This window comes from Indicator indicator, chromosome 27, assembly GCF_027791375.1.
Source record: "Indicator indicator isolate 239-I01 chromosome 27, UM_Iind_1.1, whole genome shotgun sequence".
Lineage (NCBI taxonomy): Eukaryota > Metazoa > Chordata > Aves > Piciformes > Indicatoridae > Indicator > Indicator indicator.
Genome location: NC_072036.1, coordinates 12,954,651 through 13,243,008, shown reverse-complemented (window position 1 = coordinate 13,243,008; position 288,358 = coordinate 12,954,651). Strand labels below are relative to the sequence as shown.

The 288,358-nt window shown below is 43.4% G+C and overlaps 2 protein-coding genes across 2 annotated transcripts; both read right to left on the bottom strand.

Annotated features, from left to right (window-relative positions):
* Window positions 1-23,245: 23,245 nt before the first annotated feature.
* On the bottom strand, window positions 23,246-66,123 carry SIM1 (SIM bHLH transcription factor 1). Its single transcript, XM_054393108.1, has 11 exons — window positions 65,949-66,123; window positions 54,774-54,856; window positions 53,693-53,782; window positions 53,460-53,568; window positions 53,254-53,339; window positions 51,924-52,123; window positions 51,706-51,812; window positions 50,671-50,818; window positions 32,755-32,920; window positions 24,765-25,170; window positions 23,246-23,976 (listed from the first exon to the last, which is right to left on the bottom strand). The coding sequence occupies exons 1-11, from the start codon at window positions 66,121-66,123 to the stop codon at window positions 23,246-23,248; spliced, it is 2,301 nt and encodes a 766-aa protein (XP_054249083.1).
* A 17,332-nt stretch (window positions 66,124-83,455) lies between these two features.
* Window positions 83,456-223,365, bottom strand: ASCC3 (activating signal cointegrator 1 complex subunit 3). Its single transcript, XM_054393057.1, has 42 exons — window positions 223,276-223,365; window positions 222,378-222,528; window positions 221,026-221,609; window positions 211,241-211,361; window positions 210,331-210,538; window positions 209,425-209,566; window positions 208,923-209,048; window positions 201,652-201,852; window positions 201,039-201,179; window positions 188,515-188,679; window positions 178,602-178,778; window positions 176,646-176,717; window positions 173,066-173,200; window positions 162,287-162,478; window positions 161,734-161,958; window positions 158,264-158,383; window positions 156,885-157,049; window positions 155,939-156,025; window positions 152,669-152,845; window positions 149,388-149,613; window positions 146,111-146,265; window positions 144,355-144,453; window positions 143,705-143,873; window positions 141,256-141,476; window positions 140,235-140,320; window positions 139,837-140,003; window positions 139,563-139,708; window positions 139,336-139,456; window positions 136,976-137,118; window positions 126,948-127,085; window positions 126,729-126,849; window positions 123,421-123,553; window positions 121,503-121,628; window positions 115,901-116,012; window positions 115,475-115,609; window positions 100,205-100,429; window positions 91,997-92,148; window positions 91,241-91,391; window positions 85,525-85,722; window positions 85,256-85,258; window positions 83,738-83,913; window positions 83,456-83,638 (listed from the first exon to the last, which is right to left on the bottom strand). The coding sequence occupies exons 1-42, from the start codon at window positions 223,363-223,365 to the stop codon at window positions 83,491-83,493; spliced, it is 6,630 nt and encodes a 2,209-aa protein (XP_054249032.1). The 3' UTR covers window positions 83,456-83,490.
* Between the last annotated feature and the right edge of the window lie 64,993 nt (window positions 223,366-288,358).

The following is a 288,358-nucleotide window of genomic DNA, read 5'->3' as shown; positions in this document are numbered from 1 at the left end:
GATGCCTCCTCCCAGGGGGTGTTTAAGGCCAGGTCAGATGAGGCCTTGAGCAGCTGAGTCTAGCTGAGAAGTGGGAGGTTGGAGAAGATCTCTTCCAACCTAAGCCATTCCAGGATCCATTCCTAAAGCCAATCCTGTGGTTATTTTTAACCCTTCTGCCACAACATAACCTCCATACCCAGCCCCAGACAGTGACTGACATCTCTGAGCTCAGTTTGTGCAGGTGTTTAATACTTTGTCACTTACTCAGGTCTATGGATTTTCTTTTCTTTTCTTTTTTTTTTTTTTTTATTCTCTACCCTATCTGCTGTTGGCTTCTTAATGCTACTCTTGTTCAGAATGTTTTGACAGATGGCAAGCCTGGGGCATATTCCCCTTTCTTCACAAAATTCAGGGAAGGGGAAAAAAAAAAGGGCAAAGAAAACCCCAAGTTGTCAATGGTTTGGATAGTCTTCCTGAACAAACAGACTCACCTCAACTCACCAGAAAAAAGGAGGAAGAGGACTGTGACAGGAAATGAAAGTCAAGTATTTGAAGTTTGTTTTCCAACTGGCAGTTTGGCTCTGAACCTGTTGCCAGAATCCGGTGTAGAAGCAGGAGGAGGAGGAGGAGGAAGGAGGCTGGAGGGAGAAAAGGTGAGTTGCCTGTCCCCATTTTTTGGTACCATTCTGTTAAGATGGGAAATTTCTCATGAACCAAAATGTTTGAAGACCTGTTCATGCAAGGGACTTACTTAAAGCTTTTGCAAGATGTGTTCCACAGCTCAGGGGTTCTTTGTAGGATAAAGAAATGAGCGGAAATATAGTTCTGGAAATACATGAGTAGGGTTGGCTTAAAACTACAAGTTTGCCAAAATGGAAAGATAAAGATTTCAGCAGCACTCAATTTGAAGCAAGAAATCTAAGCTTTTAACTTCAGACAGTCCCCATTTCTGATTAAATTCTTTATCACTCTGATTTCCTTTCCCAGAATATGAAATCAGATCACAGAAAAGGGGGGAAGAAAAGAGAGATCCCAGAGAGAGGCCATTACTGATGGAAGCCATGTGTCATTAATTCAGTTATAAATTATTAGCTGAAAGCAGCCTCTCAGCATTTGTATTTGATGAACAAAAATTGATTGCTTCAAGGGCATTTCAATCCTTTTGATGTTACCATCTTTAGCCCCCCACAAATCTGAATCCTTAACAGAATGATTATAGCATTATCGTAATCCTAAGAGCCAATACTAAAGGATTTGGGAGAGCAACAGAGATCAATAGTTTGAAAAAGAAAAACAAAACCAAAACCAAAATAAACCAAATCATGTCTTTGGGAGTTGACAGAGCTGTCTAGGCTGGGAGTGAACCTGAAAAAAATAAACCATAAATGGGGACTAAATAAACAAGCAATGGTGCAGGCTGATGAGCCATTTGCTCAACTGGTGAATACACCAGGAAGCTCCAAATATTTCCACAGGATTTAAGGAGAACTAAGGGCAACCAAGGGATATTTTGCCCACTATAAAAAAAAAAAAAAAAAGAGAGAGAGAGAAGTTTTCAGAAATATGTTTGTGTTTTCAGAGCTCTGTCAACTCTTCTGGAGGTTGGGATGTCCTGTGAGGTCAACATTTGTGTTTGGCATAGACTTGGAGATTATTTGAACTGGGATTTAAGGGGAACGTCATCTTGATGATTGTCTTCCTCTGGGTTGCTTTGAAATCCAGAATCTGGGCCATATTCCAATAGAGAGATGAAAGTTCAGCCCTCTCAGCAATTGGATTGTGAGAGGTACAGTAGACAGAAGGGTCATGCATCCTTGTTGTGTCATCTCCTCCAAACAATAACCAAATAAACAGTGAAACCAAGGAAGCAATAGGTAATGTTTGTGCAAAGCCCAGTTTGTGAGTAACAAAGTTTCTCTAGCACAACAAAGCAGAAAATGAGCTGAAAGCTAATGCTCTCTTCAACAGCCCAAGGATTAGCATAAAATTATACTTTGAAGGAGGAAAAAGGACAGCATTGCAACAGTGGGGTATTGTTAAAGATCACTGGGGAGAGGGAAGAAAGAAAAGGGGGGAAAAAATCCTTACAGCAGAACACTGCAAAGTGGTAAAATGTTTAGCAGGTATGGAAGGATTCTTTTGGTGTGCTAAACAACAGATTAACTTCATGGCACTGGAGTGAAATTCAGATGCAACACATCTGGAGAGCATCCCCTGGCAAATGGTGAATGGCTAAGTAATCCATTTCCCTAGCAGGACGTGTAGTGATAATTTATAGTTGGTAACAGGGGCTGTGAGCTCCCTCAGTAATTCTAATGCAAAAACTTCCCCAATTATTCCAAGGATAAATGCAGGGCATCCGAGGATCACACTTTAGTGAGACATAGGTCACTGCTACATACCATTATTAAAGATAAAGTCATAAAAGGCATTTGGAGAAGGGGGTGTTGTTCAGCTCAGTTCTGTCTGGGCCTGCACATGAAGGCTAACAAAAAAGGCAAACAAAGAAGTGCAGCCATGCACCTTTCAGGCTACTGCAGATGATTTTCTTTATGGGCCGTAGCTTTTTTAGCTTGGTTCATGTTTTCACATTTCTTCCATCTGAAAGAGTGGCACAAATTAAATGCACATTAAAGCCATGATTTGGAAACATTGTGTGGAGGCAGGTTTAACCCATTACTCTGAAGCTGTGCATGATAACATCTGATCTTTAAGCTTAACCTTTATCTCAAGCTGTTTAAAATGTTTTGTAGCTGTTCTTGTCTAAACGAATCAAGAGGATGATAAGCAGGGACTGGCATAAATAATAGCTGCTTTAAAATGGGCAGAGAAATTGATAGCTCTACAAATGGTAGCCACCTGTATCAGGGTACTAAAGAAAGAGTGAGTGTGCAGTGGGGAATGGCTGGAGACCTGACAGCAGAGGATAGAAATGGCCAAGGGAGAGAGGGCTTCTTGAAATTTTCTCTCCTCCAATCATCTGGTGCCAACTTCAAGCCATGAAGATAGGTTATGACATCACTGGTGGCTTGCTGGCCCTATCCAGTCACTCCTAACTTGGAATCATAGAATTAAACCATCATGGAGTTCAACCTTAGCCGTGTCCCCAAGGGCCATGGCCACACAATTCTTGAACACCTCCAGGGACGGGGACTCCACCACCTCCCTGGGCAGCCTGTTCCAATCCCTGACCACTCTTACAGCAAAGAAATTTTTCCTTATCTCCAACCTAATTCTCTCCTGCTACAACTTGAGGCTATGAATGACTTCCCTCATGGATAATTAGCAAAGTACAGCTGGTTGAGAAAAGGACAGAAGCCATGAGTGACAGCAGATGAGCAGAGGAAAGGAGACCTAAGTGCTGTAAATCACAGGATGCTGTGACATGCTGGGCATAAAAAGGGTGAATCTCTGAGTCCTGAACCAGCACTTCCAATAGTGGCAGACAAACAGACCAAGCTGTATTTTGCATCATGTTGTAGTTCCTGGAAGACCTACTTGCAAATCTGAGCCCTTGAATATCATTGGATCTTTTTCCTTCTGTGACCCACATTCACACAAACTTCTACCACAGGACAGGAGCTTCAGCCACAGTATCTCTGCATGGCATACACCCCAGGCTCTCTGCTCAGGCAGGAAATAAATTCAACTCCCTCAGCAAAGATTTTCTTTGTCTTGCCTAATACAGTTCTCTGCTTTTCTACAACTTCAGAAGAGCAGCACTTCTTCAAACATGAAGCTGCTGCAGAACTCCTTCTACATCTTTTTCCTTGTTCTGTGCACAAGAAATTTAGCTTCTGTGGGCAGCTCCAAGAGGAAGCTGGGGGCACTGGGGAGTGAATCCCAGACAGAAGAAAAAAGGTTTGGGTTTTCCCTGAGATTTCCTCTCAGTTCACTTTGTCCTGTTTCCCAGAACCTGACTTCAAGTTTCCACTGGATAACAGAGTGCTCAGGGGTTAGATGCAGCTGTACTGAAGTGGAAGGTCCCATGGGGCTCTATTTCCTACCATTTAATTTTTTTTCCTTTTTAAGCACAGAACATCAGTTCATTCCAATGTGAAAGGAGCAGAAATGTGGATTTACTTGTCCAAAATGCACTCTGATTTACACAGAGCTGTGAGTTATGCAGGAATTTGCAGCCAGCCTGATCTTGCTTTACTTTTTAAGTGGTAAAATCTGCAGGTTCCCAATTGCAACAAATCACACTCTTGTGAGGACTAAGTTAAGAGGACCTGCCAACAGCTTAGAAGGACAGAACAATGTGGTCAAGTGTTCCCAGAGGGAGTACAGGAAAGCTGTGGGATATATGCAGGCATCATATATCCCTGCAGCTACTCAGCAGCTGGGTGCTGACACCTCTGCACACACAATCTGGCTTTGCAGACACCATAACAACTTCCCAGAATTTATCCTTAAAGGAACTGGAGTGCCCAGAAATTGACTGTGAAAAAAAAAAAAAAACACAACCCTGATTTGATACTGCACCAAGCGTTCCCTCTTCATGTCTAACCTGAAACTCATTCTTCACCTTACTACACAACTCAGTGGTTAGCTCACAGAACTAAAAGGTGAAAGAAAGGGCAATCTGGCTTTCCTCAAACCTACTAAAATGACCATTTCAGCTACAGATATAAAAATCCTCGATGCTGAACATAAAAGATTAAAATAATAAAAAAAAAAGAACCCAACCTGCTTTGATGTCAAGAAGTTTTGATAAGCGTGCAAAGTTAAATGCTTGGGAAATCATTTAGATACAATAAAATCATCCAGAAGTCATCTAGATCCACTAAAAACCTCTAAGATGTCTTTTAGACAACGATCAGAGTTGTCACTGTCGTTCTAGCTGTGCTCAATTTGAACTACATCATCTCAAGGCACCTTTCAGAGAAACCATTAATGATGTTATGATTCAACCAGAAACTATCCCTTAGTACTAACAGACTTTCAGGAGGTTTACCACAGGAAAGAACTTCATTTTTTTTCATCAGCTCTTGCTGGATGGAAACTATTTTACTTCATCAAACCATCTTTACAATTCCTTCAAAGGAATTATCCAGACAAGAAATCCATGGAAATCAAAGGCTTTGCCAGCTGAGCTGTGAGCTCATCCCAAACTCATTCTCCCTACAAATAACTCTTCTTCTGTCTCCCACAAAATCTAGAAGCCCCTGCAGGAATCACAGCGTTGGTGCAAGGGTGGGTGTCAGTTTGTGGCTGCATGAAGAGATTTCCTCCTGAAGCTGTGATTCATGAAGTGGCTCCTACAGGACCAAACTCTTCCTGAGCAGTGTTGCTCCTCTCAAAGCACTGCTACCGGTGACAACCACTGTCCAAGGTGCTTGCTCCTTGCACCACCCTCCTCTCTCCCCTCCAGCAGACCAGCCCAAGGAGCTGACCCAGCAGAAATGCAGCTTTCTCAGGTAATGTTTCCAGCCATCTCACAGCTCTGATTTGGTTCTCTCCATGGTTATCAGGCAGAAGGGTATCTATCAAAGGCTGACAGCTGCTTAAACTGGTTTAAGAATTGCTAATCAGGTGAGAAGTCAGCTCCACCTTCAACCGTCCCAAAGGGATGGTCTCTGTCACCTTCTGAGCACAGATCTCTGTGCTGTTAGGTTGTCTTGGCTCTAGGTTGTCTCTCAGTTACTGAAATTTCTTTTTCCACAGAGGCAGGAGTGGAAGCTGCTCCTGAAAGAGGAGTTAGTGCATTTCCTTGCCAAAGAAATGCAGATGCTTGCAGCGTCATTTGGAAGTGTGTGATGGTTATCTGGCAAATCTACTCATATATTTCATCATGGTTTAATAGGAAAGCCATGGGGGAAGTTCTTCAAGTCAAAGGTAATTAATTTAGGAGCATGAACAAAGCACTGTAAGGCAAGGCAGTCTGCAAGCTCAGATTGCTCTCAACCTACAGAGAGAGCTCAAAAGCTTATTCACAGCAGCTCAGCCACTGCTGACCTCAAGCTAAGACCATTTGCACAGAGAGTAAGCCCTGAGTCACTTAGCACAGGTTAGCTAAGCCATGCAGCTGATTCAAGGATCCATTCTCATGAGGACCCCTGTACAACTACAAGAGTTTATCACAGCCAAGGGTCAGTCTTTGAGCTCTGTTGGGGTGGTTCTTCCTTTGGAAGAAAGGGAAAACCAAGTCTTGCACTCTGTAGATGGAGAAGAGGCAATGCTCAGAGATCCTTGAAGAGAGAACCTTGTGCTTTAAAGGATGAAGAAAGAACATGAGTTCAGAACCTGGAAATGTACACTTTGTTCTAGGCTTGAGCATGAGGTCCAGAGGAACAAAGTGCTAAGAACACGTTACTCTAAGAGCTGTCAAGGCAGTGTGCTCCAGTTTCCAGACAGCTCTGGGGGAAACTTACACCAGGACTGCCCTGCAGTTTCCTTACACAGCTTTAAAAAGGCTCTTCCTTCCTCCTGCTTTTAGCCTGTGAGAAATTTCTTTTTCTTAAGGGACATGAGGTCTGTTAGTGGGGAGAATCAGTTTGAGGAGTGAGAATGCTGCAGTTGCCAGCAGTCCATGGTGCTGATGGAGAGATTTATACTGGAATATGGTCAGTGTCCTTAGCCTGCAGCTGGAACGGATTATTCCCAACATTTTTTGAAAGGTCAGTTGGTGTGTTTCTGTGTCAGCATTGTCCGGGATTTATGGACAGCAAGAAAAGGTCAATAATGCACACAAAATGGCCTGCCAAGATGAGTTGTGATCTACTAGTGGGTTGTTGCCCTACAGAGGTCCACTAAACTGGAGACAACACACAGAAAAGCCACTTGTTAGTTTACCATCCCCTTTGGCCATTGCTCAGCACAGCTCAGGTCTCCTGCTGAGCTGTGAAAGAAAAAAGTGGTACTAAAAGTCACAATAGGAAAAAAATTCATATATATCATCCTCATGGTCCATTTTTCTTTCATGTGCTTCCCCATAATAATGTAGTGTTCACTGGGCTTTCATGGGTGTCCAGGGTCTGCATGTTAAAGAGAGCTGATCTTGCTCCGAGATGGATTTGCTGCTTTACGTGATTGCACTATGGAATCCTTAACTGTGCAATATTTTCCCTCAGAAGATGCTGCTGCCTAGCTCGTGTGAGATTAAGGAAGGGAGAAGTGTGGCAGGTTGATATTAGGAGATTATTCTTTTTAATGACTAATGGCAAAGGCTGGACTGTGTTGTCACATTTTACAGCAGTAACTGACGATGGCTGCACGTGAGGAGCAGAGCCCAGAGATAAACTCCCTCCTACCCCAGCATCCAGATTGCATCCAGACCATCACATGTACTAGTAACTGTCTGACCTAGCCTTCATCCGTTTGGACCCATTTAGCTTTTGGCTCCTAGTCAAATTCTCTAGCTCTAGCAAATACAGCAGAGGAGGACTGTCTGAGTTGCCTGTCAACACCCACAGCAATCCAGCTCCAACCCAGCACGGCAGCCTCCGTCACGCAGTGCTCCTGCTGCCCTTCTGCTGGTAGCACCACCCTCACAAGGGCTGTTCCAAGCCATCAGTCTCCAAAGCAGAGATGTGCCATGAGCACTGAGCTACTCCCAGGACAGGGGCTCGCTTAGGCTCAGCACAATTAGCTGCTCTCAAGTTGCCACTTCCCCTTGTGCAGAGAGACAAAACCCAGGCTCCTCCTCTGTAACCCAGCCAAACGATCCAGCAGCAAACAACAGAGCATTGTTCCTCCTAAAATCCTTTGCTGTTTCCTTAAGCATTTGATTGTCTTCACCTTCAGCCTTTCCCTGTCTCTTTCTGAGCCACCCAAAAGGGCACCCTGCTCTGACAACTGCTTGTAGCCTTGGCTGAGCAGCTGCTTCTGCAGGGTGACCTGGTCACAGCTGCAAAAAGACACAGGCTTGGACGAGACTCTGACACGTTTTTCTGAGGGTGATGGACCCCTGGAGCAGGCTGCCCACAGAAGCTGTGATGTCTCCTACTCTGGAGACTCTCAAAACTTGCCTGGGTGTGATCCTGTGTAACCTGCTCTAGGTGACCCTGCTCTGGCAGGGGGGGGTCAGACTCAATGATCTCCAGAGGTCCCTTCCAGCCCCTGCCTAAGATTCTGTGGTGTTCTCACCATGGGATCACGTCAGGCAGCAGTGAAATGGAGAGAATAAACATGGAGAGAAGCTACTTTCAAATCTCAAAACAGGATTTCATTTTGAGTTTTGTTCATCACTGGGCTTGGTTCCAGATTCAATGCAAGAGAATTTCTTGCTCATATTTCCACATTACGTTTCTATCTTTCATTAAAGTAGAGCCAGAAAAGCACTTAAGCACATGCTTAAAACTTCAAAATGCATTCTGAACCTATTGCCTAATTCCTGTGATATTTCTGTTCACTGGGGGTCTTCACAAGTTCAGCCTAATACTAGAAATTGGCTTTGATTTAGATAAAAGCATTCTTGTCCTAAATGAGGTCAAATCCAACAAGGCCAAAACCTGAAACCTTCACATGTGCTGGGGGAGACAGACACTATCATTCTTCCCTACACTCATGAAGATAAAACACTGGCCAGTTAGACAGAATATGAAGAGAAAGAAAGAACTCCTGGGGCTTCCTTGCTGCAGATAGCTGGCCCACTTGGTAGCCCATGGGCTAGGCTGGCTCAGGCAGTAGCACCAAGAGCAGTGACTACTTCCTGTAGGTGATTTGCTGTCCAAAATGAGCTTTAAAGGCTCTGAAAGAGGCATCCTAGCTGTTCTCCTGCCCAGTTTTTCAGGACAGCCCTGAGTCTTTGTTGTTATTATTGGTTTCCCTTTGCCAAAGAAAGGACAATTTGTACTGCAGGATGTTCTCTCAGTCACTTTCCCCTTTAGGGACACCAGGTCCTCACAGGAAAGTGCAGGATTTCATGGAATCACAGAATGGTTGGGTGGGAAGGGACCTTAAATATTATCCAGTTCTAACCCCCCTGCCATGGGCAGGGACACCTCCCACCAGCCCAGGTTGCTCAAGGTCTCATCCAGCCTGGCCTTGAACACCTCCAGGGAGGGGACATCCACAGCCTCCCTGGGCAACTTCTTCAGTATCTCACCACCCTCACTGTCAAGAATGTCTTCCTAATAGTCAGCCTAAATCTGCCCTCTTCCAGCTCAGTGTCATTGCCCTCATTCTATCCCTACAAGACCTTTCAAGAAGTCCCTCCCCAACTCTTCTGTAGCCCCCTTCACGTACTGAAAGCTGCTCTGAGGTCTCCTCAGAGCCTTCTCCAGGCTGAAAAGCCCCAACTCTCTCAGCCTGTCCCCACAGGGGAGGTTCTCCAGCCCTCTGACCATCTTTGTGATCTCCTCTTGACCCACTCCAGCAGTTACATGCCCTTCTTATTTCCTAAGAAAATGGCTCATGAACAACAGGCCAAATTCTAAATCCAATTTCAAGCCAGGACTTCCTTCAGTAGTCTTCATGAGGAAGGTTCAGCTCCCAGAAAGCAGGAGCAGCTTATTAAAACACAAAGGAACTCAGATCCCTAAAGGGATTCAAGCTGCTCTTTATGTCTTCCAGAAAGCCTTGCTCCCTACCTCAAGCCCCCAGCGTCTGCTGCCTATTCTCACCTATTCTCCTTCTCTCACCTGGGCAGTTAGGTAATGTCTGGCCCAACTACAATAATGCCCCCACCCCCTTTACAGGCCTCCTCATTCTAGAACAACATTGTTTATGGATTCCATATGGTCTAGCATCAGTGTTACCCTTGGTTCTCTGTCTCTCACTTTCCTCTCGTGCAATAAAAGAGATGAAGTAACACATTGTAAAAGAATGTGTTTGCAAGGCAGAATAGACATCTGCCCCTCTCCTCTGGAGGCTGCTGGGAGGATACACTTGCTACCTATTTTGCCAATTTGACCCCAACATGTCTAGTGCCTCTGGGAGCAATTGTGTGTGAACACAGCAATCTGTGCCTGAGCCGCAGCTCTGGGGCTGAGCTGCTCAATCCCTTTCAGGGCTTGTGGTTTTTTTTTGCACTGCTGCTAGCACATCCTGTCCAAAACCTGTTCCTGTGTGACCCTTTTTAGGTGAACCTGCCTTGGCAGGGGGGTTGGACTCAGTCATCTCCAGAGATCCCTTCCAGCCCCTACCATTCTGTGGTAGGAGTTATTGTTGGTACTGTTACAAAAGATGTTAAAGTTCTTTTAGGGAAGCTTCCTCTAACCTAAAAAGAGATTCAGAGAACTTTCTGGCAACTAGGCTTCTTTTGTTTCCTTGTCTTGGTTGATTGGTTATCATTTGCATGAGAAAAATAATTGTGTCAGTGTCACAAGTATGGCCAGCTCTGCACTCCTCACTCCAAAACCAGTCCACCAGCTCCAGCAACAGCTCTTCCCTGTGGAGCACCAGTGAAGGGGGAAGAAAAGAGTCAGTGTTTTAAAAATAGTCTTTGCCTCCTGTCTGGGAAGTGCCACAAGGAGACCTGCCTTCCAGGCTGATTCCTTGGGAACCTCAGAGCATCTCAGGTGCTTGGTAGTATTTTCTTATTATTACTTCAGACTGACAGTAAAAGTGAATTGGAAGAGTGTGTTTGAAACCTCTTAGCTACAATGCACTTACACCAAAAAGTAGTTGAACCTCTGGTGCTTGTAGAGGTCTGCTCATCATCAGTCAGGGACTGGGCTTTGGACCCTGCTTTTTACACTGCTCCATTTGCACGAGACATGGATAAAGTCTTCTCTGCAGCAGACTCAGGCCACTTTAATATATGGTGTCACACAGATGCTAGATCATTTAAATTTCCCTTCTGCTGCACATAATTTAGGCTGTATGTGGCAAATAAAAAGATAAGTGCAATCCATATTGCAAATGCATGGTAACATGGTGGATTTGCGTGCTCTCTCCTCACTCTTCTTCACCTGGGGGGATTTATGTGGTCACTGGAGCAACATCTGATGTCACAGGGAGTGTCCTCTTATCAGTTATGCTCAGATTTTAAACCTGGGTGTTCCTGTCTACATCATCAGATGTAGGTCAGGCTTCACTACACCTTAAATAATCCCCAAGCTATAGTAAAAAAAAAAATTAAAATCTGTTGAACTGAAATATTACAGCAAGAGTCAGGGTGCTGCTTGAAAACACATATGTAGTGTTTTCTCTTATTTCATTTCTACTTGAGCAAGAAGTCCTAAATCAGATGATTTCTTTAAAAAAATTAAATCACTTCACAGATTTAAATCCCCTGGTGTTGGAGCATCTTTTATCTCAGTGACACTTTTATGTGGACCATGCAGCTCTCTTTTGAAATACCATTCACTTGAGCAGCCATGTTTCACCATATCAGTGGACATTTCCCTGGTGCTGGAGACCATCTAACCCCTTCAGGGTCCAGACACATAAAGTAGATATTCCAGCTGGATTTGAGTAGATAGGACCAAAGTAACAATAAAATACACAGCTTTGTGAGAAGACAACCCCCTGAGCCTCAGTCCTCTGGTGTCTCCTGTCTGAGTTTCCATGTTCTGGTGTTGTCTAAGAGGAAATCTCATGTTTCACTTTGTTGAAGTGCAGCAGAAAAGGTCTCCTGCACCCTATTTTTACAAAAATTTTGGGATTTTAGACTGGCATCTCCTCTGAAAACTTAGGGTGGCAAAGATACTGAGGATGAAGTGACTGACAGGTGGAGAAGACGACAATGTGGCTGGCATGAACTGCACTCTTTTGGCAAGGGGTGATGGGTACAAGTCACTCCTGGGGAGATTCCAATTGGACTCCAGAATAAAAGTTGTCATCATGAGACCAGTCAGAAATTGGAAACATCTCCCAAGGGAAGCAATAGATTCCCCTCCACTGGGCAGCTGGAAGCCTCAGCTTGGTAGGGTGCTGGGCCAGCTCCTTCCAACTGCACCATCACCTGGAAAGGTTGGAGCAGGTGATCCCTGAGGTCCCTTCCAACCTGGCATTCTATGATTCTGTGACTCAGATGAAACCATGACAACTAGAAAGTGAGATCTGGAGATCTGCAGCTGGAACAAGCTTGTTCAGCTGCACTTAGCTCAGTGAGCTGGAGTGACCTGTTGAGAATCCTAGCTCTAAAACCAGAAAGTGATTAAAACGGAAACCCAGGACTGGGCAAACTCTGTCTGGGTGCTCTCTCTCCTCTGCACCTCCTTGTAACAACAAACACAACACAAGTGAATTTGAATGAATTCTTCACACGTTCACAAAGCAGCAAGTTTTGAAGTGAGCCTCAAAGGCAGCCCTTTAAAACAGCTGTAGCACAAGTACCCTGCAACCCAAACACACTGCCCCTGGGAGGCGCTGCTCTGGGAGGGAGTTGTTAAAAGTACAGAAGTCTTTCAAAACTTCTCTTCCCCTAGCAGGGCCACCTCAGGTGGGATGTTAAATGTGTGCTCAGCCCCTGGCTGCAAGAAGTCACTTAAGCAAACACCGAAGCACCTTGCTGAAGGCAATTGCAGCTTCAGAGCTTTCAGCTGCCACCTCGGCTCAGAGACCCTCTCAGGTCTTGCAAATGGCCTTTTCAAATTCTGGGGCTTGCTGTTATTGATTTCAATCAGCAGTTCCTCCTAAGAGCCCCATTTTGAAACAGCCCTGCCAGAATCTCTGCTCCCTAGCCCAAGCTTTCTCCCAAGGTTTTTATTCACGTTTGACACTGTTCAGCTAAACGACAAGAGAGGATTTGATCTGTCTCTCCCTACCCACATTTTTTTTTCCTAAATTGCTGTTTTCCTCAAGCAGAAGTAAACTTCTCTGTTTACCCACGCTTTTCAGGAATCACACTGAGCTGCCTCAAGTGTGGTTTCCAAAATTATTTGACATTTTTTGGCCATGCTTTAATGGAACCAAAGTATTCTGTGAACAACTTCATTAACACCAGGACTTCACCCTTGACTTTTCAGACTGGAGACACCCCCCAAGATGCTCTCACACCGCTCAGATCCCCATGCTTCCCACTTATCCTTCCCCAAGTAACAGAGTCTTTTACAGGCCGCTTACCCCCATGGCACAGTCTGGTGAAGGACCAAGGCAGCTTCTGCTCCGTGCCAGGGTGCAGGAACTGGGGCAAAAAGGTGAGGAGTGAGCAGCTTCTGTGCCCCCATCACATCTCTCCCTCCTTAGAGGTTACACCCACTGCAGTGCATCACCTGAGGCACACAGCAAAGCAAGCCAGGGAGGGGCAAAGACCTTTAAATTGTGTTTGCACCTCCTAATTCCTATAGCTCTTGGCATAAATTAAAGCAGCCTAAAGGGATTTTTGATGGCTAAGGTTCAGGAACTGGGGAGGGGGGAAGTATTTCAGACAGTAAAGTTTCAAAGTTTTTCTCTTTTTCTGCTGTGTTCTTTTAGTTGTTGTTGGGTTTTGTTCTGGTTTGGGTTTTGTGTTGGTTTGTATTTTGAGGTGCTTTGTTTTGTTGGCTTTTGTGTGTGTGTGTTTTTGTTCTGGTTTGGGGGTTTTGGTTTTGTTTTGTTGTTGTTTCTTTCTCTAAATGAAGAAAGCTATCAGGAAATCCTCAGCAGAAACTGAGAATGGGTTCCTGATGGCTGGCTGGGTTTTGCCAAGATCCATTTGAAGGTTTATTTTGAGTAAGCTCAAATCAGGTTGCCATATGGAATTACTCCGTGCAGCAGTCTGACCTAGAGCAAAACTGAACAAAGCTGAGATTATTTACTAAAGTCCTAAACCACTGCCTGCTTTGCATCTCTCCCACACTGGATCTAATCCCTTCAGCAAATAAGCACATATTAAGTTGAAAACCCAAGTTAATGAATAGGCCAAATAGTTGGACACAAGGTAGGCTATTTGATGACACACAAAGCACAACCGTGGGTTAATGTTCATGCCTCCAACTGTCTCAAAGCTTGCTGGCACCTGCAGCTTAGCATATTTACTGCTGTAGCCAAGAAGATTGATCACAGGAAGCCAAAGCTGTTCAGTTAGAGAAGAAGAAAAAAAAAATAAGAATCAGCTGTTTTCTATGAGCAGTCTGTCAGATAAGCAGCCTCCTGGAACTGTGGGCATTGCTCTGGAGCTCCATGCTGCAGAGGAGGCTCTGGAGCCATTCTAATACTTTGCAGTTGTTTGGGAGGTTCACTGGAAAGAGGCAGAGAAGAAAGGCTCTGCCTGTGTGATTAAAGGCAAGGCAGCAACACAACATCAAAATGCACAGTTGTGCCCTCCACTGAAACAGACCTAACACCACCGCAGCGTTTTTCACCTCGCTGATGCTCTCCAAATTGAAAACACAAAGGAGGACTTTCACTGCTCCTCTTCTTGAAAAAAAATAAAAACACAGAGACACAACTGTCCCACAGAGCAACCAGGCAGACAAAACACAGCTCTGCTTTCTGAAAGATAATTCATACCCTGATGAAATGTCTGGTGTCAGAATCAAACCCAAGCAGCTTCAGATGAAAAATAGATCTGACTTCTGTTGGAACTGCTGTGCAGCCTCCACTCTCCCCATCCTGGGCTTCAGATGGAAGCAGAGGTAAAAGGAGAGCAGCAAAAGGCTCAGCAGGCAGTGGGCTCTTGTCACCAATGTGGAAAATTGATGCTGTTGGCTTTTGGCTGGCTTGGACACACAAAGGTGGTTTCAGCAGGCAGCCACTGGTGGTGCAGGAGGACATTCCCACAGTGGCTGCACACAGGCAGGACTCAGCCAGGCAAGGAAGGTCTTCTGGGTGTCCATTCAGCTTTGCTGGACACTGTGGGAGGAAAAGCAGAGCTTCACCTCTCTGGTACCTTCTTCCTTTCATTTCTTACCACTTGTGAAGCTAAACCAGTGGAGATTCTGCTCTGCTGTGTGAAAGCTTGGAATATTCTGATACTTTAAGTTTTTTTTTTTTCCCAGGCCTTAGTTTATGCTTTGAATTTTATATTTCCTTGATTATAGAATATTTAATTTATTGATTACAAGGAGTACAGATAACAGGTGGCTAATACAGATACCATGACCAAAAGGACAAAGCTGAGGACAGCTTGCTGTAAGATTAACCAATTAATGATAATGGTGACCTGAGCAATAATAATAACCATAAATAATGATGTGCATGTAAGTTAATACATGCTTAAAGACCAATTTTTAGTTTCCTTCTCAGGTGCATCTGAGAGTAGCTTTTTGTTGTTATTTTCCAGCACAGGAATGTCCTCTGCTCTCAGCTTTCATCTTTATGTTCTGTTTGCAGGCCAGGAGTGCTGGTGTTGTGCAATGCAGCTGAAGTAGTCCCTGTAGTTGGTATGCTGAGGGCATCTATCATCTTTTGTTGAGCTTTTCTGAGAAGTTCATCACCTCCATTCCCTCAGCCAATAGCTTTCTTGTAGCAGAACTAATGCCTGTGAGAAAAAAAAAAAAAAAAAAAGATTGCAGAGTCCTTGGGCTGGCATTTACACCAGCTGTACAAAGAAGAGAAACTGAAAGGAGAGTGCAAGGGATGGAAGCTGTAGCCAGAAAGGCATTTCCCTCAGGAAGAGGAAACCATGAGGGTCAGGATCAAGAGAGGACACTTGCTGGGCAAGCCAGGTGACAGGGTTGGTGAAATCACAGGCAAGAGCTTGGGGCAGAAAGGAGGAAAGGGAAATGGAAGGGATACCAGCTGAAGGAGCCAAAAATGGATTGACTGAAGGAGGGAGGCAGTGATGGCCTGTGGGCAGGGAGGGATGGCTGTGAGGAGGAGCAGGCTTGCTGATAGCTAGCACCAGCTGTTGCCGGGTACACAGAGCCTTGAGCTCTGGACCACAGTCTTTAGGGAGACTCCTTCAACATCCATAAAGAAACCATGTAGCCTGTCAAGCTGTGGTGGAGAGTCCCTCTGATTCACACAGGCACAGCAGTAGCAGGCTATTTCTGACCTCCTGACAGAGGAGAAGCTGCACCAAATGAAATTCCTGATGGTCACCATATGGGGATAGAGGAAGTTCCTGATGGTATTGCACACTTCCAGTGGCCATGGCAGCAGTTTTCCTCAGTGCAGAGCAATTTGCCAAGGAGCAGATTCCCCATCTCTGCTGCTTACATGTTTTACTCTGAATCCTGTGAATGGAAAATCCATGAGCAGCCACTTTCATTCCTGAGAAAGGTGCTTTCTCCCTCAGCCACAGCATCAGGCTTCCACTGCTCTCTGACACCATCAGTCTCACATTAGTTCACCTGCAGGGAAGAACCTCAATGAAAACAATTGAGCTGATGGAGTTTGATGGCTCAGAAACCAGTCTAGGAAGTGAGAGCTGTGACCCTGAACCCCTGAGCTCAGAAGGACCTAAAACCCAGACCAGACAGGGGTTGCAGTGGCCAAACTGCTGCAGAGTGGCTGGGGAGAAACTGTTCACAAAGGCATGCAGCAATGGTTTGAAACTAGAGCAGGGTAGATTTAGGTTGGACACCAAGAAGAATTTCTTTGCTATGAGGGTGGTAGAAGATTGGAGCAGGTTGCCTGGGGAGGTAGTAGAAGCTCCATCCCTGGAGACGTTCAAGGTCAGGCTTGATGGGACTCTGAGCAACCTGATCCAGTTGGGGATGTCTCTGCTGACTGCAGGAAAGTTGGTCTGGATGTCCTTTAAAGGTCCTTTCCAGCCCCATGCATTCTATGGCTCTATGCCAACTGAGCTATGGAACCACACAAGCCCAGGTACCAGCAGCTCTCAGCTCTCAATGCACTTCAGAACTTCTCACCTCCTCCTTTGTCCTAACATTGCTTTTGGTTTGAGGAGGGCATTTTAAGCTCCTAAAGGGCATCATGCTCCAAGGCCCCAGGCTGGTTTAGCTGAGGCTCAGGAGCAGATGGCTTTGAGAAACATGGAAGGTTATTCATGGAGTGGACAACTGATCCTGATTAAGCCTCTGTGAGTTGGCTATTCCCAACAGGGTAGTAGCTGGGCAGACTCAGACACCATTCTTAGGTGGGCTAGCAGCATATTGTCAGTGTCCTTTCCTATTTCGATAGATTCATTCGAGATTCAGAGAGCATTTAGAACTCACAGGAATTAAAATTAATTATTTTACCATGCCTCCTCCCAACCCCAAGAAATATATTAACTCAAAGGAATTCCTGAAAATAGATCCTCTGTAGGACAAGCCTTTAAAATGCAGAAAACCAGACCAAAAAAGGGGGGAAAAATTGCATATTGGTAGCTATATTTTAAACCAAAAAGAGAAAATCTTCACATAATAAATACATCTTATGCACATTAACTTCAAATTTACTTCAGAAAGCTATTTACAATATAAATAATTATAAATGGTGAACACTTTGCAAGATATTGTTGACAGAGCTAAATTGCCTCTCCTACATGACCATTCCAAAGGAAAACAAAAGAAAAAAAACAAACAAAAAAACCCCCCAAAAAAAAAACCCCAAAACTTCAACTTACAGAAGTTTAATGCTACAATGTCACTAGACCCTACACATTGCAAGGCATGGGATTTGAAATGCTGGCAATCATCTGTGCCTCTTTTTTTCCTCTTTTCCATAAATACAACCTGCTGGTTTAAAGCAAACATGAAATACTTCATTATGCCTCAAGTGCTTCTATTTATTTATTTTATTATTCTTCTTCCTTTTCTGGTTAGATTTATTGTCCTTTATTTATTGAAATATTTACCTTGAGGGAGAAAAGAAAAATACAAAGTTACAGTGCCTTAAAAAGTCCTTTTCCTAATAGATATTTCCTTAGAAATGGGAAAGGTGCCAATGTTTTATAGGGTGTGAGCAAGATGATTTCTTGCATTTCTAAACTTCCCACTGTATTGGTAGCTGAAAAGGAGGAAAAAAAGGAGGAAAAAAAATGTGTATATATATATATATATATATATTTATATAAATGCATGCAGCCCAAACTGCAATAAATAAAACTATTTTTTTCAATTGTATTTTGAATCCTTAGAACAACAGGAAATCTTGAGCACTCTGTGTGAGAGAGGGGAGTTAAAGAGTGAACACAAGCAGACAATAAAAGCTTTGTTTCTTCCTGTATTTGATCTTCTCCTTTCAAACAGAGCTTCAGAGATGGAGCCATAAATTACCCCTTTTCAGAAAGGGATGTGCTCCTGGAAGCATAGAGCCAGATTTAGCCACACAACCCTTGTCCACACCAGCTGAATGCCACACTCAAGTTTAACCTCACATCATTTATTATTGTTTGTTTCATTAATAAAGGCTCTGAGGAAATGGAGTCTCAGACCACTGCTCTTACCACTCAGACCACCACTTCAGTGTTTGGTCTTAATGACAGCTAACCCCTTGGCTAGAACTCTAGCAGGCTTTACCCACACCAGGCTTACAGAAAAGCTTTTGGGTTTCCTGTTGTTGGGTTTGGAGCTGTTTTGGTGAGGGTTCTTTTTTTTTTAGCCTCTCAGTACATACAACCAAAATATTTAACCATCCATCCTAACTGCAGATGAAACAAAACAGGTTGTCCTCTGCACCAGGGCACCTACAGGAGAGCATCTTCATCCACCACTGTTCCTGATACCAGAGGCTGCATTGCCTTCTGCTTAAGTGTTTTAAGTAAACTTGCAGCTCATGGAGAGACCAGAGCCTGAATCCATTTGCTGGCAAGCATTAACTATAGCCACCCTAAAAGAGACATAGCTAGGTCTAATCCTGGACCTGGGTGCTCTAATCGCCTTTGTACACAGCTCTGTCTGCAGAAGGTCTGAAACCAATGCGTCTGCCACAGCTTTGTCCCCTGACTGAAAGGTTAACTGACCTCTGGAGCAGCCAGGCTGATTGTCTGGGGTGGCTGCCCCCTTTTCCAGAAACACTATGCAACCTCTGCTTTTTCTTTTCTCCCAACTCAGGATGTTCACATAAATGAACATATGGTAGTTAACATACTTGGGGACACCAATGAATAAATGCTGCACGGCCAGAGACAAAAATGACATTCGGGTAAGAGTGATTAGAGAGCAGAATTTCACTGTGGACACATCAACAAAAGCCATTTAAAGCTTAAGAAATACTTCTGAGGCTCTTCAGTGCACTCTTTTTTTTCTTTTTCAAAGCATGTATAGATAACCTCTACTACAGAAACACAGCCACCACAGCTATTACCTTCTTTAGCTTCCATGCTCACATCTTGGGATAAAAATAAAACAGAATTGCAGACAAACCCCAAGCTTATTGCCACTTCTCAAGGCAGCTTTTGTTTTTTACCCTTACCCATACCACGCTTTTGTTTTTCACCCTTACGCATATCAAGCACTACTTTACACCACAAATATTCCCATTTGAGTCAAAGGGACAAATTGCTGAGTAAGGTTCTCCTTCTAATTTAATTGACTTTTTTTCTTTTTTTTTTTCTTTTTTTTTTTTTTTTCAATTTAAGAAATTGCTTTGAAAATTTGTCCAGAATTACAAACTCCATGGCCCTGAGATGTCCTTTGGTAAAAAAGAAGAGAGGGGGTTGGTCTTCTTTTAAAAAGTAAAAAAAAAAAAAAAAGCCCAAATCATGATGCAGTAAAATCATGGTGCACAACAATCACCATGCACCAAAATTATGGTGCACAAAGATCATGGTGCACAACAATCACCATGCACCAAAATCATGGTACACAACAATCATGGTGCACAACAACCACAATGCACCATCCACTGACCTCAATAAAAAGAGCTTTGCCTAGAGTACCTCCCAAACCTTCCTTTGGTGTTAACAGCAGGACACTTGTCTTAGAGAAATGATGCAACACATCAATCCATATTGTGTCTGTACCAAAGCACACCTTGTATACTTTAGTGAAGTGACAGCTTTTAGGGATACATTTGAGAACTATTTGGCACAGCTGCTTTTTTTCCTGTTTGGAAAAATATCTCACCTGATTTTACAAAAGGAAGGCCAAAAAAAACCACAACAAGAAGAAGAAATGATGGCCTTGAAGGATACTAAATGAAAATTTGAATTTAAAAAAAAAAATGTGTAATGGGGAAAAAAAAAAACAAGTTTTCTATCATATTGACAAGTACAGGTAATAGGCAGTAATATAATTAAGATTGCAAACTTTCTCCTATACAGAATCTAGGTTCACAACACCCAAACCTTTCTGTCAAGTAGAAAATCCTGCCTGTCTAAAGAAGCAGGATGGCAAATAAGTTGACAAAAGGCATCCATCTCTAGCAGACTGAAGTGCCAAGAAGTGCCAGCTGCTGGAATTCCATGACGGAAGAGAGCAATCAGCCTTTGCTTGTGCATGCCCAGACCTCTCTGCTGCTGAATTCTGTTCCTTACAGTGTGTTTTGCTGGCTTTTTGTCATCATAGTGGACTGGAACTATTGACTATAGGATAAATAACTGCAGTGTGGGAAGTTTTGTTTTGGGATAGTAGTGAATAAGGATGGGGAACTTTTGTTGCATAGCACACCGGCTTTTTTCCTAGGTGGAATCATCCGGAGTACAAGCATCCTGCATTATGCCTGTTGGGTTTATAAACCAGAAGATTTTCAAAAGTGCCTGGCAGAATGCAAGCACAACAGTGCCCAAACTGTCATTTCCTGACTACTTGTGGCCATTAGAGCACAACCAGGGAACTACAGCTGGTCTGCAGAACTCTTGTTGCCTTCTGATTAAAAGCTTGATAAGGAGAGCGCATGGTGATCCCAAGAAAAAAAATCCTATTGATCCAAAGAGTTAAGGAAATGCTTCTGTAATACAAAATACTATTGACACTCAGACTTCTTTTTATCTGTACTAGTAGGGATAACATCATGCCAGGTACCTCTACTCTAATTTCCTTTGCAAAGTGTGGTTTAATACTATACAATGAGACTCCAAACACAGCTTTCTTCATATTATTCATAGGAATAAATGAAATAAATATACATCCAGAACTAGATTTATCAAAAATACTTTCTCCTTCCTATGTTTTAGGAATATATACAATGTCTGGGCTGGAAGCAGTCATTTTTTGGTCCATTCTTTCCTCTGAATTAACAGCTGTCAATGTTTTTCTTCCCCTTATTTATCTCTCTGTCATTTTTTTTTTTTTCATCTCTTCAAACAAACAAAACTAACTGCTCCTCTTTATGACCTTTGTTATTCATTTGGCAGTTAGTCAAATAAACTTCTGGCCAAATAAATTTGTTCTCATTCTGCCTTGGCTAACACTCACTGCCCTGTCTCTCATTTCTGGTGCTAGTTCAAACAGTTTTAGACTCTTATTTCTCTCTGCTCTGGGCAGAGCTTGGTGCACACCAGTGACACTCCCCCCTGTTCTCTTCCCTTACAAAGATGACAGACCCAGTTTATTTTAGGTTTTTATTAGAGCTTTCAGTCTCTTTATCTTTTTGCTGAGCTCTGTTCCACCTTTGCTATTCTGAGGTTTGGATAATGAAGACCAGACTGCATTGCTCTCCCTTGTGTTCAATGTTCATTTCACCAGGAGTGATCAACAAAGGTTGCTCATGGAGTAAGGTACTGCTCAGTTCAAGATTCACAATCTGCCTTGGAGGGAGCAGGACTAGGCACAAGATTCCAAGTTCAGAGAGGTAATTTCCTCTGCTTTCAAGTACATCTCTACTTACGTGGCCTATAATGTTATTGTTTAGCTTTTGCTTCTGATTAGTTTTATTTGAAAATAGATATTTTTAACCCACTCATAGCATGCTGGTTTAGATTTAGTCCCATTGATGATCCAGTCCCATATGTCGAGCTCCCTAATGGTACAAATGAAGCTACATTTAATGCTCAGCTCATTGCAGTAACCACCTCAAGCCCTACCACCTCCACACTGATATAATAGGGTGAAGTGGTCCTGCTCCTCTTGCGGTCAACTTGAACGCTTCATCTAAACACCAAAAGAAGAAGGGCAGGCCTAGCAATGATGCCTCCAACTGCCCTAGCTGGCTTCTTTTTTTAGCATCTGGTTCTTGTTTACTCTTTTCCAATCAATTAGTGTCTCTGTTTGTGAGATTACTGGAAATTGCAAATCATTTCTCTGCCTCTTTTGACTGTAGGACAGGCCCTGAGACTGTCAGCATTTTTAACACAACTGAATTTCTTGCAACCCTGATTTCCCTCAGTATTTCATGTGTGCACTTAGGATGGATTTTGGTATCCCTAGTATCTTCTGATACTTATCCAGTTTTCTGCTGCAAGTAAGAAAGGAATGCATAGCTCTTTCTCAAAGTCACACCTATTGTTTTCCTGTAGCTCAGACAGAGAAGCTACCATTTTCTACACTTCCATAATTTACTTTATCAGAAGCAGGATAAACCATGAGGGAGTTTGTGCCTGTTCTCACCTCTCCTCTTTTTACACTCATGCAATTTTCTTTGCGTTTTACAGCAACATTTCTATTGAGTTCCTTCTGGGTTTCAAGTTTGTCCTTAACTCTCTGGCCGCTTAGAGCAACTTGTCCTTATTTTATAATGATTACTAGAGGACATCCATAGCCATGGGGTTAAATGTGCTTATCTTGGACCACTCCTAATTCCAGCCTGTTCTCCCTGTTTCTCCTGACATTTTTTCCCCATTTCACTCTATTACCCACCCTGAACATCCATTCAGAAACATGAGGACAATCTCCCATCCCTACATCAAGACAGCCAAGCCCTAGGTATTTCTCAAAACCCTGCTGAGAAAGGCTCTCTTTCTTCCAAATCCAGCACAAATAAATATTTGATGCTACTAATTATAAGGATACTGCTCATGGGACTCCTTTCAGATCAAGCATCTGCAAGCAGCCATGCATGTGAGTACACAAGGAGATAACAACAGGAGTAGCTCTCTCTTCATTCTTCCCTTTTCTGCTTTTGCATTGGTTCGCCATGGATGCTTTACATCATGGAGCAGCATGACACACCTGGCCATTAGGGAATCACCATATCCCCAGGAGTGCACATTTTGATGTGTGTTTTGAAGGAACACATCCCAGCTTTCTGCCTAAAAAGAGTGCATAGCAGTTTGGTTGGCTGGCATCTGTGGGGCACACACAGTTCAGGTCTGCCCTTGGCAGCATTTCCAAACAACCACCTCTTACACAGTGTGCACAAATTGCTCTGTCAGCCTGCTCCAAGCATTCCCTGCCTCAACCTCTTCCATCCTTCTCCCCTTGCATGGCACCAGCTTGGCATTCAGCTCTGTTCACTCTCACCCTGCATGCCAGGGCATTTCTATTTTTTAACACTAATGTGCATTAACAAACTTACTCCCCCCCAAAACCTTACATTATCCTTTCTAGTGCACTGTGGTTTATCAAATGCTGGTAATGACAAGGGCATGAAAACATAGAATATCTTCCAATTAGATCTCAAAGGTGTGGTTTGTTTTTTTTTTTAAGGACAAAAGTTTTTAGAAAACAACAACAAAAAAGTGTCAGCTTCCATTGGTGATTATAACAGATGTGCCCTTGTGTCCTTGTGCAGGGTCTTGCTGCATCCTTAAGTGAGCAGTCACATCAAAGTGTGATCCATTGCAGCCTAGTGAATAGTTCCTAATAGTTTCAGTGTCATATAGATGCTCCAGGGCATAGCCAGTCAAGGTGTAAGCGTGCTTGTCAAAGTACTGCCTGTGGGAGCTGTAATAATTTGGAGAGACTGCTGGGTGGTCCCCTGGGTTTTGATGAGGGGACAGGTCTGAGTGCAGGTAGTCTTTAGCCAGTACCAAACTAGACTTGGATATTCGGTCAGAGCTGGGACTGCTCATCCTAGAGAGCGTCGTGGGGCTGTTGTCATAGTCATTGTCATGGGGGCTCATGATCTTTCCATCTCGTTGCTGGATGTGCTCACACGGAGGAGTGTTGGCCACGGTGGGGACACGGCATACGTCCCCTGCCAACTGCTGCTGGGGGTAGCTTGCAAAACACAGAGCATGCTTCTTCCCCGTGCCGTTAATGGACACCAGCGGGTCAGGGGTGGTTTTCCGCAGCTGGAGTCTGTTCTCTTCCTCTTTAATCATTTGCTGGGTGGCTCGGATCAGAGTCTCGATTTTGCTGGGCTCGTGTGGGCTGCTCTGGTATTGCTCAGGACGGTATCGGTCGCCCGACTCGCTGGCAGAGCCAGGATCAGGGGAGCTAACGACACTGTCCTCGTCCCAGTGTCCTCTCCCTAGGAAAGAGAGAAAGGGGACAAGCGTTGAGGCTGAAGGAGACAAGCAATCCTGAAGAGCAAGACAATCTTCAAAGTTCCTTCCAACCTAAACCATCCTATGATTCCATCGAGTACTCTGAACTCTGTTTTACAGACAGAAAGCAGAGGCAAGTGGCTTGCAACAGAGTCACCAAGAATGGCCATGGCAGACCCCTTGCTTTTCAACGACAACTCCTAGTTCCCAGTGCCTGCACACTCAACAAGTAACACAGCTGAGAATACACAAGGAGGAGCTGTAAGCACCTCAACACAGACATCCAGTGCTACCCAAGATGCTTTAGAGTAGCCAAGCATCCACACAGGCCCAGCAGCTATGGAAGAAAATATTTTCCACCCAGAGAAAGTGCTCTGACCGCAAGGTTCACATAGTGCTGTCAAAAAGGTTCATTTGTAAAAGGCCAGGCTTTGAAACTGCCTAAATCTAAATGAGAACAGCACAAGGGAAGCTAAAGTGTTCCCCTCCTTAGCAAAGACCAGCTCAGGTCTACTTCCAAAGTAGGTCTACTTCACTGCAGACTGAAAGCCTAAGACTTGATACAATCAAGAAAACAACTGGAGTTACAGAAAAAGCAAGCACCAAACTCAAATGACATCATCCATTTGCATTCATCATTCCTTCAGAGAGGGATGGAACAAGCAGTTAACAATTCTGGCTTTGTATCTCCTTGTCTATCTCTCACACAAACCGCTGCAAGTTTGCTTTCTCTGGGATGGTGCCCCTCCTGCAAATCCTCCTTATCTCTTACCGTGGATCCTGTGTGCTGATGTGATGTGGGGCATGCTGTTCTCATAGGCTTCTCTGCTCTCAGGGGATGACTTAGTCAGGGGCAGTGCTGCACGGGAACCCCACCAGCTCTCCCGTCCCGGCTGCGGCGTGCCAAGGAAATAGCGACCAGCTTCACACCTGCCTCCTTCACAGGCCTGAGTGTGGAAATGTCTGTCCTCAGCCAGCCTGGAGTGGTCCAGGGCAAAACCATAGCAGAGAGCACTGCGGTCTGAGTACTGTCTGTAGGCACAGGAGACGTCGTGGTGCTGGGAGCTTGGTCTGTCTGTGGGCTCCAGGAGCTGGGGAGAAGCTGTGTCGGTCAGGGGGCTCCCACCCCACTGGCTTTCGTGGTCAGACTCAGATCTCTCTGTGTGAAATCCAGAATACTACAAAAGAGGAGAAGCAGTGGGGAAGTTACCATGCTTGCGTGAAATCTGCAGCTGCATGCAGTCAAAAGACAGAGGAGGGGTTTGTGAGCATGCCCACACCTGCACCTTCTGATTGGACTCCCAGTCCTTTTCTGTACAACACTCCACAAGGAGCTCACAGATTCATAGATGCATGGTTTGGACTGGAAGGGACATTAAAGGTCATCCAGTTCCAGCCCCCCTGCCATGGACAGGGACACCTCCAACCAGCCCAGTTTGCTCAAGGCCCCAGTCCAACCTGATCTTGAACACCTTCAGAGAGGGGGCATCCACAACCTTCCTGGGCAATCTGTTCCAGTATTTCACCACTCTCATTGTGAAGAACTTCCTCCTGATGTCCAGCCTAGATCTATCCTGCTCCAGTTTCAAACCCTTGCCCCTAAAAGTCCTGGGACTAGCAGCACTACAACAGAGCAAAGTTCTGAAGTGATGGCAGAGTGGTAGGAAGCTAAACAGCACAGCTCTGCTGCAGTGTGGGAACAAGGAAAATCCAGGAGCTCTTTCTCAGGAGAGGTGAGTGCTGGCCAAAGCAGGCAGGGTGGGCATCTGGAACTCTCTCTTGAGCAGGGTCCTCCCAAGACATAAAAAAGTAACCAGCAGGCAATTTGGAGGGCAGAGAGAATGGGAGCATGGACATTTCTTTAGAGAGAAGCAGGGGTTCAGTTAAATGTCACAGGTTTCTAGATATTCATAAAAATGTTTCAAACTTTTAGGTACTTCTGGGGAAAGACAGAAAGTAAGAAAAAAAAAGAGCAAGAGAGGGAGAATGCTTATTAAACCTCCTAGGATTTAGCTCTCTCATTTTTAAATCTTTTTATTTATTGGAACTGTCAAATTTCATGGAACATCTCTAAATCAATTTCACCCATGATTACAGATGGGGATGAGACCAAAGCTGTGCTTGCTTCCCTCCTCAGCACTGCACACTGGTGTCACAAATCAATGCATTACAGCATGAAACCTTGGAATTCTCCCATTCCATCACTCACCATCCAGATGCCCACTCTGCCTGTGCTTTTAGCAGGCACCAGAGCTGACTTCTGAGAACACAAGCTTACCTGCCTTCTCATTACATGGAGTTGCTATGGAACTCCTCATTATCAGCCAGCATCAAGGTTTTATGAACTTAACCAACTGAAAAGTCCTGCCCAGATGTTTGACTTGCAGAAACTTAAACCATCTGTGCACCATCAGTAGTCGCTCTGGCATTTAATTGGGAGTTGCTTTAGTGTTCCAGTTTCTATTTGGGAGCAGTGGTTGTTAACACCACAGGTTCTTTAAGGGAAAGAAAGCAAGGGTCGTGGCTCTGAAGAGCTCAGCTGTATTTGGTTGTTAGTTGTCAGAAGAACACCCTCAGGCTAAAATGTAGATACAGAGGAGGTCAGCGAGTGAGTGGCACCATGCTCATGGCAAGGTTTTAGACAGCACAGAATGGATCAGGCTGCAAAGGACCTCAGAGCTCATCTACTCCAACCTCCCCACCATGGGCAGGGACACCTCTCTACTAGATTCAACTGCTCAAGGCCTCATCCAGCCTGGCCTTGAACATCCCCAAGGAGGAGGCAGACACAGCCTCCCTGGGCAACCTGTTTCAGTGTCTCACCACCCTCCTACTGAAGAACTTCTTCCTCAGCTCCAGTCTAACCCTGCTCTCCTCAGCTTCAAACCCCCCTTGTCCTGTCTCTAGACACCCTCAGGAAAAGTCTCTCTGCAGCCTTCCTGCAGGATCCTTCCTTTAGGTATTGGCAGGCAGCTCTAAGGTCCCCCTGGAGCCTTCTCTTCTCCAGGCTGCACACCCCCAGCTCCCTCAGCCTGTGGTCACAGCAGAGCTGCTCCAGCCCTTGGATCACCTTTGTGGCCTCCTCTGGACTCACTCCAGCAGCTCTGTGTCCTCCTTCTGCTGGGGACACCAGAACTGGAGGTGAGGTCTCAGCAGAGCAGAGTAAGAGGCAGAATCACCTCTCTTGACCTGCTGGCCACACTCCCCTGGCTGCACAGAGGGAAGATGGTTACAGAGCCACAAGAAGGTTCTTCTAAATGCCAGTAACTTGGCATACATTAACTAGAACCTTCGCTGAGCCAACACAGTGTTACATGACCAGCTGACATGTCTAACTCTGCTACCAGCAGATCTAATGTCTTCAGACTGCTCGGTCACTAAGATATCTTCATAAACACTGAATTATTGTAGCCTTGAGGACAAAATTTTACAGGTGAAATTCAGTTACCAATAAAAAAATTGTTAACAAGGCTTTGACTGTGCAAGCTGAGTTAAAATGAGAATTTTCAGAAGGAAAACTACTTCTGTAGGGGTCTGGGGTTTTTTGTTTGTTTTTTTTCCTGTTTGTTTGGGGGGTTTTCTTTGTTTGTTTTACTTTACTAGTCTTCATTTTAGTAATATTTTTAGGACTCTCTTTGATTTAGCTTTTATAACCCAGGGGTTTTTTTAATTAAAAAAAAAAAAGTGAAGATTAATTGTAGGATGATATAAGCATATATGTGAGGCATAAATAATTAGAAGTTCATTTCTGATTAAAACCCAAACTCATAGTTATGTATTGCTCTCATGAGGACAAGCAAAATTAATGTCCAATAATACTATAATGAGATTTCTTTTTTTTTTTTTTGGCTGCCAGAGATCCCTTCAAACTGAAAAGTCTTCATTCATTTTGCTTTAACAGACATTCTTCCATGAATTCTCTGTTTCTAAAGACACCTCAGGGTGCAAGATAGCTTCTCTGGAAGGGAATTTCTCCATATCACTGAAAAAATTGCTCAATTTTAAAAGTTTTTTTTCTTAAATCATGAGCCCAACCACAAAGGATTCAGCTGCACAGACCCTCATGCACTTAAAGACAAGGGAAACCATTTCAAAGGGCATGTGCTCATTAGCAGAGGTGCACCATGTAATGCCACATAATCATGTCATCAAGACCAACAATACTTCATGCCCACTCTTTGTACTTGATGTAAATGATGATTATTTGAGATCTGACCTGTAGCAGCTGCTGGGCTGGGGCCAGAAGAGAATTAACAGAGTCAATTGCCTCTGACCCACATTGTCTACCAAGGTTTACTATGGCTGCTTGATCTCAAGGTACAACACAAGCAGAAAACATCTCTAATTGCCTTTAAAGCCAATCACATCCCTATTTGGCATGGTGAGGCTGCATCTCCCACCACAGCCCCACCACTGCCTTTCTGGGAATCTGATGTTGACAGGTGGAGACTCCAAATGCAGGCATGTGTGACATGTTGATGAGGGGAGAAATGAAAGGGTGATCAGAGATGCTACTGTGCTGAAATGGGAGTGGAAATTCTATCTCCCAAGTCAGAATTAGATTCCCATACATCAAGTGATGAAAGACCATAAAAAATGAAATCAGATTTAATGAAAATTATGGCAAATCAAAATTAGTGAAGTTTTTTTTTTTTTTCCCCATCAATTCTAGTTCTGCCTCACCAGAAAGGTTTTTCTTTCTGCTAATTTTCGCTTGCTGACTCCTAGCAGGCAGAGTTTGGGGGTTTTGACAAAGCTGAACCAGCAGACACAAGTCAAATGTGATAAAAGATCTTCAGACAGGCAACATGGAAAATCCCTCCAGGTGATTCCTGAATTGTCTTCTGGCATAAACCACGATGACAATAACAATAAATAAATCAAATGATCCTCCAGCTGCCACCTGGAAGTTAAATCATCACCTCTGGATATTAGGAATGCCTCCAGAGTGCTAATCCAGTGCACCACCACAGTGAGAGCACCCCAGTGGGATTAGCACTGCCATAGGAAGGGGCTGTAGCCCATCACTGGTGCTATCTTATCAGGTTTCCCAGCTTATCTCAGTTCTTATGTACATGTTAATATCTCTGCACAGAGGAGTCATGCCTGACAATTAACTTTCTTCTATCCTTGGGCTCAGCAGCAGGGGTAGGCTTGTGAGCTCTAGGTGAGTGGTTGGACTGGATGATCTCAAAAGGTCTCTTCCAGCCTTCACAATTCTATAAGTTTATGATATTTGCACTCCAAGACAAACTTTGGGAGGGCTGAAGGGACAAGGAAATAGGAAATGGTAACATTCCATGTCTAAGGAAACCTTAATTTTTGAGAGCCCAATGAAGCATGGCAGGCTAGTAGGCAACTTTCAAGACCTGTCTGGATGCATTCCTGTGTGACCTGCCTTTGGCTGGGGGTTTGGGCTGGGTGAACTTCAGAGGTCCCTTCCAACCCCTCCACTCTCTGATTCTATGAATTTAATTTCTTTAGGTGATTTTCTTTTGCCTGACCTTCCCTTTCTACAGGTGTCTCAGTGCCCTGAGTGCTGTCAGACACAGCAACATCAGCCTGCTGCATGGAGCATGCCAGATGTTCCAACAATAGCTGTTAGGGAGATGGAGTTTTCTGGCAGCCTACTCAGGTTTTTATCATTAGAAACATTAAATATATAGTGAAACCCTCTCAGAGTCCTCTCTGCCATGAAAAACTTTCACTACACCACCATTAGCAGCTTTCCTCTTGATTTGTGTCCTAAGCAGGAGGGGAAAAAAAAAAAACAACATCACAGATGCGAGCTGCATTGTGCTGAGAACATATGCATGCTTTTAAATCACTTTTATCTTACTTTTTTACTAATGTAATCCTGAAATGTAAAATATGTTCTCTTTGCATTCACTGTTATAGGCAGAACAGATGGTGAAAGGCTTACATTAAAGTAATACAGCATGTCCATTAAAATAATCCCCACTGCTGGTGACTCCTCACCAGATCAGGCGTTATGCTTTAACTATTGAAAAAAAAAAAAGAGGAGTTTGCTTTGCTTTTGAATATGCTGGAAATTGGCAAAGCTTGGGGCCATAGGATGAAATGGGAAAAAAAAAAAAAAAGAAACCAAACCAAACCAAAACCACAAAGAAACAAACAAACCAACAAACACCACCAAAAAAAAAAAAACATCACAAACAAATGAACAAACAAACAAACACCACAAAACCTCTCGACCAACCAAACCAAACCACTAAGAATAGGCTACCCATAATCCAGCCTAATTCTTTTAGCTTTACCTCATCAGGAAGTAAAAAGAGAGCCCAGAGAGAGGTGGGTTGCCAAATCAATACAGATTATCTGTTTAAAAGAGCTAAAAGAAATCAGTTTACCTCCAAAAATCAGGTATATTGATTAATATACACCTGTAAGGGAAGGGAGAGGGGAAGGACAAAAGGACAAGAAGTGTGTGCATTTAAACTCCCCTAGGTGCCCTTACCTCCCAGAGGTACTTCGTCCACTGCCATTATTTTACTAATAACCTTCCTGCTCCCTTGTTCCACCCAAACCCAGGCTCCTGTGTAAATGAAACCCCACGACCTCCCTTTTCAGCCCTGACTTCTTGAGTCACTGACTGGCAAGTTCCCTGGGCTGGGGACTGAGGGACGTGGGCCACAGCACCTGCTGCATGCTCTTCACAGCAGCTTTTCTGAGGCTTTCAACAGTTTGTTCAGTGGTGGAGAAGGATGAGAGGGATGCAAAGCCAGGCTGCCAGCCTTGCCTGTGGTGATGTGCTACAATGAATGGCACGACCATTTCTCAAGATATTGGCAAGTGGCACAGCTACTTCTCTTTGAATGATGGTAGTGAGGATGTCAGATGAAACTGGAGACTAAACATCCTAAGCTTTCCACAGTCCCTGATAAACCACCACTGCTCCTTCAGGATTTCTTCTGATGGCAAAGAAAAGCAGGAGGTCCTGGTGAGATCACACCTTCAGAAAGCACACTGATGTGGGAAGATAACTGCTCTACAGCTGGGATTCTCCTGCTGGCAAAGAAGGACTCTGACAGGATTGAGTATGGGAGGACAAAGGATAACTTCAGTAAATCAAAGACAGTAATCCTCAAAATCTAATTTAGTATTATTGCAGGCATCTTTCCCAAGTCTTTAAAGTAGTTTGATTATAATTGTTTGGTGTAGCACATTCAAGAGAAAGTCTTCTTTAAGAGCCCACAGAAATGCATGTGAACAAGGATTAAACCACAAGGGCCGTGGCAATCTCTGGAAAAATCAGATTCCTAGACCTGAGGATCTGAGTTCATATCTAGGAGCTTGGTTAAACACCCCCTGTGCCAAAAGCAGATGTCAGTTGACTGAAATTCCTACCCTTGGTACTTCTGAGGAGAAAAAGAAGGAAAACAAGGAAGTGATTTAGACACTTGGGCTCACCCTGAGAGGTCAGTTGAGAAAGCATTGTGCCTGCAGAGAAACTGTAGTCAGGAAGGTCATTGGCAGTTAAATATTGACCTGGACTGCTTCAGACTGCACAACTCTTCAAAGTGAAATCATTTCTGTCCCCTGTGTCCTGGCATAAGGGCAGTGAGAGTTGCATCATGTTTAGTAGATGACATGGTTATTTCAGCAGGCAGATGTCTTTGAGCTGAGGTGTTGACAATGTAAGCATGCAATGGCTGTGGCATTGTCTGCAGAAATGTGTTAGGTAAGCTCCAGTTCAGAGACCAAATCAAGTCTAGTCCATTCTCCAGGCAGGGACAGGTTCCTTCCACATTAGACCTGAGAAGGAAATCTAGGGAATTAAACTCTGCTGACACCAATGACCACCTCCTGCTGCTTTCTCCCTTCCAGAGCTCTGTACATCAAGACTCACAGAATGTTAGGGGTTGGAGGGGAACTCCACAGATCATTGAGCCCAACTCCCCTGCCAAAGCAGGGTCACCTAGGACAGGTCACATGGGAACTCATCCAGGTGGGTTTTGAAAGTCTCCAGAGGAGACTCCATGACCCCTCTGAGCAGCCTGTTCAAGTGCTCCATCACCCTCACCATAAACGTCTCCTTGGGTTGAGGTGGAACCTCCCATGTTCCAGCTTGTACCCATGGTTCCTTGTCCTCTCACTGGGCACCACTGAACAGAGCCTGGCACCTTCATCTTGACACCCACCCCTCAGATATTTATAGACATGGATCAGATCCCCTCTCAGCCTTATCCAGATTAAACAAGAGAAGCTGTCTTGGTCCAGTTCAGCAAGTTAGCTTGTGGCTTTCTTTCCTGAAAACTCATTCCTCCTAGCTAAGACTTCAGTACTAAACTGCTGACAATCATTTGACAACTTTCCAGATAAGCTGGAATTATTAAAGAGCAGATAAGCAGCAGCAAGCTTTCTCCAATGACAACACTCACAACTCCCTCAAATCAAGTGTTTCAGACCCAACATTTCTGCTCATCTTCCTGTCCACTCCTCAAGAACTCTGAGCTCTGTTATTCATGATGATGCTAATTAATTATTCATGCAGAAAACATAAACATTTCTGGCTTTTTAGAAGCAGTTTAGAGAAGCAATATTCCAGTCCCAACCTCCTGTCACCTGCTGTCCTTTATGAGTATTATTACACTCAACGTAACTCCTTCACCCTTTGCTTGGGTGAACTAGCAGTCAAAAAAAATTATCAAGGTATTCATAAAGATTTCAGTTTGGAGGTTGGGTTTGGTTGTTTTTTAGTTTGTTTTTTTGGGTTTTTTTGTTTTTTTTAAAAAAGCTACCTGTGGGTATGGTGACGTCCTGGATTTTGACTTAGTGCTTGAGAGGCGAGATTTGCTTCCTTTTCTGCTGTCTGTTATGGTTGGAGTTGAATTCGTGTAGGAGAACGTTGGCTTGGTGGCAGCGACCTGATCCAGGGAGAGCTGCAGTCCTTTGTACTCAGTATCCCTATAGAAAAGGCAAAAGCAGGACAAACAAACTCACTTCATGTCTTAATGAGAAACATTCCTGCTTTCCTAGTGGTGGGTGGGAAGGAAAGGTATTTTTAAAGGCAAATATATATCCACCCACCCAGGGCAAAGCAGTATATCCCCCTTAATGCACCGAGAGCCAGCAGAGCTCCCTGAACAACTGAAAGTATGATTGCTTTTTGCATCCAGCTGTTAGCATCCTGATTTCCTTTCTTCCCTAATAAAACACAACAAGATGGAAATTTCTGACATTTCTCTTCCAGTTCTGTATTGCTAAGGAGTAGATAGGACACACTGCCCTCAAAACTCTTTTAGCTCTACCACTGCAAATTTACCAGGGGTGTGTGTGCATGTGGGTGTGTTCAGGCAAGTAACAGCCTACAGAGCTGACTAAATAAACTGGGGAGAAAAAATAATGGACAACACTTCATCTTTAAGGTCTTTAATTATTTTGCAAAGTTTCAGGCAATTGGTGAAAATTTTTGGTTGCTTTGTTTTTGTTATTTTTCTTCTGTGAGTCTTGTGCTCATTCCTCTGTTTGAAGTTTCTTTTACTGAATGAGTTTATCAGTCAAACAACTAAAGAAATAGAAAACTGGTGACTTAAATGGCCTCATTTAAGGTATTGGTCTCATCTAAATTGATTGGTCTCATTTAAGGTCATTCTCACAGAGGTTTTCCGTGGGGAGCAGTTTGTGAAGATTAGTGTTGGCTCCTTTCAACTTTCTAATGGACACCCAAGAGCAAGGAAAACAGGCAGCATTCCCAAGGTCCTACTAAGCACAATGAGGGCATATGCATTGGACTGCACCCCCCTGCACACATCTGCATGTCTGCTGATACCCAGGAGAGTCAGAAATGATCTCTCCAGCTTTCATGTAGTCATACGGAACCTATTCTGACAACGATTTATTACAAGAGAGCAAAGCAAGAGCTTCTTCCTACCTACCTGGAGCAAAAGAGGAAGGATTCCTTTGAGTTAGTCAGCAGAGAAGTCGGAGAGCAAGGGAAGCAAAATGTTTTTCTTATGCAGGCAAGGAGGCAATGGATTCGTTCACACATTACCCCACACTCCACCTAAACCTAAAGACTAATCCTTAATAAGCCATGTCAATAACAAATTGTTCACCCAGCTTCAGCAACAAAAAGCTGCTCTAGAAGCACACACAGATTGGTGTAAGCCACACCAGTCCCATGTGTTTTCAGGAAGGAGCTGCACCACAACCTGAGCACATCACAGCTCAGTCCACTGAAACTCTTTCAGAGGAAAGTCAGGGGCAGAAGGCTAAATGTGATGAAGCACTGAAATCAGTGAAACAATGAATCTTGGAACAGCCACAAACAAACCTGCAGGACAGACTAATAGATACATGCAGGTTTTACATCAAAGATTTTTTTGCAACCTCTGTTTGAAGAGGTTTGAGGCTTTTGCAGTGCAGACAGTATGTTTGTACACACATACAGAGAACATGTGAAAACTGACCTCATAGCTGTGCTGACTACACTGCTCCCAGTCCATGGCAGACAGAGATTGGCCAACTAGAATTAATGTTTTGAAATACAAAATTACCTCCTAATGAGGTCATTTCTTCCTTCTTTTGCTATAGTGTATTTGCATGTTTCAAATGTCCTGCCTGCAGTGAAAGCATGTGAACACAGGGATTTGCTTTGGCCTATTTTGACAAATAAGTCTCACCCACGTATCTTGAAAGCATTCAAATTTCCCTCAGAATTTCCACCCAGGCACCTTGACATGAGATGCAAACCAGCTGTGCCCATGACCAAGTCCTACCAGACTGCCTTTGTGTGACATGAAACACCAGAAGCAAAGGCTGACAACGAATCTCCACATTTAGCTACTAGAGCAGATATTATCAACACTCCTGCCAAAACCCTGTCAGTCTCCCCCTGATAAACATGTTTCTCTCTTTGATTATAAGACAAGGAAGAGAGGTGTGGGCTGTCAGATGCAGAAGGTATTTTCTCTGGAAATTAATGTTAGTCAAAACTTAATAGAGGAGTTGTTCACAGCCTTAGGGATATGAGAAGGTTCATTTTTTAATCTGCCAACCCCCTGCCTCCCTTTTTGCTGGAGAACCCATAGCTCTGCACCCTTGACATCACCTTCCCATCCCTGGTGCATGCCACCCTGTGGCACTCTGCTGTTTTCCCATGTCAGAGGAAGAGTCTTAACAAAGGAGGCTAAATACCACCCCTGTGTTCAGACCACAGACTGTCACTCCAGCACTACTGTAACCAGCTGGGTGAGGACCAAGCATTCAAATCCTCAAGACTACACTGTACAATGTTTCCAGGTCATGGGATTCTAAAATACCCAAACAAAGCAGGCTGTCCAAAGCTCTGCATGCCTTTATGTGTTACTTCTCTCAGTGCTTGGTATGGTTGTGGTGAGGAGTCAGCCTCCCAGAACTCCAAGCATTAGAATGAACACCACAAGCTGCTATTTGCAGCCAGTGCTTAGATGGTGACATCAAAGGAGAAGAAAACCGTCTGAGGCTCTTGCTGCTGAATGCAAAGTTTCCCCTTAGAAAACAAACAAAACAAAAAAGAACACATCTGTGCTCTCCTTGCAGATCAAACACCTGGACTTTTCTGCATCACCAAGGCATGATTCAATACAATCTCCACTTTGTTCTAGCACAGCCACCCTTCAGAAGAGCCAAGATAGACACCAATTACAGCAGGCCAAGATAAATACCAGAAGGTGGGTATATAACATATATATATTGAGAGAGAGAAAGAGAGAGAGAGAGAGAGAGAGAGAGAGAGTGGGTCCTGTGGTCTGTGTCAGATGGTGGGTCCTGTGGTCTGTGTCAGATGCAGGAGATGTTCCACCAAGACATGAAAACATTTGAGTACAACCATATGCACTGAGAGGCAAAAGACTAGGAAGCTCCTAGTGGTACACAAACTACAGATGGAAATTCTGACAACTTCCTGGAGGAATTTATAAAGCTTCCACCAGCCATAGAATTCTAATCTCCAGGTTCCTGTTCCCAGACACATGAATCCTCTAGCACACAGTCCCACCAAGGCAGTAGTGCTGCACTTGTGTTCTCCATCTAACTCAAGAAGAAGTGGTGGGTGTGAGCCTCTTCCTCCAAGGTCCTCACCTTCAGGATCCCAGAGGGATCCATACAATCTATATCTATCTACATGAGACTGCTGAGAGAGAGAGTGATATGGCATGTGTTCAATTGCTAACAGTATGTTGCTGACAATCTACTATTTATCTCATTTTCTGATGCAACTATCATCACCATAAAACATCAGAATAACTACAGGAAATTAGCTCTTAAATGAAGAGCAGATGGATCAAACCGAATCCAGACAAGACCAAAGTAATGCTTCTTTGCAAAGGGAAACACATTGAAGACCTCCACCTTTTCATGATGGGAAACAGCCATTCTGCCCACAGTTGGATGGAAATTCTAGGTCCTCTTTGACTCCTCACAAAACTCGAGTGCACATGCTTTATATGCTTCCAAAAAAATGTGTTATTTCTCCTCTATCTTGTCCTCCCCCAAAGATGAGAATCTGTCCAGTATGGTCACGTATCAGGCACCTACAGACAATTATCATGCTTCACTGGAAGCAAAAACAACTCAGAATACAAAGCATAAAACCCTCTTGCTACAGTATGCTGCTTTCTCATTTCTCAGATCTAACTTCCAGAAGCATTTCCACTCTGTACCATGTCTCAAGCTCTTCCAATGCCCATTTTAAAGCTTGAGCTCAGTTTTTGAAAGCACTTACTGGTGACTGAAAAGCCAAGGACTGGTGGCTGTAGCAACTGCACTTCTCTGCACTAAAGACCTGAAAGTTGAGTACAAACTTTCTTTACTACAGGGATCTAGCTATTGCAAACTGCATAGATGGTGTAGGACAGAGGTTGAAGCAAGAAAGCACAGAATCACAGCAACCAGAGGATTTCATAGATTTTTTTGATTGGAAAAGACCTCTAGGATTTGGGAGAGGAAGCCAAGTCTGCCTGCACATGACTTGGATGGCAGCTGGATCTGCAGCACTGGTATGAAGAGTTCTCACAATTCATCTCCAGAAGACACTTTCTGCCTACTGCCATTGCCAAAATGTACAATGTGAGACATGGTGGCATCAGCCTGTCTAGGGAAAGTTTGAGGAAAAGACAGTGACTCATAATTAGACAGACCCAAAAAAAGGACAGGGAGGGAGTAACAGAGCATCACAAAAAAAAAAAAAAAAAAAAAAAAAAAAAAAAAAAAAAAGATTCTTGTCAAACAGCTTACACAAATATGGCAGCTGGGGGTGTGAGGAGAACTCACCATGAAACTGAAAAAAAAATAATCTTTTTATATAGCTTTTTTGTAGGGAAAAAATGAGGAAAGGATGAGTCAATGTTGAGAGGACTGGAATTAGTGACAGAGGTCTAGTAGACACAGTGTGGCCCAAGACAAACTAAAAATGTACAGGCAAGCCAGGCTCTTTTGCAGTGAACTCTGGGATTACTTTAACCAAAACCTAAAAACCAAAGTAAGACTAAATGTTACCATTAGAGAGCTAAGGGCACTTCTAAAGGTATTCAGATTCCCTACTTCAAGACAATGGTGGCTATGGAACAGAAGAGAGCTTAAACCCTGAGAAATGCTTTCAAACAGAAAAAGCAGCTCATCAGGATGTATCCAGAGGAAAGAGCAAAATAATGACATCCATTAATGAAGAATAAATATCCAGATACCACCAAAAGCACAACCAGACTTAAGGTCAGAGATCTGATGTATCTTATATCTGCAGTCACAAGCAGCATAAGCTTCAAAATTAAAAGAAAATCTTCAAAAAATGCTAAATATACAAAAATGTACAACAATTGCTCAGTTCATGGCAAATTCTGCCATAAGAAAGAACATCTTTTCACATCAGTGCCACAACATGCCAGAAAGGAAGGAGAAGCTGTACATGCAGTGGCTGAGAAGACACAGATAACCAAGGAAGAGGCAGACATTTACAGTGCCTTTAATGCCATCAAAAGATGCTAAATTTAGATGTCTTAAAGGAGATTCACAGAAATACAGTTTTCATAAGCAGAGTGAAGGCATTGGATGGAAAATGAATTCTAGCTCATCTTCTCCAGCAGCAATCAAGATATCAATTTACAACAGGGAACAGATCTTGCTTTTAGGGATCTGTCAACTGATAGCCTGAACAATATGCAATGGTCATAATGTCACTGGAAATCACAGCAAATAGAGAATAAAAATGACCACCTCAGCCTGACCAACAGTGGGCACCATACCTCATGTCAACCCTTACACATACTAATGAAACAGGATGATCTTAAAGGTCTTTTCCAACCAAAACTATGATTCTATGATTCTTGATTCTATGCTAGAAGCAATAGATGATCTTACTGCAGCAGGTTCCTACATAGCATCATAGAATACACTGGGTTGGAAAGGACCTTGAAAGGGCATGCAGTCAGCAGGGACATCAACTAGATCAAGTTGCTGAGACCACTATCAAGCCTGACCTTGAATATCTCCAGGGGTGGGACCTCCACCACTTTCCTGGGCAACCAGTTCCAGTTTTCCACCACCCTCATTCCAAAGAGCTCCTTCCTAGTGTCCAGTCTGAACCTACCCTTCTCTAGTTTCAAACCCCTGGCCCTTGTGGAAGTCATTGTTTGTGCCAAAGAAAACAATGTGCTCCTTGAAAGAGCTGCAGCATTATTTCTCTTGACTATCTATTGTCTCTGGTTTTACCTGAAGTCTCTCTGCACTCTGTATTTCTTCTGGTTAAAAATAAAAATCAGGAAAATTCTCTGTGCCAGATTTTCTGCCAGTCTACCACAACACAGAACAGAAATTGGGAGATCAGCCTGAAGGTGCTAATTCATTAGTGCTCAGTTTGTTTTGCTCAGTTGTTGCAACTCAGTGAAAAATCAGCCATGAAGGTGGTAAAAGCCTGGCACTTCCTCCTGCATGTCTGGCCACAGCCCTGCAATGTATCAGTCTGCTGCTTCTAACATTTCCACACTCCAGCTCGTGCAATGCCAACAGAGCACCATTCAACAGATGAGTGAAAAGAGAGCAGATTCTGGCTGTTTGTCATCTCCATGGCTTTCAAAGTCAGCAGATGGTACAACAAAACAGACAATTTCCTCATCTGCTGTGTCTTCTGTTTATGTACAATGTGTCTCAGAAATGTTTACAAAGGCCTCAGCCTGCTCAGAGCCTTGTCAGGAGGAGTGTATGTGATCCCTTTAGCATCTTCCAGAACCAGGCAGAATCAGGAGGTTTCGTTTAGCTGACACAAGAAGCCAAATTTCAGGACAAAAAAACCTGCTGAACCTCACTGCTTGTTAGGAAACTGCACTGACACTCAGCTGGGCAACCTCAGAGATACTCCCTGCCCCACGTTTTCCAACAGTGATCGAAATGTTAGCAACCACTGAATCACAGAATCATAGAATGGTTTGGACTGGAAGGACCATAAAGATCATTGAACTGTTGGAGCAGATCCAGAGGAGGGCACAAAGATGATCAGAGGGCTGGAGAGCCTCTCATACAGCAACAGGCTGACGGCAGTTGAAGCTGTTCAGCCTAGAGAAGAGAAGGCTCCAGGGAGACCTTAGAGCAGTCCTCCAGTACCTGAAGGGGGCTACAGAAGACCTAGGGAGGGACTTTTGACAAGGACTTGGAGTGATAGGACTAGGTAGAATGGATTGAAGCTGGAAGAGGGCAGATTTAGAATGGAGATCAAGAAGAAATTCTTGACAGTGAGGGTGGGGAGACACTGGAACAGGTTGCCCTCTCCCTGAAGGTGTTCATGGCCAGGCTGGATGAGACCTTGAGCAACCTGGGCTAGTGGGAGGTGTCCCTGCCCACATCAGGGGATTGGAACTATATGATCCTTAAGGTGCCTTCCAACCCAAACCATTCTATGAAGCTATGAATCATCTAGATCAGTTCCAAAACTTCTCAAGGGACAAGTCCCATATAGACCTGACCTACTGCTCACCAAACAGGAAAGACCCTCCAGAAATCTTTCCAGTGGTTGCTTACCATTAGTACTCTTAGGCAAAGCACCTACTTGGAGAGGTGTGAGATCTGCATACTGGATCCTTTCAGTAACTTCCATGCAGCCCTTTATAAATAGCAGGAGCAATGGTAGCTGCTTACATCTTGTGGAGTCAACATTTACAGCTTCTCCAGCCATGAGGCTCAGACACATGAGATCATGTTTCTGTACTTGCTTTTAAAGGCAGAGCAACCTAAATCAAGAAGTTTAATTAAATAATTTGAGGCATGCAGGAAAACTGAAGCCCAAAGTTTCCTCTCTGGATCAGTTAACAGCAGTGTCTGAGGATGTCCTCTAGAAAACCACTGTCAGGAACTATGTATGCTCCTTGACTGGCTTCTCATCTCAGCATGCAGTCGTTTAACAGTCAATTGGAGCTAAACAAAACATCCTGGCCTTTAGATGATCATGGTATGGTGGAGTTCTCAGCACTCTGGAGGCAGAGTTTGTCATTCCCAACCACACAATTAGCCTTCTCTGGCTCCAAAAGGAGCCCTTTTTACACCATATTTACCTTTATTTGCCAGATCAAAATATGCACCAGGGATTTGTGTTTGTGGATAAAATGCCCAGCATACTCTAGGCTAACTGTACATAATTACCATTTTTAATGACAGAGAGCACTATAAAATGCTTTCAACTAATAAAATATTGCAGTCTCAGTTTAATTCTCTACTATTTATTTATACTGGGAGTTCTTGAGAGCAACCTAGCAGCACAACTGACTACAAGTTATGTTCAAGGTATGTTCAGTGCTTGCCAACTTAAATGTTTAGAGTTCAGAAGTGTTTGCATATAATAGAATCTGCCTGATAATGAGAAATTTGGATTAGAGGGACACAGCAATAGTAGGCTTGATGGCCAGAGAGTTAAGAACACCTCCTCTGGAGACAGGTTAACCTCCAGCTCCATCAGCCTTTATTAAATGATTGTGGTGAGTTCTCTGTAATCATTTGGGGTCTCCCAGGGCTTTAAATTCATCTGCACTTCCAAAATAATATTTCTGAACAAACCAAAGACCTGTTAAGGAGACTTCAAACAATCTATTTTTTTTCTCTTCCAGTTAGTCCTTCCCAAGCACTCCATGAAAAGCAGAATCACCTCAGTGCAATGGGAGTTGAATGTATGCAGCACTAATGCCACATCAGCTTAAGTTCTCACATATCCCTGCAAGATGGTTTCTTTTTGCAGGAAGCCAGACTGACAACAGTGCAACAGAAGCTGTTATTTGGGGGAGATTTTCCCATCTCAGCCTTCTTAACATTTTTATGTGTTAAAAGATAGACCTTGAATACCACTGACACCTTTAAACAATGATCTTGTAATCAAGTGGTCTGGATTGATTTCTCAACCCTCCCACAGGCTGCTGGTGCCATTCCACAAATTGTTATCACAGGATTTGAGCAAGCCCTTGGCACTTGGCTGAGCTTACCCTCAAGGTGGTCAGTGGGACTTTTAGCTGTCGCAGGGTCACGTTTAGCCTAGCACCCACCACTTCTGGGAATCCCTCCCTTAACCTTGCTGGATAGTAGCTCTGAAAGGGAGGATAATGACATGTTCTTGCAGAAGATACTTCTTTGGTGAAAGATATTTGCCTGCCTCACCTCTTAAACTTGAGCTGGGTGTTGGGAAGAGCAATCTCCTCTCTCAGTGCACGGTAGCTCTCAGCTGCACATCTACCACAGATCACAAAAAATACATTTCCTGAGACCAGTTCCCATGACACTGCTGATGCAGAGCATGTTTTTATACTTTCAGAATCTCCATGTATTCAACACAAATGTTTTTAACCCTTTCCTATGCCATTTATCCTTGATTAAATCTCTTCTGGATAGTTAATCATTAATGATTTCTTTACAGTTGCAGTGCAAACAGCCCATTCATGCCTGCGACACATCACATTTCACAGACGTGTCCTTTAATTGGATTCATTTATTTCCAATCTGCTTAAGCCCTCACTACTGTAATGCTTGACTAAATATACATTAAACTCACTTATTTGAACTGCTAAAATAAATCCAAGATGTTTTCTATGAATAAAAATACTTGATTGAATACATGTAATACCGTTGTTATTGTGTACCTAACTGAGCAGAAGTCATTGGCAATAAGCTCTCCAGATAGCTGTGCTTGGACAAAAGGATTTGAGAGGATGCTGATGACTTTTTGGCAGAGATGATGAATTCATAAGTTTCCAAATGCTAAAGATTCCCACACTCTTGAAAGTGTGTAATAAGGAGAAGCAAAGCTCCTCATGGTTTTCAGGGAGGATGTTGGGGGCTTTCATTTCAGCATCTATGCACTTTATTTTTCTTTTTAGAGGTAGGAGCCTCATATCAGTTCTACCCTCCCATGGCAAGCAAAAGGGCTAAAATAGCCAAGATACTTTCAAGATTTGACTCCTCTATATTTTATAAGTAACAGTAACTGAAAAGCCTGCCCAAAATTGTATAAAAGTCCTGTTTCTGGGTGTTCAGAAGCCATAAAAGACAATTATGTAGCTGTGGACTCTGAGTTCTTAGGTCATACACAACACCCTCCTCTGTGGAGCTTAAGAAGGGTCTTTACAACTTAGTTCTCCAGACCCTTCATCATATGAAACAACTCCAGTGCAAATGCTGTTCTGTACCTTCTCTCCTGTTGCTTTCTTGATCACAGAAGCATGTTCTCGTGTTAAGTCACACAGATACACAGTTTTCTTTGGACTAAAACCACATTCCCACCCCTGTTGCTGGTTTTCACAGACTAGAAAGCACTAAGGAGTGCTGATCATCTTCCAGAAGATGACACTTCAGCTTTGCTGGGCCATCTCCCTTAATCTCCACTATCACCTAGAAAGGTTGGACCAGATGATCCTTGGGGTCCCTTCCAGCCTGGCATTCTGGGGTTCTGTGAACTTGCCTACACACAGCTTAAGATCACCAGACTTACCCTGGGGGACTCTTTTGAGCCGTTTGGCTGCAGAGGGGATGGTGATACCAGGCTATTTCATCCCCAGATCTAGTCTTTATTTCAGCAAACATTCCACTGGGACATGCTTGGTGAAACAATCAATACAGATTATGATTTTCTTCTGTGTACAAAACAATCTTTGGAAACAGCAAAACAGCATGCAATGCCTTTGGGTGGATTTCAGTTAACCAGAGCCTAAGTCAGAGGGAGAGAGCTTTGTACAGCAACAGCCCAGGCTAGCAGCTGCCAAACTCAGTACAGAGATGATGGAAAGCCACAGGCTACTTAGGAACAGGCTGCCCTCAGGGCAGAGCGTGCGTGTTCACTCCCCAACCCACAGCACAGATGTAAGAACCTTGAAGGTTGGATGAGTTTAAAGATCTCCACTCTAGGTTATGTCAAAACAGCCACACAATGCTAGGGATGCAGCCAAGCTGGAGGCAGGCAGGCATTAGTTTCCATGGCTGCCCTGGAACTCCAGCAGATAATAGCTGTTGTTTTCAGCGTTGCTGCTCCCCGCGATTTACACCAGCGGTTTGCAGCTGAACAACCGCGGCTGGTCCTAATTAGGTCCCAATTCCACACAGTAACAAATGCGTCCTTCAAGCCATCTCTCTTTGGCAAAGTGAGAGAATATTCTTATTCCTAAGTGTGTGCCTAAGGGTTGGTTGTTGGTTGCTTTGGGTTTGTTTTATTTTTTCTGTTTCAGATCTGAATTTTCACTAGGATCCAATCATGGACTGAAAGTGATGGCTAAGCACTTCTGGAGCCTGCCATGCACTCCAGTGCTTTACTAAATCAGGACTTCTCTGATTTAGTTGCACTAAGTGGATGATAACAAAAGACAACAAGAGAGGAACAAATCGTCTGGCTGTGTTAAAGATCAGATTGACTCCAGACTTCAGCCATCCCCAGCCCTCCAAAGGGTCAGATGCTGTACCCTTGTTCACACAGAGCAATGCCTGCCTCCATAAATAGTGTCATCAAAGTGAAAGGGGCTGCTCTGAAGTAACCTACTGAGTACCAACATGTGTGCTGGAGCCTGGCCCATGCTGTAAAGTACAAAAGAGAAGTGAGGGAAAGGAGAATTAGATTTTAAACAGATACCTGCCACTGTTGAATGGAGAAAGGAGATTTATTCATTAACACTTAATTTATCCCATGTCAGAACAACACCTTTGTGTGTGCACCAATCAAAACTAGCAGGAGCACCACAGTGTGCAGGGAAGAGCTCAGCTCAGAAGCTGCTTAGTAACTTGTTACACTTGTTGCATCTCGTGATAATTGCAGGCAAACAACACAGGAACTGCAGCAGCACTGGGGTGCAGCCCAAAGCAAACATACAACAGATGAAGGAAGCAGAGGTAGTAAAATTGTAAACCTGCTTAAGAAAGACCCTGTTGCTGCCAGAAGAGCAGGAGCCAGCTCTGCATTCAGTCTTGCGCAGAGCACTGAGAGACATGGTGTGGAAGGAATCCTCTGGTAGCAGCCCAACCCCTCTGCAAGAGCAGAATCACCTAAAGCAGAGCACAGAGATACACATCCAGGTGGGCCTCGAAAGTCTCCAGAGATGGAGACTCCACCACCTTTGCATGGCAGCACTGGACTGGAGGCTGTAGCCCAGCAGTTCCTGCTAGAGACATTGTTCACGCTTAATCCTCTCCCTGCGCTTCCATACTCTGAATGGCAAACACCAGGCTTGTGAACACCATTCCAGCAGATGAGTGCTTCAGTCCCTTCAGGAACCAGCCCTGGTGCTCCTCCTACATGTTGAACCTGCCTTGGCATGGGGGGTGGACTCAATGATCCTCAGAGGTCCCTTCCAACCCCTACTATTCTGTGAAAGTAAGACCTGGGGCAGTTTACCTGAAACCATAAACTGGGACATTTTAGGGGTGAGAGTCCCTGGCACAGGCCCTGCAGCTTTCTTCAGTGGAACAAGGCAGACATCTGGAGAGAAGAACTGCTTGAGCCATGGCCTCTGCTGGATGTGTCTCAATCCAGGACAAGCATTTTACAAGATCCACAACCCAGTGTTTGGGAGCAGGGAGTTTCCAAAGCCCTGGAACAGGCAGCACTCCGAATGGAAGAAGGATGAAGTGGAAAGCATTTGAAGCCACTTTTCTTTCTTGGAATACAGACAGTTATGTGCAATTTTGAATTTCATGCAGTATGAGACTATCAGCATGCAAGCATTTAAACTAATGACTGCCTTTTTTTTTTCCCCCTGTGGAGCTGAGCTGCAGTCCTTTAATCCTTACCCTGGCAAATAAAACTTGCTTGCTACAAGCAGTGACTGTAGGCTCTGGCCCACAGTTTTAGTGACTTGGCCATTACAGTCACCTGGTTTAAATACAAGCATAGAAATTTGGAGTGAATTAAACAAATGGTAGCTAGGGAAAGCCCCTACATGAACAAAGAAGAACTGCAGAAACGTATTGTGGACACCTGGAAAAGCCTGTCTCCTATTTGCAGGAAACATATAAACAATGTTCCAGTGAGACAAGTCTGTAATAAAAACTAATGGTGAACAAACAGAATACTGCCCGGAGCCGGGCAAGAGGAATCCTTTTATACTTCTTTTTTTTTCTTTTTTGCTTTGAGACATGTGCTTCCCAAAGCATTTTGATTTATTAAAACAATTCCTCCAGATATTTACATTGCTAATCAAATCATGTGAACGATGGGAGGCTTTCCAGTCTTGGGAAAAGCACTGTGCAGATTGAACAGATAAACCAGGACCAGGTTCTGTGCACAATTAGGCAAATGGCAAAGTTCACATTAATACACAGACATATTTTTTCCCTACTGTTTATGAAATTTGTCTCTACTGTTCACAACTATTTAAGAAAATACACATCATCCTGTTAAAGTCACTAAGCCTCCTCTCCAGTATCAAAGTTGGAAGACTAAGCTTACTCAATGAGTTGCACTGATGATATGAGCAAGGGTGTGCAGGATTCCTTCTGCAAATAGTAGCTCCCCAATGCAATCACTGTTTTGCGCACTCCAACACACACCTGAGCAACAAGAGAGCACATATCTGCCTGTGACTGAGGAGACAACTCTGTGGCAATTCCAAATAGCCCAGCTTGAGAGAAGCAATCAAGAAAGGTAAGCCTGGAGCTGTGGAAATACTGTTTGTGGAGCTTCCTGTTGACTAGGAAGAGAAGGAAGTGCAAGTTGATGGCCCAGAGAACAGGCCAAAAAGAAGATTTCTATAGAAAGCTGTGAAAATATTTCACTGGAATTATCAAAAAAATATGGAGGGAGCTTTTTTTTCCTCCCCACCTGAAACACAAATTTCCCTGAAGTCTGCTTAATGTGCCAAGAAGGAGTGTTTCAAAGTCTGAGCCATCACACGCAGCGATAGTACATTGCTTGTACAATCATTTTAAACCTAATAGTAGTAAACAAACCTATACATGGCAAGAATAACGTAAAGATGAAGTGTGTGTAGGTACAATTAATGGCTAATTGATTCTAAATTGCATTTACCACTAGGTCATTAAGTAAAACATTTGTGAAGGTGGAAAAGGCTCTTTGCAAAATCATCTTTCCAACAACTGGCATTCCCTTTCTGCCAGCTACACACTGCAACCTGAAGGGGTCAGCTGCAACTCCCTCCTATAAGTACTGCATCCCCAGCACAGAGATTAGCCACAATTAGGCACCTAATCCATTTCATCCGTACCTGCCAGCGCTGTTGCTATTCTTTTAAATGCTGAAGGACAACGAAATGGATCTAGGCAAGCTCCCTCAACTTTCTCTGGGGGCAAAATATTATAATATTTGCTGGTGCTCAAAAAGTCAAAGGATTTGCACTTCATGTTACCCACTCGTTTAAAGGCAGGTTGCTGTTTGTGATCTAAATATAAACTTCACTGCAGTGGCTGCCCCTGTATTAATTGACTCATCCTTGAGTTCCTCTGTGTGATAAACATGCACAGCTAACAATCAATGGTATGGCAACTGTGTGTACAGAACAAATAAAGACAGAAACAAATATTCTGTGTCTGTACTCACATATGCCAAGCAGAATACAAAGGAGAGCAAATATGTCTGCTTGAAAGCTGGAGTCCTTAAAGGTCATTTATATTAATTTTTGACATGCTGCTCTTACACACAAAAAATAACCTTTCCTCCTGTTGCCAAAATGCCATTGCCAGCCTACCTGTTTAGTTCAGCAGATGTGCTTATGACAAACATTTGTTCTCAAGCCTAAAATTCACTTTCTCCAAGGCTGGGATTTATGGAAGATGGAAAGGACACCTTTTTGATTTCCTTAGCTGGGGCAGGGGTTCCTTCTGCATAACCCTTTCTCATTTTTTCTGTTTTCATTATCTGTATCACCAAGGGGAGTTGTTAAGCTACAATATCCTCTTGCTCTTGTTGCCCAGCCTGCAGTGAAACTGAGGCTCCAGACCATTTTGGCATTTATGCCACTCAGTACCTGCTCCTTCACAAAACATCAGAGCACTCAGGTTCTTCTCAACAGCAACAAGAAGCTTCCTATCCCACAAACAAACCGAAAAAAACTCCTGAGGCTTTCCCTGAGTGAAGAAGTCCTGTGTGAGAGGACCAGAGATCCAGAAGGTCAAAAAACTGCACCATATCTTCCCAAGCTTTTGATCCCTTTTGTTATTGCCACCCCACTTCAGTGGAAAACCCTCAACGTTTCCTGCTTCCAAAGGAATCTTTGGCAAGAGGCATCCCACCTTTCAAGCTCCACCCTGCAATCCCAAACACAACCCTGTTGTTTCGGAACACAAATCCCCTAGCTTGCACCTCTTTTGCTTTCTCCTCAGCTTCCATACCCAAGAGGCAGTAGCAAATGTTTGAGTTTCTCTTTCAGAAGCACTTTTTCTCCTTGCTGGGTTTACAATACGAGGAGGCTGCAGTAAGGAAGCCTGCAGCTCTGCCAGGAACCACATCTGCACAGGCGGCTCTGCCATGCACCCGCTGCTGGGTGGGTGAAGTGTGGGAGGAACCCTCCATGCACACACACACACACACTCACTCACACATATCTTGGCTGCTCCTGGCTTCCTGGAATAACCCAGCAATAGATTTATATTGGAATGAAATATATTAAACACTTGCAAATTTTGAGCGCTACAGGACACTTACTTGGCCCTCCTGGAGTGGAGCTTACCTCATATCAGAGGAAACCTTGAGTGCTGGGTTCAGTTTTGGGGCACCCCACTCTGAGAAAGACATTGAGGCACTGGAGCAGGTCAAGAAAAGGGCAACAAACTGGTGAAGGGTCTGGAGAACAGGGCTGGTGAGTAGCAGCTGAGGAAACTGGGGTAATTTAGTCTGCAGAAGCAGAGGCTGAGAGGAAACCACCTGGCTCTCTACATCTCCCTCAAAGGAAGCTGTAGCCAGGTGGGTGTTGGTCTCTTCTCCTAAGTAACAAGCAATAACATAAGAGAGAGTGGCCTCAAGTTGTATCAGGTGGGGAGTTAGTTTGAATATTAGAAGATACCTCTTCCCTGAAAGAGTTTTCAAAGCTTGGAACAGGCTCCCCAGGGAGGTGGTTGAATCTCCATCCCTAGAGGTGTTTCAGGGAGGCAGAGATGTGGTACTGAAGGACATGGTTTAGCCCCAACCTTGGTAGAGTTAGGTAGTGGTTAAACTTGATAGTCTTAAAGGTCTTTTCCAAACAAAACCATTCTATGATCCTACTCTGGCTCCTTCCCTGCCCTCTTGTCCTCCTCTGCACTTAAGGTAATTACACAAAGAGCACAAGTTTGCTTTACACCAAGGTGTAAAAAAAGTCATGCTGTGGTGTAACACCATTCTCCAAGAGAAATGCTGAAGAGTAGTTCCAGTCCTCCTACACATCAGCCTGGTTCAAAACAGGTTGAAACACAACCTTGTCCCTAAAATCCATGGACACAAAGCCACAAAGAGGTTGCTCCCAGCAGCAAACCAGCCAAGAAGGAAGAATCACACTGGTTTGGTACTGCTCGTGGAGGGGGAGCTATCTGCCCTGCAATGCCAGTTTGGGGATGCACAGTGAGACACAAAAACAGAGAGGATAGGGCATGCAGGGGTCAAGGGGACATGGGAACAGGGATTTCATGGAGCCAAAGGGACACATGGGCATAGGAGAACAAGAGAACACAGAGGACATAGGAGGCCCAGGGGGAACATGGGGCCTCGCGGGGCACGAAGTGGGGGCATTTACAAAGGGACTTCTGCCTTTGCAGTTCACCTAAAGCAAGTGCTTGGCCTTGACCGAGAAGTGTAAACCGTGAAACATACCGAGAGGGGCTGGGGCAGGGGAAGCGGCCACAGGGCTGCACGGAGCAGCTGCGGCAGCGCTGCTGATGCCTCTGCGGGTCCGTGCCCTTGCTGGGTGACCGCCAGAAGCTGACGCCGCCGCGCTCCGCATCCTCTTTTAAAGCAAATAAAAGGGATTTTCATCCCTTTGCTCCCTACGCTCTCCCAAGTATGTGCCTTGCCCCGCAGGCGCGATAGGCCCCCGCGTTATCACCCTGCGTACCTAAGTGATTACGCCCTGGCAACACCGGCGCCGAGCCCCCGCAGCCCCTTCCCCACGCCACCAGCCGCTCCTGCACACACCAGCAGAGCCCTTGGCTCCGACCCCAGCCGCTTCGTTCTGAGGAACACCTCCTAAACTTGGCCACCAAGTCACTTGTCGCATGCGAGTGCACCAAACCCGCAGCGGCGAGGTCGCGACGCTGCCATCGCCGCGGCTTTAGGAACGGGGAGGGTTGTGCCTCTCCGACATCTCCAACACCTACATTTTCCTCCAGGATAAAACATAAGCAGCGGAACAGAGAAATATTCAGTCCCAGCACCAAGGATATTCAGTCCTAAGATGAAGAAGGTGCCGCCGACCTGACTGGTACACTGATCATAATGAAGCATCAGTGTTTCAGCCAGCGGCGCCTGCCGTGTCCAGGAGAAAATGCTGACAAAAGCAGTGACAAACAGGACAAAACCAGTGGTAAACACCTCAAAACAGTCCGAGCGAGCTTCCCCACCCTCACTGGGTCTCTGTGCTTCCGTTTAAGCAGCACAGGTAGAGCACAGCCTGGCAATCCCCATGTACAGGAGATACCCGACGTATCTCCGCTGTCACTCTGATTTATTTTTAAAAATATATTAATTTTTATTTTATTTTAATTTTTTTTTTTAAGTTTCACTGACCCTTCTGGTCACCAACATTCTTTTGTGGTTCACTGTAAGGATCTCTCTCTCTCCAAGAACAAAAAAGAAATCTCGGAGCTTTGATAGAGACTCTGGATGAAATTAAGAACTTCAAACCCCAGATTTTTGAAAAGAAAAACAGATGTCCTGTTTGTTGAATATAAATAACTCCGTACGTGGAGACTTTTTTCCTTTTTTTTTTTTTTTTTTACGCTGCATTAGCTTTTTATTTATTTATTTTAGTTTCATTTCATAATAATTAAAAAAAAAAAAAAGTGGGGGCAAGAGAAGCAGCAAAATATGTGGGTGACAACCCCCTAAATCTTTTCCCCTCTCCAAAAAGAAAGAAGAAGCAGGCAGACGAGAAACCCTTCATCTAGATGAAAGTGTGTTTCCTGGCAGTCCTGGCTGGGCACTGTGGCACCGAGGGAGCTCAGCATCTCTTATGGGGGAAGGAGCTCGTCGGGCTTGGCTTGGCACGGCTCGGAACGGCTCCGTGCAACCTGGTCTGACTTACGTGAGGACGTAGTTGACGCTGACGATGCAGTGCGGGCGGGAGGAGCGGCTGTTGTGCACGATGGTGGCGTAGCTCTGCACCCAGACCCAGCCGCCGTGCTTGGCCAGGAAGCGATAGTACTTGGTGGTCACTTGCCCTTTCACCAGCACTGCGGGAACAAAGCAGGGACAACCTCAGCGTCGCTCCCACCAACCTTTTGATCGGCCATGGAAAGGGCAGGATGCACCACTACCACCCGACTTGATCCCCCAGCCCCGTGGCTGGGAACCCCCTCAGCATCACACGGGGAAGCGGCGTGGACTCCCCCTCCAGGGGCATCCCCAACCCAGAGCTGATCTCCACTGCTCGTTAGCAAAAGCTGTTCGGGGAGATTGATTAGTACACTATGGGGGAGTCGAGTCCCCACCACCACCCCTATCCCCACACATCCTCGTCAAGATTTAATTCTATAAATCTGGCTTCGGGTTTTATCTCTGTTAAGGAAACTTACCGGAAATTAATATCCTTTTTATTCATCTATCCATGTATTAATGTCATCATGACATCAAAATAGAATAAAGAACAGCTCTCCGAATCGGGCTCACTACTGCAGTCAAAATTAGATACACATATAAGACTTTGTGAGACTTGGTGCAAGTGGAATAAAAGTATTTGAATTTCACTGGCATGGCTTATTTTTTTTTTTTTCTCTTCTCTTTTCTTTGGAGCAAGAAAATAGGGGTTTCCTTAACCGGAGCTGGAAGTGAACTGAGAGCCTGAGATTTGTGCAGGGGAATTCTTGTCCTACAACCGGGATCTGAGGAGGGGGAAAAAAAAGCTTTCCACTGCCTCCCCATCTCTCTCCTGCCCCCAGCTCGAAGCTGGGTCTCTAACGGCATGTTTCACTAAAATTTGCTACAGATTTTGCTTTTCTCTCCTCTCCTGTGAGCTGACTTCTCCCCTTCCGACCTAAAGGTCAATACTGAGAAACCCAAAGTCCATCTGCAGAGGGAGAAGGTGAGGGCTGAGGAGAGAAAAACAACAGCATCTCCTTACACAAGTGATGTGCACATCGCAGGTGGAAGGTGTCACAGCCATGGACATGGTGGTAAAGGGTCTTCTCTATCAAGTCCTGGGGCTCGTAACCTGTTAACTCAGCTACCCTGCAAGAGACACAAGCAGCAGATATCAGTGAGTGAGAAGACACCAGTGGAAGCCTGAGGAAGAAGATGGGAGAGGCTAGGGAGCAGCTTTGGAAATAACCCCAGCTCTACCTGGAATCTAAGAATATGAGCTTCATGTCTAGGCTGGCCCGAAACATGAACATATTGCTGTGGAGCTTGATCTCCGTCACGGCGCTGGGTGGCAGCGAGTGGCCCACGGCGACCAAGCCAACGTTTTGGTAGCAGCCATCAAAGGGGGACATGTCCAGGCTGTACTGGCGGATCTTCAGGTACCCGCTGCAGTGAATGACCTGCCGGAGACAGGAAAGCTCATGGGGGCTGCCTAGCGGGTGGGCGGAGTGGGCTGTGAGAGGTGAGGGGACCCGGGCAGACCCTTATGCCCTCCCCATCGACGCCGATGTGGCCCCGTCGGGTGCCCCGGAGCCGCTGTGTCTCACCACCCCCTCTGGCAAAGCGGCAGTGCCGGGCTCAAGCTCCTCTCTTTGGGGTTGATTTTTTTTCCCATATGAGAGCTCAGCACTGATCTAAGCCCCATTAAAGTCAGCGAGTTTTGGGGGATTTTTTCCACTGACTTAAGTGTTTTTTGGACCACCTCCTACTAACGACGCTTTTATTATTCCTCTAAAAGGCAGGACGCGGCAGTGCCAAGCCAGTTCCAGCTTTGTAATGAGGGGTGAATGAGTGTGAAAGAGTTTACATGTGTGCATACGTCGCATGAGTGAGCTATGTCTATTGTACAGACGGAGCGACGAGATCCATAGCCAGAACCTATCTTTTTGGACGTAGTTTTAGGTACGTCTCCTAAACGTGTCCTTGCAGATGACTGCTTTGTGCTTCCACCCTCACTTCTCTATTATTAGGGTGTTTCTTCCTTGTTCTACAGCACGTTCAGGTACAACACCTGAGAAGATGCCACAAATTCCCACCGCTCTCTAGCTTTGTGCAGATGGCACAAAAGCGGGGAGCAGATAGGAGAGCAGGAGGTGTCCCCATGGAGAATCTCTGAGATGAAGTATGGGAAGCCCCAGAGCAAAACACCCTTGGCTTGGAGAGCTGCCTCTGAAGCTGAGGTACCCAATAAAGAAACAAATTAACCGAAGGCTGCAATTGTGTCACCTTGACAGCTTCCACAAACACCACGGGACCGTCAGCGGTCAGTTTAAAAGTCAAAATTTAAATAAATAAAAATATCCAACCAAACCGCGGGAGCTCGATGGCTTGGTTTTGTGGTTTGATCTCTTTAACCTGAAATTCCGAGAGAATTTCTGTCTCTGAACCACATGAAAGGGCGCCAGGCTGGGGCAGAGGGTTCGATCATCCCCAGCCCTGTCTGCGTTGTCACCGCGCTGCTGGAGCATGCTGCGGGAGGGATGGGAACGGGGTTAGGGGCGCGGAGGTTGCCCCGGCCGTTGGCACGCACCTTGTAGCCCCCGCAGGTCAGCCCCGCGTTCCTCTTGGCCAGGACACACTTCATCCTCAGGAAAAAAGATCTCTCGATCTCGTACTCTGGGAAGGGGGGAGAGGCACAGGGGTGAGCCGCGGGCTCCGCTGCCCCTGCGTGTTGCCCTGCACGGTGCCCTCCGCGGCTGCGCAGGCCAGGCGAGGGCGGAGGGCTGGGGATTTTACCCTGTACGAAATGTGAGTGGTAGGGCTGGTGGGCTGTGAGCACTGCGGTCATCTCGTCGTGGTCGGCGGGGTGGATGTACTCGTAAATGCTGTTGCCGGTCAGCTCTACCTGTGAGAGAGGAGGAAGCGGGGGAGGAAGGGCTTCATCGCCAACATCGCTCCCTGCACGCCCTTCCCTTGCCAGCCGGGGTGGGGTGCAGGCAGGCATGGGGGTAGCTGGACCTCCAGCGTACCTGCGACAAGCCCAAGTGCACCGAGGCGGTCTCCGAGATGTACATGATCTTGCCATCCGGAGCCACGACAAATATGAAACCGTCCAAGGTCTGCAGAAAGTGATCGAGGAGTGGGAAGTGTAAATATATCAATAGACAGGCAGATAGAACCACCCCTGAAAGCTGAGAGATCCATCAAGTAAGCTCTTGTCCCTCTGAGTTACTTAGCAGACAGACGTTCCTGTCCCGGCTGTCATTATTCAGAACGCTGGAAGGAAATGAGCAAGTCCTGGGGAGGAATCCCTGTAAAGCTCCTGGACCCTAATACTGTATTCCAATACAACCCACTTCTCAGAGGAGCCGAGCTCAAAAGCAATGCAAAGTGCTTGAGAAGTGTCCCAGAAATCCCGAATACTTCTATCCCATTCCAGATGTCACTGGGGAGTTTAGCGCGGGCATGTTTGCTAAGGAGACCTGAAGTGGGCGAGAAGGATCTAAAACTTTCGACACTAAATAAATAAGGGACCAGACAACTTGTCAGGCATGTTTCAGCAGACAGAGATGGGACTCCTGGATGCGCCGCGGGCAGAATCACCTAACATCCCAAAAAATGTGTATTGGTGGTAACCGCCCATACTCCTTAATGTCTCAAACCTGAGTGGCTTTTCGAATGTGCTCTACCTGAGTTGCGTCCGCGCTAATTTCTGTGCCTGCTGAGCCCGCCTGTCCCGCCCCCAATACGTTCCTAGAGTCTCTCCCTGGCTCTGCACCATCCTGAGCTTCAGCTAATCGGCGGGACTTGTCACCTTGTTAATTAATAATTGGGGACAAAGTCATCGTGCTCCTGTATCCTGGCACAGCGGCGTTTATTGTGAATTCCTCAGTGCGGACCCTGCTGTGGACGATGCTGGGGCCAAGGAGTACCAAACCACAGCACACACTCAACCGAGACAATTCCTTTCTGAATTTATTTCCCCCCACACACCTTTTTACTACACACGTGAACAGTTAAAAATTAGTCAAGGTGGCAATTAAAAGCTAAGAAGAGGGAATGATTTCTTTAATCATTAATACTATATGGTTGTCGTTTCCAGACCAATACCTGCAAAAGATGGGATCCTAGTTCCCTTCCAACATTATCCAGAGGGCTGGTTCGGCTGGAGTGGCCCCAGGCTTCTCCGAGTCCTGTTTATTTAAGACCGAAGGAAAAAAAAAAAAAAAAAAAAAGTGAGGAAACGAAAAATTGGCTTCTGTTTGAGACAAACTTTTTGTCAATGTTTTGCTTGTGTTCGTTCTACAACTTGTACACAGAAAAATCTTTGTAGGACTAGGCAGGGTTTCGTTGCACAGAGAAGTTTCTTTTGTGGATTTTTTTTTTAAGGAAAAAAACTCCTAACCCCCGTGAGAGAAAAACACCAAAATACCTATTTTGAGTTAACAGTGAAGTTTATTTCTAAGAGCTAATTAGGGAACCATCCTGACAGATTTAAAAAAGGGCTTTTTAGTGCTCTCCTCGGCTGCTTCAACTTGGGTGAAAGCACTTTTCTCCTCTCGTCACCGAAGGGACCCTGGACAACCACCAGAGCTGTTTAAAATGAAAGAAAGAGGTGTGCTGGGGAAGACTTTGATGTGGAGAGAAGGATGCGGTTAGCCTGGCAGGATGGTGTCTGGGAAGGGGAAGCTCTCGGCGGTGGCCGGGCAGAGGTGCGGAATCGGTCATGGCAGCACACCGGTGGTTCCTGTCCCTGCAGAAGGCAGAGCTTGGTCACCATCTGTCAGGACATTAGCCAGCAGGCTTTGAATGGAGAGGGACAAGGATGGGTTAGACCCTCTGCTCGCCAGAGATCCCTTTCCATTCTGATCTGTGACATTTTCGCTCACAGAATGGGTTGGGTTGGACGGGATTAAAGACCATCTAGTTCCAACCCTCCTTCCATAGGCAGGGTTATCTTCTGCTACATCAAGCTGCTCAAAGCCCAATCCAACCTGTATGGTGGAAATCCTCTCATCCGGAAGGTTTGTAAACACCTATTTCGGGAGGGAGAGAGAAGAGACCAGATGTGATGCATGCAGCTCTTCCCGAGACCCGTGTTTAAAAACTTTCTTTTCCCTTTTAGTGATCCTCATCAAAACCTGCCGACGGTTTGACGGCTTCCAGAAGTGACTTTGGGACAGCCCAGCAAAGTCACTGTCTGATGGCTTGGACCTCCCTCATGCCCCACGGAGCCGAGTCTGAGGGACTCACCTCCCACCCCACCGCCTGCTCAAGAGAGAGGGACCTGCTTCTGCCTGCAGGGAGGGATGATCTACCCGCAAAGAGGGATGTTTTACCTCCAAAGAGGGACGATCTATCCCCCCAAGAAGAATCATCTGTCCCCAAAGAGGAATCATCTGCCTCCAAATAGCCCCCTTCAAAAATGAATCTTTCCAGTCCTCTCTAATGTTTCGGACGCCGCCTGTTTTCCTCCTATGCAAAGTGAGGGGGAATAAAAGCCAGATGGAAATTACTTCACCGGCGTAAAACTATTTCTTTACTGGCGATGCCTTTTCACAGCCTCGTTGTTGCTGAAATAATTCAAACAGGGAAGTTAAAACCTTTCACGCTTATGGCATGAACTAAGGCTCAGCCTGACACGCACAGACACTAAAACAGAGTGAAAAAGAAAAAAAAAGATCCAATTCCTGATGTCTGGCTGCGGTGCTGATGGCACGGGGGAGGCGAGAGCTGAGCCGGCGAGGTCTCCTTCCCGCAGTGGCGGGGCTCGGAGAAGACAAGACCCCGTTTCCCAGCTATTTCGAGACAAACAAGCGAGGTGGCGACAGCAGGCAACCGCCGGCATCCCCTGCTATTGACCGGTTTCACCCAGGTGTTTGCCGGTCTCAACAACACCAACGATTTCCTCCGCCCGCTTCGAACGGGGCATCCCACGGTGCCCGCCCTGCCGCCTCCCCCACCGCCGCAGGGCCGCAGCCGTGTGTCCCTCTCGTCCCCGCCTTTCCCTTTCACGCTTCTCTCTCCTTTCTCTTTAACTTCCCAGCCCTACAAAGGCAGGGGCACCTCTCTGGCCTAGCCTCTACCCCGCAGCTTCAACCAGAAGCAGGCTCCTTCCCATTAATTTCTCCTCCCCAATTAACGGGGACTTTTGCTAATTCCCTGCACTTCCCTCTTCCAAACTGGGTGGACCTGTGAGGGATGTACCAGGGGGCTTCACAGGTACCTTTACCCTGTAGCCAAGAACCAGCTACCAGGACAGAGGGTCACCTTACCCCGCCTCCCCCGAAATCAGCAAAGAGCTGGCAAAGCCTGAGCAGCTTCCAGGGAAAGTGAGAAAAGAATTCGGCTGTATATTTGTTTTTTCGCAATTCCTCAGAGGTTTCCCTGCTGGAGAATCAGCACAGCCAGTTAGAGCAGCGCGGGGCCCAAGGCAGCTCTTTGCGACGTGCCTCGCCTCTGCACCGACGCCCCCCACCCCCACCCCCCCCCCAAAAAAAAAAAAAAAAAAAAAGAAAAAAAGGAAATTTGAGTGACAGATTTCTGTATTCAGGACTAAACCTGCGACTCCCCACCTATGATTTAAGTTGCTTATTAATCGAAGTTTACGACTCTAATTATTCTCCTTCTAAAAGGGAAAACAACCCGACGCCGGCGCGTTAATGAACAGCCTCTGGGCATAGCAGGTGAACCCCCCCCCAGCTCCCGAGGAGGGCGGTTCTTCACGGGGCGCTGAGCTCCGGTGCCAGCCCTGCGCTGCTGGGCTCTGGCTGTTAGTGCTTGAAAATTAAACGTTTTCACTTCTCTACCTGAACAGGCTTTTTTTTTTTTTTTTTTTTTTTTTTTTTTTTTTTTTTGAATTGCTCTCACCAGACCAGTATTTGTCCTTCCAGATGATTCAGGCACTTTCACGTCGAAGACTATTCCTGTTCACTGCCAAACTCAGCCTATCCCAAATCGACGGGTTCTCCTGATGCCCCTTAAATACTATTTTTAAAGATTAGGCGAAAAACCCCCTCTCCATTAATATTCTTTTTTACCACCCACCCCACCACTGCCGCCTATTCGCTTTAACATCCAATTTCCTTTTATCGAGGGGGGCAAACTGTGATTTCTTGCACTTGACCCACCGCAGAAAATTCTGCAAATTCTTTGATTGTCTATTTAAAACAAAACAAGGAAATCAGCTCTCCCTTTCGCTTCAGGATTACGGTCGGAAACAAGATCTAAAGATTTTCTTGTAATTTGGAGAGCCAAGAGCATAATAGGTTTGGAATAGAAACAAGCAGCTTTGTGAAGGGAAGGATAACTAAATCGGGTTTTAGGCAAAGGATTTTCCCAGCTAAAGTGGCCGAAGACAAAGGAAAACATAATCTATTTTGGAAGATTTCCAAGATATGCCACATTAACCTTTAGTAGATAAAAATTTGCTTTCTTCCCTGCGCCCCCTCCCCCTCCCAAGGTCTGGTTTACCATATTTACATAAGTAGTCTTAGAAGGGATGTATCTATTAGGGATCTAAGGAGCTAGCGAGCTCACATTTCATTCGGAAATAGAGGCGAAGTTTTACTGTTGCTTAATAACTCTCTGCATTGTAGAACCATTTCCATTTAAATACCCCCGACCCACGGATTACCTCCATGGACTGGCTGCATGGGTTTTGTAATTTCCTGAAAATGAGATTTCGATTTATAAAACAAGAAACCAATTAGTAACCAAATGAGGCGAAGTAGATCCACTAAAATTGACCTAATCCCACAGGCACCATTTAGGCCAGTTCTTGGCGAATGAATGATGAGCAACCGTCTAGCATAAACTGGAGGCATCATCCAGCTGTGTTATTCAAGCAGCAAGAATAAACGGATCGAGCTTTTCTTTCGGAATGAGTTTGATACTCTTGACAAAATGTAGATTATAGGCTCCTTCCTAACAATCTCCTCCACTCTAGGAATTTTTTTTTCTTAAGAAATTAAACAATTTGGGCCGCAAGAAAGTGTCTGCTGTCAGAGGGGGGGGAAGGGGGGGGAAGGGAAAGAGAGAGAGACAAGAGAATGGGGAAAAAAGAAAAAAATTAAAAGATAAAAAAAATAATTTTAAAAAGAGGAAAAAAGAAGAAAAATAAGAAGAAAAAATGAAAGAAAAAAGAGAAGAAGATATAGAAAAGAAAAAACAACACAAAGAAAGAAAAAGGTAAAAAGGAAACAAAAAAAGTAAAAAGAAAAAATAATTTTAGCTGTTGCTTGATTGGCAAACACCCTCGTTACCTAACAGGGTGCGCAGAGCCTGCGCGGAGCCAGCGTGCTGACTCATCGTTTCTCCCAGCACTTCCCAGTGGAAAACCACTTCCCTTTCCACACCAAAGCATCTCCATCAGCTTCACGGGTCCGCCTCACCAGCGGGTCCGTGAGAGATGCCTTCCCCCTGTCGTGTCCGCCCCTGGCGCCCTGCACACCGGTCCCCACCGCCAGCCTGTCCCCCGGAACGGCTCGAGGCTGCGCTGGCCCTGTCCTTCCTCTCATCCCTTGATTGGTGCGAGCCTCGAGGCAGCCATTGGAGGGGTCGAGTGGGCATCGTCCCTACCCAGTGTCGATAGTGTCGCAAGAAGCTCCTCTGTCCCACGGAAGGAGGGGAAGAGGTTCCCCAATCATTCCTAATTTGATCTAGGGAAGACGAAGGAAGCGGGGAAGAGGCAGGAGCAAGGAAATGAGATTTCAGGAGGCCCGGGTAGCTCCTTGGCCCTGGCAGCTCTCTGGGTTATTTGTTTCTCTCCGAGAAACTGCAGCGCAGAACTCACCACGACCCCCCTCCTTTGTCTGGCAAAGGGGAGGGGGGGGGTGGTGGGTGGTGGGATGGCCAAAAGATACAAACCCTTATCTACTCTGTGTTGATTTGCTGGCTTTTCAAAGCGTCCACTGCGCTTTCCCAGCGGACAACCCCTCCTGGAACCTCCGCGGAACCCGCATTCAGGGGCGGGGGGGAGAAAACAACCGTGACGAGGGCGATTTGAAGCCCCCCGCCACTCCTTTTAAAAAAATCACTTAGTGCTGAGCCCAGCCCGAGCTCAAGATTTCTTTAGGGGCCAGGGGTGGGTGGGCAGCTCCCTCCAGGCCCTGGGCACCCCCCTCCTAGGGACATCCCCCTGAGCCCTGCCTGGCCGCACTGCCCAGGCCAGGCACAGGGGCGAGGGTTGCGGGACTAGGGACAGCGGAGCCGGGTGGATGTGTGCTTGAGGACAGGGCTGCCCTGGCAGAGTTTTGGTCTGTCGCTGAGGGCAAGAAGAGGCGCAGGGGGCTAGCCTGGGGCCGCCGGGGCAGCATCAGAGACTTTGGCTAAGCCGGCTCCAAGGAGTTCCACCGCCGTTCCGCTTCTAGACGCTTCCTAAAACGCCCCCGTCCCCTGTCCCCCACTCTTTCCTGGGCTCGCCCCGATCCCAGGCCGTCTCGCTTTTGTTCCAGCGCGTTTGGTTTTGCCCTTTAACAGGCGCTCTCCGCCCGTTCAAGGTGGAAGAGCACAGCTCGCCCGGGATGCTGCCCCCGCAAAGCGACGCGGGACCTCTGGGCGCCTCCGAACCCGCTGCTCGCCCCTCCCGTGCCTGCCCCGAGGCAGACTGGGCCCCATGGAGCTAGGGAGACTGAGAAGGGGCTGGGGCCCCCTCTTCCCTCCCAGCTTCTCAACCTGCTCGGAGAACCCACTTTTAAAGCTTTAAGGAGGGCCACGGGCAGCTGGTAGAGCAGCACCTTCCCCATCGCCCCTTCCTGGCACTACTGCTGCCTTATACCCCTCTCTGCTGCGGGAGGAAGCGGGGCACGGAGGGTTGTGTGGGAAGAGGGAGTCAGCTCGGTCTCCGTTTTCAACGTGGGTCATTTCTGTTCCCATCTTCAGGAAGGTCGTTTGTCCTAAGGGCGTGGGGAAAAATGACAAATAGAAGGTCCGGAACCGCAGGGACAGGAGCTGCACGTCCTGATCACCGCCAAACGAAAGGGCAACTGGATGTTGTATGGAGGAATTAGCTTGATTCGATTAACCATGTAATTAAATCGCCTACCGCCAGCGATCCACTTCGCCATCTCCCAGCGCCCGACGGGGCTGATTTCTCAGTTAATTCAGCAAGCAGTGGTTAATGATAACTCCAAATCTCAGCCAAATGAGGCTTCTGTGAAAGAGTGGGTCGCCGTCGGAGGGTTCAAATTAAATGGAATAAGCTATGTTAAAAAAAAAAATTAAGAAAAAGGAAAAAAAAGAGGAAGATAAGAAAAAAAATAAAAAGCGCTGCTTACTTCCAACTGCCTGCGGAGGCCATTAGAAAGGTTTTGTAAAGATTTATTATCTCGGTAAATCACATGTGTTCATTCGAAGCAGGGAGAAGTTAACATCCCGCTTTCTTTATATAAAAATGATAACAATAGGGAAGGAAAGTCCTGTTGTCTAAACAATCTAAACAAACAACCCTATTAAGAAAATGGTAGCGGAAATAATACCGAGATTGAAGGAAATCCCAGCGTTTGGGCACACGCAGGATAACGGGATTGCGCTCTGAAATGCAAAAAAATGGAACTGTGCTCAGATTGGAGAGAGAGGAGGAAAAAGAAAAAAAAACACAACAAAAAAAAGCAAAACAGAAAATCAATGACTGAAAAATCAAGGAAATTTTCCAGCGCAACTAATTATTTGCTTCTACAGAAGACACAGATTTAAATCGCCCTGTTCTGAGGAAACTGGGAAGGAATTACACCAATGCACTTGGAGCACACGCTTGAAAACTATCTTCCAGCATGACCACGGTTCCATGCTACTCGAAAGGAAGTTTCGGAAGAAATTACGATTTTCCCCCACTCACCCCATCTCACTTAGCATTCTTTCTAACACATAAATCTCCTTTTCCAACGATCACGTTAGTAGTGTAGTTGTACGCTTCACGTTTTAAGTTCACATCAAAACCGGAATTAAACAGAGAGTAAACTGCAGCTTAAATGAGAAAAACTTCTGTAAGAAAATAAACACTGAAACCTAATGCTCAATCATTTCCCTTAGCAGTAAGAAAAACAGCACTAAATCACCTAGCCACGTGGGAAACGGATTTTTTTCCCTTTTTTTCCCCTGTTGATCTCTTCCCCCTTTAAAAAAAAACAAGGTTAAGGGTTTCGATATTGAAATGTTAACCATCCTGATTCGGCAAAGTTTATGTAAACGGAGAATCCTCTGCTTTTGTCTCGAAAAAAATCAAACCCTTCTCCGTGCCGAAATGATCCATCCCCACTAGGACAGGGACTAGGAACCCTCCTGTTCCCCTCTCTGTTCACAGAAAGGGAATAGGACCCTTAAAATATTCCTAAGTAAAAAATGAAAAAAAGGGGGGAAACTGGCAAAATCCAACCAACCAAGAAAAAAAACCAAATAAAAAAGGAAACACCAGAAAAACTACCAAAAAAAAACCCCAAAGCCAAAAAAACCCAACCCCTCAAAAAACCCAAACCCACAGGAAAAAAAAAAAAACTCCAACAACCAAATACCAAGAACAACAACAAAACCCAAAACAAACCCACACACCAAAAAAATCTACTTATTGTGCCACTTTGGGGTTTTTGTTTGTTGGCTTGGTTTTGGTTTTTGTTTGTTTGTATTTTGTTTTGGGTTTTGCTTTGTTGTTGTTTGTGGGGGGAGGGGAGGGTGAGCTTGGGGTTGTTTTATTTCCCCTTCCCTTCATTCTGGATACTGGCGAGGGTCAGGCAAGAATTACCTCGCTAGCGACCACATCGTTTTTGAAGGAAGCTCTTTGACATCTCAGAGATTTATTTACAGATTGTTTTTTTAAGTTTTCTTTTAGGCTACGTTTCTTGATATTAATTATTTAATGTTAAATTGCAATGGTAGGATTTTTTTAAAATTAACATTAACTCAAGAATGAATTTATCAGGAAGTTCTGCTTTAGAAAAAAAAAATAAAAATAATATCTTCTTTACTGTCCTCAGCAATCTTCAGCCTTTCTGAAAGCTGTCTGCTAGGTTTTCTCCTCCTGAGACAGAAGAGGTTTAGCATTGAAATAATGCAAGCTACCTAAGCCGCTCAACACTTTCTGCCCTTGACAAGTTTAATCTTCTGGGGACCCAGTAAAATGAAATCAGGGGTAGAGAGAACGACCCAGGCAGTTCAACAGCTTGTAAGTATTACACAGCAGTTAAGAGAAGGAGCTCGCTGGGGAAAAAAAGAAAGTCTCTGCTCGGTTTGTCCATTTTATTTGGCGGCTCTGATTTGTGTTTAGATTTCTGGATGTGAGATTGACACGGTACCAAGATTATTGTGTGTGTGGCTCTCCTGCCATTTTACTCCTAGAAAACTCTGTTGTTTCCAAACCGAACCCGGAATCTACCGACCTCCTCTCTCTCAGATGAACCCTTCAGACATAAAAATAAAAGTACACAGAGAAAGGCGCCCTAATTCTTTCTGCCTGTCCCCCAGTCCTCCGCCCCGCATGTAGACCTTCCTGTCCGTGACCACTCACAAGCAGCCCCCCGTGCAGACCCTCTCCGGGCAGCTGGAAATTCGCTCTGGTGCCGGGAAGGGGGGATATGAGTTAAACACTGGAAGGACAACCACGCTTCTCTCTCCTGGCTCCTTCAGCATCTCTTTGAGTGCATGACAGGACACTGCCGTGCTCCCGAGCCTCCTGCTGCCCACCTCCAGCTCTATGCCCAAATCGTGTAGCCTGTCACCATGCTCGTATTGCTTTCCTCCCCAGAGAAAAACAAGCAAACGGACACCCCCCCTCCCTCCCCCAACCCTCCCTCCAGTAAATCTATCCAGCATCACTACCCTGCCTTTCAGACCGGCTTTTCCTTTTGGGACACAATTTCCCCGGCTGCCGCTACCTGCCCTCCCTTTCTAGCGAAGCAATGACTCTTTTTTTCTTTTTTTTTTTTTTTTTTTTCCTGGCTGGGGCCACAGAGGGACCAGGGTCGTCCCCGTTCCCCCTTCTTGGGAACAACCCCAAAGAGCCGACGCACAAGGACATCTGCACCGGGCCCCCCAGCCCCGCTCCCGGAACCCCCGCCGCTCCCCGAGGTTGCGGAGAGGGGCGTTGGGCTCGGGTCCCGCACGGCCGCAGCACCGGGAGGCCTCTCGTGGGCGAGTCGGTCGTGATTAATCGCGACATCGGGGAACTCGTAGATCCGGTACCAGGCCGGGGTGCTCTCCCCTCCTCCTTCTGTACCTCGGAGGTGCGTAGGAAGAGGATCCCGGTAGGGCCACGGCCCTACGCAGGGTGCGCGGCCCCGAGGGCTGGGGCGGCAGCAAGCTTGGGAGAGTCGAGCCCTTTTGGTGCCTGCTCGCTGCCTTTCTGTTTAATTTGCAGTTTGGCTTTAATGAGGCCGCTAAGTCTCAGCCGCCCCCTCGGTCTCCGCGCTCGAATTAGCATCGGCGGCGGGCGGCAGCGGCCCCGGCCCTGGCACACTTGGCCGCAGGGTTCCCCAGGGCATTCAAACATCCAGAGCGGCCACCGAGAAACGGGGATCAGCTATTCTTCTCTTCTCGTGATTACTCACAGCCTACAAGCAACACCATATGCTTCTTCTGATCAAACAACCCGCTACATAGGCAGCAGTAATTGACGAGACCTGCTGGAAATCACGCAGAAAGGTAGCCCACTGAGACCGCAGGAGTTGACAAATCATTGCTAATAATCCTTTTAGGAACATCACGGGCATCAGAGTTTGCGATAGCTTTGTTTTTATAAAGTATGCGCTGACAATATAAAGGACAACTCGGTCTCTTTTGAAACTGTCCTGCATAATGATCTTCAGGGTGGCAGAGCGCAGTGAAGTGGCTTGATGAGCTTTAATTATTATTATTTTTCTACAGGATTCATTTGTCCCTTTTTTTGGTTCTATGTGACTGGGAGGTATGGAAGATTGTTTAAATAAACTATTGCAAGATGCACTAGACTAGAAATCACTGCTGTGGACTTTAAATATAAACGTTTATACGTGACCACGGTGGGTACCTCAAGTCCAAATGAGTCTCTGGTTGCATAATACACTTTTTAAAAGTAGAATTAGGAACATTAAAAAATAGAATCAGGACCAGCAGTTACCAGGCTTAATCAGGTTGAAAAACAAAACCAAAAAACAACAACAAACCCAAATGAAGGATCAAACCGTCCCAAAGCCAACGCAAAACAAACCCAGGTCATTGTGGCCACTCTTGATTTGTAAAACAGAGACAGGCAGACCGATCAACTCAAGGTACAGACACGGGAAGCACAGAGGGATGTGGCTCTGTTACTTTCTTATCTGAACACCTTCCAACAAAAGACACGGCTTTTTTTTTTTTTTTTTTTTTTAAACTTTACTGGAGGAGTGGGGGACAAAAAAAGCTTTTAGTCCTTTTTCTTTCCTCTCTCAATCGAATTGACCTAAATCAAATATTCACGAAGTGGGTTTGATGCTTTGTTTGTTTCCCTACGTTTTCCTCCTCTCTCTTTTATAAAATCAACAAAGTGAGAACGCGGGAGAACTTTATCCTGTCTCTCTTAACTTTCTGTGCTGTTTTGGTTTTGTTGGCAGCCACTCTAGAGGTGCCAAGACGGTGACTTTAAATCCTAATTCTGCTCCAAAGCAGGTCACCCTGTACGACACTACTATTGCTAGACAGACAGGACCGTGGAAGTCAATACCAAGTTGACTGACCATGGAAGAGAATCAGGCCCAGACTGATTTGCGCAGTACAAAGCGACTGGTAAAATTTTCCGAGGACGCTTAAGGCCCCCAAACCGCCCCAGTGATGCTCAGGGCGAGCCCCACGGCATTGGCGATGCGGTTTCATGTTGTATTTATTTAGGCTGTGTGTGTGGGCAAGCGTGTGCCCTACCTGTACACCGCACCTTCGCTCCATACTTGAACTAAGCCTTGAGGACTTTGCATAGACTTATGTAAATATTTACCCATATATTAACTCCCCCCTTAGCCTGACTATAAATAAGGGTGAATCGCCCCCTCTTTCTCCACACACGCGCTTGGCGGGGGAAGCACATCTTACTGGGGGAGACTGGGGGGAAAGAAAAGCCTTATTTGCTTTAGCAAGGCTCAGTGCCTTCAAGTGTTGACAAAAGCACCTTAAGTCCCCAACCAAACCTGCCGGCAAAGTATTTACGCCTGAAAAAAGTGAGAGCGGAGAGCGCCCTGCCTCCAAGCACACCACTCCACGCCATTTACCTCTGGGTTTTTTAAGTAAAAACGACAAGAAACACCTAAATCGGAATGGAAATAGAGGCCGGCAAGCATTCCCACCTACCTTCTGGAAAAACCACCCTCATTTTTAAATAGCTGGTGGTAAGTCTGATTATGGATGCTTTGTCCAGCTGAGAGGTGATAGCGGAGGGCAGGGGTAGTAATTTAGCCAGTTCATAAAATTCGCTGTTTTCTTTCTCCCGTCTAGTCCGGGCGGCATTTTTAGACTTCTCTTTCATGATGTTTTTTTCCCCCCTTTCTTCTTACGATTTAAACTCCAGAGATTCATCCAAAGGTGAAAGGGAAACTTTCAGCTGCGCTTCATCTCTCCGGAGCATCAGGCTGTGGTTCTGAGCACGGCCATTGCTCTCACGCCGTTCAGCTGTGTAGAATGTAAACAAAAACTGAAGACCAGAGAGGTGTTCTTTAAAAAACAAAAAATTAAAGGTGATTCTCTGAAAGCAGAGTCAATCGGACGGAAAAAGGCATTTATCCAATGCAGCTCAGAAACTCCAAGCAATTGCAGGAAAAAAATATATCTAAAATTAAAAAGCTAGAAGCTTGCGGCACCACACAGCAACCAAATGAGGTGTTTCTGGCCTTTTTTTCCTACTCATGGCGGGCAGCAAAGCTCCTCGGCAGAGCCTCATCATAATCCCGTTTCTTCCCGTGATCCGCTGTCAATCCGAGCCCCGAAACGCTGCTTCCAAGGGCGCTGGGTGACTTCCCGGGAGCCTCTGTGAAGACAACAGCAAGTCCTGAGCCGAGACACATCGAGGAGCTGCGGGAAATAATAACCAGCAGCCAAGGCTCCGGCAGGGGTAGGTTGTGTTTGCTCCCACCAGAGAAGAAAGAAAAAAAAAAAAAAAAAGAAAAAACCAAACAACCCCCCAAAAGTCTCTTTTCCCGTCCGGCGCAGCTCGGAGCAGTCTACCCCGCACCCTCCTCCCACAGTCCTCATACCCCCTAGCCCAGGTGTGGACTGCATGGGCCAGAAGGAAACCAGCCCCTGGCTCCCGGCAGAGGCGGAGAAGTTACCGGCTCAGTGCTGCCGGGGTTGCGCCGGCCCCTCCGCGCCGCACTCCCCCGGGCTCGGATCTCCCCGGTCCCGCATCGGGGCAAGCGTTTCCCATCCCGGAATAGTTCTGCTTTTTCTTTATTTTTCCCCCCCTTTCCCCCTCCCCTCCTCACTTATTTTTTCGCTTCCTTTTTAATTTGTTTGTTATGCTTCCCTTTTTTTTTTTTGTCTGTTTTGTTTCCTTTCTTTTGTTTTTTTCTCCCCTTTCTTCCTTCCCCCCCACTTTCTTTGTTTCCTTTCCCCCCCCCGTCTTTCTATTTTCCCCCCCCTCTTTCTTTTCTCTCGCTCTCTCCGTTTTTGCTTGTTTTGGGCCTTTTATTCTTTCTCTCTCTCTTCTCCCCCCCCCCCCCCCTTTTTATTTTTGTTTTCCTTTTTAATTTTATCCTTCTCTAGTCTGCTTCCCTCACTCTCCACCTGGAATCGAAGAGGGGTGGGTTAGTGGTGTCCTGCCTACCCCAGCTGCACCTCAATCAGGAGAGCCACGCTCTGCTCACCCTTACCCCAAAACCCTAAATCCCCCCCATAACATCGCATTTTTTCCAACCAAATTATATCTTTTTCCTCTTTATTTTTTTCCACCGGCCTTGCTACCCCGCATCCCTGAGGCTCCTCGCTGAGGCTGGCAGTTTGTGGGTGGGTTGTGATCTGCTGGTTTGTACCTACCTTGAGTCCCTGAGCCCGGCAGCCTGCGGAGAGTTCTCCCGGGGTGAGGAGCCCAACTCTTTAATTGGCTCATTAATGGCACGGGGAAAAGTTTGCGCCTGTCACTGCTCCTGACACCAATGGCAGACAGACATTGCCGCCTCTCCAGCCTCTTTATCGGCTCCCAGGCTCTCCCTCTCTCGCATAACGGGGGTGGGGGGGGCGGGGGGGGCTGGTGGCGGTGGGGGGCGCGCTCGGTATTAATGAAGATTCCCTAATTTGCGGCTGAGAAATGCCTAATAACTTCTTGATGGCTAAAAGCCCTTTTAGCACAACTTCATTTCTCCCCTAGCCACCCCCCCTCATCGTAGCCCCTCCGGCCAAGCCCTCCCTTAATGCCACTCACGGACCCACCTCGCTTCCCGTTGGCTACCACCACCCAGTGCACGGAAGCTTATTGGTGGAGGCACCATGACGTCACGGCAGGCCGGGCACAGCCCCCGCCCCTCTTTCTCTCTCTTTCCCCGAGGGGAGGGGTCGCGATGTCCCTTCTCGCTCCCCTCGGTGCATACCGGCCTGCTCCACTTTATTGTTATTTATTTGGGGTTTTTGGGGCCATCGCCATCCAAGCGAGTCTCCGGGCTCCCCTGGGGATTGTGGGTTGTGAGGATCGGCTGTTTTATTCCCCCTCCCGCCCAAACTCCCGAAGGAAATTATCAGCCCCCAAAACCCCTCCCCAAGAAAGTGGTCGCTCTTGGGAGAAATAAGCTGCAGCCGCGTCCCCTGTCACACCCTTCCACCCCTCCTTTTAGGGGGTACGGTTCAGCCCAGAGGTGATGCTCTGTGGGACAGCGTGAGCCAACTGTCAGAGTGTCGGGGGGAGGAGGAGGGAGAAGAAAAAAATTAACAAATCTTCTTGCTACTCTCTGAAAAAAAATCCCCACAATCAATCTTTCAAACAGACAAAAAAAGAGCAAAAATTACCCCAAACTCAATCCTTCTGCAACAGAAGAGATTGAAGAGATACTTCAAAACTGCCTGCAAAGTCGATGTAGAACGAGGTGGTGCTGTAGTAGGGTCTTTCATTCACGGAGAGTGGGACTACTCCTCATGTCCCTAGTCCCCTGGTAAAAAAAAAGCCCCAGCCAACCAAAAAACCCAATAGAAGCAGCTCCTGAAACTGTTGGCTCCTAAAAAGAGTAGTTGGAGCAGAAAGAGAACGCCTGGCGGGGTGGTGGAGTATTCCCTAAAACCATAAGAGACCCTCAAAAGCCTGAAAATGTTGTCAAACCACTCGGTGAGAGACTTCGGCTAAAACAGTTGCTTAAAACGAGATTGTACTGGCGATGCAACCGTCGGGATATTTCAAGGAAGAAGAAATGATCTAGGTTTTCGAAACAAAATATGGGGAAAAAAAATCTCAAACCACTAAAATACCCTTGGAAGCGCAATGTCCGTTTTGCTCTATGGAGGGCTGCAGCTTTGCTGCTTATCACCTTAAATCTCCCTTCGGTTAACAGCTTTCCCTGTGTTCATTTGGGTAAATAAAGGAAGGATGGAAGGAGAGGCGTTCAACAAATCCTCTGGGTGTCCAGGCGTCTACGAGCAGCAGAGAAATAGATCCACCTAGCCTCAAATGTTCTTTTGATTGTCTTGTTTACCGAGGCGACCCGTTGTTAAACAAACAGAAACGCGAGTCATTCAGTGAAGGTGTGGAAAGAAGGAAGGGGGAACGAAAGAAGGAAAGAGAAAAAGGAAGGAAGGATAGAAAAAGAAGGATAGAAAAGAGGAAAGAAGGAAGGAAAGAGAAAAAGAAAAGGAAAGAAAGAGAGAAAGAATGAAAAAATAATAATCCCTCCTCTCCACTCCCCTGTTATGTTGTTTAAACCATCGCTTTGTCAAAAAATCTTTCCTGTGCCTTACTGCCATCAGGTGTAAAGTGGGTTTAGAAGAAGAGAAAGAAAAAAAAAAGAAAACACCCAACATCTTCCTTCTGGTTTTCATTTGAGGTAATTCTCTATCTAAACGCCCCTGGCGTCTCTCGCAGGGTGTTTAGACATATGGGCAACAACTGGGCTAACGCAGTCAGGTAGCTCACGAGTTATTTGTCACCATGAGCCGCAGGGAATGTCCTTTGTAACACCCTCGGGTTGGGAAAAACAAAGAAATCAGTAGGATACATTCCGCTAATTTAGAGCAGGGAAGGCGAGCATCCCCTGACCAAGCCCGCACAGCCCCGGTGAAGGCGGCAGCTCTCGCGCTGTACTGCGACTCAGACTGCTTCCCGGTGGGTGTCAGCGCCCGTCCCGGTTCCAGCAGTGGCAGGAGCCCGGGGAGCTTGGACTCGACGAGCCCCTGTGTAGATTTTTGATATGTGAATGTCACGGCAGATAAAGCCCAAGGTGTGGAAGGAGCAGAGCACGGAAGGCGATTATTCAGCTTGCCAAGTTGTACCGACAGCGGGGAAAGTCCCCGCACTACGGAGTGACTGGCGTGGGGTCAGGGCACATTACCCAGCAGATCTCAAGAGGCAGTTCCCGAATGATGGGAGGATTTGGGGGTCGTTTCAGAGACATAAACCTTGATTTCTTTCCTCAAAATCCTCTATTTCTGACAGCGGAGATGAGAGCTGCACTGCCCTGCTGCAGGGACAGAGCAAGGCAGCCCACTGCAGATAAATTCGTGGTCTTCCTACCCGCTGTCACTCGCCGTGGGTGCAGCGAGGCCACCACCACACCCCACTGAGGCTGTTCGGTCCCGGGTTGGGGGGCACACGGTGCTGTTTAAGTCATAAAGAGAAGGCACCGCCACGGGCTGACCCCACCGCAGTTACTCCGCCGTCGGAGAAGGGTTTACAACAGCGAGAGTGCTGCCTTGGGGACACCTGCGAGCGGAGTGGCTGAGCCCCGGGAGGTGCGAGGCGGGGGGATCCCTTGTATCCTCCCCATGCCGTATGTGAAGCGGAGAACGGAGCGGCTCGGCGGCACCGCTGGTCGGGTCACCGAGGAAGAGGGCCGAGAGACCTCCTCCACAGAATGTATCCATTCTTGCGTGAGAATACTCTGGAAAACAGAGAAAATTGGGCAAACTGAATAAAGGGGTGCTGCAGCCCGATCGGATCGGAAAAGACGCACAACAAAATGGGACCTCCGAAGAAAGGTTGAGTGAAAACAAAGCGTTTAACAGACAGGTTTCCAAGTCCATGTAGCAGAAAACTTGTGTGAGCAGGCACATTCTGCAGCGTGCAGTGCAGTGTGTGTGCGTGCGGAGAAAGGGCTGGGGGGTGGAGAGAACTGTGTAAATCAAAACAGGGATGGGGGAGAAGAAATCAAAACCCCACCGGGTCACTTCCCTGTAAGATAAGTCTGATCCAGTTTCTCCTCCGGCACATTCTGGCGTACTCTAAGATTTTTTTTTTTTTTTTTTAATGAATTTGGATGCCTTTACTAACCCCCTCGTCAGAAATAAAGTAGCCTTTTCTTACGCAGAGAGAAAAACCTTCTCAAGCATAAGCAGTTTACACACTGCTTTCCTGACGGTATTGTAAGAAGGTAACTATTAGCGAATTAACCACCGGAGTCATTTCCAAGATTGTGTAAGAACCCCCACATCAGCCTGGTGTTAGGAACGGACAGACAGACACGCCACACGCACACCCCCTTCCCCGGCTCTGTGCCGGCGGTACGCCAGGACCCGACCTCGCAAGGACCCGCAGGCTGAAGGGAGCGCACCAGCGCCACATGGTTTCCCACGGGATGCCTTTCCCTCGGGGAAAGGGACACAGCTCTGAGGGTGCTCAGGCTCCTGCACACCCAGACCGCTTTTTGAAGAGACCAGACACAGGCACTCGTGTACCCTCTGGTGAATTGGAGTGTGATGTGAATTTCCATCCGTGCCCTCATCAAGGCTTTATTGACATAAATATAGATGGCAAATGCTCGTTGAGACCATTCAGAAGCAATTAATATGTTTTAACTGATCTAGATCTTAACCTCCAAGATTCAAGCCATGCTCTAGGTACTTCATTCCTGCTCTTTTGCTAATGTCATTAGGACCGGGACGAGGAGAGAGCCGATTCTTTAACTACACCCAGGAAATAGTTAAGAGACCCTGGGATAGCAGCTCTCAGATCTAAGCGATTAGATAATGACAGAAACATCGCAAAATCAGAGCACTCCAGCACCACAAGGACTGCACGTCTTTGTCAGTAACTCTTTCAAAGGATTTTTGGCACTCTATTTGTGGATTTTTAAAATAGATGCTCCAGAGGAGGGACACACACACAGACGCTTCTCTTGACCACACACTCATTTCAGTTTTATTGTTTTTGGCATAAATGGAAGGAGATGATTTATATTCATTTTCCCAGTGGAGTCAGAGGTCAGTAACTTTTAGCCCTTATCTTAGTGGAGACACTCCTGCTAATGATCACAGGTCAAGCTGTCTTGCTGTTACGTGGAGCAGGGCATGAAAACTTAAGCTAAATATGAAAAAAGCTTAACAGCCCCTGCCCCAAAAGCTACTTTATGATCAGTAACAATTACCCCCAGGCACATTTTTATTTTTTTTTTCTTCCGTATTTCCAAAGGATCCTGTTGGACTGAAGCGAGCTGAGATGCCCTCGGAAGGGGTGTTTGGGAGAAATGTGGTACTGAAAATCAACTTTGAAGAACTTGCAAACTTCAAAAAGCGTTTCCTGTCCTCCCTATCTCTCCACAAACATCTTGCTCAGACCCGGTATCCATTTCTGCTGCATGATTTGTTTCATTTTTCCTCTCCTGCTCTGGGATGGTGCTGCCCTGGGTCCCTCCCCCCACCCCAGCCACACTGGTGCCCCCTGGGGATGTGGCTTTGAGCCCCTCCACCCTGCGTCCTTGCTGTCTCCCGAGGGGTCACCTCCACGCAGGGACTGCTCATCTGGCACCGGTCGTGCGCTTCCCCCCAACCAAACCGAGCCCCTGCCTCAGGCATTTCAGGAGGAGGCTTCCCGGGGACACTCCACCCAGCCCCATCCCGATCCCTCGGCCCTGCTGTGGATAATTCTGATGCTGTCTCCATGTCCCAGTTAGCGCCCCCTCACCTGTAGTGCAGCCCCCGGGCTGAGGATGAAGGCAGCAGTGAGAGGGGAGCTGCATTTCCTCTTCCCCCTCCAATTTTTTCTATATTCATCTGCCTGGGGTAGGACCTGCCCTCCTCGTTGACCCAGCAATGTGCCCTCCTGGCCAAGAAGGCCAATGGTTCCCTGGAGTGCATGAAGAAGAATGTGGTCAGCAGGTCAAGGGAGGTTCTCCTACCCAGGTTCTCCTACCCATCTACTCTGCCCTGGTGAGGACACATCTGTAATATTGTCTCCCATTCTGGGCTCCTCAGTTCAAGAGTGACACGGAACTATTGGAGATAATCCAGAGGAGACTACAAAAATGCTGAGGAGACTCAAGCATCTCTCTTATGAGGAGAAGCTGAGAGACCTCTTCAGCCTGGAGAAGAGCAGCCCAAGAAGAGATCTCAGTGCTGATCAATTGCTAAAGGGATGATGGGGAAGGCTTTTATGTTCTTTATTTTCCTCGGGCTTGCCCTGTTGGATTGCACTCTCCCTGTCCCAAACCAAGAGTGTCCCAGCAAGGGCTGTGCCCTGGTGCTGGCCGGTGGCAGGGGCTTTCCCAACTGAAAGGAATCTGTGATTCTATGATCTATGCTCTGTGATTTTATGATTCTATGTTTCATGGATGGAGGAACCTCCTTGGGAGGGAGTTCTCCTCCAGCCCTTGGGTAGCACCTGAGATCTGTGCTGGCTCATGTACACTGGTGGAGCTGGAGCTGTGTCAAGCTTCCTCCAACCCCTCGCCATCACTGAAATCTCCTTTCTGGAGGCCTGGATTTCATTAGCAAAGAAGTTACTTCATTAGTTGGGGGAAAATCTGTCAGCAGAAGCCTGTTTAAATTTCAGCAACCCAAAGAATAATGCCCAAAGTAGCAGGATTCATTCTTACCATCAACCTGGGAACGAAGAGGTCACAGGCATCCTTGTAGCACTGCTTTGTTTCAGTGGAGGAGAGAGGCTTAACCCACCTCGAGGCCACCCTTTGCCTCAAAATTACACAACCTGTTTCAGCTGAAATCAATAGCAAGAGGAACCACCCTCCTCTGCTGCTCTGAAATTTTGCCTTCAGCCTCCCATCACCTCAAAGAACAGCTTCATCAGACCAAAAATGAGGGACACAGGGTGTGAGGCTACTTGGCAGCTCCAGAGCTGGTGCATGGTCTGTATCAGAGGCTCTGTAGCTCTGTTGTAAGGTGGGGTGGGAAGTGTTCCCTGTGTAGATTTTACTTGGAGCTTTTCCTGGTTTAGTCTCACACCTGTTTGTGGTTACAAATCTAACTCTCTTGATGAGATACCTTTAATAATATAGTTATTAATGATCTTTAATAGTAATTATATGCTGAGCTGGGAGCAATCCCTCTGTCACTTTACAGTTTCTGTTATGGGTGCTCTGCAAGCCCATGGATACTCTACTCTGCCTTCCCCACGTGATGAATAGATGCAGGAAGAAATTCTTTACAGTGAAGGTGATGAGACATGGGAACAGGTTGCCCAAGGAAGCTGTGGATGTCCCCTCCCTGGAGGTGTTCAAGGCCAGGCTGGATGAGGTCTTGAGTAACTTGGGCTAGTGGCAGATGTCCCTGCCCATGGCAAGGGGTTGCAACTGGATGATCTTTAAGATCTCTTCCAACCCAAACCACGCTAGGATGCTGTTTGCAGCTGCACTCTGAACTGACTTTGTAACTCTTTTCTTCACAAGTGATGCCAAGGTGATGATGTCTCCACTGTGGGATCCACTGCCTATATTGGAAGAGGGACACAGGGAAACCAACACCAGGCTAGGAAGGCTGAACCCAGATTTAGCCTATTTCAGGCTATATTAAAGCAGTTGCTTAGGGGTGTGGGGACATTTCCCAAGGCAATTCAGACTCTATTCAAGTGGTTGCTTAGGGGTGGGGGCATTTCCCCAGGCTTGGCATATGCCCCTGATTAATATTTATTGTATTTTAAGTTTTGCCTCACTATTGAAATGTTTTCTCTAACCCCTGGATTCTGGCTATTCTTCACTGATGGTGGGACTCTGTTTACATAATGCCACAGCTGGCTGGAACCAGCTGAAGCCAGAGCCTATTAAAAGGACATTTTCCTTGCAGTGCCTCTCCTGAGGAGTGTCCACTGCTTGCAGCTGAAGGGAGGAAGCTCCAGAGCTTGCTCGCTCGGTGTAATTCCCAGCAGATTTAGCTGGTAAATGAAAAAGAAATTGTCACTGCTTTGCTCCTGTAATAGCTTGGTGATGTTAATGCCACGTTTGTGGAATGTGCCAAAATCTTAGGATGTACCACAGTCTGGTTTGAATTTTGGCTTCAGCACAAAATGCTCCTGGTGCATAGCTCAACACAGCCACTTGCATGCTACAGAGCTGCCTCTGATTTCCTAGCAGGAGAGCTGGAGGGATAGAAACGAGGGTCAGAAGTTTGGTAAAATGATGGAGCTGCCTGAGGTTGGGCATAGCTCAACTGCTAAAGGGCAGGAAAGGAAGGGATTATAAAGGCTCAGGCTCCCCACGCTGGAAGCTTGCTTGCTAGCTACTTCTCCATGGAGGAGGGTTACACAGGAAGCTTTGAGGGGCTGGGGGGGCTCCACAGGGCCACAAGGATCCGTCTAACCCAGGTCAGTTAACAAGGCTAGGACCATACAATGCAAGCTCTTGGAGGCAAGGGCTGCGTTCATCTCCATACAGTGTTGATCACAATAGGATCCCATTTCTGTTTAGAGCTTCCAGATGCAATGTTGGTCAATGTTTATAATAAACAATAATATTAATAATGAGTATTAACATGCCAAGCTGCAAATCACTGGCATAGTTGTCTAATATTGCTGGTTGCTTTCCAGCATTGTCCTCCAGCCCTGCTGCAGAACATTGTATGCAGAAGAATGGGAGCCCCATAATCGGCGTGTCAGGAGTTTGAAGGCAGGGCCACATGATTTTACTTTTTTTTTCTTCTATTAAACCCATTTATTGAAACTGACATCACAACAAGTGAGTTCATCCTGGCCTGAGGAACCCAGTGTCCAGCCTGCACACGGTGTGCCAGGGCAGCAGTAAGGAGGCTGCTCTTGCACCCAGCAACTGGTATGAAAATGTGAAAAGTTTAAGCATAATGGGAGAATAATTTGGGGAAAATGCAAACAGTGGCTACTAGGTATGACATTTATTTTCCCTCGTGGGAAGGCAGCTGAAAAGGCAGACTTGAGCCATAATTTGTTTTCCCTGCTTTGCTGAATCTATAAAAAGCCTACAATGATTTTTTTCCCCTCCCCTGTTCTGCTGACCGCAGTAATGCAGCTTTGCGCCGGAACAGAAATCCAGCTGGAAATTTAGATTTTAATTTCGCCTCTGATTGCAGGCAGAGGAGAAACTTTACCCTAAAATAACATAATAACATCTCTTCTGCAGCCAGCTCCTTTTGTGCTGCTGAAAGAAATAATAATGAGAAAGTATTCCAGCAGGAGGAGCTGGTTTAGAGGCAAATGGATTCCATGGCAACTCCTGACTCCACATGACACCTAATAACCAGCAGTGATCTTAGAAATTGGCTGGGGTAGCTTCTGCCCCAGATCTGAGCTTCTTAGAGGGTTTTCCCCTCAGTTTAAAGCACCAAAACCCCCCAAACCTTCCCCAAATCCATTGGGTGAGCAGGGTGAATGTGCTGGCTTTGGATTTTTGTTTGTGTGTTAGCATTTTGTAATTGATTTGTTGTTGTTTGTTGGTTTGGGGGTTTTATTTGTCTTTTTTTTTAATATAGATGCATTTTTTTTTAATATAGATACAATATTTTAAAAATATAGATCCAATACTTAATTAAATATAGATCCAAGAATTATTTAAATATAGATCTAATAATAATAAAAATAGATCCAATAATAAAAATTAAAAAATAGATCAAATAACTTTTAAAATATAGGTCCAATAGTAAAAAAAAATCCAATAATTATTCAAATATAGCTCCAATATTTTTTTTGAATACAGATCCAATATTTTTAAAATGTAGATCCAATAATTTTTAAAAATATATCTCCAATAATTATTCAAATATCCAATAATTTTTGAAATATAGATCCACTTTTTTACTTTTTTTTTTTTTTTTGGAAATATAGATCCAATAATTATTTAAATAATAAAAAAAAAAATAGATCTATTTTTTAAAATACAGATCCAAGAATTTTTAATTACATGTAGATCCATTTTTTTAAAATGTAGATGCAATAATTTTTAAAAATATAAATCCTTTTTTTAAACATAAGGTCTATGATTTTTTAAAATTAATATAGACCCCAGATTTATCTATTATCTATCTATCTATCTATCTATCTATCTATCTATCTATCTATCTATCTATCTATCTATCTTCAAGACAGACCCCTGAAGTGAAAGGATTTTGCCTCAAATAAGTGCTTAGGCAAGCTGTTTTGAAACGAAAATATGAATGTATTTGAAATAAGTTATTTCAGAAAGAAGCTAATGGTTTGGGAATGCATTGATCTGTCAAAGGAGGAGCTGTGCAGGATCAGAACACTACCAGTGTCTCTTTTTGAATGTGATGAGATATCCACATTCAGCCCTTGGAAACCCAACACAGGAGGATGCAGCTGAGCCAAATCAGCAGCTTGGTTCTCACAGTGCTGAATGCTCCAGGGGAATCCCACGGGGGGCAGCTGGAGGGTAACCCAGTCCTATGGGTGTCCTGCCTGCAGTCAGTTTGACTGATTTATGGTCTGAAGAATGTGGATTTTTATCCTCCTGTGCCATGACCCAATAATCTAGTGCATGTGTGGGGCCTGACAACTGCTGCTGTTTGGGTGTGGAATATTGGAATTTGCTATTTTATACCTAAAGTGAAAGGAATCTGTGCTTAAGCTGTCATGTGCTAAGCAACCTTTGCCTGTGACAGTTCCAGCAGTTCTTCGCCACCAATTGACCCTGGAGGTGAATTTTTCTGCAGACACTTGGTGCCTTGGCTGGTTTCTCAGTCAGCTCTTCTTTAACTGGTTCCTTGAGGGTCTCAGATGGTAGAAGAGCATAGCCTGGGCTTGGGGGAAATAATGAATCTGTGTGTGATGAACTGAAAGCTGATTCAGGTTTGTGTGGTTTCACCTGTGAGAGTGAAAGGAGGAAGAGAGTGTGGCTGAAAACGACCTCCTGGTTTTGTGATTGCTTGGCTGGGCACAAGTGCACTCACAGCCCACCTTCTGTGGTGGCCAGAAAGATGGAGGACTCTGGGGCAGTCTGATCTCCTTGCTGGGCATTACTGCCACTGTGTGCATTGACATATTGATACCTCTTGAAGGTGCCAGACACCCTTTCACTTCTCACCCAAGGCAGGGAGTGCTTTTTCTCTCCTCCTGTCCACACAGACAAGATAGGCCTTGTTGATTGCTCCTGAAAACAGAGGCTTGCTGTCCTTCAGCAGGAGATAGGACTTGTGCTTTCTTGTTTAAAAATTACCTACATTCCACTATTCCATCTGCTGCCATACAAAATTCCCTCCCCTCTGCTTTCTTCCCTTTTCTTTCTGACCACATTTCCCCCTAACGTGCCCTCACCACCAGGCAGGGACATGCTTTTGTGGAAGCTGTGCCTTTGTGCCAAAATAATTCGATGCAAAGAAAGCAGATGAGATTGCTTAATAAAACCCAACAGGGCTGCTGCCTCACAGCACCCCTGCCTGCGTGACTCAAAGCTCTGTCCCTCCTCAGAGATGGGATTCATATTCTGCTTTTCTCTTTAGGGATACTTTTTGTCATCTAATTCCATCCCATTAGCAATTTTTCATGGTCGTGAGTTCTCAGTTTGTTCCTCTAAAGTCAATGGTTCCCAAGAATTAAATGACTTTAGGACATTACCTCCTCATCCAATACAAGAAAATACAATTTATCCCTGAATTAGAAATGTTATAAACACTGCAGTTGTTAATCTTTGAGTCCTAGGTCTGAGTGAAGGATTAGATAATATTAATGTCACTGCTCTTCACCAAATCCTCTGAAAGTAACAGCAGAAACGAAATCAGACCTGCTAATAACATATGTTGAGGATGCATTTCACCCTCTGGCCCTCAAAAGGGCAATTCAGCAACAGAAAAGAAGCTTCAGTGTCACTTCATGTTGGGACTTCTTTCCAGGCTCTGTTTGTTTCCTCAGCAGCACCCATTTCTGGCAAGGTTTTCCCTGCTTTGATTAAATTAATCCAGCTGCTCCCCAAGGCTTCCAGCCAAGCAGGTGGACACAGTGTGTTCACCAAGTGAAGAAACCAAGCCTCTGGTCTTCTTGTCAGCATCCTTCAGGTGAGATTGTTCCCTTCTCATGCCATGTTTACAAAGAACAGAATGTTCTAGCAATCCTGACTGTCTAGTTCTAAATAAATCAAACCCTTAAAGGTTTGTTAAAGGTTTTGGTTCTTTAAGGTCAGCATTACCTGAGGATCCTGGTGCTGGGAAAGCCTTGGACAAGGTTCTGTTTCAGTTGAGTTGCATTTCAGTTTAGAATAGAAACTGAGTCTCCTGTTTCCCAAACAGTGAATCAGAGAGGGTCTCCCTGGGCTGACTCTTGCCAGTGAAAGAAGCTGGAGAATGCCTGGTGCCTTACTGCAGGATGTGTGGGACAGAGGAGTGGTTGGGAATTCTTTTATGCTGCATTTTAGATAGGGCAAAATAGCAAACAGCCCTTTGGATTTAGGGATAAGTCTTGCTTTGGTGTGGGTGAATGAAGAGGCCTTTGTATGGAGATGGCAGAATCCTCTCAGTGCTTTTCCCCAGTTCTCCCTGTGGTCATTGCAGCCATTTGAGAAAATAAAATAAAGCTTCCCTGCAGAATCTTTGCAGTTACAGCGTCAGTTTATCAGAACCTGATACTACTGTGCTACTAGGATGAGTAATTAGCCCCTAATGAGCTGGATTTGCTGACAAATAGGTGATGGGAACTGGCCATGTGTTACTGGCACCTGAAAGACCTTTCTGCTGTCAGCCAGAGGCAGGCAGCACTACCCAGGAGGCCAAGCCTGGCTTCCCACATTGGCACTGCTGGTACACGCTGAGCTGTTTCTGCTCCCAGGTGCAGGTTTGCTACTGTGTGAGAAATGCTGCTTGCCACAGTCCTGTGGAGGTTCAGGATGCAGCTAGGGAAGGATGGAGATGTTTCCAGATTGCCTTTTCTGCTGTTCCTCTGGCCAGCCAGGAGCTGCACAGCCCAGGGGCTGTTTGTACACATCCCACGTTACCACCTCGCAGAAAGGCACAGTTCACTTCTGCTGTCACTGCACTTAGTGGGCAGCTTCTCCCTGGTGATGGCAATATCCCTCACAGAACACTCCCCATTCCTTATTCCATTGGTCTTCCAGCACCTGGACAAAAGACAAAAGTCACTGTCTTTATTTCCTTCCCTTCTACCAGAATCCCAGGCTGGAAGGAACCCCAAGGATCATCTGTTCCAACCTTTCTAGGTGATGGGAGAGTTGAAATGAGCTGTCCCAGCACTCTGGTAAGCTGAGGCTTCAAATTGCCCAGTGCAGAGAAATCCAGGGATGATTCCAATGTTCAACTGTTCTCATGGGGAAACATTTATCTTCGGGAGTCCAGTTGGAATTCCTTGCCCCCCTTTTCCTCCTTTTCCCCATTCTCATTTCTATTCTATAATCTAGATGCAGACCTCCCCTCAGTGGCTGCTTGTGACATTTCCAGGGAGCTCTGCATCTTGCTCTATCATCTGGCTGATCTCTGTCATTGTGCAATGAGATGTCACCAGTTCTGCTCTTCTGCAAGGAGGGCTCCATGCCTTCTGTTGGAGGTTTTTATGGAGAGTCCTGGAAGGACAAGATTCTGCTGTAGGAAAGAAGCAGCAGTGAGGCCTAAAGCATGGGCTGGGTGATACTTTTTTAGGTTCTTTATTTCTGAGGAGAGGCTTCAGCAGAGAAGGTGGTGGTGGTTTTCTAGGCATAGAGACAGGCAGAGGAAGGGCTGATGGCTTGGAGAGGCCTGGATGCAAATGGCACTGATGCAGTATGGAGCTCATTAGAAGATCTGAGACATATTGTAAACACATTTAATTGCAGGGTGGTGTCATCACTGTGGAGAATCCTTTTCTATAGAGCTTGCTTCTTCTGCCTAGATGGAATCCTCTGCAGGCTCATTTTGCACAAACAGCACAATTTCTTTCCAGAGAAGTTCCTTTAATGTAGAAGTTCCCTTCACAGGCTTCATGAACACAGCTTAACCTCTTACTGCTAACAGCATGTGGCACTAAGGACAAACTTGGTTAGCTCATTCCTGAGCTCCTGCAGATTGCTCCAGGCAAACATGCAGCCAGATTTCTGTGGCTGTGATTCCTAGCACAGCCTGCTCTGAGAAGGGGAGTTTTAAAGAGACAGGTGGGAATCAAAGGCAGCTGATGGAGTAGGTGTAGGGTGTGAGCAGAAAGGGAGCGACTCTTCTCAGCAGCAGCCCTCCTCACCTCTTGGTAGCTCACATGCCTGTCTGGGCAGCCTGTGGCAACCAAACCTTGTGTCAGGCAATATTTCTTCTCCTGAGGCAGGAGATTTCTCCCTTCTTATAAAACAGCTTAGAAGAGACAATCTTTGGCCACTTCTTCTGACTTACAAAATGGCATGGACTTGACGAGCCAATTAAGCTTGAGTGTGTAATTATCCACCCTGTGATACCAGCATGCCTGCCTGGGTGTAGCAGAAGTGATGGCACAGGACCTGGGGATGACTTTCTGTCTTCTGGTGTGGCAACTTCAATATCTTTGAGTTTAAAGTGCCTTAGATGCAGCTTTAGCTCAGAGCTTTAGGCTATGGAGAGAAAAAAAGTTGAAAACCTGTATTGCATTACCTTACAGTGTAGGCTGAAATAGCATCCAAAGCACACCACAGAAAGGTGAGCTTAACAAACTCCCTCTGTGATAATTTGCTGTCTCCTTGAGATGTGGGATGGTTGTACATACCCAAACCTCCTCCAGCTCCTGCCAAGTCCTGCTGTGACACCATCCTCAGATTAGGACAGGGTAAGGTTCATAGAATGGTTTGGCTTGGAAGGGACCTTAAAGCTCATCCAGTTCCAATCCCCTGCCATAGGCAGGGACACCTCCCACCAGCCCAGGTTGCTCAAGGCCTCATCCAGCCTGGCTTCGAGTATTTCCAAGGAGGGGGCAGCCACAACCTCCCTGGGCAACCTGTTCAGGTGGAAAGGGCAATGTCACACAGGCGACCTAAAGGCATCTTGGTACACAAGGTGTGCATAGGTTTTGTTGCTCTTTCCAAGTTTTGGGTGAAGTTTTACACTTGAACAGGCAGGAACCAACTGCAGCTGCTCCCAGAAGGGAAAAACCAGCACCCAAACAACCAGCTGGCAAACTGGAATGAGAACCTTAAGGTTACATTTCTGCATGTGCTGTAAATTTGCTCCTTTCCCCATGCTGGTGATAATGACATCCTCAAAGCATTTATCTCTGGGTTTGTTTTTTTTTTTTTTTTTGACTCTGTGTTTGATTTTCATACTTTTGTCAGACAGCTCTTCTCACTTCCCACCATTAGCTACTGCTGGATTGAAGATATTGATTGCTCCTTCTAAGCAGCTGTTTCAAATGCAGCAGAATTCATTGTCTTGGATTTTTCAGATAAACACTGATTCTAATCAATTTACTCAAATTCCTTCTATATTACTTCAGACTTTGTCTTCATGAATCCAATACTTTTGAGGAGGGAAAAAAAAAAAAGCGCTTCAAATAGGTTATTTAGAAATTTCAGTGAAGTCTTTCTATAAACAATTAACAGAAATTAAAGACAAGATCTCCAAACCAAAGGACAAATGCTACAAATGCCATTACAGAAACACCAGTTCTGGTGTCCCCAGCATCAGAAGGACACAGAGCTGTTGGAGAGAGTCCAGAGGAGGCCACAAAGATGATCCAAGGGCTGGAGCAGCTCTGCTGTGAGCACAGGCTGAAGGAGATGGGGGTGTTCAGCCTGGAGAGGAGAAGGCTCCAGGGGGACCTTCCAGTACCTGAAGGGATCCTACAGGAAGGCTGCAGAGAGACTCTTCCTGAGGGTGTCTAGAGACAGGACAAGGGGGAAGCTGAGGAGAGCAGGGTTAGACTGGAGCTGAGGAAGAAATTCTTCAGTATGAGGGTGGTGAGACTCTGGAACAGGCTGCCCAGGGAGACTGTGGCTGCCTCCTCCCTGGAGGTGTTCAAGGCTGGGTTGGATCTTGAAAAAGACCTGTTGGCTGTGTGGAATTTTTCCTTTAGATGAAGACTTTCAACATGTAGAACATGAGGAGGATTTTGTTACTCTACATCTCACATTTTACACTGAAAAATCTAATGCAAAATGTTCTTATGGGCACATTTTTATTAAACATGAAGCAGAACTCATCCTTCAGTATTTTCAGCACTTCTTTGATGTAATTCTGTATTTTTTTCCCTATAAATTAAAAAAAGTTAATAATTTAAACTCCATTACTGCACAGGCTACAGAACACTTTTCCAAATGAAGACTCTAACCCTAAATTTGCATGAATTACAACATCTTTTTTTTTATTATTTTGATGTCTCAAAATTCCATTACCAACATGACTTCTGAAAGAAGAAAGATGAAACAAGAAAAGACAAATCCTCAATAAAGGAGTAAGGCCACTGTGGCTAGCTCTGCCTGACGAGAGTCAATACAGTAGTCACTTTCAACTTCCCAGCTGTCTTGAGGTTTGAAGTTGGTTCCACTAAGGCATTTTTTTTTTTTGGGTGTCCAGAGGTCTCAGCTGCAAGGCCAGTTCTTTTGAGTGGACTTTTCAGGTGGCCTTACTTCAGAGCCAGGTGATTCAGAGCATCTGACACCTCTGCTGTGGCTTGTGCTGAAGTTCTGGCTGGCACAATGTTCAGGTAAATATCATACTGCTGGTCCAAGCCAAGGTAGCTGTCACTCATGAGATACAAGGTGTAGATACACCTAAAACAAAGAAAGCAAAGCCATTAGTTTGGAAGTTGAGGGCTTGGCTACTTGGACAAAGCACTGATGAAGAGAACTGCATTTGAAACTCTGTCATACTTTCCAGGGGTTTCTGGGGTATAGAAAGCAACAGAAGCAGTGCTTCGATTCCTGACGTAGCCAGTTCTTTTCAGGGCAATGAGCTCTCTCTTATCCACCTCTCCCAAGATCAGGAACCACCCTTCATCTTTAACCTTGGGGAACCGAGGAGCCACTGCTTTGCTATCTTGCTTTCCCTGTTGGGGAAAAGAAACAGCTCAGTAAAACTAGAAATCACCTTCCTCAAATGCCATCCTCCCTTGAACTCAAAAACCACCTCCATGCCTTGTTGTGAATTGCTATGTAAGACTGGAATTTACCCAGACTGAAATATTTTTATTTCTTTCTAGATAAAAGCTTTAAAAACCCCCAAACCATAAAATCACAGTCTACAGAGAAAACCCCAGAGCATGAGATGCTACTGCACTGGAGCTGGGGCTGGCTGTTCTGCCTGGAGAAGAGAAAGCTCTGGGGAGACCTTAGAGCAGCCTTCCAGTGCCTGAAGGGGCTACAGGAGAGCTGGGGAGGGACTTTTGACAAGGGCTATGAGTGACAGGACAAGAGGGAATGGATTGAAGCTTGAGGAGGGCAGATTGAGACTGGACATTAGGAAGAAATTCTTTCCAGTGAGGGTGGGGAGACACTGGAAGAGGTTGCCCAGGGAGGTTGTGGATGTCCCCTCCCTGGAGGTGTTCAAGGCCAGGTTGGATGAGGCCTTGAGCAACCTGGGCTGGAGGGAGATGTCGGAACTGGATGATCTTGAAGGTCCCTTCCAACCCAACCCATTCTGAGATTCCTTTGTAAGCTTTCAAAACCTGATTGGAAGAAACACTGTTCCCTTTTTGTGATTTAATAGATTCCAAACTCTATTCTCTGCAGAAGGGTTAATTGTAAACCTAGTGTCTTTAAATGAAGCCAAACAGTATTGTTCAAGATTAATATAAAGACAGAAACAGCACTTGAAGTCTTTACTTGAGGCTGATGCAGCAAAAGGCAAGATTATTTCAGTGATTCTTTAAGACAGTGACTTTACTGCTGAAAGCTGAAGGCGTGATGATGCACGCTGCATCAGCATTCACTCAGTGTTCTGGAGGTAGAAAGCTTTTACCTAAGATTTATACAGGGGAAAAAAAAAAAAAGCACCACCACAGCAATGGAGCTTCAGAAACAGTTTGATCCAGCTGTTTCTTACAAAAGAGGGATCAGATTCCAGGAGAGGTTTATAAAACAGTGATCACTGCATGAAACGCTCCTGTTCCCTTCTTTTCCATGGCTTCTGCTTGGGGGAAGTCTCTGCTGGTAACTGGCATGACAAATAGAATGACTAAAATTGACCTAAATAGTGCTGAAAATACTGATTCACAGATTCATAGAATGGTTTGGGGGTTGGAAGGGACCTTGCAGTTGCAACATCTCCTGCTAGCCCAGGTTGCTCAAGGCCTCATCCAACCTGCCCTTGAACACCTCTGGTGAGTACTTAAATACTGCCTGTGATTCATCATCTGTGCTGTCACTGCTTATAGAACCACACAGATGAACTTTCTAAGTTTCTGGTTTGTAAACAATGAATTTTTTTTCCATTGACTTGAACTGCTCTAGGATTTCACCTCAAGAGTCTATTTACTACCCTGTTGCAGCCTGAAAAACTATTTGCTTCATTACCAATGCAGAAAAGGCTTTGAGAGTGCTGCTAATTTACATAATACTTCAACCATAACCCCCTGTTATGCTGCACAAAGCATTATTGATATTGTAAATGGATTATCAGAAACTTGTGCACTTAGGAAGGGAATGAGAAATGAATCTACCTGATAGCCCAGCTGGGCTCTCTGCAGGTTGATCTGGAGCACATACTCCTGGTCGGCGTGCAGCCTCAGCCACCTCTTGTCGTCTGCTGCCGAGGAAGGGACAGGCACCTCGCTCTCTGCCTGAGCCTGCTCAGCCCAGCAGCCCTTAATGCTCAGCCTGACGTTGAGAATTGGCAAACGACACAAGAAATTCCAAGCCTGTGGGGAAAAAAAAAACCACAACAAAAAACAACCCCACCCCAGATCCCTGTGGCTTACCAGAGAAATCTCAACCATCACTGCCACAGTAACGATTCGCTGTGCACTCAATGTACTCATTCTACAGCAGTAAGATTTTTATGATCTATTAGAATATCGTATCTGGAACTGTAGGACTCTCAATCACAGGCATAAAATACTTTTCATTAACCTCTTACTCTCCTTCCTTCTAAGCCAATAAAACAAACATGAAGCTCCTCAAGCACGTTGCACATTGCCCTGCTAAGATTACTGCTGGATGAACACAGGAACAATTCCTTACTGCTCCCGATTAAAGTATTTTTTCCCTATAAGCCACTTAAAAACTTGTATAATTAAGTTTTAAATTAAACTTCCTTAGCATAATCCATAAAGAACAAGTCGCTGCAGTGCTAATTAACAATGGGCAAACCTCAGAGAGTTCAGAGGATCAGTTCAGATAATAACCAAAAGTTCAGCTGCACATCCAGAGTTATCCCTAGGTTTTTTCTCTTTAAGGTTTTCCAGCACTGATCTCCACAAACTCTCCTTCTCACAGTCCTCCTGAGGAATCTGAAGGCTCTGTGGTTTCTCACGAACTGCAACAGCTCAGAAGACCTCAACTTTCACTCATCCTTGTGTGGAGAACTGTTTGTTAGAGGCATAGGGCTGCATCCAGAGGAGTGTGGGCAGCAGGACAAGAGAGGGGATTCTGCCCCTTGGCTCTGCTCTCCTGAGACCTCACCTTCAATCCTGCCTCCAGTTCTGGTGTCCCTAGCAGAAGAAGGGCACAGAGCTGTTGGGTGAGTACAGAGAAGGTCACAAAGATGACCCAGGGGCTGGAGCAGCTCTGCTATGATTCGTGGTTTGTGTACCTGAACAGGACACTCTCTTCAACCTTAACAAAGCATCCTGAAAATGCAGCTCCTGTATCTCTCACTTTGGTCTGTCAGACAAGGAAAAGCAGCAGTTTTATCTGGAAAAAGACTAAACCAGATCTTCTTTGTTGTGTACTGGTCCAACCAGCCTGTTTCTGCAAAATCTCTTTGCACTTACATTGTGCTTCATATGCCTCCCATGGCTAAGATCCAGAGCCCTAATGAAAGCTCAGTCTGTGCTGCGGTGACATCACCACACTGTCTCATGCTGATGGGGACACCTAGTCAGGGACACTGCAGCCAGGGTGAGCAGACCTGAGACCACACTGCCACGGGAAAAGGTGGAGCTGTCCCTCTCTCCAGCACTCCCCACCAGCTCACTGTCCCCCTCCCCATCCCCCATGTGTTGGCACTACCACGCTGTGATTGTGCAGCCAGCTGGGTCAGCTTGCTATTCATTTGGTGACAGCCTGAACTGAGAGCAGCTTAAAAGCTGCTTGTGGGAGCAAGTTCTGTAATCCTGTCAGTACTCTGAACCAGCTGAACCCTCCATGCCACTGAGGGACGAGGTCCAGCCTCCTCCCTTGCCTCCTCCCTTGCTCGTGCAAGTGTTTGCGTAGCCACTTGGCTGCAGGTCATCTTGACTGTCAATGAGAGGCTTGATAGGATCCCTCCTTCCCTCCTCTCCAGATGCTCCTTCCCACCTCCTTGCCAGAGCCAGCCCTGGGGTTTGTGCAGCTGTGCATGGAGCTGGGTCAGGAGAGGTGAAAGTGGCAGGGAGAGGGCAGGGCTGCCCATTCCGGCAGCAGTGCTGACTGAGGCTGGATTAAAAGGGCTGCTTGCCAGAGCCTGGCTGGAGCAAAGGAGAAAACCCATGGAGGCTAAAAACTAATCTCTCTTTTCCCTCTTGTGTGTGCTGCATGGACAGCTGTGTCTGCTCAGTGGAGAAGGTGGGGAGGGCCAGCTGTGAGCCCTCAGGAGCTGCAGGGTAAAAGCAAGGGATGCTGATGAATGGCACTGCTGCTCTTAGTAGTGCCTTGGCTGAGGAAGGACAGGAAAACTAACAGAAAATAACCAGCTAGAACATCAAAAGAGCTCTCTTTGTCCAAACTCCAACATGGAAAAGGGGAGGAGAAAAGGCAGCACCTCGAAGCAGGAGAAAACCCACCACAGACATTAATTAATTGGCTGTGGCCAGGATTTTGCTACACAGAGAACACTACTGAGATCACATCCAGCAGATCACACCAGCTGAGACCACCTGAGTAGGAACACCTCAGCTGGCAGAGGATTTACTGCTTAATGTAAAGGTTTTTAAGATGAAGCTTACTGTAGGAACTGTACAGACCTTACTGTGTGAGGCACTTGGTGCACAGAAGCAGTGCACTGAGCTCAGCAGAGGCACCCTCATGGAGGTGACTCAGTGACCACCCTTTGGCTTATTCTGCAGTTGTTTACCTGGAAAACTCTTGGGTGTACAACCTCGGAGGACAAGGACAACGTTACAAAGATGCTAGAATAAAGTCTGATTTCAGCAGAAATCAGAAGGTACCAACTCCTTCAGTGGTGTTACCTGCCACTCTGTTAAGACTGTATGCTAGAACCCCAGCACCTTCTATTTGTCACAGGCTGTCATGGCCTCAGATAAGCTAAGTCACTCTGAGTAACTTTCTGATTAGATAAGCAGAGAGTTGTAAAATGTCACTCTCTAGGCTTTGTGTATTTGAAAATGAAAGGCAAAATCTATTACTGCTTGATCACTGATACAGTGTGGACAGCAGGCTGCATTTTTTTATCATCCAAGCAACCTGGAGAATCTGAAGAAACGCTTTCCTTACAGAGGGAAAAAGGCAAGTCAGAGCAGCTGAAAATGAAAGAGAAGCAGCCAGGAACACAGACACTTCCAGAGTAAAAGCAGCCAATACTACAGCAGGGACAGTATTTTTTTTTCTAATCTTGAGGTTTGTTTTTTCTCTTTCAATTATCAGCTCAGTATTTTAAAAGGTGCGTAATGCCTAAGTGACTTAGAAACTGGAAAAGATTTGCTAAAGAGATATGACTCAGAATGAATCACTGAGAGAAAAACAGAGCTTAGGCCAAAGACCAGAGGTACAGTCTAAACAGTTCTTGAATTTAGGTTGTCAGCCCTTAAAGCCCAACTGACTTTCAGTGAGGTTTAGGATTGTAACTAACCCTAGGAAAATTAAACTCAGGTTCCCACACCACTTAGATATTTCTTGACTATTTTACTGTGTTTTTTTTTTTTTTTTCCTATACAGGATGACACAAGCCCACATCATCTCCTTTTAAAGATATCAACCATCCCCTTTTAAATATACCAACATGCCCAAAGTCTGCATGTACATACATTATATATATATATAAAATGTATATATTAAGCCAGAGATTCAAGTCACAATCACATGAGAAATTCTTCCTGAACCCTCTGATAACATCATTAGCATTTTTGCCAATAATCTGTCTCTCCAGGACTTAGCCTAATATTCCAAATCCATGAGCAGCTTCAAGAGCTGATATTTAAAAATTAATTACCAATCTGCTTAAAAGACAATTTCCTTCTTTCCAAATGTGACAATTTCTTCCTTTTCCAGTCTGCCCTGAATTGATGTAAAGCCCAAGCATTTTATTTTAGCAGTTTCATGCCAGTAACAGGTTTAAGATAAAGGTTCAATACATTGTGAGTGAGAAGTAACATTTTTGGTAGGAAAAGGATGGTTTGGGCAATTTAGTGCTGCTCTCACCACTTAATTTGACTTTGTTCAGGTTTAGTGCCACAACACTAGGCTTAAACTCTGTAAGCTTAGATGTTTTTCTTGAAAGAAAATACATCATAAAGGTGAGGATTTTTTTTCCTGGTTGCCCCTAAGTGTGCACTGAAAGACTTTCTATATGGAGAGGCCATCTCAATTTGAATTTTGATTCTGTGCAAGGGATTAGAATAGTTACTTTTTTTTTTTCCCTTGAAAAAAATTAATGCCATAAAGAATATAAAACATTGGCACCAAGATTTCCCATTTGCAGTGGTGTCAATGCCGTGGGTTTGCCTTTCCCAACTGAGGGAAACCAAACTTTGTGCTGAGCTGCTGCTAAGATTCTGCTTCCCCCTCGTCTCTGCGCCTGTATTTACAAACAGATCTATGGAGGCAGAGAGTCCCTGGCAGTGTGAACGTACACAGCACATACACAGCACATACACACAAGCTATTTGGGAAGAAACTGCTAAGACATTTCAATACCAGCCAAACATATTTATCTGAGGATTAATCTTCATCTATTGAATCAGACAAGAACACTGCCATGCATACAATTATTTAATTAGCAGCCAAATCCTCTGCCAGTCAGCAGCCGTTCCAGGCATACTGATGGGGCAGTAGATGCAAATCTCACAGTAGTACTGCTTTTTCTCATTACTACTGCAATTAGCACTTAAATTGATGCTTTAAACATACTAATTTCTAGAATAATTCAGGATTTGTATGTTACCTGGAATCGCCTCACTGCGGAGACGCCACCAGATTGCTACGCAAATTGAAGCACTTTTGAGCCAAATAACCATCATCATATCAGACAGAGCCAATTTGCATTTGCTTTTAAAGATAACAGAATGGCAATTTATGCAAATAAATTAACTAAGTTTACTTCTGAGTTCTCCCTGAACTAATTACGACAATGTTCTAATTTTTTTTCCTCGCAGCTAAAAGTTGGAATGGAATCAACGTGTATTATGTTAGAAATCTGTTGTCAGAGGAAGCCTTGTTTTGATGTCAATACATTTTTCTCAATTCAGAATTCTGATGTTAATTTAGTTACAAATGCAGATGTCTGCTAACAGACATTTAAGCACTTTTCTGACTGTTTGCAGACCAGTAAAAGGTTTAGCTGAAGCTGAACAGTCAAACACAGGACATATTGCTGTCCTTTTAAATATTCAGATAAAAAAACCTCACAACCCCATCTGAAATATGGCTTTTGAAGCTTTCCATCTTTTGTACATTTATTTGAAATCAATAGGCTTAGCACATGGTGAATGCTATGGAACAGAGAATGGGAATGGCTGGAAAAATCAAACTGGAAATAAGGCTCCAGCAGCATCAACACTTTGGAGCAGCATTGTTCTTTTTTTCTTCCCCCTGTGAAGTGTGAATCCTTCCTTTGCCTTTTTTTTTTTTGGTTTCAAATAGACAATGAGTGCTGGATCTTTTACTAAAGGTATCTCAGAAAAAATGGTGTTTGACAGAGCACTTCAGCAAGCAGCTATGATGACATTTGCAATGCATGTATTCTTCCTGCTAGGAAAAGGTGGATAACAGCAGATTGAATGACCCAGAGAAGCATCTTTAGAGCAAAGAGATGTGGTAAAATCAGCCCTAAACCAGACTCTGTTACTGCTTAATAGGGAATAAGTGAAAATAATATTCAGAAAACAGGCAGAGAGAACCTTTGTAAAGCCAGCAGTACCTGGAAATTAGAGCACTGAATGTGTTGCACTTTATACAGAACATCAGATGGTATTTGCTGAAGGGAAATGAGGAGAGGATTTCTTTCCCAGCCACTCTTCCTTTCCAATCCCATTGATAATGACCAGGGATAGGAAGTATTACCTGTGAAACGTGTGCTGCTTGCAGCTCGCTGCCCACAATGGAAGCAAAAACATTTTCTCTTCCTTCACAGGCAGCCATTAGTTCGGGAAGACACTCGATAGGTCCTTGGTAACCTCTATGCACACTCTTCCTTTCGCCTTGGCTCCACTTCCTGACACAGGCAGCAAAACATATGCACAGGGAGGGAAAGCAAACATTTGTTTTCAGTTGTTTTGGTGCTAAAACTTGATAGTGGTTTCTGTTATTGTGTCTGGGTAGCATTAATGCATCATCCAAGCATCTAGGGAGCTTGGTGTTGCCTATTATATTAAGATGGATACTAATGTGTTTTAAAAATGGACTATAATAAAGAGATAATTAATACACAGAGAGTTGTTAGGACTTGGAACCCTTCCTCTTAATTTTTCTGGAATCTTGATTCTCAAAGTTACCTGTGGGGGTTAATTAATCAATGAATATTGAAAACAAACCCAGAAACTCCATTTGGGAGAGCATCACTGGGGGAGAATTTTATTCAAGGTGAGGCTCAATAAAGCCCTGGGCAACCTGATCTAGTTGAGGATGTGTCTGCTGAGTGCAGAGGGGCTTGGACTAGATGACCTTTGGAAATCCCTTCCAACCCAGCCCACCATTCTATGAAGAACGAGTTCTGCTCCTGGAGCATCAATAAACATCCTCAGGCACAACAATGACACTCAGACATGAGCAGCAGTCAGAAGTGGGATGACATTGCAAAGGCTTAGGAGAGTTACCTACCGGAAAAGGTAGAGGTGGTGCAGTTCTACATTGGGCAAAGTAAGCAGGGAAGAGTCATGGATCCACCTGCCCTGAACCACCATCTGCACCAGGTTGGTGATGTTGAGGGCAGTCACCAGCCAGCCATGGTGTGCTGCAACATCCAGCATTGCCTGGTCAGAGGAGACACACAGACAAAGAGCAGGCAAGCTTCATTGTGCATCTGGTGCAGACAGCTTTTGGCTTCACCCTATTTTTCTTCTTTTTATAGTCAATGCAGTTTTTGTGAATATATAGTACAATTTTTATCCTGTCTGGACCACATTAAAATAATTATGATGATTTATAGAAGCATATCAGCTGGTGAAGAAAATGATGCTCTAATATTAGCTGTCTTGCTTATTTCCTTTGTTTAACACCATTGCAATAACAATAAAGCATGGGCCCTTGTATGACAATGCTCCAATCCAGTAAAAAGCCATGCATTTAAAAGTGGTTTGCCAGGTGGGAAATAAAGAATTTGATTAAAAACACTAGAAAATGATTTTTAAAGAAAGTTAATAAAATAGGCTGCTCTGCTGAACAGTTTCAACACTTTAAATACCATCTTCTGGGTATTAGGAGAGCTGCATTTGGATTTTAGGACTAGGCTGAGGATGCTTCCAGGGAGATTTTCTTCTAAAGACAAATGCTATTGTCTGATACTTCCTCAGGCAGCAGATACCTGCATGGTTTTAACTTATTTTCCAGCCACTGGTGTAATGAGGAGAAGCTGTCTATGGAAGTCTTTACATTTAATCAAATGTTTTACAGACAAACAAAAGGCAGCATTTACTTAAGGCAAACTAAACAGTGAAATCTTCTTTAAACAAAGGAGTTGTTTACACACGCAGAGCTATTTCAATTAAATTACACTGATTCTGGAGAAATACTGAGTTTAAAGACACAAGGTAGTTCCAGTCCTGGCCCAGCCACACAGTTTATTTTAGCAGTTTACAAAGCAATTCCAACAGGTTTGATTCCAGCTCGGGGTGACGAGATCAGAGGCACTTAGAAAAATATTTAACGTCTTAGCCTGCATTACACAAATGTTGTCTCATTTCTCATCAGTGGTGGATAAAGTGCCTTGCAGCTCATAAAGAGCAAGATTTAACATTTAACTTGTCTGTTTTGAGGGAAGGGCCATGGTGCCCTGAAACACTCTAAAAACATTCCCAATGACCCTCAAAGTAAGCACAACACCAATGGTTTTTCTTTTCCTGCCTTTTCACTTTGGCTCACCAAGATCATTTCCAGGTATGATTATTTTTTTTTTTACCTAATAGAAAATAAAATCAGGTTAGACATCACATCTGAAAGGAGCAGCTTCATGGCCTTATTTTTCACCTAACAGAAAATAAAATTAGGTCAGAAATCACATCTGAAAGGAGCAGCTTCGTGGCCTTATATTTTTGCCTAATAGAAACCAAAATTAGGTAAAAAAATCACATTTGAAAGGAGCAGCTTCGTGGCCTCAAGATTTATGTACTGGTTCACGGGAGTTTTAGTCAGATAAAGAGTGAACTGTTCTCAGCACGTATCAGAGTGAAGTCCATCTTTCAAACTTACCAGGTGAGTTCCTTGTTACCTGCTCCCACGCTTTAAAACACATGGAAGCCTGCACACAGGCTACAGCCTGTGTCTCTGGGTGTGTTGCTGAGACAATGTGGAATCCTTCACTATCTGACTCTTGTCCTTTCCTGTCCTGATACAGCCTGAAGCATCATTCTCCTCCATGCTGAGTGTATCTGAGGAATAATGGCTGACAGCTCTCCTGCCTGTCCCATGAGCAGCAAGAAGCAGCAGGAAGTTTTCTGTTCAGCCTGCATGAAGCAGTGGTACTGTCAGAAAATGATTCTGAGGATGCCTGCATAACACTGTTCTCATTGTTGTCTGTCTTTGCCTGGTTTCAAATCTGTTCCCCTACCCCCACCCCTCTTTTAAAAGAGGTTTGAAAAGGGGTAAGGAAGAGAGAAGGGAAGGAAGAGAAAGATAAATCTAACCCAGGCTATACACTGAAATTAACTGGAGGATCCTTTCACACAGAAAATCTCCTAGAAATTGACAGAGGCCTCCAGACAGATATCCCGTAGGGAGTGAGGAAAGCCTGTGTGTGTGAGACTGTGTGTTCCACATTGTTAGAATGAATCCACATGGCAAATCCTCTTTCCCTCCTTATTTTCTGCTTCTTCACCCATAGAATTTATTCACAGCATCTCTATCTGGATGTGAAATCCAAGACAGTGACATTGTGAAGAAGTCAGAACAATGGTGAAGTTGGCTGGTTTCAGCTGCTGCCTTGGAAACCTGCACACGTTTCATTTTCCCCTAAGTGTAAAACACACAGAGGCTTGAGACTTAAATGGTCACTCAAATTCCTCTAAATACTCAAGGTAACAAACTGAGTCATTCCATTACCTCCAAATCAGCTATATGAAAAGGAGCATCTAAATAAAGAACCCAAAAGATGAAAGGAAAGTGTGCAAGCATTTAATATTTAAGTTAGCTGCTGGTTCATGTTTACTCCCTCCAGTTTCTCCACTTGCTACTTGTTTGGTTTGTGGTTAAACCAGCATCATTTTCTAGAAATTGGTGGCTTTTTAACTTTTATCTTGCAAAGGAGGAAGCAATTTCTAAACACTGTATAATTGATAAGATTGGAGCAGGTTATGAGTATTATTCCAAACCAAAAAAATGGCCTCAGAACTTCATGGCAACACAGGGTAAGTTTCATCACAGAGAAAAAATTAAGAGGACAGTGAAAAGAAAGGCAAGAAAACTATAAAGATGCTTTTACTTGCAGAAAAAAAAACCCCAAACCAAACCCAAAACTTTCTGGAGCACCTTCATCTGGGACCACCTTCATCTGGGAAATTGAGGGTTGGTACATTAATGTGCACAGCCCTCAAAGCAGGATGACATTCACCTTAGACTTGAAAGTTCAGTTCATGTAAATCCAGCTAAACTAATAGAAGCCCTATCCTGCAGGGATGCTTTGAGGAAGGCAATAAGTATTTAAAAGAATTAAACTGTGTAAAACACTTCAGAGGCTGTTATTTCACAGTTACATCAGAAACAACAAAGTTAAAGTTGGTTGGGTTTTGTACCTGAATTTATGGTGCATTGTATTCCAACAGGAAATAATCTAAACATCCCCACTCTTGTCTTTGCTGCATGCTAAATGCTGCTGTCTAGCACTAGACTTCAGTCACTGGTGAGACCTCACCTGGAGTACTGCATCCAGGTCTGGAGCCCTCAGTATAGGAGGAATATACATCACCATTTTGATGCTTCAATTCTGTACCCCAGAAACAACAGAGTTGGAAAGTTGGGATTTATATGGAGAAGCCTTACAGGGGGGTTTAATGTCTGTTATGTGTTGACAAAGCAGGTATCCAGATGATCTTTAAGGTCCCTTCCAACCCAAACCATCCTATGAATCTACAGAACCTTGGCACTTCACAGATCTAGTCCAAGGTTACTTTTTAGAACTTGGGACTGTGTTGATTTGGGGAGGGGGTGGAGTTTTCAGATCAATTAAATCAGGCTCATACAGCTGTACAGTCTCAGCCTGCAGACCACCTCCACTCCTCCCTGTACTTTATCAGAGGTATAGTGAATAAGATGCCATTAATCCTATTCAGGAGGCACTCTTTTTATACTGCCCTCTGCATCCCCCTTCCCTTCCCTTCTTTTTTTTACAAGTATATTCATCTCCCTTTTCCATTTGCTCTGATACCACTATGAGACACTAATTCTTCATTCTCCCATCATCATAAAGGTCTCACTGATGTATGCAAATGATGACCTTCCTAGCTGCTTTGTAAGATTCCTATCCCTGTGTTCATCCTTTAGCCTCCACAATAACATTATTAGTATGACCAGAACCAGGGGAAGGACAAAACCGTCTGCATTTAGTGGAGTGCAGCCCTTGGGTTCTTACTGAATTAAAAAAAAAAAAAAAAAGGAGAAATAAATAGCATTACAGAGAGAAAAGCAGCTATGGAATGTGATACCAGCAATGTAACCTTGGCAGGGCATAACCCAACAGGTTCAGAACTTCTCGAGTCTCACCATCCAATTATTTTCAGATTATTAGTTAATAAATTGCTATTCTCTTCCATGCTAGTGAACTGCAAATACAATAAAATGTTTTGGATAAAATTCTCTTGGCAAGAAATCTCAGTTTTCTACCATAAACAATGTCTTAAAGCTGGTAATGGTTCCAAATCTCACAGAAATCTACCAAACCCATGAAAAACAGACAGCACCTTTCCCGTGGTAAAGCTGCCCTCCTTCAAGTCAGTTTCAAAGCAGCAATGCAATATTTTGTCAATAATTAGAAATGTTTGAGTGCATTCACAAGAATCCTTTTCAATGGCAACAGTTCTTCCCAGTAACTTTCTCCTGAACTTTTAGCCCCATAAGGTTAGCATTCAGGAAGCTCAGCTGCTGTCTAACAAACTTAATTAATCAAAAAGTCATTTCCGAGCTGTAACTATGAGTAAAAGTGCTTCAAGTGTGCTAGCAAGCCTACAAGTTAATCAAAATGCTAATGCAGTACAAATTAAAGTTGTGATTAACATTTCACAGTAGCTGCTTAAGTGAATTGATCACACAAATGGGTTAAGCATTACTCATTTCCTCCAGCCCCAACTGGGAAAAGGTTTGTCATGGGTGGGGGAGGGATTACATCTAAGCAGCACCAAATCACCATTAACCTGTCACCAAGATGCTCACCAGCTATCTGCAGCAAGCAAAACCCCCAACACCAGTGCCACAGAGGTGACCCTCCCTTCTCCCACACACATCCCTAGAAAACACAAGGAGGCAATGAGTGATTCCAACACAGCCAGGCAGCTTCACAACAAAGCCAACCACTGCTGGTTGGTACTGGAAATGAGCTTTACTGCCCAGTGCTGGACTGGGGGCTGAAGCAGCTCTCCTGTGAAGACAGGCTGAAAGAATTGGGGCTGGTCAACCTGGAGAAGGCTCTGGGGAGACCTTAGAGCTGCATTTCAGTATCAGAAGGGGACCTACAGGAAGGCTGGGGAGGGACTATTCAGAAGGGCCTGTGGGGACAGGTAGAGGGGCAATGGTTTGGAACTGGAGCAGGGCAGATATAGGTTGGACATCAGCAGAAGTTCTTCACATTGAATGGTGAAATGCTGGAATAGGTTGCTCAGTGATGTGGTTGAGGCCCGGTGCCTGGACACATTCAAGATGAGAATGGATGTGGCCCTGGACAGCCTGATCCAGTTGGAGGTGTCCCTGCTGACTGTGGGGGAGTTGGACCTTTGAGGGTCCTTTCCAATCCAAAAATTAGATTCTGTGGAGGAGGAACATGCTGGGAAAGGCAGAGCTGTCAGTGACAGCAGCATGAGGTCCTTGCCTGAGGGATGTGCACACTCCCTGTGCAAACCAGGCTTTGGATTCTGCCTTCATGTCCATCCTCTCTCCGTGCACAGCCACCCTACTGAGATGCATTTAACACCTCCATGGGTAAACACTTCTCTGAGGTTAAGGCTGAGTTCCACAGGTGCAGTTCTGCTCCTGGCAATATTAAAATATTTTATCAACGATTATACCACAAGTGGAGGCTTGTGGCCAATCCCAGTGCAAAGCCAGCCACTGCCACATTATTGCTGAGCAGAGGCTGCCCTGCTGGATCTGGGACTGGCAGCATTACTGCCTCAATTATCCATTTCAATTAATGCAAATACAGGCCACAGACTTAGGGCTGCAGAGGAAGAACTGAGCACTGAATACACAGTCACCAAATATAAGGGCTTGACAAGAGAGGTAGAAAAGAGCTTAGATTGAGCCTGCTGCATATAATTCTTAAGTCAGAGGTAGGGAAAAAGGTGTGGCCTTGGCAAGAATTACAGCCTGCAAAAATAGCAGAGAAAGCGTTTCATGAGAACTTTTATTGTTTCACACATTCTTCTGCAAGAAGCGGAGGAGGGTTTGGTTTTTGAGCAGCTTCTGGAGTGCTCAGCACCATCTTACTGACACCTCTCTCTCTGATCAGAGAATGGGTTGGGTTGGAAGGGACCTGCTCATGCAGAGTGCTAGGCTTGAAGAGAACATGCACCCTGCTGTAGTTGTGTTAAAGGTGACAGAGGCACTGGAACAGGTTGCCCAGGGAGGCTGGGGATGTCTCCTCCTTGGAGGTGTTCAAGGCCAGATTGGATGAGGCCTTGAGCAATCTGGGCTGGTGGGAGGTGTCCCTGGCCATGGCAGAGAGGTTGGAACTGGATGATCTTGAAGGTCCCTTCCAACCCAAACCATTCTATAAATTTATGAAAGAACAGATGAGTGGAGAAGTCTGTGACCAACAGAAGCTAGAGACGGCAGAGCTGCTCTGCAGGACAGCTGGGCTGGAGCCCTGCTGTACACACTGAGATACAAGCCCTTGTAAAAGCTCTCTTGCTTTCTTGTACTGGATAAGCAGTGCTGCTGGGGGAAGTCTGTCACTCACACACCTGCCAGCAAACCTAACAGCTCGTGTTCAGGTCACGGTTTGCAGGTTAGCTCTGCAACCTCAACAGCTGAAGTACTTTGTAAGCAAATAAACAAAAGTTCAATACAACTCAAATCCCAATTCCTGCCTCCCTGCTGAATTCCACCTTTGGTGGTGCAGGTTCCTACCCAAGAGAACGTCACCCACAGAATACCTTCTGCGATGGATCCTTGCACGGTTCAGTTCCTTTTCTCACAACTAACTTTTTTTTTTTCCCCCACCTCCGTTGACCCAGAGTTCATCAGCAGGTCAGGGCTAAGGGAAAAGGTAACAACCAGGATTGAAAGTGTAACCCTGCCCATTGCTTAGATTCTGGGAACTTTAACCTCCCTTTGGAGAGCGTGACTAATAAGATGGAACAAACATTCTCCCAAGAGATGCAAACCATGCACCAGCTTCAAAATACAGAAATGCTGGCATGGTTCTTCTTCTTCTTTTTTCTTGTTTAGTTTAAAGAGAAACTTTTAATTCTTTGAAGTTCACTACATCTAAAGTTGTGTGGTGGTGAACTGAAGGCTTACCAAGGCACAGTATGCAATGGGATTCTTCTCAACTCTGCTGCAGTTGAAAGCAACTATTAAATATTTTAGTGGTTTGACTATTTCCTGAGTGATTGTTGTTTCTGAAACACCTCTTACATAGTAACAGGATTAAAAAATCCATTTCTTAACAAAGCAGAGTAAATACTGAGCAAAATAATTACTGAAAAAGTCTTCAGATTACATTTCTTTCAAAATCTGTAATTACCCCCTCAATGCTATTTTTTTTCCACCATGCTTGGCAGTGACTACGGAGCTTTTGGATGCTATAAAAATAGAAATGGCCATGGGAGAGGTTCTTGGGGGGCAGCATAACAGTCTGCAGGCAGCACATCCATGCAGGAATGACTCAGGTACAACAGCCCAAGACACAGAGACAGAAAGCTGTTGTGTATGAAAGCAGAGGCAATCCCTATGGCAACACAGTGCTTCCAACCAGTCTACCACAGTCTTTTACCCTAAGTTTGTTTACCTCCAGTTCTGTAAAGTGGACATCTTTATAGACCCATGATATTGTTTGGGTTGGAAAGGAGCTCCAAGATCATGGAGTCCAACCATCCACCCAATGTTACCATGGCCATTAAACCCCAAGTGTCATGGCCACACGTTTCTTGAACACCACCACCTCTCTGGGCAGCCTGTTCCAGTGCCTGACCATTCTTGCAGCAAAGAAATTCTTCCTCATCTCCAACCTAACCCTCCCCTGGCACTGTTTCAGGCCACTTCCTCTCACCCTGTCACCTGATACTAGAGAGAAGAGCCCAACCCCCACCTGGCTCCAATCTCCTTTCAGGGAGCTGTAGAGAGCAGTGAGGTCTCCCCTCAGCCTCCTCTTCTCCACACTAAACAACCTCAGGTCCCTCAGCTGCTCCTCACCAGCCCTGTTCTCCAGACCCTTCACCAGATTTGTTGCCCTTCTTTGGAAATGCTGCAGCTCCTCAACATCTCTGTAGTAGTGAGGGGCCCAAAACTCCCTAAACACAGAGGTATCACCTCCCTAAACACAGAGGTATCACCTCCTCAGCCCAGCGCTATCATACTGTGTGGTACCAGCAAGAAACCTTCAGGGTTTTCTATATACAAAATATCACTAAACCAAGAGTTCAACATGGAAATGCAGCACTGTACCTGACATATTCTAATTGCTTGGTCCAGCACTGTCTTGGTATCAGTTGCATAATCTGGACAAGGCAGCATGGCATGGCTGAAGTGGGCTTGCAGCAGGAGATGTGTTTTTGTGTGCGAGCTGTCGAAGGAATGGGGATTGACTTCAAGTGGGAGATGCTTTGCCAGTTCGCTGTTCATCTGATCCTCGTTGTGTCTCACAGGCAGATCTGCATACTCCTCAGCATTCTTAAAAAAGCAAACCCAAAAAGAAGCCATGAACCACTGTATGAACTTCAGGGTCATTAGTATTTCTCACTCAGACATGAAGAGGATATGCATTTCATTGACACAAGGCAGATTTCACTGTTAAAACAGCAGCATGTTTAGGAAGTGTCCTCATTTGTGAGAATCAGATGTGTGAAAAACAAGAAATATTCTGAAATATTCACAAATATTCACACAATGACAGCTCTTGGTTTTTACCTTCCTCTCCCCACCCCCAGGTTGATTTTAGCGTTAGAGAAAAAGGCACTAAAAGCAGTGAAATAAACACATTCATTGGATGACCTCAGTATTTGAGATGACCACCTACAGACACCCCACCGTGGCTGGCTCACAAAACCACTGCAAGGTTAGCTATAAAAAAGTCAAGAATTCACATTTTCAGTTGTCAGGGTTTCTGCTTTTTGCATTCAAAACACAGAGGGTTTGAGGCAGCTCAGGTAAGGCTCTCTTCAAACACACTGCCAGTGTGTGAGCAGTCAGTGTGTAAGCAGTGGACAGTCAGCGATCAAAGCAAGGAGCAAAGGTGTAAGTAGGAGCTGAGAAGTGTCCTCTGTGCTCCCAAGTGGGACTAAATACCATGCATGGCAAATGAAACTAAGAACTTCCTCCCTGCTGCAAAAAGGAGCTGCACACCAACAGGCAATCTAAATAGAGCTATGAGCAGCAAGGTCCTTGGGGCTGAGAAGAAGAAATCCTGTCCCAGCAGCCAGAACAAGAGCTATTCTAGCAGCCAGAGCAGAGATGCTCATTCTCTGCCACTGTCTCTGAAAGAAAGAAAATTCAACAGAAGCATCCTGAGGACTCTAGTTTGGGCTGAGGAGTCAATTCTGTGCCTTAACTGGTAATTTTTTTCCCTCCACAACTTCCTCTTATGAGTGTACGCTTATCTATCCTTGTGTGCAATGAGAAGGATCTTTCTTAGATCCAACCAAAACAATTCTATGATTCTAAAATGTCCAAGTAAAATAAGAGTTTAAGACTGTGTGACACCATTTCCAGCTGTAACTTAAGCAAGTGTATTTCTTTGTGTCATGAACTAAAAAGCCATCTGGGTAGCCTGAAGGGCAATCTCTTCTGAACCATGGCTTAGCAGAGACCATTAAATTGAAGTGTTCAGGGTTTTATATTCTTCTTGAACTACAGATTCAATATTGTGCATTTTAGTCTTCAGCCTCCAGTCAGGCTTCCTGCAAATCCATATTAATTAAATGCCCACCACAGTAACCAATACAGAGTGATGTAAAGCACAATGGCAATTTTAGAACACCCAATGGCACTTGCAAAGTGCTGTATCCACTCCTTAATCTCCTAACACATAAAACCTGTTTTGGCAATTCCTAAACTCAGCTATTTAGCTGGTTTGCACCCCCTTGGAAACTGGCAGCACAACATGTCCTCTTTTCTAGAAAGAAAGAAAAAAAGACAGAAAGGAAAACAGAAAGGAAGAGAAATAAAAAGAAAGAAGGAGAAAGAGAAAGAGAAAGAAAAAGAAGGAGAAAGAGAAAGAAAAAGAAGGAGAAAGAGAAAGAAAGAGAAAGAAAAAGAAAGAAAAAGAACCAAACCAGCACCTAAACTGTGATATATACGTTAAAAAAAATATATAGAGAGATATACATACATTTAAAAAATGTATACATTATATATAAATGGCAATTTTAGAACACCCAATGGAACTTGCAAACTCAGCTATTTAGTTGGTTTTCACCCCCCTAACAACTGGCAGCACAAAATTTTCTCTTCTCTTCAAAAAAAGAAGGAAGCAAACCAGCACCTAAACTGTGATACATCTGTAAAAGAAAAGATAACAATTGGAGAATTGAAGATTTTGGAAAGAAAATCAGAATGCAATTAATTTATTTCATATCTTGGTTGCAGATTAGAAGTGTAGCCTGACTACAGACAACTGCTGCTTAATCCTGGATGTCTCTCCTAGATCTCCTGTGAAAACCATGGCCATTTATTCTCTGAACCTAAGGTCACAATCTCTTCAAGCCCTATAGAAGGCTGCATGTTTGCTTCACTCTTTTTATTTAACTGCCTTCTCCTTCAAAGATATTTTAAAGAATATTTACCCAGGAGATTTTTGACTTAGTTTTGCTTGGCAGTGTAAAGTAGCAGAAAGAAGAAGGATCAAGCCAAGTCACTCCAGCCCAATTGGTGCTCCCGAAAATGCGTTTTCCCTAATTCTTCCCCAGCATGTTTTATTTACCTCCCAACCACTCTGCTGATTTTAAACAACTTGCCTTACTTAATTTCCTGTTTGTGATCATTGACTGTAAGTAAGTGAGGTTCATTTTCTTATCTGCATCATGTAGGTAATTAAAGGAAATTGAGAATGGGTAGTGAAGCTTTTATACAACTGAGAATGAAGCTGAATGGAGGGCACTGGGGTCAGCAGAGTCCATTATATTTTTATGTGAGAGGCCAGCATGTCTGCCCTGTCCTTGTTTGCTTAGTGTAGGCTGGACAGACTACTAACTGCAAATCTGTTTCTCTGATTTGCCCAGCTGTCCTTGAATAAAGACATCTTCCATTGCAAAATGTTAAATGACAGTGATTGACAACTCTGTGATGAACTCTGCTTGTAACCCCCTGCTACTGTTTTCAGGTTGCACAAGAAAAGACAGAATAAAGAAACATCCTTTGTGAGCACCTCAAATGGGCCCTGCTGTTCACTCAATATTTTTTCATTTTAGTTTTCCTTTCCATTGTGAATCTCAATCTGTCCTGCAAGGGCTACAGCCTCAACTATTCCTCACAAGATATAGTACATATTTTTTTAGTGCATTGCATGTGAATCCCATCCTTAGTTCCACGGCTGAGGAGACAGATCAAATTACCTATCAATCATTAATCTTCATCCTGAAGTCAAGAAACTGCACACAAACTTTACAGTTAACCCCCACAGCACTGCTGTGCATTTCTCACTTGTTCTGTTAAGTCAGGACTACTGCAGCCTGGCTGGGGACATGCTCACAAGCACCCACAGGGTTAAGTGTAACCTTGGAGTACACCAGGAGCTAACCAGAGATGTTATGCACTTGGCAGTCATCTCATCCCTCTCTTTCCTGCAGGTCTGTGATGGACTTTTCCAATAGCATCTTCCTTTGGGGACAGAGACTGCAGCATCATTTCCAGGGTGTCAGAATCCTCTCAAACCTCCTCTTCACCCCATATATGCTGCAGGGTCATATAGGAGACAGCAACTCACTTCAGCAGTGAGAAATGTCACAGGCAGACCTGCATAAACTCCACAGTTGTGTTTTACAAGGCCAAAGGGCTGCTCTGATAATTGAATTCTGTCTCCTGAATAACACCAGCCACAGAATCACCTTAAGAGTCCTGTTTGCAGCACTGTGTTCTAGACGATGCAGCTCACCATCACCATTTATTTGAATTGTTCCAATTATTCCCAAAGTAAATAACTCACCCCATTTTAAACTATGTATTTTGCAGTCCTCTGGTGCTGGAAGGCATTTGAGGAGTCAGAAAGAACTAAAATTTAGGTGAGGTACCCACCATGCTGAGGACTATGCTCTGCAGTGGCCATAGGGTTAAAAAAAAAAATTAGGTTTTCTTTCTACCCACAAAAAGTTTGGCTGAAATGACTGCTCTATGGGGAGATATAGAAACCTATACCACAGGTAAATCTTCTGAAGCATTTAAAATCTCAACTACACCTTGCCAGCTGTGTACAAAAGAGAAGAGGATACTTGTGGAGCACAGACAGAAATGGGATCAGAAGTAAACTTGAATATTTTAAGTTCAGTTCAGTCATGGGAACAGTAAAACTCACAAAGTTAATGAGTTCTAGACTTTAAAGAGCAGTTGATTAATTTGTAACAATGAGGGTCTAACAGAAACCAAAAATAGTTTCTCACATTCCAGAGCTGAGGCTTTTCCTTAGCACTTAGAACTGACTGCTCCCTGTCTTTGCAAACCCAAACACATCATATTTTCAGCTTTAACAAACCTGCAGGTTGCTTTGCTAAGTTTCTGATGTAGAAAGAAACAAGAATTAGAAAAACTGATACCAAAATTAACAGTTCTTAAGCTAAAGTAGAAGAAAATCTTGCCATAAAAGAGTAGCAAAAATAACTACCAGAGTCATAAAAAAAGGAGAAGAGGTGAAGCTGATTTTTACCTAATAAAAACATCCTCTCTGCCTGAGCCTTGGTTTAAATTACACGGACTTGTGGTGCTCTGTGTGCATGCTGAAGGACTGCAAAGATCAGGCATTAGGGCACAGAGTGAAAAATCAAAAAGAAGCTGCAATGAAGAAATGTGGTTGGGGTTGGTGTGTTTGGGGTTTTTTTACCAGCTCCTCTGCCATTAACACTGTGTTCTGCAGTAAATGTCACTTCTCTGCTATCAGAAGTTCAAAGGTATGCCAATATGAAATTGATCTCCAGGTGAAAATAGCATACTGTGATCTTGAAGTAGCTGGGCAGGCAAACACAAGCTCAACAAAACATTACATATTTGGCTTTTGTCTTTGTTGCACTGTCAAAGCTCTGCAGAGGATTTTAGTGCAACGTCCTGACCTCTCACTTCCAGACTGCTCAGTGTGCAGGAAGCAGCTGGACTCCAAGTGTGCAGGAGGCAAGGACATCCTGCACTGGACCAGGGTGCTGAAGGCCTCATTCATCGTTGCCTTGAACCCCTCCAAGGAGGGAGCATCCACAACCTCCATGGGCAACCTGTGCCAGTGTCTCACCACCCTCACTGGGAAGAATTTCTTCCTCATCTCCAGCCCCAATCTCCCCTCCTTAAGATTCAATCTATTCTTCCTCAAGCTTCAAACCATTCAGACAAGGAGGCATGTCTGATCATTACAAGCCCTTGTCAAAAGTCCCTTCCCAGCTTTCTTGTAGGTCCCCTTCAGGTACTGGGAGGCTGCTATCTATCTCCATTCATGTGCTGACAAAGGTCTCCTTGTTAACTGTACTAGAAGGAACACAAATAAATTGTTGAAGTTAAGCTCACAAATTCTTATTCCTTTGGCCATGCTCTTCCCAAGAACACAAGTCCATATTATGTGACACAACAATGACAGAAGTATACTTTATGAAAATTAAATCAACCAGCACATTTAGGCTATATTTTATCATCACATTTTCAAGTTTGGGTTTGATTTACAAGAAAGGACATTAAGTTTACCCAGCTGTATTCTGGCAGGCAGCTGGAACACAAGAAAGCTCACATTTATCTTCAGAAAACAGATAAATGTGAGGGGAAAAAATGTACTTAAAAATAAAAAGAAGAACAAAAGCCCCAAACTGACCACAGACTTTAAAGTTGTTTTTCAGCTCACCTGAAAAAGTAAATTGAAAACTGGAACTGGTAAAGTGCTTGCTAGAATTACTGCTCTGAAAATGATATCGGTGTTAGTGATTCCATTATAAACTCCTATTTTAAGGAAGTTATTGGTAGCCTATAAATGGAGATGCTTTGGTCTCACTTTTATTGGACATAATTCAATCTTCCAAGGTTTAAAACGTTTTGGTGTTTCTTTTACTCTTAGATGTAAAAGGTCTAGGACAAAATCCCAGTTAAAGGCAGTTGTAAACATATATTACTAGTTATAGGTTTTAAGAATAAACACAATCCATGTTTTCAAGATCCATAGTATAGACAAAAAGAACCAAAACTCATCTTAGGAAGCTGCTGCATAAAATGAGGATGTTTAGATTGGGACCCTCCCATAGCCAGCAGACACTTGCACAAAGAAGCTTTCTCACTCTGCTCTATACATGGTAAAATACCCTTTGAAAACAAACTTCACAGAAGTGATGTTCCAGATTTTTAGGGCAGCCTTGTGCTAATGTAATGCAAAAGAAGAAAGCCCAAAATTGTCAGGATTAGAACATATTTACTGCATGGTACTGGAGTCAATCACAGGAACCATTCCTAAATAAGCCACTTGCCTTCATACACCTTGGAACATCTCTCCCTGTCTACCTCAGGTGCTTGTGGCAGTGCAGTCACCCAGCATGGTGGACTCTTAGAGGTCTTTTTCAATCTTAATGATTCTGTGATTCTATATCAGAGCCAAGCCTGCAGAGCAGCTCCTTTCCCATGGGGCCTCCCCATACCTTTCTTTCAGGGTTTCTCCTCCTGGCAGGCAGGGAGGAAAGGCAGGAAGCACAAACCTGTGCAAGCCCCCGGGCTGCAGGGCATGGAGGATTCAGGGCCAGTCTTTGGACAGTGAAAAAGGTTCCCCCTCTGTGGCACTGGTGCCTTGCACTGGGACTCCACTTCAGCTTCAGTACTGGAAAATGATCCTGCCACTTCCCTGGTGCTGTGTGGGAGTGCTCTCCACTCTCTGCTCTTGGCAGAAGCAAAATAGTGAGGCTGGGCTAACCTGGGCTCTGTCTTTAGTTTTAAGACTTACCAGAGCAGGCACTGGAAATTTCCAGTGGAGCCTGAGAAGCTGAAGAGATAAAGTTGTGAAGCCAGCAACATGCAATAATGTAAATCAATTATTTAAAAAAAAATGATTTGACTTCTAACTCTATTTCAGGATCAAAAATGGACACACAGCAGTAATAGGACCTACAAACAGAGTTTATGAGAAGATCCAAGTTAAAAGTTCTTACAGTTCCTTCAAAGTCCTCAGGTTAGTGAGCAGAGAACTCAGACCTAATTGTATGCTCAGACTTCTCACTTGGGACAGACAAGGGTTTGATTTTTGCTTTTAAATAGCTGCATATGATAACCACCACCAACTGTACCATTACAGCCATCATAAAAAGCACAAGCCAGGGCAATGAAACACTTGAGTGATCACTTAAAAACACCCTGGAGGGTTTAGATTTCACAAGTTCACCTCTTACTTAAAACATCCAAACTACAAACTACTGATGACATTCCTGATGACCAGAGGTCAGGAGTCTGAAAGACCTTTGCCACTGTGCACAGAGCAAGAGGAGGTCAGCAATATTAGCTACCAGTGGCAGATCTAGCAACTTCTAAAGTGCTTCTAAAGTTAAATTGCAGACCTCTGGTTCAGCATGGAGTTGCTAAGAGAAAATGCAACCATGCTAGCATGTGCAAGAGGGAGGATGGTAGAAAAGACCAAGGATTTGACATGGAAAAAGAGCTCTTAAGACTTTGATACTAACTTGAAAGACAATTTCCCTTTTACTTTCCTACAGTTTCCCAAGCACAGGTTTCAGTGTGCAGGAAGATGCAGTGACAGAGAACCACAACCATGGTGATTGGTTTACCACATGGTAAAATAGAGACTTCTAGGACCATTCTGTTTCAGAATCTCTTCCTTTTTAAACTGTATACTCTACTCAAACATATTAAAAGAAGGAATGAATGAATTATTTGAAGTCTTAACTAGCACAAGCCATACTTCATAAAGTTTATGATCACAATCATATCTCAGTGCTCCACTTTTGGCCAGTCCTAATAAAAACCATCCCCATAAGACATTCATTTCCCCCCCAGATGGGAAGGGACTTCCAAAGTACTAAGGCTGTACAACTTTCACAAAGGTGGCTTTAGTTCATTCTCAGGTTAAGTTAAATTATTGATTCTAAGTAAGCCTGTCATGATTGCACAATTTAAGGGAAAATAAATGCAAAAGAAAACTGAAGTAGGACAAAAATAAGAGCAAACATCTGCAACTGGTATCCCATATGCATTATTCACCTAGAAGAAGTTACTTTGCCCACAGCAAATAAATATAAATGGAATGGGATAAATTGCATTTATAAAGTGAATTACAGTGATGTGAGAGAATTATTGCATTTTATCACTGGAAATGGCATATTGGAGATTTTCAGCTCTCCAAGATGCCTGACTTCTCCTGTTACACTCCATGACAACACTTTGAGTCCACACATTCTGAATGTGTTCCCATCACTCCTCTTTACAAAACCTTAACACCTCGATGGGGCAGGACCCACAACCCTTTGCCCCTCAAGTCCTATCAGGCTACAAGAGTTGGGGCTGTCCAGCCTGGAGAAGAGAAGGCTGCAGGGAGACCTTAGAGCAGCCTTGCAGTACCTGAAGGGGCTACAGGAGAGCTGGGGAGGGACTTGACAAGGGCTTGGGGTTGAGAAGGAATGGCTTTGAGCTGGGAGAAGGGAGATTGAGACTGGAGATGAGGAAGAAATTCTTGACAGTGAGGGTGGGGAGACACTGGAACAGGTTGCCTAGGGAGATTGTGGATGTCCCCTCCCTGGAGGTGTTCAAGGCCAGGTTGGATGAGGCCTTGAGCAATCTGGGCTGGTGGGAGGTGTCCCTGCCCATGGCAGAGAGGTTGGAACTGGATGATCTTGAAGGTCCCTCCCAACCCAAACCGTTCTACAAATCTACGAATATTACAGGGCAGATTTAAACCCAGATGGGTTCGGCTGTGCTGAAAATGATTGCACTGCACTCATACAAAGCTTTGCAGTGCAGGGACTCAGTAATGTGCTAACACCAAACTGGGAACGTCTCTCTGAGTGGCCATTCAAAAGTCTGACTGTCATGAGAAATCTCCTTCAGGCTCATTTGGATGTTTGTCCACATTTGAAGCTGAGCTTGGCTGGATCAGCTGCTCAGCTGCTGATTGAGATGATGATAGCAATAAAAGCTGGAATAGCAAATCTTGGCACACAGCTTTCCCTGGGAAAGCGATCAGTCATTTTCCATCCTTGGCTTTCCTCCCCCATTGGGATCTTCCAGTGCAGAGCCCGGACTCAGAGAAGAAGTGAAGAGATCTCTGCATCAAGTTATTGCTGCTCTGCATGGAGACAGTCAGAGCCACCAATTCCTCACGTGAGATGGAGCCCATGCACACTGGGGATGTCAGTGCCAGCTGTAACAGCTCTGTGCTGAAAACCAGGTCTCAGATTTGCTGACCTATGGCAGCTCCCCTGGAGGGGAGTCACAAATCCAAACCACTGCATTTTTGTACCAGATTGAATTCTGGATCTAGACTGCTCTATGACCAGAAACAGAAGAGAATACAAGGCTGGCAGGCATGAATACCTGTCATCATGTGGTGAAATGCCTAGCAGCCTCTGTGCAAGGCAGGCTCAAGCCCAGAATAACAAAACAACAAAATGAACTGGCAGGAAGAGATGGGAAACTTGGAAGGTGCCTACATACACAATGTCTGCTCAGCAAGCCAGTGCTACTGGTCTGACTCTGAGAACTTTTAAATGAAAATAGTTTAATGTAATAATAAAAAAAACACCAACCACAACTGTAAGAGGAAGTGACAGCTGCTGCAAGTAAATTTCAGTAAGGGTAGCTCCCTGCTGATAAAAACTGGCACATCTCCACAGCCTTCCGTGTAACTGTGTGGATTAACATGGCTTCAAAAAGCTGACACCATGTTTTGAAGAACTCAGGAGCTACAAGGGAATGCAGAGGTGGAAGACACTGAGAATTGCCAGGGTGGGGAAGAGAGGTAATCACTGAGGAAACAAAAAAGTCAGTAAAAGAAAAAACATGGGAAGCCTTTTAAACAAATAAACAATCTGTGTTTTGGTGTGTTTGATTTGAGGAAGTTCTATCAACACTTATGTCCTGCATGACCTGAGGTCTGATACAATGAGGAACATGGCAAAAATGTCCTTGTGCCACACTTGACCCTAACAGAACATCCCATTACTTGTGTGGGACATACTAGGGCAGATGTAGCCCTTTTGAAAGGCAAGAGGTAGTTTTTCTTAGTGATGTTCACTGCACACAAGTGTGTGAGGATGCTGTAAAGTCAGAGCTCCTCCACAGTTAGCCCAGGTCTTTTCTACCTGTAAAGAGAGGTACTCATCTAAAGTACCTGGTAAAGAGCTGTGTTAAAAAAGAAATAAATGGAAAGAAAACTGATGATTAAGAGAGCTGAAGATATTTTGCCTCGGGTGTAAAGTTTTAAGAACTTCTTTTAAAAGACAAAGAAAGCAGAGATTTTCAGGACCAGATGTCTAGCAAGATCCCATTTGGATTTGAGCTACTTAAATTTGCAATCATGTATTTATACATCTAACAGAGCTTCTGTTTCCCCTAGAATCTGAAAATTAACTAGCTTTGTAGCATCTTTCTTGATCTGCCACCCGTGCCCTGAGGATTAGAGACTCCACCTGAGCTTGTTTTACAAGCATAACAGAAAAAATTAATCTCTGCTGGCAGTGATCCCACTGGGATACTGATGAATAATGATATCCCTCTCTTGCTGCCCTCTCAGTCCACTAGAAAAGCCACTCTAACCCAGCAACGTGGAAACCGTTGAAACCATTCCAGCTGTGGATTAGCAGGCAGTCAAGCATCCATCTGTTCTGTGTGAATCAGGAGAAAGCAAACATGCATTCTTACAGCTAAAGAAGCAGTGAAAATTAGCATCTTCTATGACTGCATATAGTAACTACTGAGGCAATCATATACAAAAGTAAAAAGAAGCTATTATCTGTAGCTCGTGCTGTTTGCGTTTGCTTGCTGCCTTAAGCAAAGGATAAACCAGTTGGAATTCATCTCATTAACCTACAGAATATTGGGCTTTACTTATATTTAAGATAAAATTTCTTAAAATCATATGCATCAGTTGCACTTACAAACATTTTGGAGGCAGAGATGCTTACAGACACTAAATAAATCCGAGCAAATGCAGCAGCATGCCTTCAGCTTGATGGGAGAAGGATTTCACAGACCTCTTGTGAGAGGCTTTTTAGCCATTTTCTCACCTTCTAAGGTGAGAGGAATAGACCTGAGTTCCTCTTTCTGAAAACTATCATCTGAATAACCTCTATTGGCTTGCTAGTCTTTGCCACTGGAAGACAGAGAGGAAAGGCAGTGGGAAGTTGGCAGGAGGGCAGCCCAATCAAATGGGTGATGCTGGATTTGACTCTGCCACGGGAAACAGGGCAATGATCTACTGTAACTTCAGGATAGCTGCACTCAAGCAGCATCCCAGATAGAATTACTTAGAAAAGTGTCTGATTTGATAGTTTTCACAGACAATTCCAATACTTTCCTGGATGCCTGGCTGGCACTCATGCCGAAGTGAAGCTAATCTGCCACTGTTTGTTCTCTCAAAGCAAGCTGACTGTGCTATCCCAGATTTATAAATATCCATATCAACTTTTTCAAGTGCTAAGGAAAGTTTTGGCCTTTTGGCAGCAGGAACTCACCCATCTGTAATTTCTTGTGCCATTATAGGCAGCGTGAACTAGCTTAGTGTGAAATAAAGCGCGTTGTAAATACCAGGCAAATAATAGGAGCTTGGCTGAAAAGCTCAGCTGTGATAATACAGAACAGCAACAGTTAAAATAAAATTCAACCTTCTGAAGCTAGCCAGGTTCCACCAAGAAAGAAAAAAAAAAAAAGAAAAGAATGAGACAAGAAAGAATCTAAATGTAAATAGGAAAATACAAGTGTCAGATACTTCATTAAGGACTGAGCAGTAATCCTCTTATGTCCTACTATGCTAAAGTAACAATATCTGCTGGACATCAGTCCTGTATGATGTAATTATTGCAGCCAAACCAATCCTTGGCCTGAAGTTTCTGTTTCAATCCCAGAAGAAGCTACAAAATGCCATCCTCTTTCTTAATAATTCTGAGCAATAACTGCTGATAGAGAAAAACGTTTTTGTGGCAGCAAGGCTGAGTTGGTGTCCCTCAGTGAACTGGGTTCTGTGCAAATTCATCAGCAGTGTCACTGTAACTGCTGTAATTTCAGATTCATGGAATGGTTTGGGTTGGAAGGGACCTTAAAGATCATCCAGTTCCTGTGTGACTTGCACTAGATTCTGAGGTCCTGCTCTGGCAGTGGGGTTGGACTCAATGATCTCCAGAGGTCCCTTCCACACCTTAACATCCTGTGATCTGATCTCCAGGGATGGGGCCCCAACCACCTCCCTGTTCCAGTGTTCCACTACCCTTGTGGTGCAGAACTCGTTCCTAACATCCAATCTAAATCTGCTCTCCCGTAGTAGATTAAAACCCCTTAATGTAAACCTGTATTTCTGAGTTCTTGAATGCATTTTTGCTTTTTTTCCTGGTTTTGTTTCAAACCTTTGCTCCTTTTCCAGTTACACACTGACAATTTGGTAAAAACTTGGCTCCATCCCATTTCAAACCCACAGCAGCACTATTTCCTTTGTGAACATCATTCACATCTGCCTTCCTCTTGTACATCAGACAACTTGTAAATGTCTAAAGGTTTGCAAGATTATGAACAAAGCCAACACCACCACCACCACCACCAAGACCCACGTGCCACATCTATAAAACCCTGCAGCTGCATTTGAGAAACGTTTCGGACACTTAAACAAGAGAGTTGAAAACTCAAAATGTTAAAACTGAGTGCTCAAAACTGAATACTCAGCAGAACAATCCCAATTATAATGATGTTTTGCAAGGCTAACAGGTCCTTTTGTAACTGGCAGCTACAGCTTTTGGTTCCAGCATCATTAAGAGATTCTTCAAATTACTTTTTAAATATCCTTTTCCCTCAGGATTTTCACTTATACCTAATTAGACTACTTACCCCATGCCATGCAATTCCCCATGGCCAAAACTGCTAAATGCTTCACTGAGAAGGAGGAGGGCACCAGTGGAGCAAGGCAGATGCAATGTCATTGGTTAACAATAGAGGTGTGAAGCAACTGCCATAATTAGAAAACTCATTAATTCACAGTGTTTAAGGGGAAGAAAAAAAATCCTTGCCAATAACTCTGTTGAAATGGCAATTCTTTTCAACACTTCATCAGACTGAAAGGAAAAAAAACAAACCCACTTTCAATTTACACCTTAAACAGAGTAACAATTCCACAAGTAATTATGAGAACCAAAATCTGCATGAAAAGGAAGGCAAACCTGTCAGCTACAACAGCATCCAGCATTCATACATCCTTTCCATTTTTCACACTGACAGGTGACACATTTTGACCCTCACATGATATATTTTGACTCTCATTCCTCTTAAGACTGTAAATGGAGAAGTTCCATGACTATTTCCAGGGAAGGACAAATAAGAAATTAAAAAAAAATCAGAGAGAATTAAATTAAGATTAATGAATTTTCAATGTCACAATTTCTGCCCAGCAGTAGGTTTTGCTTACAACACCACTATCTGCCACTTATATTTGTGCCTCATGGATGCAAGATGTTTAAATAGATTGAAATAGAGGAGCCCTGCTACCATCATTCATCTTTTACTTTATTTTAGACTGAAGGTTAGGAAGAATTTCTTGACAGTGAGGGTGTGGAGACACTGGAACATTTTGCTCAGGGAGGTTGTGGATGACCCTTCCCTGGAGGTGTTCAAGGCCAGGCTGGATGAGGCCTTGAGCAACCTGGGCTGGTGGGAGGTGTCCCTGCTCATGGGAGTTGGCTGGAACTGGATGATCTTTAAGGTCCCTTCCCACCCAAACCATTCTATGAATCAATGCAGAAGCTGCTCACTAGCTTAGTGTCATGAAACGTCTCTCGTCTCTGCTATTGCTGTTCTCAAACTTTTCCTCCCCAAATTTCTCTGAAAAAAAAAATCTGAAGTTTCTAGGTGAAGAAAAATTTCTCTAAAGAGAAGAGATTTTAAAGAGAGTGAGAGCAGCTGGAGTAAAGCTCTCTCCTTGAACGCTCACCACGACATTATTTAACTTCTGGTCACTGGTGGGTGTTTCTTTTTAAAGCGTCAGTTGTTTCACACACAGCACAGAGAGGAATTGTCATTAATTGAAGTTCAGCTGAAGACACTGAATTGCATTCCATGTAATTTGCAATGTTTCCTGACAACAGAACAACAGACCCTGCAGGGTCAGTGATAGCAATTCCCCTCTTTAGGTTATCTAACACTTTCCATTACCACAGATTACTGTGGTCTTTATTTCTGAGCTCTAACACTCCGAGTGTCTGCAGCAGGCCATTTAAATTTATCAGAGAGAAAGTCTCTGTACTAGAAAAGTGGCTTTGCTAGTGTCATAAAATGCTGATCAGGTTTTATTCAGATGCAAACCGTTCACCAGAACCATTTTTATTTTTATTTTTCTCCTCAGAGAAATTTTGGCAGCATCTCAAAACTCTAATGAATTCGAAAGCCACACAACAAACACTGTAAGATGGGACTCTATATATCAAAACTAACACTTGAAAAGAACAAAATTAAAGAATTTGGGCCACTTGTATAATGTGTGGGATACAATAGAAGCTAGAATAATAAGAAATGAGATTTCCTGGATAATATTCAGGCACTTCTTGGTTTCCAATCTAGGAGTACAAGTGGAATTAGACCATCTGGAAAAAGAAGATTTTGTAGCTCTAGTTACTTAAGTACTTAAAAAGGAAAACAGGGTAAAGCCTGATTCTTCCATGAGGAAAATGGAACTGCATTGTACACTGTGAGCCCAGATTCGTGCCTTAAAATCTTTTGCCTTGCCTTGCCTTTCTCTACTAAACAGCCACAGACCAACTCTTTGAGCTGGGGCAATTGCAGGTTAGGACCTCAGGGACTGTGAGAAGGCATTTTAGGAAATGGGCCTACCCCTGGTCTCCCTTACTGCTTGAAGAAGCTCCTAAATCTTCCAGATTGTCCCAGTGCAAGGTGATGGCCCTGCTACAGATTTAGGATGTTAATATGCTGTTATTATTCTGATATTTGACTATTTATACCTAACTTGGAAAAAAAACCCAAATCTCAGATTTATATAGACTCTGAACATTATAAAGGGAGATAAAAAGAGAAACAAGTTGTTGTACTGATAGATGAAACACGTGAAACATCAAAAATGATTTGGGTATAGCACTCAAACCAACAGAACATGGAATTACAGGTCAGGGAAGAAAGGCCTTTGTTCATTTCAGGGTGGTTTTTCACACACTTGTCTCTTGAACAGTCACAAGGTAAATATGGAGGTGTTCAAAAATGCATGGCCATGGCACCTGGGGTCATGGTTTAATGACCATGGTGGTGTTGAGTCAATGGTTCGACTCAATGATCTTGGAGGGCTTTTCCAACTGAAACAATTACATGATTCTATGTTTAATCTGAGAAACTACCAACACTTACTGTCAGAATTAAGAGCAATTCTTCAATGCTGCTTTCAGGTTTCAACTGATCTTTGAACATCCCAATAGTTGGATGCTTCAGGTAGTAATAGGAAGCCATGCGGCCATACGTCAGGGGTTCAATGCTGCGACTGTCCTGGTAGAAGAGGAATCAAATAAAGCAAATGGACACAGTTCCTTCATGGTTTGATGGAAATCATTCAACAAAACTGTAAAGCATCTTAAGACTGCTTCATAAGAGAGAGCAGCAAAAACTATTTAGCAGCATCATTTAGCTGCAATCCCAAAGCTCAGGTTTCAGCACAGGTCCTACAAATAGCTCCAAGGACCAACTCTTTAACCTCTCAGATCTGGAGCATGAGTCTTGCTGCTGCCAGCTTTTAGGAGCTTGTATCTTACTAGCTCTTAAGGCACAGATGAGTCTTACCTCCCCAATTTCAATGCAGTAGGAGCATTCCAAATCATAGAGGGATTTCTCAACGAGGCTTGAGAGGTACTTATTCATAGTGTCATGGCTCACGTCATCCAAGTTATAGTAACTAGCAAAATTGAAAACAGATGCATTTACTTTTTACACTCTGAAGATGTTTAACAATAACATTTGTAGGAAAAGGCTGCTGTAATGCACACAGATACTTGGAACAGCAAATATCCCCATTCAGCAATTAAACACAACTATTCCCTTATATAGCCTAATGAGAAATTGATGATTAGTGGGAGCAGCCAACATAATGCAAGCCTGTACATATGGAAAGATGGCAAATTAGCTATTAATAGAAAGGTTGATACAAACAGAACCGGACTGGCTGGATTTTGTTAGAGGGAAAATTTTCCCTGATTGCACATTTTGCAAAGGTGTGCTTACAGAGTGATATTCATCTGAAGGATTTTATAGATCTGCTTTAGGATGAGGGGAAATGTAATCACTGGCTCAAAAAAAAAAAAAGAACCTTTGACAATCAGTTTGGTTGTTGATGCTATATTTGGGCAGATGAATCCTGTTCTCTGCTTGAAGCTCTATTTGATTTATTGTCATGTGTCTGTCAGCAAATTTCATGTGATTGAGTTGCATTTTGTATGTCACTACTGTTTTAATAACAGGATCTGATTTGTGTTGTTATTTTCTTACACAGGGTTTTGAACATTTATCTTTCTGAGTAGCAACAACACAGCTGAAAAAAGCCTGCATGCTAAAGATTAGGACAGCAATTCCCACATTTTCCCCCCCTTTGTTATTAATCCCAAATTATGAGGTTAATTCTCTGATCTTTGAATGTTCACTAAAAGTTGGGTAAATCACAGAGTGGCTCAGGTTGGAAGGGACCTAAGAGGTCATCTTCTCCAACCTCCCCACCATGGGCAGCGATACCTCTCATCTAGGCTCAGCTGCTCAAGACCTCATCCAGTCTGGCCTCCCCACCCAGAGAGGAGACATCCACAACCTTCCTGGGCAGCCTATTCCAGAGTCTCACCACCCTCCTACTGAAGAACTTCTTCCTCAGCTCCAGTCTAACCCTGCTCTCAGCTTCAAGCCATTCCCCCTTGTTCTGTCTCTAGACACCCTCAGGAAAAGCCTCTCTGCAGGATCCCTTCAGGTTCTGGCAGGCAGCTCTAAGGTCCCCCTGGAGTCTTCTCTTCTTCAGGCTGAACACCCCCAGCTCCCTCAGCCTGTCCTCATCTTTGTGACCTCCTCTGGATTTGCTCCAACAGCTCTGTGCCCTTCTTACGCTGGGAACTGGATGCAGTATTTGAGGGGAGGTCTCACCAGAGCAAAGGGGCAGAATCCCCTCTCTTCAGCTAAAACTCTACTATCATGAGAAAAAGATTTTAAAAGATCTGTTCTGATGACAGAAACCAGCTACAGTAGACACAGTGGCAGTGGAGTATTCAACTCTGTGATATTTTAGATGGGTTCATGCTGATCTCAAATATTTCAAGCCCAGCTATTGTCCAAACTCCAAGGGAAATCTCTGTATTGACTAACATGTTTTATATCATCAGACTTAAGGAAAGAAAAGCTGTTTGTAGCAAGAGCACCCTAACATTGTTTTCAATGCAACTTAAATTTCATCAGTTCCCTTTCAAGTTTTCTGAGATAATGCAGTAATGATAAAAAAAATGATCAATATTTCCATCTGCACCTTTTTAGCTGCTTGCCATCTTATCAGCAAACACGTTTGGCTTCTGCTTATTAGCAGAAATTACCTGGTAACATTTTGTTTACCTTCTGAAAATAACCCAGCAAATTAACTCCACAAGTTGTTGGAAGGATGTGAGAAGATTTTTCTATTTTATATATCAAACCCACTAATGAGTCATTAGGATGTTTCTCTAAATTGAACAGAACTCTCCTGAAATGATGATAATTGAGGCACTTTGTTGTCATGGCATTCAGACCCTAGCATTTCAGCACTGCTGTTTGCAGTACCACAACACTGATAATGAAGGAAGCTTAAAACAAAGGAAGAGGTATGGGCAACACTGAAATTCTTTTTGGAGGCTGTCACTGAAGAGTAATTAAAACAGACTGGATCTAGTTTGTGGCATTTCACACTGAAGTAGAATGCCTTTTAAAAATGATGGGAATTTTAATGCCTTTAAACATTTTTAACTTGTTGATTTTTATCACTTCAGTACCAGAAACTACATTGCAACAGTCAAAAAATTCATCATTGTTACCCAGCTGTTTTAGTCCTGTGCTATTAGACATGCTCAGCCAATCATAGTGAGGAAAGGACATGTAAAAATAGAATTGGTGATTGAAACTATAATTGATGATTGAAAATATGATTTATATTGTATTTAAAATAGAATTGCTATTATATTAAAAGTGATTGATTGAAAATAGGATTGAAAATAGAATTGATATTTCAGTGAAAATAGAATTGATACTGTATTAAAAACAGAATTGGTGACTGAAAATATGATTGGTGATTGAAAATAAGGAATTGATGATTGAAAATAGAATTGATAAAATAGAATAAAAATATAAAATCTAATGGATGAGAGCATCAGGCTGAGTTAATTTAATCAGCATTTACGCTACATTATTCTTTTGCCCCAGAAAACTTTGTGAGACTGACATCAAGTGACAAAACCACCCCTTAATAATTCTCAGAATGAATCCCTAACCCCAGAGCAAAGTGATGCTCTGAGTGTGCACATTCACACACACACTGACACATATTTATCAGTGATGGGAATTTTACATTTGCTGAGTTTTGCTTCTTCTTTTTTTTTTTTTACATTAAACAATATTAATTAAAAAAGTAAAACAAAAAGCCCCCTTCCATGGTTTTTAATCTTGAGTGGAGTGGTAGCAGTGTGTTTTAACTACTATCTATAATGGCATAAATATAATTTTGAGCACACCCACAGGAGCTTCTTGGTCACTCAGTATATTTCTCCCCCAATAAAACAGTAAAGCTGCTCATCTAGAAAGCCTCTGTTAGAATCATTAGTGACAACAGAGCTATCAGGACATTAGGCAGCATTGTGAATGCAGAGACATAAATGGAAGCTGAATTTTGCATGGTGGTATGCTTCAAGGATAAAAACTGCGTGGTAGAGCTTCATAGAGGAACTCACACATTACCTAACTATTTAATTACAGATAAAGAATAAAAACAATGCAGTTTCATGCTCACTGCATTGAATCATCTAGTCATTATTTCCCCTCTGCTCTAAACAGACAGCCTCCCTTTCTATCAGCACACCATTTCATTTATTTCACAGTGAAGCCCAGTTTCACAATAATTGACTTGTCAGAAGCTCTAATTTATGAGGCTGGGCTCTGTAAGCCTTCTCCTATATTGGACTCAACCTGCACACAAGCAGGGTTGAATATTTACAATGCTGTTAACAGGTGCTGAGTTGTTTAATGATTCTAATAGCCAGAAGCGTACTGAGAAGCCAGCGGGATCACAATTACAGGCTGTTTGAACACAACAATTACTCGTCCCCTGAGAGGTGTGAAAGTCAAAGGCAGTTTTATCCTAACAGCATCTAGCACATGGGCTAGACAGGCTAACTTCCATTAGTAGTCCACTGGGAAAAGGCAATAACAAACCTCTAGGTATCATAAAAATTTACAAAGTATGTACAATTTAAATAATCCAACGACGACAACAAAAGCCCCAACCCAACCCAAAAGCCCAACCCAACCCCTGAAGGAACTTTTACTGTCTTTTAAATAATGTATTTATTTCAAACACCAAACCTTGCAGAACTTAGCAAGAACAACAAAACTGTGAAACATGAACTCATTTCTCTAATCTAAGCAGCTCCTTTCTCTAATCTAAGGAAGTGTGGAATTTTATCAGCTGAGAACGACAGAGGGGTGTGCAGGGACATAAAACGTAGATGAAGTTACCCCAAACATTTAGGATTTAATGTAAGTGGTGGCAATCATTTCCTGTTTAGCTTATGTAAACCTGACCTGAGATCTCTCTGGGAAATTTGTCATCAGCCCTGAAATGGTCCTGCTATAACTGTCAGTGCTGTGGAGTCATTTGTAACAGCACCATGGGTTTTATGTTCAGATTATACGGTGGCAACAGTGACACACATCATGAAAATGGGGGGAAAGGGGAGCAGAGTCAGCCAAAAATACTAAAGGGAAAAAAAACCCCAAACTTGCTAGCTAGAAGGCCTTTGGAAACAAAGGCACAAAAAGGGATGAACTGCCAGCATCCACCTGCTGGCAGCAAATGTGCTCTCTGAGACTTTACAGTCCTGAAAGCAGAACTAGCTTATGACCAAGTATGGGGGAAGCACAGGTAGTGATTTATGAAACAGGTTACCCAGGGAGGTGATTGGGGCCTCATCCCTTGAGATATTCAAAGTAAGGCTCGACAGGGCTCTGGGCAGCCTGATCCAGTTGAGGATGTGCCTGCTTACTGCAGAGGGGCTTGGACTAGATGACCTTCAGAGATCCCTTCCAACCCAGACCATTCTGTGACTCTAAATCACAGCACAGCAGTCACCAATCATGTTTACTGTCCTCAGCTTGTAGCCTTCAGCAGCTGCCATTTTCTAATGGTACCATGGCAATGGTGCTGAGTTTGTGGCACAGCTGATGGACTTTCTGGCCAGAGAGCCATGGAGCAGTGACCAACTCACTGCTGCGGTTAAGGCATCTTACAGCTACCTGAAAAGCAGGTTGCAGTGAGGTGGAAGTCAGTCTCTTCTCCCTAGTATCAGCTGATAGGATGAGAGGAAATGGCCTGAAATTGTGCCAGGGGAGAGTTAGGTTAGAGATGAGGAAAAATTTCTTTGCTGATTGGAACAGGCTGCCCAGGGAGGTGGTGGAGTCATCATGCCTAGAGGTGCTCAAGAAGCTGTAGATGTGATGCTTCAGGATACAGTTTAGTGGCCATGGTAGTTAGGTTATGGTGGGACTTGATGACCTTAAAGGTCCTGTCCAACCTTAATGATTCCATGAATTACCCAAAATGATGCTGTGGCAAAGGCAGGCTGCATTGCTGGAACTGCTCAGGATGATCTGCATCCCAGCTGGAGCTAGGCAGGATGATAACAATCACTGAAAATATTGCACACATGGTTTCACCAGGATAGCCTAATGGAAGGAAACTTCATCACAGAGGAACAGCTGAGAGCTATTCTCTCATTTATTAGAAAAAGCCAAATCTTTATAGATTTTCTATAGAAAACTGAGCAGAACAGATCAATGTGGTAGCTAAAAAAATAAAAAAGGAACATATTATAACTACAATACCTAAAGGAATGTGATAATCTGGAGCTTTATTTTAGGGATGCTGATGGAGCCCTCTCTTAAGGCTGGTTTCTGGTTGTAACTCAATTGTAAAGTTATCTGCCAAGAAAGGCATTTGTGTTTAAAGAAAAAACCTACAATGTGCACACAAGTTCTGTTCCATGTGTGGGCCAGTAGTGCTCCTGTGCTGGAGCCTCCTAAATATTCCAGGCTCCAACAGCAGCGGGATCACCTTTGGATCAGCTCTACTATCCAGTTACCTTTAGAATACACTGCATTTATATTTTATACTCACGTTGGGTTCATTATAAGCCGACGGAAGAAATAAGTCCAGGTGATATAATCCATTGCATCCTGCTTAGAAGTGATAGTTCCAGCAGCTATTTCAGCATTCAAGTGGTCAGCCAGCACTTCTAACAAGCTGGAGAACAGGAAACAAGAGGATTTAGCTGACTTTTACAATCTCAAAGACAGGTAATATATTCTGGAGAGTGGAGCATTAAAAGGTTTATTACTTTTAATCTGAAAATATTCCTCTTTTGTTAAAAGGGGAGAGGGGAAGAAGGGGGAATGTAATTGTGAGGTCAGTCATCTTCTTTACATGATGGTGGAATGAAGCTCAAATTATTTTTTGATTGGAGCAAGAATGCACAAGCTGAAGTCATCCATGGAATGCATTCAGATGGAGCTACTCAGTGGTAACTTCTGATTGCTGTATGTTGACCATATGATCATGCTGGGTGAGTGCAACAGAGAATCATATGGAAAGGCAAACAGGAAATGAAACAGTGGCAATAGCTTAGCTAATACTTGACAAATACTTCAGGGCTATTAAAATGACATCCACACTGCTTCCCCCAGATTTTGCCTCACCTTTGTCCAATGAAAAAAACCCCAAACAGTTATTTTACCCAGAAAGATCTCAACTCAGGCAGACAGAAGAATGAAAGCAGTTTAAAATGATTCTTCCCAAGTAAAATACTCTTTTGTGTCATTAAATGGAACAAAGACTTCCATTAGGATACCTAATGAGATCATGCCTGGCTAGAGTTCAATCAGGGAGTGGCCAATATCCTTAAGGATCAACCTAATTTTTCTTGGTATTTTCTTTTTCTTTTCCTACTGTTCTTGCCCTATTGCTAAAAGAGTAACTCTGCACGAGGAGCTGTTTTACTGCTCTGCACCAGTGATTGCAGGGTTCTGAAGGCAAGAACTGCAGATGTTCCACCCAGGTTGTCCATCAGAAACTGGAGAGGTGATTCAACAGCTATTTCCTAATGAAGTGCTTTCTCTTTTGCTTCTCATGTGCCATATCTCAGACCCACGATCAGGAGAGCACAGGGCCTGTTACAGGAGTTGTGTACTCAAGTCTTACAACTCATACATAGACAATGGCTTTAAATTAAAGATGAAGTTTAATTAACCCAAAGCTGACAGACCTGCTCTTTGGTAGAACAGATAGGAAAGCATTTCTAAAACTAAAACCCCTTCAAAACTCCCCAAACAGTTTCTCTTTGAAGCTCTGGATCCTCTTACTTTAAATACTTGATCATAAAAGAGACCAAGACAACTCTGAGTTAATTGGGTCACGACTTACATAGAACTTAACGAGATTGCTATAAATAAATTTATCAAATAGTCTTTGTTTCTAGAAAAAGATGGAATGTATCAAACTACACATACAAAATGAGCTACTAGAAACACAGAATCATAGAATTGGTTGGAAGGGGCCTCTAGAGACACAGAACACTTCCAGCATACCAAGCAGGAACAAGATGTGATTACTGCTGTTATGCTGAAGATAGGATTTCTCTATTTAGAAATGAAGAGAGAGAGATTTCCTAGTCTGTGCTAGTGCTGCTCAGTCTGGATACAGCATCAGCACCTGCATATATCATCAACACTTGGGGAGGGACTTTTTCCAAGAGCTTGTTGTGATAGGACGAAGGGGAATGGATTGAAGCTTGTGGAAGGCAGATTTAGACTGGAGTGAGGGTGGTGAGACACTGGAACAGGTTGCCCAGGAAGGCTGTGGATGCCTCCTCCCAGGAGGTGTTCCAGGCCAGGCTGGATGAGGCCTTGAGAAACGTGGGCTGGTGGGAGGTGTCCCTGCCCAAGGCAGGGGGTTTGGAACTGGATGATCTTGAAGGTCCCTTCCCTCCCAAACCATTCCCTGATTCTCTGACTTTAATCACACAGCTCTTTGACTTTACCTTGATTCCACTGGGAAGGGTTCATAAAGGAATTTTTTGTAGAAGTCTTTCTTAATGTCATGAACTAGAATGACAGCTTTGCCTTGGTCATCAAACTGTGGTCTGCCAGCACGTCCCATCATCTGAAGTACATCTGCCCAAGAGACAATAACATATCAACCAATTCTTTACTTGAATGTATAAATTGACATATTTAGGTCTGTATGAAGTGCAGTACAGGATTGGGGGTTTCTGTGCCCCCCTGTGCCCTGTTGGCTTTAACACATCTTGTTTTGTTCCATCTCTCACACATTTATGAGGAACTTCTTTCCAGCAGAGACCATCTTCCTGCACTCTTGAAGACCACCCACCACAAGAGAATCTAAGCTTCCACCTACAGATAAATTTCCTCGACTTTCCTTCCTTTCCACATCCATCCCTTGTTTGATCACATATAATTAAAGATGATGAGAAAGGGAACTCTTGGAGCCTACAATGGCAATGATTATTTCCCAATTTTCAAGTATTTAACTTCACAATAGCAGAAGTTCCTTTACTGAGCTTTTCTGGTCTGTATGATTTCCTTGGCCTTGAATATTTGTGAGATAAAGACAAATCCTAATACACTTAGAGATTAAATGGTAAAAAGGCAAATGGAACACTGCAACAAGTTGCCCAGGGAGGTAGTTGAGGCTCCATCCCTGGAGATATCCAAGGTGAGGCTTGGACAAGGCTCTGAATAGCCTGCTCTAGTAGAGGCTGTCCCTGCTGATTGCAGGGGGTTGGACTGGATGAGCTTTGGAGGCCCTTTCCAACCCAAACCATTCTATGAATCTATTTGGCATTTGGAAAGCAATTTGCCTTCAGAATCAATAAGCTTTTGGTCCAAGCTTCCTCAGGGAAGGAAAAGCCAGAGGCTGTAGAATGGACACAGCAGCAGCCCATAACAGGAGAAACAGCCCAGGGACAATAACAAGTTTTTAGTACCACATTTTCACTTCCATAGCCATGAACTAGACAGCCAGCACTGGTTTGTAGCAGTTTAGTCCTTTTGTTGATTGAGGAGAAAGATGCAAATGCAGAATGAAGCCAGTCTGAAGATGCTGTTTGTAATAGGTGTGTGCACAGGAGGGGGATAGAACAACTTCTTGCTGTTTTAATGTGGTGAATTCAATTGTGCACAATACCACAGAGGAAATGGTTTTACCAAAAAGCCTCAGGAACTGATTTTTGCCAACATCCACTGTGTCGTTAACCAAAACCAATATTTTCTTTACTGACTTTATGTTGCTTGTCTGCTTTTAATCCCTGGACTAAACTCCTGAAATGGTCAGTAAGGTTCAGCTAGCTGACTGAACGTCTGGTCACTGAGAAAAGGCTCTCCTCAAATCCTCCAGCTTCACTCAGAGAAGAGTTTTGCCTCATTTTGAAATTACAGAACACATCAGAAAGATTCATTCTGCCCTCAGCTGCTTCCTTGGAGCCAAATGTATTCCTGACAGAGAAAGGTAACTTCAGCAGGAAGAAGCCACGGTAGAGGAGTGCAAGAATAACTCGAGGGCAGCACTAAGGACATTGAGCATTGTGAAACTGTGGAACTATTTCAGAAAGAAATTCATTACATTTTCATTTTATTGCTGCTGCAAAATGGTGCTACCTATCCAGAGAACTTCCAGATGCAGAAATATTCTCTAGAAAGTTAAAAATAAAAATGCTCTAAGCAAGCCACACCACATGTGTCTCCACAGAGCAAGGAAGCTGCATTTTCTATTGCAGCGCAGACAACAAAACCTAAATGCTTCCACCACAGATGGTGGTGTTCCATCCACCCCTCCCCCTGCAAGGTCTGATTGAAAATTCAAGACTGGGACAATCCCCCAGTGTCCAAGTCACCTGAATTCATAAAGCACAAAAAAGAGTGAAAGTAAAAGCATTCCCTAAAACCTTTGGGAGTGCTTCTGCAACGGATTTCTAAACCAGGGCAGAAAGTCTGCCCCAAGCCAGAACAGTCTTCAACAGTTTTGAGTTTCTGATTTCTTTATTTTCTCTATTACTGATCTCAATTTTCTCTATTACTGACCTCTGACAGTCCCACAGATTCAACCTCACATTTAAAACTTTAGTTGATTTCTTTCCTCATCACTTTGTTCCCTGGCAGTAATGAAGTCAGTTGTTCCTCCAGCCGGGGCGAGTGAGATCCTACCTCTCTGCAGAGATTCTGTCCTAAGCTTATATCAGCCCAAGCCTGTCACAAAATGCAAGTCTGTGTGGCTAAGCTTCCCAGGTCCCTCCAGAATCTTTGGGCTGGAAATTGATCTCAAGTTTCCTGCAGAGCACTAACCACTAAATTAAGCTCTCTGATGGGTTATTGGGAGGAGTAACCCCTGCAGTATTTTCAGGTTTAGCTTTCGTTCATCAGTAAGTTTCTCTTGCTGGAAGAAGAGTGCGTGGTGTAAAAGAGGTAAGCTCCTGATTTACACCATCAATACCATTTAGATCATCCCTGGGTGCATACCCATCCCTAGCATAGTAGAGGATCATTTATAATAAACTTCCCCTTGCAAAGAGAAAGGGAAAACAGAACAGGAAACCTGGAACAAATTTAGCTTGCCCTCATTCTTCAAGCTCAGTACCATCCAGACAAATATTCTCCCTGTCTGAACTCTGAAAGAAGCTCTTCCAGGGTTCACTTTCTTGAGCTTGGTGGAAACATTGCAGAGCAGTTTATGAAAAGTAGAGTTTCCTGTAGCTGGAAAGTGATAAAAATCTGCATCAAACCAGAAATCCAAATATTGGATTTAGCTGCTTACTCCTGCAGAGTTACTTACTTAGAGTATCACTTAGACCACTGAAGACAGCAGAGCAGTTAAGGTGTTTTGGTTATTGTTATTTATGTTCTCATACATGTGTGATTCAGCTGCTGCATTTCAAACCAGGGCTGAGTTCACTGTTAAAAATAGGTTCCTCTTTTGAAAAGGCTCCAAAACCAAACCAACAAACAAACAAAAAGATTTGCATGCATGAAAACTTCCTTTCCTACAATTAACTAGGTAGCTAAATATGACTTTATGTTGTCCCCTTTGGATGACAGCCATAAAGGGAACTGAGTAGGAAAAAAGATTTTCAGGACAGAAACATTTTTGTCATCGCATAAAATCTTCAGAGTTCTCCTACAACTTGCAGTGAATGAAGAAAGCCTTTCCTCAGCACTCCTAACCCTCTCCTTCAACTAGGTATTTTTAGTGATCACTTACTAAATAATTCAGATCATTTGCATATGCTTGAAACAGACTTCAGTAGATGAGCATTTCCATAATGCCTGTGAGTACCTGTGATGGGATAATCCACGTAGCGCCTTGTTTTCCCATCGTAGTATTCTGTCCCTTTAACAATTACTAAATGGGCTGGAAAATTCACACCCCAAGCTAATGTGCTGGTGGCAATAAGAACCTGAAACAGAAAGAAAGATTAATGAGGGAGATGTAACAAAAAAAGCCAACTTTTAAAATCCCATGGAAAGCTCATTAGGATTCCAGGAGCAAACTTACCTGGATTTTGCAGTTCACAAAGAGCTCTTCCACCGTTTTCCTGTCCCTTTCATGCAGGCCTGCATGGTGCATGCCTATTCCAAAAGCAAGGGTCAGCTTCAGATTGGAATCTCTGACAGTCACTATAATGTCATTCATCTGCAACAGGAAGAAGAGTTGCATGTTTTCAAGCACATTGTTCAGAAATTCTAAGCTTTAGGGAGATTTTGGGTTAGCTTTTTAGCTTTTTTCTTTTTAAATTTTTTTTTTAGCTAATGGGTTGGTTTTAGCTTTTCAACTTTTTAGCTAAAGGGTTGTGTTTATCTTTTTATCTTTTTAAAAATTTTTTAGCTAATGGGTTGGTTTTAGCTTTTCAACTTTTTAGCTACAGGGTTGGTTTTAGCTTTTTTTTTTTTTAGCTAAAGGGTTGTTTTGAACTTTATAGCCTTTTTACTTATAGCTAAAGGGTTGTTTTAACCCCCCCATCTCTCTCCCCCCTGCTTTTTAAATTTTCTTTAAAGCAAAGATAATTTGCTCAATGCTGTTTATACAAACACCAAACCACCGTTTTCAGTCTCTGAACAGTCTGGCTTTACTCTAAAACACACACACACAAAAACAATAAAGAAAAACAAACAAACCAACCCAACAAAAATCAAATAATAAATTAATGAGAGTGGAACACAAAATGCACAGGAATTTATTGACACACCAAGTAGTGTAAGAGAAGGAAATGAAAATGCTGAAAATATCTTGACAGGTCTGGCAACTGCTGTGCATTCTGCTCTGTGTTTGTTTAATGCAATCCCCAGTATCAAAGGGGTTAGAAGTGGTACAGAAACAGCAAATCCTTGCAACCAGTAACATAATAACAGCCACGAAAAGGAAACTGGGCTAAAGCCTGTGAAAAGGCAGACAGGGTTCTTCAGCTGGAGAATTCTGCAGTAATTATTCAAGCTAAGCAGTTGCTTATTCACAGGCTTAAATGCCAATTAATTTGATTTTTTATTTATTTTTGAATGCGAGTTTGTAATTTGCAGACTCAAACCCTGTAGTGAAACCCAACATACAGTAAGTGCCTTCACTTAAAACTATCAGAAGTCCAGACAAAAAGCTACTTTTTAGTTAATTTTTTTTCAGTCAATGACTACTTGTAACCATTTAAATTACTATAATTGTAACTGTATTTCTTGCCTGTGTTTTCAGGTAGTAAATTCCATAATAAGCTCATTTATTTCTGCAGACAGCCTCTGTGAAAATCCCCTCACTAATAATGACCAAGAGCTTCGTAACTTCTGTCTCGTTTGGTGACTTCACCTCGTTTTGTTGTTTTATTTCTAAGGCCATTTATTATTTTATGTGATTTTAATATAATTACAGCCAGGAACTTCCAAAACCTCATCTCTTATTAGTGGTTTCCTGGTGCCACCAGCAGTGGCATGATGATATTGCATACATGTGGGCAGCATCACTCACAGTTAACCCAGGAGTTACAGCCAAGCGTGGAAAAAAGTGGTAGTAGAGAACAAGTTACTCGTGGTGACTGAAGAATGGGGACTGAGTATTTAGTCTCTCCTTGGACTGAGTGTCTCAAAGTACTGAGATATGACTCCAGGGATGTCTTTACTCTGAGGTGTTGCACTTCCAATGTTCAGAATTCTAACCTCTAAATGTTTCCTGGGTTTTATAATTCTCAGACCTTAATGCTAATAAAATTATTCACATATCTAAACCCAAGTAACATAAATCACTGCTGTTATATACGTAAAAAAAACCCAAACCCTTAGCAGGGACAAAACAGCCAGAGAATATAATAGTCCATAGGACTTAAAAGAAAACACCAACCAAAGAAACATTAGAAATTTTGTAAATGAAACAATTTTGTGAGGTTAAGCAAGTTACAAAGCACCAAAACCAGGTCAATTTCTGAAGCAGTATTGACTACCCAAGTGAAAAAACACATTGCTCAAGCTCTGGCTTGATCCAATCAATTTCATCTGCCAGTGGAAGCTCCCAAACTTCGTTTTCCCTCCCAACACAGTCACCTGGATGTTCCTGAGTTTCCTCTGTTAGAGGACATGGACATGTTAGAGGATAACCTGAGTAAGGATGCTTACAGAAGAAGAAAGTGAGAGGGACTAGATAACACTGAAAGGAAAGGAAGCAGAAAGGGAAAATAAGCAATGAATTGAGAAGTGAAGAGGGGAGAGAAGCCTCTTTAGGAAAGGGAAACAAGAGGGGCAGATAAGTAGGAGAGTAAAGAACTGAATGAAAGGAGGATATATTGGAGGATAAAGTTTATCTATCTAGATGCAATCAGCAAACCTTTGATTTCTCTAGTCACCATGCAGACATGTGACTGCAGTGTAGACAACATGAATTATGACCCATCTGAAATTCTTTTTGCTTCTAAGACAAAAAAACCCCAAAACCTCAAACCACCAAACCCCAGTCTGCAGAAAGCTCAGAACCTTTCCACTATTTTCTGTGCAATGATGACCATCAGCACACAGCACTAACTCTGCTTTTGAACCTATTAATGCCTTTTGTGCTATGGATTTATGAAGTGGTACTGGCAGTGTGCTGTGCTTAGAGAGCCACTTGGAGAAACAAGAGTTACATTTGTATGTCTGACAGGGAGTTAAGGTGGGAAAATAGGAAATGGCAATGGTAAAATACCAGAAAAATAAATGAAAAGTGCTTGGAGAGACACTGTGAGAAATGAGAGTTAAACCTGTACATTTGAAAGGGAATTAAGATGGAAAACCAGGAAACGGCAATGGTAAAATATCAGGAAAATGAATGAAAAAAATGAATGCATTTAAATCTTAACTCAATTTCTGCATCCAAAAGTTGACAAAAGATATTTCTCACTGAACTAATTTTTCTCCTCCCCACCAACCTTATGATATAAGGTTTGATGTAAAGCCACTTGCTAGTTACACCTTTGATGCAAAGGGACAAGCCACTTGCAATGCCATTTATTTAATTATTATCATTTATTTCATTTATTTCATTATTATCTCAACTCCTTTTGCCTCTGGAAGAGTAGAGGGATCAAATGAGCTGATTTGGATTAGTCTCTAGGAATTAGGCTGCTCCTTCAGCACAGGCAGTTTTACACTGGTGCTTAATTTCAGTACAGAACCTAAGCTCAAATTTTTTACCATGCAATTGCCACCATTAAAAAAACAAAACAAAATAACACAACCAAACAAAAAAAACAACCTAAACCATCCTAAATTCACACTGCTGGGAATTTATTCCAAGATGTTCTTCTTGCTTTTACAATCAGTGGTGGTTATTTTTTTTTCCCCCCTCTGACTTGTATTACAGCAGTGGCCTGTGGTGCTGTTACTCCTACCTGCAAGGCAGTGTAATTTACCACAGGCAGACTACAGAACCCTTAGCAGGAGAGCTGGCACATGTGCTACTATCCTGTCATTTTAGCAGCAGGGACTCCTAGTCATTTTTAGCTGACCCCTTGCTTTCACATAGATCAATGTAACAAACACAACTATTTTACCCATAGGCACAAGCCAAGGCTTAAGATTCTCATGACAATTTATTAAAAAAAAAAACAAACCAACAAACCAAAGCAACCAGCAAAGAAAGCACTGACAAAAAATCCTCTCAACTGTGTTATGTCAGGACAGTGGAAGAAGAGGAGCACTTTCTGTTAATGAATAATGGCACAATTAACAGGTTTATTAAGCAGAAACAGACACACCATCAGGAGGAGAACATAAATGTAATGCTTCTGCGTTGTTAGAACTTCATTACTCTTTATCTTGATAAAAACAAGCTGCAATGTTAGCTCCTCAGAGGGTAAAGAAAGATATTTTAAGACCATATGAGGGTAAAGAAAAGATATTTTAAAATCGTAAGAGGGTAAAGAATAGATATTTTAAGATCGTAAGAGAATAGAGAAAAGATATTTTAAGATCATGAAAGGGTAAAGAAAAGATATTTTAAGATCATAAGGGGGTAAAGAAAAGACATTAAAAGATCATGAAAGGGTAAAGAAAACATTTTATGTTAAAAACAGAAAGAAAAATCTATTTTATCTTGAGATCATAAGAGGGTAAAGAAAATATATTCTACCTTAGGATCATAAGAGAGTGAAAAAAATATATTTTAAGATCATAAGAGGGTAAAGAAAAAAAATCTATTTTATCTTAAGGACAGGAAGAATTATATATTTTACCTTAAGATCATGAGGGTAAAAATCTTAAGATCATAAAAAGGTAAAGAAAAAAAACCTATTTTAAGATCATCGAAAGGTAAAGAAAATCCATTTTGTCTTAAGATCATAAGCAGGTAAAGAAAGTCTATTTTATTTTAGGATCATAAACAGGTGAAGAAAATTCATTGTCTCTTAACATCATAAAAAGGGAAAGAAATTCTATTTTATTTTAAGATCATAAAAAGATAAGAAAAATCTATTTTAAGAGCCTGAAAAGGTAAAGAAAACCTATTTTAAAGTAAAATAAAATAAAATAAAGTAAAATAAAAAGTAAAGAAAATCTATTTTTAAATGATAAAAAGGTAAAGAAAATCTATTTTCTCTTAAGAGCAGAAAAAGGATATTAAAAATAACATAAAGAAATATATAGACATAATCCTACCCCCCCAATACAACACTGATGCAAGGAACTTAATGCAAGGAAGGATTTTTTCCCTGGACTCCCAGCCAGGCAGGATCGGGTCCATGCAGAAAAGGTTTTGCTATCCCTCCCTTCCCAGATTTTTCTTTTTTTTTTTTTTGATGAACAAACAGAAAATCCTTCCCTGTGCTTTCCTAACATTAGGTTGATTAGGAATAAATCTTAATTAAAAAAACACAACAACAACAAAACCACAACGTTTCAAAGCAATTTGGGACCCCAGTAGCATTGCAAAATATTTATTATAGAAAATATTATTATAAAAACAAAAGAAGGTGGTTTATTTCTACATTTTCTACTCTAATCTCTGAAGGAGACAGATTTTTTCCCAACTAGTAAGTAGCTATTTTCTTTGTTCCTGCACACATGCAAACTGTTGAACCATTTACTTTAAGCTAATAGAACTTTTTTTCTCTTTTTGTATTTTAAATTTATTATACTTAAAAAGCTTTTGTAGAAAGATAGGATTCCATTTAAGTAGATACATTACCCTGTGCCTGAAATACATTCCAGTCAGAGTATAATTCAGCAAGTTGATGACAATGCTGGCTCCAAAAGAAAGGAGGAGACCAGATTGGACAAGAATGAGCTAACAGATTGTGCAGCCCAATTCTGTCCCTTTGAGTGTGATATATTGTTTCAAGATGCTAAAAACCCCTACTTTCTCAAAGCATATCTGTTGGGCTGGTTTTCCCATTTTCACAGAATCCTCATTATTAGGACTCTGTACTCTTTTCAAAGCACGTCAGACTCAGACCATATGCCACTGAATAATGCTTATCAATTGTCTCCAATGCCCAATAGAAGAAAGATGTTGCCAAACAAAAGGATCGGGAAAGTTATGAAGTCCTGGACAAAATAATTACATCTTTCACATCTGCTGCAGATGTTAAGTGAAATAAAACCAGCCCCTTGTTATAACTAAATGTTAATTTAAAAAAAAAAAATTTTTTTTTTTTTATTGCACACTCTTGGACCATAAAAACAACATCTTGTAGAAGGAAGCTGAACTTCTAGAATGAGGGAAGTAAATAGAAATCATCCTAGGGCCACCTTAGTTTTGTCCTTGGGCAGCTTCCTTATCTTTAAAAGTAGAGAAAAAAAAAACACCTTATAGAATTATTTTTGTCCTTAGGTACTTTCCTGATTTAAAAGTAGGAAAAAAAAAAACTTATAAAATTACTTTTGTTCTTGGGTACCCTCCTGACCTTTAAAGGCAGAAAAAAAAATCATCTTATAAAATGATTTTTTGTTCCAGGGTACCTTTGTGATGTATAAAAGCAGGAAAAAAAAAATCGTCTTATAGACTTATTTTTCTTCTTGAGTATCTTCAGGATCTTTAAAGGCAGAAAAAAATTACCTTATAGAATTATTTTTGTTCTTGGGCACCTTCCTGATCTTTAAAGGCAAAACAAAATCATCTTATAAAATTATTTCTGGTGAAGAGTGTAATTTATCCTCACACTGCAGAACTTCCCCATCTGAACAAGATGACTAAAACACCTCAAATAAGACTGCTCAAGAAACATTTGAAAATCTAATTTTCTCTAAAAGACAGCAATATTGGTAACACAGACCAGATTCTTGCTGGGCCTGGTTTATAGCACAGCATTACCTCAGAACAATAACATGGAGATAATAGGTTATTTGATTTAAAGGTTAGGGAGGGAAAAAGTAAGCTTTTGTTTTTCCAATAATTCTTGGGATTTTTTTTTAATTTGATATTTTAAATATTTTGTACATTTTTGATGTTGTTGCTTGATTTTGTTTTTTGTTTGCTTGGGTTTTTTCTGTGTGTTTATTTGTTGTTGTTTTGGATTTTATTTTAGTGTGGTTTTGGTATTTTTGTTATTTTGGTTTGGTTTTGTTTGCTTTGATTTTTAGCAATGCAGACCACATCTACACGGCAAAATGTAATCCACACTCATGAGTGCATCTATACATATTTCCACAGGGTGTACAAACACAGACCCAAATCCATCACCAGCTCACACATCTTTAAACCTTCACATCTCTAAAATCTCAGCATCAAGAAGGGCCTGATTCTAATAGAAGAACATAGAATCCTAGAATGGCTCAGGCTGGAAGGGACCTCAGAGATCATCTACTCCAACCTCCCTGCCATGGGCAGGGACACCTCTCAACTAGACTCAGATGCTCAAGACCTCATCGAGCCTGGCCTTGAACACCCCCAGGGAGGAGGCATCCACAGCCTCCCTGGGCAGCCTATGCCAGAGTCCCTCCAAACTCATACTGAAGACTTTCCTCCTCAGCTCCACTCTAACCCTGCTCTGCCTCAGCTTCACACCATTCCCTCTTGTCCTGTCTCTACACACCCTCAGGAGAAGTCCCTCTGCAGCCTTCCTGTAGAATCCCTTCAGCTATTGGAAGGCAGCTCTAAGGTCCCCCTGGAGTCTTCTCCAGGCTGAACACCCCCAGCTCCCTCAGCCTATCCTCATGGCAGAGGTGCTCCAGCCCTTGGATCATCTTTGTGGTGCTCCTCTGGACTTGCTTCAACAGCTGTGTGCCCTTCTTGTGATGGGGACACCAGAACTGGACATGACCTTGAATTCAGTGGAAGGTAGCTATTGCCTGGGATGGATGCTGTTGAACATACCAGTAGGTATGTTTGTGCTAAAGGATTTTAATTATTTCTAGAGGTTTCATAAAGAATAGCCCTAACAAGATGCAGCTGGGAAAATGATGCACAAAGCAGAATGCAAAAATCCTTGTGGTTCAAGTTCAAACTGGGTAGATGGGTACAGCTCTGCTCTGGCCCTGCACTGGAAATATATAAACAAAATAATGCAAGCATCTGGCCAGAGAATGGATTTCTTTCAAAAACTCTCAACAACCCCAATAAGAAAACACCCTGCCTGTTCGCTGGTGAGAACTGCATTTGAACTTCAAACAGTAAGCAAGAAACACTACTTTGTACTTTTGTTTTAGGTTAGAGAAGAAAAAGCAGTAAAAACATTAGAGAAAAATAAATAAACTGAAAACTTGATTCTAATAAATTAAGCTGTAAAAAGACTGCAACATCTGCTGCCACCACAGATGGAGATGCAATTTGTGAAAGAGAAGGACTGGTTCCTCTTTAGCTCCTAATGCAGAACTGATCTTACCCAAGCTTTCCATCACAAACTGGTGGCACTCTGTTTCCAAAAGGATAATCTCAGCTGTTGTCCCTTTCAACAAGCTTGAATGTGACAGGCCTGGCTGACAGCTCCAGAGGAGAATTTAAGCTAGGAAGTCTATATTTAAAAATCATCTCATGATTATATAAAACTCAGGGTAAGCATAAAGTTTTCTTTTTTCATTTGGCTGTTATCTGACAGGTTGGATGAGGCCTTGAGCATCGTGGTCTAGTGGCAGGTGGCAGGCCAGTTGGAACTAGATGATCTTCAAGGTCCCTTCCAACTTAAACCATTCTGTGAATGAACTAATGAATACTGTGAAGAGTTTGGAACTCTGTCAACAGAACCCTTCTCATGCTGCAAATGAGAACCTGGTTTGGCACTACTGCTACAGGGAGAAGGTCTACAGAGAAGAGAGAAGCTAAGATGATGGCACAGCTGATTAGCAGGCAACAAAGATTGGTCTCTCCTACCAGATCCAGTATTGGTCTCTCCCACAGTTCAATCACTCCCCCATAATGCTTGAATCTTTCTGTTGCCAGCACAGTGAATTTGCCATGCTGGGTAACAGAGAAAAGTCCCTTTCAGCAGCTGCAAGAACCTGTGCCTACCTCAGTGTCAGCCTTCCAGATGTTTTCCTGGATGGCATTGCCTACAGCAGTTTAAAGAAGCCTCATGAAGTGTGCCCAGTGGGAGGCTAACACAAACACAGACTAACATTTGTCCATCATGTACCAAACCCACTTACACCAGGAAACAAAACTAACCAGTGGATTCTCAAAGAAATCTGATGTCAGCCAAAGTGAGTATCAGACACAGAGGGCTGAATGAAGAAAAGAAAGGCCTGCTGCAGAGCTTGTAAATTCTGTGCACACTCATTTGTGCAAAGTCTCTTAGATCTCAACAAACTCCACAATTAACGATCACAAATATTTTGAAAATAAAGTAATTTTTCTATGTGTTCCCCCTCAAGGAGGACTGGCTGGCACAAAACCACCATGAAAAACTGTCAGGCAAACAAAAAATACTGTTAAAAGACAACAACTATTTATTTCTCCCAAGTGGTCCATTTTTATCCTATATGGAATCAAGAAACACTGGAAATATTTGGGCATTTAAGACAGGGAATACCTGGAGGGATTTTAGTAGGGAACACCTACTAAATGCTTACTCCTAAAGTAAGTATTCACTAGTTTTACTCTTAGTACTTTAAAATGCTACAGCAATATGGAAAGAATTTTGTCCATTTCACTTAGCCCAAGCTTGACATTAATATAACTTGAAGGTAATATTTTTATTCGTTTTAGAAATCATTGTGGGTAAGGAGTTCATAGAATCATGGAATGGTTTGGGTTGAAAGGGACCTTAAAGATCATCCAGTTCCAACCCCCCTGCCATGGACGGGGACACTTCCCACGAGCCCAGGTTGCTCCAGGCCTTATCCAGCCTGGCCTTGAACACCTCCAGGGAGAAGGCATCCACAGCCTCCCTTGGCTACCTCTTCCAGTGTCTCCCCACCCTCACTGGGAAGAATTTCTTCCTAACCTCCAATCTAAATCTCACCTCCTCAAGCTTCAATCCATTCCCTCTCATTCTATCACTCCAATCCCTTGCAAAATCCCTTCCCCAGCTCTCCTGTAGCCTCCTTCGGGTACTGGAAGGCTGCTCCAAGTCTCCTTGGAGCCTTCTTTTCTCCAGGCTGAATAGCCCCAACTCTCACAGCCTGTCCCCATAGGGGAGGTTCTCCAGCCCTCTGATCATCTTGGTGTCCTTCTCTGGACCCACTCCAACAGTTCTACATCCTTCTTAGCTCAGCAGTGCAGACACTGTGTATGTAGCACTACTACAGCTTTGTCCTGTGTTTCAATGTCAAATGAAACTCAGGCTAATCAAGCTCATTTAAAACACAAAACTACAAACTGTTCTCATAATTACCTAAAGAAACCTCCACTTGAAGCTGTGAGTGCTTCAAACACAACTGTGTTTTGCATAATCATGGTAAGAGACAACAACTTGGGCTTTAATCCTCAGTCTTTCACATTTACATAATGAGAATGGAGTAACTTGGTAGGTCCAAATGTTCAGCTTGTTAATTCAAACACAAATGGTATGCAAATGTTATTAAACTAATAAATTCAAAGTCTGCTTGTCCTTGTTGCCTCCCCTTTCAAAGCCTTCACAGGTTACAAACAAACACCAATAAAGTAGAAGCAAAGGAGAAACAATGCAGGTAAAATGCTTCTACCTCTCTCTCATCCATCTTCAGCCACTGTTTGGGATCATCCTCGGTGGCCAGGAAAGCGATCAGGTCCAAGGCCGTCAGCCGGGTCTGGCGTCTGGACGAGACAAAGATGAGGACGGGCTTGGCTGGAGAGTGGCTCCGAATGGCTGTTGAGGAAAACAGAACCTGGGAATTAGGCCTTTAGAGGACAAAAATTAGAGTTGCTCTTTGCAGCTCTTAGAGAGCTGACAGACCTCTCTGCAGGTGTATCTATAGCTATGTATATAGAGTCCTATACACATAGGCCTGGGTTGGAAGGGACCTCAAAGATCATCCAGTTCCAACCCCCTGCCATGTGCAAGGACACCTCCCGCTAGACAGGCTGCAAGGTCCCATCCAACCTGGCCTCAATCACCTCCACGAGGGGAGATCCATAACCTCCCTGGGCAACCTATTCCAGTGTCTCACTGAGGGGAATATGAGTCCCAAACCATCTCTGCTTAATTTTTCAAAACAAAGACAGTAGAAGAAGGTTAAATGATCTAATGTGAATCACAACAGACAGCTGAGGGGAGCCAGACAACTTCTCTGAAGCAAAGAATACCCAACTATACTTAGCTGAGTACCAACTAATTTGCCTTACTACTTGTGATCATTGTCAGCTCATCAAGAGAAGCAGTTAGGGAAAACAACCTCCACCAAAACACCACAAACCTGGACAAGCTTTCTGGACTTCAAAGCTTGTGAATTCCTCTACCTCAGCCTTACCCTTTTAGGATATGCTGTCTCAAGCTAAGATTCATCAAGGTCCAGAACTTGCTTTCTGCCTAACCCAGAGCTCAGACTTTGCCTGCAAAGCATCACTTCCATCTACCAAAACCTGAAAAGGCACAAAAAGGTAGAAAGTGACTTTTCAAGAGCTGTTGTGAAAATGGGCATGAGGGTACAAAAGTAGTTTGTTTCTGTTGTTTATTAATTAGTCTGACACAATCAGACTAATGTTTTAGGACTCTGAAATGTTTATGTTTTAGGACTCTGAAAACAATCATTTTCTTGTTCAGCCCATGGTTGAAAAGTTTCAGTTCTGGTCTCAGGAGTAAGTATTGTCATGGAAATGCTACAATAACCTTGACTGTATCACAACAAACAAGTGGGGGGAAAAAAGCCCTCAGTAAATCAGCTGTGTACAGATTCCCTGGCATCAACAAGCACTAGGAACAGAAACAGGTGTCTGCAGAACTTCAGATGCTCTCAATCTCTTCTAATCCATTTGTGTTTTCTCATTTCATTCTCATTCTAGCAATTAAATTTCTGCCTTGTTCATTTCTGGTAACTCTTGCACCCTCTCCACCGTCACACATTGTCCCCTAGCTCATGAATACTCCCCCAGCCTGTGCTCCTGCATATCCACACCCTATAGAATTGTGAAATTACTGAAATAGGGTAATCCATGTATGTTTAGACCTCACAACTCCATGTGCCAATGTATCTATAGATTTTAAAAGGCCCAGCATCTAATGGATTTTTGTTTCTTCAGGAACAGGTGTGGCAAAGCAGCCCGAGACAGATTTATTGTTCATTAGTGTTTTTGTACAATGCTCTTGCAGAGGTGTAAATAATCTGAGCTGTCAAGATCGGTCTCTAGTCCACAATCAATACTTTGGCTTCTGTCATAAGGCTAATTAAAGCAGCTGAAGAGTCACCTCACAAATGGCACCTCACAATCGACAGCGGTTCGCACGGCAGAATTTATTTGGGAGGTTATTTTTAATGGAGATAATAAATATTCCTTATGTAACCAAAACAGAACATGCTCAAACAAAATACCAGAGGCTTTCCTAAATCCATCCTGCTTGCCAGGTTGGTTAAGAATAAAAAATTGGAACCAGAAGCATATCTGGATGCACTACAAATTTGGAATTTTATGGTTATTGCTTTCAAAGTAGAATTATAGGAGGTTAGCCTGCCTTGCAACTTCTGTTCACAATTTTTTTCATGCTTACATCCAGTGGTCCCTGTGAAAATGCCTCGGCAGATCAGGAATAGGAATGGCTTTAGTTTAGTACTTTCTAAATCTCAAACATTTTTGCACAAACATTTCTTTACGGTGTCAAACACTAACAGAAAACACATTTTATTGCCCCTTCATTAGCACTAATTTTACTCTTCTGCTCTAAACCCACTACATTCCTCTGCTCCATGATACATTTGCAACACACTTTATGCTTCAGACATAGCTTTGGGCCATCAGCAGAGCAGATTCCTCCTCTACACACCAAGAGTAACACGTGGTGTAAATGTGCTGCAGATGAGCTCTGTAACGCTCTCAAAGTCTTTCTTTTTGTCAGTCACAGAAGATAAAGGTCTAGGAGCTGGTTGCTTACCCTGGAATGCAGGTTTGTTCATGCTGGCCATGCGGGGACAGTAATGCTGGCCAGGGAAGCCCTGGATGTGCACCTCCAGGGGAACAGGGCGGACAGACGGTCGGAAGTTGAACAGCCCCATCTAGGAGGAAACATTTGCTGCAGCTTTAACCTTGAATTAGCTCACAAACTGCTGTTTTGGGTTTGTGCAGCACTTACATACTCATCTTCTCAACCCTTTTCCCTACCTGATTAATATTTAGCCAGTCAGCAAGGTCTCTGGCGTTGGCTAAAGCAGTGGATAAACCAATGACTCTCACAGGCTTCTCTGTGTGAGACGAAATGAAGTTGGTTCGAGACACGATGACTTCCAACACTGGGCCTCTCTCATCCCCTAGTAAGTGAAAATTCCAGAGAAAAAGAAAAGGTTCAGATGTTAAAAAGCATATTCATGTCCTAAGTACCAGCACACTGCTTCCAATTCAGCAGCAATTCTGAGCAGAACCAACAGAACACACTCACCTAGGAGATGGATCTCATCGATGATAAGAATGGAAACCTTCTGAACGTAGCTTCTGTTCTGCCAGCTCCTGCTGACACCATCCCACTTCTCTGGGGTAGTAACAATCAGGTCAGCTTGGGCAATAGCTCTCATGTCTGGAGTCACATCTCCTGTTAACTCTACAACCCTGTAATCAAGAAAGATCTCAGCTTTACAAGGCTCTAGAACATCAACATTTTCAAACATGAACTGCTAAGCATTAACTCCTGGAGAAGAAGGAGAATGAAACAAACCCATTTTGGTTCTGGGCAAATACTTCCCAGAGGATTTTCAAACCTATTAGAAGTAGATAAACCTGCCTCTGCTTTCCTAGCAAACACCACAGACACACCAAGCACCATTCCTTAGCAAAACTTACTTTTTCCCAAGTTTTTCTTCAATCCTGACTTTCCAGTCCTCAATTCTCTCCCGAACGAGGGCTTTCAAGGGTGCAATATACACAGCCTGGAAAAGAAATGTCACAAAGCCAGAAGTTAAACCTTGATTAATTTAGACAATGACTATGTTGAAATCTCACAAATAGCAAATAATTTTTTGCTTCTTGGGTAATTTTCAATAAAGATTTCTTGTTTTAAGTTCTTTAAAACAAGTTGACCTACAACAAGATTCTATTTAAAACAGAGTTAAGATTTGAAAAGACTTCTTTGTTTCCTGAACCATTAAAGAAGCAAATAAATAAATCCCAATTTATTGAACTGGAAGTATTTATCACACCATTTAAATATCAACATTTATTAGATTTATATAAAGAATGTAATTAAATTTTTTTTTGGGGGGGAGGATTATAAAATTTGCAGAACAAATTAGAATTTCTAACATTCCAGACTGGAAATAATCAGAATTTCAAATAATAATCAGAATTTTGAAATACTAATCAGAATTGCACATAATAATCAGAATTTCACATAATAATCAGAATTTAAAATTCTAACATCTATTAGAACAGAGATAATCAGAATTTTCCAATACTAATCAGGATTTTCAAATACTAATCAGAATTTCAAATTCTAACATTCTAGAGTAGAATTAATCAGAATTTCAAATAATAGTAATTAATTGCAATTTATTTGTTTAAATGAGAGATAGCCTGGGCTGGTTGTGCTCACTGCTGCTAGGAGAAGGAGATTGAAGCAGGACGTTCAAGTAAGTACAGAAGAGGAAATCCAGGATGCTTCTGTGGCATGCTTTTAGATTTAACTCTCATTGTGCACAGATTAACAGATGCAGCTGAAATAAAACCCCAATGCACAGAGGGCAGGACCATTTTGTATCCAGACAGGTACAAAGTGGGGAAAGCAAAGCTGAGTTCCCCACAGCTTTTGTCTTGCTGAACAAGAGCCTAACACAAGACGCTTCCAGTAACAACCTATTTTACCAACCTTTGATGTGGGATACTTGTTAAACACTCTAAAGATGGCAAGTTCAGCTGCAACTGTTTTCCCAGAACCTGTAGGTGCTCCAAGGAGAACATTACAGTCTGTGTGATAAAGTGTATGGAATATCTGGGTCTGGATAGGGTTGAAGTGGGTGAATTTGTACAGGGCTTCATATTCCGGGTGTCCTAAGGCTGTGATAGGCAAAGGCTGAAGATCTAGAAGCTCTAAAAACACAAAATAATCAGAAGTGCATAACAAGAACTGCCAGGGCGTAACATTTACTATGCAGATAAAGATATTAGACAGTTACTATGAAAATGAGATACAGTCTTCAGTGGAAAGCAACTTACATCTAGTTGAGGATGCCCCCTGCTCACTGCAGAGGGGGTTGGACTAGATGACCTCTGACCCAAACCATTCTATGATTCTCTGATTCTACATTGGAAATTATTTTACTTAATTTCTGCTACGACACAGAGTTCACATCTGGATCATTGTTAACTTTGATAAGGACTAACAAAATAATTTTACAGCTCAGAAGTATGTCTACAAGCACTGCTGTCAGTGTTCTGACAGTGAGGAACCAGCCACTTGCAGAAATTCATCTCTTTTCTTAAAGCTGTTTCCTTTTTACCCAGTTGCAACAAGTTCTACGCTCACTCTATTAGATTAGAAGTATGTTCAGCTTCTTATGAAAACAGAATGTGGAGCTGGAGGACAGCAGAGTCTCTGTATTTCAGATACAAGCATAAAATCTGTTAAAGAAGGAAGGATTCTTTGGAGTTTCTGAGTTGATGGAGTAATACAAATCAGATGAGTCCAACTAAATTTTGCATCTAATCCTTTAAACACATAATTAAAGACATCATCTTAACAAACAAACAAACAGCCTTTCAATATAGGATCCTCAATGTATCTCCAGGGCATCTGCTAACCAAACAAATGGAGATTGTGGAATTTGGAAGATGATATATATAACCAGATTGAATTTGGAATCCTACCAAATTAAGGAGACTGCAGTGATTCTGCTATGCAGATGCTTGCTTTGAAGTTTGGCAATTTTTTTGGGGGTTCTTTTTTTTTTGTGTGTATGGCTGGAGGACTCATTGCCTTTTTAGGGTGCTTCACGTGAAGGTATGGTATGGGAATCATAAAATCTACTGAGGCAATGATGCCTAATATTCTTCACATGCTCTTCATTGATACCTAATGGCTGTTTTATCCTTCCCACTGAAACTGTGATTTCTTGGGCTCTGTCAAGGAGATAGAAGGTTTTTTTGGTTTTTTTTTTTTTTTGCCTAGCAGAGCCTCTACGTACTTCATTGTTGAGTGGAAACCAGATGGGAATTGAAATCAATTACCATAAATCCTAGAGGCTCCATAACTGGTGATGTGTAAATATCTTTCTGTTTCTTCTGAATAGTAGTCAGTGATCAGTCAATTAGATAAAAAGGTTACACATGCTCTTCCAGACAGTCTAGGTACAGTGTAACAATAGCTAAACACTTCACAAACACATGTGAATTTATGCATGCCAGAGGACAACACCGTGTGAGGAGGGAGGCTTTCTGAGAGCACCCCCTCCACAGGCTGCTGGCTGAGCCAAATGCAATTACAGAGGAAAGGTTTTACAATGACATCAGGCACAATGAATGTGTAAAGCAATTTATGGATCCAGAAATAAGAAAGGAAAAAAAAAAGGCAGCAAAATACAAACATATGGCTCCTGTGCCAAGTGTTACAAGGGGAGCAGGGAGGGGGAAGGCCAGGACTTGATCAGCAGTGCTGGGTTGAAAATGTGATGTTTGGGACTGGAATGGTGCTTCCTAGGATGGATTTATTTCAGTGAAAATAGTAAAATGGTTCATTGAGAGGCTGGAGCATGGCCAGAGAAGGACAATGAAGCTGGTGAAGGGTCTGGAGAACAGGGCTGGCAAAGAGCAGGTGAGGGAACTGGGAGTAGTTAGTCTGGAGAAGAGGAGGCTGAGGGGAGACCTCATTGCTCTCTACAGCTCCCTGAAAGGAGGTTGAAGTGAGGTGGGATTTGGTCTCTTCTCCTCCCTAGTATCAGGTGATAGAAGGGGAGGAAATGTCTTTGACCACCTCCAGTGGGGGAGCATCCACAACCTCCCTGGGCAACTTGTTCCAGTGTCTCCCCACCCTCACTGTCAAGAATTTCTTCCTAATCTCCAGTCTCAATCTGCCCTCCTCAAGCTTCAATCCATTCAGTTTCATCCTATCACTACAAGCCCTTGTAAAAAATCCCTTCTCAGCTTTCTTGCAAGCCCCTTTTTTAGAGAGCTTTAAAATCAGTGAAGAAACGGTCTCAATAATACAAACACATCAATACTTTTTGGTGATGAAGCAGAATTTAAGAGATCTGTTGCACTATCATAAGGAAAATCAATATGAACAAGATGAATGAAACCAAAATGATCCCATTGGGAGTTACCTGTGTGGGGTGGATGTCTCTCTGGAAGAATCAAGTGTTGAAAATTTATGATGCATACAGCCTCTGCTCCTAACCATCTATCAGACACAGCTCGGATGTAATATTGAGAAGGAAGAGGTTCAAAAATTGGGATTGTGAAGACCAGCTGCTGAGGTTCTTTAGTGATGACCTAATGCAAACACATAGAGAAGAATTACTGCACAGACCAATCAGGAACTTGAAAAACCAGAGATTGCCTCCACAAGCATTACTAAGACAAAGCAATCAATGATGTGTGCAACTCCACTTGCAAAATTTTCATGCATTTATGAAATGTTTCACCACTGGGAATGGATTTTGTTTGCATGGACTTCAAACAGTAAAAATCAGGCTGGCTCTTCATCTTTTTTTCTTTAGCAAACAAAACCATTGCAGTATTTTTTATTTTTTTTTCCCACCTGGAAATAACTGTGCCACCAAAGGAGAAGGACAAGGCACAGCTGAGATTAGAGAACAGCTTTGGGGAAGTCCAAGCTTCCCATGTACATCTGAAACTCAAAGCTGTCTCACTGACCTGAAGAGCTGCTTAGGTCAAAACACTTTGACTTACAAACCTGCATCCACCAACTTTAGTTTTGTGTTGCTGGGAGATTCTGAACAAACTCCATTACCTGCTTTTTCTGAATGATGAAGTACTCCGAATGATAAATGTGATCATTAGCAGGGTCTTCTACCCAGATCCACCAGGGCTCTCCAACAGTGCCATGTACCTTGAAGGGGAGAGAAAAGCTTTGTTACAGATGCAAAGAGATTCTCTAGATGTGCTGGGGATGTCTGATAATTTTCTGAATGATGTAGGCTTATAAAGGAATACAGGAACAGAGAAACCAGAGGTAAGAGCAATATAACACTTGCAATGAGATCAGTCTGCTCAAAGATTACGTTCCAAGGAGAGTCTGGTTCAAGCTGTTTACAAAGAGACTGAGCTCCCAGGGTTTTGTCCAGGCTCCTAAAAAAGGATTCCTCCTTTTTTTCCTCCTTGTACTTCTGTTATTGGATCCTGTACAGAGAAGAATCTTTTGCTATCCACTGCTCATTTTTCACTCTCTGAGTCAAAAATGGGCACTGAATTGTGACCTTCTTCTTGTCACTTCTTCTCTAGAAAGACAGAGTAAGTGGATTCTGGAGGCTGTAATGTAGGTGTTCCACTACACAGGTGAAGTCAGAAAAGCATAGAGAGAGCTGTCTCTAGATGATTCCCATGCCATCTGGCAACACTTTATTCCATCCTAGATTTTTGTTTGCTTTCTTCTCTGTCTTGTTTTGAAATGCCAGCCAGAAAGTATAGCTAGGTGGGATGCTCAGTAAAGAGCTTTGTTTCTTTCATGTTGGAAATCCATTCAAATCTTTCTCTAATAAAACCAGGTAGGAACCAAAAGTTAACTTTCTGTATTTTGATAATCTCCTATTCGTAAGTTTCACTGGGTAAAACTTTCAAAAGAAAAGCAAAAGCCTTTAGGCAGGGGAATATAAATTCTCAAATCATCTGGAATGAAGCTCTAATTGAGTTGTGGTTAAGGTGTATTTGTCACTTAAAGGATTTAAAAATTAATTTCTAAAGACAAGAACAGATACTCCACATCCACCTCTCAGCATAACTTATCTGAAGTGTAAATCTAAGTGTAAAAACAGAAACCCATGCCTGCCTGTTGGAATCTCTCTGCCTCCTTGCTGCAGGAAGCTTCAGAAGTAGCAGCAACAACACAATGCCCCCACGTGGAGACCTGGATTTCATTTGGGTTTATCTCCCATCTCTTTCTGATGAACAGATTCCAGCTCACAGGGCATGGGGTCGATCAAAATGTGCAGCTCGCACAACTCCTTTCATATTCATTTGCACCATAAAACAGAGATGAGTTTAATCCCAAACACATCACAGTTTGTCTGTTCAGACAAGTCCCAACAGAAAATAGGCACTGATGTTGGGAATGTACAGCTGTAAAGTCATGGAAGAAGAGCAAGGGGACTTGGCATACATCGACTGCATCTGAAGGCTTTGATTCCTGCGTTTGACATTCATCCCTAGTGCTGAGAGCCATCTGGGTCTTCCTGTTTCTTGTTTCTCCTTTTTGGGCATATAACTGACATCTGTGTGTGACCACAACTACCATTCAGGAGAAGCACTTGCTTCAAGATTTTCTAAAGAGTACAGCCCTGCCACAATTCAGGGAAACAAAAAGATGATTTTGGAGTTCTGTCTCCTACAAAAGTCAGAAAAGGTCATTCTGGACCTATTAGCAAATTTGCCTTTTTTTTTTTTTTTCCCCTTCCCTTATCCAAACAGCTACAGACTCCCTGTGAGCATCTCCTTTACTGAAGATAAATTAATGTTTCCTGACCTTCCTCCACCTCCTTGATTTCCTTTACCTGATCATTCCAGGTGAAGTCAGGAGCAATGCTCAGCCGCACTCGGAGCACTGTGCGGGTGATTGGCTGAATGGTTGCTTCCATGATGATGGAGGGGATTTGATGGACACACTGCTTCACCTTTAACCCAATCTTCACATGATGCAGCATATGACCTGCCAAGAAAACATCAGCTGCTAACAGATTTGCATTTCCAGGAAAAAAAATAACACAAGCTTGACTTTCAAACAGGCTGTGGAGTGCAGTGTTCTTCCTTGCTTGTTTTGCTCTCAGGTGTGTAAATGTCTAACTCTGCTGACCTGGCATGTCTGAGTATTTTGTAATGCTTAACTGGAATTAGCAATTTAGAGCTGAGAAAAATCAGTAGTAACCCCCCTGCTGGCTAGAACTAAGGGTTTAGAACAACCATTAAGAATTCACACTGAATACATACTATATGGAGCTGGTTCCCTTTCCCTTCCTGACTTTTTGCCCAGGCTCTTACCAAGTCATCCAGCTTTTTTTTAAAGACCTTTTCCTTCATCAAGGGCACACATCTGAACCGCCACAATTCCTCCTTCTCCAATTCCTTCTAAAATTCCTCCTTCTACAATTTCTCCTCTGATTTTTCTACAATTCCTCTCCTCCAATTCCTCCTTCTCCAATTTCTCCTCCAATTCCTTCTCCAATTCCACCTTCTCCAATTTCTCCTCCAATTCCTTCTCCAATTCCACCTTCTCCAATTTCTTTCTCCAATTCCTTCTTCTACAATTTCTCCTCCAAATTCTTCTACAATTCCTTCTCCTACAGTTCCTTGTTCACTAATTTCCCCTCCAATTCCTCGTTCACCAATTTCTCCTCCAATTGCTTGTTCTCCAATTCCTCCTTCTCCAATTCCTGTGTAGTGACTCAAAGCAGACAGAACCCTTTTTATAACACTGTATAAATTTGTTATGAACTCAAAAATGAGCTCAGCTATGAGTTTAAGAGCTTCAAAAAGCATAGACCCACTGAACACCTCACAGCAGCTCTGATCTTTCAGAACATGTCAGGGTGTGGCTGAGACAAAGGGACAACTAAATGTGGCAGTGGTTTTTTATTTGCTATCACAGTCATAGCAACTAAGGCAATCAAGTGATTATATTCAGGAAAAAAAAAAAGTCCTAGTTGGATTTTCCAGCTGAAATCTCTGTTGCCTCAGTTCTGCATTTTAAATCTAAACCACAGTATGGAGCAGGGATATTTTTTTTTTTTTTACTGAGAAATACTGCTAGTTGTGGTTGATTTAGGGCAAGAAGGCTGATTTATCACATTGTCATTGAAAATGTTTATCTAATTAGCTGGAGCATATTGGACATTTTCATTTTAATGCTCACAAGGGCACACTGTTAAAAGTTATTGTTTTATGCTGTCATTTTCTGGTTACTGTGCACACCTTCCCATTAAAAAAAACCCAACAAATGATTAAAAATAAAAAAGAGAAGAAATCCTATTATTTGCATGATGTGCAAAGGAAAAAGGTGATATAAACCTTTGCTTGCTATTGCATGAAATTTAGGAGCAACACATCTTGCAATTGTTATTTTATTCCCTGCATATTAGGAAGAAAATTCTTCACAGTGAGGGTGGTGAGACATTGGAAGAGGTTGCCCAGGAAGGCTGTGGATGCCCCTCCCTGAAAGTGTTCAAGGCCAGGCTGGATGAGGCCTTGAGCAACCTGGGCTGGTGGGAAGTGTCCCTGCCCATGGCGGGGGGTTTGGAACTGGATGATCTCTAAGGTCCCTTCAAACCCAAACCATTCTGTGATATATTGACATATTTTTATCTTGTCAATATTATTTCCACTGTGCTGAAGGAAGCAAAACAGGTTTTGTATTTTAATACAAATTTTCTTGCTTCTCCAAGGGCAGGCAAAGTGGAGAAAGAAGCTTAAAAAAAAAAGATTAAAAAGCAGATTAATAAAAAACATGGCAGTTTGTTTCTCAATAACTTGGAAGAATAGATGCAAAGAGAGTCTAAATAAGGAAAAAATACACCAGGAATAGAAAAAGAAATAAACTACAACCAATTTTTTTTGTTCTTTCAGCTTCAAACCAGCTGGTAGACAGTTTATGCACAAGTTTACAAGGCATACTAGAAATTGTTTATCAGTGCGCTTGTGGATTTTCTCATTATCTAAGTGTCAAATCCTTTACACAATTCCAATAAGGTTTTGCTGCAGTGACACCAGTGACAACGAATTTTCCTGTGTTCAATGAAAATTAATGCAGTGCTTCAGAAGCAGCCCATTTACTGACAGCCTAGCAGGACATTATAAACTGCTTTGATTGGTTTTCACTTACTAGTATTTCAATAAAAAACCCATGAAAAAAGTCTGTATTTTGTCACCTGGCAAAAATTGCCTTTTATAGGAGTGTATGATGTAATGTGAACAAGAATGGAACGATAGGGCAGCAGAGATGTGTCTGTACATACCTGCTTCTGTGGCCAGCAGGACCAGGACAGGGATTGTCCCCTGTACTGGTGAGGCCACTCCTTGAGTACTTGGTTCAGTTTTGGGCTTATCACTACAAGAAGGACATTGAAGTGCTTGGGCAGGTCCAGAGAAAGGCAACAAATCTGGGGAAGGGTCTGGAGAACAGGGCCAGGGAGGAGCAGCTGAGGGAGCTGGGGGTGTTTAGTGTGGAGAAGAGGAGGCTGAGGGGAGACCTCACTGCTCTCTACAGATGCCTGAAAGGAGGCTGCAGCGAGGTGGAGATTGGTCTCTTCTCCCCAATATCAGGTGACAGGATGACAGGATTTGGCCTGAAATTGCACCAGGGGAGGGTTAGGTTGGATATTAGGAAAAATTTCTTTGCTGCAAGAGTGGTCAGGGATTGGAACAGGCTGCCCAGGGAGTGGAGTCACCATCCCTGGAGTTATTCAAGAAACCTGTAGATGTGGCACTTTGGGCCATGGTTTAGTGGCCATGGTGGTGTTGGGCTGATGGTTTGACCCGATGATCTCAGAGGTCTTTCCCAATCAAAACAACTCCATGATTCTATACATAACTACATATCAATGTACACCTCCATCCCACAGATGTTCTGGAGCTGGCAGAACATGGGGTAGACTCACCCTCAAGGCTGTGTCACAGCTTGCTGTGGACCCTGAATAAAGCTTCTGTAGTGGACAGAGCACACCACAGTAATGTGGCTTGCAGACCAAAGTGGGTGTGTGAGTGAATGGCTCAGACTCACTTCTACCTTGCCCATTGATTCCTCATAGTTTAAGCAGCCCAGCACCGCTGATTTCTCACCTATTTCATCTTTCCTCATGTCCTTCATCTTGTCTATGGTGAGATTCTTCTCCTCCAGCTTCGAGAGGACTGATGGTGGCAACACTGAGAACTGCCTCAAGGGGCTGACCCAGCCCCACAGCCTCTTGTCGATGACTTTGCTGAGGTTGAGGAGCCGATAGGTCATGGCAGGCCACCGCTTCCTGAGGGCGATCTCGAAGAGCGCCCGAACAATGCGAGCGGCGTTCTGCAGAGGGGAGAGAAAAGGCAGGGATGTTGTCATCCCCTCAAGTATTCTCTGGAAAATGGAAAGGATCCCACTGACTCTCATCTTTGACAAACCATCCCAACAGATTTTTCTTTTCACATTCCTTTCAAGCACCCTTACCAGCTCTTTCTTTCCATCCCTTGTCTAGTGACAGAACTATATCCTGACTGTTCCTGACCTCGCACTGCTACACTGCAGAAAGGATGGTAGGAAACATGCAGCTAATGAAGCTGTAGTGGCAGCTCTACCATGGAATTCTCATCGTGGTGGCACCAACATCAGGGAGCTCTACATGTATTGTGCCTTCTCACATGCAGGACGAGAGGAAACAGGATCAAGTTGTGTCAAGGGAGGTTCAGAGTGGGTACTGGGAAAGATTTCTTCACAGAAAGGTTTCTCAGGCACTGGAGCAGGCTGCACAGGGAGGTGGTGGAGTCACCATCCCTGGAGGTACATAACAAACACACGGATGTGATGCTGAGGGAAGTGGTTCAGTGGTAGTGGCTTAGCAGTAGCAGTGGGATTGTGAGCTCTAGGTGAACAGTTGGACTTGATCTCAGAGGTGTCTTCCAACCTCAAGAGTGCTGTGGTTCTAGGATTCAATCCCTTCTGAAACAAATTCATTTGCTGTACTTAGTATCTCCCTGCTTCTGCCCCTCTAGAACACACACCTGCAGACAATTCAAGTTTTATTTTTTCCCTTCAGCTGTGCTCCCACAACAGCATCCCATTTACCTCTGAATTCCACAGCATTTGCACAGAAGTTTCACAGCAGTGACTGTTTTTGAACATGTTACTCTCTTCTGAGACCAGCATCCAAGCAAACTGCATAAATCTGCTTTGGACTTAGAAAATTCATCACAGATTCACAGAATGGTTCTGGCTGGAACAGACCTTTAAGGTCATTGGGTCCAACCATTAACCCAACTCTGCCAGGTCACTACTAAACATGGTCCTCAGCACCACATCTCCACAGCTCTGAAAGCCCTCCCGTGATGGAGATTCCACCACTGCCATTGGCAGCCTGGGCCTGGCCTGGCCAGCCCTCAAGGGGAAGAAACTTGCTTCATGTCCAAACTGAACCTCCCCTGGGGCAACTTGAGGCCATTTCAGTTATTAACATAAGCCTGAACGAGGTCAGTCCTACCCAGAAAACCTAAGTTGTAATATTTTTTTTGTAAAGTTACCAAGCTCCAGTATGAAATTGTGGGGGGTTGATGTGTTTTTTGGTGGTATTTATGTTTTAACTCTGCCTGGATTAGCAGTTCTGTTCTTGATTCATTGAACAGAACGCAATCATCCTCTGCTTGGCTCTGCCATGCCAACAGGAACAAGAAAATAGAAAATGATTTAGTTGTGATAGGAAGCATATGTCCCTGAAGAAGCACATTTCTTTGACTTGGACAAGATGAATTGTTTTCTTAATAGTCACTATCCAATTAAAAAGAGAAAATCACAATCTGTACCACCAGTTCCACATGTACAATTTGTGAGGATCTGAGAAGAAGGCCATGTTGCCTCACTAAAAAATGAGACAGTCAAATAAAAGCAATTCTCTTGAAAGCAGAGATTAAAAGAATCACACTGAAAATGATCTTGCTGTGCGAGTACCACAGTTTTTTATGATGTGCATAATGATTTCAGAATTCCCTCCTTTCTACCCAGGCACGCTATGAAATGCAAACACTTCTCCAGAAGATGATGTTAGGATGAAAATCTTGCTAGAGGATCTCCATGCTTTGGAATATTTAACTCTCAGCTGTACCAGCAGCTAAATGCAATTTCACAACCGGTTATTTCCAAAAGAAAGAATTTGGGAAGGGTGAGACAAAAATGTTGCAAGTTGCTGATTTTAAAAAAGAAAAAAGGAAAAAAAACCCCAACCAACCAAACCCAAAACCCAGAAACAAAACAAACAAACCCAAACAAAAACCCCAACAAAATTTCAAAGAGAAAAAAAAAAGGGGAGGCATAGGACAGGCAAAATCTAGCAATAGGACAAGGAGGAATGGTTTGAAGCTGAGGGAGAGCAGGGTTAGACTGGAGCTAAGGAAGAAGTTCTTCAGTAGGAGGGTGGTGAGACTCTGGAATAGGCTGCCCAGAGAGGTTATGGATGCTCCTCTCTGGGGGTGTTCAAGGCCAGCTCGGATGAAGCCTTGAGCAACCTGGGCTGGTGGGAGGTGTCCCTCCCCATGGAAAGGGGTTGGAAGTAGATTATCTTTAAGGGTCCCTTCAAACCCAACCCATTCTATGAATGTATGAATTAAACATTCTATATAACTATCAGCCCCTCAGGTATCAAATCACACCAACAAACATATGTGATTATGTTTAGCAATAATAGCCCATCTTTGTGGTGTAAAGCAAGGTGTGTCAGTAGAACAGAAATTAGTTACCTGAAAAAAACACAAATTAGTTAAGTAAATAAAACACAAATTAGTTAAGTGAATAAAACACAAATTAGTTAAGTGAATAAAACACAAATTAGTTAAGTGAATAAAAGAGAAATTAGTTAAGTGAATAAAACAAATTATTTATGTGAACAAAACACAAATTAGTTACGTGAATAAAACACAAATTAGTTACGTGAATAGAACATAGAATTGTGTTTTGCAGGATGAATCATGAAAGTACACAAAACCATAAAACCAGAGTGCAAGTTTTCCAGAAATAGAATTTTTCTGTGCAATCACAGTTAGAATTAATAAATATAATAATGTTATAATATATAAATATATATAATAAATATGAATATGAATAAATATTAATAAATATAATGGGGCAATACAATCAAAAAGTACATTTATAATTAATAAAAAATGCAGTAGGTAGGATTTTCTACACCTTTTCTACTAAAACATGATGCCACATGTGCACACACACAAGGCTCTTATTTTTAACTGTAGGTGAATTAAAATGTACAAAAAAAAAAACAAACCCCAAAACCCTGCAGATCAAGGCCTGCTTACAAAACATCCTGGAGTGTGAATACAGCAGAAGGCAGCAAGGAATATGTAAAAGCCACCAGCTTTACCTGTGCAACATATGCAGAATCTGAAATAAGGGAGAAGCTGTCCATCTCCCCTCTGCTAATATATGTCTGAAGGAGGATATTAATCTTTCCATAATTGTTTTCCACACCTCCTGGAGCAGGAAGTTCACAGAAATCATTCAGTAAGGTATCCAGTTCTTCTATTTCTTCTTCTCTCACCTACAACACAATTATACATTATGAAGAGGCTGGAGCAATTTGGTCACAATTTGGACACTGACATCAAATTTCCCTTCTGACATAGTTACATTATTTGAAAATGGAGTCTCTTGTTTTAAGGAAAAAAAAATAAAGAAGAAGAAAAAAAAGCTTCAAACCCACATCTTCCATGGTGTAGCTAATAGATCATAATTGAAACTATCTCAATAGTCACACAATTACATTTTATTATTCATCACCATCTATTAAGGTTGCCATTGACACACCAAAATTTGATATGCCACAAAAATTGAATCTTCTGACCCTACCATCCTTCATCTGATGAGATTTCATTTTTTATTTGACCAGAGTGAAACCTCTGTCCATCTGGATTAGGGTAATCTTGAATTAACATTAAATGTGCTCATTATAGTTCCAGAGTTTGCATGTGGCATAATACATTTTTAACTCAAAACTCTGAAGTACTCTGATTCCTGATATTAAAATTTTCACTGTTAATAAGATTAAGTCTTAATATGAGTAAAGAAATATTCATATCTCTGGTTTGAATAATGCATAACATTTCACATCCTAACTGATGACCCTTACATGGCAAACCCAGCATAAATCTACATATTCTTTGATTTACTGATAGTCTGTAAGTGTAAAATTTATTTAAAGAGGGTAAATGTTTGGTCCCTGCAGGGAGCCAGCTGAAAGGAATTTTCATGTGGACCTTACTACCTGACATACAAAAGGCCCTAAGACAACTGAGTGAAAAACCCCAATTCTACAGCTACTGGTCCTACAGGAAAGAAGATGAAGGACACAGCTCTGGTTTCAGAGGAATATTTTGCTCTGCTCACAGCAGCATTTTGGATATTTTTTTCTGCTCTTGCATAGCACAGAAGAGATCAAATCCAGATCTAGATTTAACAGAACAGAATCAAAGAACTATTACGGTTGGAAAAGACCTTTGAGTCCAACTGTGACTTAGCTATCTCAAAACACAGAATTTCTAAAGGCATCATGGAGCCATGATTCATATTTACAATCTGTAAACAAGGTTCATATTTGCAATCTGTAGCTTCACATTTACTATTTTTAGGTTCATATTCACAACCTGTAGCTTCACATTTACTATTTTTAGGTTCATATTCACAACCTGTAGGTTCACATTCACTATTTTTAGGTTCATATTTGCAATCTGTAGGTTTACATTCACTATTTTTAGGTTCATATTTGCAATCTGTAGGTTCACATTTACAATCTGTGGGTTCATGCTTACTATTTTCAGGTTCATATTTAAAAATGTGTAGCTTCATATTTACAATTTCTAAATTCCTATTTGCAATTTGTATCCCAGAGAGGTAAAGCCTGACTCATTCTTGTGAAAAACAGTTCCTAGTTGTAACATTCAGAGCTGCCCAGCAAAGGAATCACAAAGAACCAGGAATGATTGTGCACTGATGCCCCACCATACAAATCTGAGAAAGCAAACTAGGAGAACTGTGCTTTAGTCAAGGAACAGCACTGCTAACTTTAAATACAGAATCTTATTCCATCATATTTTCCATATGCTTCCTAAATTTAGCAAAGCAACAGCATTATCATAAAAATCCTTCTAGCTTGGGAAACATTGCATGTATCACAGTGAAACCTCACTGCCTCTTATCTTCTGTCATAGAAGAGATTACAGCAAACTGGGATAAAGGGATGGAAGTCCCCAGCCAGCGTGAGCAAATCAGTCAGGATGTCGATGGTGAGCAATTCGCACTGCCAGCTCACAGAGCCAGGTGAACAAGAGCCAGCTCTGCTCTGGAAGTTGTGTAATTGTGGTAAAACGGCAATGAGCCCCAGCTAATAAAGCCTGTGGAGTCTGGCTCACACTTCTGTGAGATGGCAGCCTGGGCAAACAAGCTCCTGCTGCCTTGCAGCGCGTGCATCGTCCTGTGCCCGACCCACATGGGAGGCAAAAAGGAGGTTGGAACTGAGGTGAGTATGAGAGTGCAGGAATCTTCCAGCCTGCATGACAAAATCTGTTGCAACTTTCTGGATTTCCAAGTTGAAAACAGTTTATCAGAATTGATCATTCTGCTCATCTTTCTAGATCTCAAAGCTGAACATAATTTATCAAAACAGAATTTAATTTATTTTCACAGCTGGCCTTGATGATCTTTTGAAAGTGAAACAATTCTATGGTTCTCTGATTCTATCATTCTGCTAATAAGTTGAAAATAATTTATCCTTCTGCTAATCCTTCTAGATTTCAAAGCTGAAAATAATTGATCAGAATGTATCAAATCAGAATTGAATTTAATTTGACAGTTTGACTCAATGCTCTTAGAGGTCTTTTCCAACTGAAACAATCCTATGGTTCTCTGATTCTATCATTCTGCTAATCCCTCTAGATTTCATAGCTGAAAATAATTCATCCTTCTAGATTTCCAAATTGAAAATAGTTTATCCTTCTGCTAATCTTTCCAGATTTCAAAGCTGAAAATAATTGATCAGAACTCATCGAATCAGAATTTAATTTGACAGTTGGACTTGATGATCTTAGAGGTCTTTTCCAACCAGAACAATTCTGTGGTTCTCTAATTTTGTCCTTTTTTAACCTTTCTAGATTTCAAAGCTGGAAATAATTGATCAGAATTTATCCTTCTGCTAGTGTCATTTTGTTCCTGGCATCAAGTATGTCACAGAATTAACTTCAGTGAGTCCTGCTGCGTTTCTGCTAAAACAAATTGCTCAGGGAGACAGCTAATAATGGTTTAAACTTCAAACAGGAAAAAACTGCTGCATGCCTGGCTGCACCAATCTAATGGACACTCATCTTCACCTGGTAATAATTGAGGAGCTGGAAAGTTCTTAAAAGCATTTAAAAGGAATTCATAAAGATCCATAACTAGTTATTAAATGTGCACTGTAGTTCAGGCTGAGCTACACATAAATCTGAGGGAGTGCCTATTACAGCTCTGGGCAATTATGGCTGCTGAGGAAACATTGTCTAATAGTGCTTCATATTTAAGAGAACTTGACTCTGTGGTCACTATTTGTGGAGTAAAATGTTTAGTTCTGAGACATTCTTTGTGTGAAAGGATAAAACTTTACCTTTATCTGTTCAAATTCTTCGGCTTTTGATACTATAGCAAGAATATCACCTTCTGTTTTGTGTGCATCAAACAATTCATTGAAGGTCTAGTAAAAACAAAATTAATTGACACAGAAAATAAATGTAACAACAGCACAAAAGAAAGAAATATTAACCAAGATTTTAGAAGGCACATAAGCTTCAAATATAATTAAGTTATTGAAAGACCAGAGCAATGCAGTTTAAACAGGAATGATTTCCAGAATGACTTCTCAGCCCTGGCAGAAAATCAGTCTCCTGAAACCTGGGCATCTCAAACCAAGAACCATGCAGTCCACAGCCCTTTCAAAAACAGTTTAGGACATATCTGAGTGAATAAATATGTGACACTCATTAGACAGAGTGACAGCAAGCAGCCAAAAATTCTTAATGTTGAGTCTTCACCTTTTATTCAAGAAAAATACTTACTTCCTACAAAAGGCAGATTTGAAGATTAGTATGTGCATTAAATCAAGCTTCCAATACCCCTAAATTTTGCTCTCCTTACAGCACAATCTGATCACAGTGCCAAAAGCTGTTTAAGGTTGGCAGCCCGCTAGGATTTTTGCACAGAAAAACTTATCTCTTATCAGACTCCGTGGCTGAATGCGTTAACATGTACCAATGGCTGCACACACTGCTGATAGCAAAATGTTTCTTATAACACACCTAAAAGAAGGCAGAGACTATAGAAATCTCCAATCTCACTCACACAAAGCCTAAGTTTTCAGTATTGCTTTATGCATCCTTTCCTTTCCCCATTTCCTCTCTCTCCCCATTCCGGCAAACACGATTTGAAAAGTTATTGAACAAATCAGCTACATATTCTACAATATCTTAGAACTATTTTAAGTCTGGGTTCAAAAAGAAGGGGGGGGGGGGGGAAGGGGGGGAAATCAATCCCAGAACTAGAAGATGCTATTTTACCTCAATAGTATTGTATTTAATATAGTAGTGGCTGGCAGTTCTGCCCAGATCTGTAGAAGAAAAGAAGCCGGTTCGCTCTTCAAAGCGAATCATGCGAGCTTTGTCCAGCTTTCTGCCAACTTCAATTACCAGCTGCTCTCTGTGCTTTTCTAGACTTGGGTCCATCTAGACATGAAACATACAGTTATTTGTATAAAAGAAAGAAAAAAAACCCAAAAAAGGTCTTAAATAAATTGTTTTATTGAGGTAATGCAGCCATGCCAAGCTGGAAATCAAACAAAATGAAGGCAAAATTATTAAGACAAGACTGATGAGGTCTCACTAAATAATAGCTAAATTGACATTAACGACCACAAATGGGCTGTACAGGACTGCTTCTGTGTGGACAGGCTCGACCTTTTGTGCCCTAAAATAACTTTGGAATGTGGTGGGTGCCCATGGAGAGGGAAAGGAGAATGAGTTTGCACCTTCTTGGTCCCACTGAGCAGCTGGGAAGAGCAACCCAGGATGGTTATGCAGATAGATGGATTCTGGATGGGTAACACTGACTGCCAGCCAAAACACAGAGAGAAACTGGCACACTGGAGCATTACCAAGGAAAAATAAGATACCAATTATGAAAATTGGATACCTACAGCCAGAACAGAAGGAACAGAATGGCCTAAGTGAGACAATCTGTGGGTATGCCCTCATCTGGCATGATCCCATCCATACACCGCCTGCAACACTCGGACTTGGAAACGTGAAACTGGCTGATCGAGAAACCAAGGGGCTGGCATTGGTTTGGCTCCTACAGGAATGGCTAACACTTCAAACTGATACAATTTGTTACTGCCTTAACACAAAAAATAGGTATGTCTATGATCAGCACATCCCATCAGAAGTACAAAGCAGGTCAGTGGCAGGAAAAGACAAGTGTTGGCAGTCTCCACTTTCTCTGCTGGTGAAGAGATCTACCTCCCCCCCAAAAAAACAACCAAGGAGAAGGGGAGCAACTCTGAAACATCCTAAACCAAAGCCTTTCAGGGGCAGAGGGAAAGCAAGCAGTTCAAGAATGCTTTATTTTATCATTGCTAAACCAGCCTACAAACCTGAAACACTGACAGCAAGCCAAGCCACAGCACCTGACAATGGATGTTGGCCTTTGGAGGGTAACTCGGGCAGCTAAAATGTATTTTTACGTGAACAGAAGGGGCCTCTTAATTCAGTGTTAAAAATACTCTGCTGCAGAAAAAAATACCTTCTTTTTTCCAAGCACTTTAAAAGAATTGCTGATGTCAGGTTAAGTAGAAATAGCAAATATTTATCCTCACATCAGGGAAGGATTAGAGCCCCAGCACAGGTTACAGGTTCTTTTTTTTCCCCAATGCATTTTATACCTGATAAGCCTTGTGACTGATGCCATACACTAATGGATTTGCTCTCATCCGTACGTAGAGATAAGTGTAACTTATCCACTTTACTGCTTCTTCCACGTTAGTCACTGTGCCAAGAGCAATCTGCAGAGAGGAAAGGAGACAAAATTCAATGTAGGTGTTACAGCTGAACACATCTGGAGTTCAGAGCATTAGGATTAGGTCAAAGGAAGTGTCAGGATGTTTCCAGCTTTTAATACAACCATAGGGTGGTAACTTGAAGCATTTACACACCTTCAGCTTATGGACAGCTACCAGCATGGTTGTGTTCTGTGACATAAGATCAGAGATACCTACTCCACTTGTGGCTTTTACCATTAAAAGGTGACACTGAGAAATTTTGTTATTAAAAAAACCCAGATGGAACAATAGAATTCTTTAGCAAACGTGCTCAGGGTAATTTAAAGAGGAGCAGCTATGAAAAAAAGAAAAAAGAAGAATTCACCAAGGAAAAGAGAAGAATTCACTTAAGGAAAAAGAAGAATTCACCTAGGAAAAGAGAAGAATTCACTTAGGGAAAAAGAATTCACCCAGGGAAAAAGAAGAATTCACCTAGGAAAAAAGAAGAATTCACTTAGAGAAAAAGAAGAATTAACCTAGGAAAAAGAATTCACCTCTACAAAATTTTCATCACCAAGGCCAATTAATTCTGATAATTAACAGAAAAAAAAACCCTCAATATTTATTTTCACAATCATGAAAATATAAAATACTGAAGACAGTGAACTGTAGTAATTAAAAGAAACCCCCCCAAGCAAACAAACAAATAGATATTTTTTCCACAATCACGAAAAGAAAAGAATTTTCTTACTGAGAATGGTGAAATCTAATAATTAAAAAAACAATCCAATATTTCTTTTCACAACCATGAAAATATAAAATTTTCATTACTGAGGACAGTGATGTCTGTTAATTAGAAGAAAAAAAACTCCAACTTTTATTTTCACAATCATGTAAATATAAATTTTCTATTCCTGAGGATGGCAAAGTCCAACAATTACAAGTAAACAAAACAAAACCCCCAAACAAAACAATTTTTTTGGCCTCATTTGCTCAAATACCTAATTATCTTACTTACAAATTAATTATTTTCCAGTTACAAGTAAAACTAAGGAGGAGAAGTAGAAATGTGATCGTGAGCTCCAGAGTGAGCTCTGTGCCTGCAATCCAACCCTGTGATTTCCTTCCTCCCCCAGCTGGCATGAACGTTCCCAGGGACAAAAACGCCACCAAGGCAACTTCTAAACCGTTGCTGCCATCTAGTGCTGAGCGAACCTTCTGCTGGGTTGGCTGAAAACGGAACCTGTGGTGAAACACCACAAATTAGCTTTATTAACAGTAATAATGGAATGAACGACTTAGCAAAGCTAGGAGAGGACCTCTCTTAAGCCCTACGAGAAGTAGTAGTCATAAAAGTCAATAAACAGGCAAGGTTTATTGACTTTTGTATGCAGTAAAAGAAAAGTTCTACATTTGTCAGCACTGCCTCAGCTGTGTGGTAGGTATTTGGCTGATGGTCACATCCAGAGGGTAGTTAGTGGTCAATGGGCTGCTGTCCAGATGGAGCTGGGTGACAAGTGGTGCCCCTCAGGGGTCCGTATGAGGACCAGGGCTGTTCAATACCTTCATCAATGGTATCAACGGTGGGACTGAGTGCACCATCAGCAAGTTTGCAGATGACACCAAGCTGAGTGGTGCTGGCAATGTGCTAGAGGGGTGGATGCCATCCAGAAGGACCTGGACAAGCTGGAGAGGTGAGCTGAAGAGAACCTCATGAGGTTCAATAAAGCAAAGTGCAAGGTCCTGCACCTAGGTCAGGGCAATCCTCGGTATCAGTCCAGGCTGGGGGATGATGACATTGAGAACAGCTCTGCAGAGAACGACTTGGGGGTGCTGTGGGGTGAGAAGCTGGACAGGAGTCAGCAATGGGGCTCAGAAGGCCAACGGCAGCCTGGGTTGCATCAAAAGCAGCATGGCCAGGGATGGAGAGAGGGGATTCTGCCCCTCTGCTCTGCTGAGACCTCACCTGGAGTACTATGGCTAGCTCTGGGACCCCCAACACAAGAGGTACATGGACCTGATGAAGAGGGTTCAGAGGAAGGCCATTATCTGTTAACTCCAAAGAACTTGTCTACAATCTGGACACAGCAGAAGAAGGTGAAGGGAGAAGGGATGAGATTGGTGGTCTCATGCAGGTCCAGCCAGGCCCCAGGGTCCCTAGACATCCAGGGAGAACACTTCAGTTCCCTCCAGCTTGCACTTTGCTCCTTATCCAGATGAACTGCTCAGTCACAGTGTTTTGGAAGGCCTTTGAAGGAGTTCTCTTCTAAGAACCACAACAGATGCCCACTCTTTGAAAGCAAAAATAGATTTGTCCAAACTAAACCAGTCACCACCTCTTACATCCTTGGCCTCATAACAAAATCCTAAGTAAAGGCAAGGAGAAGAACACCCCCTGGGGAGGGTGCACCTAATGTCCAGCACCACAAATCCTCCCAGTTTTGAAGCTCTCAGGGGAAAGCTGTCCCAGCAACAAGCTGGGGTCCAGCTGTGGATGTCAGGGAGGGCTCTATCAGGTGGAAGCAATTAGGAAGGAATGGTGACCTGCATTGTGTGAGCTATTGCTGATAGTTCCCAGAGAAGCTGAAGTTTGTGGGCTAATCAACCCACATCCCCTGCTGCTTATCTTTCTTCCTGTATTTGCAGAAGATACAGCCACAGGTATTTCCTGTTTGCCACCTGGGCTTCTCTCCACTATGGCACCATAACCACAGCTGATTTTATTCCTTTTGACATTCCATTATGCCCAGGGGCACAACTTCAGCAGGAAAGGGCACCTCCATGCCTCTGTTGATCATCACTGACCATTTACCCTTCTTCTGCTCATTTTTAGAAGGTAAAAAAGCCCAAAACAACCCAAACATCAAAACCAAATCTGCAGGAGAAAATTCTTAGTGGATTGAAGTGCCTTGATTTTGGTACCAGCTCAATGAAGCTGGGTGTATTTTAGCTTCTCCCACTCTGCAGCTTCCTCAGAACAGATGCACTGGGACATCAAGGCCAGCCTGCTGTCTCTGAGAGAGGAAATGCTGAGGAGCAGAAGGTGGCACTGAGAAGCAAGCACCATACAGTTTTCTTCCCAAGTTTTTCAACTATTGCATCTCAGAGTCTTTAGCTAAAGGCACTGCCTTTGCACCTGATACCTTCCAACAGATTTTTATTCCATTTTTGTGCAGTTTTTCAACTATTCAGCCTTTTCCCTCACTATAAAGCACTTCTTCCAAACATCCAGTCTCAATCCACCCATAGACACCTACAGACCACCACTAAAGTTCCTGTTTTAGACATTTCAAGTGTCACCATATTGCATTTTGGTTTCAAGTCATCCTAATTCTTCAAAGTTTGCTAGCTTCTCTAAATGGATCACAGCTTACCTCTGCATTTAGGTTGTCAGCAAGGCTTTCAAGGAACTGGCTTTCAATTGGGTTCTGCTGAGTAAGAAGAGTCAGGTAGTGGCTGAGTTTATCGTGAGTTGTAATGATGATGCCCTCTCCAAATTTGTCAAACTGGGGCCGTCCAGCTCGCCCAAATATCTGCATGACATCTAAAATTCCAAGGTCAACAAAGGAGCCTCTTTTTGCAGCATATATTTGTGTTCCCTGGTTGAGGAAAAGTTAATAAAAATTAACATAAATACACATGAATATAATCCTGATGAGCTGAACACCAAAATTAGGCAAATACGGCATGATTTCAGGAGTGTACTTTAACTAATCCTTTCATAATCTTTGATATATTTAAATCTTTACTATACAAACTAGGCTCCCACAGGAGAGAATCAGTTTAATGAGATATAAATAACATTTTGAGTCACTCAGGCATTTCCCCTCCAGGCCCAAACCCTGCAATGAAGATCTTGCTGTCGATGCTTCTTTACAGGTTTCTTCTAAGACACAAACCCAAGTGCAGAGTTCTGGAAGCTCTTACCTTAATCACAACAGCGTGAGCAGGAAGATTGACCCCCCAGGCCAGTGTAGCTGTGCAAACCAAGACTTTGATGTGGCCATTAGAAAACAAGTTCTCCACCAAGCTCCTGTCTTGCCGCAGCATTCCTGCATGATGGATGCTGAATCCATCTGGGAACAGCTCACGCAGCTGCTTGTTTCTGGATCTGTGTACCTGGAATGGTCAAGCACAACAATTCCATTAACTTCTAAATACAGCACAAGAACCTCCATTCACAAAATCTCAGGTCCTCCTCACTACAGCAAAGACATTGAGTTGGTGGAGCATGGCCAGAGAAGGGCAAGGAAGCTGGGGAAGGGTCTGCAGAACAGGGCTGGTGAGGAGCAGCTGAGGGACCTGGGAGTAAAGGAGGCTGAAGGGAAACCTCATTGCTCTCTGGAGCTCCCTGAGAGGAGGCTGGAACCAGGTAGGAATAGGTCTCTTCTCCCTGGTATCAGGTGATAGAAGGAGAGGAAATGGCCTGAAATAGTGCCAGGGGATGGTTAGGTTGGTGATTAGGAACAATTTCTTTGCTACGAGAGTTCTGAGGTCCCCCTGGATTCTTCTCTTCTCCAGGCTGAACAACCCCAGCTCCCTCAGCCTGTCCTCATAGCAGAGGTGCTCCAGCCCTTTATCTTTGTTAGAGATTCTCTACTTTTCTATAGACTGCTGTGGTGGGAGCTACTCTTATGGGAGCTATCCCTCCAATGGAGTTGTTTAGAATCATCATTATTTTCCTTTTTACACCCAATAGTGATTTATTTACATTTTCCTACTTTCTGCCTGAAATCTGTGAAAAATCTTAAAGCCATAGCCTCAAACTACCACAGCTACAAGAGGGATAAGTACCTTTTTTTGACTATCGCTCTATTTTCATCTCTGTATTTTAGAGAGAATTAATTAATATAAATATAGAGAATTAATTATAGCTAAATTAATAATGATAATGTTAAAATAATTATTATTATTACTACTACTATTGTTATTATTCACATTTACTACTACCTGACACACTGGTGCTGAAAGCTGATTTAAGGGATACAGAGTGAGTAAAGCAAAGCAAAGTCTGGTTCACAGCACTGGCATGCTGCCAAACATGAACAATAAATCTCTGCAAACACAGAAATAAATAGGGAGATGGGAATGCAATTATAAAGGAGGACAGGAAAAGAAAAATATTGCAGGAAACCCACATTTCTCAACTTCACAATTATCCAGCTTCTCAAGACCTGATCTTCCCTGCTTTAGCAGCCATTATTTACTATTAATTTAAAGGAAATCAAACTCAGCTTTTAGCCACAGATGATATTTAGGCAAGTTTAATTAATTGCTGTAGTGCTTAAAAAGGAATAAACAAGAAAGTGAGGAAGTGGCAGTGCAGTTCATGGAGCTTTGCTCTTTATGACCTGGCAAATTTTTCATACACAACACAAATGCAGTTAGAGTTTATCAGCAGATCTCACAGAAGACAGGCATGTGGAAAATTCCCTTTGGCCACAAATCTGAGTATAACTGCAGCAGAAATTTGGACTGATCTTGATCACATTCAGGAGGTGGTCTGAGCATTTGACAATGTAGTTAGCTTCTGTCTTAAATAAATCTGCCTAGGAGACAACCATCAGAAGCATCACTTTTTTAGTATATTTTCTCTTTGCTCTCCCCCTTGTCCTGTCACCAGACACCCTCATGAAAAGTCCTTCAGCAGCCTTCCTGGAGGATCCCTTCAAGCATTGGAGGGCAGCTCTAAGGTCCCTCCATATTTCAGTGCTGGAAGACTGCTCACAGCACATCCTTTAGGGGCAATGTATCTGCAAGCAAACCTCAGCTCTTGTGTCAATAAATTGCACAGTTGCTGTCTTAAATCTGGATTGCAATGGCTGCAGAGACACAAACCCAACAATTTGGGAAGAAGGGAAGTGAAACTGTAAGAAGTTTTCTTGTTCTATTACAGACTACAGGGTTTGGCTTCAAGTGTATATGAAATGTCACTGCCTCAGGTGTGCTGAGAAGTTGCTATTCTGAGGTCCAGCCGTGGTCTCCTGAGTAGAATTGATTTTCTTTCCCCTCCCCTATTGCTCAGGAGGGCTGTGGATTGATGACCTGTGCTTCTATTTGTGTGTGCATCTAAACTGGTATGCATTAAATAAATTCCTGCTTTCTCTTGCTGCCACCTATGTTTCTCCTTTAAATGTCTTGAATTTCACACAGCTCTTGATTAAGACACATTAAAAATGTCACAATTAGATGCAGAAAAATGTCAAGCTTAATTTTGATGAGGAGTGAGGGCATACGTGGCAGAAAAGATTTAATCAAGCATTAGGGATTTCAGCTAAAGACTTAAAAACTTTTCACACCTTTCCCTACCCTTTTCTTGAAGCTGTTCCCACAAAGCTCTCTCCACTCACAGACCATAAGCTGCTGCTTTTGGCTGAACTACCAATACCATGTGAAAGAGAACCTGAAGTTTTAAATAGGCTTATAGCTATTTTTTATCTAAAGAATAAATAAAAAACCAGCAATGAAGCCTGACCATGAGAAACAGCTGCTGATAAATTACTTCTTGATGAGTGAAACATCAGTGTTTGCCTCTTCTTTAATCTCTGGCTGCCACACTCATCTAGAACAGACCAGCTCTGAAGCCCTCAGCACAGGAAGGACAAATATATGAAACCCAGAGAAAATCCCAAACCATGAAGATTCACAGATTGCATTGAGTTGGAAGGGACCTTCAAAGGTCATCATGCCCAAGCCCCTGCAGTCATCAGGGAGACCCGCAGCTAGCGCAGGCTGCCCAGGGACACATCCAGTCTGATCTTGAATGTCTCCAGGGATGGGACCTCAACCACATCCCTGAGTAGCCTGTTCCAGTATTTCACCACTCTCATTGTGCAGAATTTCCTCCTGATGTCCAACCTAAATCTCCCCTGCTCCAGTTTGAAGATGAGCAGTTTCACTAACCAGAGTTTGTGAAAGAAGCTGAATGTGAAGAGATACAGATTGGAGTCTAAAGGGAGAAAAAAGGAACACATTTGAGCAGTGATGGTTTTAACTGAGGACTCTCTTCTTATCAATTAGAACTTTTATTTGTACTATTCAACTTCCACTTTCTGCATAATAACTAAGCCATCAGCAGCTGTTTCTAGGACAGGGATGAAGTGGCATGGTACGTGCTAGCAGGAAGATTAAATTATTATTTTATTACAGAAGCAAAGAACTAACTCTGAAAGAAATCTCCCCTGTAGGATTTAAAAGCTGCCTGCACTGCTGTGATGGATAGATCCTCAATAATCAATCCTGATCTTGTAGTATCTTTCACACTGCTTAAGAAACAGCATTCTCTGGGGTGAGGACGGGCAGACACTGCAACAGGTTGCCCAGGGAGGCTGTGGCTGCCCCCTCCCTGGAGGTGTTCAAGGTCAGGCTGGATGAGGCTTTGAGCAACCTGGGCTGGAGGGAGGTGTCCCTGCCTATGGGACTAGGTGATCTTTAAGGTCCCTTCCAACCCACACCATTCTAGGATACTATGATTCCATAGATCTATAAAATGGAAAATTCTTAGTACTTAGTACACATGTAGCAATACACTAGATCCTGTACAAACAGCTTGTTTTGAAGCTCTTCTGTAAAGCTGTAAATCAGCCACTTTTCAGAAGACCCCCAACAGTCCAACACCTTGGGTTCAGGCAGTGCTCCTATGCCCTCACGTCACCTCCCTGGGAACAGCAGCATCACCTTCACTGACTGTTCACCCTGCAGCTGGTTCCCGTGAAGGATCCCAAGACAAGCAAGATCTCTCCCCAACCAAGATGACTTGGATGTCCTAGCAGATCATTTCTGGATGGATGCAGGCTGGCCAATATGCTGTTCTACATAATGAGTATGCATGCTCATGCTTTACTTCTTCACTACATCAAGCATGTATCTCTTAACTTTGGAGAGTCATCCTGCAGTAATATCTCTGTCCAACACTTATTCTTTTGCTGGGTTATAATTAGTAGGTACCTGGCAAGACTGTATTTGAAGAAGGTAATTCTAGCAAACAAATGTGAATCAGTTTGAATTTCTCCTGGAAGAGTCAATAATCTAATTGTCTCCCTCTGGAGATTTAAGTTCACTGCATTAAAGTTAGAATTGTTTAAACCTATGAGTTATTGATCTGATCAATTTACTGGAATCACCTCAGTAAGTTCTGTAAAGCACTCTAAAAATCCCCCTGAAGGAGAAAGGAAGGAGAGCAGAGTGCCTGCTTTGCTTAGATGTCTTCCTCCATGGGTGTGAAGAGAACAACTCTTGGAGTGCAATCATCTGGAGGACATAATTCAGGACTAATTTTCTCTTTCCTAATCCTTGTTTTCTTCTGAACTTTCTCCTCTCTGTGTGTATGCAGATTTCTACTGAGCGAGGGTTTCCTGTGCAATTAATTTGTAACAAACTCTCTGTAATACATTTATAGAGATCTGAGAAAAAATATTGCATTGATGTTAATTCATCCATCTGCTTTGTCTGGGAGTTGTAAACTAGGTTAGGAATCTGCTGTAACTGAGGAGCTTGCTGTTGTGGAGGTACTGCAATTCAGGTGCCTTTGCTTTAAAGCAGGCTAAATAGGTTCTTCGTTGAGCTAACTTGAAATGTCTAACCCACAGAGCTGACAGATCTCAGAGGGAGTGTAAGAAAATATCCCACACATCAAACACACCCTGGAGAACAGATCAGCTGGATGGGAAGAAGCAAGGAGCTTGTTACTTTCTCACTTCATGCAGTGCAGAGCAGGTGAGAGCAGAGCTGCTGTGCTGCTTCCACAGCTCCTCTCCAGCCCTGCTTCATTTCCATTTTTCATACTCTGTGTGCTTATCATGTACACATTAGTGCTAATGACTGTTCAAAAGTGTTAGATGCCACACTGTGAGCTTCATTTTCTTTAATCTTTTAATTATATTAACAGTCTGTCCTCTGTAGAATTAATAATCATATCTATTCAAATCGTTACATCCTTCATGCATTTTCGCTCCTTAGAAATGTTTTTCATCTCACAACTCTGCCTTCAAGAGCAGCTTAACCTCAAGAGGATTTGCAGAATTCTCTACCTCAGAGTTGAACTCCTATCTGTAAGGATGCATTTGTTGGAGTGGTTGGACTTGATGATATTAAAGGGCTTTTCCAACCTTAATGATAGTCTGATTCTATAACATCAGGACATGGTCTAGTGGTCATGGAGGTGTTGGGTAGAAGGTTGGACTTCCGGATCTAACAGGAAAGCAAACAGCAAAGTGCCAACACCTGCCTTAAAATTAGCATATCTATATAATTCACCACGTGAAGTATTGATGTTTTAAACCTGACTACCTTTATAGCGTTTGAAAAGACAAAAACCCCTAAAGTTGAAGTAAAACACATATAAAACCTGAAGTTTTTTCCCCTTTTTTAAGAATGAAAGCTAATACCATGTAAAATAGTTCTTTAACTATTGATTTAACTAAGTGATTACTATGGCAATCACTTCCAAGATACACAAAAAAGCAGAGCCCTGGAGCTGGCAGCCCAGAGAGGTTGTGGAATCTCCTTACTACACACATAATTTATCCATCTTGCATTTTATGCTATCATCCATTAAGGCATGCAAGAAGAGAAGAGGAAAGAAAGAAGGCAATAAGAAAATATCATCTCAGAAATGTCTAAGAATGCAAAGAAGCCGCCTTTCAGGGGAAGAAGAGAGCTGCACTCCAGGCTAGGTGTCTGGAAGCAGAGTGCATTTATGTGTTTACTTTCCACTCTTAATGTTCAAAATGCTCTGAAGGGAGACAACGAAAAAGGACCTTTCACCTACCATAAACTCACCACCACACATCTGCATTAAACAGTAAGGCCACAGGGGGGCGCTCAATACACAGCATTGAAAACTAGAACTCTGAAAAGGAAATCCAAACTAATCTCAGCTAGCTGGATTTGCTTAAAACTGTAAACCCCCCTGCCATGGACACCTCCCACCAGCCCAGGCTGCTCAAGGCCTCGATCAGCCTGAACACCTCCAGGGAGAGGGAATCCACAACCTCCCTGGGCAGCCTGTTGCAGTGTCTCCCCAGCCTCACTGGAAAGCATCCTGTATTCTTTGGCTATATTGATCATTTATCCTGTTTCATCTATCCTGAGCATCACCTTGATATGCAACAATGCTTAGTTTTGTCCTGTTTATCACTGGAGAGCTGCCTCATGAATCTTTGTTCTACTTCCAGAAGCTGCACTGTGTCAGTAAGAGGACTCCTAGGAGCAAAATGGGTCAGCAAACCTTTCTCTAGTTTTCTTTCTAGGACAGTTTAGTTTTTTTTCCTAGAACCATCCCTGAGGTTGCAAACACAGCTGACAGGAGTGCTGACAGGAGCTACAGAGAGGCACTTTATGCTTTTGTACACAACTTTTCATCAATTTCAGAGTTATTCAGGTTAAAATTGGTAGTGGAAAATCGGTAATGGATTTCATCACTGTAAATGTAAGATTTAATGCCTTCCTTTACTAATCCTCCATGGAAATGCTCTGATAAACTGTAGGATAATACATTGCTTATAGCATCCCCTTTTCATTGCTGACAAAGTTTCCTATTAAATACTAAATGTGCTTAGCAAGATGACTTGGAACTCTTGTCATCTTTATAATATGATTAAGTTTTTGCCTTAAATGAAGTCTCCTGTAGCCTGCTGCAAAGGCAGTGCAAGATTTACATTCAGTCACTTCAGACCTTACGGTAAATACAGCTCTTTAAAGTGTCCTCTCTACCTGTGCTTGGAAATATAGAACCTGAAATTCAAAGTAGTATCTTCCAGGTTGTAAGGGAAAGAGATCATATGGAGGGTTTTAAAGTGGTTGGTCCTTGCAGGCCATCACAGGACACCCTTTGTAGGTGCCTTTCCTGCAGTAAAATTCAGGACAAAACCTGCCGTTCAGCTTTTGATGTCTTTCCTTCTAAACATATTTCCTGTGCTCCCTAAGGATTCCTGTGAATTTATGAAACCAGTAGATGGGTAGGAAATATTTAGACTGTGAATTTTTTTAAATTGAAGGTTTTGACCTGGCATGATTGAAAAATAAATGTTCATAAACACCTGATTCGATAGAAAACATCACTGTGGTATGGGAAACTGCCTCACGGCCTCAGTCTTTAAAAAAAGGATTAGGATGAGGAGCCAGGGATTTGGGCTGGAAGTGAGGAGACAGACTGGAGATTAGGAAGAAATTCTTGAGAGTGAGGGTGGGGAGACACTCGAACAGGTTGCCCAGGGAGGCTGTGGATGTTCCCTTCTTGGAAGTGCTCAAGGCCAGGCTGGATGAGGCTTTGAGCAACCTGGGCTGGTGGGAGGTGTCCCTGCGCGTGGCAGGGGCTTGGAACTGGATGATCTTGAATGTCCCTTCCAACCCAAACCATCCTATGATTCTACAGAAGCATTCTATGATTCAAATAATTCTATAATTCTAGGATCAAGCCCATAAATGAAGGGAAAAAACTCCATTTTGTTTTTCTCAGGACAGCAGAAGACTATTACTGATCACCTCCGTGCTGTAACTATCAGAGCTTGAGAGACAAGCCAGGAAACCTGAAATCATAGAATGGTTTGGGTTGCAAGAGACCTCCAAAGCTCATCCAGTCCAACCCCACTGCAGTCAGCAGGGACATCCTTCACTAGAGCAGGTTGCTCAGAGCCTTGTCCAGCCTCACCTTGAGTATCTCCAGGGACGGGGCCTCAACCACCTCCCTGGGCAACCTGTTCGAGTGTTCCACCACCCTCATGGTAAAGAATTCATTCCCAACATCCAATCTAAATCCTAGGATCAGAGAGTGATTTTCAGAAGGACACTTGATAACAGCATTGAATCTACCCTATCTATTTCTTACATTCTGATTCACAACAGAAAGCCAGCCCATGCCAGCACACGGGGTGCAGCAGTGCACACAGCTACAAACACAACACAGAGCTACACTTCTGAAGCTGTGCACTTACAATTTCTAGAGTGATACTTAAAAGAGAAGCTATTGTAATAACAGAAATATGCATCAAGCTTCAAATACTTTCCCCTTTTAAAAGTCAGGAGAAGTAAAAGCAGAATAAAAGCACCGTTTCTGTCAGCTTCTGATTTCCCTTAAGGCTGAGGTTAACTCTAATCTATAGCAATTCTGCTAAAAAACCTGAAAGCAACTTTTTGTCTGTTGTTGACAACATATTTCTCTGTCAATAAACCAAAATGGACATTTAAGTAACTCCTAAATTCCACAGCTCATTAAAACTGTAGGATCCCTCTGTACAGAGCACAGCTTCCTCCAACCTATCAATTGGTAGGACCACATCATCTCATCAAGTTGGTCTCAGACCTTAAAAGCAGGACTCCTGTAAGAAAATATCCCAGGGGAGAAATTTAAAGAGCTTCAATCGCTTCTCCCACAGATAATTAGAAAAGCTTTTGCAGAAGTAAAAATAAAAAAAAAATTAAAAAAAGTAATTATAAACCAAAGAGGGAACTTCAATATATGTTTGACATCTAATATAGGCTAATGTATTTGAGTTTATGGCCTTATTTTATTGGGAGAGGGTTTTTAAGGGCAGCTCAAATATTAGATGTGTCACTAGGAAAACAAAAAAATAAAATGAGCATTTGCTCTGGAATAATTAAATGTCAAACAAATGATTACACAGCAAATATTTGATGAATGTTCCCTAAAAAATCATTCCTGTTCATTAAAAAAAATAAAAATAAAATAGAATTGACAGATAATTAAGAGGATTAGTAAAATTGCTTTCACAATTTACAGGCCAGCAAAGAATCCAATGCTTTTAACTGCTCCTGTTTTTCATCCTGTGTGTTCAAGTAGCTTTCACTTACACTTGCTATTTCTAGACTGGAATGTGGTTTATTTGGCCTTTCCTCATTCCTGTATTGTTATTATTCATCCATTCATTCTTTTATTTATATTGTATTTCTGTTTTATTTTAATTTTACTCAAAATTTTATTTATGTGATTTTATTTTATTCTTTATTTATTACTGTTTTATTTGGGCATTGCTTATCTTCTGGAGCACCTCTGCTGTGAGGACAGGCTGAGAGACCTGGGGATGTTCAGCCTGGAGAAGAGAAGACTCCAGGGGAACCTTAGAGCTGCCTTCCAGTACATGAAAGTGATCTACAGGAAGGCTGCAGAGGGACTTCTCGTGAGGGTGTCTAGAGACGGGACAAGGGGGATGGTTTGAAGCTGAGGCAGAGCAGGTTTAGACTGGAGCTGAGGAAGAAGTTCTTCAGCATGAAGGTGGTGAGACTCTGGAACAGGCTGGCCAGGGAGGTTGTGGCTACCTCCTCCCTGGGGGTGTTCAAGGCCAGGCTGGATGAGGCCCTGAGCAACCCTGGATGATGTCCCTGCCCATGGCAGGGAGGTTGGAGTAGATGATCTCTGAGGTCCCTTCCAACTTGAGCTACTCTATGCTGATTCTCCAAGTCACAGACTGGATTTCTGATGTTTCTAAACAACTTCTTCATCAATTACAGCAAACACTGTACAGAGATTACATAACACTGACTGGTGTACATTGTCAAGATTATTCTCTGCCAGGCATTGCTAAATTCCACATCAGAGGAGATGGCAAGACTCAAATGGCCTTCAGTCTGAGAATTTTGGGAACTGTGCCAGTAAACATCCCTTCATAGGAGATAGCTCTTGTCAGACAAACATGATATTGCATTATGAAGCTCAAATTAATCACTCTGCATCACCCAGCATTGATCTAATGCAGTTAGACTTCTGTCAGAAATGTCATTTATGTGTAAGGGCACTGGGAATTTAGTACTATGCAAGATGAATTGCACTTATTAAGGAGATTAAAATTAGGCAACAATGGTCAAATAAATTAATTGTATCTATAAACTTCAGCCTGACAGAATGCCTAATGATGTTCTCCAGAGATCCAATCTGATCCATGGATATTTCATACTTGTACTGGTGACCCAAAATGTAGTATGATCATGGTGATTAAAGGTGCAGTTTGGAAAGCAGAAGCACTCTGAAGGAACAGTGAATGCAAGGACAGATCATTTCCACAGTGCCATGGGGCTCACCTACAGGTGACAAAGAACCTAGGCTGTGTTTTGAGAATGGGTTTTAAAAGGAGCCCTGCAGAGCTCTTACAAGCCATGTGTCTGATCAGGTTACTCTTCAATGTACTACATAAAATGTATCTGATTTATAACGAGGCACAAGAACTGCTGTGCCAGGTCAGACTGAAAGTCTGTCTATGAACTAGTCTCTTTGAACAGCAAATCAGAATCCCAGAATACCAGGCTGGAAAGGATGCTCAGGATCATCTGGTCCAACTTTTCTAGGTGATAGTGGAGTTGGAATGAGCTGGCCCAGCACCCTGACAAACTGCCCAGTGGAGGGGAATCCATCACTTCCCTTGGGAGATGAGTCCAACATTTGATTGTTCTCATGGGGAAACATTTCCTTCTGGTGTCCAAGGGGAATCTCCCCAGCAGTAACTTGTCCCCATCACCCCTTGTCTCCTTATATAAAGACAGTCTCCACCTTCTTGGTAGCTACCCTTTCTGTACTGGTCTAAGATGACCTTTGAGGGTCCCTTCCAAACCCATGCAATGTGTGAAAAAGAAGGCCTGCCAGCATCAGACTTCTGCCAGTACCTCCTAGGAAGACATCTACTCACATCTTGGATTGTCTCATAAATACACCAATTCTAGGGTTGTAAAGACTGCCAACAGAAATGCTTCATTTACCTGTTTTTCAGCTTGTCCATAATCTGATCCTTGGGGGGACAAGAAGTGACAGATGTGACCATTGTTTTTTGCCTTTTCTCGAAGACTCATAGCAGTTTTCACTGTGGCATTTCTAGCATGAACAAACACCATCACCTTCAGAGAGAAAGGAAGGAAGAGGGCTGCTGAGAAACAACAAAACTCTTAACCAAATCATGAAAGCAATTACAAAATATTCCCTGTAGGAATGGAAAAAAAAACCAGTTAGTGGATGACACACTGATGGAAACTTCTGTGGCTTTAGGGGAACTGAAAGGTAGTCCTTCTGTAATTCTTTAGCCTTTAAAAGAGGGGACAGCTGCTGGCAATAAATAACAGTTTTCACAAAGTAAGGAGATAAGCACTGATGTAAACAGTTGTGCTACTTGACACATCCTAAGTGATCTGGAAAACAAATAGCGAGGTGCTGAGCGTCCTGGTGGTACAACTTGGCTGCGTGAGACAAAACCGCCTGTAGAGAACCTCAGGAGGATATTGCAGACACAAACCACTGGCCAATAAAGAGAAGAAGGAAATTAAGCACCAACTAATGCAAAACACACATGGGGAGATAAATTTTGAGCTAAGGGATATGCCCACTCCCTGGAGGCATTGGAGGCCAGGCTGGATGAGGCCTTGAGCAACCTGGGCTAGTGGGAGGTGTCCCTGCACATGGCAGGCAAGCTGGAACTAGATGATCTCTAAGGTCCCTTCCAACCCAAAGCATTCTGTGATTCTGGGTGCTAAACCATGTACTCAGTAGGGTACTTTAGAAACACTGTGGGCATCTCCCTGAAAATATCAACTAAGAGCTGAGTGCTTTGGAAATACAGCTGGCTGTCACCCAACCAACCCCACTGTCACCTATTTATGCTTATTGTCATCACATACAGGATCTGAAGCAATGAGAGGTTAATATCTATTATTGGGGCATTGAAACAGGCTGCCCAGGGAGGTGGTGGAGTCACCATCTCTGGAGGTGATAAAAAAATGAGTAGATGTGGCACTTTGGGACGTATTTTAGTGGTCATGGAGGTGTTGGGCAGAAGGTTAGACTTGATCTTAGAGGTCTTTTCCAACCTTAATGATTCTGTGATTCTTTTAGACCTGTACCTGAAGCAATTTAAACTGATACCAACATTCCCTGATAGATGTAGAAAGGGCAAAGTGTTTAACCACCACTCAACTGCAGTGCAATAGGAGTTCTGAATCTCTTAACCACATGCTGCTGGATGAGGTACACTATGGGAAAGGCTCTGCATTGTGCCCCTAAGCACTTGGTGTTGCCCAGGATTTGCTTTGGCTTTGGCCAAAGTGTGCTATAAACATCACTTCACACAGGAAAAATACCAGGACAGGTTTCATTACCAAGGTACTAAGTTGCTGAGAGAGGTCTGAAGAAAATACTGTTTTATTAAATCTTATCTTATGGCTCAGCCACAAAGGCATTGTCACACTTGCAGTAACTAAGCTTATTAAACTTTTATCTTCACACAGCTCCTGCAACTAAATAACAGCTGGAAAAGTGATAATAAAGAAATTTAATCCATCATTTCTACAGATGAAATTAATATCTGTCAAATTCTCTTCTGACAATTTACTCTAATAGAGTTAACAGAACTGCTCAGTGCTCCTTTCTTGGTTTAAGAGAGTAAGGAAATCAAGATGACACTTCTCAGCACTGCAAAGTTCAAGGCAATTACTGCAAACAGAGAACAATCACAGACAAAGTGAATGCTTTATGTGCAATATACAGCACAGAGCCAGTTCTGACTAGAGAAATCCAGGTGTAATCTGTTTCTGTCTGATTTGTGATATCAAAACCTCCAGATTTAAAAGAAGAAAGCATTAAAAAATTCTCTTCCAGGATCTGGCAGAAAACCTCCTAATGAAGATCCACATTGTTAGTAACCCTGCAAAAAGAGCACCCTTACCTAAAAAAACCCACCTGGAAACCTTTGGGACATTTTCTGATCTTACTTCTTCTGTCATGCTAAGAAGTTTCAATAGGAAAACCCTGGGAAACTCAGCAGGGTGAGCCAGCTACCACTGTACCCTTCCTCAAGTTAAACAGGAGCAAAACTGTGCTTAGAAGACAAATGTTCCAGTTTCAGTTGCATTTGGTAATTCAAAGTGAAGCCTACAAATGAGATCTCTCATTAGTTTGAGCAGATGGATTGAAATTAAAGGCTGAATCACCAACTCTTAATTTCCCAGTAGCCAGGAAGAGCTTGAAGTCTTGCAGGGGATGACTGTTGAAAAATCAACATAAAAAACTTGTCTCCATCTGTCAAAACAAATGCCTGTAGAAAGCAACTGCTTCCTACCAGCCTTGGTCTTGAAAATGAAGACACAGGGACATCATTAAGAGACAGGAAGAAGTAACTTCAGTCAAGCTTAATGCTGGACCCTGTCCTGTCACAGGAACACATCAGCAGGACTTCCACAAAGTGAATTCTTTTGTTCTGGCATGGTAAATTCTTGAAACTTGGTTAACAGAACAGCAGATGAGTAGTGTTGAATTCAATTTACTGAGACATTCCAAAGACTCAGGTTACAGAATCTGAGCCTGAGGGCTGCCCTCATTCCTGTCAATAAAGATGCACAGGGCAGTGTGGGGAGGATGGAGCCAGGCTCTACTCAGGGATGTCCAAGGACAGGACAAGGGGCAGTGGGTGCAAGCTGGAGCAGAGGAGGTGCCACGGGAACATAAAGAGAAAGTTTTTTCCTGTGAGGGTGCCAGAGCCCTGCAGCAGGCTGCCCAGAGAGGTTGCGGAGTCTCCTCCTCTGCGGACTTTCCAAATCTGCCTGGATGTGTTCCTGTGTGACCTGCCCTGGGTGATCCTGCTCTGGCAGGGGGGTTGGACTGGATTACCTCCAGAGGTTCCTTCCAACCTCTGATGTTCTGTGATTCAGGAGCACCATGATAACAGAGAGATAGACTCTTCAGACAAATGACTTAAGGGCACTATTGTAGAGGAGGGGAATATCAGACTTAAAAATTGACTGCAGAAACCTTTATTATAAAGCAAACCAAAGAATTACTTCATTTCAGAAGAAAACAGAGCACAAACCCCAGGGTATTTCAAGTGACAGATGCTGAGCTCTTGTGCACCAGGTCTTGAACACTGTTGTGTTAATCCTTGTCCCTCCTCTCTAACAGAAGACACTAGAAATTGAAAGGTATGGGAAAGGCTAAGAACAATAACTGAGGGCTGCCTTTTTCTCTTGTTTTAACCAGTAAATGTGAGGTCTCTAAAGCGTGACCTATTTTGCCTTCTCATTTACAATAAGAGACATAAATACACACTAATTACCTTAGGAGATGGATAAAGTAGCAGGACTTTTCACCTTAGCTAGAAGCTAACATTCTTTAGCCAGTTCAGGTTTTCCTGCATGCTGTTTCCATAATGTGTTTTCAGGATTAGAGATGACCTCTGAAGTGCCATATCTCCAAAGAAAACAGAATTCATTCTAATAAAAAAAATCCTTATCATTATGATGATCAAAACTAATTTCTTTGTATGTGTCCTGAATGCAAACCCAAGCAGAAAATAACTACCTGGTGTCCAGCCATTATTTGCTTCAGCACATTTTCATAGCAAACTTCATCCATATGATTCAGCTGCTGCACCTGAAAAGCAAACAGACTTCCTATTAAAGGCATTTCTACTCCTTATAGATTTTCTCCTACAGATCAAGCAACCTACTGTGATGCAAGAAAGCAAAATGTGACGATGCAAAATTTACAATATATTAATTCCCATTCCTAACAATATCCTTTGGATGTTCTTAAATTCACAAAGAGAACAGCAAAATCAGTATCAGAAAATCAGAGAATGGCATAGGCTGGAAGGGACCTTAAGGATCATCCAGTTCCAACCCTCTGCCATGGGCAGGGACACCTCCCACTAACCCAGGTGGCTCAAGGCCTCATCCAACCTGGCCCTGAACACTTTGAAATGCAACATTTCCTTGTTTCTTACCATAGAGTGGAAACAGATGAAAATTTCAAGTCAAACAATCAGGAAAAGATTAAAGAAAAAGCAACAGCAAAATACCAGTGAAGGTACTTGAAACAATTAATGAAGGTTAAAATATGCAGCTCATGGTAAGCACCATATGGTAAACTATTCTTGTGTGTGTGGAGTTGAAATGGCTCCCCACAGTTGTAAAATAAGTTTCCTTTCCTGCACTGCAGATGGAATGAGCTACTTAAAGAACTCAGTAAGAGAGGCAACATCCATTTTTGCCACAAAAAAAAGCTCTTATTGATTAAGCTATGAATATAACTTTTGATTGAGGGTGTTTTGATTTCTGTTAAGCCCCAGCAGAGTTGAGATTTTTCTGTAAGTTAAGCGCTAGCAACTTTAATAAGCAGCCGGTGAGGGGCACAGCAAATCTTCTGGCAAAGTGTTTGCATTCATTCCTGTATTTAAAGAATTGCAATTTGCATGTCAAGTGGCACTGCACTTAGGACTGTTAGTAAGAACATTACACCATGGCCTTAATGTTTCCCAGAGCACAAAGAATAAAGAAGTTTATTTAAGGACAGCTTTCATGTGTTTTCCATCAAACTTGCACTTATGATGGTTAATGGCTTAGCATGATAAGTTTTAATCAATAATTTATATCCAACTGGCCTTGATGCATGGCATCTTAATATCTCTGTAGAACCCCACTTCATAAAGGAGAAATTAGAAGGAAATTCTTTACAGGGAGGGTGGTGAGACACTGCAACAGGTTGCCCAGGGAGGTTGTGGATGTCCCCTCCCTGAAGGTGTTCAGGGCCAGGTTGGATGAGGCCTCGAGCAACCTGGGCTAGTGGAAGGTGTCCCTGCCTATGGCAGGAGGGTTGGAACTGGATGATCTTTAAGTTCATTTCCAGTCCAAACCATTGTAGGATCAAGGATCAATGAGGGAAAATTAATTGATGAAAGATGAATTAGGAAAAAAAGTCCATTTTCTTTTTCTCAGGACAACAGAAGACTGTTACTGACTACCTCAGTGCTGTAACCATCAGAGTTTGAGAGACAAGCCAGAGAATCTGGAATCATAGAATGATTTGGGTTGGAAGGAACCTCCAAATCTCATCTAGTCCCTTCCAACCCAAACTATTCTACAAATCTACAGCTTTTTGAGTATTTTTTACAAGATGCTTCATGTACCCTCACAGGCAAACAACAAGCACCACTCCTTCTAGCCAAATGGAAAACCGGAATGAGAAAGGCAGGATAATCAGCTCCTGCAGTGACTGCTGATGAGGGCAATGATTTCATCAAGCAAAGTGGAGGAAATGTAAAGGGAGAAACCATTGCAGGCAACTCCAATGCAGCCCTTTACAGCTCTTGCCAACTGAGGACCCTGTGAGTCCTGAAGCACCTCTCAATCACGTGTAGCTTTACCCAGAACATATGCTCCATGAAACATCTGCAGCAGAACAAACCAGCAGCCCCTACACATGCATACATGAAGCATGATCAAAGCAAGCAGCAACCCTTGCTTGATGATTCTTTACCTTATTGGTTGTCTTAATTCCTATAAAGGTTTGGCCCAGCGGGATGGGTCGGAAACGGCCATCGAAGTAGAAGAGTCCAATGTAGGGGTTGACATGGAGAAAGGTGGCAACATCAAGATAATTGGGCAAGGTAGCTGAAAGGCCCAAAATCCTAATCATGCTTTGTGTGGACTCAACCTATTGAAAAACAAACAAACAGGAAATTTGTAAATGACCCAAGTGTTACAAGGCACCAACAGATATATGACCCAAGTGTCACAAGCCAACACATCAAGACCAGAGCTCTAAAAGACCCCTTCAAAGCAGTGCTGTGCAAGAAGCAGTTGATAGCTTCCACAAAAGGTGAACAATAGATGTTAGTGATTATCCTGCACTGAAGAAAGCAAATCTGCCTTATTCATCTTCCTGCTTCATCCTGCTTTTGCCCTCCCAAAGGTGAGCAGTCGTTAACCACCCTGGAGAACAATGGCAGGGAAAGTGGCTTTGTGGAGAGGGACAGTCCAATTTATAGGCAAAAGTGGGACAGATGACTTGGTATCATTTCTTCCTTAGTCCCAAATCACAGCACAATTGTGAAGAGAAAGAAGAATGTACTTCATGTCATTCCTCAGCCTTGGCTTTTGCTTAGACCTTCTCACAAGTCTTTTATACAACCTGTTCTAGTTCCCTGCAAGATCTCTTTTTCTTCTCTTTATTTTGTTTCATTAAATCCCCCACTCTTGCATCACAGGATCACAAAATGCTAGGGGGTTGGAAGGGACCTCCAGAGATGGAGTCCAACCCCCCTGCAAAGCAGGTCCACTTAGGGCAGGTCACACACACCTCCCCATTTGATAAGGGACTGAAATCACAGAATCATTTAGGTTGGAAAAGACCTTCAAGCTGATTGAGTTCCCCAAGGAAACATTCTGCTCAATATTCTATGAATTTCCAGGTAATTTTCCAAAAGAATGAAACAAGCCAAAAAGATCTGAATGAGAAAACTACCCAAGAAGTTTCCCATTTCCCCTGGAATATGAAGAGCTGTGTAGGCTGCCTCACAACTTTCTTCCTAGCATAATTATTTAGAAGTAAAGGTCATCAAAAGGCTTTTTAGATGCTCTAACTGAAGCCATTTTCAAGGTTATCAAGCTCCTGTATGATCATGTCACGATGAGTGGGGCTGGTAGCTCCTACCTGGCCAAATCCTATCTGCTACTATACAGAGTTTACTTAGATTTTGAATCAATGAAGTGCTTGAGTTAAAGGGAAAGGAAGTGGCATGTAATTAAAAAAAAAAGAATTTAAAAGATTTTTTAAAAGATTATTAAAAAGTATTAAACGTGTCCAAGTTCTGGGGCCAGGACAACAAGGAGTGGGTCCAGAGGAGGCCATGAAGATGATCAGAGGATTGAAGAACCTCCCCTATAGGGACAGGCTGAGGGAGTTGGAGCTGTTCAGCCTGGAGAAGAGTATATTTTTATCAGATGCTTTGTGCATCCTTACACACAACCTGTTCCAGTGTCCTACCCTCACTGGAAAGAATTTCTTCCTCATCTCCAGTCCCAGTCTCCTCTCTTCTAGCTCAAAGCCATTGCCCCACATCCTATCACTCCCCCCCTTTGTCAAAAGTCCCTCCTCAGCTCTCCTTGAGCCCCTTCAGGTACTGCAAGGCTGCTCTAAGGTCTCCCTGGAGCCTTCTCTTCTCCAGGCTGAACAGCCCCAACTTCCTCAGACATTTTGGGTGACAAAGGTTCCTGTTTCCATTCTCCACCACTGGCTGGTGGTAGGCAGCTAAAAGTGTTTCCTTCACTCCTGCCAAACCATCTCACACACTTGCATCTTCAGATGGGTTTAATTATCTCAGTAAAAATATAAGCACCATGTGGAACATTAGAAGCTTTCTTTGGAAAACTGAACTGTCACAGTATTTGCACATCACATTCTTTGAAGGCTTTACTATATTTTATTGATTTGATGTTATACTGGCAGAACTAAAATTGCCATAATTATGTTTAATTGACATATCTAATTAGTCTATCTAATTCAGACTCACTCACGAAGGCATGTGGAGAATTGACAGCATGTTCACCAACCACGCCTGCAGAACACAATTAGCACACCATGAAATTCCATGGATGCAGATAAAATAAACAGGAGAGAGCCATCCAGTAGGATTTCCACACTCCAGCATCATCTGAGTTTACACTGAAAATGGTAAAGCATCTGGTACAAGAAAAGCATCTTCACCTTTAGTCTGCTCTGCTGAGACCCCACCTCCAATCCTGCCTCCAGTTCTGGTGTCCCCAGCAGGAGGACACAGAGCTGCTGGAGAGAGCCCAGAGCAGGCCACAAAGATGATCCAAGGGCTGGAGCAGCTCTGCTGTGAGAATAGGCTGAGGGAGCTGGGGGTGTTCAGCCCAGAGAAGACCTTAGAGCTGCCTTCCAATAGCTGAAGGGATCCTACAGGAAGGCTGCAGAGGGACTTTTCCTGAGGGTGTGTACAGACAGGACAAGAGGGAATGGTTTGAAGCTGAGGCAGAGCAGGGTTAGAGTGGAGCTGAGGAAGAAGTTCTTTAATGTGAGGGTGGTAAGACTCTGGAACAGGCTGCCCAGGGAGGCTGTGGCTGCCTCCTCCCTGGGGGTGTTCAAGGCCAAGTTGGATGAGACCTTGCACAGCTGAATCTAGTTGAGAGGTATCCCTGCCCATGATGGCGAGGCTGGAGCAGATGATCTCTGAGGTCCCTTCCAAGCTGGGGCACTCTAGGATTCTGTGATTCTGTGATCAAGTATAGGAGGAGCCTTTCTGGGTCACAAATTGATCACAGCAGTATCATTTTCTTCCAAGTATGTTTTAAGACATGCACATCATCTCCTGACATTGCAGCTACCACTGGGGAGCACATAGAGCATGCACACAGCCACTCTTTTTTCTGACTTTTAAAGTTCTCCCTGAACTTTGTGATCTTGGCAGTCTTCCCATTTCCATGTATTAAAATATCACATTCACAGAATGAATTACAATCAGGCTGGAAAGCATATTCCTGATTGTTCAACTCCAGCACAAAATTAAGTGAAGCAGACAAGTTTACATATCCTAATCTTTGAAGAATTATATCCCCTGGTTAGAAATTAATCTCATACTCTCAGATAACCCAGGGTCACCTCAAGATAACCTCTACAGCCTGTATGCCCTTCAAATGTGCCCTGAAGGCAAGATCAGAGAATCATTTGGGTTGGAAGTGACCTTTAAGATCATTAAGTCCAACACTCAGCCTAACACCACCATGGCCATTAAACCATGGCCCAAGGTGCCATGGCCACATTCATAGATTGCATCAGGTTGGAAGGGATCCTCAAAGGTCCTCTTGTCCAACTCCCCTGCAGTGATCAGGGACACCTCCAAATCGATCAGGTTGTTCAGGGGCACATCAAGTCTCACCTTGAATGTCTTCAGGGATGGGGCCTCACCCACATCCCTGGCACAAAGATACACAGAAAATCAGACACAAGGGTTTCTTATGTTGTTAAGTCTAGATGTGGAAAAAGATGAGTTCTTAATCTGGGTTCCTGATTTTCCTGCTCAGCAATGTAAGGATGCATGTAGGGATCCACATCAGTTATTAGATGGGGACAGGCTGGGAGAGTTGCAGCTGTTCAGCCTGGAGAAGAGAAGGCTCCAAGGAGACCTTAGAGCAGCCTTCCAATATCTGAAGGGGGCTACAAGAAATCCAGAAGAGGACTTTTTACAAAGGCTTGTAGTGATAGGACAAGAGGAAATAAATTGAAGCTTAAGGAGGGCAGATTTAGACTGGAGATGAGAAAGAAATTCTTTCCAGTGAGGGTGAGGAGGCACTGGAACAGGTTGCCCAGAGAGGCTGTGGCTGCCTCCTCCCTGGAGGTGCTCAAGGCCAGGCTGGATGAAGCTTTGAGCAACCTGGGCTGGTGGGAGGTGTCCCTGCCCATGGCAGGGGGTTGGAACTGGATGAGCTTGAAGGTCCCTTCCAACCCTGCCCCATTCCATGAATAAACCTATGGATCTGGTTGACTAAGGAAAGAATTACAAAGCTGTCAATCAGGTGACAATTCCTAGTCTTAGGAAGGAAAAATGGCAAACCCCAGGAAAATTAGCAAACCAGAGGTAGCCAGGCAAAATGCAATTACCACCAGTGTAGTGAAGACCCTACACAGGACGTTATCTGCAACTCCAACGCTGCACAGAGTGCTTTTGTTACCAGGCAACCATCTAGTTAAGTAATTTTATAAATGAGTTTTACTGGCTTCCAATGAACCTTGAAAATCCTCTGATCTCAGCCCTGCATTTAAAGCATATTTAAAAATCTACAGGTACTGAAAAACCCCAAAGGCCCCGTGCAGAAAGCACTATTAGAAGCCATATTCTTTTTCCCTCAGCTGAATATTAAGCTTGCAATCCTGTCCCTTAAGAAATGACAGCTTGAATCTACCTGTGAAGAGAGCACCATGCCCTGCACAGTGCCACGCCAGTCCTTCAATGACAGAATGCCTCTGCATGCTCTGCTTGCTGTTGTGTACCCAAACTAAGAACCCAAGAAAAATGGACTCTGCTGCAAATCTGCTTAACTGCTTTACTGTCTTAGGAAAGACCATAAAGTGTATGGCAACGACTGTCACCTTTGAGACTCCAGGGATCTACTATGGAAAAGCAAAATGGAGATTGACCTGTTGGAGAGCAGTGTAGGGAAAGGGACCTGGGGGTCCTGGTGGACAACAGGATGCCCCTGAGCCAGCAATGTGCCCTTGGGGCCAAGAAGGTCAACGGCATTCTGTGGTGGATTAGAAGGTGTGCGGTGAGTAGGCTGAGAGGGGTTCTCCTCCCCTTCTACTCTGCTCTGGTGAGATCACGTCTGGAATATTGTACCTGGTTCTGGGCCCCTCAGTTCAAGAAGGACCTCAGGGAACTGCTTGAAAGAGTCCAGCACAGAGCCACAGAGATGCTACAGGCAATGGAACATCTGCCTGTGAGGCCAAGCTAAGGGAGCTGGAGCTTGGAGCAGAGGAGCCTGAGGGCTAGTGCCCTCATTGCTGGGGATAAAAATGTGCAGGGCTGGAACCAGGCTCTGCTCAGGGATGCCCAAGGATAGGACAAGGGGCAATGGGGGCAAGCTGCAGCAGAGGAGGTGCCACAGGAACAGAAGGGAAAACTTTGTCTCTGCAAGGGTGCTGGAGCCCTGAAGCAGACTGTCTCCTTCTCTGGAGACTTTCAAAACCTGCCTGGATATGTTCCTGTGTGACCTGCCCTGGGTGATCCTGCTCTGGCCGTGGGGCTGGACTGGATGATGTCCAGAAGTCCCTTGGCACAATTTCAGGCCATATCCTATCACCTGGTAGGAGGGAGAGGAGCCTGACTCCCAAGGCATCAGACATATGGCTGCAGAATATATTGTTTAAAAATAAGATCCCAGAGTAGCAAGCAAACATGGATTAGATTCATCACAGGCTGATGAACTGACAGATTTTAAAGAGAATGCATAATTGAAAAACAGCAATTAAAAAGAGATGCCTCTAATTGCTTTCTAAGCCTGTCTCCTAATGTTATCCCTGCTATGGAGTAAATAAAACATCCCCAGTAACAAGAATAGCAGGTGATTGGCAGAATTAATACCCCTCATGAGTGCCTCAGCCATACAGATGCATCTAGCTTGATGGTCCCATTCAAACTGAATTTCTTTTAATTTAGCTTGTTCTAAAACAGGCCACAGCTGCAAACCCAAACACTATTCTCAGGAAACATTCTGACAGCAACAAGTGAATCCTGCAGCAGCCATACCAAGGTTTGTCTGAGGACTTAATCCCAGGATGGTGGGGGCTGGAAGGGACCTCTGGAAATCACCCAGTCCAACCCCTCTGCTAGAGCCAAGGTCACCCAGTGCAGGTTGCACAGGATGATGCCCAGGTGGGTTTGGAATCTTTGCAGAGAAGAGGAGTCCACAACATCCCTGGGCAGTCATGAGGAAAGAAAGGTGAGAAAGCAAACATGGGAAGGAGAACTCCTCCACCATCTCATGGTCACTGCAGCCAAGGCTGTCTTTGATCTTCACTTGCACAACCAACCCCTCCTTGTGGGTGAACACGAGGTACAGCAAAGCACCTCTGCACCTTGGCTGCTCCAGTGCCTGGAGGAAGAAGTTCTCATCAGTGCACCCTTGTCCTGTTGTGTTGTCCCACCTGTTATTTATCTAACAACTTTGCTATCTGATACAAAACCACAAAGCAAGCAAAATCTAAATGTGAAGAACAAGACTGTGCTGAAAGCAGTATTTGCCTGCCTAAGATGGGAGCTTCAGCTCTCCAGAACATGAAAAATCATTCACTATGGATTTCCTTTTAATTCGTCATTCCCATAGGTGGGAGAAAGTATCAAAACTCATGAATCTCTCAATATTGATCATGCTTCTGGGGAAAAAAAATACCTGTAAGCAGCAAAGAAGTCATCAAAATCACTGAATAATTGTGACAAAATAATTCAGTATCCTTTAAAAACAGTCATTTCCCCCCCCCCCCTTTCAAGCTAATAAGCTCAGTAGATATTACAGCAGTGTGAAAAGTTTGATTAAAAAGTTTAAGCATTTCAGTTTTACAACTGTATTATGCTCCAGACTAAAACTTGAAACATCAAAGCTGGAAATGGGATTCAAAGAAGTTGTTTGATGTTATACCTACAACATATAACAGAGCTCAAAGCCATTTCCCCCCAAAATGTTTAGCAAAGTCAATTTAAATCTCTTGCAAACCCATTCTCTGAAATTTGAAAAGTGCAAACATGCACAAATGTGCTGCTCATACTGCTGGCACTCAAACTGTCAGCAGTTCCAAGGCTCCTTCCAGGTTTTAAAAAACCTCATCCTAAAAAACACCACAAGTCCAAAGGAACAGGGTCAAGGCTCACAGTAAGTGCTGGGACTCAGGAAATACAACAATAAGTCAAATACTTTGAAATGCAAGTTAGGGCAGAGCTGCCAGTGCAGGATATTCACAGAAGCAGAGAGTGTGAGGGGTTGGAAGTGACCTCTGGATATCATCCAAGTCCAACCCCACCCCCTCCCTCAGCTTCAAACCATTCTCCCTTGTCCTGTCTCTAGACAACCTGATGAAAAGTCCCTCTGCAGCCTTCCTGCAGGATCCCTTCAGCTATTGGAAAGCAGCTTTAAGGTCCCCCTGGAGTCTTCTCTTCTCCAGGCTGAACACCCCCAGCTCCCTCAGCCTGTGCTCACAGCAGAGCTGCTCCAGCCCCTGGATCATCTTTGTGGCCTCCTCTGGACTCACTCCAGCAGCTCTGTGTCCTCCTTCTGCTGGGGACAGCAGAACTAGAGGCAGGACTGGAGGTGGAGTCTCACAAGAATGAGCAATGAGAAATATGATCTGAAGGACTGAAGATGCTTAATGTTTCCTAGAGAATGGATGAAGTCAGGAGGACATTCTCCAGGGATGGGCTGAATATCCTGGGTTTAGTTCCTACTCCAGGGGCGTTTATGGCTTTGTATCCAAATGCATAAACCAGAGCTGTGAGCAAGGAACAGAACCAGAGAAATGCAACTAAGTTCTTTTTTTCCTTTTGCAAGACATCATTAAAACATTATCAGATGTGGTATTTTTACACTTAAAACATCTGTAACAGTATTTGCACTAAACTCAGTGAAATACTTCTGAAGTCAGAAAATTTGTTAGCTTTTTTCTTAGTCACCAGATAAAAATGTCAGTAATTTCCTCATTAGCTCTAGATGTACACTGCAAACTTCACAGAGCTCTGCTTGCAGGCTCAGATGCTGCAGTCTGACATTGCATTTTTAAATCTAAACCTCTCCTCATTGAAAATGTGGAAGACTTACACAAAACATCCTCTGCTCCTCTCTTCTCAAGCTGTCTGGGAGGCTTGCAATTCAAAACAGTTTTGTCTGGAATTTTTTCTACTGCATAATTCTAAGTAGTTCTACAAAGAGTTTTCATAGAATGGTAGGGGTTAGAAGGGACCTCTGGAGATCATTGAATCCAACCCCCCTGCCAGAGCAGGATCACCCAAGGCAGGTCACACAGGAATGCATCCAGGTGGGTCTTGAAAGTCTCCAGAGAAGGAGACTCCACAACCTCTCTAGGCAGCCTGCTCCAGGGCTCCACCACCCTCACACTAAGGCAGTGTCTCCTTATGTTGAGGTGGAACCTCCTGGGTTCCAGCCTGTAGCTCTTGCTCCTTGTCCTGTCACTGGGCACCACTGCCTGGCACCTTCATCCTGATGCCCATTCTTCAGATATCGATAGACATTGATCAGGTCTCCTCTCAGACTTCTCTTCCCCAGACTAAACAGCCCCAGGGCTCTCAGCCTTTCTTCACAGCAGAGATCTCAAATCCCACCAGTCATCTTTGTAGCTCTCCACTGGACTCTCTCCAGCAGATCCCTGTCTCTCTTGAATTGAAGAGCCCAAAACTGGACAAAGTATTCCAGGTGTGTTCTCAACTGAATGAGGCCTTGAGCAGTGTGATCTAGTGGGAGGTGTCCCTGCCTGTGGCAGGGAGGGTTGGTCCCCTCCAACCCAAACCATTCTGTGAATGAATTTCAGGAAGCACAATCCAAACACCATGACAGGATTGAGCACTTGCAGAGGAACAACTATGAACCACCTCTGCCCAGTTTTCTGTTTAACTGTGAGGGCTTTCTCAGTGGACTATTACAGTGTATTTTTATCTTCTCTTCAAGATTCACAGTGGTCTCCATCACTGCCTTTCTTATCAGCTCAGAATAAAGTCTTCAGAAAGGCAGTGAGATAGTTAATTTCAACTAATTTCACAACTGTTTCACTTAAGGAAGGGTTGCAAATGGGTAACTGCAGGTCCAGATGAATTAAACTTCAGCTTGGTAGGTAAAACAAACCTTGAAATCCTGGAAGATTAAAGCACCCTAGAGAGCTGTTCTTCAAGTGAGTGTTGAAGCAAGACACTGCTCTATTACAATAAATGCACTAAGAGCAGCATTCAGTACCCAAGATGTAACTGCTTCAGGTTTTATATTCCTTAAGTTACCTGCCCAGGTTTGACAGTCACAAAATGAAAGGATCCAAGGGAGATTTGTGTCCAAATGAAGCAGAAACATGATGCCAGTGAGTGATGCAGGGTAGATAAAAAGGCTCTAGACATCTATTTCAACCATCTGAAGCCTACCCTACACAAGTTCATATTAAAAATTGAATGAGTCTTGCAACCTGACATGAAGACAATGAACATCATGGTCTCTGCTAAAAGCTGAGATGTTTTATTTTATTTTATTTTGAAGAGACTTAAGGAAAACAAAGTTTTCCAAACCATCTAAGAAAGAAAACACAATATCAAACAAGTTAATATTAAAAGTTAATATTAATAGAGGTTGGGCACTATCTTATGTGCCCTTGAAGTAATCTAAACTCTACTCTCCTTTGAAAAATAAAGTTGAACTTCTAAGAAATTATTACTACTTATGCTGGGTTTTTATTCAAGAACTTTACACTTTCTGTAGTGGATTACAGCAGACATCCACTGTAATCTGTTCCTAAAAGAGCTAAAAGCAGATGATTCTCCCAATACCTGAAGGGATCCTGCAGGAAGGCTGCAGAGGGACTTCTCATGAGGGTGTCTAGAGACAGGACAAGGGGGAATGGTTTGAAGCTGGGGACAGCAGGGTTAGACTGGAGCTGAGGAAGAAGTTCTTCAGTACCTCTCTGCCCAGAGAGGTTGTGGATGCCTCCTCTCTGGGGGTGTTCAGGGCCAGGCTGGATGACGCAGGGAGACTGGAGCAGATGCTCTCTGAGGTCCCTTCCAACCTAACCCATTCTATGCTTCCATTGTCCAAGCACTTCTCCATTTCCACTGAGATCTAACCATCCCTGACACAAAAAGATTATTTTCAGGATGTTTTTTGGCTCTTACCTGACGTAAAGTTCTTGCTACTATACTTTCAAGCACAGGTCCTCTGTCTTCATGCAACAGATGAACTTCATCAAGAATCAAGAGTTTTACCAGCTGAGAGAGGGCTACATCACCAACACTTTTTCTTGTCACTACATCCCATTTCTCTGGAGTAGTCACAAGCATCTAGTAGAGCAAAAATTAACAACAACAAAGAGATATTAAGCATTTATAGAGAAATATCCAGATTCAAATGTATAAACCCCAGTACTTTAATAATCAGCAGAGTAAATGCAAGGTCAAAGCCATCTTAAGTCCTACCATTTTGTATGTGAGGCAGTTTGCTGCATCTCCATGTGCTGGATGACCAGCAGTATAAGCCAGTATGGAAAACCATGTGGAAAGATCAGCTACTAACTTCAGGCCACTCTGCATCATTTGTGTTCATTTTCCACATTAACAGAATCAAGCAGCTATGGAAGATCACCCATGGGGACAGAAAGAGCCAGCAGGGACTTGTAAAACCTTTATGAGAACTGCTAGTCCAAGCTTGAGCAAGAGCATTTCTCCCCAGCAGAACATCAATTGTCTCAAGCACCACCAGCATGTTAGGAACTGGATGAGGCCTTCAGCAGCTGAGTCTAGTTGAGGTGTCCCTATCCACAATGGGGAGTTTGGAGTAGAAGGTCCCTTCCAACCTGGGCTCTTCTAGGATTCTAATTATTCCTGAAGAGACTTGGTGATGGCACAGAAAGAGATGTTCCAGTCCTGCAATGTTTAAAGCTTAAACACACAAAAGCCTGCCTGTGTCACTAACATGGTGTTGGGGGGAGTGTTTCTATCCTTTGCTAAAATATTACTGGGAGCATTTTGTTAGCAAATACAGACTCTTTTTTTTCCCAAATGCTTGTAACAAAATAGTAGATATAAAAAAATGCCTGACCATAATTTATGAACTGAGTTGTAACACCACTACAGATGCAACTGTTAGCACCTTAGAAATGAGCCCTGTCAAACACCAAAAAAAAAAAAAAAAAAGAATTAGCAGCTGTACTTCCACAGAACCTTAATTAGCAAACAGTGAGGAAATGTATTTAGCAATGCACATTAAGGCTCCAAGGTGTGAAATACTACAAGTGCAAGCTACTTGGCTCATTTGCTGAATCTAAGTTGGCAATGTGCAGATTGCAGGCTTTGGGTTTGGGTTTTTTTCACGTGTCAGTGGTGTTATCAGGATAGCTGCTTCCAATGGTATCATTAAATTTTCTCTTTCTGAATGATGACTAAATATTCATTCTAATGGTCTTTTACTTTCATCTTCTTTTAAAGCAGCAATGTTACTCCAAGTAATGACCTGAATTAAAAGCTAGACTTGATATACTGTCTCATTTAGCAAGACCAGAGACCTCCAGAGAATGTCTTTGCCAGAAAATATGATTGGGTTTTCTCTTTATTTTTGCAGACAGAAATTACAGTCAAGGAAAAAAAAAATCCTTCAAAAAAAACCAACAAACCCTCAAACAAATCAGCTCTGCAGTCTCAACCCATAAAATTTATTCAAATACATAAAGTGCTAATTAAAAGTATCAGTTAAAAGAAAATGTTGACCAACAGCAAATGTTAACAAAGCTACAGATTAATTTTTTTTGCAGTTAAAATAATAAACAAAGCAGTGTTGTAATACATCTCATAATGAGCTTTAAATGAGGTAGTGGCATTTCTGGAGAAGAGAAGGCTCCAGGGAAGACCTTAGAGCAGCTTTCCAGGATCTGAAGGGGGCTACAGGAGAGCTGGGGAGGGACTTTTCATGAGGGCTTGCAGTGATAAAACAAGAAGAATGGATTGAAGCTTGAGAAGGGCAGACTGAGACTGGACGTCATGAATAAATTCTTCAGAGTGAGAGTGGTGAGACACTGGAACAGGTTGCCCTGAGAGATTGTGGATGTCCCCTCCCTGGAGGTGTTCAGGGCCAGGTTGGATGAGGCCTCGAGCAACCTGGGCTGTGGGAGGTGTCCCTGCCCATGGCAGGGGGGTTGGAACTGGATGAGCTTTAAGGTCCCTTGAGCACCTCCAGGGAGGGGACATCCACAGACTCCCAGGACAACCTGTTCCAGTGTCTCCCCACCCTCACCGTACAGAATTTCTTCCTGATCTCCAAGCTAAATCTCTCCTCCTCAAGCTTCAATCCATTCCCTCTTGTCCTATCACTCCAAGCCCTTGTATAAGTCCCTCCCCAGCTTTCTTCTAGTCCCCTTCAGGTACCAGAAGGCTGTTCTATGGTCTCCCAGAGCCTTCTCTTGTCCAGGTTCAACAACCCCAGCTCTCCAAGCCTGTCCCCATACTGGAGGTTCTCCAGCCCTCTGATCCTGGTTGTGGCCTCCTCTGGAGCTGCTCCAGCAGCTCCATGACCTTTTTGTGCTGGGGGCACCAGAACTGGCACATGAATTGGGATGACAGGATAAAGGGACTGCTGTTCCATTTTTGGTCATATTCTGGTTACAAAAAAGCAGAACAGTTGGTTGTGAATCAGCAGGTTAGTCAATTAAATTCTCCCTGCTCCATTATCTTAAAAGTGGATCCTCACAATGGTCTCTTAAACATCTGTTGAAGCTTTGTTGGAAGGTGAGGCATCATGAGCCAAGTAGGCACGCATGGCAAACCTTAAACATCTTCTCATTGGAGGTTTTTGCTTTAGCAGACCTGACAGTAATCTAAATGTTGGGGCTGACAATTGGTTTATTTAAGTTTGCATATTATGATGAAGTCAACAAGCCCAAACATGCCTTTGGCAATTGTTCTTCAGGCAGATTTTTCTAAGTTTATATTCCTGATGCACACGAAAAAAAAAAGAGAGAATTCAGCTATTACTTAAATAAAAGACTCCTGGGTGAATTGATGACATGATTACAAAGAAAAGACAGTGTTGGATTTCTTACAGCAGAGATTTTTATGGAGGTTCCTGAGAAGAAAAATGAAGCACTTCCAACAAACAGGGGGAACCAAAGATTGAAAACTCGTCTGCTGTAATCAGCCCCATTCAGAAAGCAGATCCTGCTGCCAGGGGACTGTGCAGGGAAAGAACTCTAACAAAATGGTTAAGAGTAAAGGCTCCCCTGGAACTGCAACACTGATAGCATCAGATCTGAAGTGCAAACCAAAGACTCCCAATCTTTCAGGCACCAGAATTAGCCAGTAACACAGCTCCAGAGGACAAGCTGAAGTGAGCAGCAAAGTAACAAAGATGGCAAAAGCTGTACAAAATTCTGAGGGAGCAAAACAGGGGATGCAGGGAACAAAATATTTAGAGAAAATCTCTTCCAGGTGGATGATAGAGCAATTGCTTCACCTCCCAAAAACTCCACTCACCTTCACCTTTTTAGATCAGAAGTGTGAAAATCCACACACTGGTACCTACAATGTACTTCCAAAGACTTCATCTCTAAGTTTGAATTCATATTCCTGCCTGCACTGGGCACTAATATCACAGAAATGTTTCAGCTGGAAATGTTCATCCAGTCCAACCAGCAACCCAACACCACCATGGCCACTAAACCATGTTCCCAGGTGCCATGGCCACACCTTTCTTGAACACCTCCAAGGATGGTGATTCCACCACCTCCCTGAGCAGCCTGTTCCAATCCCTGACCACTCTTGCATGAAAGAAATTTTACTCATCTCCAACCTAACCCTCCCCGGCACAATTTGAGGCCATTTCCTTTCCTTCTATCACCTGATAGCAGGGAGAAGAGACTAACACCTCGCTCCAACCTCCTTTCCAAGAGCCTCAGCCTGCTTTTCTCCACACTAAATAATCCCAGGTCCCTCAGCTGATCCTCAAGCCTTGTTCTCATCAGCGTTGCTGCTCTTAAATATTTCTAGAAAGAAATGACAGAATAATCTCAAGATTATAATAAATAAATCCAGAGGCCTCTGCATGAGGAAAATACTGCAGCTGTTAGATGCTCACAATGATAAAACTTGCTTGTTATGGCAAGCACCCCAAGTTATCTCCCCAAAGCTGGATTAACTCCACAAACATTTCATGGCCACAAATCCACTGTAAGAGCTTTACTTGTGCAGGAATAGAGATGGAAAACTGCACACAGCTACAGACATCCACCCAGAGCAGCCTCTCACTGGAAGGCAGCACATTCTGCAATCCTATAGGGAGAGCTGCTGTTGTGGCATAGTTTAGAAATATTTCCCTTCTAATCAGAGATGCCTTGGAGCTTCTCACAAATGTTAATATTAGATACCTGGTAGCACACCCCATGAGGGACATTTTACCACTTGGGCACTCTCTGAGGTAAAACTTCATCAAAACAAGTCACTTGCATAATGCTGGCTTTATTCCTCTTTTTATTGCACTCTTCCTCTGCCTGATTTATTCAAGCACTTCACAAACCCTCCTGTGAGCTGGAGCTCAAGCAGGGAGTGCAGTAAGCACAGGGAAAGTAAACCACAGGGCAGCCATTCAAAACAAGGATTTGAGGCAGGAAGGTAGGGAGTAATAAAGAGTGAATAGAAATATTTTGGAATTCATAAATCAGAGACAACCACCTGGTGCTGGGTTCTACACAGTTACAACAGAACTATGTCTCCAGTAAAGGAGATTCCTTACAACAGTGTGCCCACTTCGGGGGAGCATTGGTGGTATAATGTACACCAACACAAGATCACGTGTATAGATAGACAGACAGACAAATAAAAGCATCTCAGAAACATTCATAGAATCATAGAATGGTTTGGGTTGGAAGGGACCTGAAAGATCATCCAGTTCCAAACTCCCTGCCATAGCCAGGGACACCTTCCACTAGACCAGATTGCTCAAGGTCTCATCCAACCTGGCCTTGAACACCTCCAAGGCTTTAAGTTCAGACATTAAGATTTAAAGTTTTACACTTTCAGCACAGAACTGCAAGTCCCAGAGACTACAAATTTTATTTCTAGGATGTAACACTGCATTTAAACCTCAGTACAACACTCTGATATGGACAAAATAAACTGGAATCAAACCCAGTACAACCAATCAGGCTGATGAATTGGGCAGAATTCTTTCTCCTTGCTGCTGAGAAAGCACAGAAGTGTTTTATTTCTTACTGAAAGAACACAAAGCTTTAGGTGTGTAGTAGTTACATTAATCAGAGGAGAAGCTACAGAGAACAATAAACATTAGGATCAGAGTAGCTGCACTGAGGAGTTCTCTGAGAAGAGCACTTGCTCTCTAGATTTTTTTTCTTCTAGGAATAAAGTCTGCTTGGAGGCAGTGCAAACCTTATTTTAACAACTGCAGTGAGGAAGAACAGCTTGCAGGCTTTGTCAGATTTAGCTCTTCTATTGTAAAATATATAATGAGCCACTCAGCCTTGGAGTTTAAATAATGATCCAAGCCTTTCAAAGGAGTTTGATCCAAAACATTACCCTCTTTCCCTCTGTGCTGTTAATCAGCTCACTAATTAGTTATCCTAACCTCTGATACACTGCTGTCAGCTCTGATTGATGCCAATAGCTCCCTTAATCAGATCTGACAACTTCCAACAAGTGCTGGTCTCTTGAGACGCTGCATCCAGCCTGCTTCTGCTCAAGTCTTCCTAGGGGAGTTTGCATTTCCTGCTCCTCAGCCCCTTTTATTCATACAGCAGAACAACAACAAACCAGGAGCACAGAGCAGATTTGTGTGGGTTTAAACATCATTACAGAGCAATATTTGGGCTAAAGTTGAGAGTTTGTTTACTGGGTAAGAATTGTTGCTTGGTTAGTGGCTTTCTTTGTGGTTTTGTTTGGTTTTTTCATAGAATGGGTTGGGTTGGAAGAGACCTTCAAGATCATCCAGTTCCAACCCCCTGTCTTGGGCAGGGACACCTCCCTTCAGCCCAGGTTGCTCAGGGCCTCATCCAGCCTGGCCTTGAACACCTCCAGGGAGGAGGCAGCCACAGCCTCCCTGGGCAACCTGTGCCAGAGTCTCACCAGAATGCTGAAAAAGTTTCTGCAATGTACCATACATGAAGCTGTACTTTTAAATGCGGGCAGATGTAGCAAGATTATTTGCCATATTAAGTGTGAAATTGAAGCAGAATGCTTTTCTTGTTCCACAAGTAGCCCTGATAAACGTTGGACAATCTAAAAATATTCTGTAACATGCAAAACAACAGCTTAGAGAATAGAAATCCTAAATTGCTCTTGGGTGGTTTGTAATTTACTTGCACTTTCAACTGACCAGAAGCAGTTAAATATGAAAAAAAAAACCCAAAAGAGGTAAACGTTCCCTGAGCAACCTGTCCCCAGCTTGACTCAAATAAGCTATCTTTTTGCTGTGGAATATTCACTCAGCAGGCACAGCTGTTATTCTGCAATTTTTACATCTAAATCAAAGATAATTGGACTTCTGAGTACCTTTAAATTGTACTCTGGGAGAAGAGTCTAACTTAATGCATCATTTGCATTAACTATGAAAGGCTGCTTTTTTATCCTGTAAAATTTACAGTGCTTAGAGAAAAAAAAAAAAAAAGAAATAGTATTTGGAAGCACAAAACAGTTGCTCAGTAATTTTGCAGACACATTCCTTTTTGCACAGAACCTTTTCCAGCTCTAAAAGACCAAAGCCAACAAAAGTACATCATTTTCCCAGGTTCTTCAGATATAAAATATTAATGATAATAGACACAGGAAAATTATATCCCTACAAGTTTTACTAAGGATTACCTCCTCAGTGCCCCAAAAAAGCCTGAGACAATCCCTTCTAATAATAACTATGATAATAATTTTAATAATAATAATTTAAATAATATTTTTATTATAATGTAATGATAATTTTTAATAATTATTTAACAATATTTTTTTAATTGTTATTTAACAATAACAATAATTATTCAGATGCATGAAGTGCCTCAGTTTCAGATTCTTTGTTATTAATTTAAGAACTTAAGTAAAGGAATTTTTTTTAATGAACCTTCACATCAGTTCCTGGGCTTTGGCTTTCCTACCCCTGTCCCTTCATGCTCAAACAGCAACAGGTCACCTGCTCCTGTAGCGACCTCTCTCATGCTTCCTTTTTAGAGTTGCTTTTCATAATCACTTCTGCAATATTCTACTGCAATGAACAGAGAGAAATCATCAATCAACAAGGAATTTTCACCTCTGTAAAACCATACACACAGGGGGGGGGAAAAAAAAAAGTAATCTCATCAATCCCAGGCTTTTTTTAGTGTAACTTAACTTTAAATAGTAAACAGGCAGAAAGATTCTCACACATTAAAGAATGACTTAAAGTAATTTTTAGCAAATACTTCTTCAAAAAATATTTGCAATGGCATATTTGCAGATAATTTCTTAATGAAAATAAGCAGATACACTGATTTAAGACATTAATTGGGAAGTGATTGAACTGGACCTCTCAGTTTTCAGCAAGGTACTTATCTTGTGTGGCTGAAATTTCCACTTGGAACATTAAGAGCCCTTCTTGATTCACCTGCAGGTGACACTATTGGTCTTAGCCATGCAAGCAAAGAGCTGCAGCATTCCTCTCAAGATAGTCAGCTGCAATCTGGATCAATGGTGTATCCAATTATTTTCCTTTAAATTGTACACAAGGACTGTTCAAGTTCCCCTCTAATACCAAACCTCTGCAGACAGTGATTAATGCAAGAGCACTGGGTACAGATGTATTAAAAGTGAATTTATTCTGATAAAGCTTCAAGTAAAGGGAAAAATGGACACTGGAAGGGAGCCAAAACAAAGCCTGTCCTGAGAGCAAGGGCTCTGCATCCAAGCTCTGAAGTTGTATATTTTCATATACACATTTTAAAGCAGGAGCAGGGCAGGGATTGTCCCCCTGTACTCACACTGGTGAAACCACACTTTGAGTAGTGGGTTCAAGTTTTGGGCCTCTCATTCCAAGAAGGATACTGAGGGGCTGAAGCAGGTCCAGAGAAGGCTGGTGAAGGGTCTGGAGAACAGGGCTGGTGAGGAGCAGCTGAGGGACCTGGGGTTGTTTAGTGTGGAGAAGAGGAAGCTGAGGTGAGACCTCATTGCTCTCTACAGCTCCTTGAAATGAGGCTGGAGCCAGGTTGGGTTGGGTCTCTTCTCTCTAGTAACAAGTGATAGGATGAGAGGAAGTGGCCTCAAGCTGCACCAGGGGATGTTTAATTTGGACATTAGAAGAACCTTCTTCCCTGAAAGGGTTCTCAAAGCCTGGAACAGGCTGCTCAGGAAGGTGAGTGAATCCCCAATCCCTGAAGGTGTTTCAAAGAGGCAGCAATGTGGTGCTGAGGGCCATGACTTAGCCCCAGCCTTGGCAGAGTCAGAGGCTGGTTGGACTGGATGATCTTTAAAGGGCTTTTCCAACTCATAGGTGCTGAAGTACAATTACCAAAGACATCTATTTAAAACAACAAAAAACACACACACACAAAAACCCCAAAAACCAAAAAACAACCCACCCAAAGCAAAAACAGTCAAAATTTTGGTGTCAAAAGAATTTAGAAAACCTTGTAGGAAATGGAACTACCTCAGGCATGAAGATAATTGCGTCTAATAAAAGGGAACACGCATTCAAGAATGCAATTACCAACACCAACACCACCACCCCTCAATATATCCTTTGGCTACAGAACACACAGAACATTGTTTTTTCATGGTGTTCAAAATTACTGTAATTTCATCTGGCACAATTTCAACTCCATTTTCCTGCTAAAACAGAAGTTAACTCTCCCCTTCCAATCCAAGTAAAGATTTTAGCTGAGGGAGTCAAAACACCAAAGAACGTCAGCCAGTGACACATTTCAGAACATGTGGCACTGGGTTATTAAACATAAAGGCCACAAAGATGAGCCAAGGGCTGGAGCACCTCTGCTATGAGGACAAGCTGAGGCAGCTAGGGGTGTTCAGCCTGGAGAAGTCTCCAGAGAAGGAGACTCCACAACCCCCCTGGAGAGCCTATTCCAGTGCTCCATCACCCTCACTATAAAGAAGTTTCTCCTCATGTTGAGGAGGAAAAGCTGCAGAGAGACTTTTCCTGAGGGTGTCTAGAGACAGGACAAGGGGGAATGGTTTGAAGCTGAGGGAGACCAGGGTTAGACTGGGGCTGAGAAAGAAGTTCTTTAATGTGAGGGTGGTGAGACTCTGGAACAGGTTGCCCAGGGAGGCTGTGGATGCCTCCTCCCTGGGGATGTTCAAAGGCTGATGAGACCTTGAGTAGCTGAGTCTAGCTGAGAGGTGTTCCTGCCCCTGGTGGGGAGGTTGGAGTTGATGATGTCTAAGGTCCCTTCCAACCTGAGCAATTCTAGGATTCTATGATCACTAAGTAGGTTACTCAAAGGCTGTGCTAAAAGTCTACAGCTTATGCAATAACAAATGTGTAGGTGTAGTAGAATAAAGCTGCTGTGTCTGTCTGAAATAGAAAGGATTCCAAATAAAATGTAAATCAATGTCTTTGAGAAGCAATTCCAACTTCTGAAGCCTGATTTGGGGAAAATTAAGATGGCTTCTGCCATAAAATTAGAAAACAATTCAGGTTAGAAGCAGCATCTCCAGTTTCTTCTGGTCTTTAATTCCAATTGCTCTTTGACGTGTAAAAGTACTTTCCCCCCAGTGGAATCTTAGCTGTCACAGGCAGATATATTAATGGGAGAGCAGTAAATGAGAAGGGTTTCCAAGAGCCTCACTCTTGGGATTGGAAGGCTGATGTCAAAATCAAAAGTGTGATGCTGAAGGCACAGATTAAGACCACCAGCCTAAGAAAGCAATGTAGTTGTGCCAGCAACAAGGAGGGTTCTATACCTCATTGAAAGGAAGAAGGACACATTTTAAATAGTGCCTGACCCAGAAAGGAATTTTCTTTCAGCAAGGTTGTACTACTAAGGAACATTCTGGAAGTTTTCTTGGAAAGAGGGAAGCACATCCCTTTCTTTTTTATTTTCTGTATTGATTTTGATGTCCTCTTGATAAATTGCACACATGTGAAATAAGAGGCGCATGGAGAGCAGAATATAACACACTAAAAATTAATAAAATGTATATATTTCCATTTCCAATGGAAAAAAAGTAGCAGGAATCAATCTCACTATTTGCTTTTCCCTAAAAGCATCTCTATGCCTTATTAAAGTGCAGGAAGTAAGAAAGAGTGGATCAGAGAAAGAAAGTTGTAGATGAAACAGGAGGCACCTCAAAGTTTGCAGCCCTTCTATTGCTTCCAGTAATCCCAGACTAGATTAGTCTTATATTGCAGATAAGAACTTAAGAAAAAAAGCATTATTCCATTTTATTAGTGTCAGATTCCAATGGGGAATAAAGCCTTCATGACTTAATATCAGAGTCTATCAGCTGACAGAACCTATCAGAGTGATCATCCATACTGCTCAGAGGTCCTGATGCCATTTGCCATTCTCACAGCTACTTGCCCTCTGCAGCTCTGATGCTTTTGTGCTCACTGCTGCCTTGCCATCACAAGTACAATTAATCAGCTAATCTTTGAGATGTCAAAACACATTCAGTCCTTCAGGCTATTTCCTCTCCTCAAGAAACCATTCTGTTCAGTAACCAGACAAATGTAGCTGCCACTACAAATGCAGCTTACACAAATTCTCTTTTCAATTCACAAGCCTGGCCTTTTCAAAACCACTCCTGTATTACCCATGCTCCTCAATAAGAGTTGCCCCTTTGTTCTAAACTACTTTTATTTCCAGCATAAATAGCTATTAGAAGGAAAAATAACCAGCTAATAAAATCTGCAGTAAGCTAACAAAGAGTTTCTCTTGGATATAAAATAGCAAAAATAAAATTTCAATGAAAGCAGTAACTTCATTTACAGGAAAAAAAAAAAACCAAAAACAAACAACAAACCCAGAACTAAAACTATCTGTGGTGGGTTGAGAGTGGTGGCTGCCAGATGGTCATCCAGACATTGGCTCACTTCATGTTCTCAGCTGGACAGAGGGAGAGAGGAGCAAGGCAAAGAAGGAGAACCTCATGGGTAAGACTGGGAGGTCATTTACCAACTACTGTCATGGGCAAACCAGATTTGACTCGGGGAAAATTAATTTGATTTATTGCAAATTAAAGCCAGAGGACAACAGTGAGGAAACAAAGAGAAAAGCTAAAAAAAAAAAAATCTTTCCTCCTAAAAAGAAATGTCTGTGTCTGTGATGGCTGACAGGCACAGCCTTGCACTTCAGTCAATGTGTAAATCCTTTTAGTGGGTCTGAAAGTACTTTGGGACTATGTAAAGACTACAGAAACCCCAATAGTGTATTTTGAATGAACACCCCTGCTTGCTGCATGATCAGGGGTTTGACCAACAAGAAACAGTAACAAAAATGGAAATACTTCCCTCTGTTAAAACAAAGAAATCTGTATTCCAAGAGTCACCAAGTAAATAATCCACAGTTCTGAAGTGGCAGAACCAGGACTATTCCAACAATATAGTTTGATTCATTTCCCCATCATATTTATTTAGAAGACAGTAAGTTTCCTTCCCCTGCTCTGTGAATCCCTTTAACTCCAAGAAGATGAGAAGGAAGGAAGAGAGATCTACGAAGGTTTATAGGCTGGGGAAATCAGCCTGCTTTCAAAATTTCACTACATTTGTTTTTGACTGTGACACAATTTTAGTCACACAGAAAGCAGTGATAATCTGCCCTTAACACCAAGATCTAGCTGCAACAAGCAAGGCTCCTGACAGACTGGCAGCCTTCAAGGCAAAGCATGAGACACAGGTCCAACACAAGAAATGTGGCTTATACAGAATCAAAGAATGGTTTGGGTTGGAAGGGACCTCCAAAGCTCATCCAGTCCAACCCCACTGCAGTTAGCAGGGACATCCTTCACTAGAGCAGGTTGCTCACAGCGCCTTGTCCAGCCTCACCTTGAATATCTCCAGGGATGGGGCCTCAACTACCTCCCTGGGCAACCTGCTCCAGTGTTCCACCACCCTTCTGGTGCAGAACTTGTTTCTCACATCCAATCTAAATCTACTCTGCTCTCATTTCCAATCATTCTCCCTCATCCTGCCTTTGTAAACAGTCCCTCTGCAGCCTTCTTGTAGACCCCTTCAGGTACTGCTATTAGGTCTGCAGATCTGAGGCCCAAAATAAAGCAAAAACATGATGGAAAACTTTAAAATGCCAGTCTCACTTCCTTGTGCTTGTGGTGAAAAAGTCCTGTTGACAAGGACTGCAGTGCAACACCGTGAACAGCTGCTGAGGCACTGGTTTAAGGGTGAGGAATAGTCACAGTAACAAAAAGAAATAAACTTTCCTTCAAACAAAAATTCAATATCTTTAACAGGATGACTTTTTGGAAGTTATTTCTGAAGTTCAGAAATAGGTGAAAGAAATTCTGATAAATATCTAGCTGGAGGTGCCCCTGCTGATTGGACAAGATGACCTTTGAGGGTCCCTTCCAAGCCGATGCTTTCTCTGTGTGAATCTCTAGGATTCAGCTGCTTCACCGATTCTTTCACAAGGAGTTGGAATAAAAACCCAGTGGGAGCTCTGAAGAGGTTTGGAGCCCCCCCAAGAGCAGGATGTGAAGCTGTCAGGCATACCTACCTGTGTTCTCAGGATCTCCCCTTTGGACAGCTGCATGTCCCCAGTCAGCTCTTTCACCGTGATGCCGAGCGGCTCCAGGCGCTTGCTGAAGTAATTTGTCATTTCGGCTGCCAGAGCCTTCATGGGAGCAACGTAGACAATCTGCACCAAAAGGACACCTGCTTGATAAATGAGCAAACTCCAGCATGTCCTTTGCTTCATGGCAACCATTACAAATCACAATTTATTGTGAAATATGATGCCAGGCTCTTACAGTGAAAAAATCTTAATAGTGATGTATGAAAAGTCGTTACCTTTGGTGGCTAAGTGTGCAGCTGGTTAAAGGACAAGGGACTTGGGTTTTTTCCTGTGCAGCCTCATCATGTTGAAAATTGGTTCTACATGGAAGCTAAATGTGGTTTCATAGCTTCTGACTCACATAATAAGATTTTTTTAGAACACAGATAAGAATTGCTTTAACAATAATGAAGTAAATCAAAACTAGCCTTTGTCTTTGACTTGGCAAAATGTTAGAGCCTTGAGAAGTTCCTGATTTCATATTCCATGGAGAACACATAATGAGTTTTACCTTCCAAGTTAAAAAAAGCTGTTACTTGGGTCATTAAACTCCTACCTTAAACTCATCCTTTTTGATCACGCCGTGCTGGAGGTGCTGGCGGATTTCATGGAGCACTGTCAGCATGGCAATGTTGGTCTTGCCAGCACCAGTGGGGGCACAGATGAGCATGTTCTCATTGGTGTTGTAGGCAGTCTCAAAGACTATGGATTGGATCCTGTTCAGTCTTTTCATGCCTTTAAAAACAAGCTGTCCAACCTATTAAAACAAAAACCATGCAGAGGGCATGATTGGAGATGAGAAAGATTCTTCACAGTGAAGGTGGTGAGACACTGGAGCAGCTTGCCCAGGGAGGTTGTGGAGTCTCCTTCTCTAGAGACATTCAAAGCCTGCCCTAGCTGATCCTGCTCTGGCAAGTGTGGGGGGGTTGGACTGGATGATCTTTGGAGGTTCCTTCCAAGCCCTAGCATCCTGTGACTCTGTGAGGACAACACCCCCAAGTGTATCTAACACAAATAGTTCCAATACTTTTCATCACGTTTCTTCCCTTCCTAAAGTGGCAGAATTTGAGGATTTACCAAGAGTTGTCACTCTTACTGTTCCTTACCAGTTCCAAGACGGCAGGGACAAAGCCTATTTGTTTGTAGCACAGATTTTTGTTCACATCATGTTTACTTGGTGTATCATCTTCAAAGACCATTTCATCTTCAGGACTGAGATTATTATAAAGTACAAATAGGCTTCCTGAAGTCCTGCTGGTTACATCAGGCGCTATCAGGGTTCAATCAGCCATTTTTATGGCCTCCTCAGTCATTTGAGGTTTCTAATTTGCCTGTTCCTTCAATTTTGAGATTTCTTGACAGGTCTTTGAAAATTGTTCTACTTTTCCTTTTCCCTCCCATTCCGTCTAATTGGTTTTTAGAAGCTATTAGAAACACACAAAGTTCACTCTGATAAATACTGTTTACAAGGCTCATAATAGAGGTTTTATGGAGAGACACCAACATGACTGCTGATTACAGAACTGAATTAACAAAACACTGCTCCACTAAAGGGATATTCTTTAAAAAAGCAGTTTTTAAACAAAAGCAGTTTGACAAATGGACCAGAAAATCTGCTTTTTTAAATTTGCCATTTGCACAGATTACCTCCTTTGAAAGCTGAAAAGAATTTTCCCCCCTCTGGTATGTTAATGTCAGTCAAGACATGAATCACAGAACCCCAGAAGGCCAGGCTGGAAGGGACCCCAAGGATCATCTGCTCCAACCTTTCCAGGTGATGGTGTAGTTGGAATGAGCTGGTCCAGCACCCTGGCAAGCTGGGGCTTCAAACTGCCCAATGGAGGGGACTCCACTGCTTCCCTTGGGAGATGATTCCATGTCCAGCTGTGCTCATGGGGAAACATTGTCTCCTGGAGTCCAATGCGAATTTCCCCAGCAGTAACTTGTCCCCATCACCTCCTGTCTTTGCCATGAGATTCCTTGTAAAAATGGAGTCCCATCCTCCTGGTAGCCACCCTTGATGTTCTGTACATGACTTCAGATCAATTCTTTTTCAGCTAAACCTGTGAAATCCCTTTTACTTAAAGGACCAATAGCCACTGGATGGCAGAATCTGGGTTTTACTGATGGTAAAAGAGATGCAACATCCTTCAACTTCCTATTCAACAGCTGATTTGTCCCTAGAACTCTACACAAAGCAGAGGAAGTTTGAGCAGGACAGAATCTGGCTGCCATTCCCAACACACTGTCATGCCTCAGATGGTGCCAGCCTTACATGAGCATGAGCCACTTGAAACCTGGCATTCTGTGACTATAAAATTATCAGAAAATAATTTTTCTACTCTCTTAGGAGCAGGATTGGAGAAGATAATTTCCTACCTACCCCATAGACTCAAATGTTGTCTTTCAAAGTGCATCTTTATGTTTTAAGCAAAGGCTTATAGCAAGTAAAGGGAAAAGTGCAGGATGCTTGGATCTGCTCCATTTAGCACCAAATCCTGTCAGTGAGATTTCATTGGACTTAGGGGGACAATTTCTGTAGGAACAAGGAGCACACACAAAGATAGGAAAATTACACAAGTGTACCAAATAGAGCTCAGCATTGGCTTTGGGCCATAATCAGCTTTACAATGTCTACAAGGAAGTACAAATGGGGCCTCATCCACAGTGTAGAACCTGAAAAGTTGTGTGCTACAAAGGAAGCTTGGAGTAAAACACCTCAGACAGAGGCAAGTAACAAAGAGCAGCAGAGAACCAGCAGTTGGCTTACTCTGCTCTGCTAAGACCCCACCTCCAATCCTGCCTCCAGTTCTGGTGTCCCCAGCAGAAGGGCACAGAACTGTTGGAATGAGCCCAGAGGAGGCCACAAAGATGATCCAGGGGCTGGAGCAGCTCTGCTGTGAGCACAGGCTAAGGGAGCTGAGGGTGTTCAGCCTGGAGAAGAGAAGACTCCAGGGGGACCTTAGAGCTGCCTTCCAATAGCTGAAGGGATCCTGCAGGAAGGCTGTAGAGGGACTTTTCCTGAGGGTGTCTAGAGACAGGACAAGGGGAATGGTTTGAAGCTGAGGGAGAGCAGGATTAGACTGGAGCTGAGGAGGAAGGTCTTCAGTAGGAGGGTGGTGAGACTCTGGCACAGGCTGCCCAGGGAGGTTGTGGATGCCTCCTGCCTGGGGGTGTTCAAGGCCAGGCTGGATGAGGTCTTGAGCACCAGGTTGAGAGGTGTCCCTGCCCATGGTGGGGAGGTTGGAGCAGATGATCTCTGAGGTCCCTTCCAATCTGAGCCATTCTAGGATTCCTGTCCTATGGAGAGTACTGAAACTGGTGCTAATTGATTTGTGTAAAATATTTTAGTGAGAGCTGTTTTCAATGTTCCAGCACATTAGAATTAGCAAAGACATCTCCCACCTTTGGATATTCTCACTTGGAGATTCCATTTCTTAAAAACAAAACCCAATTTTTGGTCTTGAGTATAGTTTTACTTAGAATTTAAAGCACTATTCTGTGTTTCTGTTGAAGACTGCTTGTTCCTAAGAAGGAAAGCTTGCCTTTAGGTATGCTATCAAAGGACAGCAGAGTACTGCATCCCTCCTCCACACTCATACTCTGAAATCCCACTGAGAAATGGCTATCCCCTAAACAGGAGGCAGCAGAAGCACATTATTCAGTCTCCAGCCTTAATTACAAAAATGACTAAAACTACATTAAGTTGTTCTCATTAAAAACTTTACAGATCTCTGCATGTGCTTTCTACCCAAAATGTCTCTCTATTCACAGTCAATGACATAAATCTATCTCCCCAAAGAATGAAAAATTAACATTTAAGAAGTTGCTTCCTCAATTTCAATATTTCACTAACTGTGATCATTTAATGAGGTCAACAAACACAACAGCTGCAAAGTCACCAGGCAGATCTAATTGGATTTCAAATACTACAGTGATTAAGCACAAGAGGAAAGAAAAAAAAAAATGCTGTGAACCAGAAAGCTGAACTACTGTGATCTACCTGCAGCTGCACTGGGCCACAACATCTCTACCCAAAATGCTTCTTGGATTTTTATTGGTTGTTGGCTTTATTGTACCAAAATTAAAGCAGAAATAAAAGCCACTGAACAGGTCTGAGGGTGGTGAGACACTGGAACAGGTTGCCCAGAGAGGCTGTGAGAATACCCCCTGGGTGTGTTCAAGGCCAGTCTGGATAAGGCCTTGAGCAGCTGAGTCTAGTTGAGAGGTGTCCCTGCCCATGGTGTAGAGGTTGGAACTGATGATCTCTGAAGACCCTTCCAACCTGAGCCATTCTGTGATACCTAATCTACTGTAGGAAAATGAGAGTTAGGTGATGATGAACTTGTGTGATAAGGTCACCAACATGTGGGGACAATAAAGACTCAAGCATTGAAAGACAAAAAGCACAACAGTGTTGAAAACTCTTTACATTTCTTTTGTGACTTCTGCTTGTAAACCACATTTCTGGGTGTACTTCACCACCCACAATGAATCACATCCACTGCAATGAAACCCAACACACACTCTCACAAACCCCCTTGAGATCCATCTCTCAAACTATCCAAAGAAAGACTGGAAACCTGCTCTTTGGTAGCACCAACTACAGCCTTCAGTAAAACATCCTGCACAGTAGCTGAGACTTTTGGCTGCCCTGTCTGGGTTTGTTTTATTAAAACAAAATCCCAAATTAGCCAGGAGAATAAGAATCCTTCACAGACTCCTATTGCTCAGTAGTACAAGAAAAAAAAAAAACAAAACCAACAACTTAGGGTTGTTTTGTTTTATCCTCTCTTCTTTAAGTATTCAGAATCAGTTCCACTGGTTGAATCTTGACACAAATTAAAATCCTGCCAGGTAAATGCAGGTACTTTGTTAGATTACTTCTAGCTAGAGGCAGATGTGGCTATTCCCACAGAGGCTCAGCAGGTGCTCTTCAGCAGCTGGTGCCCTTTACTGGTTTGCCTTTGTAAGCATTCCCACCAGATTTCCAACCATTTCCAAGGCAGCACTACACAATATACACAGGCTTGGCAGCTGTGTGGAAAATGAAACAGGCTGAGGTTTCATTCCAATCAAATGCAGTCAATTTTAACTCATGTTAATATTACAAAATGCATTTCCCTAATCATATTTACTGTCTGCATGAGAAGGAGCAACCAAAATCCCAAATAACTGAAAGAATATGCAACTTTGTGACAGCAGCTACTCCTGTTTCTCGGCGGCTTTTGCTAAGCACATCATACCCAACCATGCTACTTGGAAGAAGTGAATAGAGAAACTGAGTTCTCTGCAGTCAGCAGTACAGACATACCCACCATTAACTATCAAAACCAATGGTTTGGCTTGGAAGGGACCTCAAAGATCATCTACTTCCAACCCCCTGCCATGGGCAGGGACACCTCCCACCAGCCCAGGTTGCTCAAGGCTTCATCCAGCCTGGCCTTGAACACCTGAAGAGAGGAGACATTCACAACCTCCCTGGGCAACCTGTTCCAGTGTCTCCCCACCCTCACTGCAAAGAATTTCTTCCTAACCTCCAGTCTAAACCTGCCCTCCTCGAGCTTCACTCCATTCCCTTCCATCCTATCACTACAAAAAAGTCCCTCCCCAGCTCTCCTGTAGCCCTTTCAGGTATTGGAAAGCTGCTCTAAGGTCTCCCTAGAGCCTTCTCTTCAGGCTGAGCAGCCCCAACTCTCCCAGCCTGTCCCCAGAGGGAGGCTCTCCAGCCCTCTGATCACCTTTGTGGCCTCCTCTGGACCCTCTCCAGCAGTTCGATGTCCTTTTTGCGCTGGGGCACCAGAACTGGACTCAGTGCTGCAGGTGGGGTCTCAGCAGAGCAGAAGGGCAGAATCCCCTCCCTGTCCTCCTGCTCTCACTGCTTTTGATACAGCCCAGGACATGGTTGCCTTCTGGGCTGCAAGCAACCATTGCCAGCTCATGCTGAGTTCTTCATCATTACCTTGACCTGTGTGGGCTATTTTCCTTGCCTGAAGTTGGGACTAATGATGACAGAACTTGCAGAGTTTCCTCAGAGCAATTTCCTAGCCTGCTTCATTGGATGCATGGCAAGATTTCATTACAATTAAAAATATTTTTTTACCAACTGTTCAATTCCCTCCAACTTTCAACTGCAGTTTGGCAAACATGCAACTGAAATACAGACTGAGATTAACTGAAGGATAAATGGTGCAACAGTCTGGATATGAAAAGTGTAATTTGTGCAGTAATATCCATGCGTCTGTACAGGAGACCTAGCCTGTACAATTCTAAAAACAAGAAAACATTACAGGAAAAAAAAAGGGAATATTGATTTTGCAATCATTCCTTCACACACAATGCAGAGGGAGGAAAAAAAATCCTTCTTATTGAGATCATTAAGTACTGTTAGGAAAAGGAAATAAAAACAACATGAAGCAAAGAAATAAATCCTACTCAGAACATCCACCTGAAGTAAAAAGCTGAAGCAATTTTTCACCAGCAGCAATTTGTTAGACAAAACCTGTTTTCACAGTCTTGAGGAGGAGCTTTCCCTGACCTGAGTTTATGACTTTAAAGGTCCATTTACTTGGCAAAAAGGCTGGTACACCCCCACTTTTATTGTAAATACTAAAGATGTATTTCACTAATGGTCACACAGGATGTCAAGCAGCCAAAGCCAATAAATCTAAGCTTGTGCTTACTCCATTTTTTACATTCTCCTTATTGAAACGATCCAGGTTCTAAGGAATCTCAACTGATACTAAGAAACACTTCAAATGAAAGATAATTCATCTTTCTTCAATCTGATTGAAAGAGATCTTTCCAGCCTTAATGATTCCATGACCCATAGCACTGAAAGTGGCTTGGCTCCATAGAGTCACAGGATGGTTTGGGTTGGAAGGGAACTTTAAAGGTTATCTGGCCAAACCCCCCTGCAGTCAGCAGAGACACCTTCAACTAGAGCAGGTTGCTCAAAACTGCAAATAACCTAACCTGGAATGGTTCCAGGGATGGGGCATCTCCTACCTCTCTGGGCAACTCAGGCCAGGGTCTCACCACCCTCAGTGGAAAAAAACCTCCTCTCTAGTTTAAGTCTCCCTCTTTGAGTTTAAACCATCACCCCTTGTCCTGTCATAACAGACCCTGCTCAAAAGTCAGCTTCACTCTCAACCCCTTTAAATCCTGAAAGGCCACCAGAAGGCTTCCCTAAGGCCTTTTGTTTTCCAGGCTGAACAATCTCAACTCTCTCAGCCTGGCCTCACAGCAGCTAGCTTTCAGCCCTCCTATCATTGCTGTGGCCTCCTCTGGACCTGCTCCCACAGCTCTATCTTTCTTGGCTAGCCATGAAGCAGAAGCACTCTGAGTTATGGTATATCAGCCAAGTGTGTCCCCATCCTCAGCCCCAGAGCTGCCCAGACTGCAGCAGCTCTGCTCTTCCCCACCACAAGCCCTTTTTCAGCCTGGACGGTAAGAGATTGCTTCAGCTTCAACTCCTTTCCCCAGGCCTGACCAGCAATGGAAGCATCAGTGAGGATCTGTTACTGAGTGTTGGAGCCCTGGAGCAGGCTGCCCAGAGAAGTAGTGGAACATCCTTCTCTGGACATTGTGATCCTGGGCAAGCAGCTGTGGGTGCCTCTGCTTTAGCAGAGGGGTTGGCCTGGATGATCTGAGACATTATGAGAGGGACTGGATCACTGAACAACAATCCCCAACAAATAATCTCAAAACCAGCAGTGAGGAAGCTCAGCAGCTGCATTTACACATCACACTATTTGTTTGCAACCTTTTTCAGGTAAAATTTTATAATACAAAACTAATTTCATGTCTTGGAAATCATTTACTTACCTCATCTAAGTCTTTAATGTAAACAATTTTCTCTTCAATACCAATAGGCATTGGTTCACTGTGAGGGATCTTTACTTCTTCATACATTTTGTTGTTTTCTCGCTGAACTGCCTCTGGTAAGAATACCTAGAACAGTACCAAGGGAAAAATTAATTCCAAGTATGAAAACAAACTGTCATTAAGCAGAACCCACTCTGAACAGTGCTTTAGCAGCTTCCTGCAAAAAATGAATCCAAAATTCTCAGAGATTCATTTTACAGATAGCAGTGAACCCCCCAAATGGAAAACAATCAGTTTTACTACTCAGAAAACAGTCCCAAAAAAACAAAAATAAGATAAATCCATTAACAAATTTCAAAAGCCATTAAGTTCAGAAATTCTTAAAGCATTCATTTTGTTCCAGTAATTTCAATGGCTCCAAATGATAGAAAGTGAAAAACCAACAAGGTTGTTCCCAGGGCAAGATGTACTGTTCCGGAAGGGTCATGCACCAAACACCTACCTTTGCACCCCCAATGAATGCTGATGTTTTCATGGCTTCAGCTCTGGAATCATAAACATGTGGATAATGGATTTTTTCAAAGTCCACCTCTCTCTGTCTAGCCAGGACAGGCATGCTTCGAGCATTCAAAAGTGCCAGTTCCCTGTGAGCAAGAAAAAAAAAGAACCAAACAACTGCAATGATTCTGCCCATTTTAGGCAGAATGTGGTTTCTGGAAGTCAGAGCAAGAGGTGTGGAAATTTAAAGTAAAAATACATTGTCAAAACAATCAACAAAGGAATTTTACAGTGTTAGTCTCTGGCATCAGTTAAACCAAGTCCTCACAACCCACTGCCTGCAGAACAATCAGAAGTGCAGCCCATTAAGTGCAAGGCCTCCCTAAGTGCAGCGTAGCCTCTCTGTGAGCAATACAGCAAGATCAGTATTCACAGTCAGGTACCAGCCTCATTCTGTTTTTCTCAGTAGGAAACACGAGAGCTTATTTGCTTCTTATGTTCTCCCTTCCCTACTCCTCCCACTACCTTTAGCTGACAGCATGGAAACCAGCACCCATTAATCCTGAGAGGAAAAAAAGAAAGATGGTTCTGATAGATTTAGTACAGACTTCATCAATCTTAAGGAAGTGGTGTGTGCATGGGAAGTAAGAAAGATAGCCTGCCCCTCTCATCTGCATCTCCAGGCCTGCAGAGATGAGATCAAGAGGATTCTCATTAAGCAGATCATTGCTTGCTTTCCCTGAAAATTAGGTTTTCATATGAAAAAAAGAGAAGTCCTACTCTTGTAATAGAACGTGACTTGAAGGCAGAATCTCCTCATCAGCAAAGCAAGCTAAAGAAAACAAACCATTAGGGTACCTTGAAGCAGGGATTACAACAGAAGCATTTCTCAACCAGGGGCATTTGTTACCTTTGCATCCGCAGCTCTTTGGGATCAAAGCTCATTAATCCTTCTCCAGAAGCTTCTCCTTCTTCCCCAGCCTGTTTCTCTTTCCTGGCATTTCTCTTCTCCTCCCGCCGATACTGTTTCAGTAACAGCTTTTCTTGTTCAGACTGAATTGTCACTTGACAGCCGTAATTGGGCTTGGCATTCTCTCCTAGGAACCTCTTGCACTGTTCTGCAACAGGACAACAGGCAGGCATCTTCAGAACTGCTGCATTCCAGCTTTGCTCTCCCTAGCCTGCTTCTAAAGGTATGGGGTTTGTGGTGGAATTGTTGGTTGGTTGTTTTGTTGGGGGTTGTTTTTGGGGAGGAAGGAAGTGAGCTTGTGTTTAAAGACAGTTTAGCTTTATATAGAGGACTGTGCAGCAGCTGGCCTCAAGAAGCCTAAAAGCTCCTGTTCCAAAGGTTGGATGTTTAAAGCTAACATCATAAAGCAAGCAAAATGCCTTCATCTCAAAGTAAGAGGATGGGCTAGCAGCAAAAGGAAGGGCTCTGTTTCTTTTCTGCATTTCTAACTTCACTAGAGGAACCACCACTGCTGTCTCCTCTTGCACAGAGACGCTGGTGTGAAAGCAGTTTGAGCAGGCTGGATTTCCAAACACCTAATCAGTGTATGTTTACCAGATAACATGATTGTAGTGGAAGCAAACTCACAATGTAAATTCCCTAAACAAGTGGGAAAAGAAACCCTGCTCTACACAACCACAGGGATGCCTTCACTTCACCAGGAGATCTTTGTTTAAGCCTATATGTCTCTCTCCATTCACTCCTTATCTTTTTGACTTGCTTTTTAAACAGACATTGACAGCATTGTTGTTTGAAAAGTTATAAAACTATTTTTCATGTGATTTGGAATAAAAATTTTGTAGTTCCTTACCTTGAAGAGCCTGAAACCTGTTATCATTTGGACCAGTCAAAGATCTTTCCAGAATCAGAGATCTGTTCTGTAGAAGTTTCTCTATGAGTTCAAACCCTTCAGGACCCAGCAATTCAAACAACTGCAAAGGAAACAAAGTTCTAAGTTACTACTCAACTTAGCATAAACCTATAAGCAGGACTGCAATATTCCCATCCTTGGCAACAGCACATGTGCTGACAGTGAGTTTGAAGACTTGGACTTCAAACTTCAGCTCCAAGTAATTCACCCAAACTTCAGCTCCAAGTAATTCACCCAAAAGGTATCACTGCTGGCATTTATCCTGATCCTCCCTTACTAAGAGGGAAAATTACAGAAAGATTTCAGGAAATATTAAAAAGAAATCTGTGAATTGTATCTAATAAGTAAAACTCTGCTTCTCTTTGAGATTCTTCCTTAAAATTCAGTTCTTCTCAAGACTAAATTTTATGTGTCTGTCTTCATGGTCATTTACCTAACTGTGCTGCAAATTTAAATATTCCTCCACAATCTAAGCAGCTAAATCAGGAGAACCAATGGTTTCTCACAAATCAGATAAAGAAGGAGTTATTCCCAGACTAGTGAACAAAGAGACAGAGCTGGCTGCATTTTCACAGTATTGTCCTACAAAAAAGAAACAAAAAAGAGAAATCACAGCTGTAGAATACAGCAGGAATTGGGAGAAACCATTAAGATTACACCAGTATCAACTTCAGTCTGTGCCATTCATGCATGATGCAGGCGATGTACACCAGCACAGAATTCCCTACCAAGAGGCACTCACTATAGGTGCAGCATTGGTATGTTATTATATATTCTGGCCTGAAATGTCAACAACCAAGACCTTGACAGCAGGCAACAGAATGTGGTGAATGTGCATAGCTGCTGTCTTATGAAGATTTAATGAGATAAACTGGACAGCAGGCAAGAGCTGAAGAGGCTATGTGTCAGTCAGCAGCTTCTTGACCACCAGCCAAAGCATTACATCCCTTGAAGTCAGTACAGATTGTACCCAAAAGGCAACCCTGGCTGCCTCCAACAACAAAGGTCTCAGATGACTTCAGCTAGTACCATAAAGACACAGATGAGTGTGATGTATAGTCACTCATATTTGTATGGATGATTTTTACATTTAATTTTATAGGCATAGTCTTACTATCTGGAAGGAAGTGTAACGAGCAATCAGTCCAGGAACAGAGGACAAGATGGGTCATGCTGTATTAGAAGGGTGAGGCAAGCTCCCCATGCTGATGATTTCTACTGAACCTCTGCTAGTTACATGGAAAAAGCAAGGAAACCCAGCACAGTCCTGCAGACAGGCAACAGTCTGCCTGGCAGAGCAGGTAACAAGTAAGCTGAGCCCCAAGAGATGTACGACACAGAAATTTTTTTTATCAAGCAAAGCTCAGCCATAAAAAGTAAATCTTGATGGCTGAACTCACACTTCAAGACTTCCCTCTGAATGTTAAACAGCTGATGCTCATTTCTCAATTCTGTAAGGCACAATGTATAAGGAGCCTTGGAGGTCCTCAGTGTGAACCCAATTAGGAGGTACAGACCTGGGAACATTACTTTGATATCCAGCATCACAGGGGCCTCTTCTATAATGTGGGAAAGGATCATATAAATCAAAGAAAATATCTTGTTTTGCAAATGCAATCAAAACCACAACAGGAACAGTCTTGGTACCTTGCTTGGGTCTTACTAGTAAGTACTGCTCTGCTAAAATTATAGAACCATAGGATTATTTTGGTTGGAAAAGCTCTCTAAGATGATGCAGTCCAACTGTCAACCATGGCCACTAAACCACATCCTGAGGTTTCCCAAGGAAACCAAATCACTCTGAGTGCGTAACAGTGTGTGAGCCAACAAAATCCTTTTAAGCACATTTTTAACACCTTTAAGCCTCTTCACTAACTTCCAGAGTTGATAGAGAGACAAAATGTTTGGGGCCAGCAGAAGAACAAACTAAATGACTGCTCTTTGGGCCTCCTGCTCTGTCTTCTGTACAGATGAAGCATGAGCACAGTGGCATTGACTCACACCAGTGAGCCCTCCAAGAGCACCGCTGTAAACTCTTCTTTGGCCAGGAAAGTAACTCATAAGGTGACTTGCAGGAAAGTAATTTTGTGTCTGGGTAATGAGTGATCCTCCATCTTTGAGGTGCCATCTGCCTGCATTTCTTGCCCAATTTGTAGCTCCTTAAGTGGATGTGAAAAGAACTTCTCAGCACCAAAGAAAAAGTTCTACCAGGCACAGAGTGACTTGCTCTAGGAGAAGATCTCATTAAGTTCAACAATATATTGAAGCTCATTCAAAAGTTACCATGAATAGATCAAGCCTTGTATCACCTCAAAAATATAACAAAACTAAGTAAAGGAATTAACAGGAAAGAGGAAAAGCCCAGCATCTCTTGACTCTCACTGCAGCTCTTTCATAATTTCTTAAGTTCTGCCCTCAAAAAACAGCACTCAAATGCTATTCAGTTTGGTGTCTTCTGAAGGGAGACAGCATGGCTCTGTTTTCACAAAAAGACAAAGCTTATCATCTGTGGGGTTTCAACAGTCCCTGGACATCAACAAAGCTGTGTACTTCTGAGTCTAAAAAAGGCCACAAGGGAAAAAGAAAAACCCAACTGTATGAGAAATAACAGAATTCTTTCCTCTGTAAGAGAGGGAAGCAGATAAGCTCCATGGTCAAGAATAATGAGATGTGGGCTTTGTACTGGAAATAAAAAAATCTTAGTAATTTTAATAAAATTACAAAGAGAAGATGAGCTTGAAAAGGCAGCCCCATGGCAGGTTAGAAGCCTTGATGAGAAGATAAAGATAAAACACCACAGGGGTGATCCATGTATGCCTCTGCTTCCCAAAATGGGACCTGCTTTTAGGAACTAAGTAATGGGGAATAAGTTTTGTGATATGTTAATTTGTTAGGGCTAGAAAGTCCTTTTATTGCACAAAAGGAAAGGCCACTTTGACTGTTTAAAACCAAAGATGTTCCATGAGCCAAGCTGCTTTGTCATGCCGACGTCTGCGATGCCAAGGGCAGGCACACATGCAGAGCTGAATGCTAACCTTAGAGTCTGCTCTGCTGAGACCTCACCTGGAGCACTACAGCCAGCTCTGCAGCCCTCAGCACAGGAAGGACACACACCTGATGGGGCAGGTCCAGAGGAGTGCCACAAAGATGATTAGAGGACTGGAACAGCCCCTGAGGGAGCTGAGGCTGTCCAGCCTGGAGAAGAGAAGGCTCCAGGGAGGCTTAATAGTGGCCTGGAATCTGAAAGTTAACTGAAAGTCCTGGTGGGATTTTTCCTGAGCACAGACGATATTTCCTACACCTTTGTTTTATGCTGCCAGTCACTGCTGCCCCCTCTGTCTCTCTGAGTGCCTTTTCTTGCAAGCCACAGCATACTGATGCTTTACTCCCACTCTAAATATGTTTGTACTGCTTCTTACTGCTCCTTCTTTGCATCCATCCAGCCTGGCAATTCTTTTCCCATATTTCATTTCCACACTTTTCCATGCTTTATTTCACCATGTCCATCCTATACAATGGACCCCCTGGGAACCCTCTCCCAATTATTTTTAGCACCTCCTATATACAGGAACGATGAAGTCACCTTCTGAAACTGCTTCCCCTGTCAGTAGGCAGTCTACATAAACACATTCTGCACTCTGTGCAGTGTAGTTGAGACACAAAGTATCTGGCAGTGCTTACAATGAGTCTTGAGGGTCTTTATAATGGGACAAGCACATAGAGATGTCGATGCCTTGGAAACACATTCCATCAGAACTTGCACTGGGGCTCTCAGAGCACCTTTGGTTCTGCTTCAGAAGCATTAGAAAAGTAGCAATTAGGAATCCTAAGCCTGAAGAGCAGCAATTTAGACAGAAAACTCAAGGTTTTCACAGGACCACAGAATGGTAGGGGTTGGAAGGAATCTCTGAAGATCATTAAGTCCAACCCTGCTGCCAAAGCAGGTTCACCTACAGGAGGTGAAACAGGAACATGTCTGGGCAGGTTTTGAATGTTTCCAGAGAAGGAGACTCCATCACCTCTCTGGGCAGCCTGTTCTAGTGCTCTGCTACCTTCAAAATAAAGAAGTTCCTTCCCATGTTTAGATGGAACTTCCTATGCTCAAGTCTATACCCATTACCTCTTGTCCTTTTGCTTTGACAAGGAAGAGTGAACCTCCTGGGAGCAAAGCAGCATGTGCAATTAGACTGATGTGCCAAGCTGGTGACAAGGCAGAGTTTCCAAGAGCAGAACGTTCGTGTTTGATATCTGGGGGAAGCAAAGCATTTGCAAAGCCCAACACCCAGCATTCCACAAAGCTGCAAGAAGCTGATGCCTTACAGCATATTTTGCCTAAGGAAAGCAAAGTACACAGCTAATTTCACACCTGCACACTGCACTTCTTTGAAGGAGAAGGTCAGCTAGTAACTAGGGGAATGGCTGTGGCATATGCAAACAAGCTCCACTTGCCCTCGGAGCCAAGCAAAAGTGTTAGTTAAATATTGAGCCAGAGCCAATTGCACTGTGCACAGATAATGAAGCCTGTTTCTCAAAAGCATCTCTGTTGGATCCTGCACAGTCTGTCAGAGGAATGATCTTAAAACCAGCACCTGAGCACCATGCAAGCCTGCAAAAAAATGAAATGTTGCAGCACTTCTCACAGTTTCATAATGTGAACTGTGAAGAGTTCATAGCTCTTTATATAATTTACATATTCAGAGTGCTCAGGGAATCACTCTCAATACAGACCTAAGAACTGTTAAACTGAATTAAAGGTTTAGAAATGCAAGCTAAGGGTTTCTTAGGGCATCAATTTTTTTGGCCAGTTAGAACACAGAGTTTTTATTTGCAAAATGCAACACACAAGTTCTGACTGATTGTGAAAGCAAGGAGTAAGCAGAAAGAAGGCTGTCTACAGTTTGCTGTTTACAACAAGCACATGAAGTCACTAGCAGGAAACAAAATCTACACACAATTGCTTAGATTTGTTCTGCAATAATGTGATCTTGTGCAATGCTCTTCCATTTATTTCCTTGGAGTGTACAGTCTGTGGGAGTTGAAAAATCTTTTTGTAGCTGGTTTGCATTATGAACTCTAAAATAGGCTCTTGTTGAACTGTTTCAATGTCATTTCACAATGTTACATTCAGCTCAGCTTGCACACTGGGAGAAATGTAAATGTCCACATAAATAATGCTAGGCTTTTAAAGGGTATTGGAAATGTAGCCAGGTAAATGAAGGCTGCTTGGATTTTCTCTTAAAAGAATAATGATCACTACAGATTCCTCTTTAATGCAGGAAACTAAACAAATGATTTATCTGAAAAACAAATGCCCATTATTTATAGATACTTAAGGAGACCGATTTAACACAGGTAAAATGAAAGTCACTTTAAAACCTAAGCAAGATTGCTTGCAACATGAAGACTACTTATTTCCTGCACTCCATAATTCACTAAGTTACACAAAAGGTTAAACAAGGACAGGTGTTAAGGTCTTGCACCTGGGTAAACATAATCAAGGAGCACAGCACAGGCTGGGATTTACCTGTGGAAAGGGACCTGAGGATGCTGGTGGACAACAGGCTCCATATGAGCAAACAGTGTGCTGCTGTAGCAAGGAAAGCCAGCAGGGTGTTGGGCATCACCAACAAGGGCATCATCAGCAGGGATAAAGAAGTCAGGAAGTCATTCTACTCAATGCTTGTCAGGCCACCCCTGGAATATTGTGTTCAGTTTTGGTCTCTGCTACACAAAAACAGTGTAGGAAAGACACTGAGGTCCTGGAGTGTGTCCAGAGAAGAGTAATGAGGCTGGGGAGGAGTTTGGAGGGTATTGTGTGAGGAAGGGGCTGAGGGAGCTGGGGGGTGTTTTAGCCTGGAGAAGGCTGAGGGGAGATCTTATTGGTCTCAACTGCTCCCTGAAAGGAGGTTGGAGTGAGGCTGGTGTTGGTCTCTTCTCCCAAGTAACCAGTGATAGGATGAGAGGAAACGGATGGTTAGATTGGACATTACAGACCTGCTACTTTAATTCATTTCAATGTAAAATGAAAATTTGTCTATGGTTAAAGAAAGAAAAAAACCCAAAATAACAAACTATTCTTTTGGGATATAGAGAGAAGGTGATTAAACAGAAAATAAATAGTTTGGATATAAAAATTATCACACTGAAGCTACAAACAAAACTCACAGCTTGACTGCAAGATAATCTTTCATAAACCTTTCAAAACTGACCCATGAGATTGTAGGTCAGGGAACACACAGAAACCAGTGGAGTAACACAGTGGATAAGAAAAAGAGAAATATGATTGGGGAAGAGTTAAAAGGAGATGTTTTTGAAGAAAAAATAATAATCAAAAAGACATGCAGGTAACTGGAAAATGACCTACTAATGATACATCACTTGGTATAACACTTCATCAATCTAGGAAATGAATAAACAGAAGCTGTCTCACATCTGGACTTCATTTGAAAGATTGCAATTTTCCACATGAGGACTTGTTAAAGTCGAGGGGATGAGCATTAAGAGAAGAATTAAAAGTTGGTGAGCAGCTGCCTGAAGGGGAAATGAAAGGCAGTGCTGAAAAGGTGTAGCATCATCTGGGAAAAAAAAGTTACAAGCACTGTTCTTTGCTGTTCATTCTTAAAATTGGTTAAAAAGAGGACAACTGTAGCACAGGGAAAGCGATCAGAAACCCAGCCCTGATTACAGCCAGCAGGCAGGTGACAAGGGTTCATTTCTGCCACTCAGGCAACAAAGGCTCTAGAGAGGTCTTCAGGGGAGAAGCTGGGTCAGGTTTTCCCACATGCTTTTATCACTGAAGTCTTCCTCAATGTAAGATGTACCCCTGACAGAAAAGTCCTTTCCAGAGTCTGTTAATGTTTGTATAGATTTTCTTTTCCTTTACTTTTCTGAACTGCTTCTGCAGAAGGGCTGGAAGCAGACTCAGAAGGGCCTCCTGCCAGTTTGTTGAATTGACAAATGAGTGAAGCTCCCCTGGTTCTTGATCCCAAGAGCATTAACAGGTTCAACCAACAAAGCACATTGGCAGATATCTGTGGTGGGATTAGGATAGGGCAACAGAAATAATGTAAGTGAACTCAAGTGGAAATAAAAAATCATTATATTGGCACCAGTGACAAAGGCAGCTGAAGTTATAGGCTGAAGCCTGGGAGCTACCAGAGCTCCAGATAGCAGAGCCTGGGGAAATGCCTGTCTAAAAGCCTGTTGCTTTGTCAATCAGAGATACACAAACATTGTGCTTAAAAAAAAACCCAACAAACCCTACTTAATGAAACAACAAAAGAATCTATTACTAGGTAAAGCATTATCAATTATCATCTGATAAAATAACAGATATCAACTCCCATTCTGAAATAAATAATAAAAGAACTGAATTTCAGTAATAAAGCTGTAACCTTCTGACCCTAAAGATAATAGATCCCTCCACATCATACAGGAATAGGTGCTGTCCAACTCTTGACCTCTTTTTCTCCCCCCATCACATTAAGCTGATATTCAACAACCTGCACTGTTCTGATTAGAGGTCTCTAGTTACTTTAGCTCTATGTGAAATTTTTCCCTTCTTTGTTATGATAAAGGGAAATTGCACCTCTGCATTAGTGTAAAAATAGAGATTCCCTAGGGGTGTTCAAAGCCAGGCTGAATGAGGACTTGAGCAGCCCAGTCTAGTTGAGAGGTGTCCCTGCCCATGGTGGGGAGGTTGGGGTGGATGATCTCTGAGGTCTCTCCCAACCTAAGCCATTCTAGGATTCTACAATAGGCATCTGCAAAATAAAATCCAGAAAAGTTTTGCAGATATACAGAACCTCCCAAAAGAAATCTCCTGAGGACAACAAGATGTAACCAAATAGGGAGTGAAGTCCTCCAGCTTCCTCCTAGTTACCCTGGGAGGGGTTAGATGGCAAAGTTGCTAAAATGCTCTCAGCTGCCTCAAATCTTCATTTTAAAATTGCCAAATACTAGAAACTGAGTGATTTCATTGAGGACTGCTCTGTATGCTAAGTTTTGACAGGAAACAATAGAAAAGCACAATGGTAGCTGGGCAGAAGCCATAGTCTGTCATCAGCTTTTTCCTCCTGTTATTAAATAATGGCCTTGTTGCTGCATCACTGCCACCTCCTGCTTCGCAAGGAGCCTGACACACAGTGAGGAGCAGGCTCCTTGTAGCTGTCATTTAGCTTTGCTAGACTTCATGTCCCCAAAGAAAAGCACATGTCCAAAACAGTTCAAAAATAAGCTATAACTCCCATCTCACTCCAAGCATAGGAATCAATTTTCCTCTAATTAAGAGTCACCAGTGATGTGCGAGATAAACAAACTGCCCCACAGGAAGCAGGGGATGCTCTCAAACAGTGAAAGCAAAGAATAAAGTTATTTCTTCTACCTCACCAGCCACTTTAAACAGGAGTTACACAGTGCTGAAGGAAGAAGCTCATTTCAAATCCTTGCAGAATTCATGAAGTAGATAAAAACCTAAGTGGCATCCATGTATGTGCCTGTGCAGGCACTACAAAGAAGACAGGATGGCACTCCTGAAAGGGTCTAAACTTGCTCATAAGCTTAATATGGTCTGGAATCCTAGAATGGGTTTGGTTGGAAGGGACCTTAAAGATCACCTAGATCCAACACCCCCACCACGGGCAGGGACGCCTTCTACTAGCCCAGGCTGCTCAAGGCCTTATCCAATCTGGCCTTGGACACCTCCAGGGAGGGGCATCCCCAACCTCCCTGGGTAACCTGTTCCAGTGTCTCCCCACCCTGTCAAGAATTTCTTTCAGATCTCCAGTCTAAATCTGCCCTCCTCAAGCCCAAATCCATTCTCCCTCATCCTATTACAATCTTAATGTATTATAACCTTAATAAACTTTGCTTAAGGCTCAAATTGCATTGTTTTAGAGAAGAGAAGCCCACTTGCCAACATCCTCACCACCAGCATGTTCTTTTCTAAACAGGTAGCAACATCTTCCTGAACAGGAGACTAGACACAGCCTTTTAAAATATGAAAATGTATTTTTACAGACCTGGATTTTTATTTACAAAAAATTACCCCTTCACAACAACAGTTCTTGTTCTCTTGGTTTATAAGGACAAAAAAGAATTTCCTAGAGCAGAGAGACTTTAGCATGTATGCATCACCTCAGCTGAGGCAAGGTTTTCAGTATGCATAATCAATCACATACTTGTTATGCCATCTCATATGGCAATTCTATGACCTAGTTCTAGAAATGGGTTCTCTTCAGGTTTAAAAGCACCATCTGCTCTTAATGATGCCACCAGCAAAACTGCTGTAATAAAAAAAACAAAAACCACTAAAACAAACTCCCTAAGTGATGGTAAAATCCAAGGCCCAGAAGAAATATTCAAGTCATAAGGAGTCTTACAGAGCACAACACAAATGCCAGCTAACTTTTAACAGAAGGTCATCAGGTTCCAATTAATTTTACCCTTTCCTTGGCCCCCATGTTGTGTAATAAGCAAGGAATTAATAAGATCGTTGCAAGGAAAGGCAACATGGGGATCAAAATAAGGAGAATGGGGAGACAAAACCAATTTCTTTTTACTAAGAGAGTTCTTAAAAATCCAAAACAAGATACAAGAAGCTTGTAGGACAATATTTCTATACAGAAAATAGTTCCAAGAACAGCTAAATAAGACAAGAATATGGCTTCAGCAACTCTACCATTATGCAGATCTCAATACATAATGTGGTTAGTACTCTACTGTACCTCATTCTGAAGTTCATCACCACTTTTGCTAGAAGCCAGCATCTCGTACAAAGTACAGCAGAGGTCTTCTGTTGTTGGCCCTCCAGGGGTACCCCCTTGAGATTCATTCAGGTACTTTCCAACTTCATACCACAAAAAAGAATCATCTACTTTTCCCACAGACTTGGGCTCAGCTTTCCCATCACAGTAATTCTGTAAGTGATTCAGCTGGTTAGTCAGAAACTTGTTATAATCTAAGCTTATGATCTTCTGTGCATCGGCCTCCCCATTCACAGGCAGCTCCTCAGAGTGGTCCAAATCATGCATGTCAAATGAAAACACTACATTTTTACCAAAGAGGACTCTGTCATCACCATTCTGCTCTTCAGCCATCTGTATGAGGGCCGTAAGCTGTTCCTCAGTGAAGTGAGAAGCAATCCGACATGTGGCACTACAGGCTGCGGCAGCAGATGATGATGGAAACGGCCCAAACATCTGCTTGATCGCCTTGGTCTCATCATGGCCAACGCATTCTTTGTTGTGAAATGTCTTAAAGAGAAAAACAGCTCCACTCTCAATTGCTTCTTGTCCATTTTCAGCCCCAACTGTTAACAAAACCAAAGCCAAATGTAACTTTATACACTTCAAACTTCATTCTCTCCCATTGCCTAGAACAGAACTGGGTTCAATTCCTTGCTGTGAGCCTCATCAACAGAGATATGAGAAGAAGACCACAACAAGAAGCAGTAATTGTTGCAAGGTACTGGATTATAAAAGGTATGTGGTAAAAAAGCACCTGCCTTCATTATCTGTCTGTCTAGAAATTCATACTAAGGATTACCAATGCTTGCTTGTTTTCCTGAGTTAGAGCAAAACCTTGCCTGAGGTCTTCAACTCACAACAGGATATTTATGAGCTTTTAAAGAGGTAACAAATTTCCACTTTGTCTCACTGCTTATTCACAACAGACTAAACATACAGAACTCAGTTGGGAATTACTACACATCCTTGTACTGACTCCCAGTAGAATTACTACAGAATTTATGCCAACTACAAAAATTGCCCAAAGAAATGAAAGCAAATAAATACACGAATTTAGATTTATAGCTACCAAAAAAAATTATAGTCAGATTATGCAAATAAAATATATATTATTAGAGAAAAAAAAATAATTATTTGTCATATGCAAACATTCACAAAAAGGTACTCAAGGCCAAGATAGGCAAATTCAACATATGGTGAACTAAAATGTCACTGTGAAACAATTATAAAAGTCATCAAGCACAAACTGAACAAACCCAGTCAGGATACTGGGTGTGGTGCTGGGTGGCAGTGGGGTTGGTTTGTTAGACTACCAGAGAATGAAAGCCTACCTATTTGTTTGGCAGCTTGTAATATAGTTTTTAGATCACCATTTACAGCTTGGTATTCTTTCTTGTCCAAGTGGTCATCAACAAACTTCATTATCTTCTTCCAAGTAAGCTCAGACTTCAGCAGCTGTTCATGGAGTTTTAATCTTTTAGTCTGAAAGCACAAAATATTAGGGTTTTTTTTTATATATTTCCAATGACTATAGGGAAGCTTCCTGAAAATTAAACATCAGATAAACCACTTTCCAATTGCACTCAGCCAGTATGAAGTAACAACAGCAAGCAGCTTCCCTTGAGAGATGATTCCAATGTCTGACTGTTCTCATGGGGAAACATTTTCTTCTGGAGTCCAGTTGGAATGTCCTCAGGAGTAACTTGTACCCATTGCCCCTTGTCTATTGGAGCAAGTCTAAAGGAGGGCCATAAAGATGATCCAAGTGCCTCTGCTATGAGGATAGGCTGAGGGAGCTGGAGTTGTGCAGCCTAGAGAAAAGAAGACTTCAAGGAGGACCTTAGAGCTGCTTTCAATATCTGAAGGGAGTTACAGGAAAGCTGGAGAGGGACTTTTCATGAAAGTGTCTAATGACAAGCAGGAATGGTTTGAAGCTGAGGGAGAGCAAGATTAGACTGGATCTGAGGAAGAAGTTCTTCAGCACAAGGGTGGTGAGGCTCTGGAATGGGTTGCCCAGAGAGGTTTTATATGCCTACTCCCCCTCCTTGGGGGTCTTCAAGGCCAGGTTGGGTGAGGGCTTGACCAGCTGAGTCTAATTGAGAGGTGTCCCTGCCCAGCTTTGCTTGTCTACTCTTATAAAACAGCAAAGCAAAGGAAGAGAGCAAACAATTCCTACTATGCACCCAATACTTGACAATTGAGCTTTGGGAAAGAAAAAAAGCTCTTTACCTTTAAGTCAGCCAATTCCTCACTGTAATCCTCATGCTTAGTGACATTTGAAAAGGAGCGTAAAGCACCTGTAAGGCGAGGCAAGGCCATCTGGTACTCATTCAGTGATCCATAGGATGAGAAACCAAATCCCAATGCAAGCACCTAGATGAGAACAAAAACAACAGGGTTTTGTTAATGCTAGAAATACAAACTCACATCACGAACTTGAACGACCTTTTTGAGCAGGCAGAACTTGGCTGGCACTTCAGCTAAACAAGTGGAAAGAAATTATAGAAGGGAGGTGAAAGGCACAAAGCAGAGGCAAGGCCTGGTGACATGCAGAGCTCACTCAGCAGGTTGTCTCTTCTGCCTAAAGAAATTTACAAGCAAGGAGGCAAAGTGGCAATTAGAATCAGAATTGTTTTGGTTGAAGAAGACCTTTAAGATCAAGTCCAAACATTCTCTGCCTAGACTGGGGCTAAACCATGTGTCTCAGCACCACATCTCTGCCTGTTTGAAACACCTCCAGGGATGGGGATTCAACCCCCACTCCAGGCAGCCTGTGCCAGTCTTTGAGAACCCTTTCAGGGATGCAGTTTCTTCTAATGTCCAACCTAAACCTTCCCTGGTGCAACTTGAGGCCATATTCTCCTGTCCTAGAGGAGAATTATCCCTTTAGCATCAACAACCCAAGGGTATTCCAATGAAATCTATGGAACTGAACTTTTTAGTGTGCTTTAGTTTATCAGGGGCCTCTCAATGCCTCTCTCAAAGTTCCATCAACAAAGGCTGAAAACAACCCCACCTTCCAGAAAGGTTTGTCACTAAAGCAAAAGCAGGAGGTGTATGGAAGGTAAACAGAGAAATAAGGGGAAGATGGAAAGCGGCGAAATCAGGGAAGGAAAGAAAACCTTTCAGCTAACAGCAACTAAGTAACACGTGTCGCCAAGGATGGCTGAGAGACAGGGCTTGGGCAAAAAATGTTATCACACAAACGTGATGAGTAACTGTGTAACTGCTGTGCCAAGGCCATGGACCTCAGCAGATGGTAGTAAGAGAGTCTCCTTAACACACTGCTGTAGTCAACAGCAAGCACACAGAGGACAAAACCTCTAATGCTAAGCACTGGTCACAGAGCAAGCACTGCCAGCTTCTTTCCAGCTCAGCTTCAAGAGGTAAAATAATTGCTCATAACTCTTGCTAAAGATCCACAACAAAACTTTAATGGAATAAGCATGACCTTATTACAGGGAGAAGCAACTCAGCAACTACCTGTGGATGAAAATGTGTACAGTAACCAGCAAGAACAGTAGGCTTTCTGTAGCAGAAAACAACTAAGAAATATTTTAATCTTTTTTTCTGAGCTCTAATGGGAAAGCAAGAACAGAAAACAAACTTTATTTCTCTGCTGTGTCTATTCTGCTTGAAAAATAACCTTCTGCACATATCAAGTCAAACTTTTAACCATTAACCAACCCATGATAACAATGTAACCTTCATAGAATCAATCACAGAATCCCAGGTTGGCAGGAACCTCGAGGATCACTTGCTCCAACCTTTCTTGGCAAAGGTATAGTCTAGACAAGCTGGCCCAGCACCTGTTCAGCTGAATCCTAAAAGTGTCCAATGCTGGAAACTCCACTTCCCTTGGGAGATGATTCCACTGGCTTAAGAAAGTCACTTCAGGATAAATTAAAACATCTTTAATTAACTGAAATATCAATGAAGTTTACTGTTGGGATACCCAAAGCTCAGAGGCCAGAGAAGTTCCCAAAATCTTTTGCTTTCAGAACAGAAGATAAACTGAGCTTGGCTCACGAGCTCTGTGTACAGCCAAGATCAGGTTTTGCTTTTTATTTTCTTTTGAGAAACCTTTCGTATGTCTGGTACAAAGAAGAAAACTAAGTCCTGTTTGATCTCATGCTGTTTTCTCATTCGTTTCTAGTCCTCAATGTTTATTAATACCAGCAGTAAGCACCACAAGAGGTTCAGGCCCATTCAACGCCTGTGCCGTGCCCCACCTGCCAGTACTCCTGCCAGCCCCATTCCAATAAACACACTTGAGGCCAACATCAGAAACAGAAGAACGAAACCAGGCCTTTATTAGCGATTTGTACCATCCACCGAGCCGCCCGCTGGAGCTCGGGCGCGGGCCGGGCCCTGCTGCCGGCCCAGGGCACCCTGTCCGCCCGCCAGGCTCGCCCTGCGGCGAGCCCGGGGAAGCCAAAGGGCTACCTGGCACCGGCCTCGCTGCGTCGAAACAGCCGAGCTCCGCCAGCAGCCCGGCACCGCTCCCTCCGTGCTCCTTTCCTCACGCCCACACACCGGCGGGAGCTAGCTGGAACGCGACAGTCCCACTCCTCACCGAGGGGACCGGATCGCAGCTTTACGCCTGCCACAGGAAAGAACAGCACTTCCCCCCATCTCCCAGAGCGCCACCGAGGCCGCCCTTCCGCCGCCAGCACTCCCCGCGGCCCGACGAGCCCCTGCTTCCCGCCCAGCATCCCGCAACCGCCCGACCCCCGCCCGCCGACCACGGCCGCGCACCTGCCTTCCGGCCGGCCGGTTCCGCTGCCGCAAAGAGCCGGCGCGGCACGACAGTGCCGGAAAGCGAGCAGCCGAGGGGCGGAGCGGCAGTGGCCGTGGAGTTTCCCGGGCTGGTCCTGCGCCTCGCCGGGTTCTCCACTGCAGTGTGTGTGACACTGTGGTATCCCAGGCTGCTCCTCTGCTTCGCCGGCTTGTCCACTGCAGTGTGTGTGACACAGTGGTATCCCAGGCTGCTCCTCTGCCTCGCCGGGTCCCCCACTGCAGTGTGTGTGACACTGTGGTATCCCAGGCTGCTCCTCTACCTCACCTGGTTCTCCACTGCAGTGTGTGTGACACTGTGGTATCCCAGGCTGCTCCTTTACCTCACCTGGTTCTCCACTGCAGTGTGTGTGACACTGTGGTATCCCAGGCTGCTCCTCTGCCTAGTCGCGTTCCCCATTTCCGTGCCCGCTCATGGCAGTGCCTCTGCCTGCTCCACTCACTCCAAGAAGTTTGAGGAGCTAGAGCAGGTGCAGAGAAGGGCAACAAAGCTGGAGAAGCGTCTAGAGAACAGGACTGGGGAGGAGCAGCTGAGGGATCTGGACTTTGGAGAAGAGGAGGCTGAGAGGAGACCTCATTGCTCTCTACAACTTCATGAAAGGAGGTTGGAGCCAGGTGGGGGTTGATCTCCCTAAGCAACAAGTGACAGGAACCGGCCACAAGTTGCACCAGGGAATGTTTAGGTCGGACATCAGGAAAAACATCTTCACTGAAAGGGTTCTTGAAGATTGGAACAAGCTCCCTAGGGAGGTGGCTGAATCCCTCTCATTCCTGGTGGTGTTTGAAAGAGACAGAGATATGATGAGAGGGCAGAGAATCCCCCAGATCCTTATGAGATAATTGGTAAGGGATAATGCACATTGAAATTAGTAACATGGCATTCACCTGGAGCTATGCACTTTAGGAAGCTTCAGTTATCTTGAAGGGAGACGGAACACAAAAGCCCTCATAATCTTCTTAGAGTCAATTCTAACAGCACTGAAAAGGCAGAAGACACCAGAGGGGACTACTGCTTGCGTGGCTGATTTGAAAAGGAAGGTTTCCGTTTGTCAAACATTCATCCTAAGAGATGGTTGGAGTTATAAATACCACATCTTACTTCTCACAGAAAGAAAAAGGTGATAATCTTCTCAGCTGGAGATTATCTGGAACAACTATGAGGCTATTAACACAAAAATTAAAAAAGGAAACTTAATATGAATGCAAATGTGGTGTAAACACCAACTCAGGATCTTGTGATCAAGGGCAAGAGAGGTGGAAAGAATGCTGTTTTCAACTGCTTGAAGGCAATAAGCAAGAGGAATCAGAACTTCTCAGTGATCAGAAGAAATTTTATGTAACTGGTGCTCCTAAAAGCTGGTGAGTTTGTGTGATTAGAACATTCAAATCAGTGGTTGTTACTCACTTTAGGAGAACAAAGTAGACAAAAAGAGAGCAAAAGGGGAAACTGAAAAAAAATATCACTGCACTAACAAGCATGGTGCAGAAGACTGAAGAACAGCATAAATGAAAAGAAAATTGTCAGGAATGCTGTGATCATTGAATGGGTTCGGTTGGAAGGGACCTTGAAGATCACCTAGTTCCAAGCCCCCTGCCATGGCAGGGGCACCTCCCACCAGCCCAGGTTGCTCAAGGCATCATCCCACCCTGCCTTGAACACCTCCAGGGAGGGGGCATTCACAACCTCCCTGGGCAACCTGTTCCAGTGTCTCACCACCCACACTGCCAAGAATTTCTTCCTAACCTCCAGTCCATTTTCAGAAACATATTGCAGGTCTCATGCAACCCTTAGAAACAAACAAAAAGGTGTGTTTTAGTTCTCCTGTGCTAAGACAAATCTCCAGGCAGGCCAAGACTAGTCCAGACAAAGTCTGACCCATCCTGATGCCTGTGTTACTAACTTCACTCCAAGCCTGTGGCCTGTTACAAGCAATGGCAGCTCTGTATTGTCTGGGCTACAATCTTGTGCTAGAAATTGCACAGCAAAGTTACTTACTATCCAATATTAGGATCTTTATTCCCTATGATTTCCATATTTCCCATTAGGTTCTGTTTGACTGAGTCTAGTAATGTTTAATTTTGAAGTAAATTACATTGTTTGCTTCTTCAATAGGAAGAGCAGGTGTAAGGGAGAGGTTTTGCTCCTCAAACGATGGAGAGATTGTTGCCTTTTGTCTGGGAAGGCTTTCATCTGCCAAAAGCAAGCAAGCAAACAAAAATGTGAAAAGATTTTTTGGAGAGTGTTGTCTGATATCACCATGGCAACATTAAAAACTCCTCATTAAGTTTAGTTCTGTGCAAACAGATAAAAAGCAATATTGTTACCTAATGACTTGGCTGAAGTCAGTAAACCATGATTTTAGATCATCTAAAGAGAAAATTACCCTGAAATGTCTGCAAGTCAGTTGTCTGTGATTGCAGGGTGGTACTGAGAACTTCCAAACATCAACTTCTTTTTTCACCCAGAAGCCACATCTCCTAACAATCTTCTTCTCTGGTTTGTGTCTGTGTGCAGTCAAGGTGTTGGGTTGGACCATTAGAATCATAGAATGGTTTGGGTTGAAAGGGACCTTCAGAGATCCTCAAGTCCAACCCCCTGCCAAAGCTGGATCATGCAGGGCAGGTCACACAAGAACACATCCAGACGGGTCTTCAAAGTTGCCAGAGAAGGAGACTCCACAACCTCTTTGGGCAGCCTGTTCCATGGCTCAAGCACCTCTCATGAGGTGTGTGATGGTTTGAAACTGTCTTTTTAATTTTTCCTTGCAAAGTTCAGAACAGAGAAAGTGAAAGAATGTAAATAAGTCACTATTGGGTGTCAGAAAGAAAAATAACGATTGTTCTAAACACTTCCATTGGATAGATAGAAATGTTTAAGAACTATTACCCAAAACAAAGCAGGCACTCTGCACATTCTGCGTTTGGCAGTGGGGGCAGTTGCTGGGCTGTCTGGCTGCTGTTTCTTCTTCTCTTCTGGCTGAAGATAACACGTACTGACCTTGGCAGCTAAGTTAACAACTTTCTGCTTAACTAACTGTGCTTCTCTGTCCAGGGGGGTCTGGGGGGAAGCTCCTGGGAGAGAGAGGCCCCTTTGGGAGGGTCCCCTTGAGGGGGAAGCAAAGGGAGATCGGTTGTGCTTTTTCTGTTGATTGTATATATTTGTGAATGTTGTGAATTTTGTATATTTGTACATATTCATTGCATTTCATTGTAGATTTTAGACTTTGCTTGTAAATACAGCTTTTCATTTGCTTCCAGACTGAGCTAGCCTGGTTATTGTCGGTGGGGGGGGAATTTCAGCTCACACCGACACAAGGTGGAACTTCCTGAGTTCCAGTTTGTATCCATTGCCCCTTGTCCTGTCACAGGATATCACTGAAAAGAGCCTGGCCCCTTCTCCTTGACACCCACCCTGGCCTTGAACACCCCCAGGGAGGAGGCATCCACAAGCTCTCTGGGCAGCCTGTTCCAGAGTCTCACCACCCTTCTCTGAAGAACTTCTTCCTCAGCTCCAGTCTAACCCTGCTCTCTCTCAGCTTCAAACCTCGTCCTGTCTCCAGACACCCCATGAAAAGTCCCTCTGCAGCCTTCCTGTAGGATCCATTCAGATATTGGAAGGGGAAGGCAGCTCTAAGGTGCTCCTGGAATCATTCTCTAGGCTAAAAACCCCAGCTCCCTCAGCCTGTCCTCATAGCAGAGCTCAACACAGAATTCATTCTCTTTTTCTGTTCAGCAACTGTCTTAGTTTTGCTTTTATTATGCATTCATATTCTATGCACTGATTTTTTTCCACCTTCCTTTATTCAGTACAGGGAAAACCAGGTAGGGATTCCATTCTCATGCAGCTTTTGCTGAAGAATAAGGTCACTAAGTGGAGATGCCATCCTTAGCATCTTTGAATGTCTCTGAATATTCTTTTAGGAGGTTTTAACTAATTTATTTATTCTAAACCCCTGTCATATGACAAATCACAGCCTGTCACTTTGCCTTGTCATTCAGAAATCTTTGGTGGATATATAAAATGCTCAGCAGTTGTTACTTTCCATACTTTCTTTTTTTTCTGACCATGAACCTTTTTTTTTTTTATCCCTACAGCTCTCATTGCTTTTCATTGCTAACATTCATCAGAGAGTCTCAGTGACACAGACTCTCTACCTGTTGCAGGAGTCAGGGGGATTAAGTGGCTGGATACATTTTCATCTTCAATAGCAGCACTGTCATCATTAGAATCCCAGATCTTCATCAGAGCCTTTGTGGTGTGACTGATACAGATGTTCATTGCTCTTGCTTTGTTTCTGCCACAGCATGCCACCCTCATTTTCCTGCACAATAACCAAGCTGTCAGCAAAAACTTTCCAACACGACACAGCTCAGTGTAGCAATCTCCTTTCAAATGCTTGCTGACATCTAAGTAACAAAACTCCTCTCTGCACATTGCAGAGTGTCAGTCACAAGCACTGGAAGTGTTGTCACCATCTTCATGATGGTAGTGCTTGTCCCAGCAGGGTGAGGGAGGGGATTCTGCCCCTCTACTCTGTTCTCATGAGACCCCACATGCAGCATTGCATCCAGCTCTGGTGCTACCAGCATAAGAGGGCATGGAACTGCTGGAGCAGGTCCAGAGGAGGCCATGAAGTTGGTCAGAGGGCTGGAGGACCTCCTCCACAACAACCCCAGCGCCCTCAGCCTGTCCTCATAGAAGAGGTGCTCCAGCCCTTGGATTGTCTTTGTGGCCTCCTCTGGACTCACTCCAACAGCTCTGTGTCCTTCTGCTGGGGACACCAGAACTGGATGCAGTATTGGAGGTGGGGGTCTCAGCAGAGTAGAGTATAGGGGCAGAATCCCCTCTCTTGCCCTGCTGGCCACAATCCTCTGGACGCAGCCCAGGATATGACTTTTTCACTTTGAATAATAATTATTTTAGCACATGGTGGTACCCATTCCTTTTTTTGACTGTCTGTGGTTTTTTGCCTCCCCCCACATCTCCCTCAAGAAGTTTCCTTTTCTTCAAATGCTCGGAAAGCAAAATCAGATGTCTGAACACGTGTTCCACATGCTTCAGGGAGCAGAAGCCTCTCCTGGAGAAAGAAGGGAAAAGAGCAGAGAAAAATAACTATTTTTATCCTGTTTTGGTTTGTGTTTTTTCAGCTCGATTACTATTTTCACTTACAAGGCAAACACAGCAATCAGTTTAAGCTGTGATTCTTCTGCTCAGACTATTTTATTATCCGTGTATCATTCTGCCCTTGCTCTCTTGATCCCAGCTCTCCCAGGTCTTGAAGGATGGGGGAGTTATAGTCAATAAAATTTAAATAACAAAATGCTTGCAGTAATGGTTCAAACTAGTTTTCTCTCCCTACTAATATCTCAGTTTCAAGCACAAGAGGGGCAAGACTGGTGGCACATGGCTCTGTATGTCACTGGAATGTGAAGATTTTGCTTTTCCAGTGGAGTAGAATTGATGATGCAAGGTACAAGACATTAAAATGAGTGGTTAGAGATTCAAGCTTCTTGCAAATGTAAAACTAAACTGAGTCACAGATTGCATTGGGTTGGAAGGGACCCTCAAAGCTCATCTTGTCCAACTCCCCTGCAGTCAGTAGGGACACCTCCAGCTAGATCAGGCTGCTCAGGGCCACAGCAAGTCTGATCTTGATCATTTGCAGGGATGGGGCCTCAACCACATCCCTGGGCAAACTGTTCCTGTATTTCACCACTCTTGTAAAGAACTTCCTCCTGATGTCCAAGGGTCATGGGGCTATTTACTAAGGCAGCAAAATTTTTATGCTTGGGGAAAGAGTTTGGTCACAGATGAATCAATGAGTGTAAGTGGGCGATGATAGAGTTTTACCCATGCCTCTCCTCTGGACCCTCAACAACCCTCCTGCCCCCCCCCCCCAAAAAAAAGATAACAGGTGCTGAAATCATTTTCCATATTTCCTCTTTTGGGTGAAGAGTGAACAATAAGATTAACTCTGAGATTGTTCATCCAGAATAACTGAATTCCTCCAGTTAGTTTGAATTCCTCCGGTTAGTTTGGATACCTCGTTATTCTGAGGCACACCCATGTATTCCTGCATCCCCCTGGAGCAGCAGTAAACTTGCTCCAGATTCAGTGATACTGAAGGGGACAGAACAGCCATGGATGACCACCTCTGCTTCTGACCTGGAGGAGCTGAGCTAGCAAAGCAAAGAGTTCTGCTCCTGCACTGCCTCTGGCCTGCAGCATTCCTGATGTCTGTCCTGAATACTGACAGGTGACAGCAGACACTGATTGCTTGTTTCTTGATTAGTTTGCTTACAGAAGATGAGGTGCTGGCAGTAGTTGATGAAGTCCTCAGTGTTTGCTAAAGATTTATTTAGTCCTAGACAGACTCCTGCATGTTTTAGGATGAGTGATCAATTTTCTGTCAAAGGAGGTGTTGGTCATCTGCCTAGTGGGAGGCTCAGCTCTTTGGTCTCATGTTTTCCTGGAATTTGAACAGGGTCCCCAGGGCTCCTGTGGACAATTGCTGTGACTGTCAATTTGAATGGAATCACTGATGTTGCTTTGTCTTCCTTGTACCACTGCTGAAGTTGAGCTGACACCCAGCACAGAGTCAGGATTTGCAGAGCTGCCTTAATGAGCAGCTCTTATTTAATTGTGGCATTGTGCTCCAGGAACTGTGTGGCTCATGCCTGCAGCAGCCATACAGCCCAGAGGCAAGCTAAGCGTGGAGGCCAGAGATGCTCCTAGCTCTGCATTTCAATCCACAGAAACACTGCAAATGCAAAATGAAGTCTCTGAAGAGATGCTCACTGGAGAGTTCCCTGAGTTTGTACTTCTAATGTTCAAGAGCAAGGAGCTGGTGTAACAAATACAAAAGCCACTCCCCCAGCTGCTTTTGGATTTAGTTAGTGCAGCTTCAGTTTATGTAACTTTTACTCATTCAAAATTTAAATTGCACCTCTTGTTTTTATTGGGAAGTTCAGTTTAGCTCAGAGGATCTTATGTCCATGTGATTTATGACTGCTTTAATTTATCCAAATAACCTGCTTCAACAAAAAAGCATGAATGGGGAGAAACTGACCTTATTCCTCTGAAAATGATAAATTTATTGGTTCAGCACAGGAGACAAACGCTCTGCCTACCTTCATTATTTATTGATATGCTATTCAAATATTGTTCATTGCATAGAATCATAGATTCATAGGATAGTTTGGGTTGGAAAGGACCTTGAAGATCATCAAGTTCCAACCTCCTGCCATGGGCAGGGACACCTCCCACCAGCCCAGGTGTTCTATGCCAGGGAGGAGGCATCCACAACGTCCCTGGGCAACCTGTTCCAGTGTCTGCCCACCCTCACTGTCAAGGATTTCTTCCCAGTGTCTAATCTAGATGTGCCTGGCTTTGGTCAACACACTGTTCTCTGCTGCTGCAATGATTTCCAGGAGTTTCTGCTGCTAGCAAAAGATTTAGGAAACTGCTGTCCATTCACCCCAGAAATGATCATCATTTGGGACAGGAAGCAAACCTGTGCCACATGGAGGACGTTGTCCTTCCTAGATAACTTTATCAGAGCGTGCCCATGGCTTGCCCCTCCCTTCCCTCTGGTGACAGCTGCTTCAGTTTTGACAGGGAAATGCCACACTGTGTGCAGTGTATGCATTCCACACCCTGGCTGTTATCTGAAACAGCTCTGGCAGCACTGGAGTTTATCATCCCTCATGGCATGAAGCTGCTGAAATACCTGCTGCAGACCTTCCCTTTCTTTTCTCTCCCCTCCACCCCAGCAGCACATCCTCTGTCTGGCTTCCTCTTGACCTTGTACTATGTTTAAGGTGTAGGATGCATCCAAGGTCCCTCTGCACTGCAAAACAACAAATTTCTGGCCACTGTTCTGGTCTTCTCCTACCCACAGACAGTCTCCTCACCAAGCAGAGTCTTGAGTGTTTGTTGACTGACTGCTCACTGCCATTTAACACAAATTAGACATAAAAGAGCCATCTCAGGCAAGAAAAAACAGCTTCAGGGTGAGGTAGCTCTTTCCCAAGAGAACTTGTATGTCATACAATTACTTTTAGACAGATTTTTTCCTAAGTATTATGAAATGATCTGAAATAATTACAAAAATCAGTGATGGCAAACCAGTGGCATTTTCCAAGGTAGGGAATTGCTTTTTAAATGGACGTTCAGTGTGGTACCTTGGTCCCTACAGGATATGAGCACTGAGCTGAAACTAATGACAGTGAGTTACCAATGGCTTCACCTGACAAGTGAAGAGCTACTGAATGGTGTGATATAATTGGACCCAGGGAGATTCATCATTTCTGCCGTTCCTTTGCATTCAGAGTGATTTTTTTTTTGGTTTTGGGTTTGGTTTTTTTTTCCAGTTTGGAAGGCAGTGTGCTCAAAGAGGGAAGAAAACAGATTCACACGTTGCTTTGGGTTGAAAGGGACCCTCAAAGGTCATCTTGTCCAACCCCCCTGCAGTCAGTGAGGACATCTCCAGCTACATCAGGCTGCCCAGGGCCACAGAACCCTGCCCAGTGACAGGACAAGGGAAAATGGGGGCAAGCTTGAACATCAGAAGTTCCATCTAGACATGAGAAGGAACTTCTTTAATTTAAGGGTGATGGAGCCCTGGGACAGGCTGCCCAGAGAGGTGATGGAAGTCTCCATCTCTGGAGGCATTCCAAACCCTCCTGGACGTGTTCCTGGGTGACCTGCCCTAGGTGATCCTGTTCTGGCAGCGGGGTTGGACTGGATGATCTCCAGAGGTCCCTTCCAACCCCTACCATTCTGTGATTCTGTGACTTTCAGCTCTGCCAATGGCTTCTGTTTGTAAATCACTTAAGCTCTGTGTCTCGAGCCTCACTGACTGTTAAACAAAGATAATTATATTTGTCTTCTTTTGTAAATGACCCTGCTGGGCACAGAATAGAGCTAAACAGCCCTGCCATGAACATGAGTGCAGGTATAAAAATGATAGAACACAATGGCTGGCAAAAGAAAAGCAGCTCTGGGAGTGAATCCAAAGGGATGACAAAGGCATGAATGCACACAAGCGCAGGGAAGATGCAAGTGACCATTTCTAGCAGAGGAGTGAGAGTGGTATTGCCTTACTAGAGCTGGCTTGAGCAAGGTGTGCAGTGACAGGAAAGGAAAATTCAGATTTGTGGTTGCCCACAGAATTGTTCTCTGGTGGTTTCCACATCAAGCTCTGAACTTCTGCTTGTGCTTCGTTCCCCTGCATAAAGAAAACCCAGCAGACAGCTCCCAAACACTCTCTCCCCAGGTCAAAGAGAGAGGATTTCCCAGGAACTGCAGGAGCTACAGGGCAGGGACACCATCCCTGGGTGTGTTGAAAGGTCGTTTAGATGTGGTACTTCGCCACTGGTTTTAGTGGTGAGCTGGTTAGAGTAGGGTTAATGGTTGGGCCTCATAGGGTTGGACTCGATGATCTCTTGAGGTCACTTCCAACCCCTAATGTACTGTGATGCTCTGATACTGTGAACCCGTGATGATCTGAAGGGTCTTTTCCAGCCTGAATGATTCCGTGATGCTGGTGCCTCACTAGGTGGCACTCTTACTTCTGAATCCATGAATCCATAGCAAAGTAAATCCCAGCCATCCATTCCAAGGGATTTGTATTAAAGAAAGCACTGATTTTTGGAGGGAAGTCATTACTCACAATCCTCAAAGAATGATTTAGATATCAAGGCATTCTGTAGGAGCACTTGGTAATCTGCAAGTCCATTTTCCTTTCACTCTCACACCCTTCCCCCCCCCCCCCCCCCTCCCCTTTCTTGCCCCCCCACAATCTGGCAGTTTTCAAACCTTTAATAATTACCAAGGAGTTCAGAGTGTACAGCTCAACTAGATAAAATGTGATGCATTTGGGCTGGGTAGCAGGCTTAAAAGAAAGGCAATCTGGTTGCCAGAGGTGAGTAACCTGGCTGCGAAGGGAAGCATTTTGGATGTGGGAAGTCTGACCTCCTTGCTCAGATGAGTTAGACAGGGCCTAGATAATTTAAGCTTAGATAAATCTAGATAATGACCTAAATTTCTGTACCCTTTCCAGAGTGGGGCACCTGTGGGCTGTAGAAATTGCCTTCTTTGCTATTGTGTGGGTTAAAAGCTCTGCTGGGCTAAAGCCTTGAGCAAGGGATTCAGTTTTGCCCTTCCAAATCAAACCCTTCTGTGTGTCTATGATAATGAAACTGAAAACATTCAAGTGGTAACATTTAAGTCATTTCATTGGAAGACTGCAACTGAACAAACCCTCTTTTCTTCTTTGCTCTAAACCTGCTTTCCAAATAATCTTAGATATTAGATCAGATTAAACTCTCCTGGGCAGCCAGTCTTTCATTCTCTTGCAGAGCTCCTTGCATAACTAGACCATAGAGACTTCTCTAGTGAGTGTTACCAGGATAGCAGGTCTTGAACTCAAGGAAAGCCAAGGAATTGTAAAGTAGTTTCCACACATATCAGACACCAAAATGAGAATCTCTTCAGAGCCCTGAACAAGATTTTATCTTGTGAGTTTTGACTCTTTGGGCTCACCGGTGAGCTTTAAATGCAGCAGGGCTTCAGGCTGCTTTCCTGCTTGGAATGATGTTCCATGGCTGATTCTGTGCTATTGGCTCACCCTGGGTTTCTTAATTGTTTTTGTTTTTTTCCCCTCAGTAACCTATCAGGGAGTAACAATATTCACGTGCCAAAAGGAAATCCTCACAGAAAATTATTCCGACCTTCACATTTTCTCCCTCATCCTCTTCTAGTGCTTTGATCAGTGGCCAAATAAGTAATGTTGACAAGTTGATCTTTCAGTTATTATCAATGCACATCTGAGTTAACAACCCATTAAGCAATTCACACATCCCAGAACCGTGAGTGCTAACTCATGCAGATGTTACAACTGGACATGGTCTGACCTTGTTTTATCTGCAAGAATTAGGCCTGCTTGTGCTAATACAAGTTCAGAATATTGAAGAACACAACAATAGCAGTCAGGAAACAAAGGGAACAGACCTTACTTAATTAAAGCATTTGTTTTTAGTAACTAGTTCCTTCTTTAACTGGATCTCAAACTGTCCCTGGAGCCATCCCACTGTGAGGAAGAAAAAACTTTTCCTTCTTTATGAGGAGTGCTTTAAGCCATGTTTGAAGTCAGTTGGGGAAGAAGAGAAAAAAATTGTCTTAAGTTGTAATGAAATGTGGTAATTGAGATGTCATTTGTGCTAGGATTTATTAGGAATAAGGAACCAAGCAGAGATCATGGTTGTGTTATGTCACTGTGTAAGGCTGCACACTGCTTGGAAATGCTGTGTGCAGGTCTGCTAAAAATAGCCAGCACTTGGAGTCTGACTAACAGGCAGCTGGCCTCAACTGTCCTGTCCACAGAAGAGGGAAAGCACTGTGAGCCTCTTGAGAGTTCTCTCCTATTCTGCATCAATTTCTGCCACAAGAAATGGTTTGCCCTCATGAGACCACAGCTGGAGTATTGTGACCACTTCTGGGCTCTCCAGTTCAAGAGGGACAGGGATACACTGGAGAGTGTCCAACAGAGGCTGTGAGGATGATGAAGGGACTGGAACATCTGTGTGATGAGGAAAGGCTGAGAGCCCTGGGGCTGGTGAGCATTGAACACCTCCAGGGAGGGGACATCCACAGCCTCCCTGGGCAACCTGTTCCAGTGTCTCCCCAACCTCACTGGAAAGAATTTCTTCCTAACCTCCAGTCTCAGTCTCCCCTCTTCCAGCTTCAGTCCATTCCTCTTCATCCTATCACTCCAAACCCTTGTCAGAGTCCCTCCCCAGCTCTCCTGTAGCCCCTTCAGGTACTGAATCAACAGGATGCTTAGAAGTCTAAAATGTGAACACTGCTAGCAGGTTATTTCTTGAATACAGAAATAAAGATTTGCTTGAATATTTTATAAGCTTAGGGTACGATTCTTTTTTTTGTGATCAAAGACTCTCAACTGTGTCAGAGCATTAAGGAAAACTTTCTGAAGTGCTGAGTGAATCTAAGGAATATCCATTGTTTTCAAAGGATAATCTTTGCAGATTGGCTTTGAAGTGAGGAAAACACAATGAAGCTTCTAAGTAGGTAATCTGTAGAAAACACAGCAGTTACAATCACATGAAAACACTTTTGTTGCCTGAGAAGCAGGTGGATGTAGGGGTTTAGACTGAAAAAGTGTATTTGGGTATTAAAACAAATGCACAAGTTTGTAGTTTTACAGCCATCATCAGGAAATAACTGAGAATCTGTTCAGAAATGTTCAGGTTTGGGCTGGAGCACCTCCCCTATGGGGACAGGATGAGAGAATTGGTGCTCTTCATCCTGGAGAAGAGAAGGCTCTGAGGGGAACTTAGAGCAGCCTTCCAGTACTTGAAGGGAGCTACAGAAGAGCTGGGAAGGGACTTTTTGCAAGAGCTTGCAGCGATACAATGAGAGTGAATGGATTGAAGCTTGAGGAGGGCAGATTTAGACTGGAGATTAGGAAGAAATTCTTGCCAGTGAGGGTGGTGAGACCCTGGAACAGGTTGCCCAGGGATGTCATGGATGCCCTCTCCCTGGAGGTGTTCAAGGCCAAGTTGGATGATGCCTGAGGTTAAAATGTTTGCCCTGCTGGTCAGAATCACTCATTTTAGTTCTTGGAGTGATAATAACAAAACTAAATCTCCCCAGAAGGAGATGTTCCTGATTTACTTAAAAAATGTTATAAAAAATATCTGAATTCAATTTGTAATTTCTGCTAACATTGGATAGTAGAATGATGGGCAGAAATTAGCTGGGCTGTATCCTTCTAGCTCTAGATCCAGCAGAAACTGGCTCCTGGAAGGGGTTAGATGCTCAGTACCTGGGTATGCTCAATATGGGTAACTGTCCTGGAGGATTTGAGTAAGAGCTTAGGAACAGAACAGCAGAAAAGGCATGGAAGGTGGCTGAGATGAAAGATGGAGTCTCTACTCTTTCCTCTCTGTGTACCTTGGAACAGCTACCTGCAGTATATTTAGGGTGTCGTAGGGACCTGCTCTGCACCAGGACTGCCTTGGGAATCTGCTTTCAGAGATTCACGTTTTCTCTCTCTAGCAGACCAAAGATGGTGGTAGAATAGTGAAGTCACCACACTAGAGAACAAAAATCTAGATCCAGCAGAAACTGGCTCCTGGAAGGGGTTAGATGCTCAATACCTATATGCTGTTGATCTCCACACAGCTTACAAACCCAACTAACTATATTTTGATATAAAACTCTATTCTTACCTGAAAAATTTGCAAGTTAGGCAGGTCACTAGTGTGAAGTAAGAAAAAAACTGCTACAGTGAAACTTATTTATCCTTCAACAAAGCATATAAAAGGTCAGAAATTAAAAATAAGCTGAGGTCCTCCTGACTGCCAGCCCTATGCATATTCCCCTGATGGGAGTGGAGGATTTCTTTTCTGTTCAGGGACACAGCAAGTCATGTATTTGTGCTGTGTTTTCACACAGCTCTTGGAGTCACTTTTTTTTTTTTTTTCCATTTCATTTTGGAAGTAAATATTGTGACAGGCAGTTATTTCTGTCAGGATTGCACATTTGCAAGCTGAATGAGCAGATGTATATGTCACAGATGATTGAATGGGTAACTGTCCTGGAGGATTTGAGTAAGAGCTTAGGAACAGAGCAGCAGAAAAGGCATGGAAGGTGGCTGAGATGAAAGATGGAGTCTCTACTCTTTCCTCTCTGCGTACCTTGGAACAGCTACCTGCAGTATATTTAGGGTGTCGTAGGGACCTGCTCTGCACCAAGACTGCCTTGGGAATCTGCTTTCAGAGATTCACGTTTTCTCTCTCTAGCAGACCAAAGATGGTGGTAGAATAGTGAAGTCACCACACTAGAGAACAAAAACATGGCTCTCAGCTTCTGAAAAGAGCTGTCTGCTCTCAAGTGGCAAAGAGCTGTTATCTGCTGGGTTGGTAAGGCTAAGAAGTAACCACATTGTCATGTGAAACCTGTGCTTGGGGTGGGATTGGCAACATGCTTCCTTTCTTATCAAACCAGTTGTGTGATTGAAGAGGGAGACATACAAATCAAGTGTTTGGGGAATAATAGGAGGATAGATGAAATTCTCCTAACCTTTATGACCTCTTGGTGCAGTCACAGCAGCAAAGACTTGGCTTTGTGCTGTCACTTCCCAAGTTCTCCAGAGAGATGCACACCAGAGGGAAGAGAAGTTCTCAGCCACCAGCAGCAGGCTACAGGCAGCCAAATGCCTGCAGCTGCTCAGCTGCTGCTCCACCTGTCTGCCTCTTTGTGGATGGAGCAAAAGTTGTCAGTTCAGCATGAAAAGAAAAAGGCAGAGCTGGCAGGACACCAAAATGATTGCTTTTGAACACTGATGAGCTGTGCTGGAATCACTGTTTTGTTTCTAATGAGACACAGAAGTTCCCTGTTTGACTTTTCTTCTTCCCCTTGACTCAAAACCAAGGCCTCATTAAGACAGAAGATCCACTGGTTCTTTGTAGGTGTGAGAACAGCTTTCTGATTCATTGTGGAGGTTGCTGCACCAGTTCAGTCTCTCTCTAGTTTGCCTGGATGCTGAAGTGATACCAGGTTTGTCATTTCAGCCTCAACAAACATCAGGAAAAAGCAATCAAAATAAAGTCTTAAGAACAAGAGGAGAAGGGAGAAAGGAAAATGTCTTTTTCATGCAGATGTCAGCATCCCGACAGCAAGAGTCTTGGAATCTTTTGTGCAACCACTGCCATCTGGCATTTATTATTTTCTTTACAATCCCTGCTCACTGTGACATGAGGATGTCTCTGCTGTGGACAGCTGTGGAGAGAAGAGATGTAAAAGAAATTCTTTAGAATGAGGGTGGTGAGACATGGGAACAGGTTGCTCAGGGAAGCTATGGTTGCCCAGGGAGGTTGTGGCTGCCTCCTCCCTGGAGGTGTTCAAGGTGAGGTTGGATGAGGCCTTGAGCAACCTGGGCTGGTGGGAGGGGTGTCAGAACTGGATGATCTTTGAAGCCCCTTCCAACCCAAACCATTCTGTGAATCCATAATTCTAGAAGACATTTGGAAAAGGCACTGATGAGCATCTTCCTGTTTAACCCCCTTTGCATCTTGCTTTGCCTTTCAATCTGGAGCAACTGGAGCAAACTCAAATTTTTCATCCTTTTTAATGCATAATATTTGTCTTTGTCCCATGGAAACAAATAGAACAGATGGTGACTGACATAAAGCCATAGGCTGACATGTCTATGAAAAAAGTGTTGGGTTTTTTTTCAGGGCATTCATTAGCTATATACCCTCCCCCCCGCAGGAAGTACCCTGCTCTCCACCCCCCCAACCTACCCTCCCAGGTCTCTGTCCCATATTTCATTGCCTGTCAGAAGTTTCTCTGAAATTGCAGTCAGCTATTCCTGTAAGAACTGTACCTGGAAGAGAGCTCTTGCTACAATTCAGAGTAAAATGCTATTATTGCTCAATGTCTCCTTCTAAATAAATGATATTGGCTGGATACATCTTCTTTTGTATCAGATGCTTTGTGTGAGTCAGAACAAAAGTCCTCCAGCTCTCAAAAATTGTGGTCATTTGAAGCACCAGTGTTAAATCAATTGCCAGTGCTTCACAGCTTCTCTCTGGGCCCCACCAGGACACTGATATGTTTGGAGTTCTGGCTTTGGGAGCTGCCTTCCATTTCTCACTGCCTCCTTGAATTTTGCTTTGATTTTATACATCTCTTTTCAAGCAGTTTACGTTTTCTGCCCTTTATTTTCCAGGGCTGACAGTCTCTTCTGAAACTTTCAAACAAACAACTGAGCTTCTTGTTATTGCCCCTGGAAACACAGTTCACCAGTTTAGGTTAGGCACTGCAGATCAAGGACATCAGCCAGTGTCCCCAGTGCTGACAGTCTGCCTATACACAGCCATTCAGTGGCCTTGATGTTTTCCTGCTGGCCCCCACACTTACAACTGGTCTTGACACATCCCTTGAAGATGTTTTTTTGTTGTGTAGATGTAAGCTCCCAGTTCCTTCAAACAAAGCACAGCATGTGTTCTCTTACAGCTTGAATCTCTGGGCTTCTAACAAAACCTGCTCCTAGGAAAAGGAGGAATGACTCTGCTATGTTACTCTGACCTGGAGGCTTCACTTCAGGTTACCTGAGGAACAGGTTCATGCTGTAACTCCTCAGCTCTCTGAACTACATTTCCCTGAGGTTGGGCTGTTCTCTGTTTGGGGTGTCTGCAAGGTGCACGTTCAAAGCTGATCTTGATGTCCACATGAAGTTGCAGCCCTACCTGGGAAAGTGACTTTGAATAAAGGAAGGCTTCAAGGCATGAATGATGACATGCCTGTCCCTCAGACGTGTTGTTTATCAGCTGACATAAAAGCAGCTCATTAACACCACTCTTAAAATTGATTTCAGAGCAGGGCTGCAAAATTGGAGTGGCAATTTAATTAATGTTATGGAAACAGTTGAGAGATGTCTGTGAATCTTTGGGCTGCCAGAAATAGAAACAGGGAGGGCATCATAACTCATCTGCTGTAGCTGATGCAGAGACTTAGTGCAACAGCTGTACAGGTGAGAAGAATTCCAATTACAATTGGGAAGAAAATCTTCAGTTTGGGAAGAAGTTCTTCAGTATGAGGGTGGTGAGGCTCTGGAAGAGGCTCCCCAGGGAGGTTGTGGCTGCCTCCTCCCTGGGGGTGTTCAATGCCAGATTGGATGAGGCCTTGAGCAGCTAAGTCTAGTTGAGAGGTGTCCCTGCCCATAGTGGGGAGGTTGGAGTAGATATTCTCTGAGGTCCCTTCCAACCTAAGCCATGCTATGAATCTATGCATCTATGATTCTATGAACAGAGGGAGGGAAAACAGGGATGAGCTTGCCTGGGATAAGTGGCACTGAAGTTCATTAGTAAAGCTGCAGCTTTTGCTTTGCTGAAGGAAACAGATCTGAGAGCACGAGTTATAAATTAGAGTAGAATCTATAGATGATTCTCTCTGTATAAACACATAGTATAAATTAGAGTGTCCAGAACTATTAGAAAACTTTTTATGGAGCTAAAATTGATCCATTCTCCATTTTGCAGAGCATAATCTTCTGCTGATGTCCAAGAATCGAAAAGATGTTTTGAAATCATGGCAGGAATCAATAGGAATTAAGTTGTTATCTATAATAATGCCAGGCTTTGCCTCTAGATTACTTTATTTATATTTGCTTTGTTGTGCAAATAGGGAAACAAACAAACAAAAATTATCCAGATACAATTTGTCCTAAGCGTCACTTCATAATAATACTGACTGCTGTCTTAAATCTCTAATCATTATCACTTATGACTTCTTGTGATGAGAGGACACTAAGCTTCTGCCTTCAGAAGAGAAGCAAAGAGGTACCTGTGAAAACCGATCAGGGTAGAAAATGAAAGCTTTGTAATTAGCTCTGGTTGTATTCCAGACACTAAGTGCTTTGGTCCCATTATTAATTTACTTCCCTGTTCAAACCCCATCTTTTATTGTCTTTGATGGAATTCTTCAGCTGAGATTTATAACTGGGGAGACAGATGATTCCTTAGACTAAATAAGGATTGATTATTATTGGTGGTTAATTTGATTTAGCACCAATTCAATACTGAGAGTCACTGCCCTGATGTATTTCTAGTTTAATTTAATATTTATAGAGAGTAGGGCTGGAAGGGACTTCAAAAGGTCATCTGGTTCATCACCCTGTACCAAGGCAGGGACACTCTACCCATGACATTAATATTGGCTTTGGTGCAATATTTTCTTTATTTCTCAGTGTTGTATAGTTTGCTTTCAATCCCAGTGCTTGCAATAAACCCCATTGATTCAAGCTTCTGATTTCCAGCAGTCAGTCTAAAACCTAAACTTGCCCTCCTGCCCTTCTGATCTTCACATGGAGTCCTGGCTTCTCCTGCTAATCGTAGGGGTGAAAAAAAGCAAAGAACAGGGTAAATAACTGCTTAGAATTCTGCCTGTCTTCACCAAAATAGAATCAGTTGGATATCCTCTCACCTGATCTTGTCCACACTTAAAACAGGGATGTGGATAGCCTCCTTAGCATAGGCTGATATTTTCCTTCAAATGATCACATTTTGTTCTCAAGGCCAAATTTGCTACCTCCTTTTTTCTTGGGTTTGGGGGTTTTGTTACTGGTTTGGGTTTTTTTCCTATTTAAGTTAGAATTTTCAATTCAAACTTAAGTTTGAACTCAGAGTCAAATTTCTTTGGAGACCTCTGAACTGCACTTTGACAAAGCTTCAAGAGGTTGGCCAGGGATGTGGTTGGGGCCCCATCCCTGCAGACATTCAAGATCAGATTTGATGTGGTCCTGGGTAGCCTGCTCTAGTTGGAGGTGTCCCTGCTGACTGCAAGGGGGTTGGACAAGATGACCTTTGAGGGTCCCCTCCAGCCTCATGCAATCTGTGAACCATAAAGTGTTTGGTGTGAGGTTTTCTCTGTGAGTGTCTCTTAACTTTACACCAAGGATGAAATTTGAGAGTACGAGACAAAAAATGGAGCAAGGATTTATGAGGCTGATGAAAATCATTAAAGGGATAACTTTCTGGGGTAAATCCCACATTCTGTCTGGTGCAAAACAAGCACAACAAAGAATTCCAGTGCACAGCAGCTGGTCTTAAACTGAACTACAAGACATTAAAGGACATTTGTCCTTTATGTTCAGCATATTCTCCACCCAGGATTAGGAATCCAGCCAGCCTGATAGTTACAGAAAAGCAGAAGTACAGGTGGGTAAGATTGGTTGTACAATCGTAATTTGTCCAAATTAGTGTTCTGGAAGGAAGTGTTTTGGTTTGATTTGGGGTTCTTTTTGTGTGTGTGTTTGTGTTTGTTTGCTTGCTTGTTTCCCTCAGGAAATTAGCTGAACAATTTGAGATTTGGGCTGAAATTCCACAGCAGAGCAAATGAAGGTAATCCTGCAATGAGAAATGTGGTGCACAGTGTTTTGCAGGGTTAGGCTGACTGCAGGACTAAAGGATGTCAGCTTGACTTTTTTTCTATGCAGTTATGAACAACTTGCAAAGTTCCTCTTTCTCCAGGCTAGAATTTTACTTTGGATATTTTTAAGGACAGATACAAATGGGAAAGAATTTCTTTTGGAGAGGAATCTTTTTTTCTTTTCCCTCAAATGTTTTAAGAGCCAAATGCATTTCACTGTTGAGTTGATAGCACCTGATTTGAGCCAGGGCTGCTGCATGTACTACACATGGTTTAATGGCCATGGTGGTCTTAGGCTGAAGGTTGGACTCAATGATCTTAAAGGTCTCTTTCAACCAAAACAATGCTATGATGGTAATGATTCTGTGATTGCAGAGGTCCCACTCCACACTGGAGCACTGTGTGTTTGCTGCTATACATGCACCCTCTGCATAGTGTGCTGGGTGAGGAATTGTGCTCTGACAAAGCTTTTGAAGAGGATGCAATCAGGTTCCTGTTGAAAGAGGGACTAAATAAACCTGGTACCATTTCTAAGTTGCAATAGTAGTGTGCCAGATTCCATTAGATGCTGCAGTATATTTACTCTGAGGATAGCATATTTATTACTAGAGTCATCCTTCACCCTTTTGCTATTTTGAGAACAAAGCAGGAGAGGAAGGGTGGGGGGAAGTATATAATTACCATATTTGCTTAAAATAGAGCCTGCTTCACTTCTTGAAACTGCTGGACACAAAGTGTTCCTCTCTTGCAGCTGCTGTAAACAATATTTATGAACTGAATGACTCTGAGGCACTCCATCAGTGGCCAGGTGAAGATCTTTGGGGAGGGGGAAAAGATTTCATGCTCTGCTGAGACAAGCACAGGGACATCCCCCATTTGTACTAGTGCTGCAACATCGTTATTGTGGGTTTTTTTTTTAAATCATACCTCAAAATTCATATGAATAAAAAAATATCCCCTGTAAGATCTGCACCAATAGGAAATATATTTTTAATAGTGTAGATCATCATACAGCACAGTTTAAGAAACTTGTTAATGGCCTTTAGAGAGCTGGCCAGCCATGCAAACGTTGGTTCAATAATCATACCTAAAAATTTATAGGACTAAAGAAAAATAGGTAGTCCAAACATGCTTCTTTTGGAAGCATGAGGCTCTCTCCAGGACTCCAGCTTGGTTCTGTATGGCCTTATTTCCTCTGTGAAACAGGCTCAGATCTGTATAGCAAACCACAGCTGTTCTCCATTCTGAACTTGTCCTCCTTCCAAGCCTTTTACTGAAACTTTTCTCAAAGTTGTCTCCCTCTGAAAGGTGCCACAAGCTGAATTGTTTAATGAACTCTAAAGAACAGCTACAGTCTCTGATGGTAGCAGACAGATAAAAGATTCAGATTATTTGTTAAGCAATTAATGATATCATTACAGACCTAACGATCTGCATCATTCTTAGCATGAGTGAAGACCATTGGCCATCTAGAATCTAAATAACTTCAAGCAGAGTTAATAAAATTACTTTATTTTCCAGTCCCAACATTCACATACATTACAGAACACCCTACGTTAATCCAATTATCCTTAACATTTGTCTTCATGCAACAACTGCAGTTGTATTTTAGCTACCAGCTTTGCAATGCAGCACAAAAACAAACCCAGGTGCAGTGTTGCAGCCATGGGCAGAGAAATGTCACTGACTTGTTGGGTCTCTTTGTTTCCTCACCTCACATTAAGATGCTCTTCAGGGAAAAGCTATCATAATCACTGATATTTTGGAAGACAAATGTTGTAATGATGAAGCTACAAAACGTGGAAATATAAAATCTTTAACTGTGAAGGGGATAGAGAGGACATGATCAAATTCAAGCCTAGAAACAGGCTGAGTCAATCAACATTGCCTTGAGCAGCCTGGGCTAGTGGAAGGTGTCCCTGCCCGTGGCAGGGGAGTTGGAACTGAATGATCTTTAAGGTCCCTTCCAACCCACTCTGTGATCTATGATACTCTGTGCTCACTTAAATAGTAGGCAACAAACACAAAATGTGGGTGGAGGTGGCATTTGGTTTTGCTTTAGTTTATCAGGGGGCTCTCAATGCCTCTCTGTTCCATCAACAAGAGGTTCAAAACAACCCCAGCTGGTTCATCTTACTCCTTTCCAGGGAAGTTTGTCACTGAAGGAGAAGCAGGACGTGTACGGAGGGCAAATTAGGATCTGCCTCTCCAAAGGAAATAAGGGAGGATGACAAATGGTGAAGTCAGGGAAAAAACCAAAAACAAACCAACAACTGTGAGCTAACAGCAACTAAGTAATGCATGTTGCATCTCACCCAGGATGGCTGAAGGGACATGACATGCACTTGGGCAAAAATAACTAACTTGTAATCACACAGGCATGGCAATGAACTGTGGAACTGCTGTGCTCAAGCCACGGACCCCACGCCTGCGCACCGGCGGGAGCCAGCTTGAACCCGACAGTCCCACCGCTCACCCAGGGCAGGACCGCGGCTCCGCACCAGCAGCGGAAAGGAGCAAAACTCTGCCCATCCACCGGAACGCCAGCAGCCCGGCAAGCCCCGGGCCTCCCGCCCAGCCCCGGCCTCCCGCCCGGCCGAGCACGGCTGGCACCTGCCTTACGGCCAGCCGGTGCCGCTGCCGCGAAGAGCCGGCGCCGCACGACACTGCCGTAAAGTCAGCAGGCGAAGTTGGGGGTGGCCCTGGCCATGGCGGTGCTACTGCTGTGCAGCTCCTGCCCCTCGCCGGGCTGTGAACTGCTGTGCCCCTGGCAGTGCTGCTGCTATTGCAGCTCCTGCGCCTCGCCGGGCTGTGAACTGCTGTGCCCCTGGCAGCGCTGCTGCTATTGCAGCTCCTGCGCCTCGCCGGGCTGTGAACTGCCGTGCCCCTGGCAGTGCTGCTGCCTGACCCCTCATCCAAAGAAGGACATTGAGGGGCATGGAGGGGCTCCAGAGAAGGGCAGCAAAGCTGGTGAAGGGCCGAGCAGCGTTGCAGTCAGGGTGAAAGAAGGGGTTTTCAGATGGAGAGCAATGGGTACTCACAAGACTGATCCCTAGTTTGTGGTCACTGCTAGTACTGCCAGCTGGTGAATTAATAGCTGCAAATAAATTGTCATTTGTGGGCTGTTGAACGGATTCTTTTGTTTCTTTTTAATACCTAAACCCCAATGCTAATACATGAAGCGTGACTGGAAGTGTACTCCAGATTCAGCAAACAAATGGACAATTAGAGCGACCTTGCCTTCACTTTGACAATAGAAAAGTGATGAAATCGCCGTGCTTCAAAAGATTAGACAAATTCAGCCTCTGCTGAAGTCGTGAGATGAACCTGACAGACACCCTAGACTCACTGTTGATCTCTGCTGTGAGGAGAGTATCAAACATCCAAAGCTAAACTGCTCGCTGCAGATGCTACTGTTCCCAACACCAGGAGAAGAATTTTAAATCAATGTTATTATGTGAGGATAATGCAGCTTCCTCAGCAAACACCGAAGATCTCTATTGCTCATGATTACAAAGTAAGCATATTGTGCATGGTCACAACTGCAGTGCTGGCAGCAGCCAGTGTGCAGGAGCTGCTGTCATTCACATAAGCTGTAATTCTTTACAGCAGTCTTGTTCTCATGACTTTTGATACCTTATTTACGAGTCAGCATGGTGGATTGACCTTAGCTGGACACCAGGTGCCCACCAAGGCTGCTCTCTCACTGCTTTCCTGAGCTGGACAGAGAAAATGCAACAAAAGCCCAGCGGGTTGAGATAAGGGCAAGGAGGTCACTCAGCAATTACCATTATGGGCAAAACAGACTCAACTCGAGGAAATTAATTTTTATTTATTACCAACCAAATGAGAGTAGGATAATGAGAAATAAACCCAAACCTTAAACCTTTCCTCCACCCCTCCCTTCTTCCTGGGTTCAATTTCCCCATGAGTTCTCTACTTCCTTCCCCCAGGTGGCACAGGAGGACAGGGAGTGGGGGCTTCAATCAGTTGATCTCAGTTTGGCTCTGATTTGCCACTGCTCCCTCTTCAAGGGGAGGAAGGACTTGTCACACTCTTCCCCTGGTCCAGCATGGGGTCTTTCCCATGAATTTCTCCAACATGAGTGCTTCCCACAGGCTGCAGTTCTCCACAACCTGCTCCAGCATGGGTCCCTTCCACATGTGCAGGCTTAGCCAGTGTTTGACCACCCTCATGGTATAGAATGCTTCCTAACACCCAGTCTAAACCTCCCCTGCACAACTTTGAGCCATTCCCATGCACTCTATTACTGAATCCCAGGGAAAAAAGAGCAGCACTTCCCTCTCCCTCAATGCTTACCCAATGCTTAGACAATGAGAGAAAAAGAAACTCAGAATTTTGTACAAGTTTTTTGTTAAAAACTTAGTTTGGGTTCTATCTAGAGGCTCATGAAGCATCTGAAGAAACCCAAAATGCTGTTATTGAAAGCTCTGCTGACACAAGGTGGGGTGGTGCTTGGGATTCATGTCACATATACTACAGGGGAGGAGGAGGAGATTGTTCCTACCAGAGCAAAGCAGAGGCACCAGAGACACAAGAAAGTAATTTCTAGCTAGGACTTTCTAAGTCCTGCTTAGTCACTAACTTGGAGAATGACTTCAGGCAAATAATTTCAAAAGCTATTAAAAATAATAATAATATTCCAACATATCTAATCAGACAGAGACACCAACAGCTGCCCTCTTTGGAAAGGGAATTGTCAATAGAAGGGAAAAACAGACTGAAGCTGGGAGACACTCAGAAGGATGCTGCCTGAGGACACTGAACGACAGAGCTGTCCCAGTATGAGATGAGAAATATAGACTCATAGAAACATTAAGGTTGGAAAAGTCCTCTAAGATCATCAAGTCCAACCTTCTACCCAATACCTCCACGGGCCATGTCCTGAAGTGCCACATCTGCACCTTTTCTGAACACCTCCAGGAATGGTGACTCCACCACCTCCCTGGGCAGCCTGTTCCAATGCCCCAGTAAACATCTTCTTCAAAATGGATGAAGCTGCTGTGCTCACTTCTGACTTAAGCCAGTTGGCATAAAGTAGTCAATAAATGCAGTTTCCAGTAGTAAGTCTTTGTTATGGACGCCACAGTTTTTCACCTCTTTATTCAAAAGATTCTTCTAAGTGCTTCTATTGAAAAAGATGCAGAGATACGCCTGCTGAGATTATGTCTTTGTACCTCATAAAGGATTGAGGAGAATTGTCCAGGTGTCCTTTAATGCACATGATAAGCATGGTTATACTTTTGAGGCAATCATCTTTCCCCTTCACCCTTTGGAAGACTATTCAGGGAACCAATTACTGGTATTGGAGACAATTGTTGTATGAACTGAGCAGAAAGGCCCTTTGGCGGAGGGGTCTTGTTTAAAATGTTCATACTTAGTTTGAAGGTGCTCTTCTGGTCACATTGCTCACGTATTTTTGTTAGATTCTGTGGTGAAAAGCTTGTCTGTGCACACAGAAAGGAGCCCAGAAAGAGTGAGGCTGGCAGGGCTGCTGGGATTATGGACTCGGAAGACACTCTGCCCAGACCCCTGCCAGGAGAGCCTCAGCCATGGGCCAGGCTGGCTCCAGAGAACCTTTCAGACTGAGGAGGTCACATGCATAGGGGTGTGGGATGTGTCATGGGTTGTACAAGACTTAAACTGGGATGTTTAGGGAAGGAAAGAGGACAGGGAAGGAAATGAATCAAGGGGATTCAGGGAGGAGCAGTCCCAGGGCAATTGAAAGGTAAGGGGATGGCAGGGGCCAGCTGCAGGTAAGCAGGGTTGGCACACTTGGCTGGCCATGCCCCGTGCCTGGTCAACACAGGGTGGAGGCAGCCACAACCTCCGTGGGCAACCTATTCCAGAGTCTCAGCACCTAGAGCAGCACCAAGCTGTGGATGTGGCATGCTGCCCTCACAATCTTGTTATGGACCAACAGGAAACATGCCCATGAGAGGACAAGAATTTGCTTGTAGTATATTTGAAACCTGAAAGAGTCCAATCTAGGAATCCTGATGATCATGAAAAAAAAAAAGACAAAACCACCCTGGACACTTCTAGACTGGTTTGGGTTGTAAGGAGTCTAATTAAAGTCCTGTTCTAATGTAAACCTCCTATGTTTATGGGTCTGTTTTCTTACAAACTTATGAGAAGTGGTTTGGAGATAAGGAGAAAATGACAAGATCATTGCTTTTTGTAAAGTTTTACACTCTGTTTTCTTGCATTTTATGCTCTTCTGGCTAATGAAGAGCTGAAAAATAAAACTATAATAAAAGGGAGGTATTGCTCTTATCATAAGCAAATAAAATGATGTGGTATATGGTACAGAGAATGCAATTGTCAACACAAAGGGAGGAAAATGTGCAACAAGTATGAAAAGATTGGCTGCTGACAGCAGTCAGCCATTAATTCATTTGCAGCAGAGGCAATGTGCTGGCTCAATATGAAAAGACTCTATTCAGATACTGTTTAAATATCATATTAGCATAAATTAAGGGTATTTGGGAAGCTCTAAATACGTTTACACCGTTCAAGCATCCCTTCCTTCCTTCTGAAAGCAATTTTGTCCAGTCTCTTCTGTTGCTTTCATGAACATGCCCCAGAGAAATGGCAAAGTTTTCTAAAATTCAGAAGGATCTGGAGGAAGAAGGTCTGAATGCAGTCAGGATATGAGAAGTGTGTTTAAACAGTTCATATTGGAGGCTGGAAATTGGTAAGGTCTGGAGATAGGATGACAAAAAGACTTCACTTTTCCAAGGAAAGAAATTTGTTATTGGAAATGCAATGGCACTCAGCTCTCTACCTTTGACAGACTGACCACATTGGAATTCCAAGCTCCATTATCCATCCATGATTGATTTTTTTTTTTTCCTGAATGATGCTATTAAGTCTTCTGGAACATTTAATCCAAGGCATAGCCACAAATTTGCAGTCACTCCAAGGGCAACCTTCTTCCACTGGCACTGCCAGAGCTCCGCTGCACAGGGAGAATCGCATTCCGTCAGGATGTAGAACACCTCAAGCTGTGTCCTGTTTAAATGTGGCTGTTTACAGCAGGCTGAATTTGATCATGTCTCTAGCAAACAACTAAATAATTCAGTCCAGTGGCAGCCTTATTTCCCGTGACTTGTGCATCTGTCTGGATTGTGACTCTAGCTGTTTGCCCAGGAACGCAGCTTTGCTTTGATGAAATGTGTCTGGAAAACCAATTTTTAATACATTCAGCTTTTGCATTCCTTTGTCATTCAGCTCAGATGTTTTTTCCATCTCTATAGAACCTCTTTGTTTTTGATTTGGATTACTAACTAATTCAGTCCAGTAGAATCAGGACTACTTCACTTGGAAATGACAGCTGCTTGGGGCAGGAGAAGAGTGTCTTGTCCTCTCCTCCTGGTGTCATGGAGGGTTTCTCTCTGATGGATGGCCCTAGAAAAAGGAACAAAAGAAAGAGATGGATACACTGAGAGTCCTGCAGCCCCACTTTAGAAAAATACTATAGAACTTCTTTGTGTGGCCACACAGAGCAGAACTGTTTAGGCTCCATTACATCATGCTGGGCTGCATTGTGAAGTGAAGTGATTACAATGTGATTGGAGCAGCTGATATATTTCGAATCACTTGACAAAAGGGGAAGTGTAGAGAAAAAAAATGGATATAGGATGGATATATAAAGGTGGCAGGAGTGATCAGAACAAATTGTGAATGTAATTATCTTTGATTGCTGTCCCCTTTTAAATGTGAAAGCTTTGTAATAGCAGTTTGGTTTGGGTGCATGATGGTGTAGAACTTCTCTCAGTTTTAATTTGTCAGGAACTGTACAGCAAACAATAGTTGAACACCATGATGATACCACAAGGAGAGTAGATTATGGTTACTTGTGTGAATTTGAAGCCCTTTCTGCTGTTCCAATTTGTTTCATTGACAGTAACTGTTTCTAATCAGCTGGGATAATAAAGCTAGCATCAATAGATGTTTTTCATCCCCATTTAATGGGGGATCAATCTTCCCTACCCTCATTCTCCAGCTCCTCTGGGCCAAATGCAGCTCTTCCTAACACATTGCAAAGTCTTGGATCTCTTCCAGTCTTAATGTAAGCAGCCTAGAGATGATGGCATTTATTTTGATGGATTGTGTCCTCAGGGATATAGACAAGGATGAAATGTCAGGGTCAGTATTTTTTCAGTCTGCTAAGAATCTCTGAAACTCCCAAGCAAAACCAACTCCTGAGCTCTTGATGTGACTTAGAACAGGTATCTAAAGTTAGGTAAACTCAAATCACTCACAGTTATCCAATAAAACTTGCTGGAGCATAATGAGAATCTCTTCTCTCACACTGTACAGCTAATTCTGGCTCCTCTCTGACTGAACATGTACCTGAGGCCACTGAGAGGCCCTTAATGATCAAAGTGAAAAAAAAGAAAAGACTAAGGTGACCGTTCAGTGAGGTGAGAACTGGAGAGGTGCTTTGTAAATCAGGATTACAGACAGTCTGCTTTTCTTTTGTGGCCTTTTAAACACTTGCTGGAGCTCTGCACAGGTCTGTAAATGCATGTAGCAGGGGAAAAGTGGCAACACAGTGATGAAGAAAAGGCTGCTGTATGCTTTTGGGCAAGTCATAGACTCAGAGTAATTTGGGTGGAAAGGGACCTTAAAGATCATCCAGTTCCAGCCCCCTGCCATGTGCAGGGACACCTCCCACCAACTCAGGTTGCTTGAGGCCTCATCCAGCGTGGCCTTGAGCACCTCCAGGGATGGGGCATCCACAACCTCCCTGGGCAATCTGTTCCAGTGTCTCCCCACCCTCACTGGAAAGAATTTCTTCCTAATCTTCAGTCTTAATCTGCCCTCTTCCAGCTCAAAGCCATTCTCCCTCATCCTATCACTCCAAGCCCTTATAAAAATTCCCTCCCCAGCTCTCCTGAAGCCACCTTCAGCTACTGGAAGGCTGCTTTAAGGTCTCCCTGGAGCCTTCTCTTCTGCAGGCTGAACAGCCCCAACTCTCCCAGCCCTCTCATCATCTTCATGGCCTCCTCTGGACCTGCTCCAGCAGCTCCATGTCCCTCTTATGCTGGGGTCTCCAGAACTGGACACAGTACTTTAGGTCATCTGTTAAATCATGAAGACAGCAAAGTCAAAATGTTGATGATTAATTTGTGTACAGCACATTGCTGGCTCGTGGTCATCCTGTCATTCACCAGGATTCCCAGGTCCTGGTGGACACAGTTGTGGTGCTGTTTAAGGCTTCTTAAAGCAGCTAGTAGTCTTTTACTAGTAGGTCAGTTTTACACCTCTCCTGTTTGATGAATTTCCTCTGTTAGTTTGGTATCAGTTTGCAGTCACATACATTAGCATCTGGGAATACAAAGAACATTGCATCCAGGAATATCTATTTTTTATATTCATGTAGCTATTAATATCTTTAACTGCCTCACCCCCCACACCTCCATCCCACTTTGTTTCCCATTTTCTCTCTAATATTCCATCTGGAGATCTCTTTTGATGTCGTTCATTATACAATCTCTGAAATGGTATAAATAATCCTGGGGTTTGATTCATGGGCAGTTCACCAGCACATGGTTTGCAGCAGGATCTTGGGAAGATGAAAAACAAAGGAAATTTGTGCAAAGATACCAGCAAAGAGCAAAGTGAGCCATGTTAGAACAAAACTCAGGTGCCGTTTGGGTATTTAACATTATGACTCATTGTGACAAATTTATCCATGCTATCATTTTCAGCCTTATCAGTGACTCAAACGAGCTGTGATGGATGCACATTTCCATATTCTGATTTTGTCATGCTCCAGGGTGACACCTTGGTGTTATTATTCCAATGCACCTTGCTGATGGAGCACATTTTGCGGAGCAGCAAGCTGTTAACACTTACAGGGTAATGAAGTTCAGCTCCTCTCCCAAATGCCTGCTTCTTCATGGATACTTCTGACACTTGTTGCTCTCCATAGTTAAAAGAGGGTTGAAATAGTATCAGAAACAGAACATAATCCTTCCCTGGCACTGCTGAGGAAGCCTGTTTGCTTCTCATTAAAGGTGGCTGAAGGAGAAGAGACAGCTGAGATTTGCTGTCACATCGAGGACCTTCAGGAGGAAGGCAAAACAGAACTGGTTCTGGCTCTGCTGTGAAATGCTGGCATGTGGTGAGTTCACCAGATAGGAAATCAGCAAATAAGTGGAGATCCTCATCTGTCAGAGACAGTGTGTGATAAACTGCTATCAGCAGCTAGCAGAGCCTAAAGAAAATGACCTCATTTGGCAACGAGGAGTCGTCCAAGTGTTCAAAAGCTAAAATGTCATTGTTCTCCAAGAGCTGTTTGTGGGGCCTCTCCTAAGCTCCATTTCTACATCCACTCAAGTCCAGAGCCAAAACCTGACTGACTTTAATGGGAGCAGAATTAGGCTCCTATTGAATTTTTGGAACAATGTTAACATTGCTGTCAGCAAGATGATGAGTTCTACCCTCGTGCTTTCCCCTGACATCTGCCTGTTTCAAGGTTTAAATGAGCTAGCACATGAGGCACACTTGAGGAAAGTTTTACATCTGCCTCTGTTAAGCAGCCAGGAGAGATGGTGTAAAATATTGGAAGCCTGACAAACCCTACAGCTTTTAGAAGTTAGACTGCAAATGTTTTCAGTTTAGCCTCATTGAAATAGGAATAATAGTGAAGGGAAGGCCCCTTGGAAAGATTTCTTTTCGATCCAAGACTGTGCAAGAAGTCAGAAGTGGTTCCTCTGAATACCCATAAACAGTCTGATGTTCAGATTTATCCCTACGCAGTGAAACAAAGGGCAAAAATTGGTTAGAGGGGGAAAGGTTTCAAGCTGAGGGAGAGCAGGGTTAGACTGGATCTCAGGAAGAAATTCTTCAGTATGAGGGTGGTGAGACTTTGGGACAAGTTGCCCAGGGAGGTTGGGGTGTTCCTCCCTGGGGTGTTCCTCCCTTGGGGTGTTCAAGGCCAGGCTGGATGAGGCCTTGAGCAGCCAAGTCTGCCTCCTCATGGAGGGGAGGTTGGAGTAAATGATCTCTGAGGTCCCTTCCAACCTAAGCCATTCTAGGATTCTAGGATCTATTTGTTGCCTTGACAAGTCTGTCTTTCTTTTAAAACAATGGTTAAATGTGTGTGAACATTTATTTTCCACTTTACAATCCCTCTGCAGTTGCTGTGTGACTCTTGCTTCATACTTTCTACTCTTCTGAGCCTTTAATTCTTGTATCTGTTTCTAGTCGTTTGTATGCAGACACAATCCTTCTGCGTCCTGCATTGTTTGGGTAATATGGAACAGATGTCTGTTCTGATTTTGCCACTGTAGAAATCAATATATTTTCTTAAATGGAAAGGAGGAGGGAAAAAAAAAAAAGGTCATCCTAGATGTTAGATGTTAGGGACAAACTGAGTTTGTCTAGTCTGAAATACAAATGCAAACCGCACAAGCTCTTTCCACTGAGTGACCAGACAAGGCTTCCTCTATAAAAATGCCAAGAGATTGAACTCCCAAAACTTTATGGCTCATTAAATTACATCAACAACTCATTCCAGACTTTCCAAAGGTAATCCATCTTGACTGCAACCAAGAAGAAGCTATTTTTGCCATTGGACTGGGCTTTTGTTTTATTCTCATCGATATGAACAACTCTATGTCCTCAACATGCAAGATGCTTCTACAGGAAGGAGCACGAGCTTGGTTCTTAGGTATTGCTTTAAGACCCAACAGTGCAGAGGTACCAAGTGCTTCTTGTAAAGTGACAAACTTCTGGGTTTTCAGTGAGCAGGAATTGAGAGCTTTAATTATCTCACAGTATGGACTGAGCAGCTCTCAGGCCATGGGATGAAGTTCTTCCAAAATCCCTACTGCTCCAGATTGCGCTCTGGCTGAAATATCAGTAGATATAATGTAGCATTTTCTTCCCAAGATGATTTTCTATTTCCATGGTAGCAGACAGTTTGGACAGAATTCAAGCAAGTGTGGTTTTTTGTGCCTTTTTTTTTTCCCTCGTCTTTGCAAAAGGATTAATGAGACCATAGGATTAAATTGCAGCATCTCTGTTCTGCTTGTTACCCAAAGCTGTGGTGTGTGGTATGTGCTGTCAAGAAGACAAAAAATGAATATGATAGAGATGTAGTAGAAAGTCACTAGAGGTGAAGAAGTGAAGAATCTTGCCTGGAATCTTTCAACTGCAGGATCTCTGGGCCATAACTAGTGCTTGTCCCCTTCTTGCTGCTTTATTCCATTGGTGGTTTAGTGTTGGTTGTTTTATTATTATTCCAATTGTCTTAAAGTATTATCTCTATAAAGATGGGGCAATGCACATCCTACTTGGAACTGAAATAGGTTAACCAGGGAGGTGGTGGAGTTGCCAAGCCTGGGGGTGTTCAAGAAACATGTGGACACAGCACTTTGGGGATGTGGTTTAATGGCCATGCTGGTGTTAGTCAAGGGTTGGACTCGATGGTCTTGGAGGTATTTTCCAGCCCAAACAATTTTGTGATTCTCTGATTCTACTTTTAACGGTGTTCTTCTCTAAGATCATGGAGTCCAACCATCAACCCAACATAACTGTGGCATTTAAACCATGTGGACATGGCACTTGGGGACATGGTTTAATGGCCATTGTGTTGTTAGGTTGATGTTTGGACTCCATGATCTTAGAGGGCTTTGCCAACCCAAACTATTCTATGATTCTATGAGTACCAGGAACTAAATCCTAATTGCAGCATCTCTGTTAGTGGCAAAAGTAAAATAAATGTCTGGAAGATTGTGATGTGATCTTTTTTTTTGTTTCCTCAGCCTTCATAACCAATCAGAACCTTTTCAGCCAATTTAAAAATGAACAAAACCTGATTCATTACCTGAATAAAGTGGATGCAGAAATTATGGATATGAAAGAAATAAAGAGCCCTACGATGTTGTTTATGTCATTGCTCCTGCAAGTGCCTTTGGAAATGGTTTGCTTTGATTTAAAACGTGTGGATTGGGTTATAAAACACCTCAGTACAAACAGAGCTGAGTGCGTTGGGTAGTATATCATACAACTTATTTCTGTATTTTGGGATGGGAAACAACATTTGCATTCATTAGGGAGCAAAGATTGAGCAGAATAAATTCAAGGCCTGTTAAGTTAACCATATGCAATCTGCAGCTACTGATGCTAATAAGGAAAAGAGCTGCTGAGGTTTTCTGTGCTTTATTTCACTATTTTTACGTATTTTACATTCCTGGCCTTATGGAGCATTAATAAGATCATATCTGCAATCTTCTTGGACCCAGTGGATTGGCTGCATAGTCAGGAGGCAGGTGATGATGTGTGGCATGAATTAGGATTATACAGTTATAGAATGAATGCAGAGGCTACAAATGAGGAACTGAAGAGTTTTGTGCTGTTTGTCTGGTCCGAAAGCTAATAGAATCAGAGAATGGCTCAGGTTGGGAGCCATCTACTCCAACCTCCCTGCCATGGGCAGGGACACCTCCCTAGGTTCGGCTGCTCAAGGGCTTATCCAGCCTGGCCTTGAACACCCCCAGGGAGGAGGTATCCACAATCTCCCTGGGCAGCCTGTTCCAAAATCTCCCCACCCTTGCTGTAGGGAAGGTTCTTGTGGATAACCTGCTAAAAGCACACAAAGGATAAAAGTGTAATATTAGGACAACCCACATTTTAGTCAAGCAAGAAAGACCAAGGAGCTGTTCTTGTCACTGCTGAAGACACAGAACCTCAAACCAGATTTCATTCTTTCCTGGAAGTGTACCCTCACCCTGCCAAGAGATTAAAGAGTTAAGGAAATAAGAGCCATGAGCATCCAGCTTTGTTGCCTGCTACCTTCTATGGCAGTAGGATGATCTCTGCCATAATTATTTGCTATTTCATTTACCCCCCCCCCCAAAAAAAAAATCTGTTGTAGTAGTAACTTTTTTGTTGGTTTTCTTTCCATGCCATATATTCTTGACAGTGATGTTTACTCCTGTATATATATAAAAAAAAATTTCTTTTTACTCTGGTTAGCATTTGCTGTAGTTGTCAGCAGTCCCACTGAAATGTCTGAAATTTTTTTCTCACTTGCTTGTGAAAATTTTCCATTTCACTTTGACTCCCATCTCGTGGTGCTTTCTAGATTGTTTTGTCATTGCTCACTGTGCATGCAGTTGTAGCTGATGTGGACATTTGGCAATTCATTTCACAAGGCCTTGGCCATAAATAATGTATTTCTAGACTTCTGCACATGCCAATTAACCCAACTGACCTCAAGCCCTTTTCCAATTTGTAAGAACTTGCCTTCCATCATAGCACTTTGTACTTTGCACCTGATCCAGGTTTTTTTGATCCAGCAGCCCATTCTTTCCCTCAACCACTAATCTCTAGTTTGGAACCTTGTTAGATGCTTTTGAAAATCTGAGTACATTCCATCCACTGAATTTCCCTTATCTCTTACAATGGCAATATCTTCATAGAGCTCCCGCAGGCTAGATCTAGATAAGCATGACAGCAACCTGCCAGAGTCCTTGTTAGTTACCCTTAACCAGGCTGTGCTGCTCCAGGTGTTGTCCCCACTGCAAAGGTTGGTGTGAAATATGCTACAGGATTTTCTCCATGAAGTGCTACCTCCACTTGGCTGTTAAGCCATTTTTCATTGCTTCAAACTTCAGTCTGCAGCTTCCCTTGGCTTTGGTTACCGCTCTTTTCCTTCTGACTGGCATATATGCTGTGCCAGGAGTTTTCTGCTCACAGTTTAAATATTATTATGAATAGATAATTACTGCTTGATTTGTATCTGGTCTGATCAGATCTGTTACTGTGAGCTGTGGTTGGTACTTCAAGAGAAACTGGCAAAGGTGAGTTGCTGCTAGGAGAAGCTGCAAAGAGAATCTGTGATTAGAGTGCCCTAGAAATGGCAGATAGCCTTTGGATTCATTTGTTCTCAGTTTTGGACCGCAGTTTTTGACAGCTCCTAAATTCACACTGAGTGATGTCAGGAGTGTTTGAAAAATATTTATCCTTTATGTGAAGGATAACTCCTTCCTTCCAAATTCCTTCTGAATTCCTTCCTTCCAAATTCCTTCCTTCCAAATTCCTTCCATGGGCAGGGACACCTCCCACCAGCCCAGGTTGCTCAAGGGCTCATCCAGCCTGGCCTTGAACACCTCCAGGGAGAGGGCATCCACAGCCTCCCAGGGCAACCTGTTCCAGTGTCTCCCCACCCTTACTCTCAACAATTTTTTCCTCATCTCCTGTCTCAGTCTCACCTCTTCCAGCTCAAAGCCATTTCCCCTCATCCTATCACTAGAAGCCCTTGTCAAAAGTCCCTCCCCACCTCTCCTGTATCCATCTTCATGTACTGGAAGGCTGCTCCAAGGTCTCTCTGGAGTCTTCTCTTCTGCAGGCTGAACAGCCCCAGCCTTTCCCAACAGGGGAGGTGATCCAGCCCTCTGATCACTGATGACCTCAGAGGTCTTTTCCAACCTTAATGGTTCTCTGATTCAGCAGGTAGATGTGCTTGTTGGATTTCCCCCCTTTCTTCATTTTAGGAAACCAAAGAACAGTGATGAGTTTTTCTCTCAAAGAGTGCCCCTCTCTAATCCCAGCTGTATGTAGGACCTGCCAGGCACAGAAAGACTGCTGGAGCTGGAGAACAGTCAGGAAAACTGCCTCCAGGACATAAAGATCTGATTTAACATAATATAGGAAACAAAACACAGCAGAGCCACAGAAGAAAGTGTCAGTGAAAGCTTTGGTTTGAGTCTGCAGTCTTTCAGAGAAGGAAAGTTTTGCCTCAAGGATTACAGGCTCAGGCTTTCAATCTTCATTGCCTGAGATGAGTGCATGATATTAAGCATTGTGCTCTTCAGCATCTGGCTGTAATGAGATGCATTAAGGAGAGTGTCATTCTTGATATTCTGCCATAGCTCCAAATTGCTTATTCTCTACCAGTTTGCATTACAAATGTGTTTCTTTGCCTCAAGTAACATTTAAAAATATATTATATGTATATATATTCCTTCTCTTTAGAAACTTCTCCATTAGTGTGTGTGGTTTACAGACTTAATGCTCCAAATTATGAGATGAGTATATAACAATCTTCATGGGTTATTGAGGAAATAATAAAGCTGCTGTCATGTTTGCCAGATAAACACAAAAAGAAGAGATTTTTTCCAAAGGGGCTCTTATTTCTCTTTGGAGTTCTAAGAGCCCCAAAGGAATCAGGACCTGATAAATCCTGACAGCTATCTTTAGTCTCTTATGTAACAACCTGCTAGAAACTTCTAACTGATCAGTTGTCTTGCACTGCCTTTTGTGGAGATGTTAAAATCAAGCTGGTGAGTACCTTTAAAAAACAGAGTAGGTTTACTTGCTGGTGGGTCTGAGCTGGGAGCTGAGCAGGCTGTGAGTGTCCTGAGGAACATGGACTAGGACTGGGCTTGGAGCTGAGCAGGCTGTGAGTGTCCTGAGGAACATGGACGAGGACTGGGCTTGGAGCTGAGCAGGCTGTGAGCATCCTAGGGGGCACAGAATAGGACTGGTGGGTCTGGACTTGGAGCTGAGCAGGCTGTGAGCATCCTGGAGGATACAGAATAGGACTGGTGTGTCTGGGCTTGGAGCTGAGCAGGCTGTGAGTGTCCTGAGGAACATGGACGAGGACTGGGCTTGGAGCTGAGCAGGCTGTGAGCATCCTGGGGGGCACAGAATAGGACTGGTGGGTCTGGACTTGGAGCTGAGCAGGCTGTGAGCATCCTGGAGGATACAGAATAGGACTGGTGTGTCTGGGCTTGGAGCTGAGCAGGCTGTGAGTGTCCTGAGGAACATGGACTAGGACTGGGCTTGGAGCTGAGCAGGCTGTGAGCATCCTGGGGGGCACAGAATAGGACTGGTGGGTCTGGACTTGGAGCTGAGCAGGCTGTGAGCATCCTGGGGGGCATAGAATAGGACTGGTGAGTCTGGGCTTGGAGCTGAGCAGGCTGTAAGCGTCCTGAGGGACAACAGAACAGGGCTGGTGGGTAAGAAAGTTGCTTGGAAAAGGCATGAAGAGAGTAATTTATTAAATACAGTTTGAAGTTATGCCTTGTTTACCCTTTTCAGTGCCAGAGCTTGCAGCATGCTGGGCTTATTTGTGCTCCTTGTCTCACCTGTGACAGTCACCTCAAAGAGAACATTTACGAGGCTGTTACATTGGCATCCTCCTTGTAATGAACATTTGTAGAGCAATTGAAATGTGGTTGAGTGGTGCTTTAAAATATTATAGCTGTTTGCTGTGGGATGTTACACAGCGTCCTTGGAGCCTCAAAGCAAAGTTCTTATCAAACATGCCTTGCCTTTCTTAATTCCACTCTCTCTTCAGAAGGCCATGGACAAAATAGTGTCACAGGAGCAACTCCTTTTTCCCTATCCATTTACAGATTGTGGCTTTTCAGCAGCACTGACACGTTCAGGGTCAGGCTTGATGGGGTTTTGAGCAACCTGGTCTAGTTGGGGATTGTCCTTGCTTACTTCAGGGGGGCTTGGACTAGATGACTTTTAAAAGTCCCCTCCAACTCAGTGTATTCTATGAGCCATGAAACTGTAGAGAGCTATTTCCAGAGGCCAACCAGAAGTGCAGCCAGTTCTACAAACATCAAGATCCCTGCTACACAATTGTTAGGTCAATCCCTTGATACCTGAACAATTATCTCTGTGTCAAACTGCAGATATTCTTCTGGGCACAAACACTTATATCAGACATAGTCAACTGAAGTGTTTGGGGTTTTTTTTGGGGGGGTGGAGCAAAACTATGACTAGGTGACCAATTTCCATGGGGGTTGTTAGTTCTGCAGAAGGTCTTACAAAAGATGTCTCTTTGAAATGAAGAAAAATGTTAGAAAGTGAACATTTTTTTATAAGGAAATGCAATAAGTGGAACTTTTGACAAATGGCTTGTGTGTTGCAACCTGAACTGTGTTCTCTGTGATGCACACAGCCCTAGGCTCCTGTAATACACTTCCCCTCTTACTGGAAGAGATGTTCATTAGCAACAAGATAAATTGTTCAAAGTTGGGGTGGTGAGAGAAGAAAAAAGAATGAAGGACTGCTAAAACTGTTCAGCAGCAGTGCTTCCAAGCTGAAATATTTGATTGTAATTTCAGTTACAGAAAAAAAAAGAAAAAAAAAAAGAAGAAAAACAGGAAAAGGAAATTTTGCTGAGGACCTCTCCAGCTGGACAATGCTGTGATGAATGTGTTCTGCACCTGCATGAATGTATTCAAGTCTGCTTTAGAAATAAATCAATCAATAAAATTAAATAAAGAAGACTGAAGTTAGTAAGTATCTCTCTAGGAAACAGCCAGTGAAGGCTTATAAGGGAAAATCTCTTCCTCAGCTCTGGCAGGTGGAAAGCAACAACATTTAAACCCAAAATCAAGTCCCCATGGATGTAACAAAAAAAACAAAAGAAAACAAAGCACAGAAGGATTAATTTTTTTACTGTGCCTAACGCACCTTTGAGGTCATTATTTAAAAAAATACAATCTAAAAGAAACAATAAAATCAAATTGGCCATTACTTTATTTCACTGCAAAAGAAGTGACAAGAAGGGCATCAAACTGTTGGAGCAGGTCCAGAGGAGGCCACGAAGATGATCAGAGGGTTGGAGCACCTTCCCTTTGGGGGCAGGCTGGGAGAGTTGGGGCTGGTCAGCCTGGAGAGGAGAAGACTCCAGGGAGACCTTAGAGCAGCCTTCCAGTGCCTGAAGGGGCTACAGGAGAGCTGGGGAGGGACTTCTGAGAAGGGTTTGGAGAGATAGGATGAAGGGGAATGGTTTGAAACTGGAAGAGGGGAGACTGAGACTGGAAGTTAGGAAGAAATTCTTTCCAGTGAGGGTGCTCAGAGAGGCTGTGGATGCCTCCTCCCTGGAGGTGTTCAAGGCCAGGCTGGAGGAAGCCTTGAGCAACCTGGGCTGGTGGGAGGTGTCCCTACCCATGGCAGGTGATCTTTAAGTCCCTTTCCACCCAAAGCATTGTATGATTTATTATTCATTTATTCTCTTGTACTGGGCTTTAGAAAGGACTAAATTTGGTCACCAGGAACAGCTAAAGGCTCCTGCTTTCCTTGCAGCAGTCTGCAGATAGACATTGGCTTCATGGGAACAGCAGAGACTGCTTTGGGAAGTTTCTAACTTCCAAACTCTTGTAGAATTATTATTTTTTTTAATTTTTTTTTTTTTGCCATCTGTTAAAGCATCTCTGCAGAAGTAGCCATCTGTTAAGTACTGAATCTTCTATGGTGCGGTGCTTGTGTATGGTTTTTTTTTTTCTAAGAAGGTTTCAGTTTTCTGTTTCTGCTGGTATTTTACCAACAAAGATGAACAAGTGCATTATTCTTACCATGAAAACTCCTGCAGCATGCAAATGGGGAACTTCACAGATTAGCCACATGTCCCATCAAAACATGAGTGCTGTAGCCATTATCTGATTCAAAACAGCAGCTCTATTTCTGTTACCTTGCACTTCCATAACTCAGGATTAATAAATAGGTTACAGCCTCTTCCTGCATTCTACTCACATTAACACTGTTAGAGCTAATATAATCATAGAATCACAGAAGGTTAGGGGTTGGAAGGGACCTCTGGAGATCTTCAAGTTCAAATCCCCTGCCAAAGCAGGGTCACCCAAAATGCATCCAGACAGCTCTTGAAAGTCTCCAGAGAAGGAGACTCCACAACCTCTCTGGGCAGCCTGCTCCAGAGTTCCAGCAGCCTCACAGTAAAGAAGTTTTTCCTCGTGTTGAGGAGGAACTTCCTGGGTTCCAGTTTCTGCCCACTGCCCCTTGTCCTATCACAGGACACTGCTGAAAAGAGCCTGGCCCCTTCTTGACACCCACCCTTCAGATATTTATAAACTTCAATAAGGTCTCCTTTCAGTCTTCTCGTCTCCAGGCCAAACAGCCCCAGGTCTCTTAGCCTGTCCTCATCAGACAGATGTTCCAGTCCCTTCAGCATCCTTGTAGCCTCCACTGGACAGTCCAGTAGAGGCTGACCTCACCCATGGCAGGGGGGGTTGGAACTGGGGGATCTTTAAGGTCCCTTCAAACCCAACCCATTCTATGATTCTCTGATGGTGAGATCAGAGCAATCCCTATTGCCCACGCTGTGAAGCAAACCAGGCTGGGGCTCCTAATTTAGCCACCCAAAGTGGATGCTCAGAATTCAGTGTTGTGTGGTGTGCCTTGACAATTTGTCAGCAGGACATTTGTGTTCAACTCCTGGTGCTGAATTCTTTCAGCAAATGTTGCACTGCTGTCAGATATTTTCCCAGTGTGAGCAGCAGGGCTGCTGCATACGTGCCTGGCATTCAGGCTGCTCCCCATCCACAGGAGGTGACATCTCCTCCCCTGTGAGGATTTCTGGAGAGGTCCTGTCCCTGCGGAGGGTTTCTCTGTTTCTTCAGAGAGCCTGATGCTATGAAATGCATGCTCAAAGGATTGCTGAGCACCCCTTGTGCAAGGCTATGTATGGGTGGTCCCTCTGACCTTCTCCATTAACCCCAAGCTGAGTGTTTAATGACCTACTATTTTTGGCTTATCTCACAAAAATCAGGTAAATGGCTCATTTAGTTCCCCACAGCCCAGTCTTAGCCAACCATTTCTTGTGTGGAGCCAAGTACCAGATCCCTACAGTGAGCATGTGCATTCTGAACCTGCTTGAGGAAAAGCAGAAGCCTGCCCCCTCAGCTGGTCACAGCAGACTTTTGCTCTACTCATTGCCAAGGCAAGAGGATGTAGCACACCCCACAGGCTGGCTAAGTCTGGCTCTTTGGGAAAGTGTTCAGAGCATGACAGGCTGAAGGAATTGGGGCTGTTTGGCCTGGGGAAGAGAAGGCTCTGGGGAAACCTTAGACCTGTATTTCAGTATCTGAAGGCTGAGGAAGGCTGAGGAGGGACTGCTTAGAAGGGCTTGGAGTGACAGCACAAGGGGCAATGGTTTGAAACTGGAGCAGGGGAGATTTAGGCTGGACATCAGGAGGAAGTTCTGCACAATGAGAGTGGTGAAATACTGCAACAGGCTGCCGAGGGATGTGGTTGAGGCTCCATCCCTGGAGACATTCAAGATCAGACTGGATGTAGCCCTGGGCAGCCTGCTCTAGTTGGAGATGTCCCTGCTGCCCACAGGGGGCTTGGACAAGATGACCTTTGAGGGTCCCTTCCAACTCAATGCAAACTGTTCAGATGCTCTCAGAGATCAGAGACAATTCCTTTCTCCCCAAGTCTGTGACTGCAGAGATAGAAAAAGGTGAGGGTGAATTTCTTGGTCAAAATCCATACAGCTTTACTGAATTACTGCAAAATCAGAAATGTGTTACCAGCTTTGAAGATGATAATCTTGACTGATTGACTCATTGATGCCAGTGTCCAGTAGAGGAGGGAATGAAGGGACAGTCTTCAAGCCTGCTTCTATTCAGGAACACCTGAAACTTCATGTGTGTCACTCCCAAGTTCTCATTCACTGATGAATTTGTCACCTTGGTGGCAACAGTTGTTCTGCTCCAGGTATCCTTGAGTAGCCCTTTGAGGTCATGATGATTGATAAGTCTCTTGGATCAATGCTATGAAATTTTTGTAATAGATATTGTAATATCTTTTAATGATGGATCTGTCTGAAGCCAGATGCATAGTAATGGTATGTTTTGAAGCCCTGTTTTGAGCTCATTATCCTTCTGATCTCTGAAGGTCTGATTATAAAGGGCTCTTATTTCCATGATAAATAGGTGCTAAATTATTCCCGGCTTCCTTTACTCCTGGTATCCACTCTGGGTAATTCAGGATGAATGAACAAGAGATTTACTGGTTATTACTGGTGTTCTTGCTCGTAGAATTACAGGCAGCTAGCATAAAAGTGGGGATGGTTTGCTAGAGAAAAGAGCAGCAGACAGTGAGAAGGCAAGAGAACACGGGTACATCTGTCTGAGGATCAGAAGGTGAAGGTTTGTCGTGAAGTTGATGGTTGGGAGGGATGTAGGACAGCTGACATGTGAGGTGCTGTGTCTCAGAGCTGTCATTTTGAAGCACACAGCTGCTGGCTGATGGAGGGGCTGAATTTAGCTGTGCCTGACCTGGATCTTAGGCTTTGCTGGATGGAGCTGATGGTTGGACTCGATCCTAGAGGTCTTTTCCAGCTGAAACAATTCTATGAGTCCCACAGCCTGGGTACAGGGTGGCAAATGGTGAAAAAAAAAAAATAAAAAAAGAAAAAAGAAAAAAGAAAAAGAAAAAAAAAAAGAAAAGCAGCATGTTAATTCTGTAATAGAAATCTTGTGGTTGCCTGCTATACTGTCACAGATTTAATGCATCTCCAACAAGATAAAAAGCCTTCATTTCAGGACAGCAAATTAAAGAGCTCACATTGTACCACCAATTTTCCTTGCTTCTGTATAAAAAGAATATCCCCAAGACAGATGTTACAGTTGTTAAACTTCCTTCTTGCCTCTTTTCCTACAGGTATTGAACTCAGTCCAACACCCCTGCCAAAGGAGGATCACCCAGGGCAGGTCACACAGAACACATCCAGATGGGTCTTGAAAGCCTCCAGAGAAGGAGACTCCACAACCTCTCTGGGCAGCCTGCTCCAGGGCTCTGTCACCCTCACAGTAAAGAAGTCTCTCCTCATGTTGAGTGAAACCTCCTGGGCTCCAGCTTGTACCTGTTGTTCCTTGTCTGTCACTGGGCACCACTGCAAAGATCCTGGCACCTTCATCCTGACACCCACCCCTCAGATATTGACAGCCTTCTCCTCTCCAGACTGAACAGCCCCAGGGCTCTCAGCCTTTCTTCACAGCAGAGATGTTCCAGTCTCTTCATCATCCTCATAGCTCTCTGTTGGCCTCTCTCCAGCAGTTCCCTGTCTCTCTTGAACTGGGGAGCCCAGAACTGGAGACAGTATTCCAGGTGCTAACTGAAACAATTCTCTGATGCTACATGGATCTCTCCAAAACAACACAGCTGTTGGTTTCCTCTTTATGATTTATTTCTCTCATAGTCTGAAGCACAGGTGTGTCTCTCAGGTGATCTAAATGTCTCTGAGCATTCTGCATTGTTACCTGGAGATTGTTTTTAATCTGCTACTCAAACTTTCTCTCTTCCTAATATTTTATTGTCTGGCTCAGAAGAAGCAGTGCAACAAAACTTTTTTTGGAATGCTTCTGTCTGGCATTTCTTTCCTTAGAGAAGAGATACTATCACTTTATGTTCTAGCTAAAACTAATTGGGCTCGCTGCCAAAATGTTTTCCTCTTAATTAAGCCTGAATGTTTGATGAGATAATGGATAAAGTATTCTATGCATGCCCAGAAATGCATAGTGAGCCTTACAATCTGCCACCATGAAATTCAGCATGGCCTCCTCCTACATTTTGAGGATTCCTTAAATGATTCCTTGGTTTATCATGCAGATGAGATAAGGACATAATTTTAGGAATTATTGATAGTTCTCAATAGCCTGACAACCATAAATGATTGTGTTTGCATAATCATCCTGCAGCATTTCTACACAATAAAGATTATTCAGATTGTTGTACCAGTTTCTGGTAACCTGTTGAGGGGGTGTCACAGGGCTTTTCTCTCAGCTGGGTAAAAGGAAATTGCATAGAATCATTGAATTGTTTTGTTTGGAAGAGATCTTGCAGATCATCAAATCCAGCCCTTTACGCATCACTGCTAGGCTGCCACTAATCCATGTCCCTCAGCACCACATCTGCACAGCTTCTAAACCCCTCCAGGGATGGGGACTCCAGCACTGCCCTGGGCAGCCTGGGTCAGGGCTTGATAATCCTTTTGGGGAAGAAATTGTTCCTCATGGCTTAAACCTCCCCTGGTGCAACTTGAGGCCATTTCCTCTTGTCCTATCACTTGTTACTAGGGAGGAGAGACCAACTCCCACTTGGCTCCAACCTCCTTTCAGGATCCTTTTAAATAAATTAAACCAAAATTCTTACTAGGCTTATCAAGAAGTAGCTAAGTAAGTAAGTAGAAGATTGCATGAGTTTCTCAGGGCAGACACTTGCTTCCTCAGACCTACAGAGGGAAAGAGGCACAAAGTGTCACCACATTTTCTCTTCCTGCTGCTACCCTGACAACTGAAGTTGTGTGTCTACAGAGCTACTGCCACCTCAGGTGTTTGTGGGATCACTTCAATCCATATAAACCAGATCAGCATGGAGATATTATTTATTTTTTTTAAAGCAGTCCTGTTTTTTTGTGAATAGAAAGGCCTGGGGAATACTGAGTAGTAGGTCAGAGACACCACAGTTGCCTCTGGGGCTGGGGACAGTAATTTTTCAGCCTGTGTGGCAGCAGCTGGAAGAAGATTGTGACCTTGCTAATGATATGACTATAAAAACTTAGCTCTAGGTTACTTGAATGCATAAATGCATTCATGTGTACATATTAAAGTCCTTGTTAACTCTGTGGATGGTTGGCCCTTAGGCTGTGACCAGGACTTGCAGTGTCAAAAATGTACAGTGGGGATATCCTAATTGGAGCTGCAGTGGTCAGAGGGAATTAGCTTGATAGAAATCCTCTCACAGAGCTTTTTGGCTGATGTTCCTCAACTCTGCTGAGTTAAAGAAGGATGAGGAGAACAGGAAGCTCCAAAGAGGAAGAGCCCTCTAACAATTCCAGCTGCTGCAGCCTGTCCTCCTGTGTTAGGGGATGTGGCTGCAGCCATGTAGCTGCTCCAAGCAGAAAAGTGTTTGCTTTCATTTCTTAGGACAATGGATACTGCAATATTTCACTGTGGTTGATCTCATAGAAGTGAAAGTTAGATTATTCAGAAAAGAAATTAGGCACAGTGAGGAGAACTGATGTCTGGAGTGAAATTATTTCTGGACAGACTATCAGGTCTGTAAATCAGAACTTGTGTGGTTCCAAAAGAGCAATGTCCAAGCACACTGTGGGTGTCCTTTGGCAAAAAGACTCCTGCAGCAAGCAGAGTGTTAGGTGGGATTTTGGAGGATGACCTTCAGAGGTGGAAAAATCATGAAAAAAATCATCTTTCCTTCAAAGCTCAACACAGAATGCAGATTTCAATACCTCTGATGAAGCTGAGCCAAACCTCTGGCCTATGGCACAGTGCTGTTTGCACAGGTCCAAAGCACAGCTTCCTAAGCAAGAACAGAGTATTCTCAATTCCTTCCTCATGGGCAAATATTTTATTGAAATACTCAGTTTGGCACAAGAGTTGATGCTGGTCAGGACTCTGCACTGTACATTATGTGAGGCAAATCTGGGCAGTTTGGCTAGGATGAGTCTTTGTCAGCTGTTTCCTTGCTTCTGGTACCTTTCCTAAACTCCATTTTCCAGCCTTCCTGAGCACAGCAGTGATGCTTAGGTAACACTTCTGCTTACCAAAGTGCCTCCCCCAGAAGGGTTAACTTACATGAGGTGATGCAGAGCGGTGTCCTTGTTGTAGGACCTAGTGATTGTGATAAAAATGTGGCTTCCACAGATCTTGATTCGTTGAGCTGGACTCAGTTGCTGCTTTAATTAGGTGTGTGACAAGAAAAATCTGAGTGCTGCTTATGGAGTCACCCAGATTGCCATTCCCTTGTTTTACAGAACATTTATCTAGGCTGTTCACTCTCATCCCACTCCTGCAGGCAGGGGGAAAATTTGAATTTTTGCCATCAAAGCCTCAGCAGTGGTAGATTGGATCCTGTATCGTATTTACTTGAGTGGTATTGATCTTTCACTTTCTATTTCATTAGCTAGAACTCCTTACTCATGAAGGCTCTGAATTTAATGATAAGCCTAATACAGCACTCACTGACTTGCTGTTATTTTGTGAGCAAGAATTTTTTTGTTATTTTAAAAATACCCCAAAGCAAGGGAGACAAAGAGAGAGAGAGAATTAACAATCACAACAGCAGATCTTGGTAACATAAAGGCAGAGTTTTTCACTGCATAATCATCCATTTGTCATCTGCAGTGCCACTGGAGATTTGTGTTAATTATGCTCATTCATCTGAACCAGCCACAGGGGAAGTTCTCTAAACAGCTGAAGGCAGTCTGGCTGCAGAAGACACTCCTGTGTCCTGTAGTTTCTATCTGCACACTGAGCTGCTCTTGGGCACTCGAAGGACTAACACCTGCAAAATCAAATGGTCACCTAAAATATAGTAACAAGGCAGTTAGACAAGGAAAGCTTGGGGAGAGCAGATTGAGACTGGAGATTAGGAAGAAATTCTTTGCAGTGAGGGTGGGGAGACACTGGAACAGGTTGCCCAGGGAGGCTGTGGATGTCCCTTCCCTGGAGGTGTTCAAGGCCAGGCTGGATGTGGCCTTGAGCAACCTGGGCTGGTGGGAGGTGTCTCTGCCCATGGCAGGGGGGTTGGAACTGGGTGATCTTTAAGGTCCTTTCCAACCTAACTCATTCCATGAATGTATGAAATAATGCCAAAATCTAGAAGTGCTTTCAACTGACAAGGTCTGAGATAAAAATAATCTGTACTTGTAAATCAACATCAACAGCCTTTTAAAACCAAACCCTGAAGGAGTTTTCAAGTTGTGCTGTCAAATGCCCCAAAGGTAACAAGTTCCAAGTGCCTTATTCTCAATTTCAAAGCAATTTAAGAGATGATCTTTGATTGCATTGCCACCTTCCTTTTCTTTCCTAAAAGCTTGTGTTTGCTCAGTCCTGAGTGTGGATGTTGTTGTTTATATAAACAAAGCAATGCTTTTATCCTGGTTGAAATGGACAAACTGGTTTGCCTGCAATTTCATTTATAAACCCCAACATAATCACATGCGTCTGTGAGATGGAAAATGTCATCCTCACACCTAGGAAAGCTGGAAGCAAGAATTTATGAAACAAACCACGAAACACTGAGCAATCTCCAGAATGAGAGAAAGGTTAGACAGCCTTGTGAATACTCAGAGATCTGTGGTGACAAATAAATGTCATTTGTGAAACCTTCTCTTGTTCCTTCTGTGCATGGCTGTGTGGGGAGCAAAACCTACATAAATTGTAGGGAGATCATCTGAATTAGCAGGAATCATCTTGCTGCAACAAAAAAATAACCCTTTCTTTTAAACAATAAGACCTCTCCATTGGGCAGTTTGAAGCCTCAGCTTGCCAGGGTGCTGGGCCAGCTCATTTCAACTCCACCATCACCTAGAAAGGCTGGAGCAGATGATCCTTGGGGTCCCTTCCAACCTGGCATTCTGTGATATCAAATCCATGTTTGTCTTGTAACTAAATAGAGAATTCTGAGGAGTCACATGGTGTGGCTGGAGGTGTTCAAGTGGAGTGGCCATGGCACTTTGGACATGGTTTAATGGCCATGGTGGTGTAGGGTTGATGATTGGACTCAATGATCTTGGAGTCTTTTCCAACCAAAACATTCTATAATCAGACAAATTAATTCATGTATGCATGTGAGAAAATCCAGCAGCAGCTAAACCACTGCAGACAGAGTCACAGAATTGCCTAGATTAGAAAAGACCTTCAAGACAGAGTCCAATGGATGATCTTAAGACAATGACTTACAATCCTGAAGACAACTCAAAAACTCTTCAAGTTTAAATATTTTTAGTTTTATCATCCTGGGAGCTGTCAATACAATCCTGGGGGTACTTAAAGAAGCAATTAAAAAAATATTGTCAGAAACAAAAATATGTCTTAAAATATTTTTTCACATGCCTGACAGATTGTGTTTGATCTTCCTGATAAAACTGTCCTCACATGAGAGCTGCTGTCTTGCCTTGTACATCAAGGACATCATCCACAGAAATGTGCTTTTTCTGTCTCATGAAAGATGGTTGGGGAAAAAAGAAATGCTGCTGAAATGTAATGGAATCAGGCAGTGTCCCAGAAGAGGAAGCCCAGCCCCAGCACTCTGTGAGGCAACAGCCAAAGCAGCCTCCTGGAGACAAGGCAGCTGCTCTGGTGCTGCCTGCCTGTCCCAGCCTTGCACTCCAGGTCTGAGCACTCTGCTTTCTGAACTCACCATCTCTGTGAGGGTGCCAGAGCACTGACTGCAGTGCCAGTAAAAAGCAGATGACATCTTCACAAGAGAACCACAATCTTCGGGCCAAGCCCGAGGATAAATGCAATCAGTTTATGGATGATGAACAGTTCGGCAAAAGGTGATGCTGGGCAAGGCAGAGAGTGTGTTCTGGGCAAAGTCAAACATCTTTTCAGATATTATAGCTTCTCTGCAGATGTTTTACGCAAAAGAAAACATCTCTGTTGCTCTCTTTTCTCCAAATTCTCCTTAATTTTTTCATTGGATGCCATGGTTTAACTGTGGCCAGCAGCTCAGCCCCACACAGCCACGCACTCACTTGCCCCAGAGGGATGAAGGTGAGAATCAGGCTGTCCAGAGAAGTTGTGGAGTCTCCTTCTCTGGAATCTGTCAAGAGCTGTCTGGATGCATTCCTGTGTGCCCTGCCCTAGGTGATCCTGCTTTGGCAGGGGGATTGGCCTCAATGATCTCCAGAGGTCCCTTCCAACCCCTACCATTCAGTGATCTATGTGATGTAGAATCTGGCAATTTATCTTTGATATAAGCAGCTTTGGGTCTTCAACACACCAAAAGGCACAAATACAGACACAGCTGAAAAAAAAAAAGACAAAAAAACTTTTTTTTTTCTACCTGTGTGGAATTTTAATCTCCTCAACATCTCTCTTAGAAGTTGCAGAAGAATCTCATCTCCTTTGTCAACTCAACAGCTCTCCTTTTGCACACAGCTCCACCATTTCCAACGCAGATACTCGAGGGTGTGTATTTCAATTTATATTGACATGGGACTGGCAGCTGCAAGTCTGTCACTGGCTTTAATGGGAATTGATTAGCTCCTCCTGGCACTTCTGCAAGTGAAATCCAATGTCTTGAATATGTGCAGAAAATGATCATAAACACGATGCAAGTGTAGCAGAAAGGAGTTCATTTTTTAATCAGAATCAATGTTTGTGGAAAATGAATATACCTCACTTGCTGCAGCCTTGAGAGGGTAAGAGGGGGGTAGCAGTTACTTAATACAGCAGTTAGGATGTTAAAGATGGACTTGGAGTACTGGGAGGGAACAGCACTGCATATCTGGGCAAACACATCCCCATTTGGTAGCTGTGGTTGCTTGCTGGGTCTTAGTGACTGTTGAAGGATGGTGCATTGTCCACTCTCTCCATTGGCTCTTGTTGTGCTCATTGGATCAGACTCAAAACTTCCCTCTGCACTGGCATGGAGTTGTGCTGGAGTTTGTTGCCTGGCCACAGAAGGGAGGCTTTGGGACTGCACAGATACTCTGGGCTCAATTATCTTAATTCGTTCTGCTGGCAAGTGAACTAATAAGAGCTGTTAATTCCTTATTTGATAGATTCTGTGTTACATGGTGTGCTTGGCTGGCTGAAACTGCCCCTCTGCAGCAATTGGGGCACTTTGAAAATCAGTGAGAGAGAATTCATCCTCTCATCTTTTAAACCCAAATATCTATTCCTTTCTACCAGTTATCACCTTAGTGTAGATACCAGGGGGGGCATGGCATGACTCACAACCATCAGAATTCATTACTTAAATCCATTTGTGTACTTTCAGAATGCAGTGTAATTTCCGAAATGCTTTATAGCTTTTTTTGGTTTATGCTTAGAAAAAAGAAAAGAAAAGAAAAAAAGCTTCCCCAATTCAAATTAAAGTGAGAGATCACATAAAAAGAAAGTTTAAAATTTAGCACTATCAAAAGACCACATCTTGCAATTCTTTCTGCACTCCTCAGGATTATTTTATCTGAGTAAGATTTAAGGAAAAAGCTTCTTTATTTTCCCCTGAGTGTAAACATCCCAACTCAATGGCTTGGTAGCTCTCTCTCCTCTTTTTTCTCCCCTTTCCCTCCAAAATATCTTGGCACTGTATATTTGTTCCCCTTTTGTTTGTATTTTTATCACAGAAAACACTGCCAGGCTGAAGCTATACTCCTTACACTTACCAAGCACTTAACAATTGCACTGGGAGTGAAAACTTCCCTCTGCCATCAGCCCTGGGAGACCTCATTGATGCCTGAGCAGTGATTTTCCATAGTTTTGAAGGCTGATGTTCAGCAGAGTAATAGAATCACGGAATGGTTTGGGTTGGAAGGCAGCTTAAAGATCATCCAGTTCCAACTCCCCTGCTGTGGGGGACAGTTTCCATGAGCCCAGATTGCTCAAAGCCTTATCCAACCTGGCTTGAACACCTCCAGGGAGGAGGCATCCACAGCCTCCCTGGGCAGCCTATTCCAGAGTCCACCACCCTGCTGCTGAAGACCTTCTTCCTAAGAACACCTCCAGGGATGAACATCCATGACTTCCCTGGGCAACTCGTTCCAGTGTCTCACCACCATCACTGCACAGAATTTCTTTTTAATCTCCAGTCTAAATTTCTCTCCTCAAGCTGCCATGCATTCCCTCTCATCCTATCACTACAAGCCCTTGTCAAAAGTCCTTCTTGCCTCTCATCTTGTTTCTGTTTCTTTTGTGATGTTGCTGTGCCATCCTCAGCTTGCCTTTCTCCATCCAGCAACAATCTTGTGCCTGCAGCTTCAGCCTGACATTGTCACGCTCAGATATGGCCCTGCCTCATCCCTGGTTTCTCTACATCCCCCCTGCACTTTGACATCTTTCACTGAGCACTTCTTCATGACTTTTCCTTGTGCTGCCTGGTGATGACAGCCTCTTCTCTGTCACTTCCCTTCTTCTCTTATCTAGGCTCCAGATTGATTTTGGACAGAGGCCAATGACAAAGTTGAAACCAAGAGATGCTTCATAAATTTCTTTGCCTATTTACAGTTAGATATAATTCAGCTTTCCCACTGGGTCATTGGAACTGGCACTGATATGTTAGCAGCAAGCAACACAGGTTGACTTGCTGTCAAAGCAGTCATAAGGGTGAGTTTACAGAGCTAGGAACTGTGAGGAAAACATCTTTTTTACTTGACACTTAAGAAGAGCTAAGTTGGAGTGGTTGAGGTAATGAACAGAAAACCTCCACAAGATGCCATTTTTAGAGCTGCTTTTCCAAATAAAAGTCTGCTTTAAAAATCCATGACTCTGTTATTGTCTGCATTTAGCCTCAGCTCTCTCCAAGGTAATTTTACAGCTCCAATAAAGCACTTCCCAGCATGTAACATCACTGTTCAAGTGTAGCTGTTACTGTTTTATTTTTCAAGTGGAGCTGAGTGATTAGTAAAGGACCAGGAGCTGCCTCTTCTCTAGTAAATGCTACCACATGCCTCGGATGGCTTCCTCTGACAGGCTGCATTATCTGGCAAGCCAGCTGTGGGTACAGGTAGAGTTATGTAAACACATTGTCCCCACTTGGGTTCATGGAGATTTGCTGCAATCCCTGGAAGGTTTTTTGATCATTGTCCTTGCTGTGAGTTGCTTAAACATCCACCTGTCTGGTTGTGAGTCAGGGTCAGTGGCTGTACAGTCCTGTGCATGCTGAACATGTTAGCTCTGCCCCTCCTGGTATGAGCTGGTCACCTCTTACTCCATCCCTGTCTTGCCCATTTTTCCTGACCCTAGCCATGACATCTTCCTCCAGAAAGATTTATCCTTCATTTCCATCTTTTTGTGGCTAAAAATTCAGAAGAGCTGGCTGCTGAATTGGACTCAGATGTGCTTTAAACCACAGGCTTGGCTCAATGCAGCTGACCTTTCAATATTAACACTTCAGCAGACAGACAGGATGCTGCAAGCCATGGGCATTGCCATGCTTGTCCTGCTGGAACTGCTCCTCTGGGCAATACCTGCATCTCACACCTAGAGGCTTGATTCTGCACTGAGGCTATCCATAAAAAATAAAATTAAAAAAAAAAAACAACAAAAAACAATCTATCAACATAAACCTGTCAAAACCCATACTAGCTTTGCAGATTCTCTGGCTTTATTGGTAGAGCTATACATAATATATCTGCACTGAATGAATCATTGAATGATTCAAAGTTTAGTTCTGCAAGAGGTATGGAAGAGGCAATAGTCTCTTTCAAAAGTTGTGTATGAAGAGCTGACATGAGCTTTAGCTGTGTAGCATATTGCAGCTTCCTGAGAAGCCCAGGAATTCTGTCAGCTGCTAGAACAGGTGCTCCAAGCACATGAAAATTGTGGTCATGGATGAAACAGGAGAAAGTTAATTTTAAAAGGATGTGCATAGTACAAAGGACTCAGATTGGTCCATATGTTCCACCAGTACCCCAAGGACTGCAGTGGTTCTGAGCATGACTAACCACAGGCAGAGGTGTGTACTGATTAAACACATCACTGGGGGAGCATCTGGAGGCTGGATGAAACCCTCAAAGCTATTTCCTTGGCTGTTACTTGTCAGTGGTAAATTATTGGAAATGAAGAAGATTTGATTGCAGTTGGAAACTGTTTCTTTGTGGATGGAAAGCAAGACAGACAAACACACTCAGGCTGGCTGTGACTTCCCTAAGGGCACAGTGCCTATCACTACCCTTGGTGAAAGCAACACCACACAGGCTGTTTGTCTGCTCACACCAGTGAAACAAGCCTGGAAGCTGCCATGGTTCCATGTGTGTTCCTTCTATAGACCCAGCAACACGAGGTCCCTGGTCCTTGATTGTATTACTGATTGAATTCAACAATTTCTGCTCATTTGTCAAGGCATGAGCCATGCAAGCAGGCAGCCTGCCACAGGCTTAATTTTGACTGTGATACATAATAGCTATGCAAATTAAACTTCAGCTCTTTTTGCTGCAAACATGTGGACATCCCAAAAGCAACACTTGGCCTTCACAGGTAACATTTGTGAAGGTAATGCCAGACATTCCCTGCCACCTCTTCATGAAATTGTTTGGAGACTATTAATTACCTCCCTCTAATGCTTTGCCTCCTGGTTCACCTGCAGGATCAAAGTTCTCTTCACCTCCTTAGATAGCTGATAATTGGAAAGATAAACAGAATACCTCTGCTCATCACCCTTCCACCTCTGTCAAATATCCTGCCACTTTTTAGCCCTCTGCCTGGGAATTGGGATTTCTTAGCATCAAACATGAATGCCAAATGCCTTCATACAAACTTATCTATAGAAGATCATTAACCACCACTGCCAAAAGATTAAAGTGAAGGTGAAGCCAAGGTATCAGACTAATTCCACTAAGGTCCCTTGATAAGAGCATCTAGTGACCAAAGACTCAGCCATTCCAAATACTCCACGGAAAATAATTGTTCACCCTTTATGAAAATATTCATCTTGATATTCTAATTATAACACTTTGGAAAGCAATATCCAAGAGGATCATATTCATATACATTTAATATTTGTTTTATAAGTTGATAAAATATGAAACTGAAGTATAAAGACATTAAAAATTAGCATATTTATTGCAGTTTTTATGAGACATGCTGCTGCAAAACACATCAAATCCTCTAGGATAAATCTACAGCTGCTGCTGTCTTGATAACTGTTGAATTTACAATGGTGGAATATTTACCCAGGCTCTTCTTGGAAAGGAATAGCTGAAGAGTTGAGTTGTTTTGTATGAGATGCACTCTGTCATTTGCTGCTGGGAGCTACTGGTGCAGTGCATCAGTGTGAAAGTAAAATATGTGTGTGCCTGGGAGAGAGCTACATTTCAGAAGTGCAATACCTAGTTCCTATCATTCATTTCCCCCTTCAGTGTAGGCTTTGCCAGCAAGCAGACTTGATTATTTTTAATTGCCCCCAAGCATCAAACATTTTGCTGCTCATCTACAATGTCAACCATACCTTCAAATGTGCACTTTGTTTTTCTTTCCTTTCCTCCTTCAATCTCCTTATTGGATTAAACAAAAGGATGCTCTGGTGAAGGGTCTGGAGAACAGGGCTGGTGAGGAGCAGCTGAGGGAACTGGGGGTGTTTAGTGTGGAGAAGAGGAGGCTGGGGGGAGACCTCATTGCTCTCTACAGCTCCCTGAGAGGAGGTTGCAGTGAGGTCTCTTCTCCGTAGAATCAGGTCCTAGAATGAGATGAAATGGCCTGAAATTGTGCCAGGGAAATGGAAATGGAAAAACCCCCAACCTTATTTCCTTGACTATCAAAATATCTAATGGAGCAGAGAGATGAGGCTCAAGTGTATGTCCAACAGTGTTTCCTAAAGTGTATCAAATATTTTTCTTAGCCTTTTGAAAGACAAGAAAGTGAAGAAAAATAACAAAAGAGATGGGCTATGTTGATGGGAACAATGGCCAGAGGAAGCTGGGTGAGAGCCATGTGAAGATTAAGTAAAGAGAAGGAGAGCAGGTTTCTGTAGAGAGTGACCACTTGGCATCTGATGGATATGAAATATTATTGCAGCTTTGGCTCTTCTCTGGTGTGTGAGACTAGGAAATAAAGGGTAATCACTTGCTGGAATATTCACCTTGTTTTTGCATTAAAGCTTGAAACTAAAGTTCAAGCAAGCCTTTAAAATTTCCAATGCGTCTCGCTGCTGAACTTTTACACCTCTGAATTTTGCCAATAACTAATCTTGACAGAGCTATTATAAAGAGGGGAACCATACCAGATTTGTTTACACAGCTCCTCTTTGATCTACTGACTTTGAATGTAATTATCATCTCAGAATTAATATCTTGTCACTGGCTATATGGCTCTCACACTCTTGCTTTCTCTCATCTAATGAACCCAGTGTACTCCTCAAAAGCTTCCCTTCCACATGGGAAGTCTAAAGGGACTTACTACTTGTTCTTTTCTATTAATTTTAATTCTTTATCAGTTGAACTTGCATAATTACTATACTTCTCCATTCACAACATAATATCTCCAATACTGTCCAGTTAGTCAGGTTTTCCACTGTGGCTTCTGCGTGCTTGTTAGCACTGAACATTGAATAGCAAACCCATGCTGACCTGTGAGTGTAGTGCTCTCAAACTAGCTGCCTGTCTTTCCAGTTTATGTAGAATCACAGCTGGAGCCCATTATGAGAAGAGAATGGTTCATAATTGCACCAAATGCACATGCTGCTTCTCCTTCAGATTTATTTCTGCTGTTGTTCTTGAGCTTGGGGTGTTTCACCAGCTGCCTTACTCCAATCATGCTAAAGACTTGAGGCAATTCTGTTTTTCACAAGTACTGAGTATCAGCTACAGTTGGACTGTGCCTGCAGAAGGTAAAAAATTCATGGAATCATAGAAACACAGAATGCCAGGTTGGAAGGGACCCAAAGGATCATCTGCTCCAACCTTTCTAGGTGATGGTGCAGTTGGAATGAGCTGGCCCAGCACCCTGGCAAGCTGAGGCTTCAAACTGCCCAATAATGGAGGAGACCCCACTGCCTCCCTTGGGAGATGGCTCCAATGTTAACTGTTCTCATGGTGAAAAATTTCCTTCTGGAGTCCAGAAGAAATTGAATGATATTAGAATTTGGAGAGATAACATTAGATAATAATATCTGGATAAATATTACTGGAATTTGGATAAGTATTTCAAGAACAGGTTGAGGAGCTGCTTGTTTTTCTTACCTGTGCCATCTTTCCTGGGAGGTTTAAAAAACAGGAATCGAGGTCTGAACTCTTCTTTGCTCATTTTAAATTTGAGTTTGTGCCTCAAGCCTAATATCTGATATTCAGAGTCCAGAGTGAGGTGCCTGTATTAAAGGTCAGCTCAGATGTGACAGAGCTGTATGGTCCCAGACCTGACTGCTGTGAGGAGAGCTGTGAGAATGCACTTCAGGGGACTCCTATCCTTGGCCTGGGAACTACATTAAACCTGAGAACCTTACTCAAGGCTCTGACATTGTCTTCTGGGGTGATACCAAGAGCATTTCTGATTCTTCCTCTGTAAGAGCATTTATGAGTGAAGCTTCAATCTGTATGACTACATCTGGTTTGTTGATCATACTTTTCCTCCTTCATTTTCCTCTGTCTCCCTCTTTTGTTTTCTTTTTTAATTTGATTCCAGCTGTATTGCAATTTGAGAAACTGAATCCACAGCTTTCTACTGAGCAGCAATTGCAGCTTGCTTGGTTTTTTTTTTTCTTTAAATACTGCCTTTGTTTCAGTTCTCTGTTTCTTGTCTCATATTCATATGGTATTTAAATATTTTTTTCATGCCTCCTTGGCATTATTGAAAGCTTTGTGGATCTTTTCTGTATTCTCACCTCGTCTATGTGAAGTTAAATGATTTGAGGATAGAATATGAATGGAGATCAGCACCTGTTTTTATACTTTTATGTCTCTCATGGTTTGACATAGTATTGCAATCTGTAGATTAATTTATGGCAATGTTTAGAAGTTCAGTACCTGAGATTTTAATTTGCTGATAATTTGGCTTCAAGTTTTAGTCTTGAAGTCCACCTGGAGCTCACTGAATATCTTTTATATATATATATATATATACATATATATATATATATATATATACACACACACATATATATGTATCTACATTTATTAGGGATTCCTCAGCTTTTCCACATTTGACCTAACTGTTATCAGAGAGAAATTGAAGCAGTTCTTTGGCCACTCTTGTTTACCACAGCAATGAGACATTTCTGTCTGTGTGTCAAGAATGATTCATAACATACTTGCAGATGATATTTCAGAGGTTGGTTTTACTTAAAAAAACATAGGAAAAAAGGCCAACAAAGTAGCTGTGAGCACAGGCATTCTGAGGTCCAGCTGTTTACATCATCCAGGAAATGTTTCTCAGAACAGAAGTCATCAGTATTCTGTCCACTTTCCTCCCACCTCCTTACAGTTTCATGGATCATTTACCTGATTATCCACTATAGATTCTGGATAGCTTGGGAAATCCTCACAACAAAACAGTTTTGAACGTTATTAAAAATAATAATAAATCATCTGCTGTTGAGATACTTCATCAGGATGGGGACTGTAGCAATTCAATCCAAGGATGATTCTGGAGTATGAGTGGCATTGCCACACAACAGTTACCCTGGTACAGCCAAAGTTCTAAGGCTCATTTAAAAGCAAAAGAGACCAAAAAGTGCCATGAAATAGAGAAGCAATTGCTTCAGCTTGCACATGATTTTGTCACTTATTCTTTGAACCTGAGAATCTGTTTTCAAAAAGGCTTTGTCAGGGCTAAAGCACCATCAAACACAAATAACTGATGAGCCCCTTCACTGGCATGGCTTTAAAACACTTGAAGAGAGAAAGCTCCAGCAAGGTGACTACTTCAGTCGAGCAGATTCCCTTTGTATTACCTAGAGACAGCTTCTCTAGATGCAGTCAAACTTGAAGGTACAGGTGACCATTTCTGTTGGAGGTGTAGTGAACATGGTGAAACAATAAAGGATCAGACTCCCTGGCACTGATTTCTCCTCTGAGAGAAAATCATAGATTCATAGAATGGTTTGGGTTGGAAGGGACCTTAAAGATCATCCAGTTCTAACCCCCTGCTATGGGCAGGGACAAATCCCACTAGCCCTGGCTGCTCAAAGCCTCATCCGACCTGATCTTGAACACCTCCAGGGAGGGGGTATCTGAAAGGCTTGTTAGGTCTGATTAACCTGAATGATTCATCTGGGTGTTACTGCTTGTTGGAAGGAAAAGTGTCTGCAGAAGAAATAAAACAAAGTGATTTTAGCACAGCACTTTGCACTCCAGTCCTTAAACATTCCTGGGTTTAAGGTTATTTATCTCGTGCAGGAAGGTTTGACAGGCATTTCAGCTAAAGTGTATCTAGCTGTTTACATTCATAAAGTTATTGTAGCTGTACTCTCTGCAATCAATCAATCAATCAAATGTCATTAAGACAATCCAAGCACCCTTGCAAATTGCCAAAATAAATTCTGAAGAAAGCAGAACCTGGAACTTCCGTGGAATTCAGAGTGATGCCTACTTTCTGTCCACAGCTGATTGGATAATTTCTCATTAGACATCTCCATTACTGGAATAAAGATTCTGTCAGCAAGCTGAGGTGGTGTGGTGCTGATCTGCTGTGCCTGTGTGCTTGCAAACATGAAACAAGAAGTAATCCTGTAGTGCCACAAAGCTGGGGGACAACATCTACTTTTTCCATCGTGTGACCTATATCCTAAGTATACTTTCCAGGTAAACTGCCACTGAGACCTTAACAACAGCAGTTGTGATCAGTATAAACCAGGAGAGTTTTATGTATTCATAGATTCACAGAATGGTTCAGGTTGGAAGGGACCTTAAAGATCATCCAGTTCCAACCCCCTGCCATGGGCAGGGACACCTCCCACCAGCCCAGGTTGCTCAAGGCCTCATCCAACCTGGCCTTGAACACTTCCAAGGTGTTCTTTGGAAATCACTACCAAGAACATAAAAAAAGGGAGAAGATGACCTATAGCACAGAACTGGATGATTGTGATGACATTCATATGAAAGGTGTTATTTTCTATACTCTGGATCCAGGATCCAACTGGGAATGGAATTCCTCTATTGAACACTGCCCTTTTTAACATGTGAGGGAAGTAAAGCTATCCTGTCTTACACACATTGTATGCACACACATTTATTGCACTATAAAACCATAGAATCATAGGATGGAGGATCAGAAAATCAACCCAAACCATCTCTCATTCCCATATTTAAATTTCAATTTAATATTAAATCCTCCCACTTCTTTAATAATTCAGAAAAAAAGTAGAACTCTTTGTTGCAGTCAGTCTGTACTTGAAGACCTATTTTCAGTTGCCTCATCCTACAGCAGCTGAGTAAATGGGTCAGATGCAACTCACTTTAAGAAAGCCTGCTCATTCCTGACTGACAGTAAAGGAGTCTAGACAACTATTTTGGATGCTGCTGTCTATATTTGGAGGGAGAGGTCCCGTTCCAGTTTAGTTCAAAATGATTTACAAAAGCTGAAGCAGTGTGAAGGAGTGAGGCTGTTTTGACTGTGCAAGTTGGGACATGGCTGCGGTGGGCAGCGTGGTGGTGATGAGCCTCTGATTGTCACTGAGAATTACTCAACTATGAACAAGTTCTAAAGCTTTGAAGTACAGGAATATGCTTGCATTTTAATAAGGGGTTTAGATACTGATAGCCAAAAAGCTGTGACCTGTTTGAAGAGACCAGCCCTCACCTCTCTACAATCTTCTTTCAGGGAGTAATGAAGTCTCCCCCCAGCCTCCTCTTCTCCACACTGAACACCCCCAGCTCCCTCAGCTTCTCCTCACCAGCCCTGTTCTCCAGACCCTTCACCAGCTTCACTGCCCTTCTCTGGGCACAGTCCAGTACCTCAATGTCCGTCTTGGAGCGAGGACCCCAAAACTGAACCCAAGGTGTGGCCTCACCAGTGCTGAGGACAGAGGGACAACCACCCCTCTAGTCCTGCTGGTCACACTGTTGCTGATGCAGTTTGAGGGGGGTTATATTCTCTGATGGGATGTGATTCAAATGGGTATCTAAAAAGTGATACTTGTGTTCCACTGACTTAAAAGAGAGATGACTCTGTGATCATTGGTGTTAGGAATTTTGCTTTGGTTTAAATGCCTGGCATTTTTTTTTCTCCTCTCATTCTCAAAGTGGCTGAAAAATTCTTAGAGCATATTGGACATTAGAAGCTCAACAGAAATACAGAGCAGGACAATGGTGGATGTGCACCTCTTTGAAATACTGCTGTCATGAAAAATGTCTCCCTCTAACCTGTTACCTGCTTTGGGGCTGTCAGGGAAATCTCTTCCCTGACATATATTGTCAAGCCCACAGATAAAATACAAAGTTTCCCATCTCTCATTATGGAAAACAAGTAATTCTTATTCATCTGTCTTTGAAGACAACCCAGCCCCAGGTACATTACTAAAATTTATTACTTATTTCTTATTACTTCCTTATTACTGTCTCACAGAATAAGAGGAAGCCTTCATTTAATCAAACTCTTCGTGGGCTGATATACTGGCTGTTTATCTCCTGAGATTTAGGGATAAATTTGGAAGGAGACACAGCATTAGTTTAGTGTGCATTTGTCTCTGTTCCCTTAGGAATATTTATTCACAATCTGCATCCTTAGCGTTAAAAACCAGGGACTAAGATACGAAAGGCCACTTAGAGAAAGCAAGCTGCCCAGAAAGGTTGTGGAGTCTTCTCTGGAGTCATTGCAGACCTGCCTGGACACGGTGATCCTGGGCAGCCTGCTGTGGGTGCCCCTGGTTTAGGAGGGGGGTTGGACTGGATGATCTCCAGAGGTCCCTTCCAACCCCCACCATGCTGGGATTCTGTGATAATACTGCCTACAAGATCTATGTGCAGACAAGAAAGTTAAGAAACATCAACTGGTTCTTTAGCTACTTGGCTGGGCAGGTCCTCATTTTAGTTACAGCTGTGTGGATTCCTCAGATTGCAGGTATCATCTCAGTGATTTAATCCAAGTTTATTCTGCTCCTGTGGGTGTTACAGACCAATTGATTTAGGCAGGTGCAAGAACACCTTTTACCTCCATGGAGAAGTCTACCTGAAATTATTAGCTCCATTCTTTATGCCTATGAGACCTGGGGGGAAAAAACCTACTGCTCAAAGTTCTGAATTTCATTTAATCATCTGACTCACAGTGCTATCTACTGTAAAATGTAGGGAGTTACATGAAAATGTGCTTAGAATTTGGGCAAGTGTTCCCATGTCTGCCTAAAAGTGGAAATTTAGGAGTTACTGGGCCTGTTCATGTGTGTGGCAGCTATTTAAGCTGCAGTCACATGTATGAGAAGTTATTGCCAGCAAGAGCTTGCTTTCACTTGATTTTCTGTGTGCTTTGGTTCAATTCCCTCCCCAATATTTTTTAGAATTTCCCATGTCCTTTTTTTTTTTTTTTTTTTTTTGTGGTGGTTGTTGTTTTCCAGTCATAGAAGACTTGTTAATAAAACATGAAAGATGAGAATGCCATGAATTCTAGTTCTTCCTTCTTGGATTCGTGACAAGTCTGAAAGAAGAAACAAAAACAGCAAAGCATTTGACTTCAAATTAAGTCTTGATCTGATGGGCTTGCCTCCTCCTTCTCACTGCTCGTTATAAATTCACCCTGTTGAGATAAGAATTTCCATTTGATTTAGATATTCTTCTTGAAGGACTTCTTAAAGGGAATGCTCAGTTTGGAAAAGAGCTGCATCTCTTCTCTTTTGCATCAAGAGATAGCAGGCTAGTGCCTCTTAACCTGTTAAGAGAAAAATGTGCACTGGAAGTGGAAGGACTCTGCCTTTTGTTCTGTTTAGTCTTTTCTTTTTTTTTTTTTTCTCCAGTAAACCCGGGAGAGTGGAAAGTTTCTCAGCTTCTTTTTAGACTGGACCTTGATTTTTGATAAAGAATGACTAAACCTGGTCCTCTGTCTTCTCAAGATCTCAGTGCTCATCATTTATAGACAAAGAAACAGGCCAAATCAGGAGTAATGTTCTAACCAATGAGAAGATTGCAGGCATTGGAGTTTAAAATGCTTTCCTGGCGTTGCTTTGCATTATTCATAGTGATCAGGAAAATCAAACTCTTCTAAATTACTCAAGAATAGTTTGTGTGGTTCTTTTCATCTTCAGAAAGGCTTCAGTCCTTCTGGCAGTTGACCCAGCATAAGGTCTTCTCTCAGCTTTGCAGCAATTTCAAGAAGTATAAAACATTCCATTTCCTTTCTGACACTTCCTTCAGTTCCTCCTTTCCTCCCAGCCAGGGGCCTGTCAACTCAGGAACATTTTCTGGTTTCTCTCATCCTTCCTGATTTTTAGTTTCTGTTTCAGTTTCAAGTTCTGCTCTTCACAGCCCTGGTTTCATCATCTCCTGTTTGCCCTGTCCTTTCTCTCACAATAGTATGTCCAACAGCTTTTATTCTCACAATGACTTGAAAATCCCAGTTTCAGCAATCTCAAATAATGAAAAATAAACTCTCCCTTGTCCCTTTCACTTCTAGAAGATTTTCATGGACCATGGATTTCAACAATATATTGCAATTAAATGATCAAGATAATTTTCAGGGCTGTCCAAAGCCAGGACATTAAGCAGTCTTCATCACTGAAATGTCATCATCATTTCTCAGCCCACATATGGGTACTAAAGATATTCTCCAGAGAAAGAGGGGCCTTGGACAGCTTTAAATGGTCTCTCCAAGTCAGGTCCTAATGTGACAAGGTATTTAAGATACCTCCAAGTTGTGCTGACTCAGTGATTAAGCTGCTCTCCGAGAAGCTAAGGCTTTTGGTCTGCTAAAAACTCAGACTGAAGTAAAACTTGATGCTTCCTCCCAGCAAGTGAATGAGATAGCAAAGAAATTAAGGAAGCAAAGGTGCTTGTAAAGGCTTCAAATTTGGGATCAGAGGATAACTAGGAGCTCATTTTTACATATTATTTGTGCCCCCATTATTTCAGTTGTGGTGATCATTGATGAAGTAGATCTTTATTCTGGCGTGACTTCCTAGTTACGTAAAACACACATCGTAGAGGAATATGCCCCAGGGATTACTTTCACCTACTGGAAATGGTTTTCCATAGCTAACAGACTGCTTGGGTTTGAATAGTGGAGCAGTTTCCTTGCCTCCCCTGAAATGGGCCAAATCCACATTGTCTAGTAATAATGAGACATATGCAAAGTCCCTAAATATCCCAAGGGATACTTGTTGATAACAGCACTGGTGACACTGGGAACCTCTTTCCTGCCTGAGAGAGGACCTGATTTTGCATAAACTGTTGTTTGCTGAGAAAATATTGAAGGTTCCAGTACTGGACAGAAATATAACCCAGGCAACAGGGGGAAAGCCTGCATCCATGTAGTGGGGGTAAAATGGTTGCATAAGGCTATTACAGAATCCATCTGCAGAAATAGAACCAGGCTGGGGACTGAAATGCACCCCCTCTTTTTTTCCTTCCCCCCCCCCCCCCCCTTTCTTTCCTTTCCTCTTAGAAAGACACCTTTGAGGCACAAATTCTTGGGTCTGCCTTGTTCTGTTTGTGCTCTGTACAGAAAACTCTGTGCTGTCACTGCAGCCAAACGCTGTCATGGAGTCCTGGAATGGTTTGAGTTGGAAGGGACTTCAAAGATCATCCAGTTCCAACTCCCCTACCATGGGCAGGGACACCTTCCACCAGCCCAGGTTGCTCAAGGCCCCATCTAACCTGGCCTTGAATATCCCCAGGGACAGTAAATCCATAACCTCCCTGGGCAACCTGTCAGTGTTAAGAGAGGAGCTGCTTGCACACTTCTGCTTGTAAACTTTGCCCATTTGTGCTTGTGAACTTTTTTCACACCTGTGCTTGTGAGTTGCTTGCACACTTGTGAATTGTTTGCCCAGCTGTGCCCTGTTTGCATACCTGTGCTTGTGCACTTGCACTGATATTTGCCCATCCCACCTCAATCCCTCCCCACCCTTTCCTGCCCGCAGTGTTAATCCTTTTCTCCTCCCGGAAATGTTGGCAAGCCCTTGGTCACCCTGGTGGCGGTTCCCTCGATTCCTTCCCTTCCTGCAGCAAGCCACCCCTCGCTTCTCCCCGACCTCAGCTTTCTGCACAGTCTCCCAGTAGTCCCCCGCGTACTCCCGGTGCGGTGCCTTCCCCCCAGCCCCTCCTCAGGTGGGCACCCAGCGCTTGGCGTTACCGGCGTTTGGCTATTCCCGGAGCTGTCTCCGTGCCAGCTTCAGGCCAATTAACCGCCTAATGAACGTGCT

Coding starts and splice junctions, on each gene's coding strand:
- SIM1 (XM_054393108.1), bottom strand. CDS start 66,123: ATGAAAGAGAAGTCTAAAAATGCCGCCCGGACTAGACGGGAGAAAGAA. Junction 54,857..65,948: donor GAGGGTGGTTTTTCCAGAAG/GTAGGTGGGAAT, acceptor TTAAATAAACAG/GACTCGGAGAAGCCTGGGGC. Junction 25,171..32,754: donor GGACGTCACCATACCCACAG/GTAGCTTTTTTA, acceptor CCTCTTTTGTAG/TATTCTGGATTTCACACAGA.
- ASCC3 (XM_054393057.1), bottom strand. CDS start 223,365: ATGGCCTTGCCTCGCCTTACAGGTGCTTTACGCTCCTTTTCAAATGTC. Junction 209,049..209,424: donor CATTCATTGGGGGTGCAAAG/GTAGGTGTTTGG, acceptor GTACTGTTCTAG/GTATTCTTACCAGAGGCAGT. Junction 126,850..126,947: donor TTGTGAACTGCAAAATCCAG/GTAAGTTTGCTC, acceptor TTTCTGTTTCAG/GTTCTTATTGCCACCAGCAC.